The sequence below is a fragment of the Natator depressus genome, chromosome 3 (genome assembly GCF_965152275.1).
Source record: "Natator depressus isolate rNatDep1 chromosome 3, rNatDep2.hap1, whole genome shotgun sequence".
NCBI lineage: Eukaryota > Metazoa > Chordata > Testudines > Cheloniidae > Natator > Natator depressus.
Window position 1 is genome coordinate 70,176,074 of NC_134236.1, and position 219,527 is coordinate 70,395,600.

Here is a 219,527-nt window from a genome sequence, read left to right on the forward strand (position 1 = left end):
CTAATTATTTTTACGACCTTCTTTTACCTGCTGATTGGGGTGTTACTAGCCACAAACCATAAAGCAAATATATTATTTTCTTAAACTTAATCTAACTTTAATTTCATAACTATTCCTACAGACCCTGATAACATGTGGCTGACTCCATATCCCCTGAGGCATTTAGTGATACAATTTCATAAAATCAACCAGAATTTTCTAAGTTATAGTCAGATTCCCCAAATCATCACACCCTCCCAGCTATACCTGGTTGTGAAGAAGAGCCAGCACTTCAATATTCAGAGTTTCCACTTATGCATGGAGAATCCTGATGGGGTCAGTTAATATAGCTTGCCAGCAGATTTGCATTGGCCAAGTAGAACAAATCTGCCAGAATGTTTAGGAAGATGAGACCACCAATAAAAACTCACATATCTGGCAACCCCTCGCAGTCCAGAACAAGTGAAACCTGTGAAGTTACGCAAGCTTGGAACCTATCTGATTTGAGGACTGTTTGTATGATGTTCTGAAAATGTAAAGCATTATATGTGCGCCAAGTACTATTCCTGTGGCATAGCTATTTTTGCTTCATCAAATGACAAAGAATGGACACCATAATTACAAACAGTGGTACATCTTTTTATTAGTACAGACAGTAAGATGCATAGCTTTTGCAATGAAAAAATCATGTACAATCTTTAAGACACTTGACTAAATGCGTCTTTAATGTCTGCCTTGGACAGAGGGGCAAACTTCACAGTGTAAAGTGATAATGCAAGGAAGATCATATCATGGCATGTTTCATAAATACCCTGAAGGCATTATCCAACAACCAGCGACAATTGTTAAATAGGATGTGTTTAACCACAAAACACAGTTTTAAGTATTCAAGTACTTATATTTTGGTTGTATAAACCCATCCTTCCCCACCCACATATACCACCATGTGTTTAGCTAAAACAGTTCCAAGGCTGTTCAAGTTCTTCCAATACAAGAAGTTACTTCCTAGAAAAAAGACTACTTCCCCCTTCAATTATATGAACATTCCAAATAAAATTTAAAAATAATAAATTACAACAGTGGTGGTGGAAGGTTTGCATTGTTATAGGGATAGGCAAATAAGTGAGTACAGAGTCTTTCACCATTGCATAGTCTCCTGCACTAGCAAATGGGGGAGAGCACACCTAAAGCATTTCTTTTCTAGGCTGTCTGAATATCAGAAGGCAGTTCCTGCATGTAAATCCTGGATAGAGAGATCTCATCAAATCACTGATGAAATGCGGTCATACTTAAGTAATTTAGCAGCAATCAGATGTTTACTTGCTTTGTAAATTCTACAGACTCTCCGAGGCAGTCACCAGTTCAAACCACTGTCGCAGTGCATCACTGAGAGTCTCTGGGAGAGCATTCACATCTCTGAGGATTATGTAGAATGGGAATGGGAACTCTTCCATGTAGGATCTGATTTCAGGCATTTCTCCAGGCTCTTTGAATATAGGTACTTTAATGTCCAAGATGGAATCCTGTAAAAGAGTTGAAGGGATGACTGGACTGTAGGTACCATTCATCCAATTTTTCAAACACATTTCCCCAACATTGGAAAATTAAAGGCAAAAATATTTTAAAATGAAACCCTAAATGCAACCCCCTCAGGGAAGTCAAATAGGGACAGGCATGACAAGCTGAAAATGAAAAAAAAAAAGTGCCTTTTTTCCTCATATGCTTAGTCCTAAAACTGTACTGAACAGAGAGTTACAGAATGAAGTAGACTAAACTCCAAGCTTTTGTAATATTAAACAAACATATACATAAATGCTAAGGAAAGACAAGAGACTAACATGACATGAACCTGCTACCACCTGGATCAATTTGCTTTTATGTTGTGTCATTCATTCCCTGAGTATGCCCTTCCCTTGACTTTTAAGACTGTAAAGTTCTTTGGGTAGAAATTGTTTCTATTCACATTTGTACAATGGATAGCACAATGGGGCCCTGTTCCTGAATTGCTGCTTTCGTAACAAATGTTAAATTACAAACCCAGATTAATCCTACCCCTCCTTCTTGTAAAGGAAAATAGAGCCTAGATTGCTCTTGTAGCAGATCTAAAAGTTCCCATAGTGAGAAGCAAATTTTACCACCTCAAATTTAAGTTTCACATTAAAATCATGTTTAATCAGAACTTTGACAAACTGCTATTAATCAGGAAAAGGTTTTAATAACGAATCAAGAAGGGTTTATTTAACTATCTTAGAGTTATCCTGTTGGCAACCTTTTCTTCCTACTTTCATCCTTAGAGCATTGCACTTGAGTTGATTCTTCCTCAATAAAGATGCACTGCAGTAATGCTAAACATACTGAAATTCCGCTTTCTACTCCACTATGGAACCCTCCTGAAACCCCCCCACATCTCAGCTTCCAAACCCAGCACATGTCACACACCCAGCTACCAAACACTCTTTGCAAGTTGCCCAATCCAAACACTAAAAAGCTGCCAAACTCTCCTAGTTAGCAGCTCACTCTCTCAGCTGTTTTACTTTGTCTGATATTGGATCCCTGTCACCTTCATGTCAAATAGAGGTAGCTGCCAGAAACGATCATTTTACATCACAATTGAGAGGGAATAAATCAGCTCTTTCAAATTCCTTTTGCTTTCAACTTTTTAAATTTAGAAATCTAGTAGCTATTTCTGTTCTAGCCAAAATTTATGGTGACAGTCCCTAAATAATTATAAATCACTCAAAGTTTTTAGTGTATCCATCACTGTGGATGCAAGAAGTGCAGATGAAGGAAGTAATTCCTTGTAAAGTACCCGCAAAAAGAAAAGGAGTACTTGTGGCACCTTAGAGACTAACAAATTTATGTGAGCATAAGCTTTCGTGAACTACAGCTCACTTCATCGGATGCATCCGATGAAGCTTACGCTCAAATATATTTCAGAGTAGCAGCCCTGAAAGCACGAAAGCTTATGCTCAAATAAATTTGTTAGTCTCTAAGGTGCCACAAGTACTCCTTTTCTTTTTGCGGATACAGACTAACACAGCTGCCACTCTGAAACTTGTAAAGTACGTGAGTACCAACTGTATTGGAAAGTCCCAGTTCGCATCTCTCCTGCCCACATCTTGAGGCACAATCATGCTCACAATTTTATCAATGGAGTTCGAAACACCCTGGAATTACTTTTAGGGTCCCAACACCTTGTCTGCCAAGGAAGTGACAAACTAGCCCAGGACAAGGAAGAGTCCTTGCGTAGGCTTTTGTGGGATGAAAACTGGGTGCTTTTCTGTCAGACAGAACCTTTCTGAATAGTTGGGGGCACACTGTTCATAACTAGGAGATGGTTACACATAATGCAATGGTATGGTACTATATTTGTGTACAGCACCCAGAACAATGGGACCTGATTCTGATCAGGGCCCTTGCATACGATCAGAATACAAATAAATTTTCACTAAGTATCTACCAGGAAACTACAGCAAATATTTTTCTATAAACCAATTTATGGTAGATTTAGGCAATTCAACAGCACAGCCAACAGAAAATACTTTACAGCACACAGTATTGTGCTGGTTGCCTCCCAGTACAAATAAAATGACAACGTTCCAGACCCAAAGAGTTTAAAATCTAATTTCAGATATGACATAAGGAGTCACAGTAGAGAGAGGTTGAGGGAGCACTGACAGATGTTGCACATGAATTAAATTTTAATGACTTCACTAAAGGATAGTGAACAGCAAAGTGAACCAAAGAATTATTTTATATTAAACAAAATATCTTTGTTGACTCCTACAAAAGGCATAACCCCAACTGTAGTTGCAAATGTACGACAGCTAGAAAAAATGATCTTGGTATAAATTCCCAGCTAATTTTATAAGGCAACCATTAAGAATACTGTGTGTAGCTTTCCTTTCACTGCCTAGAATGCTGTTTGATTGTTCACTCACTCACCCGGGAATTAGGATTATCTAATACGACAAAAATGACAAAGATATTGGCATTTTGAGCAGCCTGAACTGCTGCTGTGACTCGTTCCTTGCCTTCTAGGAAAAGGCCTCTTCCATCAGATACTATCAAGAGCAGCTGAGCGGTTTCTAAGCACAGGGAAAACAATATTTTCAGTTCCAATAAATAAGAACTTCTAACTCATTTACATTGAAAACAAAAACATTGCATTTTATCACAATTTATTTTTGTTGTATGCACAATGGAAAACCCCAATAACCTCCATAAGAAAACAAAGTTCTGGTCAATTATTATTCTGTGACTTTTAAAAATTAAATTACAGCCCCAAGCAGATCAGGAAAGAGAATTTCTCTCCTAGAGATATGAGTTAGGCTTTGTCTACACGAGCACTTTTGTCGATCGGGGTGTGAAAAAAATACCACCCTTACCATCATAAGTTTCACCGACAAAAGTGTCAGTGTGGACAGTGATATGTCAGCAGGAAACGCTCTCCCACCAGCATAGAGCGGCTACATAGGAGACCTCACAGCAGCGCAGCTGCAGGGGTACGGCTGTGCTGCTGTAGTGTAGACATAGCCTTAGGCAATTTTTAAATGGCCATTACCTCCACAAGGAAAGATAACAGGCAGGAAAACTAAACTAGTGAATAAAGGTCTGGTATTGCATTCCTTGCTCACCACACTTGTCAGTTAGATAGGAATTTTGGGTGCACAAGGAATTCAAAGATTAGGCACCAGCTCTACAGACTTGACTACTGCACATATCTGCTAAGGGGTTTATCCAACTTTCACTAAAATCAGTGGGAGCCTTTCTGAAGGTCAATGATTTCAAAGGTGTTAGAATAAAATATGTTACAACTTTAGTGCAATAAACTGTTTCTAAACACAACTTAGTTGCTTTTTTTTTTTTTGGCTAAATACCCAAAAAGCCTATACAGAATGTCTATTAAAATATTTTTTGAGATAATGAAGCACAAAACATGGTCTTGAACACATCTTTTTTTTTTGCTTTATTTGAAAGATCATCAAATGGATCTTTTTTGTTTTGCTTAATTTGCTACTTAGTCCTGCAAATGGTATTCAAAGTTTCAGCTTTTAAAATGGAAGTGCCAAAAGAGCCTCTTAACCAAACATTCCGTTTGAACATTGAAGACCATGGTGCTGAAAAGAAGTGTCATCTCAATGCTGCAAGTCTTCACAGTTTTTCTCTATGACAGCATAGGAAAGATATTGCATTAAGACTGTAGTGAGCTATGTTGCCATGGTAACAAGCATAATTAGCATTTAAAAAGTGCTTACCTGGATTGATATTTTGAGACAACTGCTGTGCTGCAGCAAACATATTTGCTGATGATTCTAGAAACTGCAGCGAAGACAAACAAGAGAAAAGCAAGCTAATTATAAGCAGATGCATTAATGATGGAAAGATTTTTAAAACAAATAAACTGGTTAAGAGAGTTCATCAGACTTTTCCACATCTCCTACAAGTCGCTACTGAATGTGGAAGATTGCTGGAGTTGTCTGGGTGCCTATCAATGGCTGCTGTTCTTGATGGCAGTATGGGCATATTAGGGATGCCAGAACCACAAGACAGTCCAACAAAGGAGAAAACTCAGGCAAGGTCCAAAAGGTACTGCTACAAGATTTTTTTCAAGAACCAGCCAAAAGCAAAAGAATGACTTTGGTAAACTGATCCTCTTCAGACAAGTCCTGGTGCTTGGTCAATTAAAAGATACCAGTAATCACGTCCGGAGTTCTCTTTCTCCCTCTGGCCGTAATCCTGAATTAGGATTAAGGCTATGAGTCAGTCAGAGAGGTCACGGATTCCATGATTTCACATGACCTCCACAATTTCAGCCTGAGCAGCAGGACTCCAGCTGTCAGCCCCGAATGATGGCATAGGCACCAACTTCTACTCGCAGCGGGGGGTGCTTGACCCCCCCCCGCCCCTGACCCCGCCCCGACTCCACCCTGCCCCACCCCTCCTTCCCCCATTCCAACCCCTTCCCCAAAATCTCCGCCTCAACTCCGCCCCTATTCCAACTCCTTCCCCAAATCGCCGACCCAGCCCCACCTCTTCCCCTGAGTGCGCCATGTTCCCACTCCTCCCCTGTCCCTCCTGGAGCTTGCTATGCTGCCAAACAGCTGTTTGGCGGCAGCAAGTGCTAGGAGGTAGGCGGAGGACCGGGGACGCAGCGCGCTCAGGGGAGGAGGCAGAGGTGAGGTGAGGTGGGGTGGGGAGGGCAACTTGGCTGCCGGGGGGTGCAGAGCACCCATTAATTTTTCCCCGTGGGTGCTCCAGCCCCGGAACACCCACGGAGTTGGCGCCTATGGGTGGTGGTGCTCTGGCTCCAGACTACTCGGGCTTCTGTGATTTATTCTTTATTGCCACGTCCTGTCTGTGACTTCTACTAAAAATACCCATGACAAAATCTTAGCTTTAATTGGGATCCACTAAAATAAATTCCTGCTGGACTTAAAATGGGACTCTTCCCCTACGCACTTAAATGGGATTCTGCATTAGTGCAGAACTTATACTAGTAAATCCAAATGTAGGATTAGCACCTGTACCAAAAATACAATACAGTCTGAGCTGGGGGACTATCAGGGGAGAAGAGCACAAACAAAAGTGACACTGCTGAGCATTAACTATTGCAACAAGATGCTAAGCTCTCCTATCCCTTATCTACTGAAGGTTAAATTGATGTACAGTGGAACAGCCATGCCATTCATGTATTTTGTTTTTATGTAAACACGAACAGTGCCTAAAGCCATGATAGTGAATGTCTTGTCTGGAACAAAAATTCTGCAACCCTGCAGTCCAAGAGGTACTTTTGCATACCTGAGCTATCTTAGTTTTCTTTTGTTGAAATTTGCAGAGGCGTAATATCCGTGTTCCTGACTGGTCACTGAATGGTTCATGGAACGGGTGCAGAAGTTGAACTGTCTCTCCAAAGCTGAAATTAAGTGTCATATGTGTGTGTTAAAAATATGTTTAACAAGAATTCTAGATTGCTAATTTGCTCTAAAAATCTTAAAATAAATCCATGCTTAAAATATTCTCACCTACACACAGCAATCTGCCCCACTTCTAGAAGAGTCAATGCATTTCCAATCACTGCCAGGGATTCATATGCAAGCTAGGAAAAATGAAGTTAATCAAGATGAAGCAAAATGTTCAAAAGTAATTCTGTATGCAGGGTTGTTGTAGCCATGTCAGTCTCAGGACGTGAGAGATATAAGGTCGGTAAGGTCATATCTTTTATTGGAACAACTTCTGTTGGTGACAGATACAAGCTATGGAGCTACACAGAGCTCTTCCACAGGGCTGGGAAAGGTACTCAGTATCACAGCTAAATACAAGGTGGAACAGATAGTTTAGGATAGGCAGTTGGCACATATTCTAATGGACCATTTGAGATGAAGTGGCCAGTTAACATCCCTGTAGTCATAGGATGAAAAGGAGGGTTAGTGGGTTACAGATTGCTGAAATAAGCCAGAAGTCCAGTGTCTTTATTAAGACCACAATTTTTAGTGTCTACCTAAGTTATGAATTTAAGCTCCCAGACTCATCTTTTGAAAGTGTTTTGCAGTTTCCCTTTGAGGATAAGGACCGATAGGTCAGATATAGAGTGATCGCTTTGTGAAAAGTGTTCGCCCACAAGTGATATGGTGGTTTTGTCATTTATCATTTTCCTGTGTGAGTTCATTCGCGAGCATAGTGATTGTCTGGTTTCACTTACATAGTTGTTATTGGGGCATTTAGTACACTGGATGAGGTACACCACATTTTGTGGTGAAGTGTTGCCAGTTCAATCTTTCAATCTTTTGGTGCTGAATTAAAAGCATATCAAAGTTCATTTTCATAATCCAGGAAAATCAAATTTAAATACTGCCCGTTAAGTATTTGTTTCCTTATATAATTGTGTATCTGTGTATATCAAATACAAACCTAGAGATATTACAAGCAAAACATTCGAAAAAATCTGATTTGAGGTATTAATGAATTACAGAAAGATTATGTTGCTGCTATTTGCAGTCAACTGAAATCCTGAGATAGGATATACACACTAACAGTTTAGGCTGATGAATGTAAATTAAAATGCTGCAATAATCAGACTGAGGGGAGTAAACATTTTTACTCAATACAAATTCTGTACTTTATAGATATATAAATGTGTCACTCATTTACCAGTGAAGCACAAAATATGCATTCTATACTGCAATTTAAAATATTTTAATAGTAGAGTTTGACTAAGGATTAGAAACTGCTTAAAGTATCTTCATATTTTATGTGAGACATATTCAATTAATAGTAGACTCTCCTGTAAATTCAATCCTCTATCAGAGTCACCAATCCCTGTCTACTCAATAACAGCACCTTCCATGCAGAACAATTCTTGATATAAATCAGCTCCTCTTCTGATATACAATTATAAAAAAAGACCTTGTTTACTGTACTGCGTCATCATTATTTTGTGGAATAGGTTCCTTCCAAGGTTTTATTTGCCCTACCTGTTTGGAGTGGTTGTCTATCATACTAGACGAGTCATCAATGGCCAAGCAAATCTGGTACTGACGTTTGCTGGGCTTGGTTCTTCGCAACCAGATTTTATCCTTTCGGAACTGACTGGCAATATATGGAATCACTTTGCGCATATTCAGTCTTTTTCCTGTTCTGTAATCACCTCTGAGAGTTAAGGAGCCAACAAAAATATTAGTGGGGAGAGTCATTTTATTGATAATAGTTTATACAATTTGGTAATTATGCACAGCAACACAGGCCGAGATTTTCAGAACTGGATGTCTAAAATTAGGCTCTTATGTCAATATTTAGGCCCCTACAAATTGGTCTGATTTTCAGCTCTATTGGGAGTTGGATGCTCAGAACTTTTGAAAACAGATTTTTAATGTAGGTGCCTAAATATGGAATTAGGAGCCTGACTTTAGGTACCCAGTATTGAAAATTTTGGTAAAAAATTATTTGACTTAAATCTTGTTCACAATCACTTGGAGCTAAACGGTGAATAATGCGGAGAAGATTTTGACTTCTAACATCATTTTGACTCACTAGAGCTTCCACTGAAATCAGTTCGAGCACTGTATAAAAAAACCACCAAAAAAACTACAGACTCAAGACAGCGAAGTCTTACATTTCTTCACTACCAAATCACATTTGCAAGTCATCAGATCACCTAAGAGTTCTAATTAAAAAATAAAAATGAATGTGCATGCATATAGGAAACAGTTACTACAAATATTAGAGGATACTGCTGAGGCCCAAAAGAAACAAGCTGTGGCTGTAAAGACGCTTGGCCCACAAAATGAGAGGTTAAGAGGCTAGAAGCCTTACACAGAAAAGACTTACTTCAACTTGGCTGCCTGAGTGGGTTCAAGTATGAGTCGTAGCTGCTCACAAAGCTGTTGTGAAAGAGGAGCGGTCAGAGCTAAATACCTCTGCCACATCTCAGCTGCCGTCTTTTCCTGTAACAGTACCAGACGAGACAAAACTCACTACATTCATTATGGACAAATGAAAAGCTGCGAAAAGCTGGAAGGAGAGAGCACAAGTCTGAGGACAACATTAATAGGACAAAGTAAGTCCTTCTGGTGAAGTTAGTGGGAAATGCTTGACGAAGGACTTATTTCTGGGCTCCAGTGGAATGTTCAAAAGAAAGCCTTCTAAAGGCAGAACAGTGTACTTATGTGTAGCGGAAATTTTAAAGGCTAAAAAAAATAATCAAATCAATTCAGCAGGCTGAGCAGCTGATAATACTGTTATTGGAGGTATAACTGGTGCTGTGTAGTATACTGGCACTATTGGAGGAATCCATCCTGGAGTTGGAAAAGTCCTTGGCAGAGGTAATGAGAAGTACTGGTGGGTGGATAAATAACCAATATATCGCTCTCCATAAAGAAAGAATTTATATGGAATGGAGCTAAGTGGCTTTTCCATGCAGCTGACTTGCTAGTGACCTGAAAGAAGGAAAAGAAATTTTGAATAGATCTCCTGGTAAGAGGCCCATACCATCAGGCCTTATTGCTATCTAGAAAGGGGCAGTCGATGTATTTATTTTTTTCAATGACTCCTACCATGCCAAGGAAAGTGTTACTGAAACATGTTACTCTGAACTGGTTTGAGCTAGAGAACCAAGCAGTATCTTATCTCTCACTATGAATTTGCAAAATACATTGTTTTAAAGAGCAATTTTTACAATCTTAACAAACAGAAAAGCGTCTTCTCCTTTAAAATTAATCTTACTAAACTTGTAACGTGTACGGAAAAATGTCGACTAAGGGCTCAAATACTAGCTTCTCTTTGATTAGTAAGGATGAGATTTGTGTACCTCTCCTGCAAATGGACTTGCCCAGGCATGAGAGTCTGCCTGTGCAGTTTCATTTGCTGGACAGGGTTCTTACATCATAAGACAGCAGAAAATAGTGCACAGATACCTCTTATTTTAGTCAACTCAGCTGTAAAGAGAAGACTTTATTAGCATTAGATTTTAAAAACCTCCCTTTAAACGTCACAGTATTCTAATGTCCAATGGCCATTCTTGCCTCCAAGCCTACACCAAATGGTTTTAACATTTCCACTACAATTGCCACTTTAGAAACAGTAATGTTTTGATAGTTAAACTAGCACCACAACAAGATGGCTGCTGGCCCATGGTCTCTGAGACTGGCTGTTAAAAATGACATCACTTTTTAGCAGGGTGACTGCCAATAAGAGGAGTCTCCATAATGACAATTTTAATCAAGAGTAATTTTCAATACAATTTAGTTTATAGCTGTGGTAATCGCAGCCAAGTTGAAGGAAGTTCTGGCATTAGACAATCTAAAAACAGATATTGTAACACTGCAGACAAAGGGGGCAGCTTCCAGTAGTAATGTCTACAGACTGGTACAGGTACAGTGGCATGTAACCCTGGTAAATTGCAGGTGTCACCTATTCAATGTGTAAGGACTTGACAGGTTTGAGAGAGAAGTGTCTCACTAACTTGACAGGTTAGAGGTCATTACCAGAGCAAGTTCAGAGCAGCTCTCTCTAAACTGCAGATAATGCTTTGGAAACATGATTTGAATCATTGCTCAGGTGTAAGGTTTGTGTTAAGAAGTTTAAAGGACAAGCTAAACACCACAAGACAGAGGGAGATTCAAATGGCTTAGTCTGAAAATTAGATTCCGGACTGTAAGTCTTCATCCATAACTTCAATACAATACAATATGGAAGAGCGCACATTAAGGATTCCTATGGCAGGTTAAGATCACTAACCTCATCTGGGTTTCCAGATTGTTGACTTTGCCAAGCTTCCAATTGCTTTTCCAGTTCCTGTCTCAACTCTTCAGGATCTTTAATTATATGCTAAAGGTGGATTTATGAGAAACGGAGATAGTCCATATATCAGTAACCTCCAATCTTTACAGCATCATAAAAAAATTAGTAAGAGCCATTGAGAATTATAATAATGGCTAAGATACCTAGAAAACCAAGTTTAGCTTTCATTTTAAATTTCCATGATTGCTATTATCTCTTCTTCTTCTTCTGTACGGACACATAATTTTGGTTGTTACATGTATTTTGAATATGTATTAGAAGTACTGAATTTCAAGATGATTGATTTAAGTTGCCTTGCATCAAACTGTTGATTTTAATAATGACAGTAAAAAGAAAAATCAGTCTATTTCAATTTATTTAAATTTCCCAAAAGAAAAAGTTCACTCAGCAGCTAGTGGTAGACTCAAATAATTTTTTCTATTTGATGTATTAACATAGTATGGCAACTCACCTATCAGGTTAATATATTACTGTTTGATAGCTTGTGCATGCTTTGTTAAAATAACAACTTAAATTATATTTCTTCAGTCTTCACTGATAGTAACAGGACCTCAGACATCTAACCTTAGAGAGTAACTTAACAGGACTACAGTAAATGGGCCACATAATTGGTATTAAATAATCTCTAAAACCTGCATATTAGAAAGTTTAAAAATATTTTTCTTTATTGGGTTTTGTTTTAAACAAAATATTCAGCACATCACTGGAGAATCAGAAAAAGTGCTGATAATTTCTGATCCCACAAGGAACTGTAAATCTCTCTTGTAATCTACTGCAGGTTAAGCGTAGGGGGGAATGGGAGTGTATATGTATAGGACCCAGCTCCCTCTCCCTCGCTAAAAGCAAAGGGAGACCTCAACCCTTTTCCCCATGGCTTAGGTAAGTGATGCCTCCCCTCCTCACCTGGTGCAACAAGAGCTCCCCATCCTGTTTTAGTCTATTTTAATCACTTGATCTACCTGTATGTTTCCTCTTGTTTCACCTGTACATGGAAGAGCTAGACTATTCGGACCACAATTATATGGCATCTTTGCAGTCAGTAGCACTTCTCATAATGTTGTTTCATTCTTACTGGCAGGTCATTTGACACTACCAATATGTACAGGAACTTCAAAATACACTCCCTCTATCCCCAAAATATCTGAAATTGTGATACAGTAAGACAACAAATTAAGATGAAAGGGTTTTGGTAATATCACACTGAAAAGGTTCCTCTTTCATAACTGGCCCTCCACATAGCACATGTCTATACCAGAATTGCTAACTATAGACTGCACGACCACAACCGATACCACAATTCTCCCCCAAATCTTCCCTGCCACTAAGGCTATTCCAATGCCACTGATGCACAGCTCCCACAACCCATCAGTGCAGGCCACACACTCCTGCCCACCTTTCCTCCTCTGCATGGGTGTTTAACCAACAGGGGACACCCCAGGTGGAACCAAGTAGCGGGGGAAATAAGAGTTTACATTCTAAATGAGCACTTCTCAGCTGTAAATTACATTAGATAGCTTCTCTCGCTCTCTCTCTCACTATTTCATATCCTTATGTAAAACAGCAGTGGGATGCTTTTGGTACAGTACCAGGACTGTGGTGTCCATCAAAAATTGATGGGCCGTATGTATAGTAGAGTCTTGGTTTCTTTCTGGTTCCTCCTCTGGCACCTTTGGTGGTTTGTCTGCGGTAGCATCTTTGACCTCCTCGGAGTTGAAAGCCTGGATTTCCAACTCCGCTTCATCAGACCCTATAGTTACATAATGCACAGTTACTAAACGTCGTGTCCACTAAATTAAATTATGGCTACTATATCTTGGCTCCCATGGGCAGAGAATTCCCAAGTCTATAATGTGCTTTGGAGCTTTTCCTGTTTTGGGCAGTTATGGTTGACAACAATCAGGCCCATCTTCCTGCCAGCTGAGCAGCAGCTCAGTTCTATTGTCCTTCTTCCCTTTTCCTTTGAGACAGTTCACTTCTCTTTATTCCATTCCCACTCAGCCCATCTAACCATTTTCTTCTCCAATTGGCACTTCTATGCTGCTGGGCCTGAGGAGACCACTCAGCCCACCCCTCAGATCCCTATTGTCTTGTTAAAATTGGGTTTTCTTGCATGCACCTGTGTGCTCCTGTCACTCAGATTGGAATGCATCTATAAGCCAGTTAAGAATGAAAAGAATTGACATCTGCCCACCTAAACGGAAACCATTTGCCTTCTTTATGGAAGTGAAAAAAGATTAAGGAGACCATTGTCTTGAAAGGGAGTAGCAAGGTACTCTGCCTCTCAACCAATTTAATAGTTAATGCTGGTTGCTGACTGGGATTTACAGTCGCAGCTTCAGACAAGCCCATTAAAAGCAGGCGTTTCAGAAATATCTACATAGAACTTCTTTAAAGGAAGTGAGGGGGCTATTTAAGGAGAGTTTACCAAGGGTTTTAGTGGCACTAGACTTCTTTACTTCTGGCTTCAGCTCCTCTGTGTCTACAGCATTGAGATCTTCATTGTTCTGCATTTCTGTCTCCATGGCTGCTTCTTCAGAAGCCACCTCTTCCTTCTCTTCACCAGGAGGCATAGTAGGTTTCTGCTGCTCCTTGCTAGCTACATCTGTACAAAGGGAACAGGACACACATTAAAGGAAAAAAACCAACTACTTTGCATTTTGAGGTTCTTCCATATCAGCACTCTAACAGAAAAACACATATCATATTTCAGATACCTGAAACCTCTATTTTGTTTTCTCTCAAGGTTTTACTTAAGTAAAACTTAAATCTGTGAAGCCGTTGAATGGGTGGAAAAATCAGTCTGAGCTATTGTCTCAATCACTGCACAATATGAGCTGTGCTATGCTAGGGAACTAATGGTGTTAATCTACTTAAATTAATAATGGTTTTAAGTTATTGCTTTTTCAAACCCCGCATCCTCTCTGCCCCAAAAAACTAAAAAATAAAAATAATAATAAAAAAAAATATTCCAATGCGTTAAAAAAGCCAGCAACTTACTTCATATGGAGTAAACACAAAAAATGTACTTGGTTAACCTGAATATTTCACAGGGGTGTTAACAATGAAGACCGCAAGGCAAACAAAGTGAGATTTAAGGTAAAGTTTTTAAAAGTTTCAAACTTATGTAGGTGCCTAAGTCCCATTTTTAAAAGTGACTGGCACTTAGAACCCTAAGTTTCACTCAAAATCAATGGCAATTCGGTTCCTAAGTACCTAAGTCACTTTTGAAAATGGGATTTCGGTACTTCTAAAAACTTTAAGCTTGATCTATTGTGTCCAACTTTACCAGTACCAATGAAACAGTGATTTTATTATGAAAGAAGAGCAAAAAGCAATTACTTAAAAATCTGAAAAATTAAAAAAAAAATCAAGAAATTTATTAAAACTAAAAGTTTGCTAAAAATCTTTAAACTACTTTGTTCCTATACACTGAGCCAAAATGGTGTAATTAGTAAGAAACTCTTCAGATAATAGGAGCCTTGCCCTCAATTCTGCAATGTTCATTCTTTAAATCTGAAGTTAATCTCTGAAGCCTCGTAAACACTGCCATACCATAAGTTTGTGCATCGTAGGATTCAGTGCCTTGTTTAATGTGTTCAAACGCATCAGCTTCTTCCACATTTTGTTCAGGCTGAGTTGTATTCTGTTTGGCTTCACTGCTGGATTCTATGGTTCTCAGTCGCTTGTGGACATGTTCACTGTGGTCCCCCATTGAGCGCTCATTGTCAGCCTGACCAGGTTTCCTCTTAAAACTCTGAAAATGGCAAATAAACACCAGGCATTTCTGATAAGGAAGTTGGAATCTGACCAAAAGGTTATGAACCAGAGTAAACAACAAGTAATTTAGCCTAAACTATTTGGTATTGCAGGTTAGAAATTAATTTTTACTACTATAATGTACAAGAAAAAGAAAACGCAACCTGTGTATTTTTTCTGCTTTGTTTCTGAGAAGCCAGTCGTGCCATTAAGTTGGATTCATGGCCTTCTGTTTGATTTGCATCTGCAGCTCCACTCCCATGTTCCTAAAAGACAAAAGGCCAAGCGGAAAAAATATTCACCTGCTGTTCTGCTGGCTTGTAAGAAAACTGTCGTCGCAAGACTAGGCATAAATGCTTTAGCACTTACTATACAAAAATTCTAGAAACTAAATGGGACTATGGCTTTTCATCTTACACAACTGAGCTATGGCTGAGCTGAACTGAGTTCTGGGGAATAAAAGTAAGAGCTTGAGTGTATGTGCTATTTTTGTAGTGTGCAGATAATACACAATTCCATGGCTGAAGAATTAGCAAAAACAAACACCTCTGAGTGCCTGGGAGTTATCTGAAGAAACTGTAGATAAATTCATATAGATACACTCAGACTCAAATTTTAGAAAACTAATATTGTTTCTTGCTTGTAATTTGTCCCTAACTGTATTTAAACTTAGTATATACACAAGCGCTTTCCACATTCAGATAACCCTTTAAAGAGTATTCGTTCTGTTCTAGACGTACGAAAGGAAGCACACAGATAAATTTGAAGTTAGATTCCCTAAGTATTAATAAGGACAAAACACTTCAAAGATATAATGCCCAAACTGCTTATTTAAAAAGCATTTAACAAGACAAAACAAAAAATCCATAGAAGTTCAACTAAGATATTTCCATTTATTTCACCTCTTTAGCCTGGTCCTTTTCTGAAGCTGCTCCAGCCAGCTCAACAGCACTGTCACTCTGCAGATTTTCTTCTCCTGTTGACCCATGAGCTTCATGTTCCATTCTCTCTACAGATTCAGGTAACTGCTCATCCTTCTCCAGACTATCTTCATCCTCTTCTTCCTGAAGTGATATCAAATACAGGTCTACTAGCATTCTAAAAATGTAGGGGCATGGTCATCGTGGTGACATAAGCTAGTTTAGAAATAAGCAGTGTCTATTTTATCTAAGTGGGGAATCCGTATTTCTCCCACAGTATCACTAGAATTTTCTTCAGGTGTTTCTGCCACTACTGCCACAGGAAAAAAAATATCATAAGCCTCTTAATGGAGAAGTAAAAGTTGTTATTATTCAAATAAGGGAGAATTCCTCTGCTAAATTTTATTAAAAGAAACCCCGATTATCCATATAGAGTAAAAACATGTTTTTTAACCTGAGGTTGAAGGCCTTGTTCAGCAGCTGGGATCCCTTTCTCTCTCTCCTCTTCAGCAGATTCTTTATCTTCTGTCAGTGGTTGTGTTTTCTCCTCTTCATTTTCCTCAGAGTTTTCTGTATTTCCTTCTTCTTGGTCATCAGCTTCTTCCCCCACTTCACATTCACCCTCTGCTTTATCTTCAGAGGTGCTTCCTTCAGCTGGCTCTGGATCTCTGCCTGTATCTTGAGTATCTTCTCCATCCTTATCTTCTCCATTTTCAGCCTCATCTAAATCCACTGGCTTCTCTTCTATCTCAAAAGGATTTTCTTCTTCTAAGTTAAAGGATAAAGAAGTGATATAAAACTTTCAGCAAACAGAGAAAGCCTAACTGGAAGAAAAAAGCCTAGTGTTTCAAAATCATAACAGAAAAAAAATACAGCAGTCCCTTGTGTGCAGAATCTATGATTTCTCATAATAGCCATTTGCCTCCTCTCAGGTATGTATGTAAGGGCCCATCAGGGTCTATTCCTATTAACTAGCCCTGATCTAAATTTTCTCAGCTTTAAGTAGACTTCAAGTGCAAATACTTAAAGGTACTATAGAAAGTACAGAGAATGCAGCAACTGGGCAATAAAACATTCTGCCTGGGGAGGCTGTTGAATCATCACTACTAGATAACCCCTCGGAATATGTTAGATGAAACACTTGAATTATGAGATAAAATGTATTCCATACAGGTGACTGTAACAAATAGACTCTCATCCAGCCCTACTGTCCAATTCCTGATGCCAAAACATACTGTGAACTAACCAGTATGTAAAACTAGCAATTTTTATCTTCTGGTCTTAATGGTACATTTGGGTTGTTGTGCAACAGATTTTCTTACAAGGGATCTTATCTGACTCTTCCCTCAAGCTCCTCACTATTTGAGGTTCTCAAATAGTTCTCCACTGGGTAGTTGTAGAGACAATTTCTTAGTTGGTACCTTCTCCTTCCTTGTCCTCATCACTCCTCTCTTCATTCTCTAAGTTCAGGTCATCAGGAAGGTCCAAAGCTTCAGCTTCAAGCTGCTTCTCTTGCTTACCGTGATAGGGATCTGCCTCATTCTCATCATATTCACGCTGATAAGCAGGAGAAGGAAGCAACATATTGTAAGTAGAGAGGAAGGGGAAACGGGTTAAGAAGCAATTTCTCTGGGAAACGGAGATACATATATGGCACATTAAATTTTGCATTCAAAAATGGTAAATAGTAATTTCTACTAATTAGTTTCTCCAAGTCCCTAGGCCAGCCTGAACAGTGGGTTTGAAATTCCATTAAAGCAGCATATTCTTTTTGGTGAAGACACCCTGCTCTCTATCAAGATTAATTCCAGCAGTCATCTTTACCTTTTGTGCTGAACAAGGTGATGCTTCTCCTCAAGAACTGTATAAAGCTGCCCCCGGGAAGCCTTTCATACCTTTCCAAAGACTCAGTGGGGTTAGGCTGTATAGCTGCCATCCTCAATTAACAGGTGCTGCCTGCAACATCTTTTCTAAAGTACGCACCCTGCTGTCTGTTCTAGAGCTGCCTGAATAGCAGAGAGGGATGCTAAAGAAAAGTATTTCTTACCCACTACTCTGGCTTTTTCTTTAAGCCCTGCTGTGCCAATCAATCCTTTCTGTCCCCAAACATCATGCTGCTGTGTTTAGAATATAATTTTTATTGTCCAAAGTCTTAGAGCAGCCAGCTCTATTTCACATCCCTAGGTTGCATAGCCATTGTTTGGGCTGGCATAGATGGGTTTCTGAGGACTAACAATTTACAGATATAGAAAGTCACAAAAACTAAAGACTACTCAGTTTAGGATGCAATTAAGTATGTGTACTTAATTCTTTATTTTTAAAACCTTATGACAAATGCACCAAGGACAAAATAGGCAGCAGTTTGAATAAATATCACTGAATTGTGAGAGCAAAACTTCAGAATAGCACAGAATGGAGAGGCACTCTGCCGATCAATTAGTATTTTTAGGTAAAGTAAATGTAAGGAATCTCTGACTTTTGGAGCAATAGAATATATATAGTATATTGAATGTGTTATTTTTGTCACTAAGATATAGTATAGTTTTTGGCAAGGTTCTTCAGTTACTAGATAAAAACAATTCAAGTTCTCAGCAATGCATAATGGACTAGAAGTATTTTAACAGCAGATCAGTATTCCCACTGAAATAATAAATGGCTTGTAACAATCTTGATTTTTCTTTTAAACTAGGCTAGCCATTTTTAATTTATAAAAGAAAAAATATATATATTTTAATCAGCCAGTAACATGCCATTACAACCCTTAGCATAAGTAGTACAACATTACAGGCTTCTGAAGACCCTTTAAAGTACAGTATTCTTAGTTCTGTTTTAAAACCTTTTTACCTCATCTATTTGTTCATGAATTTTCTCTTTGTTTTCACCATCCTCTGCTTGCTCCTCTTTTTCTTCATCCTTGGATGGCTTCTTTTTATCATTTTTATTGCCTGCATCCAAGTTGTCATCTTTTGCAACAAGCTCAGAATCACCCTGAGTATGGACAAAAAAAATCCAGAAAGTGATTATGCAAAATGTTAAAAAGTCTGTGTAACTACAGGGCCGCAGTTCCCACAGGAAACAAACCAAACACATTTAGGATATATTCAAATTGCCCCCTTCTGAGGCCACTACAGAAGTGGTTACCTTCTTCAATTAATGTGCAATTACTACAGTCATGACTGACTTACCCATACTCAGCAAGCATGGACAACCTTACATCGGGGCGAGGCAAAAGGTTCACAGGGGACATATTTGGTTCAGGTTGATTTAATTCAGTTGGACATGTGATTGCATTGCGAGTTTGAAACTCTCCATATCATGCTATAACTATGAGGATCAGATGCTTTCCTAAGGCTGGTCAGGAAAGTCCAAACTCTTGAAGATCAACTCTGGAGAAATCTGGGTTTGCTGAATTAGGGCCAAGAGCCAAACCCTTACTGCTTCCATTTTACATACCCCCTCTTTTGAAGGGAGAATTTAACTACTCTCCCCCTTTATGTCAGGTCTCATACTCTAGGTCACACTGAGTTAGTGAGGTTGTTACTCCTGAGGGCATTCTGTGCCAAAAAATTAAAAATTCTGTGCACAGTATTTTACAATTGTGCAAATTTTATTTGTCAAATATGTGGAGGCTCCAGCATGGCACTGGGGAGTACAGGCCACTGGCTGCACAGAGGTAGGAGATCACTCTGCAGCTCCCACACCGGGACATGGCTCAACAGTGGGGCTGCACCCAATCCTGACACACCACAAAGACTGAGCCTGCCTCAGAAACACACCAGGGCCCTGCCCCTCTGTGCCAGGTTCACCAAGTGCAGGCAGGCTCAGTCCGGCAGGATCCAAGTGTGGAGGGGCTTAGTGTGGGGAGATCCAGGTGTGGGTTGAGAGGGTTCTTTGTGGGGCAATCTGGGTGCGGGAGGCAATCTGGATGCACAGGGGCTTGTTGGGGGGTTCTGGGTTCAATGGTAATGGGACTCTGCAGGGGGTGGTTCAGGTGAAGATGGTTGGAGCTCAGCGAGGCAGAGTCTGGGTGTAGGGGGGGACAGAGTTCGGCAGGGGAGTCTGGAAGGGGGGGTTCAGTGGGAGGGTGAGGCTCAGTGGGGCGGGGATCCAGGTGCAGCTGGTTGGGGCTTGGTGGAGTGGGGATCTGGGTGCAGGTGGCTCGTCAGGGTGGTCCAGGTGCAGTGGGGCTTGGCGTGGAGGGGTGAGGCTCAGTGAGAGAGGCTGGGTATGAGGAGGTCTGGATGAATGGGGGTTGGGTGGATGGGGGAGCAGCTCTCCTCCCCCTGCAGCTGAGGAGCGATGGGTTGGGAGTTTTCAGAGCTTCCTGTAGCCTGTGGAGAAATCTGGGGCGTGGGTCTGACCGGCCCCAGATGCCATGCAGGGGAAGAGGAAGCCCAGTCCTCCCCAGCCCAGCCAGGACTAGGAGCTGAGCCCAGCACAGGGTAGGAGCCACCAGCTGGGTCTTCCCCAGTCCCGCCCTCTGTCCCAGAGTGATTTACCTCTCTACTGGCTGTCCTGGACACCCAAAACATACTGCTGGGGAGGGTCATATGACTTGTCTTGTGGCTTCCCTGTCAGAAAGTCATTTTTCTGCGGGGAAGCAATGAAATCTGCGGGGGACATGAATTCTGCACATGTGAAGTGGCGCAGAATTCACCCAGGAGGAAACAGTTGTACACATGGTAATAGCATTGTACTATTTTTTATTTCTTTTGATCTCCTTTTGTTTTTTTACCTCATCCATTCCTGGTCCGGATTCTTCTGTTTTACTGTCATCATTGTCATTGTCCTCTTCATCATCATCGTCATTGTCATCACCCCAGAGCCTCTCATCCAGTTTATCAGCTTCAGCGTCACCAAGATTTCCCATCTGTTTATCCAGCTCTTCATCTTCATCTGATTTCTCACTGTCTTCTGTGTACAATACCACAACTCAATGGAACATGTCGCAACACTGATTCTGTCAAAGTGCTATATATACATATATATTTTTTTATTTAAAGTACACTGATGAGAAAATGCATTGACTCTGGACTTTTCCAAAATGTCACTTTACTCTGAAAAGCATTAAAAGATAGCCTCTTGCAATTCAAACATGAAGCCTGTTTAGAAGCAGCTGGTGATTCTATTCACACACAATCTACTAAGGCAAGAAATAATTTTGCCGAGTCTATCCTGTACAAGTTCTATTACAATATGCTGCTGCACAGCAAGCATGTGTGTTTTGCTGCAGGATTTTTAGTTAAGTGAAATTTGTTATGAATTATTATAAAGCACTGTAAAATCAAAATTTTCCCCCTAAAAAGTTTGCTCTATTTTCCTAAGTGACAGTCAAAAGTCAGTAACAGCCTATTTCTTTTGTACAAATATATTATAGCTTTGCTGAATATTGGCATTTACTGAAACACTCATTACTTTGAAAGACATCTGAAGTCATTAACCCATCTGTAGCACTGTGATAGGTCATTTGACAATAGGAAGGACAACCCATTCATTTGTTCCAGGTCCATGCATCTGTTACAACTGAGGATTGTGAAGTTGGCTGTAGTTTGTGTTTTGTAACTCTGACTTGTTACTATTTATACTTTATTTTTTCTATTCTATTCTTAGAGTTGGTTTAAGAGTGTCTGTATGCTTTGCTATGTGAAAGCAGGAACTGTTACTGAATTAGTCAATTGCATTTCTAGAAACTACAAGAGTGATATCTTACCAGATTGCCTTAATGAAAGAAACAAACCTTTTTTGTCCTGTTCGCCATCATGCATTTTCCCTTCAAAGTCCTCTGACATTTCAATTGCATTGTCCTCTCCTTCAATGTCTGGTTTGGAGTCTGGATCCTCTTTCTCCTTTTCTTGACCTTTTTGATAAGTGTCTTCCACCTGGATTATTAAATCAACAGTTACAATGGGTTTGTTTTCAAGATTAATGCTTGGTTTAACATTACCTTGATAACTAACTCATTGTAACTATTTTTATCTTGATATGAAACCTAACTTCTTCGTTGGACAGTAAAGCAGTCAGTAACATCTCCATTTGTTTCTTTCACCTAAACACAATCTGTGTATTTTATTTTTTAGAACTTGAAATTAAAAAAAAACACAGATTTTCTCTTTCCATGGTTGTATTAAAAAAGAATAACCAACATATTCCTATCCTTTGAGTTTAGGAAGCTTCATATAAATCAAAATTGCTTACTGAATCCCTCAAAACATACCAGTACCAGAACTATAACCTAATCAATGGTTATATTAGTATTGCTGCCTTTTGTCATTTTTAAAAAGTATAACATTTACAGGATTGAAGGTCTGAACATTTCTACTTTCTACCGTCCTTTTCATTGGTAAAAATGTCCCAAAAAAGAACTTGAACCTAACAGAAACTATTTTGCAGTGTTCAGCAATTTACAGGAGCCAAGAATGCTGCTTAAACATCGAATCTTACCCCGCTGGAATTTAGAAGGAAAAGGCAATTTACTCTGAAAGACCAAATTTACAACAAATTCCACTCACAGTAACCAATGTTAGGGATACGACAAATTTGGTTTGCTGTGGCTCATGCTAATCCTCAAAATAAATCTTGATTTCAGATAACTGACCAGCGATTCATTCCTAGTTATCCTTGAACCAAACCACACACACATACCTGGTCTTCGTTTTCTATTTTGTCACTCACATCCTTCTTGCCTTCTCCATCTCCAATACCACCTCCCTCATAATCGTGGAACTCTGTTGCTCCCTCTCCAGCTGCATCCTCCATTAATTCTTTTGGCAGACAAAATCCCTACGAAAGGGAAACATATTTACTGATAAATACTCAAAAATTAGTACTGACAAGTAAAGACAGTATAAGTGACAGTATTTTAAACAATAAGAACAAGAAGCGTTATACTTTGAGATCCATTTCCTTATATTGGCCCTACTTCTACAGTATTTCTTCCTAGAAAGATATATTTGTGCAAATTTGAATAAACCTGAGTAGAAATCAATTGTTTCATTAGCAATGAAAAGCGTAAAAAAAAGACTCAAAATCTCGAAGCAGTCTCACATTTTTTGTTTGCATCCCATCTGGCACACTGTAACTCTACCATGCTGCTGCTACATGCAACCAAGAAATGAACCAGAAAATCCCTGAAATCTCTTGAAAAATCAATGGAGAAAGCAAATTTTAGACATTTGTAAGTAAATTCAAACTGTATTTACACAATGTATATATTTACATTTAAACCATTGTAGACTTTTGTTTACATTATGTACAATTAATATCAATCTAATAATTTCTCTAAAGGTTCTTACCTTTTGGGTAAGCTCTGTAAATATACTAGTTAGAACAGAAAGCAATTTCCCAGTACTTCTGTGAGATGCCAAGGAAACAATGAGATAGAACAGGATAAGATCTGAATACTTGGAAAGCATGGGCATTAGGCGCACAAGTAAGTAGCAGGATTGATTGAAGAACTGCAAATTAAAGACAAGGGAAAAAGAGATTCCAGTCATATAACTTCATCTACATTAAAATGAGTCCTCAGTCAGGGTAACAATACTGAAAACATAAATCCTTAAATCATGTTCTGCCTTGACTAACTAATGTGTCTGCACCATAAATCCAGTTCAGTTTAACAGGTGCCTTTTAGAAACTCTCCATCCTGAAAAATGTATTGTAACTATCTGTTCTCACGAAATAATTGTGTGGAGTGAAGTGACTTCTTTTGTATTAAAGAACTCAATTTTAAGCCTAGAAAAATACATGAAAATAATTTTTCAGATACACAGCCACTGGACATATTTTACTTAAATTCCTTCAGTTTCTGGTGCTTTTTCTATCTTTCGCATTTCACAAAAGCCAAACCTTTCTTTCCCTATAAAAAGCAAAGGCTTGTCTATAAGAACAGTTAGTCGGTGGCAAGCTGGGATGTAAATCTACCTCGCACTAGTCTGCCAGGCATTAACTGTCCATGTGGACCCTGTTTCCATGCAATGGAAGTTCTACAGTGCACTTTGATCCACCCTGTTTTCACACATCTTTCCAATTCTAAGGATAAATGCAGATGGGGTAGGTGGCGAGGCAGAGACAGTGAATATGTATGAACCCATGTTTAAATCTTCCTCCCTTTGGGACCACAATACAAAGAGAAAGGGAAGAATGAATTTACCTTGTGTTTGTCTGCTGTGCAATCCTCTCCATAAGATTTCAGTCTTTCCAGGAGTTCTGAAATGGCTGAAATTATTTTCTGCACATGCAGAGAACTCACATCAGCATAGAGGTCTTCATCCAAGAGCTGAGTTAAAAGCCCTGACTTGAGTCTGTCGGCTGAGGCCTCCTCCTCTTTGACAGAAATACAGAAACACAAAGTTACCAAAAACAGTCTCTACACTCTCAAAGTAAGAAATCCACCAATTCCTATCCTTATCAAGTTTTCATAGGTAGTTCCAATTAACATGAAATCTGTGATATTCAGTAACAGATGCTACTTAAATACAGGTGTAATCTAGGTGTGCATAATTTACACTCTCAGACTTACCATCTTCCTCCGAGCATTTTTCTTCCTCCTTTCCTTCTTCCTGTTTTCTCTCCGTTAAACACTGGACAGCATACAGGACAACATGGATGGCAGTTTCTACTTGCACTGAGAAATCTTCTACAAACCCATCATCTGATTCTTGGTTCCCTTTTGAAACATAAAATTGCCATCTTAACATGGGAATGCATTAAATTTAAATGCATTAGTAGTCGTCATATTTTCCTCATATACAGCACACATTGCTCTACATGATACACTGACTGGCACCTATTTAAACTGGGAGAGTTACACTTTTTCCAGGGATAGGCAATGGATGTTATTAGGGATGTGCTGAAAGCTTAATTAAACAAAGAGAGGCAGAACACTCAGACTTAAAAGTTTGGGCAAGGAGGCATTTAATCAACCCTCCAGTGGTCCAGCAGTTCCAGTCCCAGCATCTGGGTTAAGACTTTGGTGTCCACTGCACATTGACCGGGAGAATCCAAAAGCATGGGAAGTTTAAAAGGACTGGTGCATCTGGGACCAACCAGAGATCTCTAAAAAGGTGGTGGGGGATTGTGTAGCAGGGAACCTCAAAATTTTTAGCAAAGCATTCCAACCTTTCAGGGGTTAGCCAAAATGAAATGTGGAAGGTTTGCCCATCATTAAAAGAGATACTCTTAAAGATCACACAAGACATTGACAATTCTTTAGCTTAAAATATACTTGCTCAAAGCAAGCTCATGGAAGACAACAGCCAACAAAATAGTCTTGTTAATTTTCTCCCACACAGTGTGGGTGAATATTTACACTCATGGAATTATGGTGCACATAGTGCAGACAGGCACTATGCAAGTTTCCTCATACATCCCTCCCAAAGTTTTTTTTCTTAATCCTGAACTACAGCTACAAAATTAAGCAGACACTATAGACTACACAAATTGTGTGATGACTTTGCAACGGACAAAAAGTTCAGACGAGACCAAACTAGTTTTACTGTGCCCTAGGCACATTTAAACTCAGATGTCCTGAATTCTCATTTAAATTTCAAGATTTAGAGGAGCAGTCCTTACCATCACAGTCTGATGTCAAACTGAGAAGCTGGGTTCTCCAGGTAGTGAAGTCTGCGGCAGTTTTATTAACTTCCCCTTGGATGTATTCTAGGCTCTTGATTAATGCCATCTGCTTTGTGGACTGCCTACCTTCCATCCCTTGAAGAACATATAAGGACTCTATGCTCTGCAACTGAGCTGAAACTTTCAACAAACAGCTCAGCCCTGAACTGCAAACTTCAAAATCTTTCCTGGAAGAAGAAAGAAATGGCATAATACTGAAAGAAACATACATTTAAAATTATGCCTTTACTCTTTAAGATGGAGATTACTTTATTTCCTAATGGAATAAAAGTCATGGAAACAAGCACTGATGCCACCCATACGAAGTATAATATTGCTTAAAGGGTACCTGAAAAGGACAGATGGAGTATGTACTGCTTTGCTTCTTTGTGATGTATAAAAAAAGCTCGAGATGGTGGTGGTTTGGGGTGTTGTTTTTTTTAACTAAAAAAAAATTCTACTTTTATTTTTACATTAGAAATTCATGCCTTGTCTAAACTGGAACTATAGGAATAACAGGAGAACCAGTGGGATGATATCACTGGAAACCAGAGACAAACGCTGAGCAACAGAGGGCAAGGAATTTTTGGTTGGATTATTAAAAAGCATTTGTTTGTTTTTGTTAATAACTATTTAACTCAAACAACAGAGAAACACTTAGCGGGAGAGGAAATCTTCGTTAAAGATTCAACAAGCCTGCCTCTTTCAGTTAAGGATGTGGGACATCCCAATTTCTATCTGAGATTACCAACAAGTACTCCAGCAAAATCAGAAAAGGCCAGACTTGACATCCCAAATATTTCTGAGGTTAAAAATAAGCAGGAAAAAAGTATACCTTTGAGATTCTTAAAAAAAATATTTCAAAATGCAGCAATATTGGCAAGCTTTTTAATTTACTTCCCAGGTGTATTGTTAAATCTTACGAATTCCAAAATGCACAGAAAGTATTTTGATTCTATGCATGCACACAACTCACCAGGAATAAAATAAGGTCTCACAAGACTGTTGTCTTATTCTGTCTATATCTGCTTTCACGGTCTTAATCTCTGTGAGCATCTCAGTCACTCTTGCAGACAATTGCTGCCACAGCTGATCCTGTTTTCGCATCCTGCATCCGGAGGGCAGTTGTTCTGCAGTCACTGGAGATAGGTATTTTAGCTCTGATTGGATTAGATCAGGTATTCCCATCTGGGCATTTTCCAGATTCTGTTCAGTTCCTTTACACTGAGGAATGTTTGTTTTCATATCCGTCCTTACATCATGACTACAGATTAAAGACTGTTCTCTTGGGCAGCACTGTACAAACCAAGATAGCTGCTCAAGGATCATCATACATTGCATGGCAAGATGTTGCAGTCTCTCAGTCCACTGCTGAATACTATCTTGAGGAGGAAAGGCTACATTATATTCTCTAGTAACATTCATCCTTGAATCAATTTCCTGTATACAACTCAGGAGATTCCTGTTTAGAAGAGCCATACAAGAAGAAAGGTTAAAAAGACTGTTTGTGTTCAAATATTGAATCACATTTCCTTAAAGTAGAATCTTAGAAACAAGACACTATAAAATTAGAAGTAGTAAAATATTGCTATAATACCACTTTTCCCATCCAGATACAAATAACTTTTATTAAAGGACATTTAGGATATTTTTAATTATTTCAATATATTTTCTGATTGATTTGCAATAATCTCTTGAAAGCTAGAAAATGAAGCTTTGTTTAATGACTCCCCCCCACACTTTGTACACAAGAGTTCATTGAGATCCTCCCCCATCAAAATACTGCAGGTTTATTAAAAACAAGGAAGATTAACAAACTCCCTAGCCTACATTCAATTATTCTTCACTTTCTTCCACTATTTAGAGTGGATAAATCCTACCAAGACAGCATTTTCCAAATGCTGTATGTTAGAGAACTCATGAAAAATGACCACATGAACCTGCCCTAAATTTCAAGTGACAGCAATGCAGCTAAATATCTCTGCATACTTTATGCAGTCAGACTATTGCAAGGAATTATGTGAAGTACAGAAAAATATCAATAAATATTTACATTACAGTAGTACCAAAAGGCTCTAATTCAGATTGGGAGTCATACAAAAACCTAAGAGAACAGTCCCTAACTTAACATCATAGATAGTTCTATAGTGGTACAGAAAGAATTTGTGGGCGCATGAGCAAGAGAGTGGAATTGGCAGGGATATCAATAACTCATCCAGAAGTGATTGAGAGTGGAATAAAATGCCTAAAGTCAAGGTATTTATTTTGCACTGGTGATAATTTTTTTCAGCCCAAGAGCTGCAAACCCCTACAAAATAATATCCAACTATGCACGATTTTTCTTTTAAACTCTGCTGAGATTTCTGTATTTTCACTTGGAGAGTCATGTGTTACTCCTGGGGGAATCCTGCACATCTGCAGATGCACAGAATTCATCTGTCCCACATAATATTCCTCCCCGCGCATAAAATGCGTTCTGCCCAAGAAGTGCTGCAGTTCCACCTTTTGCTCACCAGAGGCCGCTGTTGCCCCAGAACAGCCTGCCGTACAGCACTTCTGGGGCAGCATGTATTTTCTGTGGGGAAAAGAAAATTCTATGCATGCCCAGTCCTGCAGAATTCCCCCAGAGTGCTCTCCCATCGATTTAGCGTGTCTTCAGAGGACCCAGTAAATCGACACTCGCTGCTTGCAGCCGTGCCAATCTACCGGTAAGTATAGACACCCTGAGACTTCCCCAGCAGCCAGCTCACACAACTTCTCTCTTTGTCACACTCACCACCCCCACATATTCTGTCTCTCCCCCTCCCCCCTGCCCATGTACCCCATCTCTGCAGAGTGGGGGAGGGGAGACAGGGCTCAAGACAGAGCAGGAGAGCTTTCAGTGAGCGCCTTAAAAAGACAGCGCACAGCGTCTCTCAGAAACTTCCCCAGCAAACAGCGCGCGCGCACACACACACACACACACACACACACACACAGTGTGTCACACACATACACAGAGTCTCTGTGTCTCACTCACACACACAGTCTTTCACACTCACCTCCCAACACATACTTGTATTATTATTGTTGTTACTTCTTGGTACTTCATAAGAACGGCCATACTGGGTCAGACCAAAGGTACATCTAGCCCAGTATCCTGTCTTCCAACAGTGGACAATGCCAGGGGCCCCAGAGGAAATGAACAGAACAGGTAATCATCAAGTGATCCGTCTCCTGTCACTCATTCCCAGCCTCTGGCAAACAGAGGCTAGGGACACCATTCCTGCCCATCCTGGCTAATAGCCATGGATGGACCTATCCTCCATGAATTTATTTAGTTCTTTTTTGAACCCTGTTATAGTCTTGGCCTTCACAACATTCTCTGGCAAGAAGTTCCACAGGTTGACTGTGCGTTGTGTGAAAAAATACTTCCTTTTGTTTGTTTTAAACCTGCTGCCTCTTAATTTCATTTGGTGACCCCTAGTTCTTGTGTTCTGAGAAGGAGTACTTCCTGCAATGCACATATATTCTCTGTAATTTTATTCTAAGTGCGTTATTTTAGTTTTTTGACTGGTCCATGCATTTCATAATTTTTTATTTCTCTCTTACATTTAAATTTAATTCTTTGAGTAGTGAGTTCTAAAATGCCTAACCTGTCCTGGCTGGAGTAATTATCCCTACTGGTAACTTTTAAAAAATATATAATATATCTAGGCTTTTTGTTTCTACTCGTGGCGCACATCCACACATTACCTCGGTGCACATAACAAAATTTATCCCGCACATGGATGGAAAAAAATAGAGAGAACATTGCTCAGGAGCTAGTGGTGTGACAGCGTTGAGCCTGGGGGAAGGGGACTGCAGGGAAACATGGGGATGGGGAATGTGGGGCAGATGTGCCTGACTGAATGGGAGAGGCTTGGGGTCAGCCAGGGTCTGCATGAGGAATGCTTCCCAACTCCCTAACAATCCTCTCCCACCCCCCCAAAACCTCTTCCAGGTTCACTCCCAGGCTCTTTGCCTCTCACTCAGCTCCTCCATTACCCCTCACTCCCCCAAGCATTCACACTACTTCTGACAAGTGCAGGAAATATAGTTTTTTATTGTAATTTAAATGAATTACTCAAAGTTTCATATTAATATGCCTAGTAAGGAATCTATTTGTCAAAAAATATGATTAGAATTTTTTTTTTTGGTCTGTATTGTTACAGACATACTTGCTGACAGATATTTTGAAATAAATTACCACAATAATTGAAACTGGCATGATTGTATTGTTATTTTGACAAATAAAATATGCAGAATTTTAAATTTTTTGGCGCAGAATTTCCCCAGGAGTAAACGTGTGTCAGCCACTTGCTAGCCAACTAATTTTCCCAAAAACTTGACAAGCTAAGATATAAGTTAAACCAACTTAAGTCAGATCACAAGGCACTATCACTATCAAATGGCTTATGTTTGACAATCGAAGGATGTTGATATAATTTTGTATTGTGATTCTTTTCTGGTCTTCAGTTGTGTAGCTCTCTCATTTCTCTTAAATGTTTATGGTAGGCTATTTGTTTACTAAATTTTCAATCTGCTTGCCCAGATTCGAGCTCAGTTGTGACTCTTGCTCCACATTTTAATTCCAGAAGGTGGAGCTGTTAGTCTACTGAATTAAACACATTAGTATTAGAGTCCAGAATGTTGGTCTGAAATTGATGTTTGCACCAAGAGTGGAGACAAATGTGATCTAATCACAATTCTTTTCCTTTTATTTGAGACATCAGATGTATAGGCAAAAAATACAAAACACAGAAGAGAAATCTGTTCCTTTTATCATGCAATTTTCCATCCTTTTATAAATATTTATAGTCAACCTCCTCTTCACCATTTTAAAATAAGGCTATACTAATAAAATGTGAGATACCTCAGTATAATCCACTGTTCTGTCAAGGCAGTGAGTGAGCTCCTCTGCTTAACAAGTGTCTTCATAAGGTGTGCAGTGAATCCTTTACATCTATCAATGCTACCTAGTCCAATTTCCTGAAGAGAGTTGGAGAGCAAGCAAAAGTGACTAAAACTGCGTTCAATTACATCACACTGCCTTGGACTGTGAGATCTAACAAGATCACGTGCAAAACAGCATCAGGCTTAGTCAGTGGTTGGATGAGGGAATACCTGGAAAGCCTCAGGTACGGCAGAAAGTGCAGAATAACCATTCTTTCCCCTTTCAATACTAAACTAAAGCCCAGACAAGGTATAGGCACTTTGCTGTTGAAGGTGTTATCTTTTGCATGAGACACATAATGGAGGCTCTGACCAAGTCTGATCATTATAAATCCCAGAACATGTTTCATGAAAGCAGAGATATCAATGCTATTGTACTGACCAAATTCCACACTGGATAATTTGAATTTTGTCTACCTAAATATTTTCCACAGTGCAAGAGAGGCTAATGGGATTCCTGTATATGTACAACGCAATAAGCAATTCGGGATGAAAGATGCTGTACATACAATATAGATTATTAAATAACATCTTTGGTTATTTTTTAAGTTATATATTCACAAAACCAGAGACTCTCAATAGTTTTAAATCACTAAGTTGGAATGCGTCCCCAAACCAGATTTTAAAGAAACACAGATCTTCTATGACTGTGACTCAAGTCATGCCACCCTTCAGAATCAGAAAATCCCAACTCCCAAGTTCAAAGTTGTAAAATAAAATTCAGATAAAAAGCATTCTCCATTTTTGCTTGCTATTACTCCTTTACCTTGGCAGGTGCTAATAATGCTGTCTGAAGCCTAGAGTGGCGTGCAAGAGATCGATAGAAGTACTTCTGGCATCCATCCCAGACAGAAGAGATCTCTGTCAGCAACCTGAAAGAATATGGATAAGTCTGACTTTAAAGATATACAACGTTAGGATCCTGGAAAGCGTAACAAGAGGCCTGGTATCACCAAGCTTAGAGAAGCTGGATTTATCCGTGCATTTAGCCAATAATTTTTTTGCAAGTTTATTAAATAACTGAACGATCACATAAGTAAACAATGTTTTTTGGTTCCTCTATGCCTGTTTTAGGGGAAAAAAATACTAAAAATTTGAAGCTACTGAAGAATCTGAGTAGCAATTATAACTGAGACTTGGGTGACCCAACTCATCCCTATGTGACATTCCAAAATCACTCTACAATTTAAAGGGACACTAAGTTGGAATTTTTTTAAATGACTAAGGTTATGGCTACACTACACATGGCTGTGCAGTTACAGCCGTGCTGCTAAAAGCCGCACAGTGTAGCTGCTGTTTGTTGGCAGAAGAGGGCTCTCCTGCCGACAAAAAACTTCCATCCCCCACCAGTGGCAGTGGCTTTATAAGCAAGAGAGCGCTCCTGCTGACAAAGCGCTGTTCACACCGGTGCTTTTTGTCAGTAAAACTTTTGTTGTTCGGCGGGGCGGGAGAGAGGTTTTAAACACCCCTGAACGACAAAAGTTTTGCCCATGAAGTGTCAGCGTAGACATATACTTAGTCTAGATTCCAGTACAGAATTCTTTGTCCTTATTTTGTTGTTGAGAAAGTAATATTATAAACAAACCCCTACATTTGGAAGGGATATAAACCCTCATGCTTCAGGGCATAAGACCAAATCTGACTGAGGGGTTTACAAAAAATGCTTCCCTGGGGTAGGTTAATCTGTAACTCCCTGCTTTGGAGACCTTGCATCTTCCTCTCAAACATTTGTTGGAGACAGGAAACTAGACAAGATGGACCACTGGTTTGATCTTGAAAAGGAATTCCTATGGTTCTAGATTTCTAAACATTCGTTTAAAAAAGTAAAGTGTTTTTCTGCTTCCATTTTGATTGAAAAATATTTCCCCCTTAAGCGTTTTTAGTTATAGTAAAATCGTAAGTGCTACAACAATAGGAGTAACATTTTCAGTGTTTACTGACCATATATTTAAAGTAAAAGTAATTCATAGATGTAAAAAAACCCAAAACCCTAAAAATAATCCGAAGAGACTAGGCAGAACAAGTCATTTCAGATGCACTTCATTTTGTAACTTATGTTGACGGTTAATATTACAATCCAAAAGTATAAAATGCTAAGTACATACTTGGCATCCAATTCATGTGTGCAGTTGACTAGGGCTAGTGCACTGTGTAAATCCAAGGGGTGTAGGCAAAGCATATCCTGAGGGTCTTTTGAACGAGACCAAGCAAGGCCCTTTCGATATGACAAACCTAGAAAGACATTAAAAAAAACAAACCACTTATACCATGTCTTCATGCTCTGGTACTTTGATATACAGTATGAGATCTAGTCAGTACCAATTACGCTAACACACACAAAAGGTTTCAGATATTTCTGAGGCCAATTGCCCTTTAGGCAACCATATGTTAGTAGCTAATTCAGGATTATGATGGAGAAACACACAGGAAAGCACTGAATGAAGACAAGTAGACATTTAGCTTAGGGGTGATTTAAAAATGGAGAGTAGTAAGACGTGGCAGAAGCAAACCAAAAAACCTGCATCTGAAAGGCAAAAACTGAAGTGTCAAATAAAACCAGGGACAAAGACAATCAGTCTTCACCCTGTTATTCTTGCAGTTGTTTTGAACTGGATTAAGTGTAATGTTGCTTTCACACAAGCCAACTTAAATAGTACTTTCAAAGCACTTGTGAATATAATTTTTATAGTCAAATAAGTATTATATAATAGCATCAAATTATTTCAAGTCACATCATCATATACCAAGTTCTCAAACAAAATGGAGAATAACCACGGTAGCAAGCACACAGCACTTTCCCCATCTTACACAAGGAAACTGAAGCACAGAAAGGTTAAATTCCCACGGTGTTGCAGTGGTAGGGGTAGAAATAGAACCCACGTGTGATATCCAGTCCGGTGCCCTAGCTATCAGAAACCACCACCTGCCTACAACATTACATCCATTGACCAGCAACCTTCGCGCAAAGTATTTATTTCACTAGCGTTATCACAGACCACTATCAAAGGCAGGAAGTCCATCTATGGGGACAGATTCCACTTAGAGCCATTCATGTATATGGCCATCTAAATAAAATAGATCTTGGTATTCTGGGAACTACTTATACAGCATGCCCTGAGAAATGCTCTCTTTCAAGTATTGCCAGCACACAAAAATCATGAGCCAAGCCCCTCAGAAGTAATGAAATTGGCTTAAAAATCATGAGATTTTAAAAATAATACATTTAATGCTTTTCACTTGCCTTCTGGTCTGAGCCTTTAGGGCGCACTTTAGTGACTCGCTTGGGTCACACTTCAAGGTTTTCTCTGCAACTATAAGACCTAGGAACTTAACTTATTTTTAATGAAAGTTGAGAATCTCACCTAACCACACGCCTCCAGAAGCTGGGGCTTTAAAAAGAGACACCAAATAATATAAAACTCATGATAAAAATCACAAGAGTTAGCCACACTGTGACTTGCAAACCTATGTTTCTGGCTAGAGATTGGTAGAATAGGGATAAGGGAAAAAGAAAATGTTGACAACAGCCATCCATTGTGGCCTATTACAAAGTATTTAAAGTTTACCACACAAACGTGTAAGACAAAAAAAGCCTGAAGTGTCAGGGCATTAAATTGGGCAATCAGCTTCTACCAGTCAGTCAGTCAGTCTATAAGGTCACTTACTGTAAACACAGTTACTCAGCCAAGAGATAGGCAAGAGAGACTTGGGTAGGATGTAAGGCTGGGGAAAAGCTGAGGTTTAAAAAAAACTTCAGGAAGCTGTTGAGAAGGCTGCTGGGGCCTGAGGGCCAGTAAAACAATTACCAAGCTAAGAGACGCCACAGAGAAATACTGAGAAGTATTTGCTTGTGTGGAGATTCCACATTTTGTTAATTTCAGTGACCCAGGACAGCTTGTGAAAATGAGTCAGTGTGACAAGAATGGAAACGATGCTGGACCAGTAGCTTTGGAGCTCTCCATTTATCTTTAGAACTTCCTGCACTGCCTTTCTAACATGCCTTAGCTTGTTCTTAAGGGCAAACAGTTCAGCCTTAATGTCCATTTGTTCCTTAGCTTCTCTTCCAATATTAGCCACTGAAATGTAGGCCCTTGTTCACTAGGGATGAGACTGGAATCACCAACTCATTTCACATTAGCTTTGAATCAGTGAATGGGTATGAGCTATAGAGTCCCCTCCCACTTCTAAAGTAGGACAGTGGCCACTGACTAAATATTCTGAATAAATTCTTTGAAATAGAAATCATATTGCATACAATGTAATCCAACACAATTGAATGGAAGGACTGTTCTAATAATCCTGACTGACACCAAAATATTGACTTACATGAAGCTTTGATACACAAATCCAAACCAGTTCAATGCAGGTTTACATGCTCATGAAAACATTATGCACAATGATGCCTCAATTTGGAGAAAGAAACTGGTATCACTCAATGTGTGTGTTTATTAGCAAAAGTATTCTATCCTACATCTTCTGAATTTTTAACTCAATCACATTTAAACTAAATCTCACCTGTTGTAGTAAGGCTTTTAAAGAGATCTGATAAGGCCCGTTGTTTCTGCATAAGAATATGTTTGACCTCTGACTTCTGCTTTTCCTTATCTGCAGCCTGATTAATTGTTAAGTTCTGCAGTTCAACCACAGAGACAATGATATCACCTGTATGGGAGACAGTAGGAGAGAGACTTGAAACCTCAACATGCATAAACTGATTATGGAAAGGATCTATATACATAGCTGATTAAGAAAATGCTCTTAGATTTTTTTGGTCAGGTAGTCGTGTATTTCCAATACTCCCCTGTAAACTGCTCAAGACTCTCCACCAGGTCTAGAAATGAGTTCTTCTTCATAAGAGTTGCACATAACATCTTCATTCGCTTTGTAAGCTTGGGCAAACGACACTGAAGAGATTCTGTATCAAACATAACTCCACCATAGCATTCTTCTAAGAGCATGGTCTGTGAAAATGGAAGAAATCAGCATCCATATCAACAGACAGCTCCACGTGGATCATAGCTAAGGCTAAGATTATGTCACGGAATCTATGACTTCCGTAGCATTTTCGGCTTCAGCCCCAGAATGGCAGCGGGGCTGGAGCTGTCAGCCAGCGGGGCCATGGAGCCCTGAGGGTGCTAGGGGCCCCCGCAGCTCCCAGCCACCATGGGGGGGGGGCACAGAGCTCCGAGCCATTGTGGGCAGTGGGGAAACTTGAAGCTTTCAGCCACCGCAGGTGGCCAGAGACCCAGAGCTCCAAGAACTCTCAGCTGTTGCAGGTGGCAGGGGGGACCCCGAGTTCTGAGCCACAGGTCCTGGAGCTCCGAGCCACCAGAGGGGGTGGGGGCCCTTGCTGCTCCCAGCCACCATGGGTGCTGAGGGGGACCCTGAAGCTGTCAGCCACAGTGGCGGTGGGTGCTGGACCCACCCTTCCTTCCCCAGGGTTCCAGGAGCGATGGATTCTTCCTAAAAGTGGGGGGGCCACTAGGCTCCCGCCCTCCATAGCCCCACCTCTTCCCCCCAAAGCCCCACCCAGGCTAGAGCTGGGCCGGGGAGCCTGGGCCCCTTTACCTGCCCTGGGTGGGAGGCCAGAGAGTAGCCCCCGGCCCATGTCCCCATCACCCGTGTACCCCGCCCAGGGCAGGTACAGGGTCCGCGGCTCCTCACAGCTGCCCACGCAGCTCTTAACCTGACCTGGCTCCAGCTTGGTCTGGGGGCAGGACCTCAGGGGCCGAAGTAAGACCCGCCCAGGCAGCTGTGAGGAGCCGCGGGCCCTCCACCTGCCCTGGAAGGGGGCCCAGGACACAGGCCACGCCCATCCACTTTCAAAACTGGGAGAGCCATGGCCCCTGGGGCCCCCCTCCCTCAGCTCAGCCCCATTGTGTCAGTTACTTTTAGTAAAAGTCAGGACAGGTCACGGGCTTCCATGAATTTTTGTTTATTGCCCGTGACCTGTCTGTGACTTTTACTAAAAATATTCATGACAAAATCTTAGCCTTAATCATAGCAACTTGCTGTAAGCCAACACTAAGACTCCACATACAGCTGAAACCCAAAACATTTTATATCTAGTCAGCATATAATTCAAAAGTGTTGTGGCTTAATCAAAATACTGAGTTCAATTCCACATTTTGTCCACACCAACAATTGGGGTAAGTTGCAATATAAATACCATATCTCAATGTCTGTACTTTGACCCGTTAAACTTTTTCCCCCAGTTGGGCAGATTGCAGATTATGTATTCCTTACGCCACCCGTTCCTAAACTGAATTTCGCACCCCTTGATAACCTGTACTTTATTCCCTGATAACCAGAAACTTCTATGCTTAAACTCTGTACCGTTTTCCTTTTACTTCAACATCATCTTAATAAAATTATTAAATCTGTTCTTATCAGTTTAATACCTGTTTCCCAATCCACAAGACAGGGATAACCATACTTATTTACCCCCACTCTGAAGGGCTGAGAGATTTAGTTGGTATCTGCAAACAGCTTTAAAGATACTCAGATGGAAGCTAAGAGTTAACTACAAAGTAGCATAATTATAAACCACTGAGAGTATCAGGAGTTATCCCCAGGGCTGGTTAACAGTTATTCCTCAGGGCTTTCTCAACTCGCTTATCACTTGCTGTGGTTGTTTCATTCTCTCCAGGACAGAATTATCTACATCATTAAACTAATAAAAACAAGCTAATAGTTGATAATCAGCAACAGTATATGCTTCTATTGAGAGGAATACAATAACGTAAAAGTGACTACATTAGAATTGTATCAGATCCCCTCTCAGACTGCCATACTGAAGTAACAATGCAACGACAGAGAGGGGAAAAAAAAAAAAAATAAAAAAATAAAAACACTCTCCCAGTGTGAAAAAATTGAACAGAATCCAGGAAACTGCCAGATGGGAATATCCGAGCCAATTTCATCCTCACTAGTATTCTCAGTGAAACTTTATTTATTAACTTTATTTATTATTTAAGTTTATTAACACTGAAAACACTAATACTTCAACAGGAACACGAATCTGTTTCAGAACGTAAACTGGATAACTTCCCCTCTGGGCTGGACTACATGCTAGAGCTGAATCTAGGAAGGCTAAGAGAATTTAGAGCTGAATCCAGGAAGGCTAAGAGTTATCAATTTATTTGAATCAGAAACATCATAGCCCTTTCAGACAAAAAGGCAAAATAAGCAGTCTTCCCTGTCACTGTTATTGTACTGACTAGCTAGGTAAAAGACCACCATAGACAATGCCTAAATACCTGGAGACAATGTCATCCACTAACAGATCCAGTAATCTGGAATACAGATTACTCTGCGTGGCAAAGCTTACTGTGCAGTACTGACACTAAGCATATTCATTGCATTCCCTCCCTCTTGACCGAGCATTTTATCACACAAATCACAACTGAAAGACAAAACACATACTTTAAAAAACTTTGACAACACTCAAAGAAGAGGTTTTTGGCACTGACTTGTGCAGAAAGTCATATAAAAACAAAATCAACATTCAAATCAGAATGCAGAACATATACTGCTTGTAATTAGAAAAGAAGTGCAGATACCTTGGCAGCATCTGTTCTAGCAGACAAAGTTTTTCTTAATATGCTGTTTAACCTCTGAACTTTTGTCTCTTTGTTCTCAGACTCTTCCTGCCTCTCCAAGCAGTCTAGCCCTTCCTCTTTATCACTCTCAACCAGGGCAGGTTGACAGGGCTCCTTCAGAACAGATTCAAACTTCTTCATGAATTTAAAGAGGGTCCTAATCACCACAGAAAAACACAGGATTATCAAATGTTCTATGGTACAAATGAAACCCCAGTGACATAACAAGCTCAGTGCTGCACAAAATCCAACTAGTAGGAAGTTAAAAATACAGTATGTGCATATACAGTCTATCACACTGGATCCCAAAATGGTCCCTTTCTTCCAAAATTTCCATGTTACCTGTGTGTCTTCTCCACAGACTGTTTTATAGCCCAGAAGCTGACATCATTCCACTTAGAAATTTTCACAAATTCCTGTAATAGAAGAGAAACTGTTAATGAAATATTCCTTAAAAATACAATGCAGTATTTGCTTTTAAAAGCGATCACAAAAAAAGGATGCATTAAGATGAGCTGACAGCCCCAAATAGCAAGGCATTCATGTTCACCTTCTGCTAGTGTACACATTTGAGCTGGAAGCGTTCCACAGACAACGTGGTTAGATCCATAGGGGCCTCATCACTCTGCAGTAATCTCTCTGGTTAAGTGGAACTGACTAACTCCAGACAAAAACTGCAACCAACCCTCCCACTCAGCTAATTTTCACACAAGGTAGAGTGTGAGGAAGGCTTCAATAGGAATTTCAGTAACCAGTAGAACTATTCAGTGCAGTTCAAACAAGGATATCTGCTTCACTGCTCCTTTGCAGAATTCAGCACATTGTCTGGGGAAAGCTTCTATTCTTACCTTAAGTTCTTTTTCTATAGGCTGACGAAGTTCAGTAATCCTGGCTTGTACACATTCTGCAAACTGCTTGTAATAATTGTATAGGTTCCACAGAATGCTGCACAGCATGTCTGGAAGAGAACAGAGCTGTAACAACAAGCTTCCTTCAAAGATAACATTTTCTTCAATATTAACATCCATCTCTTTGGGTTCATGAAACCCAGCAATACTGATAGAAACACTATGAAAAGCAGGGCAGCAGCCACTACAGTAAGTGAGCTGTATGTTGCACCTGTGGACTCTTGTAATCAGTTTCCAGTGTCTGGAATCAAAGATAGTTTATTGGTCTAAAGGACAAGTTATGACCCCATTCACAAATGATAAAAAAGTACTTACCCTTTCCTTCTACTTGAGGCATTAGCAAGACATGACAGTGGAAAACCAACAGTGCTTGAAGTCGTGTATGAAATTCCCCCAAGGTAGATCCTTCAATAAAAGCTTGCAGTGTGTGGACCAGCACTGTTAAGCTCAGCTGCTCATTGGTTTCTGTGATTTCATCAGGGTGGGATTTTAAGGAAGAAAAAAGAAAATTCCTAATGAACATTTTCATTTGGCTGCTATAATCTGTATTGTGAGAGTCCAAATCAGGATCTGGCTCCCTCAGGCTAGTTTGTGTTAGGGCTGTTGATTAATCGCAGTTAACTCACACAATTAACTCAAAAAAATGAATCACGATTAAAAAAATCAGTCGTGATTAATTGCAGTTTTAATCCGCACTTTTAAACAATAGTATACCAATTGAAATTTATGAAATATTTTGGTTGTTTTTCTACATTTTCGTATATATTGTATTCTGTGTTGTAATTGAAATCAAAGTGTATATTATTTTTTATTATAAATATTTGCACTGTAAAAATTATAAACAAAAGAAATAGTATTTTTCAATTCACCTCATACAAGTACTGTAGTATGATCTCTCTGTCGTGAAAGAGCAACTCATAAAACGTAGATTTCTTTTTTGTTACATAACCACACTCAAAACCAAAATGTACAACTTCAGAGCCTACAAGTCCACTCAGTCCTACTTCTTGTTCAGCCAATCGCTAAGACAAACAAGTTTGTTTACATTTATGAGAGATAATGCTGCCCTTGTATTTACAATGTCACCAGAAAGCAAGAACAGGCATTTGCATGGCACTTTTGTAGCCGACATTACAAGGTATTCATTACAAAGCCACCATTCCAGAAGACATGCTTCCATGCTGATGACACTCGTTAAAAAAATAAGCGTTACTTAAATTTGTGACTGAACTCCTTGGGGAAGAATTCTATGTCTCTGCTCTGTTTTACCTGCATTCTGCCATATATTTCATGGTATAGCAGTCTCGGATGATGACTCAGCACAAGTTGTTCATTTTAAGAACACTTTCACTGCAGATCTGACAACACACAAATAAAGGTACCAATGTGAGATTTCTAAAGATAGCTACAGCACTCGACCCAAGGTTTAAGAATCTGAAGTGCCTTCCAAAATCTGAGAGGGACGAGGTGTGGAGCATGCTTTCAGAAGTCTTAAAAAAGCAACACTCCGATGCGGAAACTACAGAACCGAAACCACCAAAAAAGAAAATCAATCTTCTGCTGGCGGCATCTGACTCAGATAATGAAAATGAACATGCGTCAGTCCGCACTGCTTTGGATTGTTATCGAGCACAACCCGCCATCAGCATTAACACATGTCCTCTGGAATGGTGGTTGAAGCATGAAGGGACATATGAATCTTTAGCGCATATGGCACGTAAATATCTTGCAACGCCAGCTACAACAGTGCCATGTGAACATGTGTTCTCACTTTCAGGTGACGTTGTAAGTAAGAAGCGGGTAGCATTACCTCCTGCAAATGTAAACAAACTTGTCTGAGTGATTGGCTGAACAAAAAGTAGGGCTGAGTGGACTTGCAGACTCTAAAATTTTACATTGTTTTATTTTTGAATGCAATTTTTTTTTTTTTTTTACATAATTCTACATTTGTAAATTCAACTTTCACTATAAAGAGACTGCATTACAGTACTTATACTGGTGAATTGAAAAATATGATTTCTTTTTTTCTTTACAGTGCAAATATTTGTAATAAAAAATAAATATGATGTGAGCACTGTACACTTTGTATTCTGTGTTGTAATTGAAATTAATATATTTGAAAATGTAGAAAACATCCAAAAATATTTAAATAAATGGTATTTTATTATTGTTTAACAATAGATTAATCGTGATTAATCTTTTAAATCGCTTGACAGCCCTAGTTTCTGTATGAACCCAGGGAGAGATATTCTCTGTCCTGAAAAAACTTGCATTCTAATTTGAAACAAGCCACAATAATAGAAAGGAAACAGGAAGATAAGTGGTAATAAGATCATATGATTGCAGAGGTCAGGTACATGCACAACTTGTACAACTTGATGGTTGTGCATCTGGACAGTATGTGGGGTGGTGGTGTGGAGAAGCAAAACCACTTTTCCAATTGAAAAAAAACCCAAAACAAGGGTTGTTTTGAACAGTCCTAGAATCAATATAGCTGAGCTTGAATGGTAAATTCAGCATGAAAACATCCCTTTTTAAGGAGGGGAGCCCTTCCCTGCTGCAGAGGAAGTTCATTTTGCAGCTTTAGAGAATTGCATGCTGAGCATGTGCAGCTGTTTTACACTAAGCCTGTAAAGTGGACATCAGAGGACAGTTGCTGTGCATGCTATGTGATGAAATAACTGCAAAGTGTGCAGAGCCAGAGGGCACTTTGTATGGTGTGCAGAAGAGAGCTCAGGTTATGAGCTCAACGTGCCTTCTGTGGCTGCAGAGAAAGACTCCCTCTCGCAGACCCCCCAGCTTAAAAATACCACTTAGTGTGATGCATGATTGCTGAAGTTCTACTTCTAACTGGTCATATATCACAGGCATTTTAGGAAAAGCAGAACTAGGAAGGTGCCTGTACTAGAGAGAGGAGTACACATTCCTATTAGATGTGTATTTAAGTGGCAGAAAAAAATCTGCAACACACATTGTATTTGAATAATAGTATGTGAACATGTACATTATTATAGCACATTCACCCAAAGGAGCACGAATTAAGGTTGTGTGGTATTTTCTGCCTAAGTGCTTAACTGTGCACCATTAATTGATGGAGCTGTATTATACATTCGTAGCAGGACAATAGTTACGTTCTGTGCTCCCCTCAGTTTGTTCTTGCATGTACTTCTCGATCATCTGATGGATTGAGAACCAGTGCTTTGTGGATTTTTCTGTGTGCCGCTTCATACTATTGTCCAGACTAACCGACCAGCAGCTGGAAACATAGATGGGGGAGGGAAACCAAGATAATTATTATTTTCAGGCAGAAAACTGAGTGTGTAAGAGATTACGTAACAGGCATAACTAACCACTTAAGTTCACAACTTTGTCACTACCACCTGAAGAAGCACAACCAATGCCACCACTAGCATCAGGGCTTAGGTATTTTGCCAGTCAGAGCTAAAAGTATTTTTTGACCGCCCTGCCCCCCCGAATGGCTAGCTAACAAACACCAAACAACCAACATACAAATGTGGCACTCAGGGCAACAACCCTGACTAGCATGGTGGCAGATAATAGGAAAACATGCTCTACATTCAGGGTGAGAGGTTTCAGAGTGGTAGCCATGTCAGTCTGTATCAGCAAAAACAACGAGGAGTCCTTGTGGCACCTTAGAGACTAACAAATTTATTTGGGTATAAGCTTTCGTGGGCTAGAACCCACTTCATCAGATGTATGGAGTGGAAAATACAGGAGCAGGTATAAATATATGAAAAGATGGGCGTTGCCTTGGCATTTTTTTCTGTATTTATACCTGCGCCTGTATTTTCCAATCGATGCATCTGATGAAGTGGGTTCTAGCCCACGAAAGCTTATGCCCAAATAAATTTGTTAGTCTCTAAGGTGCCACAAGGGTCTCCTCATTGTTTTTATTCAGGGTGAGGTGTAGTTCTGAAGATACTGCATTAAAACTAAGAGCTTAAGATATGGAGACAATGGTGCATGACACTCAAGAAAGAAATGACGAACAGTAGGGAACTGACAATTCTTACTTTAACTCCAGTCTACGCCACTGGATGATCAACTGAGTGACCAAATCAAGATGTTTCCGCAAAGACAAAGTTCGACTTGCATTCTCCTCCCAGTCCTGAAAGAGAGAAATTCCTCTTGGATTGGAGAAAGAGGCATTAAGCACAACAGAACATTCCCCCTCCATAACCACACGGGCTCGTGTCCCATGTATTTGTGACCAGCGCTGGATTTCACAAAAAGCTCTAAGTTGGTTTTATTATAGTACCAACACCTAGGTCACTGTCTCTTGCCACAACCAATGATTTTACCTGCAGGTGAGCTATTAAGTTGAGAAATTAAAATGGTTTCCTTTCCCCTCTTACCTGTGACTTTGCAAGCAGAATCTCTAAGCCATTCAGGAACTTTGAGAGAGGACTGGAGAGTGGGAAGCTACGGATTCTGTCCATCACAACCAACAGCTGCAACAAGAAAGATGTAAGTGACAGATGAAGTTTCCAGCTCAGAATAGTTGGTCAACCCACATGCAACACTTGAGTTTGAGCTAATCTACATTCAAACGACATCAGTGCTCCCCATCTTTGAAAAAGAGAAAAACTTTTTATTTTAAAATGGCCTCTCCATTTTAGGATTTAGACCAGTGAAAGCCAATATTACACAACATATAAAAGCATCACACATGGCCCAACGATAAGAGCTTCAGCCAACATCAGGCTTATGGCACTTTGCACTGCTCTTCAGTGAGCATAATGGACTAGCTCCAGAGGGAGTCACATCAAATCCTACCAAAGTGAAGGGTTAGAGAAAGGAGAAGACCCTCACTGTTGAATAGAAGTTACTCTGGAAAACCTGGAGCCTTAAATGAACTTATACTGAACAAACATTGTCTTACAAGTCATTAGAATGACCTTTCAGGCTTTAGGATCTGTAAAACACAGCATATTACCTTTATACTTGAATTAAAGATAGCACGTGTTTACATGAACAAACTTATCAATGTTACATAACTGGATCATGTTGCTGACAGGTAGCTAACAAGCTACAAAATTATCCTAATTTACAAGGATATAACTATATTTTTACTGTAAAACATTCATTATTTCATAATAGCTAGGTAATTAGATTCTGATGTGTATATACAAACACACACACTGGGGTGCATTACACAGACACCCCTGCCCACATCCCTATTTACCTTGAAAGTTTACTGTAATGCTCTCACCTGCATAAGTGCAGGGTGTTCAGGCCATTCTTGCAGTAACCTGTTTACTTCTTTAGTGAAGTTATCAAGTACAGGCTGGCACTGTCGAACTTGCTGAATATTAGGGTGCTGGTAAAAGTCATACGGGCCATCTTGTTGTATGACGAGATCTGAAGTCACTTCCTCAAAAAGTGTATTTTGGAGAAGTGTGCCAACTAAAAGCTGGCTGCCAAGAAGATAATCATTCATTTCAGCACCTAAGAAGCCAAAAAGGAAGAACTCATACATTCTCTGATCACTTTTTCATTCACCAGAAACCTACATGTTTCTTTGTATGCCTAGAGCATTATCCAAAACCTTAGGACACTGTGTATTTTTCAAGTATGAGAACGTTTAAAGTATGAAGCAACGAAGCGTGAATGCAGAAGGAAAAGGCTTAAAAATTCAGGTCTGTTGTTTTACCAGATCTTTGAACAGCAATAAATTAGCCTGATATACAGCATGCTCCCAAAAATGGTTTGTGGTTGAATGGACAGAGTGGCAGGTAACTAAGCAGTTCTACTCTGAGAAGTGATTAATATCATATCCTGGAGAGTCATGTATTATTGTTATAATTATTTCCATATCAAACATATTCAATTTCCAAGTAAAGACCATGTTATCCTCCCCCTCTTCCCCCCCGCCCTCCCTTTTCTAGCCCCACAAACCCAGTTTAGTAAAGGAAAAATCAAGCTAAGTTTTGTTTCTTCCTCCCTCTGGTAATTAAAGCCTTTCCAATCCAAATTAAACCCACAGGGAAATCGGTGCAACCCCATTGTCTTTAACAGGGCTGCACAGATGCAAGAGATTGGAATGTCATCAGTTCAGTTGATGAATCACAGAAGGAATAAGATCCAGCTCACTCTTTCTAGTTGGCTCCACGTGGCTGAAATGTGGAACGAATAAAGGCTGTAAAAATCTGACACAGAATTCAGAAGATAGGATTCTGAATACGCACAGGGAACAGGTCTGTTAAAAGGTGTCATTTTTGAGAGATCACTTTTCAGGGCAGAGCCATGGTTAGTATCTTATACAATGCCAGAAAAACACTGGTCTAAGACAAAGTATACTTAATCTGAAATAACTGCAGGTAAAGCTTAGGCATTATCAACAACCTTAAGAATTAAAACGGTATGCCTGAAGTACGACTAACAGCCTTACCGATCAAGGGATAGAAGTGTGCCACTAGAGAAGCACCAGTCTGATAGCAGGAAAGAAACGCTCTGAAATAATGTTTAGCTTGATGTGGGGGCAGGCTCTGTTGATACCACAGGGATCGTGCGAAGTTTAGGCACAACTGCTGATGAATCATCATCACTGTTTGCATTGAACTCTGGGATAAGAGAGTTATTTCAGTGGCTACTGAATCCTCGGAGTCATCTTCATTTTCCATTTTTTCTTCTAGACTTGCCTGAGCTGTGATATCTTCAAAGTCCTGTAAGTCACATTAAAATAATAGTTAACTTTACCCTGCCTTTATGCTACATTTACTATTTGTATTGCACTAGTGACCAAAGGCCCCCTGTGCTAGGCACAGGTAGCAATGTTTACTATCCAATCTGAAAAAAAGACAAGTGACCTTAACAATGGGCTTTTCTTCACAGGGGCAGCAGGGGTCGATTTAGCAGGTCTAGTGAAGACCTGCTAAATTGATGGCAGAGCGCTCTCCGGTCAACCCCAGTACTCCTGCTCTCCGAGAAGAGTAAGGAAAGTCAGCTGGAGAGCATCTCCTGTTGACACAGCACAGTGAAGACACTGAGGTAAGCTGACTTATGCTACATCGACTCCAGCATGAAGACAAGCCCAATGAGAGAGAAGGGGAAGAGAGAAACAGTGAGAACATAGTTACACAGGCTAGCTACATGCATAATCTGGTGGCTTCAAGCAATTTAAGGGAAAGGAAATAGGAAGCAGAAGTACTCTCTTTGGCAGACTCTTCAGGATCAGCAAGTCTTGCCAGATCAGCATCAAGTTCTAGCATCTTACTATTGCATAATAAGTGTTCTCACTACATTTAGGAACTGCCTATAGTTCAGGGGTGGGCAAACTATTTGGCCCAAGGGCCACATTGGGGTTGCAAAACTGTATGGAGGGCAGAGTAGGGAAGGCTGTGCCTCCCCAAACAGCCTGGCCCCTGCCCCCTAACCGCCCCCTCCCACTTCCTGCCCCCTGACTGCCCTGCCTCAGAATCCCCTACCCATCCAACCCCCCCCGCTCCTTGTCCCCTGACCGCCCCCCCCAACCGCCCCCTCAGGACCCCATCCCGCATCCAACCCCCCCTGCTCCCTATCCACACTCCCGCCCTCTGACAGGCCCCTCCCCCCCCCCGGGATTCCCACGTCTATCCAACCCCCCCGGTTCCCCATCTCCTGACCGCCCCCCTCAAACCTCCGCCCCATCCAACTGCTCCCTGTCCCCTGACTGCCCCCTATCCAACACCCCCACCCTCCTTACCATGCCGCCTAGAGCAGCAGGAGCTTGCAACCCCGCTGCCCAGCCAGAGCCAGCCACACCACTGCGCTGCGTGGCAGGAGCAGTGGGCTATAGCACTGGCGGTGCGGCAAGCTGAGACTGCGGGGGAGGGGGAGACAGCAGGGCAAGGGCCAGAGGCTAGCCTCCCCGGCCGGGAGCTTAGGAGCCGGGCAGGATGGTCCTGCGGGCCGTAGTTTGCCCACCTCTGCTGTAGTTTATTCATCTGAACAACAGTAGACTTTGGTTTCAGAGTAGCAGCCGTGTTACTCTGTATCCGCAATATGGCTAAGTCTATATTACAGCCTCTGTCGGCATAATTTATGTCGCTTAGGATTATGTGAATAAACCAGTCCCTGAAGCAACATAAGTTACATTGACATAAGCTTCTCCAGCCAACAGAGCTTCTGTCGTTTGTGGAGGTGGTTTTATTATGTTGACAGGAGAGCTCTCTCCTGTGGACATAGAGCGTCTTCACAAGACGCACTGCAGCAGCGCAGCTGAAAGTGTAGACATGGCCTTTAAATCCACAGACGACTGTCCACAAACTCAAAAGAACAAAATATTTTAACAGTACACATAGAGTGCGCCATTATCTCAAAATCCTTCCCGCATTCTTCTCCTGGAGAAGAGAGAAACTGATTCATTTCTCCCTACGTAAGAACAAAGTTAGTTTTTTAAAACTGTACAATGCATCTTTCCATAAAGTGTTATTCTTCTACCTTCTCATAGAGAGGGAATCTCCTCCTAAATTCTCTCTCTTCCTCCTCTTCCTCACTTCGCCCTGTTCCATGGCTCTTACTCCTGTATCTGTACAGACGACTTTCTTGCTCCTCCTGCTCCTGGGTGCAGCGCTCCTGTTCATCCCATTCGTTTATAATTGCCTGAAAAACCAGAACACTGTGAAAATTCTTCAGAAATTATAACACACACAAACCCCACTTGCCTCAGCATTGAGGCAATGTCTTTGTTTTTCACAGTATGCAATATTATTACATGTGTCCAAACCATGCTGAGTGAATGCTGTAGTAACATTTCACTTGTAAATTCCTGGAACACCACACCTATGACTACTGTAGGAAAAAGATCATGCAAATATGGGCCAAATCCTACAGTTAGGGCCCTACCAAATTCATGGCCATGAAAAACATGTCACAGGCCATACAAATCAAACCTCCCCCATGAAATCTAGCTATTGGAGGGGAAGGGGAAGGTTGGGGTGCCCCAGCTGGGGGCTCCTACCCTGCACTGAACTCCAGCTGCTAGTCCCAGCTGGGCTGGGGAGGGATAGAATTTACTCTTCCCCTGCACAGCCACTCTTGGTGGGGAGATCAGACCCACCTCTGGAGGCAGTGCAGAAGTGAGGCTGTACCACCCTCACTCCTGCACTGAAGCAGCCCTGGAGCTTCCTGCAGCCGTACCTGAAGGTGGGTCTGATCTTCCCCGGAGAGCAGCCTTACAGGAGAAACGCAAGTCCTGTTCCTCCCCAGCCCAGCTGGGAGTCGGGCTTGGGGCTTCTGCCCCACGGCTCCTGTTGGGGCTCAGGGCGCCCAGGCTCCGGGCTTAAATGCCAGCAACTCCCGCCAGGGCTCCCACCCTGCAGCTTCTGCTCTCGGGGCTTCCACCCCGTGGCTTCTGCCAGGCCTGGGCTCAGGGCTTCTGCCTCATAGCTTCTGCCAGGGCTTGGGGCACCCATTTTTCCAGGGGTGCCCCAAATTGGCCAGGGTCCGTGGGCCCATGCGTTAATCCCCCACTGGCCGGGACTAGCAACTAGGAGCCTCCAGCCAGAGCGCTCCCAGCAGCATGGGGGAGATCAGACCCACCTCCACAAGCCTCCTCTAGCTGCAGGAAGCTCTGTGGCTCTGAAGGCAGCACAGCAGTGAGGGTAGCAATCCCATGACCCCCCTACAACAGTTTTGCAAGCCCCCCACTCCAACCCCATTTTGGATCAGGACTCCCATGATTACAACACAATGAAATTTCAAATGTAAACATCTGAAAACATGAAATTGACTTATTTTCAAATCCTATGGCTATGAAATTGACCAGAATGGACCTGAATTTGGTAGCCTCCTACCTATAGTCCTTACTGAATCCCTTATCAGAGGAAACCCCCCACTGAAATGAAAGGTAGGTTTTCATGGAGTAAGTACGGTAGGATTTGGTTTTATGTCTGAATATATGAATCATATTATCATAGCGCATTAAATGTAATTACCATTTTTAATTCTATGAAAAAATTGCTACTGTTAGACATGGTATGGAATGTTGTGTTACTTTGGAAGATTACCCAGCTGGTTCAGCAGGTGAGACCCATATCTAGGCATCACTGTTGAAAGCAAAGTTACACTGTACCTCTGGCATTTGGCTTTTAGAAGTATTTATTCCATTTACTCAGAAGACTTTACCTGACACAGATGCCTGAAAAGCTGCAGAGATTTCTGGTCCAGCTCTCCCTTAGACAATACATGGCATCGAAGATACAATAAGGCATTCACTAGCAGCTGTTCCTGAGTTGGGTATGAACTCTGAACCCTTTCATCAGACTCTCCTTCAGAGCGTTTCAGAGATAACTTTTTAAGGCCACAGAGGATGTTCATAGATTGCACTGAGCATAAAGTATCTGCATGTGAAAGGTAAGTGGGGAAGGTGGGGCCAACAGAAGGAAATGCCAACAAAGAGGTAACAAGGGTGTCAAGTTTGGCTGGACAGACAATACTATTGAGTGTTGCATAAACTTCAGAGGACACTAGTCTCATGCCATGCTGCAGCTGTAAAATGGCAGCTTGCAGTGGGGTGACAGCATCAGGGTACAAAGCATATTCTTCTGCCAAGTGTTTTCTAAATTGATGGTGAGATTCCTGCCAGGATGCTTCTTCGTTTAGCAGGTTCTGTACTGCCTGGAGCGACTTAGGTCTATTTCCATGAAGGAACTGTAGAAGACGGGCTAAGAGATCCTGGACTGTGGAAATTTGTGCAATGCTGGTGACATACTGGTGAACCTCCTGGTATAAGCAGTCATATGGCGGGACTTGGGGTCTGAAGGCCTGTTTTCTGGAAAGATTGTCTATTTGTTCCTTCAGCTGTTGCATTCTTTGGGGTAGAAGTCTATTAGGAAATAAAGATATTGACCAATTTTAGAAGCATATTATAAACTTAACTATTCCATTAGGGTGCACAATAAGACTACAGTATATGAATCACCTAGGCTATGTGGTATTTCCTAAGAGACAGTAAAAAGTGCAGCTCTAGTGAAAGTGCCTTATGAAGCTTAGCCATTTAGAACTAGCTCTAATTCTAATTTCTAGTAACGAATTGTCAAAGCAGTTTGCATGTGCTGAAATGAGATCAGGGACTTTCGTTAACTTGGGAAAATTGTGAACAATGATTGCATGCTGGAGTTCGAGCCCATCTCTTGCGTACAGAAGGAGAGTTGCCTCTTGCCCATTAAAATTTCTTCCCCAGTTCCTCTGCTTAAGAAACACAAATTCTAGGAGTATCAGAGTACTTCACACCAGTATAAAGGTTCCTCACACTGGCATAACTTATTCCTCTTCCCATATAGAGGTATACGGCATCTTTATATTGGTATAACTGCAACCCTCAGGGGTTGTACTACTTAAATTATACCAGTGTAGTTAAAACCATACAACTTATGTCTAGACAAGCCCTTAGGGTATGTCTGTACTGCAGCTGGGAAGTGTGATTCCTAGTGTGGGTAGACAAGACTTATGCTAGCTTGCAGTGTGGACATTGCGATATGGGTGGCAGCTTGGGCCAGCCGTCTGAGCTTGGCCCCTGGGGGGTTGGATGGGCTCAGACACTTATTTTTAGCATGCTAGTTTGAACTGAGCTAGTGCAAGCCTGCTGGGAATCATATCTTCCAGACACAGTGACCCACCATGAGTGATCACAGCCTGAGTCAGGCATTTGTGCTCCACTAAATAGTTCCTATACGTGCCTTTACTATCCTGATATGCAAGTCTTTGTTCCAGAATCAACTATATCAGAGATCTCCAAACTGTGGGGCATGCCCCCCTTGGGGGGCACGGAGGAACGTTGGGGGGGGGGGCAAAGGGGGCCTGGGGCAGCCCCCTAGGGGGGCAGGGAGGGAGCGCCACCCAGCTCCCAGCTCTGCTCCAGCCCCACCCCCAGCGCCATGCCTGGCCCCGGCCACAGCCATGGCCCCGGCTCCACACCCGGACAGCTGCCAGCCCCCACCACGGCCCAGCTGTGGCTCTGATCTCGCCGCCAGTCTCACCCCCTGGCCGTGGCTTTGTTCCTAGCCTTGCTCCTGGCCCCAGAACCACCCCCGGGTATGGCCCCAGCCTCAAGCCCCCTACCCCTGTCCACATCCAGTCCCCTGTGAGCAACAGCCCCACTCCTGGCTCCAGCTCAGCGGGCAGCACAGATGGGGTGAGGCAGGACGCCACCCTCGAAAGTTTAGGGACCACTGAACTATATAAACAAAAATTATTTACAAAAAAGCAATACAAACAACATTACAATGCAACGGAAGAAATCCAGACCACGTAAGCAGGTGCGACTTCCAAAGAATATCGCTGGCCTCTCCCAATCATCAACAAACTAGTTAAGTGCTTCTCCCATTACCTGATATGCGGATGAGTGAAACTGCGAATTGCTTCATCTTCAAGATCTTTTCCTGTATGTAACTGTGCTGACAGATTCAGTGTCTTCCATTTACACTGCAGGTGGTGTAACTAGTAAAGAACAAATTAAACAATTTTATGGTTTTCTTTTAGGTAGCACACAAAGCACACCTTCCAGGAGATTTAAGAAAATATGACTGAGTAATCTAATAATGATACTCTAATATGGAGCTCATGCTTTTGCATCATTCACCTGTGCATAATTAAAATTAATTTCATGAACAAATGCGATGTATTCCAAAGTAGGAGTCAGCTTTAAAAAAGGGATAGAAAATCCACACTCACCTCCTCCTTGGCGTACTTGAGTTTGTATTCTCTTTTCACTGCAGGATCAAATCTAGTCTGTGGAAGCCACACCTGGATCTGCACCAAACCCATATTCACCCAGAGGCTACCTCGCCGAGCTGTCTCTGATAAGTCCTCAATTCCTTCTCCTTCCCCAAAGAACTGCTGCAAGCAGGTCAGCAAGAGACAGAGGACTTCTTTTGGCAGTACCTCCTGACCAGTGACATCCTTAAGTACTTTGAGAATGTACTGAAAAGCCACAGGGTCCTTGGAGGAGAGTTTATCACAGTGCTGTGAATATTCCTCTTGCAGGTCTAATGGAACCAGATCCTTCAGAGCCAAGAGCTGCCGACATAACATTACATCCTGGATTCTGGAATCCGTACACCTGAAGGAATAAGAATAAAAAGATATTGGCAGCCTGGTGAGTATAAGATTCTGTAATATTGCTGGTTTAGGTAAAAGATGTGTAAAGGAAGGACCTCAATAGTACCTAAATTCTGCCACGGAAGAAACAGACATGTTGGTCCACAAAACTGTGTTAACTTCTTGAAGCTGTTGTGCTCTCTCCATCCACTCTCCCAGTATCACATGGGATGAGGACAGAACAGGAAGGCCACTCGCATCCCACTGGCTTGTCTTGATGCTGCTAGTTAGAATTTCAAAGAGGCACTTTGAGAAAACTGCTCGGTTCAAAACACCTGGGCCCTAAATTAAAAGATTAAGAGATATGTAGTGTTAATAGCATTTCCTCATTTATTTTAATGTTACACAAAGATAAGCTTTATGAAAGGCTTTTTACCAAAACTACAAGATAATTGCTCACTTCAGCAAAACTATTAGAAAAAAATCAAATGGTGGAGCAACTCCAGATTTTAACACACACACAGAGCACATGCTCACATTCACCTCTACCAACTAACAAATGTCAGCAGTGGAACAGCTTGTCTTGTCTACACTAGAGTTTTAAAACATGTTCATTTCTAAAACTTGTTAGCAAAACTATTTTAAAAATAGACATTTTATTTTAGTTTAGCTATCCAATTATGTCACAAAACACAAACCTTCATAAAACGGTACATAGGGGATTTAGGCATTTTCCTTTCCTCTGCACCAAGTAGCGGCTTCCAGGTTAACCAGTACTCCGGATCTGTGGTTACAGTACTGTGCCAGAAGAATTCTAATACGCTACTGATCAGTTCTGACCACAGAAGAGACATTTCTTTATGGGATACCTAAACGTGAGAGAGAAAAAAAAATTAAGTCTCCTAGGATAATTTACTGGCAGCGAAAGAAAATTATTATGCTAGAAACAAGAAAAAACACTGAATAGAATGTATGTGTGACATTCTTTTCTGATGGAGACAGGGCCGGCTCTACAGTTTTTGCCGCCCCAAGCAGTGAAAACAAACTGCCACCGTGGACGGCAAAAGGAAGAAGCTGCCGCCAATTTGCCGCCGTGGTGGGCGGAACAGAGAAGCTGCCGCCGAATTGCCGCCGCGGCCGGAGGAACTGCCACCCCAAGCACCTGCTTGGAACACTGGTGCCTGGAGCTGGCCCTGGATGGAGATATTATCACCTTTAGTCTTTTATAGCACCATAGAGTGTGGTTTACATCTCTGAAAAAAATTATACTCCTAAACAATAGCTTCCCATCAGGTGTCTGTGCCCAGCAACAGCTTCCATTCTCTCCCTTCCCTGTGAGCACGCACATGCGCGCGCACGCGCACACACACACACACACACACACACACACACACACTGTTGTGAGGGATACACACACACACTGTTGTGAGGGATAACTCCACAGGCCAAGTTTTCCGAACATAACCTCTGTTCTGTGACTGTGCAACTTTGCACAATGGTGCGCAGAGTTCCACAAGCCCAGAGAACAGATAAAGCCCTGTGACAATCTCACCAAAAATACTTGTTGAGAACTTGCTGGTGTATTAAAGCCCAAGGGAGCTACGAACTCGTGCCACTGTTAAATTCTAACTTTTATTTAGCCTACCCTTTCTCCCAAGTAATAAAATGTGTTGGAATTATTACTTTGTAAACCTGTGAACTAGACACAGAAAAAATACTAGTGTTACAGATATTAACACTCATTCATGGAAGTTTGAACACAAACTTCTGCAAGCCTAAATTAAACTAAAACTTGTTCTTACCTTATTAAGATGTAACAAGTGCCACAGTCCATACAGATGTTGAGAGGCAGCTGGCGTCAGTTTAAGGCAAAAAGCTACATACTGACTTAGCTCTGAGCACTTGTGTAGCTGTTGATTGCTGTTCTCCCTGTAGCTGAAGAAAAGACTATCAACAAAAAACTATGCTACACAGTATGCAACTTGAATGCACAACTGAATGAGAAAAAGTAATGTCTTGACTGTAGCAAAGAGGTGTGAAACAGGATATTCCTAGATTCAAAATCAACTATGTGACACTTTTTCAGTGAGATCATAAACAAGTCATTTAGGGGCAATTTCACCCATCTCGCTTTACTGTTCTTTTATAAAAACATGACCTTCACTGAAATCCTAATGCTGTACTGAGTGCACCAGATTTTTTTAGAAGCTCCATGAGGGAAGCTACTCTATAAACCTCATTTTCTCTGCAATGCAATAATACAGAGTTGCTTTCTTCGAAGAACTGGTAATCAGTCATAAAGCACACCTACATTTAGCCACTTGAAACAATGAAAATATTTAATTTAATTCAAATGGCCAACTATGTGTACACATTTTACTTGTTTTTTTCTATATTCTGTTTGCACAAATTGCACTTGTAGATATGTCCATCTACACCATCCAATGAGCATATGGTGATGCTCATTTTGGACTGTAGATCTCTGGTTTCTCAAGCTCTTATTGAACTTTTTGCAGGAGCTCAAGAATATTACCATGAAGGCTTGACAGAGGATTGAGAATTAAAGGACTAATAAGCAGACTTAGAAAAAAAATTACTTCCTAGTAGGACTCTCTATAAAACCGTGGGGTTTCTTCTGGTGCTGTCACAATCCATTCGACTGTCAATAAAGATTTCTTTTCATAGTCTAAATATATTATTCCAGGAGGCTTGAATAGCACAGTTATGCTATGCCTACATTGTAAACTAAGGGGGTGATTCCCCTGCTTGCGTACACATACTTTTGCCAGCTCTCATCAAACTAGTGCAAAAATAAATAGCAGCGTAGCTGTAGTGGAGGCGCCGCTGAACCGTGCCCTAGTACAAACCTGCCTCAAACCAGTGGGTATGTACTTGGCACTGCTCAGCCATGCCTCTGTTGCTGCTACCAGCACTACCACAGCTACGCTGCTATTTATACTCGCGCTAGCTCAATGACAGCCAGCATGAGTATGTGTACCGGAGGAGGGCATCCCCCCCCCCCCCCGCCCCAGCTCATAATGTTGCCATAGCCTTAGTATAATCACGTCAATAAAAATCCCATGTCTGCCCAAGAGATGATGGGAAGAAAGCTAGTAAATATTCAAGTTTAAACAACTCCTTCGACATTTCACTTTGGCTCTAGGTCCCAAGAAATGTGGTTTTGCATAAAGATAAGAATGATATATGTTGATTTGTATGCAGAGGGATGTAGCACACTGATCCTCATAACTTTGCACAACAGATTCTAAATTTCATTCAAAAAACCTGCTCTTCCCTCACCTTCTTAGGCAAGCCTTAGTTACACAATCTGCTGTCAGTTTGTACTGCCAGAGCACTGCCAAATACTCCATTGCGGGCCACAACTGAATCCTACTACAGAGCTGGATTAATGAGGCAGAATCCAACTGACTGGAGACAGTGTCTTCAGTATGAATCTCTTCTGAATGACCAAGCTTAACTCCTTCTGCTTTCAGGTGTGAACACTGTAAATTCACGAACATCCTTAATTCACCTGTAAAATGGGGAATAAAGCACATGAATGCACATAAACATTTATTTATCAATTAACAGCCCAAGCAGCAAATCTGAAAGGAAGTGCTCATTCACACAGATACAAATGAGAAAGAGAAATATTTCTGGATGAAATAAACATACGCTAGATGTTCTGACACTGTGCTTCTGACTGTATTTGATTGTCACATATAAGGCAAATTATTTACCTGGATTAACATCTTCTAAATGATTAGCTCTGAGAACCAGACCCGTGGCCTGCAGCAGTGCTTTCTTTATTTCCCATCCAGTGGCAGCAGTTTTCAGACAACAGATTTCGTCCTGCCATCTGCTTTCTCCAAAGGTAGGTCTCATCTCCAGGATGTTGAGTGCTTTGCTGAGTTCTTTCAACTGAGCAACAGACTCCACCACCAGTTTATCCTGCAAACGTAAAAAAACCCAAGAAAAGATATTTAAACAATCATTAGTTTTTGTTTCAAAGGTTATAATGACATAATGAACATAATCGGTGGCCCACTAACATCGTGCTCATGCTTTCTAAATTAAGAGTACTTGCACATGCAAAAGGTGTGCAACTTTATGCAAAACCTAACACCAATTCTTAATGCTTCATCTCCCTTATGTGTTCAATCCAACATTAAGAAGATGGATATATGTTGAGATAAGTGACCAATCGATTAGTATTTAAGATTCAGTTTGTGTAAACTGGAAAAGGCAAAATAATTTTCACAACATTTTAATACTTTTATTTAACACGTTCATCTCTCACTGATAGTGAGGCATGTACCATGTGTTAACAATTGTATGACAGTGGGTTTACAAAGTCATGCCTGGAACCATCTACACTGCATTGACATTAACTAGTTTACACTGTTAAGTCTCTCTACACCCTGCTTTGAAAATGTACCGTGGTGCTTTTCATATTAGCTCAATGCAATAATGCATTAGCTGCTTATAGAAGTTTGGAAGGATGGACTCTCCTTCCTCAAGCAATTGAATACTAGTCAATGGAATGCAGAATATGCCTCGTAATCTAACAATTGAAGATGTAGCATCACCTGTTGGATGGTTAAGTGCTGCCATATCTCTCTAAAGAAGCGGGGTGGGGAACATTTGAGAAGGCTGTAGGCAATTTTAAATGGCAGTTCTCTGAATCAGGGTTTCTTAAATTGGGTTGCCAGAATGTGTCAAAGGGTCTCGTAGGATGCTCAGTGAGGGGGAAGGAGGGCAGGGGTTGGATCCTGTCCCTGGTGGATGGATTGCAGAGCCCATCCCACGCTCACCCCGCAGGGGCAGTTCCTGCAGCTCCAGTCCCCTGGGGCTGGCTGGACTCAGCTTTCCGCTCCAGGCACTGTAACCTGGTGCATGGGATCCCAGTGCTGCTCAGGATTGGCCCAGTTGCCCCTCCATCATTATGACAAGGGGCTGGCCAGCCCAATTTTGGGCAGTGGTGCTGCAACCCTATGCGCCAAGATGCAATGTCACTTTCACAAATTTGGCCCAGCCACCTGTCACAAGGGCTGGGCCAATCTGAGCAGTACTGTGATCCTGGAAGTCACAACAGAGCCAGGCCTAGCCAGCCCCAGGGACAGGTGCAGCAGGAGCCACCAATCTGGTACACCGAGAGTATTTATTTAATACTTATTTACTTCTTATTACATTACTATGTATATTATATATTGTGATTAAGAAATATTTGGTAATCCACATGTTTTTTGTACTAAAGATATTTATAGGGTTGCAACAGGCCATCAAGGTTTACAAGGCCTGAACCCAAAAACATTGAAAGCCACTGCAAGTATCCTGATCATTGAGTACTATCAGTGTGAATAGTTTGGGTATATGAGCCATTTAGCTTCAAAGGAAGTGAGGGTGAGGCAGAAATTAGATTGGATGAAGGCAGCCAAGTAGGAACCTCGGGTAAATTTTTTAAAAGTACCCGACTTTCAAATCCCGCTTTCAAATATGATGTTGGCCCCAAAGCCCAAATTTTTAGAAGTACTTAGGCATTGCTGTGCACAGCGTTGTAATGTGTAACTTATTTGGGATCCTAAGTCTCATTTTCAAAAGGGATTTAGGTGCCTAAATCAGTAACACATGGCACAGAGGAGCACAGCAGTGCCTAACTACCTCTAAAAATCTGGGCCCAAGGGCCAGATTGTAAACCTAAAGATATAGACAGGTGCCTACCGGGATTGAAATCAATGGGAGTTAGGCACATTAGGTACTTCTGAAAAATCCCACCAAGCACCTATTTGAATCTTTAGGTGCCTTCGTGCCTAAATACCTTCTTGCCTTTAGAAAGCTAAGACCTACTGACTTTCAGTAAAGTTAGGCTCCCAAGTGCCTACGTCACTTCTGAAAAGGGGATTTAAACTTTACTTTTTAAGTTAATTCTTTCAGAAGTTTATCCTTTTATAGAAGACCTGGAGGTAAAATTCTCAACTAGGCTGAACACTAAAATCTACCAACACTGGTTTGGTTTGCAAAGGCATGGTGCAGTTCACACGGGGGGTGTACCTCCCTTGTTCTGCCTAGTCTGAAATTCACAAATATCCAGGACTACTTTACAGCAGAAATATCTCCATACTCATGCAACACCCTAAACTATTCGTTAAAGAACTGCTACTCTGGACAATCCATCAACAATGTTGTTACTAATTTAGACAGCTGATACATTTCAGAAAGAAACTCATATTAAAAAAAATGTTAAAATTAGCATTAGTCATTCTTATGAATCCAGGGAAATAGGAGTGTCCATTTGCTGGCTTGGGAAATGAGTATAATAGAACAAGAACCCTACAGAGATTTGCTGCGAGCCTTAAGGAATGTTTGTAATATACTTCGATATACTTGGAAGCAAGGTGCTATCGTTGTCCAAAACATTCCGTTACAAATGGAATAATGTACCTTGAAAGGAAGAGGTCTCCCAAGAGACTTCTGCAGCTTCTTTACACCAATAGAAATACCAGCAGGACTGGCCAAACAGCTATGAATCTGCTGTGAAACAGACTGAATTTCCTTGGAAACCCTTCAAGTAGAAAGGAAAAAAGTTTTCAAAAAAGTTCAAGCGGGTAAAGGCAAAAGGACATGCAACAAGGAGACACATTTTTTTCTCCTATACTCCACTAAAAAATGGGTGCTGGACAAAATTACATACAGGCACATCTTCACTGAGGATGGGGCCAATGCTAAGAAACATCAAAGTTCCAAAACAAACGCATTCAGCTAATACACTTGTATTTGCAGTGAGAGTGGAACATAAACATCAATACTTGTGCTTACAGAGTAAATGAAGCTCATCAGTTTTAGCTGGTGTATTTTAAAAAGAATGCTAACGTAACTGTTTAATATGGCCACATATGTAGCAAAGGGACCGGGGGCGGGGAGCAACCCTTTCAATTAGCTGCATTATGCGTGAGCTAAACAACCTACTTGTGCTGCTCGTGTCCAGTCAGCATCTGAGGAATTCTGTTAATTAAATGCTTCACAACCCAGTGCCAGTGAAGCGATAGGAGTGCCAAGCCTGGAGAATCCACCGTCAGCGTGTCAGATGCTGCCCAAAACCGGTCACGCCACAGCAAGCAGTAGAAGATCTATAGGCAAATCAGGAAAGTTATAGCCTTCCCATCTCTGAAGCCTGGCATATTACAGTACATCTTGCATTGTAGTTGGGGCACTGATGTTCCTAACTCTGCTACTCTCATAATTAGACAATATTATGTTTTAAATCAAGAGATCTGTCCTCAACTGGTTTACCTATGTGTTCTAAAAATATTAGCAACTGTAGAATCCACTGATTCCCACCAGTGTAGGAAACAGAGCACAAAGCAAGATGGACCTCCTTCAAGGATTTTACAATCTGAATTAGATATGGACAATTCAATTCAGACAACACACCAGATGAAGAAGATATAGCTTTAAAGCAACACAATTAGTGCTGGGGATTGCCTTTAAAAGGCTTTGTTGCAAAAGGCTTTAAAACAGACTCTAGATGGAGGGGGAAACTGTTTGGTACGTCATGGGGGAAGGAATTCCAAGCATACAAAGTGGCACGGAAAAAGGAGAGAGGGCAAGAGAGAATGAAAGACACAAAGGTTATGTTAAAAGGGAGTTTGGGGGTGTCAGGTAGGTAGAAATGAGAGCAGAGATGTAAGAAGAAATAGATTTGTTCAGGTATGAGAGGAGGATGAGAAACCTGAACTTGATGTAGAAAGTGAGAAGAAGCCAGTGAAGGGATTTGAAGAGTGGCATGATCGATGTGGTGGGAGATTTTAACAAAAGCATTTTGAACTGTTTGAGGTGATAGGAAGAGATGATATAAAAGGAAGTAATGAAAGTATGTTGAAAACCTACATATTATCTTAGAACAGTGGTGTTTAACCTGTGGCCTTCAGATCCCTAGGAGTCCACAGACTATGCTTACGAATTCTAAAGGCGTCCGCACCTCCATTTGAAACTTTTTAGGGATCCACAAATGAAAAAAGTTTGAAAACCACTGTCTTAGAATAAAGAGTGGTGGATAATGGACACAACAGTTTACTATAAACCTGCAGATCAGCTTAACCCCTTATACCTGACACTATACAAACAATCACATTCCACATTCTAACCAAAACCCTGCCATTTATTTCAGTGTCCATGGGACTAAAAATAGAGAAGCTCCTCCAGAATTCTGGATCCTAAATAACTGTAGCAAGAGCAATTTAAAAACTCTACTCACCTCGTGCACATTGTCATCTGTTAAGGTAACTTGAGAAGACTTCACCCAGTGCAACATAAAGGCATCCCAAAGTTCAAAGAAAGCAGCAAGATTGGCCACAATAGTATGTGGAAGAGAGTTATAACTCCCTGGATCTTGATTTAAAGAACAGAACAAAAAAAGGGGGTAAAAGTTACAATATTCCAACACCACAAAGTCACATAGAAGAGTTAATCTCTGGCCACCATATCTCACGGTTACAGTGGTCACCACTTAAAAACTTTACGGTTTTTTCCTTGCGTAACTACATATTTCCTTGGTATCTGCAGCATTCCCTATTACTTCTAAGTAGGTAGGATAGGGAATACTGCAAATATGGAGGCAACACTGGTCAGTCAACTAAAGGCAACTGTGACGTGAAAGTCATGTTGTTACCGACTTTCTTCTGAGGTGGAATTCAAACTGTAAATGCATAAAATTGCAGGACTGAAACTAAGTTTTTCCTGATATAAAAAACCACTAGCCACAGACCCCCTCTCTTTCCCTTTATTACATGCAATTTAATTTCTTCTCTGCTTGGGGAGTTAAATACAGCCAGTGAGATCAAGTGCCACCAGCGGTGTAACGGTTTGTGTGTATGTTACACTGGGATAGCATTAGAAAGGGGAATTCTTCATATATAATCAATGATACCATGGCAAGAAATAAATTGTCAATTGGGGAAGTGACAGCCTCACAGATCAAAAAGGTAAGACCTAGCAGATTTGAGCTACATAGACCCTCCTCTCTTTTCATTTGTCATTCTACTTCTCATCTGGCTATCAAGTCAACTTATTGCAGTCTCTCAGTGATCCAGAAGGACAATGGTCTTTAGACCACAGAACAAATGTAAGCTTTGATATTTAGTCAGTTTTTGCCCATGCATTCTCTGGAAAAGGACAAACAAAATTACATTAAACCTGCTCAATGCAGTTGGCTCAGCAAAAATACAGAATACATGATTAAAATATCCAGTAGGCAGAGTAAATGCCAATCTCTACCATTCCGATTTTACAAAATGATGCTGTATTTAATAAAATAATTTTAATATCAACTTAGAACTCTGTTTAAAATAAAATCACAATACTAGTGCCAAAAAGTTGCTATATGAGACACTAATTGGTGTTTGTCATCAAGTCGTTCCACTTAAACTATAAATAAACATTGCTCCAGTTGCACACCAAAAGGAAGTGAAAAGTCTGAAGCTTTACTCCTCTCCAATTTCCACTAAACACCTTTTTTATAGTCGTTACCAGTGAAGGCATGCAATGTCACTCTCTCTCTCTAGGAGAGAGAAATTATCCACACATACTTTACTGGAGGGGCGTACCTACTCTACTAGAGTGATATTTTATATTGCTATAGCTCTGGTCTGCATGTGTTTCATAAACATATAAAACGTTCACACATATGATGGGCAGTATAAAATCATGCTTGGGGTAACTGAGCTTTTATAACAGAATCCTATCCAACATAACTATTCTTTTCTTATTCATTAAACATATTATGCAGTAAAACAAACAATGAGATAATCAGTCCTACCTTTATGGAACTCTAGAGACATTCTTAAGGCACTAGTTCTCAACTTTTTGCTAGTAATCAAGTTCTTCTCAGTATAGCTCCTTTTTTCCCGGTCAAGAAATAATATTGCCCTGAATTAAAAACAACATAAGGGTGTTAGGAGAAGTCAGACATGACCAGCTGAAAAGCCTCTATACCATATCAGGGAGGGTAGAGCATATTAGGTGGTTTGATATCTCAGAACTAACTATTTGAAGCGAGAATCAAAGGTCTGAACAGTGACACGTCAGATAGCTTAAATTTGGCCTGTAAAGGATGTTAAATTAAATCTTCAATTTTTAAAACTTTTCCTGGAACACACAAAATGATTTCTCTATTAACAGCTTAGACTGGACACCTCAAAAGGAAAGGTACTCGGCAATTATGCTGCAGAATCCATGCAATACAGGTGATTATGTGGGAAGTTAGCATTTGCCAGGTGGCAAGAACCACCTTTTTACTCTGAACTCAGAGTTTTACTTTATAACTTGCCCATTCCCCCCTTTTTATTTAAGCGAAGAGCAATAGTGGGAAAGGCAGCCTAGTTCCTTCCCTCCCTACAAAAAGGTGTTTTGAGTCTGAAGTCAGTAGCATCACAGCACCACTCCCATGCTTTCTGCTTCTTCCCCTGGTTCTGTTTTTTTTGGGGACATATTCCAGCACAATATCTGCTAAACTACCATGTGCTCTTTCCCTACGCCATCAGCAGAGTGACAGGCTCCAGCCTGTCTATAACCCAAAAGCAGGGGCTGAAGATTTAGATTTTCATATGTTATAGCCAAAAAAAACCAAGCTTAGAGTTTTAGACCTTATCTGTCAAACTTTAAGCAAAATGTTCAGCAGGAACATTGGCAATAATCACAACAGCATTGGCTAGAATCGCAATGTAAACTTCACAAGCCACCAGGCTTCCACTCTGCATTTGTCTTAACCCACCGGTTTGCTACAGACATCAGAAGGACAAAAAGCTGATCTGTGTGTTCCACTTCTGTATCAAAGTTCATTGAATTTCTAATGATATTCAAAAACTGCATATTCCATCTTGGATCCAGCGGCATCACGTGTTCATCTGGTAAGACAAGCAGTTACAGAGAAAGACAGTGTTTTGCCAAATAAAAATGGTATTGCTTTTCTTTCTCCAGCCCTCCAAGAAATGGTATGGGATTTCCATAAATGTAAGGAGACAGATCACTAGCAGAACTGGGGTATCACTGAGTGCAATGGTCAATTTCAGCATCCAAAGAAGACTCATGAGGTCAGCTATTCTTTCAACTATTTCTTTATTTTGGGGATGGGACAATGCTCCAGTGCAGGCATGTGAAAGGAAGAGAGGTAGAGCAGGAAAGCTCCTCCCCACAGAGCACCCAAGTAGAAGGCAGCAGTAATTTGACTGTAGTGATAGCACAGTGATAAGTGATAAGTGTGAGGTGGTCACTGGTTAAGGCACCAGGCAGGCACTTCAGATACAGGTTCAGGTCCCTACTTCACCACAGACTTCCTGTGTGACCTTGGGCAAGTCACTTAGTGTCTGTGCCCCAGTCCCCATCTACAAACTAGGGATAACAGCCATTTTCAATGCTCCAGAAAGTTTCTGCCATCCCAACAGGCATGCCTTACTAGGGCATAATACTTATAAGGAGGTGCACTTCTCGGCTTCACCCTGCACAACTCTAGATTAAAGCCATTTCCTTATCATTCTTTTGAAATCTATTCATTCCTTTGTCCGTGAATTCCTGTAAATGCCAAATGTTAACCCAAGACGCAAGGTGGGTGAGGGAATATCTTTTATTGGACCAACTTCTGTTGGTGAGAGATAAAAGCTTTCGAACCACACAGAGCTCTTCTTCAGGTCTGGGACAGGTACTCTGAGCGTCACAGCTAAACACAAGGTGGAGCAGACTGTTTAGCATAGGTAGGTAGCACATATTCTAGAGCACCATTCAAGGTGGAGTGGCCTGTTACCCTAACATACTACCCATATTTTTCAACATTACCTACTTCCAACCAAGAAAATAGTACAGGAGTAGCACTCTCCATGGTGCCACACATGTGCTGTATAACCACTTCCAATATATTTCAGAGGGAACCACACTCCAATTTAAGGTTAATTCCAGTGAACTTCACAACATTTTGCATATCACCAATCCACCCAACTTGCAAGTTCCACTTTCAGAGTCATAATGCATAACTGTTTTTGTTAAGCAGATTTTCCCAGAGAAGCTGTGACACATTCAGAACACAATCTGCCTGCAGTCTTCAATCCTTAAAAGAAAAACAGGATGCACAAATGACTAGAAAGGAGGGGGGGAAATGCAAAGGTACCTGTTATGTTTGGCTGTAGCAACTTGATCACACTACTGATTCCAGCAGAGAGGGGACTGGAGTAGAAACTGTTCAGCGATGCAGCGCCAGCTTCTAGTTGAGTGCGCACTGAATCTGTAGGTGAGAATAATAGTTAGGAGTGTTTAGCTTTGAAGGTACAAAGCATATTTAGTCAACAAAAACACTCAAGATGTGCCAGCCAAAATCTCATCTGCCCACTTCATGGTTGCCCTCTTTCTACACTAACTACAGATAGCAGATCAGTCTTTCAGAAGGCCCGTAACAGCATGCACTGCAGCAATCTGATCTCAATATTACATAGGCTTCAAAAGGTATTTTGAGATTGATTGTCAAACAAATAAAGCAGTAAACAGTGTACATGACAGTCACGACACAAGAAATCAACACATGGGAATTTCCATGTACTTCTATGATTTTTAGGGTCTGGTTTTCAAAAGTCAAAGCAAGTTACGTATCTAACTCCCATAGATTTATTTATTATCTATCACTGATTTTTTCTTCAGAATCTAACTTTCAGTCAAATAATTTTCTAGACATTTGCAATATTTTCTGGTTACAATTTCAGATAATTAATACACACATGGCTGTCGGGAGAAAAACAATAGCATCAAGAGCGTGAATCCCATCCACTGCAATGTGATATAACGAATACTGGGATTTTCAAAGGAGTTTAAGGGAGTTAGATACCCAAATCCTATTGGGCATTTAATTCCCTTCCACTGGGATTTTCAAAGGAGCCTAAGTCTTTAATTATGATGATCATTTAAATGCCAGCATTGTGAACTATTACACCGGTGATAGTCTTTGCAAGCACGCACAGTTATGTGGCTTTCCCCTGTGGTTGTATGTTCCATTCCTGTGAAAGGACATCCCAAACAAATAAAGCTGCAAGGTTTAAATATCCAAATACTCTACAATAGTTTGTTTTAATCTAGCAGGGGTTGGCCGCATACTAGCATTTTCAGTCTCGGGTGGCTTCTGCAGGCAAGTGACACAGCTTGTCTGTTGCTAGAAACACTCTTAATTATCTGTTTCAATTAAGGAAATGTAACAAATTAATTTACAAAAAGCATTTCCAATCCTACGGTAATTAAACTGGTCTATCAAATCTTTAATGCTTTTTAGTCTGCAATCTAACACTCACTATTCTGAGTGGTTAGACATCACACAATCTCAGGAAAATCCCAGTTTCGCAGAGTTTCTCTGGCTGTCCAGCTAATTTATTTAAGACTAGGCAATCTGTAAACATAATTGCATAATTTTTACAGTTTTTACTGCTGCTGTGAAGGAAAAACAATGGAGAGAACTAAATCAGTCTGTGGTAAGTATAATAATTAAGAATAATACCTACCAAGCACTTGTGGTAGATTCTTGGTTAAGTGATTAAGCCATCTAACTCTCAACATCCAATCCTGATTGGATGCCTTTTCTATGAACAATTCAACAGAAATAGATAGGACTTCAATTTCATCTGTCCAATAGGCATCCATCTGAACAGCACTGAATCGGAGACTCTCTGCATTAGTGGATTGCATAACTTTCTGCAAATCTTGCAGAGTAAGTGGCAGTGTTCTGAAATGAATGAAAATAATTAGGGTTAAATACGTGAAGACTAGGGAAAAAACACCCTAATTCCAAAATGAGTCAATTCTCAAAGTGAAATTACTGATAATTACTATGTAAAGTATCACCAAATAACCTCCACAATTTATGCGAACACTCTTTTTGCCCCAGGTAGATAACTATTTGAAAATACCCCTATTTTCCACATTCACTTAGCTTTTGTTTTTAGTAGATTTTTAAATCCACTTTACCATTTTTAACTGAGTTTAAGATGTCTGCTACCAGCAACTCAGTATTACGGTTACTTCATACACACAAATAACAAAGCATGGAGCTTTACAGGACAAATTACAACTGAGTTCCTGCACCAAAGAGTCCACAGCATGAGAATACAGGTACGGACGAGGGGAGAGGAGGGAAGGAAGAGAGGGCACAGGAGAAAAACAATGTTCCTTTCAGATAAATATTTAACTTCAGTATGAACTTCTACGCCTTGCTCTGCCACTGACTTGTCACATGACATTGTGCATCAGTGCACTTAAAGATTTGCACAGGAAGACACCGGTCTGCCACCAGGAGTTTACAATATAAGCGAACACTAACTGAGGTTTTGCTTCAACGTTGTGAAAGTTTGAAAAATTGGGCATGAAACTGACAAGAGGAGCTCTTTCGTCTGACCACCACATGCAGGACTCAGATCTGGCAGCTCTATTTGGATAAGGAGCTCAAAGTTTGGCTGTTCATCTGAAGCTACTGGACCAAAATCTCATAAGGAAATGTTCTCAAATATCAAGCAATCCTCTTTCTGCCAGTTCAGAAGGAGCATAAGAACAGGTCCTTTTGTGGTTATTTCTGTTTCTGGATGAAACCACAGAGTACAGAGCAGTGCTAGTATATTCTAAAGTATTAGCCACACAGTTTTGAACGTCAAAGGGTTTGGATCCAAAAAGTTTTGGGCCAGTTCTTGATTGGACTTATTTGTGTATCTCCAACGTTAACATTTACTCTATGCTTTAGACCTGGAATGGCCTCCTCCATTCTGACACAGGAAGTTTCTACTCTTCATTCAAACCTTTTCTTATGGCTCTCTTTTCCAATATGCCCAGCAACTAACACTTCAGAGTAAGAATGTGGGCACCCACCTTCTTCATAGTGTCAGGGTATTCAATATATTTGTTAGACTACTTAAACTGTAAGGTAGATTACTCAGTAAGGGCAGAAAGAACTGTGTACACTATTGGACCTTAATTCAATTAATTTGTAAGAAAACTGGGGCAGGGCTGGGGAAGAGAATAAAAAGATACTTAAAATCTAAGATGCCTTGCCTTGCCCATTTCTATATAATTCTGAATACCTTAATCCAGGTTAACGTAGACTGAGAATGTTTATTCATTTGAAAATCAGAACAAAACAAAACAGATATTGAGGGTTCAGAGTAAACATAAAAAGTTAGCCACACATCCCTGATTGAATAGCATCATGGTGACACCATTTACTGATAGTGGGTAAAGTAACAGAGTGTTAAACCTGTATTATTTGTTGCTCATTCTTTAACCAAAAAAAGTGTCTCTTGCCCACCTGCTGTTTTTCAGGCTCAGTCTGTTCAGACAATATGCTAGGACCTGTCCGTCACTCTGGACTGTAGAAAGAAGTGAGTCTTCAGCTAAAAACAGACCCGTAGGTAGAGAGTCTGGCCACAATCCCATTGCTAGCAGGGAGTCACCCCAAGTTGCATGGGAAGTCAGAGCTGAAACATGCTTCATTACCAACTCCAGCACAAGCTAAAACAGAACAGCATAGAGCAATTCAGCATTATGTATTCAAACATGCATTCAGATGCTACTACTCAGGCAGGGTTTTAATTAAGAATATACATAATCTTACTTTATTACAGATTTCATACCAAAAGATCTTAAAGCACTTCAACCACAACCAAAACATATGACACTCAGCTGCTTGTAACAGCACATAATAGTGAACAGTAAGATAGGAAGCCAATACCACCATATTCAGGTGGAACTTCAGGCTGACAGAACAATTTCTCCAGGCTGTAAATCGGCCAGAGCTACCGCCTCTAACTATTGCTTGAGGAGACATGGAATGTAAATAATAAATTAACAGACCTCATCTTTAAGTCTCATCTTAAGAGACAATGGTTCACACTGCAGAAGTGGAGTAAGGAGGCTAGAACCAGCTGGATTTCCCAGCTGGGGAATTCCCTAGCACACAGGTTCAGATTAAATGCCCTATCCTACTGCATGCTCCCATGACCTCCATGACCAGTTTTAGGGGAATGCCTGGGGGCATGAAGAATGTGTCACGGAAGGCGAAGATGTAGCTGAAGTACACTGTACACTTCAGCCATTCTGTGGCACAGAAAGGCCTCTTGGGAAACCACTGCAGTATGGGTTAAGTCAGAGAATTCCCAGGGGTACTCCAGATTACACTGGGCCAAAGAAGCCCCTAGAACCCGCTGAACCCCGGAAGTGTGAAAGCAGTTTAAAACTACCTTTTCTCTGCTCTCCATCAGGCTGTGACTCTTGACAAGTGCAGCTCAAAATTGGGGCCTGAAACTCCCAAGAGCACAATGCTCTCCAACAGCATGCTAGGGCCCTTCACAGGACGGAGTGCTGCTTTCAGAATCACCAACCCTCCTTCTGGCAGCAGTCCTTTCTAGGAATTTCGATATTATTGTTCATTTGTGAAAAAACACAACACAGTTTTAAGGAGAATGAAACATTTACCTTTTGGTTCATCTGGGACTGCTGTGAGCGGACGTACACTTCCCAGCAAGCTCTGTAAAAACTCTTCACTAAACCAAGGCCTCGATGCAACTGTTGTACAATTAGTGTAGTAGCATGAATCAAAGATGACAATGACAACACAGAACCTGAAAAAGCACTGAATATTAATATCAGCCAACCATTTCTGTAGAACATTCCAGATACTTTAATTTGCCAACACCCTCCCTTCTGACCATGCTCACCTGCTGGGGGCACACACTATCATTCTATAGTGCCTTGAAGCAGAGCACCCAACATTAATGAAATATGCCTTGCATCACCCCCAGGCAAGGTAGCAAATATCCCCATTTTACAAGCAGAGAAAATGAGACCAAGAGAAGTTAAATGGAGCATCACTAACTCAAAAATCACTTTTTGCCTGTAAATGATTATATCTGTTACAAGTAAGACCTAAAATTACATTATCTGAAACAGTAGAGAAATGTCTATTTTTTCCTAGCTATTCAGTGCACAGCCAGTCTCCCTGCCTCGGCTATATGGTCACACTCAAGTTTCCCATGGTTCTATCATGCAGCCACATGGGAAAAGACTTTTAAAAATGTGATTATAAAACTACAAAAGCACACCTCCTTCAAATCCCAGGCCTATCTAAACCTTAACTTTTTTAAAAAATTGTCTAAATTTTAAGATGATTGTGTCATTTTAAGTGACTTGGCCAAGGTCAAACATCAAGTGGCAGATTTGGGAATAGAAACCACATTTCCAGATTCCCAGTTCTTCTCTTTCAGATGATCTCTTTCCACAGAGCCACCCAGTGAGAGGAATTTTTCCATGCTAACTGAATTAATCCCAGCCTAGACAGAATGTAAATATAACTCATTCTTTATTATACTTATAGTTCTTATAAAAGACTGCACTGACAAAGGAGACAGATGTGTTGCAGATGTGTCATACTGATCATGCAGAAGGAAATTTAAAGTAGTACAAAGGACCACCACACCACTTTAGCCTTTACCATGGGGCTTGAGTGATACAAGGGTCTTGTGCAAGTCTTTTCTCCTGTGTTGATTTTCAACCAGAATAAGTTTATTGTCATTCACAACCCACCTTCCCCCCCGGCTGCCCCTCCTCGCATTCTGCAGACTCTTGCACAATTCATACCAATGTAAAGAGAAATCATAAGTGTGTGGTGGGTTCTCTTGAGCTTTATAATTCACACCTAGTCCTTGAAGAGCAGAAATGAAAGAAAAAAACTAATTATACTAAAAGCATCTGCCTCTCTACTTTAACTGGACATAATGCACATTGGAGGGACCAGAATACTCCAGTCTTAACATTCAGTGCCAAGCCTAGGGCCACACAAGATATATAATGCCCAGACAGGGAGTATTTACTGAACTGTTAAGGCGGCTTGTCTCACCTGCTATAGTTTCTTTAGTTTCTGAATGTACAGCCATGAGTGCATTGCATACACTGTCTCCTTGTAAGCCCAGTCCATGCAGCAACACCTTCATGTCCAGATTATCCAATAAATTCCCATCACTTTCCCCAGGAATGTAAATCTCAATCCCACGGTTCCTCATGGCTCTGGATATTTCCCCATGAAAAGGATCCATTGAAAGGAAAAGCCTATTAAATATGCAGAACAGATTAATAAAATAATTAAGATCTCACTTTAGAACCACTAAGTTTGCTCTGCAGAGAATGCCACAGCAAATAAAATAATCAATTAAATAATGCTAATAAAGGGTTAAATACTGAGGAAAGAGAGGTTACCTCTCTTCCATAACCAGAGTTCTCAGAGATGTGTAATCCCTATCTGTATTCCACAGTGGCTATGCATGCACTTCACATGCCTGAAACTGGAAGATTCTTTCTAGTAGCATACCTGTGCACTCTCTCTTTGTACTCTGAAGTTAAAGACTCATAGACTTTAAGGCCAGAAGGGACCATCATGATCATCTAGTCTGACCTCCTGCACATTGCGGGCCACAGAAACTCACCCACCCTCATAGCATGCCTGTAATAGACCCATAACCTTTGGCTGTTTTACTGAAGTCCTCAAATCATGATTTGAAGACTGAGGGTATAAGAGGCAGTGCAGACCACCCACCTCTCAAGTTCCTTCTCTACTACGATCCAAAGAATAGGGGAAGGAGAGCTGGTAATAGAAAACAGACAGGGATGTCTCATCTCGAGAAACTCTGCTTATGGAAGGTAGATAACCTCTCTTTCTTCTTCAAGTGCTGGTCCCTATGGGTATTTCATTTCATATTTCATTTCATTTCATTTCGGACTGTCAAAACAGGACTCATGAAGGAGGAGGGTAAAGGATGCATCAGTTGAGGAGGCACGCACCAGGGAATAGTGTCTTCTGAGGGTATGGAATGGAACTCCATGTGGCTGCTTGGCATGTGTAAACAAGAGGTACTCCCCGAAGTGAAGCTGACAAAGTGGGACCACACATGGTGTAGTGGAGGAATCTCAGACAACAACAGAGAAAGACACAACCCAAAATCCACTTAGTCTTTACGATGAGACAGCTTTCCCTCTCATTCATTCTGCAAAGGCAACCAAGAGTCTGAATGAATTCCTAAAGGGTTTTTTTTTTTGCTTTGTAGATGGAATGGAGTCTCTGTTCCTCCTTGGTAGTGTGAGGCTCAGGAAAATATACATAAAGTTATGAACTGATTTACTTGCAAATTGGAGACTACTTTGGGGACAAATTTAGGGTGGAGTTATGAGGAAATCTTATCTTTATGGAATATGGTGTAAGGTGGGTCAGCCATTAGGGTTCCCATTTCTCCCACCCTTTTGTCCAAAGTGAGGGCCACAAGGAAAGCAACTTTCACAGCTAAATGGGATCGTGAGCATAGTGCTAGCAGTTCAAAAGGTGGCTTACTTAGTTACTGTCAAAAGGACCAAAGTTCAGATCCCAAGTAGGAGCAGGTTTAATTACTGGAGGAAAGGTTCTGAGTAAACCCTTCAGAAACTGCAGTTGCTGGATTCATGAAGATGGAATAGTTGTCAGTCAGAGGGTAGAAGGTGCTGACTGTTGCTAAGTGAAACCAAAGCGAGCTGGGGAAAGAACAATTCAAGAGAGTAGGGATGCCTGTTTCCTGCGGGGACCATAGTGACATCCAGCCCAAATAGAATATCATTTCCACTTAGCTAATTAACATTTCCGGGTAGATTCTTTTCTGCTGTTGCTACGGATGACTAAGAGCTGCCAAACATTGCTGCTCTAGGTTCAATGCCCGTCCAAATATCACACTGCCAGGCTAAGTGTCTTCAGACATCTGATCCTGCCTGCGTTCTGCATCAGGAGGTCTGGGAAGGATAAAGTACTGATCAATGGACAGGATTACAGTCAAAGGAGAACAGGGAACCAAAACAGCAGCAGCCATTTGGGAGCAATGAGGATGATCACCACTTTATCCTGCTGGATCTTTCTGAGAACTCGAATTAGGAGGGATGGGAGGGAAGGTGTACATCAGATTTCCCAACAATGGAATCAGAAGGGCTCTCCTCTGGAGTTCGGACCCTGTGCTCCATTGGAGCAGTTCATCACGCACTTCTTGTTGTCCTGCAACAGGTCCAAATGCAAACAGGTCCAAAGTCGGAGATCCCCACTGATGGAACATCTCTCTCACATATTGTGAGCCTCCCATTCACGACCCATCAAGAAGTGATGGCTGAAGCTGCCTACCGAAGTGTTGTAGATTCCAGGGTGGTGTACTGCTGACAGTGTAATTTGATGATGGATGCACTGATCCCACAGGTGAACTGACTCTATACAAAGAGGTGTAGATCTTGCTCCTCTTCCTCTCCCCCCCACCCTCTTGTTGATACACACCTCTACCCCGATATAAGGCGATCTGATATAACCCGAATTCGGATATAACAACGCGGTAACGCATTTCCCCTCCTCCCCTGTACCTCCCAGGCTTGCGCAAGCCTGGGAGGGAGGGGGGAGAAGCGGAGCGGCGGCACGCTCAGGCGAGGAGGCGGAGTGGAGGTGAGATGGGGCGGGGCGGGGGGTGCGCAGGGAGCGCCGCAGCAAGTAACTGAGGAGGTGGGGCGCAGAGGAACCGCTCCCCGCCCCAGCTCACCTCTGCTCCGCCTCCTTCCCCAAGCGCGCCGCTGCTCCGCTTCCCCCCGCTCCCTCCCTCCCAGGCTTGCCACGCCAAACAGCTGATTCGTGGCAAGCCTCGAAGGGAAAGAAGGAAGGGGGGAGAAGCGGCGCGGCGGCACGCTCCAGGGAAGAGGCAGAGGTGAGCTGGGGTGGAGAGCTGCCAGTGGGTGCTCTGCACCCACCAATTTTTCTCCATGGGTGCTCCAGCCCCGGAGCACCCACGCAGTTGGCACCTATGGCGGCAGCATGTCTGACTCCGACACACTGCTCTGAGCGTCGTGTTAAGGGGGCCGGGCCGGGGGGTTGGATAAGGGGCAGAGGGTCTCGGGGGGCGGTCAGGGAACAGGGAGCAGGGGGGGTTGGATGGGTCGGGGGTTCTGAGGGGTCAGTCAGGGGGCAGGAAGTAGGTGGGAGTCGGAGAGGGGGCGGGGCCAGGCTGTTTGGGGAGGCACAGCCTTCCCTACCCAGCCCTCCATAGCAAGTTCGATATAACGCGGTTTCACATATAACGCAGTAAGATTTTTTGGCTCCCGAGGACTGCGTTATATCGGGGTAGAGGTGTATAATATATTGGTCATATTGTCCAACATCACTGGACATGTTGGGAGTGAATAAGTAGTAAGCATCTTTTGCAGGCCTCCGAGACTAATTTCTGTTCTAGTAGATTTATACACATCCTTGGCTCGCAGGAGGGTCCATGTCCCCTCAGCTCTATGTTCATCTAGACATGCACTACAACTTAACAGAGACATGTCTTGATTAACATCTTCTGGGGAGGCGGTGGAGTGAAAGGAACTCCCACACACACCTGTTCTTTGTCTTGCCACCAAGTTAGAACGTCCCACACACTGTTAGGGATTGTCCAAACTGTGCTTGCTAGCACATAAACCATGCAAAGCCAGGCTTGTAGGCACTGGAGTCAGAGTCTGGAAAACAGGGTAATTTCGGCGTAAGACACCATGTGACCCAGACAGATGAGGTACGTCCAAACCAATGTTTGTGCACTCTTTCTGAGAAGGCGGATCAGAATGCTCATGGATTGGAATCTGTCTCTGGAAAGGCTGGCTCTGAGTGAGTCCAGAGATGCTCCCATGAAATCTATAGCCTGTGATGGTGCTGAAGTGTAGTTGCAGCCATGTCAGTCCCAGATACTAGAGACACAAGAGGGGTCAGGTAGTATCTTTTACTGGACCAGCTGCTGTTGGAGAGAGAGAGAGAGAAGCCTTCAAGCTCTGTGTGGCTTGAAATCTTCTCTCTCTCACCAACGGAAGCTGGTCCAAAAAAAGATATTACCTCATCCACCTTGGTGCCAAAGTGGACTTTTCTACATTTACACAGATTTCTAACGCTGTTAGGAGCGTAAGCAAAGATAAAGTCGATGAGATTACCTCGTGACAAGATTTCCATGCCAGGAAGAAGGGAGAGCAGTGCCGTGGAGAGGGAAAAACAGACTCCCAAGACCCTAACTATACTAAAACTATCTAACAAGATATGTTTTTGAACTATTTACATGTAAAGTTGAAGGAAGAGTTTTGAGGACACTGGAGTGTTCCGTCCCACACCATGCAGCGGTAAGAAGGAATTGGAGAAGTGCCCAGTCTGTACTGTCCCTTATAGCCTTGGTTCAGAACACGAGGAGACACAGTACTTAGGTGTGGACCGAAACGGACATTACTAACAAGAATCTTCCAATCCCACAGTGGACCAGCACGCACGGAACTTACTCAGGCAGATTCCCAGGGAACTCAATGTGAGTTCAGTTTATGTAAGTTCACCTTAGCATTAGGACACAAATTTATGTTAACTTCCCTTTAAAGTTATTTGGATCAATTATATAAAGCACCCTCTGCCTCTATTCTGCCTCTCTATTTGGACAGATAGAGGTGTTAAATCCATTCAGCAAAAACCCAAAAACACAGGCAAATTCTCCTGTGGTCACATGTAATTTATATTTTCACTAAATTAACTCAAGATCTGCCCTTTTTAAACGGTAGCGTATGATTAAAGGTTTCCCACCCCCCACCCCCTAACAAGACATTCTTGCTGCAGAAGGCTATTTAGATGTGAAGAGATTTTGGAGGACAGTAGAAAATCATCCAATTGTAACAATGCTGGAGTTGCTATGTGCCCTCAGAGTATTTAAACTGCCACTACCAGTGTAAGTTGTTTCTCAGTCAAAGCCCAACAAAAATATAAAGTAACTTCACAGAAGTACAGAAATGGAGCACCTGAAATTCGGATGAGGGGCAACACTAGGGGTGGTGCCATCTATCACACCTCTCTCACTCATGGTAAGGACGCCCCCAGGTTCGAGTAGAGCATTCAAGCGGTCCAGCACTGATGGACTACATTCAAAAGAAAGTTTACATGAGTTGCAAATCATCTTTCATCATCAATCCCACAGTTAATCAAAACACTATAATCCAAAAACGAAGAGCTGAAGTGATAATCAAAGCAGTTGGAAAAGAACTTTTACTAACTAGATACTGTGTCATCAGACCAACTTTTTCAGCTTTAGAAAATTTTTATGAACGACTGAAGGGCCAAGTGAACAAGGGAGGTAGAAAGAGGTTTATTGTCTGAAGAAATGAAATTACTGTATGCTCTTACTTGCAGAAGTTTACATTGTCCATTAAAAGCCAGTCCCCAGACTGCAACGCCTGAATCAACATTCCATCAACCCATTCGAAAGTGCCATGACTGTTACCATCCACAGACTGAACAAGCTGCAGCCTGAAATGTCGAAATTCTTCCATCAGTCTCGAAAACTCTGAAACAGAACACATCTTGTAATCACTACTTCTATTACTGGCCAAGACAGCCTTCATTTCCAGTGGAGTGACAAGCTAGTAGTTTACTGAGTAAACTAAATGAGCCACTGCTGGATTTCACATTTCCTCCACATTAGAGAACTATGTAATTTAGGCCCTTATGCAACTGGATCCATGTGCCCAAGATCTACATGGATACAGGGTCTTGGCAGGGTGGATACAGCTGCAAGATTTGGAACTTAGAGTCTACTACATCTTACACAGGGGGCGAGGTTGATAGATACTAATGGTGCATTTTTATTAAATGCTGAAAAGGGCAGTTGACAGGATTTAATTAGAAATGCATCACCCTCCTGAAATTGATGAAAATGTGTCCACTTTATATTCTAGACATTAACTGCAAGAACAAACATCCCCAAGTTCCCCTCTTCAGAGGGGCAAGACAAGGATGCCAACTACCTCCATAACCATTTCCTTTAGCTTTGGAAATCCAGCCATTGGAATAAGAAAGACAGTGGTAAAAATTTGTGGAGAGGAAGACCATAAAATAAATCTTATATGCAACAATATTCTACTATTAAAATCAAGATGCAGATATCAATACAACTGCTATCGAACATCTCTCAATTTGGCCTTGTAATTGGTTATAAAGTTGAATTGGGAGGATTTACTATTGTCAATTTAATCCAACAGTTCCCTTTCCCTCCATTTGTTTGTTACATGCATACATTTTGCATGCCATGAACTCCCCACAGGCACAGGAGTCCACCCACACCAAACTCACTGAAGTTCTGGGGTTCTCGATTATAAGGTCTTTTAGGCATGAGCTGTCCCTCATTACATATTTGTAAAATATCCAGAACAACAAGACCCTGATTTTGGCTGTTGCGCAGTACCATAGTACATTTGTATAATAAAATAACTCTGAAGAAACCACTAATAAAGAACCTTTCTAAAAGATGAACTGTGTGTTGCATATGCAGAGTTCATAGTAGCTTCAGAGATAAGCAATGAAAAACCAGGAATCATTTTCAACATTTCATTAGATCTATAACTTGGCACAGAGACGTCCATACCTGGAATATTTAATTTTCAGTGCTTTGATTTCAAATAAGCTCTGTACATACCTGCTTTTGAATAAGAGTTTATTTTGTTGTTTAGTCGCTGGATAAGTGCAAGTATTCCCTCTAGTTTGTTCACCAGTTCAGTTGTGACATTTCTACTCCCTTCACCCAGAGATTTGGGTTTAAAGTTAAGGATGAAACTGCTCCAAGCACGCAACACAACTTCAGCATCATCGGGACAGATTTCAGTCAGAAGGAGACTGTCCCTTATTAGTGTCCTCACAGCACTCTCCACTTTCTCTAGTAGGCATTGCCATGGCCGAATGACATCAACCTGCAACATTAAGCAGTTACTATATCCAGACAGCCATAGTATATAGATTCTATTCAGTGCTTTAACTCTAATGTCACAACTACTATATATAGTTGGATAAACTACCTCCCACCCCCAAAAATAATATTTACCTGTTCAAATCCACCTAAGAGTTCAGTTGTATCCATAGCACTGTTCATTGCCATAACCTTTAATCGATGACCTGTCAGGTGAGCCAGAAGTTCAACAAGGCTGGTCTTCCCAACAGCTGCAGGACCCACCAATATTACCATCCAGCCCATATGCACACATTTCATTATGGACTCAAGGGACTGCAGGGAATGATGTAAAAGAGACAGACGTCTGCAAGGGGGAGGAATATAGTTGCCACGAGCAAGAACTGAGTAGCCGATCTAAAAAGAATTAATAAAAACACTTAAGTATGTTGATGGGGGGCGATGGAGGCAAGAGAAGGGAAAATGGAAGCTCAAGTTTACGGTGATAAAAAAAATCACCTCTTTTTAATTTATCTTACCTGAACATTATAAGGAGTGATGAGAAACTGTCTGGTTCCCCTATATGGATTAGAATTCTGGCCAAAAACATCCCTGAATATGGAAATGACCTAAAATAGCCAAAAGAAAGGTTAAAAAAAAGATGAATCAGCCTAGATTTCTACAGTGTGGGGATTATGTTTTATTTCCATAGAAATTTTCACTGTGAGCTACCCCAAAGCGCTTTACCAACTTATTCACAGTTTATTCAAAAGGATCATTTCATCCAGCAATGAAATGCTGCACCTGTTTTGCAGCACACATCAGCAATTCCTTCAGACTTAGCAAATCATGGCTTATCATCACAGAACATGGAACACAATTTTATACTACCAGTACCTCTTTTCTTTAACTGAGTAGAGGCAGAGAAGCCAGTCAGTAAAGCTTCTGAAATAGTATATAGAAAGAGACAATGCGGATCAAGGAAAGGGGAAAGAATGAAACATAGGGGAAAAATGACCAAGCAGCTACTTGGCACAAAAGTTTAGTCTTATGGTTTGATAAATTTTCAGTCTAGGTTGTTTGGTTATTTTTGTTTAAACTGTAATGAGGAAAATGAAAGGAGTATTAGAGAGCAGGAGGAGTCTGAGTGGTATAAAGCTAACCCAAATAAATGAATTTTAGGGGGGACGTAAAGTAAGTAAGTGAGTTTGCTTGGCATACTAAACAAGGGAGACTGTTTCAAGCCTGGGGAGTGGCGTGAAAAAAGGCACTGTCAAATGGGAGAAGACATAGGGTTCAATAAAGCCAAAGAAGCTGGCAAAATATAATACAGAAAGGTGGTGGTAAGTGGTGACAAAATGTAAGTAGGGGTGACACTGTACAACACATTCACATTACAGATAATGGGTTTGAAGGATGCAGAAACGAAACAAAGCCAGTGGAGGAAAAAACAACAACCTTGCAACATTAACTAAGTAGATTACACTACTCACCCTCCCTCCCACAGCTGTCGACCAATTGCTACTCAATTCCTAGATCCTTCCACACATCATTACTAATTCTCTTTCCCACTTCACAACCCTCGGTCCCCATCCACTCATGATATTCAGGTCATTCCATAAGAACGTGTAAGGTATTTTTGCATAAATACTGATATTTAATAGATGACCTGAGAAATGTTTTATATTGTTTTGCCCTTGTAAAAGTATTTTGCTGCTGCCAGTAGCAGAGAAGTAAGGGTGGCAATGCCATACTATGCCACTCTTACTTCTGTGCTGTTGCTGGCAGCGGCACTGCTTTCAGAGCTGGGCATCCATATATGTCCTTGTATGGTGGGAGTGAGGGGCATAAACAACTACAGATACAAAGCGGGGGAGGAGGGCGTGATCAACATTTGAGAACCACTGTCTTATACGAATAGCTTTAGAAACAATAGGTATTTCAAAAGGAAATTAGGAAAAGGTACACGAAGCATGTCTGAAAATTTTCCTTTGTGTGCAACAGTAATTTCTACAGGAAAACTGTCAAATATCATTGCATTTACATAGGCATTACTGGAAACATGTAACAATCAATGAACAGGGAGCAAGGATGTACAGCTCACCTTCTCTTTGTCTTCTCTGGTTCTCATTCTTTCACCATAGACCAAAAATACATGTTGGCCTGGATCATAGCATCCTGGTGACTGATCAACAAGTATCAGCTGACACCAGCGGAAAAGATCACGCAGGTTAAATTCCCAGGGTCCTCCTTTCTGTCCCCACTTCTTGAGAGCCATAACCTCTTGATCAATCTGGAGAAAGCAGCAGTTCAAAATCTTTTTATTTCACTCACATATGCAGTCATCTTAGAAATATTTTTAAAAGCCAAGTAGACCTGTGTCATTAGGCTCTGCTCACCTGATGTAGAGAACATTGCCAATAGGAGTTAGGAGCCCTGCTCACTTCACTGTTGCTGTCAGGAGCCATCTGGGGTCTGTTGCCACCAGATTCAGCCCACCCAAAATGAAGGTGGTCTTTTATCTCCTAATGCCCTAACATCTTAGCCATTGCATGAACTCACATTTCTTTTGCAATCTGCCAATATCCTTTCAGTGATATTCCACCACATAATAATTCTACATAAGGCCTATAATTAGGCATGGAAGGATTACATTTTAATCAGTAACGCCAGTAAACACTGATTTAACTGTACACACACAAACTAATGAAAAAATATTTCCATCAATAACCAAAATTTACAGAAAGGCAAAGAAAGAAAAATGCTGCTTGAGATCTTAAGAGTTGGATTTAAGGATATTTACTTTGTATATTTTGATATGTGATGTTGACAATTTGTGTTTTAATGGTTATAAAGGTTTAGCTTTTTGAATCACAACATTTACTGTCATTTACTAATTATTGTGTAACCAATCAACATCCCAATAAATTCCCTCAACTGTGAAAATTTGATAAAAATAAAAATAATGGTTAAAAACCTATAATTTTGTGCAACTGTGAAAATTTAAATTGATAAAAATTGAAAAAGTGCTTAAAATAAACATCAATATTGTCTGTTGAAATGATAAAAAAAATTTAATTCAGCCAAGTGCACATATAATATATATTCTTTTATCTCTTCATACTTTTCTTGGCTTTAAAGGTCAGCTATTTTATCTCTCTCTCTCACACACACGCACGCACACACACACACTTACAAAAGAAAAGCCACCTCAGATAAAATTCTTTCAGTGGACTTTATCACAATGCCAAGTTTAGTAGAATTGACACCTTGGAGAGTAGATGTGCTCCTTCCCCCAGTCTCCTCAGATATGGCCAAACAGGGATAACTATCTGTTTTAGAAGCAACTCGATAAGAATGCCAAAAATCTTATCTTTGTTTGGAAACCAGTCCAACCCCCCAATGACTCACTGGAGAGGATTCTTCTGCAGTAAAAGTCTTTGAAATTAGAGTCATTTGAATTAAACTTTTACAATGTACTGTGGATTTAGAAAAAGTAAGTTTGAAAACGTTTAGGACACTAATGTGCAGAACAACAGGCCTTAAGCCCTAAACAGAGCACTTCTATGTCTTGAGGCACCATAAATTAGAAGCTATTGAATGCCTGTTAAAATAGACTAAATTCTGGATGTTGGCTATCTCTTTATCTATTGCTAGAAAGGATTTATCCATTATGGTCTTCTCTTTTGATTGCAACTGATCATCCCCCAAATATACTAAAAATACCCTGCATACCCACAAAAGCCTCTATTGCTCAAAATACTTCAATTTCTACTTTTCCTAGATTATAGTCCCTTTCACAGCATCCTATGATAAATAACAGCCTTAAATCCAGAAACAGAAATGTAACTCAGTTTTGTAAAAACAAAGCTTTGGTTTTCCCTAATGTTTCTAGAATAGCCCACACTCAGTGAAAACAATTATTTTTCAAATTCACCTGTCAACATTGTCACCCCAAAACTACTCTCTATATTTTTTTAAACGTTTCTCACTCATTCTGCCTACCTCAGACAACTGTTTTCATCAGTACAAATCTGAAAAGTAAACATATTTTACCTTGTTATTGAAAGCAACCATTTTAGCAATAATATTTTTGTCAATGGCAGGAAACAGGGTATTCCCAATGAACTCCATATCTGCAGCTGTAAGTGGATCAACATATACCTGCAGGACCAAGAACAAATGGAGGAATTTATGTAGCGTGCATGTGGGTCACATCACAAGAAGGACACAAAAAAGAATCATAGGCATAACCTGAAATGAATAAATGACTTGCCTGTGTAAATCTATTAAGAAAGGACTTGGGCAGCCCCTTTCTTCCACCTCCTTGTCTGTAGGGATTCTGGCATCCAAAGATCTTCGTCTTCTTATGTTGCACGTGAAAACTCATCCCTAATTCTGGGATGTAAATCTCTGCTCGGTGGTCAAAGCAGGCATTTAGTCCTTCTAATACAGACTGGGAAGCCAGATTCAACTATTTGAAAAAAGAAATAAGATAAAATAATGTTGTTCAAAAGTGGCCTCCACTTTAGCAGGCTATAATTTAAACACAAATGTGATTCAACTTTTCTTGCCTGTCCAAACATGATCATACATGACTATCCACAGCTAACAAATCCCACATTATGGCACTGCACTAGTGGGTAAGGTAAGGTTTTTCTGTTCTATTTACATTCTTTTACAATGCTCTCACTAAGGTATCTGAGCATCGTTGTATTATAAATGTCTATTTTCAAGCATTCATTTTTCCTTTTGAACTATTTTCATGCTACTCCTAAATTCACAAATTAAATGTTTTATCAAGTTAATAAAGTTAGTTGAGATATTTATGTTACACAAATGCTTAAAAATTGTTTCGCACAACAGAGGAAATTAGGGTGGGTTTGTTTTTTAGTATACACAAATAGCTAAAGACACAATTTCTTTTCAAAATGTCATACTTAGTATAACTGTAGTCCAGGTCTTCATGAGGAATGTATACTTTGCTACGCACAAAACATTTTTAAAAAGAAATAACTTGCATTCAGTTTAAGGGTAACATTTGCAAGAGTGCTTTAAGAGACTTAGGAGCCTAAATCCATTTTCAAAAGTGACTGCAGACTTTTAGGAGCTTAACTTTCATTGCAAGTCAGTGGAATTAGGGGCCTACATCTCATTTTCAAAGGTGATTTAGACACTTCGAAGCATGTCATTTAGCTGGTTGTGAAAATTTTACCCGAAACACCAATAAATCACCACTTCTCTTTTCCTAAATATTCCCATTTTATCGGTGTGCCAGACTTGCATTCACCTCATCTAATACAATCCAGTGTCCACCCTTTAATGCTGCAAGCAGGGGTCCATCACGCCAGGCAAATTCTCCTCCCTTTCCACCTTCCACAGGCAAGTCCGTCCCAAACAAATCTGTCACATCCTTGGGGAAATAGAGGAAGAAAGCAAAGATTTACAAACTACATAAAAGGTTACCAGATTTCGAGCTTGCTTTGCATTTTTGCTTATTTTTTAAAAGCTAAGATCTAGCTATGCATTTAAAATTGACGATAGTTAAAAGAAGATATTCTACATTTTCCATACTGGGACTTCAGTGACCAATTACAGTATGCAGAACAATGCAAGAACATGAATGTCAGCCTCCAACAAAGGCTATGACTACCCTAGAGAGCTTACAGCAGCACAGCTGCACTGATGCAGCTGCATTGCTGTAAGATCCCTGTGTAGCCACTCTAAGGCCTGGTCTACACTGGGGGGGGGAGGGAGGGAGGGAGGGGAAGGGAATTGATCTAAGATACGCAACTTCAGCTACGAGAATAGCGTAGCTGAAGTCGACGTATCTTTAGATTGATTTAGAATCACTTATTTCGCGTCCTCGCGGCGCGGGATCCACGTTCACCGCTCCCCCGTCGACTCCGCTTCCCCCTCTCGCCGTGGTGGAGTTCCGGAGTCCACGGCAGAGCAATCGGGGATCGATTTATCGCATCTACACTAGACGCGATAAATCGATCCCCGATAGATTGATCACTACCCGCCGGGTTGGCGGGTAGTGTAGACATGGCCACAGTCAATGGGAGAGAGATCTCCCATCAACTTAATTAATCCACCCCCAACAAGTGGCAGTGGCTATGCCGGCAGAGAAGCTCTCCTGCTGACATAGCACTGTCCACGCCGGCCTTAAAATTGGCATAAATTATGTTGCTCAAGGGGGTGGCGAATTCATACCCCTGAGCAATATAATTTATATTGACTTCGGCTATGGCTAAACTACAGCTTAAGTCTTTCAAACAAGTTTGCAGCAATCAAACTATATGCAGCGTACGTGACGATCTGCACATTGTAATCAGCACAGAGCACAGTTTCTGAAAACAACAGCGGCTCTCTGCTCTGTCATGACACTCCACTCCTCATTAGTTTAATCTCAAGACTGATGAGGGAAGCCGGACACTTACGACTCAACATCTGAGTTTACAAGTGTAACCACTCGTGCTTCATAAAATAAGAAACCAAAATAATATTTTACATATGGATCTACACATTTTTTTTAAAAAAATCAATTACCGGGTAATATTTTACCCTACCGTTTGCTCAGACAGGTTGATTCGAACAAGGCAATTTCCTGAAGCCTTTGCCAATGCTGCTACTAGACTGGTCTTGCCCACGCCTGGAGACCCCTCCAGCAGAATGGGTTTGTTAAGCTGTAAGGCTCTTAACAGCCTTTGTGCATTCATTGCTGTAGTTCCTGCATTTAAAGCATAATCTGAAACACTGTTCCTCTGAAAAACAGGGCCTAAGATGAAGAGAAAGCAAAACAAAAATTAAACCACAGACTAAATATTACAGACATTTAGAATATTTTAGATCACATTTTCTAAAGACCTATTAACTTGCCAACTGCTTTTTCACCCTACTACAGCGCGTGATGGAAGATAGACCAGTAACTAAATTACGTATCAAGCATTTATCCTCACAAATCTGGCAGACATATTTAGTGTTTGATATTTGGTTTGACCTCAGCACAGTCTCCATTTGTTCATGCATAATTTTGTGCATACACACAAACACCTGCACATGCACTTTTTTCAATGCGTTTTGGACATGGAATTTTAAAACCTGTAGGTGTTCATGAACCAAAGTGGAGGGAAAGTTTATGAATCTGTTCACACATTCCAGTTTTGTGAGCCAAAGTTAAGTGCCCTCTCATGCATGCATTTACTTTATTCTGGTTATAGAACACATCCTGGAGAAAACATTGATCTTCTTGCCCACCAGAAACCTTCACCTTTAGAGCTCACTGTAATTTCAATAGTAAAACACCATTTCTCATGTATGCAAAGTGTTAGTCGCTATCCTTCTTTAAAGATTTCGATATTCGTTTCCTAGGAAAGAGGCATTCTCCCCTTTTGGGTGTTAGTTATCCTGTTAGAAAGTAAACCATGTATAACTTTGTATAAGATTCCGTGATTAGATGTATTTATAAGAGCCAGTCACCTAAGTTCCCTCTAGGCTGTGTGGCTTTGCAGCAGCCTATCAAGGGCCACACATGAGCTCAGGGCTTCAGTGGAAAGAGGTGCCTCCCCCGCAGCTCGAGCCCCAGAGCTGCTACGGCCAGGGAGAGAGATTATTCCCCAGCCCCGGAACTGCCATGGCTGGGTAGAGGTAGGGATAGGCGCCCCTTCCCCAGCCCCAGCGTTGCCGCGGCCAGGGAGAGGCGCCTCTCCCCCGGCCCCAGCACAGGTACTGCTGCGGGGAGAGGGCTGGGGGCAGTCCTCTCCCCCACGTGGCCAAGGGGCAGCCTGCACCCCAAGTCCCTCATCCCCGGCCCCACCCCAGAGCCCGCACCCCCAGTTGGAGCCCTCACCTCAACACTCTGCCCAGCCCCGAGCCCACTCCCACACCCTGAACCCCTCTGCCCCAGCCCCACTCCCATCACACATCACCTCCATATTGGTGCACATAACAAAATTCATTCTGCACATGCATGGGAAAAATTAGAGGGAACATTGCCCGTCACCATGTTTTTGGATGTTTCGAGTTAGGCACTGGCTATAGTACAACAGAGACATGCTCTAAACAGGGATGTCCAATCTAAGGCCCACTTCAACACAATATACTAACCGATTCGTTAGTATTTTGTCGTCATGATTACATCATTTTAGTTTGCACAAGTGTGCAAATAGACAATACTGTACAATTGAGAAACAACCTATCTAAATACACATGAAACAAGCTGAACTTAAAATATAAATCAATACAGGTGACTTTAAACTTATTCATATATGTAGAATCTGTTTGGGCCACACACATTTAGGGTTAAGCTTATATGGCCTTCCTCCACAATAAGACTGGGTACCACTGCTCTGAATTGTGCAATGTTATAAAATAAAAGTTAGCCAAATGAATTATGAGTCAGCACTCTTACTCCCACCACTCTTTTCCATCCCAGCACATTTCTCCTTACTTATAAACACCTGAAAACATTCCATCCTTCCAAAAGCGTGTGCGTTATATGACAAACTTATTTAGAACTCTTCCATTTCTTTTTATATTAGACCTCTCCATTTGTCTACACATTTATTTTTGTTTAAATAAAACCGACATGCCTGCTGCCTAAAAAAGAGAGACTTTACATCAGTAAAATCACAATCAAAATATATTATCCTGCCAATAACTGGCTCCACCAAAAGGACTGTCTCCAAATTTACAACTCCCATGATGCCAAACTAAAGAGCACACAGGCTAAGGTAACACCTCCATCCACTTCTCTTCTCAGTCATTAAAAGCATACACAAATTTAACTCAGGCACAGGCTTTCCCCAAAGAGCTGGCAGCAACTTCTCGTTAAGTAGCGCCGAGTGAAACATCCTTCCTTATTCCCCTGGTCTGCAAATCTAGTTACAGAAACACTACTTTTAATCTCATCAGTAATGAAAGTATGAAGGGAGAGTGAGCTCTTACATAGCCAGACCATATACAGAGCTTCAGAAAAGCCAGCAATCTAAAGTTTGTCTGGACATAGATAAGCCCCTGCAGCATAAAGAGCACAGACGCAGCATGCTCAGCATAGCTAAACAGGTCGGCTACTGTGTCCTGCACTACCCTAATATTTCTGGTGGACTTCAGAGGTGCATCAGAGTCACCCAATCTAGAGAGTGACAAGGATTGCATGAGGGAACACAGGTCACAACATCCTGACCAGGCGCAGATAGAAAAAAATTTTGACACTTGGATCAGACATTGTAGCAGATAAGGGTCCAAAATAATCCCTGTGCTGCAGACCTTGGATTAAGGGAAGGCACAACACTTCATAGCACAGAACCCCTCACCACCACAGATCAGTTCTCCCATTCCCCACCAGCATCACCTTTTTTTTTTCTGGGTTGAACTTCAGGCATTTCACCTTGATCCATGCCTCTCAGGCAGACACTGGATAAGCAGAGAGACCGTACTGCCTAGCTTTGATGAAAGACCTAGCTTTTAGCTATCAGCACAATGGGTACTATAGTACCAATCCGTTAATGTGGTTTTATCAGGGGCATCAAAATGCACAGCCCACATGATGCATGTGGCCTGCATGACACATTCAGATTGTGCAGAATCTCATCTTTTATTTTTTTTTATAGGGTTTCTAGTCCTCATGGCAACAGAGATAATCTTCCAAACATGAACTGAGTGTAACTGATGCCATGATATCTGTCAAGTCAGAAAAAAACATCCTGAAACAAAGACTCAGGGGTATGAACTTTATTGTCCACTTTTGACCAGTCTAGAGTTGTCAACTTTAATGCACAATGACCACACTTCAATGTCAACATTAATTATTCCATTGCTGATTATTTTAGCAAATGGAACAGCAAAAGGATGGGTGTAAAGCCCTATGGGGAAAGGGAATTAGGAGTTGCTTCAGAGAAGAAAATGCAGAGAGAAGAACAGAGGAGATACACAGAGGGAAGACGGAGAGTGAAAAAGAGAAAAGAAGATAATGAAAAAGAGAAACAAAGGACAGAAGTAGTTGTGGCCTAAACAGGAGCAGATTTTCCTTTGTAAGCGATACAGAATATGCCAATGATGTGCTGAATAAATAGAAGTTCAGTTACTACATAATAGCTGTGTTTCTCCCTTGATCTCTCTGCAAACATCCCACTGATCTTAATGGCACCCCCAACGCTGTGGAATGCTGGGATCATGAAATCCCAAATTCATATCATGTCCTGCAGAATTAAACATGGAATCCAGCCCTCTTCCCTCAGCAAGTCTGAAGAGACGAGAGAGAGAAGAGAAGACGACAAGATGAAACCCTACAAGATCTCTTATGAAAACTTCACGGAATGACATGCAATTTCCCCAACACTGCTGTTGTTGGACTTCTCAGAAAGGAGGGAAGAGAAATAACCCCATCCACTCATTCCACAGTCCATTGACAGCTCAGTATCACCCGACAGTAAACAGCAGGAAAAGGAACTAGTAGGTCTAATAAAGTCATCGAACAGACAGCAGAACTTAGTCGGTCACAAGAGATCCATCGGCCAAGAAAACCCATGCAGATAGATGCTATCATTCACTGAAATAAAACCCTCCAGGACAAGGAAATCAGAAGTTTCAAAACAACACTAGAGCCGCTTCCTCAAAACCTTCTCAATCAGCTTTACCTACAAAAAAGGCTCAAAACCCAAAGGTAATTTGTAGGACTACCATTGTCAAGAAATGGTTTCTTATATAAGGGGCCAATGACCGCTTGTCTGACAGAAGCTGCCTAGAGAAAACAGTTTCACTCAACAACTGACCCAAACTGCTAGCTTGCAGCGGCAACAAGACACCTGGTGAACTTATGTGGTCTTGGTATCTCATAGGCTGTAGGCCACAACTCACCTAGTTCCTCCATAAGCAGACACTAATGATCCCCAATACAGCACATTTTCCATCTACTTTGTGGATGGAATCTTAAATATCAGCTTCCTGTATCCAAACAAAGTAAAATACAATACACCAGGTTGTCCAATGCTAAAAAACAGTTCTGTTGGTCTAGATTCCGTAGATGTTATGGTGGGAGAAGAAGAGGCAGACAAAAATAAAGCTTTTAGACTTCATTATAGCTGCAGCACAAGATTGCAGAAACTATGCCACAATCAAACTCAGAGGCATGGACGTCACCTGTACTATAGTGTCCCCCCAATTCACCTGTGTACTAATGGGGCACAATGACAACAATGGGAGGGGAGGGGAGGGGAAGTTTGACTGCCTTATATCAGTGTTTAAGAGGAAAAGAGATCTTATTGTCCTAGCCAGTCCACAAGCAGAATGGTCCAAATATTACACAATAAGAATATCTATGTTCGCATATCATACTCAGTCCTGTGGTACCCACATACTCTCCCTTGGAATTCTAAGGCTGCAATGGGTCAGTCAGTAAGTCTCTAACAGTGGAGCAACAAGATAGGTTCCCATTCCTTGAGAGGTGGATGGATGAGCACTGCCCATGGCCCAAAGCTAGCAGCTGATCTGACCATGAAAACTGAGATATCATTACACACCAAAATTGAGGTCAGATGAAGTGTAATATGCCTGAAGCAGCCACTCAAGGTAAAAAAAAAAATGGTTGCTTACAGATGTGGCTTCCTAAAAAGGGTGGAACAATTATATTAGATATGCTTGGAAATACTCTGCAGCGCTTTTATAAAAAGAAAAGAGGTTGTGTCTTTATTTTTAGAACACATGAATTACAGCGTAGTTCCCCACATATCTTGGGGCTAAGGCTAGTACTTGATAAGTCATTAAAAACAAAACATGGGATGAATGTTCCCCACCCCACAAAAAACACTTGCCTCTTGGTATAAAAAATGGATGGATTCCGATGAAGTTTTCCATCCATATAAATTCTCTCTCCTTTGTTCTATAGTAAATCCTCAGTTCATCCTTCTGATATTCTGTAAGCTCAACAATAGTGCAAAGTTTCTCACATAAGAATTTCAGACATTTTTCACGAGCGGATAAAGCGGTATCAGCTGAGCAAGATGTTGTACCTATATTAAAGAAAACAAAAGGAAGTAAAATAAGATTTCCAACTGCAGCCATTGTTTTCATTTCAAAATTCAGAAACACATGGACAGCCAACAGTATAGAAACTGCAGTGCAGTAAACTACAGTGAATGCACAGTGCTGAGCTCAACCAAATACTGTTTGTGAATTCAACAAAGAGACACACATGTATGAAATATAGATCTACAGATACAGTAGCATTGTCTTCCAGAAGGCAGAAGGTGCTTGATGTCACATAACAACTGTATTGCTGCCTTGAATCAAAAATCAAAAAGGTGAAGGTTAATCTCAACCTACTGTACTATAGGTGGGGCAGGGTAACACTGCCTATTATTAAAGTTGCCTCACACTTCCCATTAAAAGATCCTGTTTATAGCTGCTTATAATTATGCAAAACTTCAACAGTTTGGGCTGAAATTTTCCAGGCCAGATGTCTGCTTAAGGCAGATTTTTTGGAGAAATTCACATGCTTATGTTTGACAGTTTTCAAGTCTGAGGGGAGAAGGGAAACACTCTACAACAGACAAGGAGATGGGAGGAGGGGGTACTGACTGGACAAGAAGATTGGGAGTAGGAACCAGAGGTGGGGAAGCAGGGGGAGAAGAAACAGATCTGATAAGGAACTGGGTCCACAGGAAGAACTGGGACTGATTAGGCAAAGTGACCGGAATGGGGAGACAAATTGGTTGAGAAACCTGGGAGCATGGGGGTGGGGGCAGGAGGAGGAAAGAGAGACAGATTGGATAAGGAGCTGGGAGGGTGGGAACTGGGATTGGCTGGGCAAGGAGACTGGAAAGAGAAGCCTGAGAAATGGAAACAGAGTGGGTGGGGCAAGGGGTGAGGAAGAGACAGGACTGGACCAGACACAGGCCAGGCAGGTTGGAGGGAGCAGGGCAAAAAGGGATCAAGCTTGGTGAAGGGTGGAGACAGGCAGAAGAGTCTGTACCCACTAGAGTACACTCCCCTCTAGAGCCTGGAACAGAACCCAAGATTGCTGACTCTTACAACTCTTCTGCTGTCAGCAAATATCTGTGGAAACCCACTGGAAAGTGAGTGTGTCATCCCCTTTAGAGGTGGTCGACAGAGGATGAGCACCTACTAATTGCTATCAGTTCTTCTGTGAGTGCAAATGGCAAAGGTCTCTGCCGCGGATCTAAAGGTCCCAACCCTGCTAATGACCCATGTGTGTGTCAATATGAGGCCACAATATAATTTCTGTTTTTTTCAATTTACTATTTTAAAAGCCTGGGAAGTTACACTCAAAAACACTACAATGAAAGAACATTAAGGTTGCAAACTCAAGCACTCAAAAGTTAGGAAATGCCAGAATTAAGTTTGCCTGTGCAACCTTAATTCAGCCCGCTTATGTGTATACATCATGATACAGTCTTTATTTACATGATCATATAGTTTTTTCCACTGGACCCCTCCCCTAATCAGTGGACAGGACAGACCTGCTCTGGGGATGAATCAGGGTTGTGCAGGGAAGGAGGAAGCTACTGTCTGTAGGACCCTGGCCTCATTTGTTGCAGAAGTTGGAAAGTATGTAGGGAAGGAGGGAGGGGATTGCAAAAAGAGAAGGGACGCTCTCTTGATTAAGGCAGTTGAATTCCATCTCTGCTTCTGCCAAAGGAGCTCCTGTGTGATGCTAGGCAAGTCGCTTAACTAAACTTGTCAGATGTGGTCATTAATTGTTTGTTTCTCATTTTCTGGGCACCTGACTTGAAACCCTGAGGTCTGATTTACAGAAGATCTGAGCATCTACAACTGCAGCTGAGGTTAATGGGAGCTGTGCTTTGAACATATGAAGTGCTATATAATGCTAAGTACGCTGAAAAACCAGGTCCTAAGGGCCTCAAATTGGGTACCCAACATTTTTGGATATTTTTGTCCTTATTCTCTCTGCCTCAGCACCCCATCTGTAAAATGGGGATAATACCCGCTCATCTCACAGGAGTGTTGTGAAGGTAAGTTAATATTTCTGAAACGCTGAGGTACTACAATGAGGTACCTCTTCTGGTACCAAGAGCCCAAGAGGAAATTAAAAACTCTGTCTTCAGAGCAGGGCTTGAATACACTGCAGTAAATAAGGCCTCAGGCCACACATTGAATGAGATGGATAAAATAATATCAAATTAGATACTCATTTATTGAGCACTGTCCATACTGTGCACTGACTGAGGCAGGGGTCCTATGGAAATATAGTATGTGAACATGTAATTAAAAACTGTATCACCAGAAATACACGTAAGGGGATGGTGCTTGACTTTGCAACTTTAATGTAGTTTTGTATATGTGCAGTGTGTAGCTTGCTGAACCATTCAAGAAGTCCTTGCTGTTAAAAATGGCAAGCAAAAACACACTAAGTTAAGGATACTGACAAGTGGAAGCAAATATTTTCATCATGCCCTCATTTTAACCAAACTAAACACTGGGATATCAATCAAATATGAAGAGCAAAATAAGAAAAAAATGTAAAGAGTTAAATATATTCACCTCTTCTCTGATAAGCACTGATGACCTACCTGAACCTATTCCATCAATGTACACCAGGCACGCAGCATGGACAAAAGACGTCACAGGAGAGATGTAAAATAGGCTGTACTCCTCATCTTCTACCATGACATTCATAAAGTTAACCCACGATAAGACATCCCGGACACTGAGAATACACTGACGCCCAAATTCTTGGTTGGTTAGCCATTCAATAAAGTCCATCATCAGCTCAGCTATGTCTGTCCCTAAAACATAAAAAAAAGATGTTGCAATTATAAACTGAATTATATAGGTCATTTCCAGCACAAAGCTGTATAACTAGAACCCTGAAATACAGAAAATCAATCAAGTTCTTCAGATTTGTTTTAAAAAAATATTTGCATTGAAGTGTGGTGCTTTCAATCTTCAAAAAGTGCTCAATGAAAGGGGGAGAGGAGAAGAGCGAAGAACAGATTTATAATCCTCTACAACACACTTTAAAAACTAATACATCCACAAAATTCATCACATGCATTTTCTATATAGCACAGGGCAAAAAAAAAAAAAGTCATACTGATATCAGGAACTAATGAAATTTAGTTCCTGAAATCAAAGTTTTTTCAGTAAAACACAGAAACTCCTTTCTTTGAGAATGGTTCCCAGATACAGAATTGTGAGCAACAGATGAATTCATTATTGGGTATTGCTTTTTTTTTTTTTTAAATAAAGTATTTGCTATAAGCAATTCAGCAGAAGCACCAGTTTATAGTAGCTTAACAGGTTGCCTGAAAATGTCCTCATCCATAGCAAACAAGGTAGACATGGAAGATTCCACTTTGAGTCTGAGATTAGGAAATGGTTCAACGCACTAAAGGACCCAAATAAATCTGATTTCTTCTTTCTTGGGGCTACAAAGAACATGAAGTAACCTTCAAAACTTGTTCCCATCCCCCAGATAATTTTCAGAATAAAAAGGCCTCCCTGATCTTGGAAAAAGCAAAGAAAGAGAAAATACCCTTGGAAGATGAAGGATTATCCACTGGGATGAAAAGAAAAAGACCTTCCCCCACAAGGAAAGCATGGAGGAAAAAGGTTGATAGTACCAAATGTTTGTGCCTCTGCTTAGGGACTGAGGAGGAAGGTTTGGGTTCACTTCCAGGTATTCCTAAAACGAAATTAGTCTAATGCTTCAGAGGGAAATTCCTGACAAATGAGCAACTGCCGAACCCCCAACCCCACCCCAGAAAGATCTGGCAAAAAACCCTGACTGACATCAGGAGCGATGCAGGCTGTCTACATGATCTGCTGGAGAGAGAGATGGGACTGGGAAAGAATTCTGCAAAAAACATGCCACAGCAAGAGTTATCAAGCTACTTGAGCTCCTTATATTGGAGCCTGGGGCTCAGCTCTAAGGGCACCTCTCCCTCTTTTGAACTGTGACCTACTAGAGCAGTCATGAAAACTCAAGGGGAAGGGCAAGCACCAGCAGCTCAGCAGAGAATCTGGAAACATGGAAGAATTCTGAGAGAACCCCCTGGGAGCAGAGGTTAAAGGCTCCTGGAAAGGTTTAGCAGGCAGAAATAACTCATTGAGCCACTCATGTAATCCACAGGCTAGGTAAAGGAGTGGGGTGGTGTTTGCCAATGAAAGCCCTTTAGCTTGTGGAAATCTGAAAAATCTTTTCAGAGTCTGAGGCTATCATGGAAAAAGTTGCCATTCCCTACAAGCGAGCTCCTCACCCTATTTTACAGGCCCTTCAAAGCCCCAGAAAACTGCTTCCATTGATGCCTCTGGGAGAGCCTCGACTCCCAGCATGGGCACTTCTCTCCCCCTTTAGAGAAGCTGAGGGGCTAGTTTCATCTGATTTCCAGAAATGGATCCAGCCTCTGAGCCAATTGCAAAGGTTTCGCTCTCAGAGAGGAGGAGGACTCTTAAGGCTCCCCACAGCACATAAATACTGCAGGAGACACAGATGGTTTGTTCATTGCTCTTCCCCCCAACCCAATCCTTTTCTTTAGCCTTCTCTGGTAGATGCCAGATGCCCACAGAAGTCACTTCCCTGTATGCTGCTTTGAGTAAAGCAGGTATCTAACTGCAGCAGCAGAAGGAGTACTTCGGGGGGAAATTGTGCCAGACCAACAGAGGAGGAGGAACCCAGTGTCTGCACTGTCAAAGACTGAACCACCCAAAAGTTAAAATGTAAGGGAACACAAGAGAGAGCTCAGTAAATTGAACCAACAGCCAAGCTGTCGGTAGCAAAGGAAATGAGAGATATGGTCCTGGTCTTTTGTTCCTCCCCAATACCTGAGAAATAGGATAAGATATTGAAGAGGAGGGAAGAGTTCAGGTGGGGAGGGGACCTTTGCATTGCTTTGCTGAAAGCTACCAACTTTTGGTCAGTCACACGGGATGACCAGTCACGCGGGAAATGGGATGCTATGAAGGGAGGAACAGAGGCCAGTGTATCAGAGTCTGTTTGCAGAGATAGATGTATTTATGGATGGAAGAAGCATTAGTGTGAATCCTTGCCAAAACCATCTCAATCTGCAAATTCAGTTCTCTCTCCAACGCAGAGTTTAAATTTGACACAAAACTAAATTATACTTACCTTGGTGGTTTATCCTGTCCAGAGACAGTCCTGGATGAAGATTGTGCTTTACGATCTGTATTAAATCCTCACGACTGTTACTCTGTGGACACCATATCTCTGTAAATCTGTTGCGCAGTGCAGGAGAAAGCTGTAGGCAATAAAATATAACTATATAGCCACTACCAGCATACATCACAGCTACTACAGACCTACATTACTTAAGCTTGCATTTAAACTTTCATAGGCTAGTAGTTCTAGTGCGTGTAAATTATTAGAACAGTAAATAAACTGACTCCTTTTCGAAATCATGTAGTATTCCTTCTAATAATGACAGGGTGTTTATAGCTATCACTAGTAGGAGAAAATGTGGCTCTTTTAGTGCAAGACCAAGATAACAAACCAACTGTTCATTTGAAATACTGAAAGAGAATAGGGGAGAAAATGAGATAGATTGCAAGAATCAGAGAGAGATGGAACTTCAGAGATATAGTCTATCAAACAAGGGGTGTATAATCTCATCTGCCCTCTCGGCCTTTGAAAGAAAGACCACCATACAGGTTAAGGGTTGAATTGGAATGCCTTTCCTTAATTGCTCCTTTGCACTGAATTATAAAGAGCAATCATCAACCAGTACATATGCAATAAAGAAGCAATTTCCCTTTGATTACTGAACCCGGGGCTTTCTGGTAGATTTGTTAGCACGCTAAAAATGACTGATTTTTTTTTTTTTTTTTTTTAAATGGACACCCCCCTCTCTAGGGGTAAAAAAGCTGAAGCTTTGAGTTCAAATGTCTGTCATTCCTTAGATGGTTATTAAGTTCCTTTTAAAACAACGTAAGGGGTTACTTTAGAACTGTTGTTCTTATTTTGTGGGAAATCTTGCCCTACTGGCATTTGTCCATTTTTTGGAGACCCTAGGTGACAACTTCTAGTTGTCAGTTTTCATCTGTTCCAGGAGCACAATCTGTCATTGCATCCCCATGCCACACCATAAAGACTCCACAGCAAGAACTGGATTTGGATGTAGTTTCCTTTGAGCGTTACACTTCATTTACTTAAAATGTTCTGCATATCAAGTCTACTTATGTGATTCAGTGTCCACATTTTTCTTTGTTGATATTTTGTTGAGTGCTTGTTTACATTGTCAAAATAACAGTACACGGGTGGGAGAAGAAAGACACACCTTAGTCCTCCTTTAGAGCCAGGAGACAGACTCCAATATGCAACACTGCATGCTGGGACCTATACCATGTGCATGCTGCACATTCAAGTCATAATTCCAATGGCCTCTCAGAATATACCTCTTTTTTTCCAAAGTCACCTCCTGGGTTCATGGTTGCTAGGATGCGAAATTTCTTTCCCGCAATCAGAAGTTCTACTTCATTATCCTCATCTTCTTGACTACCTTTTTCAGCAAGCACCAGCGTCTTCTCAACTTCAAGAACACTACAAACCAGGTTTTAAAAACACTGTGTTATAAAAATTGTTTTATTTAAATCCCATAACTTGCACTTTAGAAAGTCACCAGTCTTTTTAAAAATACATAAACGTGAGGTAGCTTTGCTTAGCTTGATTTCTAAGGCTATGTCTACACTACACAGCTTTTAGCAACATGGCTGTGTCACTACAGCCGTGCCGCTAGATGTCAGGCAGTGTAGCTGCTGTTTATCGCCTCTCCTAACAACAAAAAATTTCCACCCGCAACGAGCGGCATCTCCTGCCGACAACGCGCTGTTCACACGGGTGCTTCTCGTGGCAAAATTTTTGTCTTTCCAAGGGGCAGCAGAAGACAAAAGTTTTCTCGTTCAAATGCCAGCGTCAACATAGCTTAAGTCACAAAGCTCAATATAATGGGTTTCAGCAAAAGTAAATGATAAATTCTGCTCATCCTTTCCAACTGACAATATTTCTGAATACACAAATGTGGAAAGCTCATCTACACCTTGATGTGAAAGGCTGTGTAAAGTGGTTGGTCAAAAGATTTACATTGTAGCATGGACCTTTCAAAAGCTCTCTCTTATAAATACAATGCCAAAAGTAACATTCACAGCTGAAGCTTGATGAAGAGCACACTGAATTAGTTTTCAAGTTTATGGAATACAAAACTGACAAGTTACAACAAATTCACTATCAGTGCAACTTAAAATATCTATTTAATATTTTTAGTTGCATACTCCACCCCCTAATATACTCTCACTAGTGAACTGTGTGAAGGAGCTAAAAGCGTGACCCATTACCATGCATGTTAGCAAAAGTGGTCAGGAAGATGTTGCCTGGAAGCATTAACAAAACAATAAAGTTAACTGAAGAAGATTAGTTTGCAAGGTGCACATGAGCTATGAAAAATCTACTTGAAATAAAGAAACTATTGAGACATCAAAGAAAGTAATTGCTGGTCATCTCAATATATTTGGTAAGAGAAAAGACGGATTTTAAAATGAAGGGTGCTGTAATCTAACAGTAGTATATAGTGTCAGTTGTAACATCTTTACATAAAAAAATTTGGGAAGGTATTGAAAGACACCAATTTGCTAGGCACCTTTCCTGTTCTTGGACAAGGCATGTTACTTCCCATGAACGTAATGACAGACTGAGAAATGTTTTTTTACAGGAACTGGCAGAAAATAAGGCTTTCATCTATCTTTCTATATAAGGAAAGGTTGTAGCTCTAGCTACAGGTCTCATTGTAGATTCCATTTTAATCACGTATACTTATTTTGTTTTTGTTCTATTGTGTTGTTAACTGTCCCTACATGCTATCCTTTAAGGAGAACTGTGTTTTAACTATTTTACCTGGGGAAATTAACCAGCTGTTAAAACAAATGGACTCTCTTGTCCTGTCAGTCTATGCACAGAAAGGTGACTATAACATTTTGAGCACAGGTTAAGCACATGAAGGTGGTCTTCAGTCTGGAGCAGTGCCACAGAACAGGGGTTCTCAACCTTTTTCTTTCTGAGTCCGCCCTGCCCCCCCAACGTGCTATGAAAACTCCGGGCCTACATGTGCCACAAAAATGTTTTTTCCTGCATATCCAGTAAATTAAAAGCCAGGGCCAGCATTAGGGGATAGCAAGCAGGGCAACTGTCCAAGGTCCCATGCCACCAGGGCTCCGCAAAGCTAAGTTGGATTCATCCCCATACGGCAGCGTACAGGCTTCAGCTTTGGCCCCAGGCAGCGGGGCTCAGGCTTCGGCTTTCTTCCCTGGGCCCCAGTGACTAACGCCAGCCCTGCTCTCTGGTTTATTTTGGCAGACGTCCTGCAATCTGCTCGCAGCCCCCGGACTCCTGGTTGAAAACCACTGACAAAGAGCAAACCTCATAGTAACACTTAGCACACAGCTACGGATATAAACAACCCAAGGACACAAATCATTGCCACAATAACCTTGAACAAATTTGGACTCCTTTGCTTTTGGATCAGGATACTTCTAAGTTCTTCTAATAAGTTCAGCTAAATCACTATTGAGGTGCAAGAGTACATTTTCATCCTGTCCTTTTCATAGGCCTACCTTACCATCCCTTCTCCTTCTCTGTTGCCAGCAGCCTCTCCAATAGCAAGCAATTGTCTAAAAATACAGGACTAATATGGGTGCAGTCAGCATCTTTCTGCTGGAGACCGATCAGTTCACAAACTAAGTGATCTGGTACAGCAGCTTAACAGTGAATGCGCCACTGAGTTACTTTGGATCTTTTTTATTTAAACAGGAATTGAGCAACTAAGAAAAAGGGACGCTGGCTAAGATTAACAATTAGAAGCTAGATTATCTAACTCATTTGTGTGATAAATGTAGCCTGGTGAAGGGCTGCTTAACATTACACACTTTTAGAATGCATACCTATTAAGTCTTTCCAACACAGAATCATCAGCTAATGAAATCTCATCCAGGAGAAAAAAGCCATCCTCCTTCATTGCTAAAACAAGGGGTCCATCGTGCCATTCAAAGAGTCTAGAACTGTCAAATTCCTCCTAGGTAATGGGGAAGAAAAAGAAGAGTCAGCAGGGATTTGTCATTCTCTGCTCTCTTGACCACACGAAAGCTCAGTGATACCAGTCACCCCTTGTCATGAGACAGACCTTGTCCTTTGATCTCTGTCTGACTGGCCGTAGTCCTCCCAGGAAGTCTGATGTCTCCATATGCAAGTGGCAGTTCACAGAATGTAATTTCTCATTTGCCAAGGCTGCAAATATCTGACAAATAGTAGTTTTGCCACACCTATAACATGAACAAAGAAAACCAATGAAGTCAACTTAGAACAAAAACAGAAGGGGTCCACAACCACTTAATGGCCCACTTCAGCAACAAAGCCGTTCCAGTTGGATTTCCTCAAAGCCCTGCAGGGCAATGGCCCCACCATGCTGTTCCTCTTACTCCCACGTATTCCTTTCTCTGAAAGCTGACCCACCTTACAAAAATTAAATGAATTGCATCCACTTTTGGCACGCAAACCATTGCTGAATTGCCACTATTATTAATTAAAACATGGGTGAGGGACCTGCACCCTCAGATTTGATTTGGACTTTAGAAAGGTAACAAATTTCACATCTCCAAATCGCCTCTGAATGATGCATAATGCATCAGTGATTAAGGCATCATAAAATATCAGAAGGGCCAAGGAGAAAAATGTTAGCCTCTCACTATAAGAAGAAGAAAAAAAAACTTATCAGTAAATTAAATTCTCCAAATGTATTGCTTTTTGAAGATCCATACTATAGGAGTCATGAGACATCATTGATGCTCTTATCTAGGTTTAGAGCAAGCTTATATCAGTGTAGTTTGCACTTATCCACACAGATGTTTCACTGGTTTAACATCACAATTAAACTGGTGCAACTAAGAGCATGTCTACACTTGCCATTTAAAGTGGAAAAAGACCCTTTTTTTGCACAAACTCCATGGGAATGTCTACACTTGCCAATGACTTTTTCCAGTGAAACTCAGAAGTTTCACTGCAAAAAGAAAACCACCTCCATGAGGTTTTACCGGTGATGCTTTTGCGGTGATGTGCAAGTGAAGACATGTTCTTCCAGTTTACAGAGCTTTTAGCCTCCACAGGATATTCCACAGTGCTAGATGACCATTCTGGCCAGCAGCTCTGCTGCTCTGACGCCAGGTAAATAGACATCCACCCCTCCCCCTGTAAAGCCCTGGGAACTTTGAAATTCCCCTTCCTGTTTTCTTGGCAAGTGCTCACTTATCTGGCCAGGTGACAATGCCTGCTCCACGGAGCAACAATCCCCCGCTTGAAGCAATGCTGACCTACTGGAGCTGATCAGTGTTTGGGGAGAGGAGGCTGTGCAGGGACCCAGGATGCCCCACGATCACACTCCCGACTTCCCACAAGACCTATCACCAAATGAAGAGAGCTGCACTGCGGGATTGCTGCCCTCAGTGTGCTGCTCTCACGTTGATGGAAGTGCTGCAAATGTAAACACTCTCTGACGCCTGTGGAAGTAAGTGAATACACAAACCAGCGCTTTTCTTTCACCAGTTCACTATCACCATTTAAACTGACAGCACAAACACTCTACAAGTGTAGACATAGCCTATGTGTTTGAACCAGGCTTAAGGCTACACAAGGCCTTACCCATCCTTCCTTCCTTTCCACCTCCAATTGTCCCAGAAAGGACTCCTAGGAAGGAAGTGGTAATCCAATCTAGATCTGTACTGGCCATACATTCAGAGGCAGTATTCAGTAAGTGGAGACTGACGGATTTTGACCTCTCTTTGTCCTTTCATGAATTGTCTCTACAGAGCTCCACTGCAGGAAACTAAATATAATCCAGGAGGTCGTCTGAGGAGAATGCCGAAATTGAAGCAACACTGCCTACCCACACAGAGGACTACACCTAGCCCCATTAACAGATTAACATTTTGTGAATGAAGTAACTGAACTTCAAGCAGCAGCTTAAATACCAAGAAAATAAACCTTTGACAAGCAGCCAATGTACCCATTCCTAGTGTAGAACAAGTTCTCCTTACAGGCTTGAACACAAACAATCATCCATTTTGAAAGACTAAGAAATGAAAGTCAAGTATCGGGGGTAACAGTGTTAGTCTGTATCCACAAAAAAAAACCAAGGAGTCCAGTGGCTGTTAGTCTTTAAGGTGCCACCGGACTCCTAAGAAATGAAAGGTCTTGACTGTTAAATTGAAAGACTTACATAAGATTTATTCTTTTCCAAGTAGCATCCAAGTTCCCTTTTAGCATCTAATTACTTGTGTCTCTTCTTTCCCAACTTCAGCCTCTTCTTACTCTCTAAGGCTATGACTACACTACGAGGCTTTTAGGGACAAAAAACTTCCACCCCCCATGAGCAGCAGCGGCTTTGTCGGAAAGAGAGCACTCCTGCTGACAAAGCACTGTTCACACCAGCGCTTTTCATCGGTAAAACCTTTGTCATTCAGGGGGGTGTTTAACGCCCCTGAACGACAAAAGATTGGTCGACGACGTGTCAGTGTAGACAAAGACTAACAGAATTACTTAATACTAAATTTATAACCAGCATGAGAGATCTGCTTCCATGACCTCTTTTTTGCAGGCAGGAAAAAAATAAAGAGGATGGGCTGGGCCTTATGCAGTCAGATCCTGGAACATATGTAAATGTATTCACCACTATCCACCAGATTTATTACTAACTTTTCCAGGTTTCAAGAGAAAGGTATGTAATTCTTATACTGAGATTCTAACAGACAGTTCATGAACGAAACTCAACCCCCCTCCTCAATTTCAGTTCAGTTCAATACATCCCTAACAGGTTTATATAACACTGTTGTACAAATTAGATAAAATAAAGCAAAACCACAAGAGATACTTTTAATGTAGTTTGCTAAAACAGGTGCACTCCAACACAGCACTCTAAAAAGTTAACTCTGTATTACAGCAGCTACAAACCTGACTTGACATTTGAGACAGTTTTAGATTCACAAAGGCTGTGAAACAGCAAGGCATTTAAGCAAGGCTCCTCTTTAAGGATAAGTAGTTTTACTAACTTCAGTGAGGTCACTCATGTTTAAATGTCGGTATGCAGTTAAGGACCTTGCTGAACAGGGCTAAACAGAACAATTCATTACTGTAATAGAAAAACAAGTTACCCAGTGTCTCCCACCAGCAGTACTGGTTCGCCAAACTCCAGGGCTCGTCCTACCAGAACTGCAAGCCTCCTCATCCCTTGAGTCCAGACAACATGACTAAACTCGCTGTCCATCACCGACATCTGTGTAGATGATTTAACTGCCCAACAAAGAACAAGTTGATTAGCTTTAATCACACGCATCAGGCTTTTGATTTAGTCCTTTTTGCAAACTCACCCAATAACTTTCTAACACTTTCCTCTGAGAAGAGAGAGTGAGGATACAATTTCTTCTTAAAATGCTTTTCAAGGACTCTTTGAATAACATCAACCTCCTCCTGCTTCCTGACTCTGCCTGCCAGAAGCATGAAACCTGTAAATAAGGCAAGAGAAATCAGAGTGTTTGCTTTGATTCTTAAACAGGAATGTGTGACATACGAGCGGTACAATCCAGACCAATGAATAACTGTGACCCCTGCCCTGTAACCTGGGATGCCCTTTATAATGCCTTGCTGCTGTTGCCAGCCTGGACTGCTCACAAACAGCCTCCAGCATATAAGTCACTCCCAACAAAGATTTTAGGGTCCCACTGAATCTTTCCACCAAACCATTTGTTTCTGGGTGATATGAGGTAGCCTTTAGTTGTGTCACTCCACAACTTCCATAGCTCACTGAATAGCTGAGACATAAAATTTGACCCAAGGTCAGATAAAAATCTCTTTAGGGAAATGCACTCTGCTAAAGATAGTGAAAATGGCTCTTGCCACAGATTCTGCCTCAGTCTTAGTCAGAGCTAATCCACTACCAACAAGATACATTTCTTTCCCCTTTGGGTAGGACCCACGATGTCCATTGTTACCCTCAAAAATGCCTCTTATATTACAAGCAAGGGGCATAGAGGAACTCTCTCAGGTACTTTTGACTTAATTCACAAAACCTGCAATAATTCCTCACATCACTCTGTATTCCTGGCCTGTATTATTTTTTCTTTAACCTGTCATCGGTTCTCTGTGCCCCCAAGTGACCAGCAAAAGGACAATCATGTGCTAGCACATAGCATGGTGCTATGTGGGCACAACCAACTGCTTACAGGGTTGCCCAGGGCTTTGGTTTTTACCCATAGGAGCCTCCCTATACAATCTCCCATCTTCTTCAAAAAAACCTCTCCTCATTTTTCTTTCCTGGGGCACCCTCTGACGCTCTCTAGAGTGGGATCTATCCCTTATTCAACTGCAAAATGCTAGCAGCTGATATCTGGGACCACTTCTTCAGTCACAGGGGTTATCTCCGCCCCAGCTGGCCCTGATGGCATGCTGCTTTTCTCTGCCATGCAGGCGCCAGCCTCAGCCCCTCCCACACCTGGAAACAGTTTCCTTCTGCTGCAGAAGAGTTAGAGCAGGAATTCTCAATCTGGGGGTCATGACCCCTCGGGGATCTCATGGTGGTTACGGGGGGTCAGGAGCTGTAAAATCCCTCCCCCAGTTTTTAATTCATAAGGAGGGTCACACTCAGAGGCTTGCTGAGTGAAAGGGGTCACTAATACAGAAATTTTGAAAACCACTGAGTTAGAGAGCCCTCCCCCCCAGCAATTTCTGGGACGTTACCACTCCCCTCTAGGATCCAACACAATATTCCCTTTGACATCATTCTGTTACCAAATTAATAGCCTTAATCATATGCAAAACAGCATTCCCAACAAGTATTTCAATGGGGATACTACCCAGCACAACTATTGTAAAGACACTTTCTAAACCTTCCCATTCCACCTAGCCCATGCAGCTTGGCTAAAAGTACAGGAATTATATGTCCTCCCACTACTAGAAGCTCCACTTTCTCATCAGGTAACATTTCAGTCTTTTGGACCTTGCGTCCCTTGACCAGAGAGATCTGGGCTCCAGTGTGTCCCCCCCTTCCCACCCCGGGTACTCCTTGCTTTTTACTCTGGCAACCTTAATAACTTCCACATCGACCCCCTCAAGGTCAGTCCTCACAAAACTCATCAGGTGAGTTTAAAATAGATTGGATGGGGCTTAGTTTCTTTTAGCTTGGGTCATTGATTTCTCAGGTGCTCAATAGAGTTACACTAGAAACATCTTCTTGGACTCTCCTCCTTCTCAGGAGGTTTGTGATGCAAATTTCCAGGAGGGGAACAATTTGGGGGCAGAGGGCAGACTGCCTGGGCTCCCAAATACCCTCCTTTTTTCTGAGGCGTAAAACAGGATCACCCTTTACACTGGCTTTGCATCCCTCCTTCTCTGGACTGCTCTCATTGGACATCTGGGTTTGCACAAAGGAATGAGCCACGGTGCTCAATTTGCAAAATTTCTTGCAAATTTTAAAGATTTATCCCATAAACTATTCCAAATCTCATCAGTGCATATACTGAGGAAATGTTCTTGAGCAAAGAGATCAAGCAATTGGCTAAAATCCTTACCCCCCGCCCCCCTTCCCTTTCCCCATTTTCTTATTAGGTCACACATCTTATAGGCATATTCGCTATGACTCGTACCATCACTTTTCTTGAGATTTCTAAATTTCAACCTATACACTCCAGGAATAATTTGAAACATTTGAAAAGCAGCTTTTTAAAATTCAGACTATCTCAAGGCTACCTCAATAAGCATTTCATTAAATACATTCAAAGCTTTGCAATCAGTGTGGGTACTTTTTTGTCCTCAGGAATATTATGAACCTCAGATAGCATTTCAAAAGTGGTAGATATTCTTCAGTGAAGTCTGTTGCCTTGTATGCATGGAGGATAGGTCCATCAATGGCCTAGCCTCTGTTTGCCCAAAGTTGGAATGAGAGACAGGGGATGGATCACTTGATGATTGCCTGTTCTGTTAATTCTCTCTGGGGCACCTGGCATTGGACACTGTTGGAAGACAGGATACTGGGCTAGATGGACCTTTGGTCTGACCTAGTATGGCTGCTCTTACGTTCTTACGCAGGACACAATTTGTTACAGCTGAGGGCTCCTTGAAGGGAGCAAAAGATTGGTGACTCTGGGATCTGTCCATGTTTTGCCATCATGCCAAGATTATATTTCCTCTCCTTCTCTAGGACCTTTTTCTCTTTCAGCTCCCTGGGTCATTTATGGGTAGCTTTTCTCTCTCTTCTTTTTGCTTCTGAGCTTCCAGGGCTTGTTGGAGGGCAGCTGTTTCTTTTTCCTTCAGCTCCATGGCTCACCAGTGGGCAGCTTCCTGCTGCTGCTCTTCCGCTTGCCTGTCTTTGGCTCTTCACTCTCCTTGCCACCTTTGGTGCTCACATTCTTTATCTCTTTCTTCTTTCTCCAACCTGGTCAGTTCTAGCTTTTCAGTTGTTTCGCTGGTGTTCATACTTATGCTTTACTGTTTATATTTCCCTTACCGGAAATAAGCAAACAGAAAACAACAAACTGTAACCTCTCTTTGATTGTTTCCAGCCACCATACTTGAGACTCCCTTAAAATTGCTAGACCGGTGCTTAAAGTGTAAGCCTCATTTAAACTAAAAAAGCTGTGCATAAACCCTAGTTCGCTGCACCACTGTGACATGTCAGGATACAATCCAGACTAATGAGCAGCTGTGTCACCCCTGCCCAGTAACCTGGGCAGCCCTTTACAATGCCTTGCTGCTGTAGTCTCCAGCCTGGACTGCTCACAGCCTCCAGCATATAAATCACTCCCAACTATGTCTGTGTATGTGCTGCAGCCAGCCAGCCAGCAGCACCTTTGCTCTTACCAGCCTGGGTTATGCTACAGGGTGACCCCAACACACTCCCAGATTTCTACCCAGAAATGTATGTCCTCTACATACTGCATGTATGCCTTCTCATGGACAGTACCAATATACTGAGTCCATTATTCCTTTAAGGGAATAATAGGGTCACAACTTGTTACCCCAAACAGTTATCCAGGCACTTAAACTTGAACACACTGGATTAGATAAAACAATAAAATGAGTTTATTAACTACAAAGAGAGAATTTAAGTGAGTACAAGTAATGGGGCATAAAAGTCAGAAATGGTTACAAGAAAAATAAAGATAAAACACTTACCGGTACCTAATTTAACAAACTACATTAGATTCAAAGCAGTTTTCTCACCACATGCTTTCAGCAGTGTTACTGACCCAAACTCTTTCAGTCCAGACCCTTCCCCCAAAGTCCAATGGCTACTTCCTTTGTCTCTTCAGGTGCAGTGGATGCAACAGACAAGGAGAGAGAGAGGGGTGTTTGTCCCTCCTTTTTATATTATTGGTCCCCCTCTTGAAAAACATTTGCAGCTGAGACCCAGGAGACAAAGAATCTATGTAGAAGGCTATTCCCTGCTGGGCTTTTTTCCACCTGTTTGAATTTCCTTTGTTTTGTCTGCCTACGTGAGGATTCTGTTTACTGCTTAAATGCAAATTAAGTCAGGTGCACACTCCTTCCTTTGTTAAGGACAAACCTGATTTCTGCCTGGGCAGGGCTGTGGGGTTTGGAATATGTGTTCATAACATCAAAAAGCAGAATCTTATAATGACACATACAATGTTTCCACACATATTTTGCCAGGACAATACTGACCAGAAAATTCTGAGTTTTCAAATGACATCTTACAAGGCATACTTTGTACAGAGATTATTACAATAGTGTGCAGGGTGTGAATACAGGAGTGTATTCCATCACAGATTATTATTGCTCAGTAACAAGGGACAAAGGTTTGTATTTGAAAAGTGGGGTTGGAAAAATGTTTACATTAGTTCTTTAAAAAAATGAAGTATCATGAAGAACAGGAGCAAAGACCCACCATCGTTTGCTAAATGCTGAAGCCAGTCATAATCCTCCTCTGTCTGTTCTGCCAATCTGTATCTTTCAGCCCAACGAAACAGATCTCGAAGAGTAATGAAACCATGCTTCCCAGCAAACACTGTTGAACCTCTGCGATAAGACTACCAAGTGAGCAAAGAGGACAGATAAAATTTAATATGTATTCCTCATTCAAACGTCAGTGAAATGAAAACGTAATAAATTCATAATCCCAGCCTAAGACTTCCTCTCATTTAATAACTGGAATATAGTTTTCACTTTATTGCAATACAGTAAAAAGGTCTAAGCACATTCAATTCTAGAAGGAAGAAAGGACAGAAGGAAGAAAGAGGTACCTCCAGTTTTTATTATTGCATTTGTTTTTAAAGAAAACACGTATTTTGGTAAGTAGCCAGAGCTAAGTGGTTGTTCACAACAATCTATTTCAGCACCTAGGATCTAGAAAAATGTGGGAGCATAATATTTTTTAAAGTATTTAAACAAAAATCCAAAAATGAGGCACTGGTAGCTACTGGACTTGTTTTTGCTTTTAAACAAAAACTCAAACTGAAAGGGTTCACTTAAGCCAGCAAACTTGGTTATTTTAAATTAGAGATTTCTCCGTTGTTAAGTCATACAATATTTTTTTAAAGGCCTTAGTTTTACTTCTATATTAAAAGGGGGAAGAAAAAAAAAAAGACACCAATACCTGCAGATTCAGCATGATTTTGACGAGTTTACTGCAGTAAGAAGGTGGCAGACTGCATCGCTTGTGAAGGATTGTTTCTAGCTCAGCACTTGGCAGCTCATCAAAATGCAGCTCCACAAAACGATTCCTGAAGGCTCTGGACAACACCTAAAATGTACGTTTGGGAATGGTACTTCTGAACTTTGCTTTTTCCCTTTAATCCTTGTAAACTACATCCTGCACATACAGCCAAAGGAAGCTGAGCTACCCTGAAGGTTTAGTGGTTAAAATCCAATGGGACAAGGAATAGATAGGATCGTGCTTAAACTTACAAAAATGGACATTAAAGATTCAAAAGGTCTATTCTCCAGCAGTCTGGGACAACCAAATAATCAGTCAGGGCAAATTACATTTAATTACTTAGGCTCTGATGCAGCAAAGTGCTTAAAAGTGTGCTTAACATCTCTGCTGAACTGGAGCTTTAGCGTCCACCAGAGAAGCTACTGACCTGCCCTTAAAAATTCTTGGTGTGTTCTCTGACTGGCAAATCTGAATAAAGGCTTAAACTGAATACTGCTCTTCAACTTCACTTCTCTCGTAAAGGCCACCAAATAGCAGAAGAATTAGATTATTTGCCTACCCACTCTGCTTCTTTGCCAAATACTTCTCTGGCACCTCACAGCCAGTTGCGTCCAATACTGAACTTCAAAAAAAGTGCACATGTGTGCTGTTCATGAAATGCAGTAGTTCTTAAGCTTCATTTACAAGGAAGAGAAAGGAAGCCAGTTTTCTCATATTCATCCACAAGTGTGATGTGCTAGTCAGTCAAGACACACAGAATTTTTAAGTGTAGATCATATCAGCATTTGGTCACTGCAACAGACATGCCAGATTAATTTTGAAATTAAAAACTATTGGAACTACTATATATTCTTGTTGAGGAAACTTCAAAACTCAGAAAGGTTCCTTCTACCTAGGCTGGCAACCTAGATCTCTTTCTCGAACAGGGGTTCTCCAACTGGGTGGGAGAGCATTCACCTGGGGGGTGCAGAATATATTTGGGCAGGAGTGCGTGAGAAATGTTAGGGAAAAAAAATACTTTCTGCGCACTTTCAGAGCTGGGTGGCCGGAGAGATGTGGCTGCTGGCTGTGCACCCAGGGGAGGTGGGGAGCTTACTATTACAGACACAAAGAAGGGGCCCGTGATAAAATAGGTTTGAGAACCACTGCTCTAGAATACATATCTGTTTTATTTACACACGGGCTTTTCTATGGCATTCACAGCCCTAGCATTTGAGCACCTTATAAACATTAATGTATCTTCACAACATTTTACAGATGGCAACTTAGGCATTCAGAGACTAAGGGTATGTCTACACTGCAGCTGGAAGGTGAGATTCCCAGTGCAGGTAGACAGGCAGACTCATACCAGCTCAACATGAGCTAGCTGCCCCAGCTTGGACCCAGGGGGTCAGGAGGGCTTGGATTCTGGTGGCTACCTCAACCCACTGCCCATGCTGCAATGTCCACACTATGATTTTTAGCACACTAGTTCAAGCTGAGCTAGTGCGCATCTGTCTATGGGTCCTGGGAATCACCCCTCAAGTTGCAGTGTAGATATAGCCTAAGTGACTTGCCCAAGCTCACATAGGCAGGCAGTCCAGTGCCTTGGCTAGAAGACCATCTTCCCTTCCGCTACTCCTTTACACTTTCATATTGTTATCTGATATGTGTGAGAAAGTTTCTGTGCCACAGGTCTCTGCACCCCTGAAAGAATAATATGGTGAAGCTTTCTTCCTAATGTAAGAATAACCGAACGCAAGAGGAGAGATCAACAAACCTTCCTGCCCCCATACAGTCCTGGTGGATTCTGTGTAGCAAACAGCATAAATCGAGGGTGTGCCCTGACAACTTCTTGTGTCTCTGTTATGAACAGCTCTCTGTTATCATCCAGCAGTCTGTTGAGTGCCTCCAGAACATCTGTAGGAGCCAAATTCAGTTCATCGAGGATAATCCAGTAGCCCTTTCTCATAGCATCAATAAGGACACCTGTGTTGGAATACAAAAGGTTCTGGTTAAAACTTTAAGGTAATCTGCATGAAAATATACAAAAAACCCAGCAAACACAAGTAATCCTTGCAGCCAGTTTTACTTCAGAATAAAATAAGTTAACCCACAGCAAGATGTGCAACAGCACTGAAGCTGTTAAACCCTTTAGCTCTCCCCTCTGTCAGTGCAATGGACCAAAGAACAAGAGATGGAAGAACGCCTAAAGGAACCCCTTTAACATAATAACCAGAGACCTGCAAAACTGAACTAACTGCATGAAAGCTCATATTTGCATTGACACAACCGTGACCAGAGCTTTTTTCATCTCTGCGTAACATGTAAAATGGAAGGGAATTAGAGGTAAATGTGATAAGCGATAACCTTACCTTCCTTAAACATCAGCTTCCCAGAAGTGTCTGATGTATAACAGCCAATGTACTCCTGGATGTCAGTATGTTCGTGATTGTTAATCCGCACACAGTGGTTCCCACTAGCTGCAGCCAACCAGCGAATTAAACTAGTTTTACCAACTGATGTCTCTCCTTGAATCAGCACTGGATGAGTCCTTCACGGATTAGCAAAGACAATATTTTAGAAGCAGTATTTTAGGTTGATAGTAAAATATCCTCTGAGTATATGAAAAGGAAGTAATGCATCTGTACTGTTTGAAATTTTCAGAGCCTTCAGATTATCAAGAGACTACAATTTAGCCTCTCAAGGTCTCATTTATGTTCCTCACCCAAGTCACAGAGCCAGTCAGTGTCAAAGCCAGGACATAATCTCAAATACCTTTATTCCCATATGCTAACTACTATACCATGCTGCCTCCGTCATCACTTGTGAAATCGGAGGCTGGTCGATATCAGCACTGAAACTATTTTTATACCAAGCTTTATAGGGCTTAGGTGGGACTGTACATGACAAAATTTAGGCTGTTTAAGGACAACGAAAGAAAAGCTGGTTTCATATCCTCTCAAGCATGCAGATAACTGGACTACAGTAGAACCTCAGAGTTACGAACACCGTTCGTAAAACTGAACAAAACGTTATGGGGGTTATTTCAAAAGTTTACAGCTGAATATTGACTTAATACAGCTTTGAAACTTTACTATGCAGAAGAAAAATGCCGCTTTCCCTCTATTTTTTAGTAGTTTACATTTAACACAGTACTGTACTGTATTTGCTTTTTCTTTGGTCTCTGCTCCTGCCTGATTGCATACTTCTGGTTCCAAATGAGGTGTGTAGTTGACCGGTCAGTTCATAACTCTGGTGTTTGTAACTTTGAGGTTCTACTGTACTTATGCTCTTGTCTTAGAATACTAAGAACAAGTGACGTGCACACGCCCCCCACAACTGCTAGCTACTGGTCAAAGGTCATTCTTGTAGCTCGGCATGCAATTCCTACAGTAGGCTTTCTGCAGGTCAGTCATGAAGGAGAATTATTCCTCACAGAAGAAGCGTCTCATCATTTTTTTAATGTTAACGCATATTTTAATCTATTAAGATTTAAGGGGCAACGTTAAGTATAGAAATATAATAGAGGTAGAAATATAATAGAGGTAGGTAACCTCAATTACAGAATTGTATATTATCTTTTTAATTTTGTATTCTTACACAAAAATTTAAACAAACATACCCTGCAGACACAACTCTGACAATGTCTTTCAGATTAAGTTTAACAGACGAAGTTAGTACATAAGTCTCATCTATCACAGGTTCCTTATCCCCCACTGAAATCCAGTAACCTTCTATCTGTACAGCTCTCCCTCCTTGGGGCTCTGGTAGTGGCTGAAAAACAGGATAGAAATAACAGATTATACAAATGTGTTTCATATTGTTTTCTAACAGCAGCAGCTATTTTTGCACTACTATAGCATCATCCATAAAAAGCAATTTACAGACATTAGCTTAAACCTCAGCACTCCTGTGAGGTATGTATTATTCCCATTTTACAGATGTTGAATCCAAGGAAGAGAAGGTGGCTCGTCTAAAGTCAAGAATCTGTGCAGAGCTGTGAACAGAACCCCAGGTCCTCTGACTCCCAGTTCTGGACTTTAATGTGACATGCTATTCTGAAAAGTGACTTGTAGGAATTTCTTGAACTGAGGGGGTTACTTATTTTTATTTCATCGTTACTGGAGAGTTGTTAATTTCTAGCATCAAAATGTCTCTCTAAGGAATTTAATCCCTGTATACAAACATTCAAAATAGCCTCTTCATTCACCACTTTCTTCAGAAAGTCTCCATTGAAGTCACCACGCAGTGTTGCAATAGGGCCTACTCTGGCAAGCAATGAAGCCCACAAAGTCAAGAAAGAACTATTAATGTTTTAAATGACAATATTTTGTATTTCAGCCCTGCAAATTCACTCTGTGCTCCAAGAATCAACCTGGATTCTCCCTCTTCAAGATGAAGCTCAGATTTTTGCTTCATTAGAGCACAAGCCTTTTCCATACCAATCTGTATTGCCCCTTATGTTAAAACAAAAGAAAACAAAAAAAACCAGCAAGTTCCTCCCCCAACCTCTACTTCAGAATTAGAGTCACCACTATTAAAGTTGGTCTGGTCATTCTCTGAAATTTGGCAAGATTCAGTCATATGCAAGTTCTCCACATCCTTTCAATGTTTTCAGATGAAAGAATAAGTCAGCTAAGAAAACATCATGCTTAAACCATATAGTTCAAGTTAAATGAAATAACATTTTATCAGAAACGACCAATAGGATAAAGTTTAAATGTTTGAGAACTTTTAAAATTACTAAAGCATGATCAACAAGGGAAAATGTATTTAAAAACAATCTTATAACATTAAACATCCCAAAATATTCAGAAGTTCCTACCTGCTTAAGGAGGCTTTTGATGTTGCCAGAGACAATATGCTGGCAAATTAGCTTCTGAACTATCGGGTGAGAAACTCTGTCAAGCTGTGTCAGGAAGCCCAAGCAAAAGCCCTACAAAAATAAAGTTATTTTCTATTGTGAAGTGAAAATTTCTTTAAGCTTTATTTTTTAAGGCATTTGTTTGATATCTGATGCCCTTAGAAAATATGATTTTCCTTGTATTCCTTTACCCAAGTAGATTGTGTATTGAACACACACTTAGGAACAAAATCACACAGAAAGATCATTACCTCATACAGTGAGCGCTGTATATTTTTACATGGATTAGATGCTGCAAACCTCAAAGCCCTGCAAAGTGTACGAAGGCTGTAGTGAGGTCTATGGCCAGTCCCATCCACCAATTTTGTTTCTGTCTCTTTTCTCACAGATAAATAGAAGCTACAAAATAAAGAGTTAAACCAGTTACTTATTTGTATTCAGGCCAGCGGACAACAATTCCGGGCCCCACGGCAGAACAGTCAATGGCCTGCCGAGAAAGTGATGGCTGAGGTTTACGACACTACTTTTTATCCTATTGATAACACATTAGGACTTACTATGCGTAAATTGTGGCATTGCTTGATCTAGTTAACTTTTTTTTCCCCAGTTACAGCACCAGTATTAAACAAATTGTGAGCCTAAATATAAGCTATAGAATTTGTTATTTTGAATGATACAGTTAAATTAAATAAATACATTATGAAATTAATTTATAAAACATTTAAAGAAGCACAAAGTAAGAAAACACCTGAAGTATCAAGTAGGCTAATTAAACACCTAATCGTGATTCATGTGCAATCTAAAGACCAGGAAAGAAACTGATATACAAGATGTAACTGAATATGACTAACAAAGTTAAAATATACAATACAATACTTGTGCTGCTGATGCTGTGGGACATCAACATCCAGAGCAATGAGGAGACCGCAGACATTGTGCGCCACATCAACCAGGAGATCTCCAAGGAGAGGGAAAACCCGCACCTCGTTCCCTGGCTGAGTGGTGGATGTGGCCCCTCATCCTGTGCTCGTGATGGCGCCTGGCTCGTCAGCCAGTGCTAGCAGCAGCAAAGGGGGGAGGGTGGGCGCTAGTCCCAGCTGCCTCTCGGCAAACTTAGAGAGGCTCCATTGGGTGGCTGAACTTGCTGGCTTGTGTCTGGTGAGGAGCTGCAGCCCCGGGGGAGGAAATCTGGTAGCACAGAGGGAGCTTGTTCCTCTTTAAAGTATCCCTGTCCTCAGCCCCACAGCCGTAGAGACAGCATGGCAGGCACAGCAGCCAGAGGAGGCAGCAAGCTCCGCAGTTCCCAGGCTGCTGTTGCTGAGGCTCTGCCAGACTAGCTGGGTGCGGCAGTGCTCTGGCAAACTGTTACTGTCACAACGAGGGACAGCGCTCTGTACAAAACAGCAGGATTTCTATCTTAATTTTTATTAAAAAGTACGTATCTATCCCATCCGCCCGGGCCCTTTTAAATCACCAGACCCCTGGCGATCCCTTTCCTTGCCCTGACCCAGGCCCCCGTTGGCAGGCCAGTTTGTATTTCATCGTTACTGAAGAGTTGATAATCTCTAGCATCAAAACGTCTCTCTAAGGGATTTAATCCCTATATAGGAACATTCAAAATAGCCTCTTCATTCACCACTTTCCTCGGAAGGTCTAAATTGAAGTCACCACGCAGTGTTGCAATAGGGCCTACTCTGGCAGGCAATGAAGCCCAAAAAGTCAAGAAAGAACTATTAATGTTTTAAATGACAATATTTTGTGTTTCAGGGAGATAACCTGGTTTGCCACGTACAACTAGGTATTCACAAAGTCCTTTGAACAGTTACTTTAGATTGCCCCAAAAAACTGAACTGCAGAAGTTTAGCACATTGGAGGCAACATGCCTGCTCTAAAGGAAAGAGGTTCTGTGGTAGGCAAGCAAACCATCCCCACAACTGACACACAATGATATTCTGAAGTAGCCGCCCCTTCTAACCTCCCAGATGGAGGAAAGGATTAAAGCAATAATTCTCTCTAACTGGTAATGTCAATAAACTACTTTTTGGGATGGGGATGGAAGAAAGGAAGACAACAGCAACAAAAGGTAACATACAAGTAGCCCTAGAATAAGGAGGTTGGGTGTCATTCTTCAAGAACCTAGGGTGGGAGAGACTAATATAAAAAATTGTAGGTTGTAATTATGTATTTTCATTTGCAGCTTATTCCACTGAGGTTTCATAAAAATGTAAATATAACCTACTTCATGATTCCTTGTACTGTGTTTTTGCTCACATTCAAGCCTTTCAGATAGTCCATGATAAGAATTAGCAAGTCTCCTTCATTCTGCAGTTCTTCTACATAAAGTTCAGTAAACCTAGGAGAAAAATTAAGCTATAACACTTAGACATCTGCCTGCTGATGATAAAACAGACACTCTGAAATTTCATTACGGCCCAGTTAATCTCTCACAGAACATATAATGTTCAAAATATAGCATAAGCAGCAAATCAAATATTGATTTGTTTGCCAACATAAAGATTTATTGACTTGATATACAAATACCGACTGAACTGAAGCAGAGAATAATATGTAACTACAGGCTAAGTATTACACTGCCTAAGGACAAAGTATCAATATCTGTATGTTTTATACAGTCTACCAAGTTCAACTCACAATACAAGAAACATGCTTTTAAAAGGAGTTTGTGGTACAGAGCTCCAGACAGCAGTTACTGAATATTAAAGTATTGGCACAGCAAGAGAGATTCTGAAAACTGATTCTCTATATTAATCACTCAACTGCTGTGAAACATACCACACATCCAATTTTTGTGCTGTCAAGCTTACCTCGCATATTCCCTCTTTTCATAATGGAGCAACCATTTAAATAGAGAAAAACAACTCATCAAGATAAAAAGGAAACAAAGCAGCTACATTAGCAGCAAAGTATCTACTTTAAATTTAGCTACTGAAGTGGAGTTCTAAGCCACTCCAAAAATGGCAGTAATGGGATTTCATGTTCATTGTCTCACTGACTGTGCATCAATTGTGCTTACCAAGTATAAAAATAGCATTTCTGATGGTTAGTCCTGGAAACTCATCCTGGGATCTGAGAATCAAGTTGGGTTCTTTGCATCTCATACATCACTGCTAACAATGGTTCTGCAGGCCAAAGTAGGCCTGCTACACTTGTAAAATTCCATTGCCTTTAGTGATTTTGGAAAAATGTAATTTACTGGAACTTAAAATAAGTAATTCTGACTATAAAGCAAAAGGTGAAATTTACTCCATCTCTCTCTCTCTCTCTCTCTCATTGCTATTAGCTCCGCAAAGCTAATAGCAACAAAACCTTATTTTTGTCACTAGTGACAGCAGATGATTAACTACACACAGTGAACAGATCTCCTGAGTAAGCAGTGAAGATTTTCACGTGGTCACTTTTCAGAGTGCTATAAATTTTGTATAAGTTTCCTGACAATCAGCAGGGAAATTGCATGAGAGAGACACAGCAGGTCCAGAACTTAGCACTCACCAGGTGATGTCAGGTGTGTTACACTAGAGAAAGAAATTCTCTCAGACCCACTTTTCCCCAGCCCCAGTGGTCCTCTGAGTCCCAAATATTCCAGGTATCACACATCCACTCCCATGTCCAACTAACCTTCCTCCAACTTTTGAAGACTAAATATATAGCTTTTTGTACAGCCCATCAACACTGCTAAGTTAACAAGAATGATTACTAGAGGACTGTGAAGCACTTGCCTTTATTATTCCCAAGAGGCACAGAGCATGCTGCTACAGCCTCTGACAACTTACATTTAAGGAAGGACTCCTAAAGAGTAACATTCTATACTATTTCGAGACCAGCTCTTTAGGTTCTGCATGAGCAGAACAGTAGTTTCCTCCTGCTATTCAATCAACACTCCTCAACTGTCTGATAACAAACACCTCTCAGAATGACAGGTTTCAGAATGGCAGCCGTGTGTCACAGAGCGTGGGGGAGTCCGGGCCCTGCACCCCTCTTCCTGGGATTCACCATGACTCTCAGCCAGCCAGTAAAACAGAAGGTTTATTGGACAATAGGAACACAGTCTAAAACAGAACTTGTGGGTACAACCAGGACCCCTCAGTCAAGTCCTTCGGGGGGGCAGGGAGCTTAGACCCCAGCCTTGGGGTTCCCTGAGTTCCACCACCCAGCACAAAACTGAAACTAAAACCCCTCCAGCAGGCTCTCTCCTCCAGCTTTTGTCCAGTTTCCCGGGCAGAGGTGTCACCTTCCCCCTCCCCCTCCTGGCTCAGGTTACAGGCTCTCAGGTATCCCATCCCCTATGAAATTCCCCAGCCACATTCCCAGGTCAACACTCCCCCCACCCCACTGCGTCACACCATGTTAGTCTGTATCAGCAAAAATAACGAGGAGTCCTTGTGGCACCTTAGAGACTAACAAATTTATTTGGGCATAAGCTTTCGTGGGGTAAAACCCACTTCAGCAGATGCACGGAGTGAAAAATACAGTAAGAAGAATATATATTATTTCATGTGCTATAATATACATTATTCTTACTGTATTTTTGTTAGACATTCTGAGAGATGCCTTAGAGACTATCTCCTGGGGCTTCAAACACAGGTGTTGTACCATTCATGTTGACTCATGAAACTAGTCAAATTCCAAAACAGACAGCAACTTTAACTATTTTACAATCCATTCATTTTTTTTAACCTGTTTCTTATTCCTGGGGGTAGATTTCTCTTTCCAACATCCGTAGCTGGATTCATACAGGCAAACAAACGAAAACCAGGGTGACGCACCAGAGGTTCTAAAAAAAATAAAATAAAGATGTTTCCCTTCTATTCACAAACCCAAAAATGCAAACCAAAACACTATAATGTAAATCAAAGACATTTCTTGGTTAATCCAAAACAGTTTAAGTCCCCCTCCTCTCTACCACTCATTGCTATCCTGCATCCTCTTAACTACAACGCCACTGTTTAAGACTTTAGTGATTCACCTGATCTGGTGAGTTAGGACATATCTACAACCTTGGGGTAATGACCACTACAGGGGATGTGATTTCTAAAGTGCACTGGCATGTTGTGCATTAATTAGTCCATGTAGACCCTGTAGGTGTACACTAAAAGTTCCCTAGGACTAGCACTTTAATCTAGTACTTTTAGTGCACACCAGTAGGATCCACAGTTAGGGAAGGATCACCTAGCAAGCCAGAGGCAGAGCCGGGAACTGTAGCCAGGTCATCACAGTCTCAGTCCAGTATGCTATACACTATACTGTCTGCCCAATGTACAGAGTTCCTTTTGCATCACCTCTAGAGACATGAAATTCCTATTCAGGGATGCTTCAGACATCTGTTCAAAAAGAGAGGCTAAGAGCAAGAGCAACAGCAATTTCTGAAGACTGAAGACACTGGGGCCTTCATGTAAGTACTACTTCTCCTCTCACATAAAGAGGTGAAGTCATACTGCCAGTGCATTTTCCTTATGGAGGAAAAATTCTGCAGTGATTATTTTAAGCTATATGGGAGGGGGAGTTGGCCAATTCAGATGACTTTGTTGCTACAGAACAGTGAGAAGCACTGTTATGTAAACTGGCAGCTGCATTCTGCATGAGTTGATGTTTGCATGGTCTTCAAGCTAAACCACAAGAACAGCACACAGCTGTAATCTAATCCAGAAGTGAAATAACTTTAACCGGGCACTATACTAGGAAAGATGTGGACAAACTGGAAAGAGTCCAGAAAAGAGCAAAAAAAAAAAAAAACGATAAAATTCATGGAGGATTCTGGCGACCAGATCTGCATGCAGTATTCAAGATATGGGCGTATCATGGATTTATATAAGGGCATTATGATATTTACTGTCTTATTATCTATCCCTTATCTAATGGTTCCTAACATTCTGTTAGCTTTTTTGACTGCCACTGCACATTGAGCAGATGTTTTCAGAGAACTATGCACAGTGACGCCAAGATCTTTCTTGAGTGGTAACAGATAATTAAGACCACATCATGTTGCACATACAGTTGGGATTGTGTTTTCCAAAATGCATTACTTTGCATTTATCAACGCTAAGTTTCATCTGTCATTTTGTTGTCCGGTCACTCAGTTTTGTGAGATCCCTTTGTAACTCTTCACATTCTGCTTTGGCCTTAACTATCTTGAGTAGTTTTGTATCATCTGCAAATTTGCCACCTCACTGTTTACCCCTTTTTTCCAGATCATTCATGAATATGTTGAACAGCACTGGTCCCAGTACAGATCCTTGGGGGACACCACTATTTACCTCTCTCCATTCTGAAAACTGACCTTTTATTCCTATCCTTTATTTCCTGCCTTTTAACCAGTTACTGATCCAAGAGAGGACCTTCCCTCTTACTCCATGACTGCTTACTTTGCTTAAGAGCCTTAGGTGAGGGACCTTGCCAAAGGCTTTCTGAAAGTCTAAATACACTATATCAACTGGATCACCCTTGTCCACATGTTTGTTGAGCCCCTCAAAGAATTCTAATAGATTGGTGAGGCATGTTCCCTTTACAAAAGCCATATTGACTCTTTTCCAACAAATTGTATTCATCTGTGTATCTGATAATTCTATTCTTTAATATAGTTTCAACCAATTTGTGAGGTACTGAAGTTAGGCTTATCAGCCTAAAAAAATGGTGTCACATTAGCTATCCTCCAGCCACCTGGTACAGAAACTGATTTAAGAGATACATACCATAGTAGGACTAGTAATGGGCTTAATCCTCAGAAAGAGAAATTTAGATTAGATATTAGGAAAAGCTTTCCACCTATAAGGGAAGTTAAGCTCTAGAATAGACTTCTAAGGGAGGTAATGGGCTCCCCATCATTGGAGGTTTTTAAGAACAGGTTGGACAAACACATGTCAGAGATGGTCTAGCCTCAGAGCAGGGGCTGGATTTGATGACATCCCTTCCAATCATAAATTTTATGGTTCTATTAATGTATGTAATGGTGACAAGAGGATACATACATGTAGCCAGACAGCGCCCCCCCCCCTCAGACCAGCATTGCTGGAAACACACGGGAGCCAAAAAAAAAAAACCACAGGGCACTTAACATGAATTCCAGCACAGCCTTTGAAGCTGAGAGAAGCACAGGTGTGCTGCTACAATGTGCCACTGGGAACATATACAATTGGGCTCACAGCAGGCAGAAGCGCTGTGACAGACATGGCTCTTAGCCCCTACTAAAACAGCATGATGCACACACACCAACATCCTAGGTGGGAAAATATTTACCCTAATAAAAGGAATGTCCAGTAGTTGACACTTATTGTTTCTCTCCCTTGCAAGTGTAAACTACTCTTGCGAGAGCTGGCGTCACCCAGATAGACCAGCCCCAATTTGGCATAAGAAAGGAGAAAGAGAATAAAGGAGTACAGAGGTATAAGTAGGGGACCTACAGCACCATGATTTTTGAGTGCTTTTCACTATCTATCTGCTGGTCAGATAAGTGACAGCCTCCCAAGGCTTCTGCAGCTAAGAGGGTCCCTAAGCCTTGTCCCTTATTCGTCTTTCCGCGGAATTGAGTGACCGATCCTGGCTTGGCACCGCTGGAATCGAGAGATGCAAGGAGGGTAAGAAGCACCCACACCTGATCTCCTATCTTTAGTGTACACATATTTTGAAATAGAGCTCTATACTTTGTTTTCTTTCTTTGGGATTGTAGCTTCAGTTTTGTAACTTGTTTGTGTGTGTAGCATCTCTACACTTAAATAAGTAGGCACTAGCAATTTTGTAACCACATGATTAGAATCTAGTTTAATAAATTTTGGTAACCATTTATGCATAAGCCTGACTTGTTTCTCTGGTTTACTGTAAAGCAGCCAACACAATTAAAGAACCTCAGCCGTTTTGGCTATAAAGCCTGGCCATTAGGTGAGAGTACTAAGAGCCTAGCGTTGAGTTGTGCCGCCTCCACGGGGCAAACTCTTGGGGCACCTGTCAGTCAATCCTGACTGCCCGCTGCGAAGGAGCTCTGAGCTCTAGCAGTTAAAGTCACGGGTGGTTAGGACCTTGGGGCATCCGTCAGCCTAGCCCGGGCTGCCCGCCGCGAAGGGACAGTGCGTCCTAGCGGTTAAAGTCACGGATGGTATAAAACGGGCATAGCTGGCACCTCACCAAACATCCCTGGCCATCGGCTAACAATACTTTTCTCTTAAACAGCCAGTCTCAGCCTTCCAGTAAAACAGATGGAAAAAAGCATTTGTGGCCTCAGCTACTAGGTGGATATTCTGAACCAGTCAATAACGGAACAGGATCCCAACGTTGCACATCAAAGTAACAAAATACATGGCCATTACCCTACAGATTTACTTCCACTACTTCAGGATCGCTTCTGCCACATCTTCTTATTCAAGTCCTGATCTTAGCTAGACACTTGCAGTCAAGCTTCACTACCCACCAAGTATGACAGAGCTGAATGTCATCAGCATTCTGGTGCCACTGCAATCCAAACCATCTCATATGTCCCACAATTTGCCTTACATACACACTTATAAAGTACATTGTTGCCAGACACCAAAGTACAGCACAAACAAACATACTAATAGTACCTGTGTCTCCTCTGTCTAGTAACACCAGTGAGCCAGATGATCCTTCTAGTAAGCCACTCAGGCATTCTAAAGTCTCTGCTGAAGCCAAATTAATCTCATCCAGTAAAATCCACTCTCCTTTCTTCACCGCTTGTGCCAGAGTACCCTAAAAAGTGGGACCGATTCAATGTTAGCTATTTAACGTTGAGGATATATGAAACATCTGGTGAAGCTGCAAACACGAATTACACCCTATCTTGTAATCTGTGGATTGTCTAGATGAATGGAAAAATCAAATTCCACTTCAGTGAGAGCTATACCTCCCTCTCTCTTGGCCAGCAGTTCGTATGCAAGCAGGAGGGAGGGGTCGGGGAGGGAAAATCAGAGAACTGTTTTTTCACTCTCCAATATTAGAGATCATGTTATCCTCATGCTTTCGAAAAGTCATCTCATTTGTTCTTGCACACTCATTTCTAGCAGAGTTAAATGTTCTGGTTTGTGCACCGGGATTAATTATTTTTCAGTGTACTCATTACTGTGCTGTCTAAGCACCAGTGTCAGCACTGCTATAGGAATAAACCAATTTGCTGTTTTACTGTGATGCCAACCTTGTGAAAACTACGGTCATTTGCTTCTCAGCCAAAATTATGCACTGTTAATTGAAAACCTACTTAGACCAAGTGGTACGTTTTTCAGTAAGTTTTTTTTTTTTAATTAAATGACTTGTCAAGAATTTAGACAACTCAAATATACTTTGAATGTACACTATTAATAAAGTTAATAAAATTACAAGGAACAATAATTTACAACATCAACAAGAATTTGGGAAATTATAACAACTAAAAATCTAATACAATTCACTTGAACCATTTATAAAAGTCTTTGTAGATACTTGAAGCTAAAAATACAAAATTATGATTATCTAGATATTCTGTTGGAGAATTTAGTGCAGCCATTTATCCCGCTAAACCTGATTTTCAGATCAAGTTTTCCCAAAGTTGCTTTTCTAACACGGTGCACCAGAACTGACGACATGAGCATTATTGATATTCTTGTGTCAAAGTATAGCTTTCATCAGACCATCAATATGTTGCTTTACAACCAAACAAATTCTCTCTAGCCATCCCAGCCTCAAGGAAAAATAGTGCATCCAAGTCCACACCACCACTGTTTGTAAAGTTTTTGCTTCATAAAAAGACTTGTCAGTACACCTAATTATCTTATAATATTGGTTAATTGTAACTGTAAATACTCCCCCCCACTTTCCTAGCCCAATGTCATACTGAAATATCTAAATACCTCTACAAATGCAAACACCAGAAAACTTTCTGTCATTTTCATCTGTTGATGGGCATGGTTAAGTCTAAGACCAAATGCTTCCCACTTTTCTTTCAGTGGTGAGCCTACAAGAAAAACAAATTTGATTTTTGTAACATCAGAATGATGGCATAAAACACATTGCTATAACACTGAATTTTGTGAAGCCACTGCAGCCATGGAATATAATGCAATAAGATGGAGCTTAGCTGAACTCATAAGGAGAAGAAAATACTCAAGTTTTGCAGTTTAGATCCCATGAATTAAAACAAGGAACTGTTATAGTTTTGTTCAAATGCATTTTTAAAATGTTCTAAGAGCTTAAAATTGTATTTCATGAGTATAATCAACCTGCTATTCACGCAAAAGTCTCCCAGCTTAGGAGCAGCCTCTTGCCAGTGATGAGCTGCCAGAAGCTCAAGAACCGGTTCCTTCACTCGCTCCGGGTCTTCAGCAGCACTTCAGCAGCACGTCCTTCAGTCCCTCTGGATCTTCGGCGGCACTGAAGGACCCGCCGCCAAAATGCCGCCAAAGACCCGGAGCGAGTGAAGGACCCGTCGCTGAAGGCTCGGAGTGCTGCCGGGTCAGTAAAAATTCATACGGGAGCCTCCCAAGCCGAGAGCTCAGGCGGGACGGACAGGACGGTCCCGCGGGCCACATCCTGTCCGTCCCACCTGAGCTTCCCCACCCCTTAAACAACCGGTTCTAAACCGGCTTCAAAATTTAACAACTGGTTCACGTGAACCGGTGCAAACCGGCTCCAGCTCACCACTGCCTCTTGCTGACACATTCAATAGTATCAAAAATAATGTACTTTCCAATCCAGTGAGACAGTAAGTGGTGCTGCAGGAAACGATGTAATCTGCAAAACCTATTTGGGGATGGAGGAAATTGAGAATAAACACTCTTGTAACTGAATGGGGTCCACAAACTAGGTTTCTTGATGATATTCCAATACTGTTACTCGTCCGTCATAATGTTTGGTTTTTGATCAAGTCACTGCCTGAGGCAAGAGTGTTCATCACAATGTCTGACGTGGTTAGCTTTGTAAGTTTTATTTTCTATTGTGCATTACTTTTCATTTGCATTGGGACTTCAATCACTTTTTTTTTTTTTTTTTTTTGTCTTTGAGGATTATTAACACTCCCCTGAAAGCCAATCTCTTGTCAATCAATTACTTAAACCTATATCAGAATCTAGTTAGTTTAACCTGTGCTCTGCTGAAGCAGGAAAGGTCTTTAATACTCCCCTGAAGAATGCTCACCCCTGTTTAGGCTAGTGCTTTCTTTAGTACCTGCATAGCTGAGGAGAACCAGCTAAAGGAAGGGCAAGAAAAGGTACATAATTAATTCAGTTTGGCCAGCACCAAATGAAAGTTACAATTATTATTATTAATTATATGTATTACTATAGTGTGCAGCAGCCCCAGTCATGAACCAGGACCCCATAGTGCTAGGCACTGTACAAAAACAGAACAAAAAATGGTTCACATCCCAGACAGCTTACAATTTAAGTGCAAGACAAAAGCCAACAGATGGACAGACAAACTAACAGACGGGGCAGAGCAAGAGAACTACAAGACATTTTTCAGCATGATAGGCAGTGGTCTCAGCACACCAGTGGCCTATCCGTTGTCAAGTTTTCTGTAGGCATGACAGCACAGGGAAGTTTTAAGGAAGGATTTGTTCGAGGACAATGAGGTAGCCTTGCAGATGTTTATGAGAAGCTCCTCCTAAGTATGAGGGCAGCATAGGAAGAAGCATGGAAGAGCTTGTTTGAAAATTGAACAAGTGGGTGATGGAGGCTGGCATCACGGCCTGATAAGTAGTGGATGTCTCGATTTCGATAGCTACTGAGAGATGATAGGTAAGGTGGTGAGAGGCTGTGATGGGCCTTGAAAGTGAAGACAAGCAGTTTATGTTTGATGCGCTAGAGAAGGGGAAGCCAGTGGAGGGATGCAAAGAGAGGAGTGACCTGATCAAAGCGACAGGCTTGGAAAACGATCATTACAGCAGCATTTTGAATAGATAAGAGAGGGCCAAGATTGCATTTGCAAGGCCAGAGAAGATGAAGTTGTGCAAATCAGCAGACAAGGAACTGACCACCACAACTTTTACCTTCTGCAACAGTTAACTGTTGATGATGAGTGCTTGCTTAGGTTGAATTCTTACCTGATGTGTTTTCTTTTGCTTCCTTATTAATGGCCGATTTGTGAACATGCTGCATTAATTTGAGTAGATCATGCCAACGTTTCTGTCTGTAACACGTCTGGATATGACCCAAGAAAGTTTGATTTTGCTTCCTGGAAAACGTCTGAGAGAAGAGCTCCTCAAAAGACTCTCGTAAGGGCAGCCAAATCAATTTGTTATCTACTGGCTTATAGCTGTGCAGGACCAAGAGAGAAATTAGTTACTTGTTTCATGGCCAAATGCCAGCTCCCCTCTGCTCCTGTGAAATTTGACAAAATTTGTGTCCCTGAACTGCAGATGTTATGAGGTCACATAGAAATTCAGAACAAACAATTATAAACTAAGGTTTTATTTGCTTATTAGATTTGAAATGGCAAACGCATATATGCTCCTTAGAAAGCGATTTTATACTAACTGTACGGCTCTAATAGGCAATCCACCCTTGCTACTATCAGCCAAAATACCTAGTAGATATTTCGATAACTATATATACTAGGCAACTTTGGCTTTTTATTTTAGCAGCTGTGGCTTGCACACTTGTCCACAGAACTTAGTTAAGCCATTTAAGAGCACAAGCTCTTGAATGCGAGTGGTGATAGCAGGATTCCTGCTCACTGAAACACCTACTTGGTTACCCATTTTTATAAGTTACATTATAGTTCAGTTGTGTTTATAATCAAATATGCTTGAATGAAAACTTGCTTTAATACATTTTCAGTCCATTCTATATCAACTAATTCAACGACTCACCCCCCAAGCAGATCTGCAGTGTCACTCTGTTGGTTCATATTGATAACCCTCAAATGGTGTCCTTGAAACAAAAGAAAACAAAGTCATCATTCGCGTATTTTCTATTGCCTCTGTACAAAGTGGAATATTTATACTATATTATACCTGTAATATGAGCAAGGTATTGGACAGTTGAGGTTTTGCCAGTTCCTGTTTCACCCACCAACAGCACAGGCTCTCCTTTGTCAACACACATCGCAAGCTGTTCAATCAGTACCGAAGATGGGCGTGTGGCAGCGAAGTTTTGCTTCTCCCTGCCAAGCCAGAGAAAGCAGCTGTTAAGGACAAGGTACCTCAAGAAACTCTCACTTCAATTTTAATTTTTTTCCCCTTAGGGTTGCAACTAAAGTTTTGACTTTTAAATAAGAAAATATGTCTAACAAAAACAGTTCCAAGATGTGCGTTTAAATACCAGATTAGACACACCAGTGCTCGTTTTCTCTATTTACAACTCAGAAATTTAGACTTTTTCGTTAACAACTTTTTATTGATTATAGTAAAGAAATTTGGGCTTCTCACAAGAATCCTTGGTTTTTACACTTCCCTCTTCCCTACCACCTGAGTTACTGCCACCAAAACGGCTTTCATTGCTACATCCTTCAAATGCTCCCTTCACCAAGTCAGATTTGCTTTTGTCACCACCCAACACCTTCCCAGACATTTCCAGCTCTAGCCTGATTTCACGATATTCTAACTTAAAAGATGCAGAGAATCTCCATCCTTGGTTTGTTAGAGATACCATGCTGACATCTCAGTCCTGATATAAGATTCTGATATCAAAACAAACAGCCTTATTCTTTTGCTTAAAATGATGTTGCCAGACTCCCTTAACATGCAACTTTTATACTTTAGCTTTCAATATGTTCGACTTCAACATAAAATGTATAGCTCCCAGGGAAAAAGGTACAGGAAGGGTGAGCTACAGTCATCTTTACCTTTGTATAAGAAGTGCCTGAGTTTGCTTCCGCAAGAGCCGCACTCTTCCCACAGCGACTTCATGTTCCCTTATTAGAATTTCTGGTTTATGAAGCTGACAATAGAACTCTGCCTAAATAGAAAGCACCATTATTTCCACTGTATATCATAATTCTGCCTGATACTTTATGCAAAGAACATAGCCTGTACATTTTCTGTTCATCTAGTATCATTGTGTAACAAGCTCATTTGCTCATGAACACATTTTGAATCCTCATCACTTAGAAGACTTAAGAATCTTCCAAGTTCCACCCCTTCCTCCCAATGGTCCTTTTTCATTGGACAAGTATTGATTTCTCTCTGTACTTCTTATGGAACCTATGTCATTATGGGTCTATTTTGTCAATCTCTTTGCTAATCAATTACTTAAACCTGTATCAGAATCTAATTAGTTTAACATGTGCTCTGCTGAAGCAGGAAAGCAAACAGCTTGTTGGGTGAGGCATAATATTATTTGTGTACAGAGGCACTGAGTGGGATGTCTGTCTCAATAGGATATTCATGACAGTTACAGATTCTTCTGTTTCTATACTTAAACAATGGGGAATGAGGGAAGTGAACAGAAAAATCTGTATGTATATATATTTGACATTTTGAATTCTTCTCAAAGATCTTCTAAAGTTTTCATTCATTAAAGAAGGCTGCAAAGGAGGGATACTGTCAATTTTGGGGTAAAGGATGGAGATAGGAAGAGAGGAAGACCACACTTATCTGAAAATTTTGTAAGTTATCCAAGTAAATTATCAGTGAAAGACTAGAGGAAGCACACTTTCCGTTTGCTTTGTGCATCTGACAGTGCTAATCAACTTCACTGTTTTATAGATGGTCAGTTGGCCTTTGTTTCTCATTCATTAGCATGATGAGAACACCTGCACACTGATCTGGAGGGAGTTCACACTTATACTCTTCCCCAGGCATAGGCATGGGAAGTAGAGGTGCGGGGGTGCTGCAGTACCCCCAGGTTTTATGCAGGGTCCCGGCTGCTGGCTGCGCACTCGGGGTCCCAGGTGCCAGCCCCACTCCTGGCCATGCATGCGGGGTCCCGCATCATGGCTGCTGGCCCCATGCCCAGGGGTCCCGGCTGCCGGCCCCCCTCCCAGCCGCGCATGTGGGGTCCCAGCTGCCAGTGCCACACACGGGACTCTGCTACTGGCCCTGCGCCTGCCCCCAGCCATGGACCCAGCCTCGGCCCCCTCATCCCTGTCCTTGTCCCCCACTCCTGGAGACACAACCCTGCTCCCAGCCTCAGCCTGGGGGAGGCGGGGAGGGAGGGGGGTGTTGGCACGAGGTAAAAAGTTTGGGGATAGTTCTGCTGGCTTTCAACCCCCGCATAAAAAGCATTTAAGCGCCACTGTCCCCAGGCCCTTTAAAAGAGGCTTTAGTGGCAAAGTTGAAACTATAACTGGAGAGTCAAAATGCAGTCATGAGCACAGACAGGAAGGGGAAGCGGGAGCCCAAGTATGTGCTGCTGCTCTTGGGCCCTGTTCAAAGACCATTCTAAACATCAGCTGAACAGCAGGGAAAAAAAGAATTTTTAAAAATTTAGTCTAAGAAGTGTAAGGCCTGGATATTCTTAAATTAGTCATTTCCAAAAAATTCAAATACATATCTGTCCTTTTAAGGAGGGTCTCTAAGACTAATATTACTTTAATACCTAGACTGAGAAGCATTCTTATACATACGCTTTTTCAAACTGTATCTATCCTAAAAAGCTAAAACAGCATCACTGTCAGCATTTTGTTGCACATGAATAACCAGTTTTACTGATGCCTGTAACTGTGAAATCAAATGGTTTCATCCAGGCAAAAAGTCATCTTTTACCATTCGTTTATTGAATAACTTAGAATATTTTAAATAAAGGCCACGCTAACCATTTCTCAATATACCTTTTTCTTGGAAATGTTTAGTTTGCTTCCAATAATTTCTGCCATTTTCTGCCTGCTCCCTTGCTTGGACAGCATTGCTGTGAAACAGTCTAATGCCTGTCAAGGGAAAAAAACACCACCACATTTTCAATTAATATGTTGTAACTTGACATTTTCAATTAATATGTTGTAACTTGACAGTAATCACTACACTTCACGTACCCTGGGCCTTATCAAGAGCTCACTGAAGTCAGTAGGAATCTTTTTATTGATTTCAGTGGACTTTGGATCTGACCCCAGGAGTCCAACTACACAAAGTTCAGAAAGAACCCTAAAAACCCTGTAATTACTTAAAATAACATTTCTATACCTGGGAGTGTCACAGCTTTAGAATCTTCTTGGGTGATAAGCATCTCCTCATGGGTCACAAGATACCACACCTTAAAGCTACCTCTGAGGCATGACTGGACAATACCAGTTCTACATAACAAGCCAGGTTAATACATAGGGAAAATTCCACATTTGGAGAAAGGAAATCATTTTTAATCACTTGCCAAAAAAAACAAATTACATTTGAAATGGCTGAGGAATTTGAAATGTTAGAGTAAGTCTTGTAATGGAAAAGCACAGGTGAGGTTCCAAGGTGTGTTACACATGGCATGACCTCCACATACCTGCTTCTATGGATACACACAGAAGCATGTGATAAATTTAATATTTAAATTTAAATTTTAAATTTAATAGACCTGTGAAATAAAGTTACAACAGGCTACCACTGTATCACTTGCCCACAAATTCATCTCCCAAGGACTTATTCTAACATTGCAAATCTCTTGGCAACTTCAAAGAGCAACCAATCTTTATTTTTTTAAATGAGCCAGGAAATGCATCTTTACTATACCAAAACATGTAACCCATCACCACCCCAGGCCAAGGGTAAAAAACCTGTCCTGAGCTGCCCAGTAAGCAATTCTAAATATAAGTATCACAGCTTTAAAGTCTCAGCAATGCCAAAAACAGAATCTTGTCATCATGGGAGAGGGAAGGTCTGCCTCTTCCTGATGAGCTCAGTGTTTGCATATAGCCCTGGAGGTGCCCCAGGCTATCAGACTTTAAAACAACATTTTTTTGTTTAAAAAACAGGCTGCTTTGAGAGGTGTTTTACATGTATTCGTTTTAATTTCTCCCTTCCTTTGAGTCCTGCATAAGTTGGATTTAGAGTAGCTAAAGGCCTCTGGGTCATAGGTGGGGGATATAATATTACCATTTTTAAAGAAAAGACATTAAAATATTCCTAAAGTTGTGTTTTTGTAGCACATAGGATGCACTAATGGCACGCATTTGGGATGATATGCATAACACATAACTTTGCCACTCACCAGCAATGTGCCATCCCAAACTCACACCACTAAAACTTACGTCACACCACACCATCATATATTTTATATTCCAGTAAGTTGGTCAGAGAGACATTCAGTATGTTACTACACAAAGACCTTTTCTAGGTCCAAGATGTCTAAGACCATAGGGATGCCTATGGGCTCTGTAACTGCATCCATCACTCCAACTAGAATCTGTTCAAGGCAGCACTATTTTTTTAAAATGAGTCTTGCTTTATGCCTTAAGGGCCAACACCAACATCCTTAGTGAACAACTGTAAAATGGATAGAGTATTACTGTACCTCCTGAAAAATATTCACTGCAGTAGTTGAGGAAGAGCTGTCAAAGTTGTAGGCAATCCTGCTGCACCAATTCAATAAATCTCTAAGACAAGAGAGAGAGGAAGCCATATGTTGGGTACAGCTGAACAGTAATACACAGCTCTTCGTTCCTCAATTCAGTCCAATTACTCTCCCTGCTGGTAACTAGATTATATTTTCATTCAGATTTCATTTTACTTTTTAAATGTATACATGAAGGTATCACAGAAGTGGGATGTGTACTCCAAAATGCAAATGACTACAGTAGAACCTCAGAGTTACGAACACCTCAGGAATGGAGGTTGTTCGTAACTCTGGCCATGTCTACATCAACGCTGCTGTGATCGATGCAGCGGGGGTTGATTTAGTGCAGTGGTGGGCAGCCCACCACTGATCTACCGGGTCTAGTGAAGACCCGCTAAATCAACTGCAGAGAGCTCTCTGGTCAACTCACGTACTCCACTGGAATGAGAAGAGTAAGTTAAACTGACGGGAGAGCATCTCCCATTGATGCAGTGTGGTGTAGACACCACAGTAAATCGACCTAATCTATGTAGCTGGAGTAGCATAATTTAGGTCAACTTATCCCCGTAGTGTAGACAAGGCCTCTGAAATGTTCGTAACTCTGAACAAAATGTTACGGTTGTTCTTTCAGAAGTTTACTACTGAACATTGACTTAATACAGCTTTGAAACTTTACTATGCAGAAGAAAAACGATGCTTTCCCTTTTTTTAGCAGTTTACCTTTAACACAGTACTGTACTTGCCTTTTTTTTTTTTTCTTTCTTTCTTTTTTTTGGTCTCTGCTGCTGCCTGATTGCATATTGTCAGTTCCAAATGAGGCCTGTGGTTTACTGGTCAGTTCATAACTTCGGTTTTTGTAGCTGTGCAGTTCTACTGTACTTAAAGAGCCACAATGTCTATTTTGGCAAAGTACTAGCAAACTATCAGAAACAGCCAGACATACATACCACATTAACAATTCTAGATAAACAAAGTTATTACAAAAAGCTTGCTTTTGTAATTGAGTAATTTATAAGGAAAATCTTTTCAAAGCTCAAGTTGCTTGCCAAAACCTCATTCCTTTTGAACTTCAGAATAAAGCAAACATGTTTCTGATGACAAAGTTCATGACTAATATTAAGTGCGCAAATGGCTATGTTTTTAATAAAGGCCATTTCTATCACACTCCAAGGCTACTCTGCACTACCATATATCTAGTATTTGCATATTGTTTCATGAAATAATACTGATTATATAACTCAGTACAACTATCTTTGGTGCTTGATGTGAGAAGAAAGAGGAAAATCCAACAATCCACTCTGCATTTTGTCATCATTAGACAGGCCAGAAAAGAATTTGAAGAACAACTAGCCAAAGACTCAAATACTAACATAAAAAAAAAAGTGTACATCAGAAGCAGGAAGCCTTCTAAACAATCAGTGGGGCAACTGGATGATGGAGTGCTAAAGGAGTGCTCCAGGAAGATAAGGCCATTGGAGAAAAACTGAATTAATTCTTTGCATCAGTCTTCACTACAGAGGATGTGAGGGAGATTCCCAAACCTGAGCCATTCTTTTTAAGATGACAAATCTGATGAACTGTCCCAGATTGAGGTGTCATTAGAGGAGGTTTTGGAGCAAATTGATAAACAGTAATAAGTCACCAGGACCAGATGGTATTCACACGAGAGTTCTGAAGGAACTCATATATGAAACTGCAGAACTACTAACTGTGGTATGTAATCTATCATTTAAATCAGCTTCTGTAGCAGATGACTGGAGGACAGCTAATGTGACGCCAATTTTTTAAGGCGATTCTGGCTATTAAAGGCCAGTAAGCCTAACTCAGTAAGAGGCAAATTAGTTGAAACTATAATAAAGAACAGAATTATCAGAAACACAGATGAATACAATTTGTTGGGGAAGAGTCAACATGGCTTTTGTAAAGGGAAATTATGCCTCAACAATCTATCAGAATTCTTCGAGGGAGTCAACAAACATGCGGACAAAGAGGGTTGAGTGGATTTAATGTATTTAAGACTTTCAGAAAGCCTTTGACAAGGTCCCTCACCAAAGGTTCTTAAGCAAACTAAGCAGTCATGGAATAAGAGGGAAGGCTCGCTCATGGATCAGTAACCGTTTAAAAGAAAAGAAACAAAGGGTAGAAATAAATGGTTAATTTTTGCAATGGAGAGAGGTAAATAGCGGTGTCCCCAGGGGTCTGTACTAGAACCAGTGCTGATCAAAATATTTATAAATGATCTGGAAAAGGGGGTAAACAGTGAGGTGGCAAAATCTGAAGATGATACAAAATTACTCAAGATAGTTAAGTCCAAAGCAGACTGCAAAGATCTCACGAAGGGATCTCACAAAACTGGGTGACTGAACAATAAAATGGCAGATAAAATTCAATGTTGATATATGCAAAGTAATGCATTTTGGAAATTTCAACTATGCATACAAAATCATGGGGTCTAAATTAGCTGTTACCACCCAAGAAAGAGATCTTGGAGTCATTTTGGATAGTTCTCCAAAAACATTTGCTCAACGCACAGTGGCAGTCAAAAAAGTGACCAGAATGTTAGGGACCATTAGGAAAGGGATAGATAATAAGAAAGAAAATATTATAATGTCTCTATATAAATCCATGGTAGGCCACACCTTAAATACTGTGCGCAGATGTGGTTCCTCCATCTTAAAAAAGATATATCAGAAATGGAAAAGGCATAGAAAAGGGCAAAAAAACATAATTAGGGGTATGGAACAGCTTCCATGTCAGGAGAGATTAAAAAGACTGGAATTTTCAAATTTGGAAAAGAAACAACTAAGAGGGGATATGATAGTGGTCTATAAAATCATGACTGGTGTGGAGAAAGTGAATAAGGAAGTGTTATTTACCCCTTCACATAACAGAAGAACGAGGGGGTCACCAAATGAAATTAATAGGGAGCAGGTTTAAAACAAACAAAGGGAAGTACTTCTTCACACAATGCACAGTCAACTCATTGCCAGGGGATGCTGTGAAGGATAAAACTATAACAGGGTTCAAAAAAGAACTAGATAAGTTCATGGATAGGTCCATCAATGGCTATTAGCCAGGATGGTCAGGGATGCAACCCTATGCTCTGAGTGTCCCTACCCTCTGTTTGCCAGAGCTGGAAGTGGACAACAGGGGAGGGATTACTTGATGACTGCCTGTTCTATTCATTCCCTCTGAAGCACCTGGCATTGGCCATTGTCAGAAGACAGGATACTGAGCTAGATGAACCATTGGTCTGACTCACTAAGGCTGTTCTTATGACACAAAAAGCCATAAAATAATTGTATGCTACAGGATTGGCTTCTTTGAGCAAACTATAGATTAGAATGCCATAAACAATTGCTTAACACCAAGATGCACTAATCTCATGTGCAGATAAAGAATACAGCTGAAAAAATATTCATTAGTTACCCCTTAATCTCATTTGTGTCCCCTTTCAACAAGAAGTTTTAGTAGTAATTAGCAAATCTTACCTACTAGACCAGAGGTGGGCAACAACGGCCCGCAGGCCACATCCGGCCCGTGGGCCCATCCTGCCCAGTCCTTGAGCTCCCCACTGGGGAGGCTAGCCCCCAGCCCCTCCCCTGCTGTTCCCCGTAGCTACAGCGCCACGCGGGCAGCACTCTGGCCAGTGGGCTGCACGCTCCTGCAGGGCAGTGCAGCAGCATGTCTGGCTCCGGCTGGGCGGCACGGCTGCCAGATATAATGCTCTGAGCGCCATGGTAAGGGGACCAGAGGTGCCGGGGGCAGTCGGGGATGGGGGGCAGTTGGATAGGTGTGGGAGTCCTGGGGGTACTGTCAGGAGATGGTTGGATGGGGCAGAGGTTCTGGGGCGGGCTGGAAAGGCGTGGAAGTCCTGGGGGGCCTGTCAGGGGGCAGGGGTGTGGATAGGGGTCGGGGCAGTCAGGGGACAGGGAGCAGGGGGGGTTGGATAGGGGGTGGGGTCCCAGGGGGGCGGTTAGGAGCGGGGGGTCCCAGGAGGGGGCAGTCAGGGGACAAGGAGCAGGGGGGTTGAAAGGGTCAGTGGTTCTGAGGGGAGCAGTCAGGGGATGGGAAGTGGGAGAGGGCGGATATGGGTCGGGGCCAGGCTGTTTGGAGAGGCACAGCCTTCTCTACCCCGCCTTCCATAGAGTTTTGTAACCCCAATGTGGCCCTCGGGCCAAAAAGTTTGCCCACCCCTGTACTAGACCTTATACATTTGGCTAAAAAAGGCATTGAGAAATATCCCTATGGCTTTATATTAAATTCTTATTTCTGACCCCTTGATCCCAAGATGTTCAAATCATTCAGGACATTTTACATTTAATCAAAATTATGCAGTCAGTCTTGCATAGTAGTTATATTCCACACTACACAACAAAGTGAAGTTCTACATCCTTCGGATTCAGAGTTCCAGAGGGCTACGAAGCATTAAAAATGACTTTAAAACAAACAAAAGAATGACAGAATTTTCCAAGACTATTAATTTTTTAACTTATGTTTCATAATGTTAATTGTTTTTCCCCAAGGAAAAAACCACAAACCAAGCCAAGGTTTACTGTAAACTTTCACTCGCTGGCTAAATATTCTCTGAATAAATGTGTAAGGGACAAACCTACCTCAGAGATAGTTCTCTTCCCTCCAGATTTGGCCTTTTGTTTTCTTTTCTCAGTTCTGATGTATCTTCCACTCCCTGCTCACAGGCAGGAAAACTGATTTCTGTTGTTTGATGCTTGTCTCCAGTCAGCTGAATATAAATGTCTAGTAGATGATCAGTCACAGCAGCAAGGTTGGGGTATCTGCCCTGAAGAATCTGAGAAACAGAAATTGCAATCTGTATAAACTCAGAAGCCAACTACTGGTCATGCAAGTTTTATTAGGATATACTCAGATAATCACTCCCCAAGAGGCCAAGTTACAAAGACTAGTAAGGGGGGATCCAGTCTTAAAAAGAAGCTAAGTACTTTTGTAGCCTATAAAAATGATGAAGCAAGAGGAAGACCAAAGACAGAGTAGGCCCGTTACTCAACGAGGGGGGAAAGAAAACAACAGAACATGTGGAAATGGCAGAGGTGCTTAATGACTCCTTTGTTTTGGTTTTCACCAAGGTTGGTGGCGATTGGATGTCTAACATAGTGAATGCCAGTGAAAATGAGGTAGGATCAGAGTCTAAAATAGGGAAAGAACAAGTCAAAAATTACTTAGACAAGTTAGATGTCTTCAAATCACATGGGCCTGATGAAATGTATCCTAGAATACTCAAGGAGCTGACTGAGGAGATATCTGAGCCATTAGCAGTTATCTTTGAAAAGTCATGGAAGACAGGAGACATTCCAGAAGACTGGAAAAGGGCAAATACAGTGCCCATCTATAAAATGGGAAATAAGGACAACCTGGGGAATTACAGACCAGTCAGCTTAACTTCTGTAACAGAAAGATAATGGAGCAAATAATTAAGCAATCAATTTGCAAACACCTAGAAGATAATAAGGTGATAAATAACATTCAGCATGGATTTGTCAAGAACACATTGTGTCAAACCAACCTGATAGCTTTCTTTGACAGGGTAACAAGCCTTGTGGATTGGGGGGGAAGGGGTAGATGTGGTATATCTTGACTTTAGTAAGGCTTTTGATGCTGTCTCGAATGACCTTCTCATAAACAAACTAGGGAAATACAACCTAGATGGAGCTACTATAAGATGGGTGCATAACTGGTTGGAAAATTGTTCCCAGAGAGTAATCAATCAGTGGTTCAGTCATGCTGGAAGGGCATAACGAGTGGGGTCCCGCAGGGATCTGTTCTGGTTCCGGTTCTGTTCAATATCTTCATCAATGATTTAGATAATGGCATAGAGAGTATACTTATAAAATCTGCAGATGATACCAAGCTGGGAGGGGTTGCAACTGCTTTGGACGATAGAATTAAAACTCAAAATGATCTGGAAAAACTGGAGAAATGATCTTAAGTAAATAGGATGAAATTCAATAAGGACAAATGCAAAGTACTTCACTTAGGAAGGAACAATCAGTTGCACACATACAAAATGGGAAATGACTACCTAGGAAGGAGTACTGCGGAAAGGGATCTGGGGCTCATAGTGGATCACAAGCTAAATATGAGTCAACAGTGTAACGCTGTTGCAAAAAAAAAGCAAACATACTTCTGGGATGTATTAGCAGGAATATGGTAAGCAAGACACGAGAAATAATTCTTCCGCTCTACTCCATGGTGATTAGGCCTCAACTGGAGCATTGTGTCCAGTTCTGGGCGCCACATTTCAGGAAAGATGTAGACAAATTGGAGAAAGTCCAGAGAAAAGCAACAAAAATTATTAAAAGGTCTAGAAAACATGACCTATGAGGGAAGATTGAAAAAATTGGGTTTGTTCAGTCTGGAGAAGAGAAGATTGAGAGGGGACATAACAGTTTTCAAGTGCATAAAAGATTGTTACAAGGAGGAGGGAGAAAAATTGTTCTTCTTAACCTCTGAGGATAGGACAAGAAGCAATGGGCTAAAATTGCAGCAAGGGAGGTTTAGGTTGGACATTAGGAAAAACTTCTAAACTGTTAAAGTGGTTAAGCACTGAAATAAATTGCCTAAGGAGGCTGTGGAATCTCCATCATTGGGGATTTTTAAGAGCAGGTTGGACAAACATCTGTCAGGGGTGGTCTAGATAATACTTAGTCCTGCCTTGAGTGCAGGGGACTGGACTTGAGTGCAGGGGATGACCTCTCGAGGTCCCTTTCAGTTCTATGATTCTATGGTGCTTGCTTAGGTTATACAGAACTGTGTTGAAATGTAAGTACAGTAGATTCTGCTTAATAGCAACTTGGATATTAACAACTTCCAGTTAATAACAATGTTTTGCCAGGAACCAATCCCGTCCGATTGATTTTAATGTAAATGGGGTTTGAATATTGGCAACAGCACGCTGCTTATTAGCCGTATTTTTGAGAAAAAAGGATCCACCTTCAGGCAAGTTTGTAGGGATGCAGCCCCACAAGGAAGCACTGGGATGGGCCGAGCACACTCTGCATGCAGGTTTGCAGAGCTGCAGGTAGGGAAGCAAGTGCTGAGACCTGCCTTCCCTGGCTGCAGCGGTGCAAATGTGCCTGTGGCTGGTGCTCAGCTGGTCCCAGAGCTTCCTTCTGGGATGGCAGCTTGCAAACCTGCACACAGGGACCACACAGGAGATAACAGGCTGTGGGCTGGGAGAGGAGGCTGTAGGCAGAGTGGGAGGAAGCAGCTGCAGCCCAGATTCCAGAGCTGCATGGTACCTCTCCCAGTACCTGCACTCTCCCGACTGCACCCTGTGAGGGCACTCCATATAGGGAAGAAAGTGCTGGGACATGCTGAGCCAAAGGGTGCAGAGAGAGGTACCGTGCAGCTCCATGGGCTCCCAGTACACCTATCCCCTGGAAAACCCTGGTATTCGGGCTGATGCCCCCTTCCTTGTTGCTGTCTGCCCGCAAGCAGGTTTGTGGGCTGCACCCAGGGAAGGCACATCCCAGCATTTCCTTCCCTGGCTGCTGCCTCAGAAAGCTACTTTCTGCTTATTGGCAATTGTTGGACAATAGCAACTTTTTGCTGGCAACCAAGAGGTTGCTAACAAACGGAATCTACTCTAGGCCCAAAAATCTGTTTCCTAAAACCAGGCTTGACAAAAGTCAAGTGAGGCCTGGTAGAAGATGGGTCAAGTGAAGTGAGACAATTCAGAGGCAAGTTAGAGATAAATTAGGGCATAACCCCAGGTCATGTTGTGAAACGCAATGGGGAGGGTCCCAGAACCTGGGCTCCAGCCCGAATCCAAATGCCTGCACCACAATTTTACAGCCCTGCAAGCCTGAATCAGCTGACATGGGCCAACCATGGATGTTTAACTGCAGCGTAAACGTACCCTAAGAGGCTTGTGGATCCCTTCCACACCTCCATGAGAATTAGAAGGGTTAAAATTCCCCTCAAGTCTTTTGATTGGGGGCCGGGAGGGAGGGGCACAAAAAGAACCAAAAAAGTCTTCCTCCCATTGACAAGCCTTCTTCACACTCAGATTGCACTTTGAGGTCTATACCTGCAAAGAAAAGGGCTAGAGAATTACTTTTTAAATGGAAGCTTTCTTCTCCAGCAGTCATTTGATGTACTATACTAAGCTCAACCAAAATAGACATTCCCTAGAGATGTTAAGAATTGTGCTGAACTGTTCTATTTTGAGGTTGCCCAAAATCTCTCTCTGATTCACTTCCAAGCTTTGTAGAATAAGTATTCCTTTGCCCCAGATCTAACCTATCCATTTTGAAGCCAATATGACTATTTTGTGGATTTTGAACAAAAAAAACAAGAATCAGGCTTATTATGGAATCTCTGTTGTAAACCTTAACTCTGGAACAACGTCCGGTGCTCTATAATGACATTACTCCACCTACCTCTTTGAGTTCTGCTTTATTCATGTTATCCATCCGAATTTTGGTCCAATACTTGTCCAGAAGAGTAGCATGGCTGTTTTGTTGTCGGTACCAACCACCACCACAGCTGAAGACTCTAAATTAAACAAACACACCCAATGGAGTCATATAGCATATTACATATAGTTTAACTGAAGAATTTAAAATTCCATATTCTACCACAGGACTATTCCAATGCCTCAAAGAACTAGTAAGTTTAGCACATTTGTCTTGGTCTAATCTGAATGCACAAAGCTTCTAGGGTCCATAGCAGAAGCTGCATGTCATCCTGTCTCTTTTCCATATTACCCACCCCTTACTGGTGTATATTTCTCCTTTTGGCCCAAACTGCCTATTCCCACAGAGAAACATGCAGAAGGGAGAGAGTCAGAGCAGCAGCAAACTACCCTGGAGATTTCCCTTACCAAGTTTGCTGCCCTATCTAGGGGAGTTACGGAATGAGGAGGGGAGTTATGTCTCCTCACTTCCCAGATCCTCTCCAGTTCTCAACTCCACACACATAGCTGCTGCATCTGTCCTAACTCCGAGTTCTGTGCTGACTCCCATTGCTCCTGCAGGATCCGTGCTTTCACTGACTAGGCTCAAGGCAGCTGCAGAGGTGGACCAGGGGAAATTATAACTGTGAACTGCAAAGTCTGTCAGGTCTGGACAAGACAGTGCCTGGGAGGACATTGCTCTTCCCCATGGCTCCAGACCTCAATATCCATAGATATCCAATATCCATAAGAGCTCCTTCAGACATAGCATCAGTGAGAGTTTCAGCAGAGGAGGATGGGTATTTCCTGTTGCAGAGATCACATTTCACATATACAAGAAAGGGCACTGCCCTTGTCCTCCGATCCCTTCTTGTTTGCCACTGTATTACTGTCACTAGTTGTTTCTTGCCCCATCTTGGTCTCAGTTTTCTTGTCACTCTCTCCGCCCTTGTTACTCCAGTTTTCACTGCTCCCCATCTTTACCGCTTCCTGTTTTGCTCCTTCTTCCTTGCCAGACATCCCTCATTTTTGCCCTGTTTTCCCCCTTTCCTTTGCAGCAGTGTTAGGATGACCAAGGAGCTGCCCATGGATCTTCTCACCTGACTCAATTCCCTGACAGAGTTTTCTCTGAACTCACCATCTGAACTTCCCATAGCAGCAGGAGGTCGCACCAGCAAAACCTACTGCTGCACATTAAGACACCTCCCACACCCTCAAAGCCCAGGCCATGCCTGCCATGGCAGCAGTCCTGTGCATACAACTGATTATCAGCCTTTTACTTACACATCTTGAAATTCTATCCTTGTTTTTTTAAATTCACTCCTTCAATTTAAATAAAACGAAACCCACTCATGACTATTTAGAAACTGTCCCAATAATACTTTGACACAGCTCCGCGAAAGAGGTGTGAAGCACCAGAGTAGCATCAACAGAGCTTACAATTCTACTATATCAAGACATATGCACATTGGGTTAAGCTCGCAAATAACAAACAATGATTAAGGCTCCGTGACTTCTGCAGAGGCCAGCGTGGCTGACCTCAGGGCCACCCAAGCAGCTGACTCAGAGGCTAGCTGCTCTGGTGGCCCCAGGGACAGCCACATCAGCCGCTTCTGGAGTAGCTCCGGGGCCAGCCACATCAGCTGCTGCTGGGGCGGCCCCAGGGACCGCCCGAGCAACAGCCAGTGTGACTGGCCCTGGGGACCACCCAAGCAGCAGTCACAGAGCGGCCAGAGCCCCCAGAATTTAGTCAGGGGTATTTTTAGTAAAAGCCATGGACAGGTCAGGGGCCATGAATTTTTCTTTATTGCTTGTGACCTATGACTTTTAGTAAAAATACCCGTGACTAAATCGTAGCTTGAACAATGATCAACAGGAAGAAAATGTTTTCTCGAAGGAGCAAAAACATAAGCAGTAGGAAAAAGTTGTTTAAGTTTTGAAAAGTGTAGCAAAAATGTTGCTCAACAATATTCTTTTAAATGATGCACTATATATACTTCGGTATTCTTCCAACTTTCATAAGCACTACAAAAATGTGAGAATCAAATATTTTACATATTAGTTTTAACAACATGAAAATCAGAACATATCATTCTGAGCCAAAAACTCTCCAAAAAGGAAAATGAAGGACCATCCAATCTGAATATTTGTTGACTTTCTTATTTTTAACCTACAAAGCCTTCAATCTTGCTGAAGTAATGGTTGCATAAGATGCTACAGTATAAATCCAGTCCTACTGCAAGGCTGTTCGATATTTAATGCATTTCTTTTACATGTTTTATGACTAATAAAGTCTATGTATCGCATTCTAGCCGTCTGAACTTTATGTTGGTCTGAATTCCTTACTCTTGTTGCCTTCAGCTTAAAAGCAGCCAATTAACGTTCATGTTCATTTTACCTTACATGCCTACCTTCTGGTTGCAAAGAATTGGAATCCAGGAGCCACTTTTAAACAGTCTCCACGACCAGGAATCAGTAATTCTTCATTTTCCAGAAGAGGAATCAGCACAGAGATCTGAAAAAGAGAAAGAACTCCTACCTTGGAAACAAAAAGCAATACTCCTACTTCTTTTGGGAGAAGCTCAACCACGCAGACTGCATTTCTTTCATGAGTCACCAGCCCACTTATACTGAGCTACCTTAATATGCCAGTCAGCCAGAAACAGCAGTTCCTCTCATAGGCACGTGTGTCTAAGTGACACTGACAAGGATTGAACAGTCCCAGTTAACATCACTCAGCAGCAAGTTCCATAGTAAGAGTACATTACTACACTCTTTCTGCTGGCATTCACATTTTAATAGAAAAATGACCATCAGCATTTTCCTTTTCATCTTTCTTCACCCTGACCACTGTGGTATCCCAATTTTTACACTGCATTACACAAGTCAGAAATCTTGCCTTTTGATAGCCCAATAGACTAAAAGGTAGTTTCACCCTTGCATGTTTGAAACCTCCTCTTTTCAATTGGCCAACGAAAGTGTCTCTCTAAATCAAAGACCTTGTTTATGGCAGCCATCCGTACCTTCTATCACAAAAATATCCCCCCATCCCAACTCTGCCCATCACCCCAATAGAGTATAAAATGTTGATTCCCCGAATGACTTACATCCCAAACAGAAAGAAAAGAAATAACAGGTTGGAGGAAGGGCTGGGGTTACGAGGAAACTGCCATACAAGAAGCTTGCTGGGGTGGGGTTTGGGGGCGGCAGAGGGGATGGCAGGATGCAAGGAGTCTGGTGCATATAATAAGCTCAGCCTACAAAAGTGAGGAAGCATACAACCCTCTAGTGGTAAAACACTCAAATATAGAGAAGGTGTTTATAGAAAAGCACGGAATTATAAAGTAAAAATACAGAGATCATAAAAAATCCAGTCTACATTAAACTGTAATTTACCTTTTAAAATAAGACACTTCAGAATATTTCAAGTAGCCCCATAAAATTGCTTAAGACCTAAATTCATAAGGAGGCTATATATTGGCTTTGTTATAGGGTCCCTATGGTTTGAAAGTCTGCATCCCAATAAAAGTAAAACTGGCAGCAGAGTTAGTGCCATAAAGGATTCTTTATAAAGCTATGAAAAAATAACTGGATGCAAGAAAGAATTTGAATTTTTGCAGAACGTCCAATATAATATTTATATGAGATACCTCTTTGTAGAAGGCAGTGTAGAATTCCAGTCACTGTATAAGGAAAAGCTCTCTCTAATGAACACTAGTTCTATAACTGACTATTAGGAATCAATTAAGATAAATGTCACAGTACTTGTTCCAGAGCATAATATGGTATAATCTTTCACACTGTCTCAGCTGGGGCAAGGAGAGGTGAGTGAAAAAGAATGAATGTACCAATTGGTCAATTCAGATTACTTACTTAATGATCATTTTTTCCCCCCCTCTCCTCCCCCTTCCACCCTCCGCCCCAACTCAACAGATCCAAGGTGTCAACACACTACCGCTGATTGGGCATTAGCCTTTAAAACCAACTATCAGTATGCCATCACCCATTTATTTTACAATGTTGCCTATAGGAGAAAGTAAATTGCATACCACATCCAGAGGAGCATAGTCAATATCCTCCAGCAGAATCCAGTGCCCTTTGGTGACAGCTTGTGTCAAGGTTCCAGGCTGCCATACAAACTCCCCTGGCACATCTGTACAACGATACATACCCAATAATGTCTGTAAAAAAAAAAAAAAGTTAGAAATAAATAAAAACTGGTTTATTATATGTCTTGATAAACTCAAATAACTTACATAATATATCTAACCCCAGTATGTAAGTCATACACATAGCCTGCCTAGAGCCCTGTGTGGATGCAATGTCTCTAGAGCTCTGTGCGGATACAAAATTTGTATCCGCAGCTGATCCACAAAAATGGCCCGCAGATATCTGCGGATATAAAGCAGGTATCCATAGATTTGCATGGCTCTATAAATATCAACACCATCCTCAGATAGTTTTTTTCAGTATGACACTAATTTTAGTGTTCAAAGAAAAATGTAAGCAAGAGCATTCTTGAAACACTCCTATTATTCTCTTAACAGATATTAGCTACAATCCAAAGTGATCTATAGCTAGACTCAGCCTTCTTAGGAAAAGTAGTTAACACTGGAAATGTCAGGAGTATATACACAATTTTTATTAAATCAATTACTTTCCATGGCTTGATCTGACATCCCGCTAATGTAACACATCCCAACTCTTTGTGCCTTTTACATCAAGATGAAACATGAAGTTACTATTCAAGGTACTTATAAAATAGAAAAAAAAATGAAGTTTTAGAAATAATTTACAACAGCTAAATGCATCCACTCATAGCTAGGGTCTTCCGTATCTTTATTAAACACAAGTTTTATCGTAAAAGGGAGATTACCAACTTGAAATGCAGCCCATTTAAAAAAAATAAAACAGACAGTATTCCACCTGTCCCTGGATACCCCAACAGACTGCAGTTTCACATCCATATTTTCCTACTTCTAAAAATGTTTTCTACCTCCCCATCCCTGTGTGAAAAACCCACAACAAAGAATACCAAACTATATAGGAGAAACAATTAAACTGGAATATAGTCAAATATATAAAGCAAAAATAAGATGCATTTTAAAATAAAAAGCTCTTTCTAGAAACACACTAGAAATTCTTTTCAAAGTAGCAGCCATGTTAGTCTGTATCCACAAAAAGAAAAGGAGTACTTGTGGCACCTTAGAGACTAACAAATTTATCTGAGCATAAGCTTTCGTGAGCTACAGCTCACTTCATCGGTGCCATAAAGATACACTCCTCTTCTAAGCATTTCTTGGATAGTTCAGTTATATATTTAATTTTTTTTTTAACCTTTATACTTTGCTATTTATTTCCAGTCCCATCACACTTTCCTGAAATGGTGATCTTACAACTAAGCTCTGAGAGGCAGTTTTATTTCTACCATTCTAAATATTTCAAAGACTCGATGAAAAGGACTAGCTCTTCCATATAAGCGGTATAGGCTGCTGCATCTGGCAACAAAATCCCCAAAGTCAACATTGTTTGTGAATATTAGCCTGCTCACAAAACTGTAGGTGTTTAACAAAGTTAAATGAAATTCTTAGTGCCCTCCCAGCCACAGTGTAAAGCCAGAAAATGCATCAGCTCAAACTCACTAGAATATGCATGAAATATCTGAAGTGTGAAATTTTCACTAGGGCCTTGTCTACATGACAGAGCTGCACCAGTTTAACTTAAAACAGTTTTAAAATCTATACAGTTACACTAGTGCAAACCCTGTGTACACATTCATCAGTTTAAAAGTAACTTGTTTCAATGTAACTTAAACCTGCTTTCAAGTGTCTTAAGGTAAACAGAAAAAAGCCTGGTATAAAACTGAAATAAGAGTGTCCATGCAGCCTTTTACACCAGTTACTAAATCATTTTAAAATCACCCCTTTAATTAATCAGAGCAGCTCTCTCATATACACAAGTCTTAAAAAATGTAGTAACTTTAAAATAAAAAAAAAAAAAAAAGAATTGATGTGATGCAGTTTTTGTGAAGAATTTAAAGCTTACTAAGCCCATATCTTGAAGTTTCTCATTTTCAAATTCTTCAATTCCCATTAGGAATTTGGACTTGCTGCAGATCAATACTTCACATTTCAAAACTCAAGTAATGTAAATCCATGTATAAGGATGGGGTTTTGAGTGTCAAGCATAAATAAGTTTACCCTTCCCCCAATAGCAGGAATATTTTTCCATTACCTTACTGTCTGTCTGATCTCCAAGTTGAACTTTCAGAATATGAGGGGGCTTCATTCTTCCTGTAATGACTGCTAAATACTCAATTAAAGAAGTTTTGCCACATCCTATTGGTCCCTCTAATAATACAGGATTCTGGAAAGCTACTGCCATTGCAAGGTTTTGAAGATTCATGCAGGTAGATTCAACCAGCACAAAATGCTTAATGGTACTTTCCTGTTAGGGTAGAGAACTTAAGTTACCATACTGAAGTGTTTATTCATAGATGAGTTGTGCACAGTGCAGCATTCATAAAAATGAGTCTGAATACTAGAAAATGCCAGCTATATAGCTCTTACTAGGAGCTTATTCCAAATGATATAATGGGTCATTGAGAATGCAGATTGAACAAACAATACTTAATGGTTAGTATTAAAATACAGATTCAATCCACCAAAAACCTACAATAAAAATATACAATTTATAAAGTGTATGCATGAGATAATTTGCTCTCAGAAAACAGTCAGACTACAGATGCCATAATGGTAGAGTGATTATTTTAATGTTCCACCAATGTTTATCAGATTTACCTATTAAAAAAAAATCATTTGATGTATACAGCAAATTAAGTCATTAGAGCAGCTCCCTATTTCAGAATAAAGCCTTACCATAATCCAACAGCAGTTGTTTACTGATAACATTACTCATGAGATTAAAGTGCTGAATCTATTCATATTTGCATAGACAACAATGTGGAGCCACTAAACTCACTGATGTACGAACATTAACAAAAATATACTAAATATTATACATCATCTCTTACTCAGATTATTTTAGTGCATTTAGACTTTTTAAAGGGAAGTTATATTTTACAATCAGGGTGTAAAATGAATCAACACATTCTTAACATATCTTAACTTTTCTACAGATGTGAAAACTTCAGTTTATTCCACAGAAATTGCCATTTTCCTGACATGCAAGGAGAGAGAAGCTAGAACAGAAAATCAAACTTATCCTTCATTGAAAATATGAAGAGCCTAGTATTTTGAACTCCTATTTTAAACAAGTTTCAATTACTTACAAGAATTGGTAAATGGTCAATACAGTTTTATTTTGCTTGTAATTTTATTACTAGTCAGAGTCCAGGAAATTCAGAAGTTGAAAATCCTGTCTCCTTGATTCCCACACTGTTTGAGAAGTGCTGAAAAACGGATGCTCTCCACACACTTCTCCAGGTCAGTGCTTTTAGATTAAACAACTTGTGCTAAGGCTGAACAGAGTCAGGAGTTGAGGTCAGGTTAGAGTGAAAGCAAGAAAGGTGGTCTGGGGAGTGGTCTAGTCTGAGAGTACTGGCTGAAGCTACAGGAAGTACAGAAGGTGGGAATGGGGAGAACAGGTTAGAGGCAGATCCTTTCTGCAGAACATGGACATGCTTCTCAGTTTGTCAATCTTTACTTCATTTGCCTTAACAGTTTACAAAAAGAAATAAACGTTTTTAAAAAACTGTTTAGGTGAACACGTTTAAAATATGCATATTAAAACCTATCCAAAATGTGCAGAGTCCAGTGCCTTTCCTATCAATGTAAGTGTAGAAATATTTTCCTATTTGTTTTCTTTTCCTGCCTATTAGTAGGAAAGTGGCAGCCTCCACAGAGTAAGTTTTAATTTATTTAAAAAATAAATGTTAAAGAATGTCTTATTTTGGGGAGCAACTGCTGGCAAAGAGAGGGTATAAACTCATATGGCATAAAAAACATTTCCATGAAGGTACAAATGACTGTTTCGGACCCCCTTGCTGGCTAGGCCATGACTCCATGTTCTTGAGAAAGCCTCTGGATTTGGCAAGGAGATACTATACAGAGTTGGAAAAGTAGCTGCTGAACATTCTCTCAGAGCCAGTTTACAAGAGCTGATATGTAGAAACCGAACAAATCGCCGTGTTAACCCTTACACTGCTTCATTCCAACACACAGCTTCTCTGAAGTACCAACATTCCACTTCACAGTGCCTTAGTGAATGGCACAGCGTGAAATAAAATTTGCCACCAGTACTACATACATTCAACCTCACTTAAGAAATTAACCAATGTACGTCAATTCTTAGCATTCACATTTTAATAATTAGGAGACAATTAAGGCTGTACCTACCTGTTCTTTAGGCACAAGTTGTTGCCTTGGTAGCACAACTCCACATACTGCTATTACATTTGCAGAGAGGTCACCTGATATGATGTCTCCTTGTGTGTACTGCAGCCCTTTCTCTCTGTGCCAAAGAGAGGTGTCTGGATTGGCCAAAACAAGGGCTCTCTCCACATTCCACATCTGTGATTCTTCCAGTTGCCTGTCAAATTAGTATCCACATTCATTATTGCAGTTGGATGTAATTTACACCAAATATACTTAATCATGCAATGTATTCAATGTGAAAATGCATCTTACTTTAGTCTGAAACGTATTAATTCATCTGGATTGAAGATCTTCTTAAGGAAAGATAATTTGTGCTCATCATTCATACATGTAACCAAAGCAAGGCAATTTGAAGTGTACCTGCAAAGAACATTTTGAACAAAATAGGTTTCAAAAGATTCTTCAGAAACCTATTTTTCTGATTCATAAACAAAGACACAAAATTTTAGAAGAAGAATCTTGTACATCTTTTTCCCCCAGAGGGGTCGGTAGAGAGAAAGACTTGGCCTCCCCATAGCTACAGCTGGGCTATAGATCAAGAATGTGTCGTCCGACTCTTAATAGAAAAAAGACTCACCTTTTGGCATATAACTGATAGAGGCAATGAATTTTGTATTGTAAGCTATAAAAGTTTGCTACCCAAGGCAAAAGTGTAGTACCATTTTAAAATGATTTGCTGTGTCCTGTTTCATATTTTATTGCCTCATTTCAGTGAATGCTCTTTAAGTGTCTTTATTTACAGTATAATAATCTGAAATATTTCTCTAGAGAAAACTGACTCAAGTCTTGACATATTGAAACAATGTGCCTCGCAATGTAACAAGCCTTTCTATAAGTAGGGTATATTGCGGCAAACACAATAATAGGTGCACTTTTTAAATAGAAGCATCTCTTGGATATCTTCACCTTAAATGGAGAATCTGGCTTCTTAGAAGATCTGGCTTTCCTCTAATTCAGCAGTTAGATTGACCATAGTATCAACAGATCAAGACATTAGCTCAAGGCTCAGTGCCAACAGAATCCTAAAACCACTTCAAATCTTTTGACTTCACTACTCGATACAGCTGCCTCTTCAAATAATGAATATATAACTTAAAAAATGTTTAGTACAAAATCTGACAGGCAAATACATTTTTCATCAGGTTTAGTCAGTTCTCATTTTCTGACCACCATCAATGTGCAGTGAGGCTGAAAGAGGAAAGCCCCCAGAAGAAGAGTGGCTCAGCACAAAATTTAAAGTCAGCTAGTTTCTCCCTTCCAAAATTACTGTAAAAAAGCCATATAAATCTACTCCGGTAAATGAACCAGTAACTCTAAAATGATAACCTTATCTCATGCCTTACTGTCAAGTGAATTTAGAGTACTGGTGTATTTTTAAAAATCGAGACAGTTAACCTTTCTTTACTCCATTGCCCAGGAGTCAGTTTGACCAGAAGTCATGATGAAGAGCTATTGAAACCCATACAGACCCCATCTGTGAACTACCACCATTGTAAGCAAGCTCCCAACCTTTCAGATCATTTTGGATCTTAGCAAAAGGTGCTATAAATGTTTTGTGTATCTTCCTGGACCCAAAGAGAGCTCACGGATCTCCTTGGGCTCTGGTGTGAGGAGCATGTGCAGGCACAGCTCAGAAATTCAAGCCAGAACAAGATGATCTACAAGCACTCGTTGGAAAAAGTGGCAGCTCTGGGTTATTGAACAGCAGTGCCATCAGAAGGAAAAGGAACTGAGGCAGGAGTACAAGCACACAAACGACAGCTCTCTAAGCCTGGTGCATCACCCACTGAGTGTACTTTCTATTCTGGGTGATGCACCAGGCTTAGAGGAGCTGTCTTTTATGTGCTTTATCATAATTTAGAAAGTTAGGTAGGTGGGTGGGGGGTTTTTCCCTCCATTTTGCAGTAAAAACTTTAATGTTTTTAAATGTTTACAGTTTTTATTTTAACTGAAACTTAAGACCTTTTTCTTAGGAGACATTGGTAGACATGTATGAAATCTGAACCCCAATTTAACACATTACTCCTAGGGGAATTCTGGGCCAAAAAAAATAAAAAATTCTGCACACAATATTTTTAAATTCTGCATATTTTAGTTGTCAAAACAACACAATCACTCCAGTTTGAAATATTTTGGTAATTTATTTCAAAATACCTGTCAACAATACAGAAAACACCAAAAAAAAAAGAAGTTCCCCCAGGAGAAGAGAGTGAAAGAAAGTCCTACGACAGGGGTAGTCAATTATTTTTTGTCAAAGTCCAAATTTCTTGGTCAAGGTCTAGTCAAGGTCCAGACACCAGAGTAAATAAGTAAAAAAATAATAACAATAATAAGTAAATAAAAAGATTTTGGGGTCCATTCAAAAGCGTCTGGTGGTCCGGATTTGGCCCATGGTCCACCTATTGACTACCCTGTCCTACGACAACCAGTTCCAGTTGGGGGAGGGGGGGGAGGGGTGTGGTGGGGGCCCCCAGGACCAAGACACCTGCATTCCCTGCAGCCCAGTGCTCAGCTGCTGGGCACCCCCCAGCCCAGACATTCGTATCCCCCTCTCCCCAAAACCCAGCCACTGGGCACCCCCCCACCCCAGCCCACATCCTCTTTCCCCCAGAGCCCAGCCACGGGGCACCCCCGAGCCCCACAAACCTCCACCTCCAGTGCCTTTACTCCCCCTAGATTCTTTACTGTCCCACTGGGGGATGTATTGCGGTGTGGCCCTGCCCTTCCTCACCACTGGCCAGAGCTGGGTCTCCCAGGACCTCTCCCATTCCCAGGAGAATGAGACCAAGCTGGGAAGTCAGAGTGTGCAGAGCCTTCAACCCCGCTGCGAGCTGGGCTCTGCAGAGTCCAGCAGCCCCTAGTGACAGCCAGCAGCCCCAATTCTGTAGGGGAAACATGGATTTCTGGGCAAATTCTGCATTGTGCAGTGGTGCAGAATTCCCCCAGCAGTGGCGCATTCTTTGTCTGGTATTGCTGAAGGTTACTCTCATCTTTCCCCTTAAAAGTGAAGGCTGCTAGGAGAAATTCAGAACATTTGTCCATGAATGGAAAAGATTTTTGCATTTAAACTTACCAGCGGACCAAAGTATCATGACTCCTTAGCAGCGGAACACACACACTCCAGTCCCACAATTCCCGGAATACAGACTGCTCTTGTTGGAGGAATAGGTATGCAGCCTCCATGAGATCCCGTAACTTCATCCGTCTGCGCCCATATCGGACTGTGTTTGCATCAGAACTTTCCAGGAAGAGTCTTTGGAACACTGGTGATGCATCCTTAAAATATCTGAGAGCAAACCTTAGAGAGAGATAGGTGGAGAGATTACAATAGGCAAACGTGTACATCCAGGTAATAGCACAGAAAAAAATCTACAAAAGAATTCTAATCCACAAAAGTCCTGAAACAGTAATTGTTGGTACTATACAATGCAAACCAAATGTAAAGTGAAGCCTTGTTTACAATTGGAAATAGTACCATTTTATCTGAGACAAGGTGGGTGATGTAATATCCTTTACTGAACCAACTTCTGCGTAGCCTGAAAATTTGTTTCACCAACAGAGCTCTTCTTCAAGGCTGGGAAAGGTACTCAGAGCATCACAGCTAAACACAGGGTGGAATAGACTGTTTAGCATAAGTAGTTAACATATTCCACCTTGTATCTGTTCCATCTTATATTTATCTATGACACTCTGAAGCCTATATATACACACACTTAAAACGTTAGAGAGACACATATGCGCTGCTGTAGCGCTTCAGTGTAGACACTTACCACAGAAACAGGAGGGATTCTCCCATCGCTGTAGTTAATCCACCTCCCCAAGAGACGGTAGCTAGGTCAAAGGAAGACTTCTTCCATCCACCTATCACTGTCTGCACAGGGGGTTAGGTCAGCATAGCTACATCTCTCAGGGGGGTAGATTTTTCACACACCTGACAGATGTAGCTATGCTGGTGTAAGTTTCCAGTGTAGACCAGCCTTGACTCCCCTTCCCAGACCCGAAGAAGAGTTCTTGTAGCTCAAAAGTTTGTTTTTTCTCACCAACAGAAGTTGGTTCAATAAAAAAAGATATTATCTCACCCACCTTGTCTCTCTAATACAGTAGAACCTCAGAGTCACAAACACCAGAGTATGAACTGAACGGTCAACCACACACCTCATCTGGAACCTCAAGTACACAATCAGACAGACAGACAGACAGACAATAGAGTACAGTGCTGTGTTAAATGTCAACTACTAAAAAAATAAAGAGAAAGCAGCATTTTTCTTCTGCATAGTTCAAGGCTGTATTAAGTCAATGTTCAGTTGTAAACTTTTGAAAGAAACAACCATAATGTTTTGTTCAGAGTTACCAACATTCCAGAATTATGAACAACCTACATTCCCGAAGTGTTCGTAACTATGGGATTCTACTGTAACCCGAGACCACCACTTACTACTACCACCACACTGCAAACAACCATGTTAGCAGTCATTTGTCAACAGTCAGTTTAACTGACTAGTGCTGATTATACAGATTACAAGGACAAACAGTGGTCAGCACCATTTCCACTAACCAGTGTTAAGATCTTGTCAAGAGAGGGTTAATTCCAATTTGCTGAACCAGTACTGACCACTTTTATTTAGGTCAAATTTGGATTTAGGAGCCTAATTTTAGATGCATAGTTTTGAAAATTTTAGCCAATGAATAATTTTCACATAACTCTCTACCATGCACGCCAGACATTTTTCTATTTTATTTCAATCATTGAAAAAGATGCATATCATGTTAGACATTGCCAGACATTCATTTAAACATGTCCTTTAACTTAAAAGCTTGGGTTTTCTCAGTCAGAGTTTCAATTCAAGAAATGTCCATTAACAAGGCAATAAAAATATATGAAAATACCCGTTCTCCCATAGCCAGAAGAGCCATCTACTGACCAGTCAGCACTACCTAGTATACAGCGAACAAGTTCAAACATCACACAAGCAGACATCACATCACTTACGGAAGCACATCAGGGTGGTCACCAATGAGCTTGCTCATTGCTACACAAAGCCTTTCATGCAGATCGTGGTTGATCTGGCCACCAGCATTAATGGCTTCTGCATTTCTTTCCAGTAAATCCAGCAGGATTGGTCGAAACTGACGACCAATCAGTAGAGTACATTCTTTATCCACTAATAACTGTGCTAAGGCATTGAGAATACACTGGCGATCCTGCCGAGTCCAGATCTGGAGGAGAAGAAAGTGGAAAAGGACAATTAACAGTCACGATCACATCAAAAATGAGTTATCATTCGAAATCACGTTTCAGCTACTTACGTCACCAGTCAGTTTAAGACTCAACCAGAAATTTTAAACAGAAATCAGGCAGCACATCAGATAAGTAGCAATGGCAGAGGTAATAGGAGGTGGGGAAGAATAGGAGGCCAACTTCCCTTATTCCCCACAGCAGCCTTTAGAAATGTGTGTGGTGCCTTTTCAATCAACTGGCAAAAGGAGGTATAACGACACAAATTTTCACACCAGGCTGGAGAGCATCATAATGGAACAGAGAGCCAGGGACAAAACTAAATGGCTCTAAGATCCCATGTGCCAACTTGCAACATTGAGAGTGGGGAGCCAGACCCAACGCTATGGGACAGGAGCTGCCACTGCTGGGTGAGTGCAGGGCTGCCCACCAATAGCCAATCGTATGTCATTTACTCCCCCTGAATCCCATTCCAGAACCTGGGCTCCGCCACTGATAATCTATATATACATAAATACTTGTACTTCAGGGCACCCTCTGCAGTCACACCACTGTCACTGGAAATCAGTAAGGAGTGTAGTCCACTACACAGTCTGAAAAGCATTTATAGCAGTTATAAAGAAACACCATTACAACCTCGGGTTACATGCCTGTTTACTATTTCTTTTTAAGACACCAAACCTTAAATCAGTCATGCTATAAATGACTTTCTTTCCACGTTTCTGATAGTGTTTAAGGTACACAACACTTCTGAGAGAAGGAATTTTTTATTTGCAGTTTTGAAAAATATTTTCATCTGTCATGTCCAAGGGACCATTTATACAAGAAAATGCATCACAAATTCTGCAAAAGAGAACAAATAAGACCCAGATTAACTATCAACACCAGTTCATTCCCATTCTCTTTATGTAAAAAAACAACTAGTCTTTTCTCAAGTCTTTGTTTTGCAGCCTACTGCTATTATCTCCCAGTCATAAAACAGTTCTTGTGGAAACTTATCTCCCTTCTTGTTCAAGGTTCTGTGTAGCAAAACATAAAGCAGTATAAATACATTCATACAACATTCTTACCCCTCGCTCCAAACAACATAAATTGTCTTGACCAGCTCCTCATTTACCATTAGTTTTGTTCTTGTGAAACTGAACACTGAGTTTCCCTCACTTCCTCTCAGCTCTCAGAAGAGAATAAACCCAGAGACAACATACTTTTCTCTGACACCAGCTAAGAGTCTATTATTTTTATTTTATAGGTGGTTTGAACCAATTGTTTTATGTTCATCAGGGACATGGAAGAGTCTGTTCATTACAGAATTTAAAACAGGTGCCCGATTTTGAGTAGCAAAACTATTCTATTATTTTTAACTGCTGTAACAATTGATAAGTTGTACGAAGACAATATAGATCAGTATAGAGATGAGTCTGCATAGTAAAATCAAAAGGTAACAATGAAAATACACAAAGCCAAGCAGGCAAATTGGGTATTAATTTTATCACTTGTGGAAGATGAGAAGCTGAGGCTTTATAAGTCAGGCAATACACAAACAGCACCAGCTTAATTTCCCTATACCACTCACATACCTCAATGCCGGCATGGAGGGGTCACATCTAGGGTGAAAGAGTAATTTAGTCTCCAAGTCTACTCAATCCTTAGCTACTCCAATAAGACAGCTAACAGGGGTGCTTATTTTGTTTCTGAGACAGTCCTTTGGTTCTACAGGCAACGAGGTAAAATTTAGGCTGCCAGCTAAGAGAATAAAGTCCAGGGCCTCCATGGTAGCAGCCAAAGTTCTCAACATTGGGCTTAAGAGAAATGTTGAACATATGCCGAGTACCCTGAAGCCTATTTCTGTAGCCTTGAACAAAATGCAGGGAAACAGCTGTTTTATTGCTGACACTGTTGAAAATTGGAAGGAACTGAGTGAGATCTTAAAAAGAGAAATATGCAATGACAGAGTTAAATTACAAGTATTAAAAAAAAATGAATAGGACAAGCACTGTCTCCAGCTCATTTTCTTGCAAATATTCTCAATACTCGGTACCAGGGTCAAACCTTAACTGCTGAAGAAGAGGAGTTAGCTATGACATGGACATCCAGCAATCATCCCTCAATAATGCCAACTATAATAAACTTCAGAGCTAAGGGTGAACCATTCAGGAAATATGTTTGCTGATGATGTTTTAAAGAAAGTCACACCAGTGAACTGGTGGAAGTCACTTAAGCACTTGGATTCAGAGACTGTTGAAGTGATAATCTAATTTTTAACAGCAGTAGCTTCTTCTGACGGTGTAGAAAGAATATTTTCTTCCTTTGGACGAATTCATTCCAAATTGAGAAATCGTTTGGGACCTGAAAAAGCAGGAAAGCTTGTTTTTCTTTTCCAGATTATGAACAAACAGGAAAACGAAGGTGAGGACAACTGAGTTAGCTGCAGAAGCAAATATTTTAAGTTTCTCATGTTGACCTGGCTGACATAGTCGATTTAATTTCTGTTTTTTTAAAAAAATATTTCATTTAACTATTTTAGTTAAAAACAATGTTAACAAAACCAAACCTGATTTTAAAAAATTTGAATGTTTAACTACATTCAAAAATTCATATGCTTGTTTTGTTAAAATATTATATGTTTGCTGTTGAAGAAAAAAATCCAGAATACATAACATTGTTGTTTTAGTTAAATAAAACAATTTAAATGTCTGTCTGGCGATGTTCTCCTCCTAATACAGCATGGCAAGAAAATCTTCCAAATATTAATGATTAACCTAATGAACTGGAGATAGTTCACCTCCCAATGACTTCATAAATATCTGCTTCAGTTACCTTTGGTAAATGAAATAACCAAACAATCATTCATTTTCTGATATACCTGTAAAACTAACCTGAAAAGTTTTCAAAATAAATAATTTAAAAATGTATAGGGTGTACCTTCTGAAAATGAAACCTACATCTATCTCTGAGTTGTGAAGAATATGTATTAAGGTTATACCAACCAACAAGAATGCACGTTTATGTAGAAATCCATGATTAAATTGAGTCTTCCTGACTAGTGATTTAAATCAATTTGATGTAAATCAAATCCACCCCGGGTCCCTCACCAAAAGCTCTTAAGCAAACTAAGCAGTCACGGAATAAGAGCGAAGGCCCTCTCATGAATCAACAACAGGTCAAAAGACAGGAAACAAAGGATAGGAATAAATAGTCAGTTTTCACAGTGGAGAAAGATCAATAGCAGGGTCCCAGAAGGATCGGTCCTGGGACTGTACTGTTCATCCTATTCATAAATGATCTGGAAAAGGGGGTGAACAGTGAGGTGGCAAAATTTACAGACAACACAAAATTACTCAAGATAGTGAAGTCCAAAGCAGACTGCAAAGTGTTACAAAGGGATCTCACTGAACAGGCTGAGTGGATGACAAAATGATCAATGAAATTCATTGTCGATAAGTGCAAAGCAATTCATATTGGAAAGCATAATCCCAACTATACATACAGAACCACAGGGTCTAAACTAGCGGTTACCACTCAAGAAAGATCTTGGAGTCACTGTGGGTAGGTCTTTGAAAACATCTGCTCAATGTGCAGCTTCAGTCATAAAAGCTAACAGGAAAGAGATTGATAAGAAGACAGAAAATATCATAATCCCTCTACATAAATCGATGGTACACCCACACACTGAATAATACATGCAGTTCTGATGGCCCCCATTTCAAAAAAAGATATAGTAGAATTTGAAAAGATGCTGAAAAGAGCAGCAAAAACTATTAGGGGTATGGAACAAATTCCATTCAAGTAGAAATTAAAAAAATATATATTTTTTTTCTCCACTGAATGCATCCGATGAAGTGAGCTGTAGCTCATGAAAGCTTATGCTCAAATAAATTGGTTAGTCTCTAAGGTGCCACAAGTACTCCTTTTCTTTTTGCGAATACAGACTAACACGGCGGCTACTCTGAAACCCATTAAAAAGATTGGGACTGTTCATCTTAGAAAAGAGACGACTAAGAGAGGATATGTTAGAGATCTACAAAATCATGAATGGTTTGCAGAAAGTGAATAGGGAAGTATTATTTACCCCTTCACATAACAAAAGAAATAGGGGTCACCTGATGACAGAATAGGTAGCAGGTTTAAAAACAAACATAAGCAAGTACTTCTTCACTCAATGTAGTCAACTTGTGGAGCTCATTGCCAAGGGACATACTGAAGGTCAAAAGTACAACTGGGTTCAAAAAAGAATTAGATACATTCATGGAAGATAGGTCCACCATTTGATATTTGCCAAGATGATCGGAGACACTCCACAGATGTGTGTGGTTTGGTTTAAACATTTGTGTTCTGAAACAAACATCTGTGGAGTGTCTAGGTTAGCATTTAAAAATATGCTGTTTTAAATTAACTGATGATCATTTAACTCAAGTTAAAATGGAAGCACAAACTATAGTCTAGACTTACCCTTAGAGTTACAGTAGGAAGACGATGAGTTTAAATTAAGTTAGCCAACCTACGCTAAGCTGGACTGATATTGACCTTTTTCCTCATGTAGATATAGGGTAACATCTTTAGCTCGTCACGTTCTAAGCTCAAGACAGATAAAATAAGCTGAGGTGGTAACCTACATACCTATGGAAGAGGTCAGGCTTAGCTAGCATGTGTCAACTAAGGCTTTGTCTCCACTAGCACTTTTGTCAGTCAGGGGTGTGAAAAAAACACCCTCCAGACCAACATAAGTTTCACCAACAAATGTGTCAGTATGGACAGCGCTATGTCGGTGGTAGATGCTCTTTTGTCAACATACCTACCGCCACTCATTGGGAGTGGTTTAATTATGCTGGCAAGAGAGTTCTCCCCCACCAGCACACAGCGGCTACCCAGGAGACTTTACAGCGGTGTAGCTGCAGCGGTACAGCTGTAAGGTGAGTAGTGTAGACATAGCCTAAGCCTGGCCTTGGCTCAACCACATTTCCTAATCAAGACAAACCTATAGAGCAGTGGTTCTCAAACTAGGGCCGCCGCTTGTTCAGGGAAAAGCCCCTGGCGGGCCAGGAAGGGCGGCCAGCACATCCCTTGGCCAGCATCGCTTCCCGCAGCCCCCATTGGCCTGGAGCGGCGAACCACAGCCAGTGGGAGTTGCGATCGGCCGAACCTGCAGATGCAGCAGGTAAACAAACTGGCCGGACCCGTTAGAGGCTTTCCCTGAACAAGCGGCAGCCCTAGTTTGAGAACCACTGCTATAGAGAACAAAGAGTACATTCTACTGCCTTGGAACAGGAAACTTCCTGATAGGCAATAAACTATTTAATATGAGGACAAAGATTGGGGAGGATAACAGTCCCACCTAAACTAATATCAAGGATAACAGATAACATGGTCACTACTGTGGCCTAGATACAAATGCAACAACTGCCATTTTCTAGCTGTAAAGGCTTGTGCCTAATTTAAACTAATCACAAATGTACTGAAAAGGAGAGGGTCAGGGGATGAAGAAGCATAACTGCACCAAGGGCAGATGAAAATAATCTTCAGTTGCCTTCATGCGAGGAGGGATTGACAGCCAAATGGCGCTCCAATCGGGTTTTATTCAAAACACTATTTCCTTGTTCTAAATGTTTTGTGCAGTGTTAAGTTGTATCATTTAATTTGAATGCTAGACTTTCATTTGACCTGGAGATTCAATTGCAGGTTTGTGTTGTCCCACATGAAAAGAGAACATGTACACACTGCGCACTCTGTCTGTGCACAGATCCCATATCATCCTGAGGTGAAGGGCATTAAGATGAATGGTGCGCAAGTTAAGTATCAAAAGTTTATTTCCAATGTAGATTTTGATTTGGAAAGCATCGGCAGACTAGGTTCATAACACTAGAGAGCAGCAATCACAAGCCAATCTGATGTTATGATAACACATATAATAAATTGTTAGAGATATTTCTCTCCCAATTCTGAACATGTATCTAGCGAGTTATTTTTATTTCTGTACTGAAGGTTAGAACATGCATGTCATGGTAGATCACCATATTTGATCCTTTTTAAAAAAGGATCATTAATTTTTTTGTGACTAAAGTTTTAGTGGCTTTACACGTAGCAGCTAGAGCCATCTACAAAGTCAGACAGAACCACACCTGTCTCACATACACATCCTCCTGCATGGTAAATGGGAAAAAGCTAAATACTACCAAGAAATGGCCAAAAAGAGTGAGATAAAACAATATGTGCAACTACAACCAGGCAATACCCTGAATGGTATGTGTAAATGCAAGGCTTGTTAAAGCCCAGTAAAGACCAAATATCTTCAGATTGCTAGTGTTTGAAGAGACTGTTGTAAACCACCCATCTCAGGGATGGAGGATTTCCACCTCTGCAGGAGAAGCTTCTTTATTAATAGAATCACTCACAGAAACCACAGCTCTTCAGAGCCACAGAGGCAGAAAGAGCTCAGCACTGAGCACAAACCATCCGTTTGCTACATGTTATGTGACTGCATATCTGGTAGCTAAATCTTTTTTTGTTTTAAAGCTTAACATTTTAAGGAGGAGGCAGTTTGCCCCAGTTGTTAGGGTACTAGACTGGGTCTCCAGAAGCATAGAGCCTATTCTTGCTCTGCTTTGGCTTGCTGGGTGACCTTGGGGGAGCGAGTTCACCTCTCTGTTCTTCAGTTTCCCCATCTGTGAAGGGAGTAATGACAATAACTCCTTGGTAAAATGATTGAGAGCTGCAAATTATTATTTTACTAAAAAATCCCTCAGTTCATATACATCTGAGAAGTGAAAGTCATACTGCAAGATAAACTAGCATAATCGTAAAGTAATCCCAAAGAATCAACCAATTTGAGAACCAGAATCTAGTGTCCCAGATGTCCCTTAAGACTCTCTCAAATGCTCTCTCCTACTTGCTGCTTAAACCATAACTACATAGAGAAACTGCCCAAAGACTCAGAACTTTCAATTCAAGTTGCTCAGTTCACAGAGTGATGAAAGACGGAGAAAAAAAGAAGGATGTTGTGTTACCCTCCTGCTTGTAGTTTGACCTTCACGTTTCTGAACTGTGGAAACAAAACCCCACACTGCCACAAGGAGCCAAAATGACTTTCTCTAATAAAACCAGCATATGAGACTGCACCCATGAAAATGCAACATTCTGATTCAGAAGAGTTTGAAGTCCCAATATTTACTGCACATTAAGGACAATAGAAAATGTATGTTAGTTGTGACAGTACCTTCTCCTATATGGTATGAACATTCAGGCTGAGTATTTTATTGTGGCAGATGCCCAAATACTGGTGATAATGTCTATTATGCTAATTCACGTTTACATTGCTACTGGACCAGGGTGTCTGTAAACATTACTAGAACAATTGAGTTTGATTATTTTTAAACACAGAAATTGAAGATACATTCTCACATGGATGCAGCACAACTCTGGGTCTACACTTAAAAGTTATATCGGCTTAGCTATATCGATCACTAGATGTGGAAAAAAACGTAGATGCAGCTATATCGACAGAAGTGTGCTGCTCTCAACCTATCTAATATCATTCGAGGTGGTGTACCTACAGGCAGACAGAAAAATTCTTCTTCTGGTAGTAAGCTGCATCTACACAAGGGGGCTATGCCAGCATGGACTGTGCAGTGCAGACATAGCTTTAATAGGTAAGGCTAGCGCTTGTGAAAGATATCCCCTTGACACCATTGAAAACTGGAAATCCTGTGTTCATAGAGTAAATAAGGCATAACTAGCAGCAGTGAAATCTTCCCCCTACTTTTCCTTACCAGCCTTTCTTGAACCTACTCTAGATAGAAAAATCCCTCTAAATGTGAGAAGGGTCATTCTGTTGCCATGACAATTCAATCCTTAGCTTCTCGCAGAGTTGCCAACAAGGGTGCCAATTGTGTGGGTGCTGCATGATATGGATCCCCTGCAAGTGAAAACTGTACTAAGCCAAACTCATTTCATCTAGTCCAAATAAATACCACGTGCCCGTAATCACACCAATACCTCTCATTTTAGACTCAAATTAATTGCTGCCCCTCACAAAAGTGAGGTTTGCTTGCATTACCCAGAAATGCAGGGTCAGGAAATTAAGAGTGGTTGAAATTTTGGCATGATTATTTTTCTTTAGCTGAGACACTATTTATATGACTCATTTAAGCATGAACAGCAAAATCCCTTACAACCAGAGGGAGAAGCTTTAAATGCTTCTTTAAAATGAATCCCAAAAGCAGGATTCTCTTCCCCAAATTACTCCTGTAGGAATTCTGTTCCAAAATTTAAAAAATTCTGCGCACAATATTTTAAAATTTTGCAAAATTCTGCATATTTTAGTTGTCAAAATAACACAATATAATCATTCCAGTTTCAATTATTTTTGTAATTTATTTCAAAATACCTGTCAACAATATAGTCAGCAGCAAAAAAGATTCCCCCAGGAGTAGAGAGTTAAAGAAACCCCTATGACAACCCAGTTCCAGTTGGGTGGTGCTGGAGGAGGCCATGTGGGGCCCCCAGAGCCTAGACCCCTGCATTCCCATTCCCCCAGAGCCCAGCTGCAGGATACCCCCCAGCCCAGACACCAGCACCCCAAGAGGCTTTACTCCCCCCAGCTTCTTTACTGTCCTGCCAGGGGACGTGGTGCGGTGCAGCCCTGCCATTCCTTGTTGGATCATATTAAAGAAGTTCTGTATTAAAATCACAAATGAGTTTGATTCCCCATAGTTTAAATTCCAGGGTATTACTAATTAAGAGGTCTCTTGGGTTTTGGTACTGTTTCTCTCCCTCTATGTGTGAAACTTGCAAGCTGCTAATTGCGTTAGTACATTCTAAGACAGAGTCTGTTCTCAAAGCAATTCACAGAGACTCAAAGCAATACTCTAACAACAGAAACAGCACCCAGAGACTCCCCGCCCTTTTGTTGTATTAACAATTGTGATTAAAATAGAGATAGAGGATGTATGTGGATGGATGCTTGGTGTGGATAATAACTGAATGATCAGGGAGGTGCCAGCCTAAGAATCCAGTGTCCATCGGCTGAAGAAGGCGTCAAGTGGAAATAACCAGAGGACCCCCGGAGGGCAGACTGGAATCCACCCAACAGCCTCAAGAATGGGAGAACCAAAGAACAAGATAACTTCTTGGATCCGTCAGGAATGTGCTATCTGCTGATTGATTCAGCAACAGCATGATGAAGCAATTCCCATAGACTGGCATAGGAAGAAATTCCTATAAAAATAGACTCTTAAAAAGTGAGAACTTTGGGGTCTGATTCTGCAAACCAACTTCCAGGAGCATCAGATGAGCATCTGACAAGGCCCTGCTCCCTCCTCATGTCCAGGCCACCTGGCCAGTGGCTTGGCATGAGCAACTCTAAGGCTGGTAACTATGATGACAACCTTGCAGAACCTCTGTGTGTGTGTGTGTGTGTTTGTATGAATGAATGAGTGAATAAAGATGAGATTGAATGGAATGTTACAGCTATAACTAACTGCTTACTATAATAACAACCTTGCAGAACCTGTGTGTGTGTGTGTGTGTGTGTGTTTGTATGAATGAATGAGTGAATAAAGATGAGATTGAATGGAATGTTACAGCTATAACTAACTGCTTACTATGATAACAACCTTGCAGAACCTGTGTGTGTGTGTGTGTGTGTTTGTATGAATGAATGAGTGAATAAAGATGAGATTGAATGGAATGTTACAGCTGTAACTAACTGCTTACTATGATTCTTTCTGTATTCACAATAAATGTGGTATTTTGCCTTTTTCCCTTTAATAAGATCCTGCTGGTTTTTAATTTATTGGTATAACATCCTTACCCTTTGCCAGAGCTGGGTCTCCCGGGCCCTCTCCTCTCCCTGGGAGAATGAGGATCAAGCAGATCGTGCAGCCTCCAGCCCAGCCAGGCTGGATGCTCCGCTCACTGACAGCTGGGTACTGCAAAGTCCAGTGGCCCCTGGTGGTGGCCAGCAGCTCTGCAGCCCAATTCTGTCGGGGAAAACGGGGAATTCTGCAAAATTCTGCATTGTGCAGTGGCACAGAATTCCCCCAGGAGTACCAAATAGATTTTGGACAAGTCCCTTTGACAATGATTTATGAAACACTAAAGAGACGAGGAGAAGGGAGCCAAACAAAAGCATTGAAGTTGCAGAACAATACAAGCAGAATGTATCCTGTATATAAAGCCATAAAGATATAATATATTTAGCAAATTAAAATGATGAACAGAAAGGATGGCTGGAGATGATTGCTGTTGAGTGACCCCAGCCTAATATATAAGGTACTACGTTCTCGGAAACTGAAGGTCCAAAGCCTGGCAATACCACAACAGCCTTTCAACTCGCCAAAAGAATTAACTACTATCCACCAGGGTTCTACCACTGGCCCCTATTCTACAATCCATCTTTCTATCAGTTTCCAGCAAGCAAGAGTAATAAAATTGAAGCTCACCTTCTCCTAAAGCTACAGGAAGGGGAAGGACATTCTCTCTCTCATACTATTTCTCATACATTCTCCCTGCTGGCTGCAGTCAGAGAGAGATGGACTGCTCTGCCTCTTCTTGCTACTCTACCCTTCCCCGCTTCCATTTCTCAGGTCTTTCTCCCTCATGAATAACTTCAATACCTGACTCCACTGCTTCTCACCTGTCAGATTCAGCTCCCAAATGTATCATTCTGACAGTCTTGTCAATTTCCTACAACATATAACCTGGCAGCTGAAGTTTCTGACTTTATGAAGAGGAAATATCCGGACTGGTTTGATGAGAATGACTCTCAACTATGTCAGCTCTTGAACTCGCTGCATGCTTTTGCTCCAAGCCTACAAAGCAGATAAAGTTCAGCTGCTAGGAGGGCTGCATATCATTGAGCAAATCAGATGGTTCAGACCAGACTTAAGCAAATGATAAAGCAGTGGCAGAAAACACAGTGGCAAAATTACAACCGATAGCAGACCGCAAACACACCAAAAGCTTTTTTCCTGGTCTCCATGCTGGGTATGTCCCCAGGTGAAACGGGATAACCCTCGTACGCACTCTGGATGGCAATCAACTTTTAATTGACAAAAAAAGAAATGCTTGATGGATGGAACATTTCAGTTCACTTCTCAACTACCCTTCAGACATCCCTGAGGAAGCAATGAATGCTCTTCCACAACTCCCTTTAGAAGAAGGGCTTGCACGAGCCCCTACCTCATACAAGACTACAGTCAAGCAGATGTCACAAGAGAAATCACCTGGACTAGATGCCATTCCAGCAGAACTGTACAAGCAGGCTGGCTACCATATTGCAAGGCACCTTACAAGGCTCTTCCAAATTATATGGGAGCAAGAGTCAGTGTCACAGGATTTCGAGGATGTCAATATTGTTCACCTTTATCAGTTTGCCCTATCACCCTTAAGGTGATCATCATCTCAGCATTTCCCTACCTTCTGCTCCTGGGTTATACTGAATAGACCTAACAACTATTTTTGGAAACCATTTTCCTTGAATCTCAGTGGGGATTTCGGTCTGAATGGAGCACTACACACATGATCTTTGCAGCCCCTCAGCTCCAGGAAAAATTCCAGGAACAAAACTGTGGTTTTCATATGGTGTTACTCAACTTAGCCAAGGCTTTTGATTCTGTAAATCATGAGGGACTCCGGAAACTTCTGTTCATCTTTGGATGCCGTGCAAAGTTTATTTCTGTCATCTGGTCCTTCCATAATGGGATAATGGTCAGAGTGATGGAAAATGGAAAGATAGCAGACCACTGTCACTAATGGCCCCAAACAAGGCTCTGTGCTTGCTCCCATACTCTTTTCCATCCTTTTTTTGGCTATGCTTATGCATGCATTTCATAACACTGACAGAGGAATATTTATTCAGTTCTGCACCGATGGGAAATTGTTTAATCTGCAACACTTCTGTGCTCATACAAAAGTGGCAGCTTTACTTATTATTTACTTTTTACTTTTATTTGCTGATGACTGTGCACTAGTTACAGGTTTCCGAGTAGCAGCCGTGTTAGTCTGTATTCGCAAAAAGAAAAGGAGTACTTGTGGCACCTTAGAGACTCAAATAAATTTGTTAGTCTCTAAGGTGCCAAAGTACTCCTTTTCTTTGTGCACTAGTTGTTCACCAGATTAATGACATTCAATTTATAACTGATCACTTCGTTCATGCAGTTAATTGCTTTGGTTTCACAATTAGTCCAAAAAAAACCCTGAAATACTATATGAACCAGTGCAGGGAGATGTGCATGTCTACCCATTTATTAAGATCAACACCACTCCTCTCAACGCTCCTCTTGATACCTGGAGAGCATGCTGTCTAAAGCGAACTCTGCATTTGGGAAGTTGCCACACCACCTACAGAATGATAAGGGCACCAAAATAAGCGATAATCAAAATATCTAATGACACTTCTGTATGGTTGTGAGACATGAACAACACATTGCCCCATTCCAGGAAACTCGATCAGTCCCATTTGCCTTCAGTCTGTTTGCAGGGTCAAATAGTTGATCAAGATTCCTAATACCAAAATCCTTAATTGCTGACAGATGTCTGGCACTCAAAACATGCTCATAATGGCTCAGCTGCATTGGTCTGGGCACCTTGTTTGTACGGCTGACTCAAGAACACTCAAGGCCATATTTTATGGTCAGTTACAACAAGGCAGTCACTCTCATGGTTGTTGGTACAAATGGTATAAAGATACACTGAAGTCAAATCTGAAAACATGTGATGTCGAGCCCAGTAACTGGGAAGAAACAGCCCATGACAGAGCAAGGTGGTGGCAGGTTTGTCATGTTACCATTAACTATTTTGAAGCAAAGTGCATCAACACCTTATGTGAAAAAAATACACAGCGCAAAGCAAGGAGACAACAGCCTACAATAGTCACAGACAATTACTCAGTTCCATGTGCAATGATGTTTGCAGTCCTCACATCCATCTGATCTCCCACATACATGTTCGCTTATAGAGTTGGCTAAATCCTTGCACATCAGTTTCACTTTGCTCCTACTAGTGCTTGAGAAAACTGTAACCGCCAATGAACAGCCTTGTCTAAAAATAAATAAGACTGCAAATTACTGCTTCACAGTAGGAAGGTTTTTCCTAACTTTAGCAGAGAGAAAATCATTTTGAAATGAAAGTTTACATCTGAAAAAGTTTGATGGTTTAGGCTCCCTCACTCTCGGACATCAGGAACATTTCCTACTAGGCACTCAAATGGGAAAGTGTATTTTGAGCCCTGTGTATACAGATATGCCGTTTAAGTGCTTTGAAACGTCAGTCACGAAAGATGCTATAATATAAAATTTTTGCACTTTTATCTCCTCTTCCAACACCTTCCAACTGAAGACCGCCCAATGCTTCACAGACATAAATGAATCAGACCTCAACATCAACACAACATAGATAAGTAGCCCTACTTTTTAACTAAAGAAACTAAAGCACATAGAAGTCAGAGATCTTCTCCAGATCACATTGCAAGTGGTAAAGCTAAGAATAGAACTTCCTGTCCTTTACTTTACTAGGCCATATTCCCTCTAATATTTACAGAGAAGAGTGAGAGAAAAATACATCCTGAAGTGTAGGGGACTGAAGCAGAGAAACTGAGGCCCAAAGCATGAAAGGTATCTCAATGCCTAGCACCCTCTAGCTCTCACTGTAGGGCAGATTCATCTCCATAGCGCTGGAAGACAGTGGAGGTTAAAACCAAGGAGGAACAGTTTGCTGTCGATGGGGATAGAGTACAGAGATGTCAGAAGCGGAGCTCCCGTGGCTCCAACTACAGAGACCAGAAGAAGAAAAGATCTAACTACGCAGAGCAGTAGAAAAGGTGTTTTGTCCTTTCCCCATTACGGAAACACCTGGGTGAGAAGATAGGGCTGGACAAGCATTGCAGGGTGAGAGCCAGCAGGAAACAAAGATGTAGGGGCGATGGGGGTGCATGGTGTTCCCTACACAGGGTGCAGCTGTCCCTTGCTCTCCGTAGCAGACGCTGCCCGAAGGGAGATGGAGGGCGGGAGGGGTCGTGTCTTTGGGGAGGGCAGCTCTGGCGAAGCAGACGAGGGGTGAGGGTGTTTCAGAAGAAGGGGGTGCCCTTGTTCTCCTCCCCAGCCCCACAGCGATAGCCGGGTGACGCAGCAGGCGGGAGCGGGGGGAGGCGTGGGTTGGGAGGGCTGCCCAGGGAGCTGCCCCGTGCCCCCGGGAGCTGCGCTGGCGCTGCGCGGCCACTTGCTCACCTGCTTGGCCAGGAACCTGCCCAGCTCGCTGCTGCTCTTCTCGTTCCTCTGCGCCACCAGCTGCAGCGCACCGGCTAGGTGGAGCCGCAGGGCCTCCATGTCCCCGCGCCACAGCCCCCGCCGCCACTGCCGCTGCGAGCTCTGGGGTCTCTCGTGGAGGGGGAGGGGCGCGCTTCCCTTCGGAAGCTCCGATACACCGCGACACGTGGGGAACAAGAAGAGACGCGCAGCTCGCGCTGGACGAGCTTCCGTTTCTGGCAAAACGTCACCAAGCAGCGCCGTTGAGGGAAAGGAAGAAGCCTCGCGTCCTCAGCCGCGGGGCCGGTGGAAAACTACGTATCCCAGCATGCATCACTCCCCCGTGAGCCCGAGCGGCCACTGGGAAGATCGAGCGCTGCATACTGGGATCTGTAGTTTTCCAAGGAGTTCCCCGGGAGCAGGTGCAGTTCTACTCACAGCATCGGGAGCTGGGGCGAGTCTTACCCTGTCCCTTCGCTGTGATCTCGGATGCTACTGCTCGTTTCTGCCCTGGTTCCGCGTTCAGAGCTCGGTCCTGCCGGCTGCCAAGGCTCCTCAGTGCCCACTGAACTACTGATATGACACTGCAGCTACCTGGGCAGCGAGGAGACAGCAGGTGTATGAGGCGAACAGGTCGGGCTCCGGGAGAAGGGCGACGAGGTAACTAGAACATGGTCGTGTTTTGATACTGACTAGCGGCGCGGCGCATGCACCGTTGCTATCTCCTCGCGTGTTGGCGGTGGTCTGTAGACACCAGGGCACACTGGAGCCTGGTGAGGGAATCTGGATGAGAAGGTGGTAGCCTGACAATATTTTCAAGGAGTTTTGACGTTGATACAGTGACAGCAGGATCGGGGCCTCCTGTTTTAGACTCTGATCCTACAAGGGAATGCATTTATACCCACACCGAGTCGATTTAATTTCACTGAATAAGGGCCTCAGGCTGCAAATGCTTCATGACGGAGACCTTGTCCAGCTCATTGTACCCAACACGCCGCTGGAGGGGGTGGTGGTGAAAAACGAATAATGTCATGTGAGCGCTGCAAACAGTGCCACTAACACAGGCAAAGGCAATTCGCGGCGCTGTTTCGCTCCCCCTTGGCCGCCCCGAGTATTGCCCACGGGCGGAGCACGAGGAGTGTGCAGCTGTATTTTTAGCTGCGGCGTGAAAATAAAATGAACCTCCTCGTTTGCCCATTGCCCCAGGACGCGAGGCATTACCCCTCCCTCCCGGCAGGTACATCTGCTCCGGGCGGGCGGGGCGCTGGGGCAGGCGCCCCGGAAGCAGAGTAGAGCGCTAGGGTCTGGGAGCGGAGCTTGGGGCGCAGGGGAAAGGGGGCGGAGCTCGAGTGGAGGGGGTGGGGCCAGGCTGTTGGGGGCGGGGCCGCCTCAGACGGTTCACTTTCGCGCCAACTGTTTTTTCCTAGAGGCGGGAACTAGTGACGTCAATAAGGTTACGTGCTGTGCGTCTCTGTTGAGTGGTTGGCAGTTGCCCGAATCCCGCCCCTCCTCCCCTTGGCCCGGCCTGCGGGACCTGCGGCGGCGACAACGGCGGCCCTGGGGGGATCCCGGGTTTCTGGGAAGCTGCCGCGGCGGGGGAGAGACGCCAACCGGTTGGTGAAGGGAGCGGAACAGGGGGCGCCAGGCGGATACTCGCAGCCAGGGGGAGGGGTTGGAAGAGAGAGACCCAGTCTCCACCCCCCACCCGGCATAGCCCCCTCGGGACCGGCACAGCCTCCCCCCCACAGCTACCAGCCTGGCACAGCCCCCCCACAGCTACCAGCCTGGCACAGCCCCCCCACCAGCCACCACCATCCCTAGCCTGGAACAACCCCGCCACCGCTCCCCCCTCGCTGCTGCCACGGCCACTCCCTGCCTGGCACAGCCCCCACCATCACCTTCCCCACCCAGCCTGGCACAGCGACACCTCCCTAGCTGCTGCCACCCCCACCCAGTATGAGCTGCCCCGACTGGCATGGCCCCCTACCCCCTGCCCAGCTGTTGCCCATCCCCAGCCTGACATGCCCTCTCCCAGCTGGCCCCCTTTCCCCCAGCCTGGCATAGCTCCCGTCTGCCCTTGCCCCATTGCCCAGGCATTGTCATCACCACCTTGGCATAGCCCACAGCATCCCTGGCCAGTCATAAACTCAATCCCTGTTCTTCCCTCACCTCCCGGCATGGCATAACCCCTATTTTCCCTATTGCCATCCCTGGCATAACTTACTAAATGGGAAATGACTACCTAGGAAGGATTGCTGCAGAAAAGGATCTGGGGCTTATAGTGGATCACAAACTAACTATGAGCTAACAGTACAATACTGTTGCCAAAAAAAAGCAGACACTATTCTGGGATGTATTAGCAGTAGTGGTGTAAGCAAGAAGAAGTAATTCTGCCACTCTGTTCAACACTGACAAGTCCTTAACTGGAGTATTGTGTCCAGTTCTGAGCACCACACTTCAGGAGAGATGTGGACAAACTGGAGAAAGTCTAGAGGAGAGCAACACCTCCACCCACTGAGACTCTTGATGCTGCCCTTTGTGTATGCCCTGGTAAAGATTTCATAGCATAGTTACTTGTGCTGGTATCCAGATATCTTATTCTCCCTGCCCCCGCCCCCATTGTATTATTCTATGTTCACCAGGCTGCCACCCTCACTTCAGCAGTGGTCGCATGTCAATGGTGGTGGGAAGGATTAAATGATAGTTTCCAGTTGGTGTACAATGTCTTGGGCTAAGTGCTATTGGATCCATTGGCAGGAAAAATGTCATGTAAATGTGCAGTGTCATACAGGTTGCTGCTTTGATTTTTAACTGTAACAGGAATTTACTTTTTAAGTGTAGGCAGGAGTGGAATTGGATTATTTTCATTAATTGGTTTAGGAATACACTTGGTAGACCTATTATCTTTATGCAGTGTAAACTGAACTGGCTGCCTAGGAAAGCTTTTTCCTAAGAAGATTATTTAGCAATACTAAATAAAATAGAGGTTAATATAATTTTGTCTTGCTTAAGAACACTTGTAATTCTGCATGAAGTTGTCCTTCATTTATATGATAAAGGCTTGTTTATTTTGCCAGACTACAGAGCTATATTCTGTAACCTGACATCAAAAATCCACCTAGATCTACTTCGCTTGTTGTTGGATCTCATTAAAGAATGAGTGCCACATTCAAACCTGTTGTGAGTGATACTTAAAGATGCTTTTAGTTCATGATATAGTTTTCAAATTTTGGTTAATCTAACTGTTCTGCTTTTTTATTGTACACGCAGATGGGGAAGCTGTAGGGAGTTAATATAATGGAAACAGATGATGATGGACTGACATTATGTGATATCCCTTATGGTGGTAAGACCTTTATTAAATAGGTTGTTAATTTTTTACTTTGCAAGATGAAGACAAATCCTCCACACCATATGTATAGTAATACTATGATGAGTGAAAATAATAGAATGTGTCTTTAAAAATCATTTATATCTAATCTGGTACTGCAAGTACTAAAATGCTATAATCATGTGGCTAATGCAGGGTGTCAGTACAGGCCAGAGTTAAGGTTGTGTGGGTATCTTAACATGTGTAGATTTTAAGTGTAACCTTAACTCTGCATTTCCTGGGTTTGTAATGCAGGATTTTGAGATAACTACAACATCCCAGTAGTGTCTTACCTTTAAATTGCTTCCCTCAACCTGAACTCCATTTTAAAATAGTTTTTTATGTGGGATTATTATAGGAGGTGTACTAGTTTGTGTCTGCTGTATATTCATGAGTACATTTACCTTCACAAGCAATCAAGATACTGTAAACGTTATTTTCCCAACCAAGAGAAAATCAAAACAAGGCACACAAGACCAGATATCAAATTTCAGGTGCACTATGCATACCAATATCTACAATAGTAATAACTGTTCGTTGCAGAATTGGAGGGGTTCGAAGAACGCCAGTGAGAATGAGTAGAGGCATGAGAAGTCTGATATGAAAAGACATTGAAAAGACTGGGATTGTTAACCTGAAAAATAAGACAAACAAAAGATGTTCAGAATTTCCCAAGTTTGCAAGAAATCTCAGTATTCAAAATTTCTTATGAAATGGGGGATTTGGAAAAAAAATTCTTTTGGAACACTGAAACATGGTGATTCTAAAATAAAATAGACTCCTTGATATCCAGCAGCAGCTGAGTGAAATAGACATGATTATATCAGTTTCATTCCTGCCCATCATTGAATAGCTGCAGTGAAACTGGTGTGAATTGTGTCAACAGCTGCCAGAGATCCAGGGGGCTGCACTTGTGGGGTAGCCCTGCCATGCAGATTGCCCCGCGGCTGCGATTTCAGGGCTTCCAAACTCCCAGGCCAGCTGGCTGACTCCCACAGCCTGTGGAGCTAGCTGCTTCAAGAGTCTGGCTCAGGCCAGGGAGCCAACTGGCCAAGGAGTCTGGTTCAGTGGCAGGGAGCCTGACAGCTCCAGATTCATATGGGGCTTTCAGAATCTCTGCTGCACTGCTAGGAGCTTAAACACTGAGAACCAAGTCTGCCAGGCTCCCAGCTGGATGGCAGGGAACCTGAAAGCCCTGATAGCTATGGCTCCCAGTGATTCCTGGCTCCTAGCTCAAGCCAGAGTTTTCAGGGCTTCTAGGCTCCTTGCTGCAGAATCAGGGCTTCCAGGCTCCCTGCTCTGCTGCAGGAAGCCTGGAAGTCCTGCAGTCCCTGGCCCAAGGCAGCCCACATGGTGGGGCTCCCCCGAAGCCTGCCAAGTGAGTTGGTAGGGACCCCAGGCTTGCTTTCATGGGAAATTTCAGTCTTGATGAACCAGCTTTTTCCAATGAGCTCTAGTTATATTATTAAAGTATCAGTAAACTTTAATCATATGAATAAGCTATTTGAATTGAAACACAGATTACATAAACAGATTGCTATATTAAATTTCTTATCAATGTACTATGAGGAGATTTTAAAAATAGCAGTAGTTTTCCATCATTTGGTGTTATGATGCTTTTATCTAATTTCCAGAGTGGTCCAAGCTTTGGCTGTGAAGTGCCATTGGACTAGGGTTTCAAATTTCAATATGGATGACTTACTGCTTACAGATTTATTTATGTGTAGATCTTCTGTCTAAGACTTTGGGAACCAAGGGTCTGTCTTTTCCTCATTGACACTAAAGACTTTTTTTTTTCATAGGAGTGGAAACTTACCTTAGTGTCATTGGCCAAAATGTCCCTATTTCCCACCAGTGTGTAGCCTTTGCCTATTTTTTGTTATCCCAGAGGTAGCTGTATTCCATTAGCAGTACATATGCTTAGTTATAAAGTAGTTGGTGATGATAGGTGCTATACAAATGTAAAACGTTGTTCGTTAATACATTAGTGTTAATTGTAGTTCTGTGAAATGCACACTCGCATAGAAAGAGTAAAGCTTAAAACTTACTAAAAGTTTAAAAATTTTGCTTTTGATCTTGCTTTATTTGCAGCTTCCTCTTTTAGGGATGATGATGAGAGCTCAGTGGATATTTATGATGGTTTGGACAGCACTTCAGTTGTTTCAGGTGTGTTGACAGTAAACTGCTGCATTGTCTTATTCAGTTTGATCTACTGTGTGAGGATTCTTGATGCTACACACAAATAAAGTGTCACCTGCCTGACTGGGTGCATTATGTTAATAATATCTATTTGTATTATGGTAGCATTGTTACACCAAAATGTTGTACCAATAAAAAATAAAAACCAGCAGGATCTTATTAGAGGGGAAAGGCAAAATGCCACATTTATTGTGAATACAGAAAGAATCATAGTGAGCAGTTAGTTACAGCTATAACATTCCATTCAATCTCATATTTAATCACACACACACACACACACAGAGGTTCTGCAAGGTTGTTATCATAGTTACCAGCCTTAGAGTTGCTCATGCCAAGCCACTGGCCAGGTGGCCTGGACATGAGGAGGGAGCAGGGCCTTGTCAGATGCTCATCTGATGCTCCTGGAAGTTGGTTTGCAGAATCAGACCCCAAAGTTCTCACTTTTTAGAGTCTCTTTTTATAGGAATTTCTTCCTAGGCCAGTCTGTGGGAATTGCTTCATCATGCTGTTACTGAATCAATCAGCAGATGGCACATTCCTGACGGCTCCGTGCTGCCAGATGTTATCTTGTTCTTTGGTTCTCCCATTCTTGAGGCTGTTGAGTGGATTCCAGTCTGCCCTCCGGGGGTCCTCTGGTTATTTCCACTTGACGCCTTCTTCAGCCGATGGACACTGGATTCTTAGGCTGGCACCTCCCTGATCATTCGTTATTATCCACACCGAGCATCCATCCACATACATCCTCTATCTCTATTTTAATCACAATTGTTAATACAACAAAAGGGCAGGGAGTCTCTGGGTGCTGTTTCTGTTGTTAGAGTATTGCTTTGAGTCTCTGTGAATTGCTTTGAGAACAGACTCTGTCTTAGAATGTACTAACGCAATTAGCAGCTTGCAAGTTTCACACATAGAGGGAGAGAAACAGTACCAAAACCCAAGAGACCTCTTAATTAGTAATACCCTGGAATTTAAACTATGGGGAATCAAACTCATTTGTGATTTTAATACAGAACTTCTTTAATATGATCCAACATAATCCCCCTTTTGACACTAAGATTTATAATCGTCAGTGTCACTTTCTATGTAGCCTATTCAAGAGAAGGTACTGTGAGGCAATTTGAGTTTGTGATTCCAATTCATGCCACATACACGATCCTAGTGATGTATCTTTACTACAAGGTTCTGGGGCAACAGGCAAGGTGAGGCACACCCACTTTTGAGGAGTCCATTCGGTACAACCTCTAGTGTCCAATAGCTTCCCTCCCTCCCCAGCCCACTGGCTCAAGGTCCAGGGTAGCCAGAAGGATCCCATGTGTAATATGGGGAGTGGGTTAACCTTCAATACCTTTGCCTCCAGGGACTGTTGGTGTGCAATTTTGACAACAATTTCTCCCATTAACAAGTCTGGTTTCACAATACTGGAAACATATTGCATCCATTCATGTTGATAAGTGTCAAACAATGATCTCTTTCTTTGTTTTAACAAATGCATCAAACCCTTAATATTTCCCAATATGACGCAGAACATTTTGTGTTCCAAAGTAGCTCGTGCAAGTATCTGCATTTCAGTGCATCCCATAGCTATGGCTGTGTAGTTTCCTATTTCTAATTTTTTTTTTTTCTTATGCATAAGCCATGTGGTAGTATTAAGCCATTGCCAAAGATTCCATCGGGCTTTTAGGTTACCCAGACCAATTTGGACCAAGTCTACGTTGGCATGTACTTGTTTTTGTATCAGGCTGTCCTGTAGCTGGGACAGAAAGCTTAATTTATTTTTAAGTTCCTGCAGGTCTTCAGTATTTTTTTTTTTTTAAACACACAACAGTGCTAGCAACAAGACAAAACACAAGACAAAACATAGAACACAAAACACAATTTCTATTGTGACAGTAGATTCATGGTTTTGGGTTGCTTTTCAGCTGGCATTAGCTTTTCCTGATTTTCTGAAAGACAAAAAGAACATGTTTCTACCCCTTTTGGGGTGGCAGATTATTGCTTAAAATATTTCTTTTACAAATACCCTTGCTGATTGCAGGCAAAACAGAGGAATTGCCCCCACATTTTCCTGTTTTTGTTCTATAGGCAGGCCAGGTTTCAATGGCTTTTATCTTTTAAGGGTTATGGGGAAATTATCCCACTGTTTAGTCATTAAATCCCTGAGTTTTCCTTCTTATACAGCAGACCAAGTTTATAATGTTTTTCCTGCTGTGTTAAGCTTTAAGTTTTATTTACAGGTAATAACTGAGAAGCATCATTACCATACGACCTTAAAGGGTTTTTCCAAAAATCATACACACTATACGTTGTTACAGGGATACTTATTATCATTAAATTTATTAAAATTATCTTGTTATCCCATGCCTTTTATTTAGGCAATTTGTTTGCTGACCAGGTGTGTCCTTTATCTGCAGCTCCTTTGTGCTGCTAGTTCTTTCCTTCCTTTATCATTTAGGTAATTTGCATTTTCACAGAAGCTTCCTGCTTTTGGATTTAAAGCCATCAGCAGCTCAGAGACTCTATCTTAAAAGGGACACAATCAGCTTTCACCAGAGTTTTGATTACTTTTAACTTCTGCTTCCAAAACACACAGCAATCTGAAAAAGAAAACCCAACCTATTGTGGCTCCCTTTGGAGCCCTAATAGCATTTTAATTAAGTAGCATGGTACGTTTGCATTTCTTTTGCCCCTTCTACAATATACCCTGCGCATGTTCTGGGGCAAATGCACATTCCTTCCATAGTTTAACTTCTATAACATTATCCATATCAATTTTTACATAAGGTGTAACTATTTCTTTTTTTTTTTTACAGAGTTTTCATGTACCTTTATCAAAGTGACAGTCTGATTACTCAGAGCCATTTTAAGACTCAGTGTTTCTAACATTGCTTCTTTTTGTTTTGTGCACCTCACCCCTGCTGTTGCTTCAGAGAGGAACTGTCTTTTTTAAATTTTTTTTTCTACAACTCTCATCTGCTATTTTGTTACAAAAACAAACAAACAAAAAACAAACAAACAAAAAGAATCCAGAATTTTTTTTTTTATATTCTCCTGATTTTGACTGCCCTGCTGCAGCCACGACTTAAAAACATTTTAAATTTTGTAAAGCATTGAGTTACCTTTTAAGGGTTAAATGCCAAATCCCAAAGCCAAACAACACTAATTACCTGTGTCTAGCAAAAAGGTCTGTCAGTTTTGCAACTTTGAATTAAAGAGTCAAATGGATTTTTAGTGGCATTATTTAAAACAAAAACAAAACCAACTGGTCCTTAGAACTTTACATATTTACACACACACAGACAGATACATACACATTTTCTTTTCTTTAACATCCCTTCCACGTTGCTCTGTTTTTTTACATCTTACATTCCCTTTATACATTTGAGGCAGTTAAGTTCCAATAGAACCCCCTTATGTTCTTTTAGCAAATTTGACTAAATTGTCCAGTCAAATGATTTTAATCAGTGTCTTTTGCCTGGCTAATTTACAGACATTCCTTTGGAAAAGGGCCCATTTTTCCCTCAGAATGGCTGCAAAGAAACCAAGAATGCTCTTTCTCTAACACTTTTTTTTTTCCTTTTTAACATTTTCACAAAGTTTAGCTGCTTAATTCCCTCCAGCCTCTGCAGAGTTAACTTTTTTTTTTTACTCTTTCTCTTTGTAATTATGCCTGGGGGTGCCATACATAGGACCTTCTCCCCCTTTACCTGCCTCCCTCCAGCCTCTGCAGAGTTAACTTTTTCACTCTTTTTGTATTCCTGGAGTGCCTCTTTCACTATTTTCAGCTGGCTTTGGGTATTTGTAGCCAGCACCTTCCAATTGTCTGCTCCCTTTTCCGTTTGTGCCTTTTCCTCTTTACATGAAGACAAGCGGAGGGAAGAATCCTTACATGCCTCCCACAACAACCAAATTGCTGCTGCATCTCTTTTGGCAGCACTAGAAGGTTTGTATATGAGGATATACTGAGCCAATCTATCCTCTAGGTCCGAAATAGTGCAGAGATCAGCTAGGGCTTGTTTAGTCCAAGGACTGTGCCCAAATTTTTGAAGGTTTTGTTTAAAAGGTGTAATTTCTTTAACAAAAGGTGAGGTTGGAGTTCCTTCTGACTCCATTCCTCCCTCTGGTACTGGCTTACCCTGTTTTCTTTTAAACATCTTAACATGGATATTTCAATCTCTTTGTCACTGCTGGTATTACTTAGCAAGTGACACAGCCTAGATTCTGAAATCATAGCTTAATCTATGCGTTTTTCCCCTGCTACCTTCCCGGAGGCCAGCAGGTCCCCTGCTACCTTCCCGGAGGCCAGCAGGTCTGGTTAACCTATTTCTCCCTGCTACCTTCTCGGAGGCCAGCCGGTCCGGTTAACCTGTTCTTCCCTGCTACCTTCTCGGAGGCCAGCAGGTCCCCTGCTACCTTCTCGGAGGCCAGCAGGTCTGGTTTAATCTGTTTTCCCTGCTACCTTCTCGGAGGCCAGCAGGTCTAGTTTAATCTGTTCTTCCCTGCTACCTTCTCGGAGGCCAGCAGGTCCCCTGCTACCTTCTCGGAGGCCAGCAGGTCTGGTTTAATCTGTTTTTCCTGCTACCTTCTCGGAGGCCAGCAGGTCCCCTGCTACCTTCTCGGAGGCCAGCAGGTCTGGTTTAATCTGTTTTTCCTGCTACCTTCTCGGAGGCCAGCAGGTCCCCTGCTACCTTCTCGGAGGCCAGCAGGTCTGGTTAACCTAATAGAAATGCCTAGCTCACTAGAGCTGGCGGTGTGCACACCAATATTTACAATAACTGAGGTTTTTTACCAATATTCCCCCTTTCGCAATTCTCCACCAAAATGTTATACCAATAAATTAAAAACCAGCAGGATCTTATTAAAGGGAAAAAGGCAAAATACCACATTTATTGTGAATACAGAAAGAATCATAGTGAGCAGTTAGTTACAGCTATAACATTCCATTCAATCTCATATTTAATCACACACACACACACACACAGAGGTTCTGCAAGGTTGTTATCATAGTTACCAGCCTTAGAGTTGCTCATGCCAAGCCACTGGCCAGGTGGCCTGGACATGAGGAGGGAGCAGGGCCTTGTCAGATGCTCATCTGATGCTCCTGGAAGTTGGTTTGCAGAATCAGACCCCAAAGTTCTCACTTTTTAGAGTCTCTTTTTATAGGAATTTCTTCCTAGGCCAGTCTGTGGGAATTGCTTCATCATGCTGTTACTGAATCAATCAGCAGATGGCACATTCCTGACGGCTCCGTGCTGCCAGATGTTATCTTGTTCTTTGGTTCTCCCATTCTTGAGGCTGTTGAGTGGATTCCAGTCTGCCCTCCGGGGGTCCTCTGGTTATTTCCACTTGACGCCTTCTTCAGCCGATGGACACTGGATTCTTAGGCTGGCACCTCCCTGATCATTCGTTATTATCCACACCGAGCATCCATCCACATACATCCTCTATCTCTATTTTAATCACAATTGTTAATACAACAAAAGGGCAGGGAGTCTCTGGGTGCTGTTTCTGTTGTTAGAGTATTGCTTTGAGTCTCTGTGAATTGCTTTGAGAACAGACTCTGTCTTAGAATGTACTAACGCAATTAGCAGCTTGCAAGTTTCACACATAGAGGGAGAGAAACAGTACCAAAACCCAAGAGACCTCTTAATTAGTAATACCCTGGAATTTAAACTATGGGGAATCAAACTCATTTGTGATTTTAATACAGAACTTCTTTAATATGATCCAACATAATCCCCCTTTTGCTTTTTCTTCCCTCCCTGTTTTTTCTTTAACATTCTAACAAATTTTTAATTTTTCTATCACTCCTGATTTTATTCAGTGCTAAATGTGGTATTTTGCCTTTTTCCCTTTAATAAGATCCTGCTGGTTTTTAATTTATTGGTATAACAGCATCTAAGAATTTCAGTCAAGGATTGGGGCCCCATTGTGGTAGGCACTGTGTAGCCAAATAACATCCCTGTCACAGAGATTTTGAAGTCTAGGTGCCTGAATAGGAGGTGACTGATGAACAAAACATACAGATAGGATGAGGGAGAGTGTTTGACGTCTGTGGTCTATGCTTTAGCATTACAGTGGAGCTAAAGCATGTGAGTCAAGACTTGAAAGGGGACATAAAACAACAAAGAGGAAAGTTTGCCAGTTATATTCTAAGTGCCCTTCATTTTGGAACATTCTTGGTAACTGGGTTGAGTGTGAGACTGCCCCTTCTCTTTCTGACTGACCTGCCTGCTACCTGTAACTCTCAGGAGTCAGAGGCTGGGCTTTCTTGGTAGCTGGTCTCTGCCCCAGGAATCTTCTCCCACTCAAATGTTTCTGAGACTGAACCCAGCCAGATGCAGAATGCATTGCAAGACACACTTTGTTCTGGCTATCCATTAATTACTGACTTTTAAAATACTGGAAACTTGGCCTACCATCTAGTTTTACCCCTTCTCAGCACTTTTAAATTAAAGGGCTTGCTATGCATTTGCTCTCTGTTTTAATTGGAAACAGTATTAACCAATCATGTAAAATGCACCTCAGTGAGGGTAGCTGTCCTATGAATCAGTAACAACAATAAAAAAATGTAAACAAAATATTTGCAAGTAGACTTTAAAAGTAAATTTCATTTACGTTTACATTAGAATGCAAATTAGGCCCTTACGTTTTCAAATAAAATAAAAGTAGCACAAATATTAAAGTGGGGCAGGGAGAATCTTTTTACTGTTGTGACTTTCTCACTGAAGAATGTGAGCTGTCTTGTTTAAAAGGCCTCTCCTCTATGACAGAAGTCTGCTCACTGCATAACACAAACTACTTTGATCATATTTTTTTCCTTTACCTAATGAGTATTTCTTATTTCAGACAATCCTGCTCAAAACTCTACACCCACAAGAAACTGTTTAAACTTATTTGATGAGATCCTGATTGAAGAAGGAACTGCAAAGGAAGCAACTTACAATGATGTGTGTATTAATATGATTACAGCTATGTCACATGCTAGCAGACTGCAAAAATTGTTTTTAAAACAACACTAGTGGTCAAATCATAGAAGAAAAAAAAATTTAATATAACAAAACTATGTACTAAACAATTTTATCTTAATTTCAAAGGTTATGTAAGAGAATTGGGCTTGTGTTCTAATTATGGCATTGTCTATTCTCATGTTAATGTATGAAGTGTCATGATGAGATTATACCCTTTGACATTTCAGTCCTCCTCCCAGTTATATTATGAAAACTCTTGCACTGATTATGGAGAAATGATCTGTATACTTAAGGGTGTGATTGGGCTTCTCAGAAAACTAATCTTGAAACTGCAAAACTTGAACTACTTTACCTTAAACCTCTGAATTGTAGTTCCTGAATAAAAAGAAAAAAATGTTTTGAAAATTTGGAGGCAGTTGGCTAAACTGTGATATAAGTATGACTGTTTGGAAAATTGCATGTTCATTTTTATAAAAGTTTCCTAACTTCTGTATGATTCAAAAAATATCTTAAATTAGAAACTCTAAAACTTTCTTCATTTTTTTTTACCTCAACAAGAACTTGTTCCTTGACTGTTTTTGGAAAGGTTGGGATCTGGCATTTTTCATTATATTTAGTTTAAAATATGAGTCCTCTGCATTACATAAAGTTCACAGGGTCCCTGATGGGGACTGGTACTTTACAAAACCAGAGAGAGCTATACTTGCTCTGCCCATACAGCTCTTAAAGGTTGTAAGAAAAGGAATGCATGCAGAGTTGCTGCTTAGCACAGTTTTTGAACTCATCAGAAGTTCCACTTCTGCAGAAGCTTGTTTTGTGACTCCAGATAAGCTCATCTTCATCTCCTAGTGGCTTGGCTCCCTGTACCTCCCTAGCTTACTACTGTTGTACATATATGCACATGTAAGTTTACTCTGCTCATGTGAAAGTCAGTGAGCTTTTTCATATCTTTTTTTTAACACCCAAACTGGGGAAGTTATTTTATACACTCACATAAATAAGCTAACATGATTTTTTTTTTTTTTTTTTTAAATCTGACAGCTTTTTAGACCAGTTAATATTTTAAAATGAGAATGGTATTGGGAAGAAATGTCATTTTATAAGCTATGTCCTTAACTAAAGAACAGTTTCCAGATACAAATCTTAGAACCGTTAACCAACTTTTGCAAAATAGTCATCCTCTATAAAGTGAAAACTCCTTTATTTTACAGTTGAAGGCAGAGTATGGAAAATGTCAGCAGCAGATTAAAGAGTTGATGAAGAATTTTAAGGAAATACAGGCACAGGTACTGTGTGCTAAAGGGTATCTTTAAAACTTTTATCAATGAGAATTCAGTTTGCTTTAAATACGCTAATAAGGCATCCGAAGTATATTGCTTTAAGAGATAATAACGCAACTAATTAAATATCATATCTTTCTGGTAGGTATCTACTGCAAGAACTTTCCCAGGAATCTTTAAAGCAAAAGACAGTCACTTGTTGCGCCTCTGTAGGATATATTCAAAATGTGACAGTGCCTTTAGTAGATTACTAGATAGATAAACTTGTGTTTCTAAAATTACATACAATAATGTAAGCTAGCCTGTTAGGAACCCTAACTCTATACTTCTAAAAAATGAAAAAATTAAAAAGAGAGCGAGCTGGATGGCTGCTTCTGGAAAGATGTTCAGTTCTTTTGTTGATATTGTCTGTTTAATGTATAATGTGTCAGGGTCTCCACAGCCCTTCAGAGTAGTTAATCCTGAAGATTAGGGAGTTGAAAGCAAAAAATAAAGACCTGATGCTGAACCACCTTCAACTCCCACTGATGGCAGTGAGAGCTGAAAATGCTCAATGCCTCAGAATTTGTTCCTACATAATTGTATTTTGTCATGCTTTACTGAGAATAATCTGATGCCCACTATCAACCCCAGTAGGCCCTGCTGTAGACTAATGTTGCCAGGAGAGAATTGTACAGCTTCCAAGCTAAATTGTACACTTGACACAATGACAGTGAGCAACAAATAGTAGAGGGCCTGGAGCAAGGAAGGATGTGGATTACATCAGTACAATTCTATGGGCACTCAGTATAAAACATGGTTACATCTTGGTGATTATATATATTTTTTTAATATATCAAAAACACAAAGAACATAAGTAAGAATGAAGACTTTTGACTCGTGTAGAGACCATTCATTCACTGCCTTTTACATAACTATTGCCATACATTTTGTAGTCTGCTTTAATAGGAATGTCTGTTTTTCTAATTGCTATCCTGTGTGTCTAATGATGTTTTAATGCATGTGTGAGGGTAAATATTTGAAGCTAATTCTCCATGCATTTTTTTAAATAGAACTCCATTCTACAAAATGAAAATCAGGCACTTAAAAAGAATATTTCAGCACTTATCAAAACTGCTAGAGTGGAAATTAATCGCAAAGATGAGGAAATTAGTAACCTCCACCAAAGGTACAAGTAGACAAGTCTAATTTATTATTTACTTTTTGTTTGAACATAGGTTTATAGCCTTCGATTAAAAACTTTTTATGCATTTTAAGTGGAAATGAACACATGAAAAATCGCTGTTTAGTAAATGGTTGTCTATAGCTAATCTTAGTCCTTTTTTTTTTCTTTTCTTTTCTTTTTTTTGTCAGAAGTGCTGATCTGAACTCTCTGGGTTCAACCCAGAAATCACTGAGAATTTCTTATGGCCTGACCATATGCTTAACCTTATCTTTGGGTCAGGTTTGAACTGGGGACTTTAATCATTCCATTGTATGTGTTTCAATGTAGGCCAGTGGTCTCCAACCTTTTTACACGCAAGATCACTTTTTGAATTCAAGGTCAACCCAGGATTTACCCTGCCCCTTCCCTGAGGCCCCGCCCCAGTCACTCCATTTCCCCCCTCCCTTGTCGCTCACTCTCTCCCACCCTCACTCATTTTCACCGGGCTGAGGGGTTTGGTGTGTGGAGGGGGCTCAAGGGCTGAGCTTGGGGTAGGGGATTGTGGTGCAAGCTCTGGGAGGGAGTTTGGGTGCAGGGGTCATATGGTCACACTGCATCTGATCTTATAGAATCCACTGGATGTTTTATAATTTTACTTTTTATTAGTGTCATTTGTGGTTTATAGATTCAAAATCTTTTAGGGATTGTCACAAATCAGTACAACATTCTCAACTGTGGGGGTGTGCATTGGCTGAGTCTGGGGCAGGGGGTTGGAGTGAGGGGTGCAAGCTCTGGGAGGGAGTTTGGTGCAGGAGGGTGCTCCTGGCTGCGGCAGAGTGTTGGGGTGCAGGAAAGGGTGAGGGGTGCAGTCTCTGAGAGGGCACCGAGCTGGGGCAGGGGGAGTGCGGTGCAGGAGGGGGTGCGAGGTGCAGGCTCTGGCCGGGAAGTGCTTACCACAGGCAGCTCCCGGCCCGCAGTGCAGCGCGGCTCAGGCAGGCTGCCTGCCTGCCTGCTGCGGCCCCCATGCCACTCCCGGAAGTGGCTTCCTGATGGCATGTGACCCCTGGCGGGAGGGGGGCAGCAGGTCTCCACGCACTGTCCATGCCCACAAGCGCCATCCCCGCAGCTCCCATTGGCTGATTCCCAGTTGGGGAGCCCCGCTGCGCTGCCAGACTTTTAGTGGCCCGGAGATGGCAATCAACTGGCAGAGGCTCCAGGATCGACTGGTCGATCATGATTGACAGGTTGGTGACCACTGATGTAGACTATCTCATCCATATTTTTGTTCCAGAGCTAGTCTACTCTAAAAGTCTCAGATTGATAAACCCAATAGATTTTTTTTTTGGATACTTCTTGCTGGCCTTTCTAGCCAGATGTTGAAGAGCTCTACCTCCACTGTTAGTTATGAGGGGGCTGTCTATATTAGCAACTTGTCATGCTCTGGCTGTCCTAGGCCAGGGAGTTCAAAGCACAAGTGTGTAGATTAGAAAAGAGTTGACTGTCTGGGTCCTGGACTCTGAGGCTAAGCGTAAGACTGGGACTCCAGAGAGCTAGGTTACATTCCCAGTCTGTCACTTACTACCTCTATGACCTCAGGCAAGTCCCTTAGTTTATTTGTGCCTCAGTTTATCCATCAGTAAAATGGAAATAAAAATTTCCCTACCTTATTAAAGGGTATTGTGAGGATAAAGCCATTGTTTGTGAGATAATCAGATGTTGCAGTGCTGGAGGTCATTAGCACCTAAACTGTATGAAGTTCTTTTAGAGATGGTTATCAGAAGTGCTGTGACTGAGATCAAAAAATGTTTGTTTGTCTTTATTCGTAGTTGTCATGAGGTATTGTCCACATGACTGTATTTGAATAGTATACAGTCTGATAAACACACATTGCCTTGTTCTATTAGTTCTTTCAATTGATGGCTGTGACAAGCTAGCTGTTTTCTTCACAACCTTGAGTTCAGCATTCTAGATCTCAAAACTATTGTTTTCTTTCAAAATCTTTATTTTGAAAAACATTTTCAAACTATACTTCTGTAAGTCCCCAAAAGATAATGAAGCAATTATTAGCTACTTCAGAGGTGTCCATCATGCACTCTAGGCTACTAGTCAGGTCATAACACACTGTCATCCCCATTTATCTGTCATCCCATTAGGATATGTTGTAGGAAATGACTGGTCAAGGGCTGATTTAGTCAGTGTTATGGGCATTCTTATGGCAATCCCGACAGATAAATTTTGGGCACATATTTCATGACAGACTTCATCACCATTGTGACTGAAATCTCTCTTTATAAGGAAAAGATGCCTTGTTTGAGGCTTTGAAAAAGCTACAAAGTGTTATATTCTTAGATGCCGTGGTGATGGTACAGTACAAGAACCTGAATAGAATACAATATACTGGAACTCAAACAATGAAACCAAGTCTTGGCCCTTATGTCCAAAAACTTATCTATAGCAATGGCAAATTTGTGAAAAAGTAAACATCTCTGGGTCTTAAGAGACAAATCTGTAGAAAAATCAGACCCATATATTTCAGTTTTGATGTTTTAAGTCCACACAGTGCCCTAGTGATAAAGAAGAATTGGCACATTAACAATCTGTATATTGTCACAATCTGTTTAAGCCACTTTACATAGATGTTGTTGAGTGAGAGGGAAATAAAAGGGTTATTAAAAAAAATACTTCGATACCATCAAGTTCAAAACAAATGTCAGTACCCATATGCTTTTAACTGTCAGGATACATGCCTTTCAGGGTCTGTTGCTCTTGATGGAAATACTGTTCTCCTTGTATTGTTGCACTATGATGCCAGAACATAGGTTTTCCAAAATTAGAATAATCAAAACAGGCTCATACACGTATTCAGCAAAGCCCACAGGATTTGATGCAAATACTGGTGAATGGCCCCAGTGTAGATGCTTTCTAGCCAGATCAGGCTATTCCCTATTAGTGTGAAAGAGGACCAGGATTAAAACATCTTGGTGGACGCAGTCACAGTGAACACTTAACAACAGTAGCAAGCTGAACTGGTAAAGGTGAGCTGTTCTGTCTGATCAGATCTAGATTTCAAACCTAATTAACATAATACCTAAATAATACTAAGGATTAGAATTTTTACTTATTTTAAAATGAGTTATTACATAATCTCCAATGTGACTTAGTCTCAGCCTAATAAGGACCAGTAGGTTTTTTAGTGTGTCTTAAATTAAGGGCAAAATTAAACATTAGCACTAAATGAAAATCAGGCATACAAAAAAAGGCTTGTTTTGAATACTCTCTCATTTTTATTCCAAGTACAGGGAAATGGCTTTAGGCAATCACAGCAGCAACAAAATTTTATTGACTGGAAAGCATAAGACCAAAAATAGGGACAACCACGTTTTTTCATCCATAGGCAAATTCCATTTTTTGGCTGCTAAGTGGTCAGCAAATAATGTTTCTCTACTTGGGACTGACATGAGTGTCTTTTTTTTTTTTGCCCTGTAGTTCCTTACATGTTTGTTCTTAGTTTTGAAGGTATACTTGGATTCAGTTTAGAAGTTGTAGGTATCAGAGCTATCTCATCCGTGACTCTGAAAACACCTACAAGTATGATTTCTATATGTTATCACTATGCTCTTACTTCGTTTCCTGGATTATGGACTGGCATTCATTTAGAATTAGTCATGAGAGTGTAAGAAACATGGCGTTGTTTTTAACCAGGCCCTTTATGTGGAGTGCCATATGCTGGACCTGGCACAAAAGTGAGTCTTTTCTGTTCTAGCTATGTAGTTTTTGCATGCCCCTCACTATTTGCATAGGCTGTGCTTCTTCCCCCTCCCCCCGCCCCCCCGTGATGACCTTGCAGCAGTTGCACATGGCCTTGATGAGGCTTGATTATCATAATTTACTTGTTTTCTTTTGCGTGCAGCAAGTTCAACACAATAGTTTATTTGCTTATTGGTTTGATCATATTACACCTATTCTTACTGCCTGTCTACATACTGGCAGGTTTGCTGTCTGAGTTAGCGTGGTTGCTTTTTATGATTCTGAAGGGCATAAGCCCTGATTATATCTGAGACCACCTCTGAGTCTTGTGCTGATGGTTATAGCTTTTTCACCGCTTGGCAATGAAACAGTAATTTCAAATAATAAAACTAATATGTAGAATATGCAATTCTATCTTTCTTGCCTTGTGGTTCCTTGTGCATTTGTTTTTGGGATATTTCACCACAAATCTTTTTTTCAAATGAGTTGCTTTTTGAGGCCAAGTGAATTGATTGTCAGCTTTTAAAATTCTAGGTGTACTTTAAAAATAAAGGTTTTTTTAATGTCGTAGTTTTACCCAATTCTTCCTTCAAACTGAGAATTTAGAAAAATAAATACGAAAAACATTCACTGTAAATTGTGAAAGATCAAGCTACATAGACCCTTAAGCTGCAATTCTTACTCTATAGAATTTCACCTATAAAAGCTGCAAACTTAGAAATTTTAAGATAAATGCCTTGTATTGTGAGCTTTGCTGTCCTTTAATCAGTACCACTGAATAACAGTTTAAGAAAGAACCAAGGTGTTCATAGGATTTTGGCTTTAGTTAAATTTATAAAAAAAACACCAAGACTTAATATGATTCTTCTCTCTGTTTACAAATAGGCTATCAGAATTTCCCAGTCATCGAAATAACTACACTAAAACGTATCTTCCAGGATTAACTAACACAAGGTGCTCCAAGATACCTAAAACAAAAGATCCTAAATTCAGAGCTGCTTCTTTAGTAGACAATACAAAGACAGATCATAGATTGAAAACTGACTGTTCCAAAGATATACATCACAGTTATTCATCTCACAATATGGAGGATGGAAAATCACACACAGAAAGAAGAAACTCTCCATATTTACTCAGATATCCTCCTGAAGAGCTTTGTAATGACAGTTCTCGTATCTGTTTCCAAAACTTTGACTACTACTCCAATAAGGGTAACAGGAAGGAAAGAGAAATGAAAAATGGTGAGCAGTATAGCAGGGCTAATGACAACAGGTACAAAAGAGATACATACCAGAGCACTGGCAATAGTACAGATAGTGAACAGGGAAACACAGACTCTCATCAAAAGTTGCAAATATATTCAGAAAAATCTGGTAAAAGTGAGCTGCAGCAAGAAAGTAAGAGCAAAATGCTGAAATGTAGCCCACCTGTGGAAAATAGAACTGATAGGTACATTTCTACCTGGGAGAAACAAACAGCTATTAAGGAGAGATCACAAACAGTCGAATCTCAAGGTGATAAGTTTGAAAGGTCACAATACATAAACAAACAGGACCTTGAAACACGTGATAAAGATGAGAGGAATTTTGAACAGAAAAACAAATCAACTGAAAAGCAACAAGAACAACCAAGAAGGTCTTGCCGAGTGAATAGTCCACATTCAAAGAATGAAACTGCAAGGAGCCCACACAAATCACATAAGTTCCCCATGGAAGACTGTAGAAGAGGAACAGATGGAGATTGCAAGAGGGATGGGGGAGCAAATAATCATAGTTCCCGAGAGGCAAGATCTTCACCTTCCACTTCCAGCAACAGAGAGCACAAACATACACGCTCCAAGGAAAGTAGCAGCAGATATGAATGGGAAACTACATATTCAAAATCAGAGAGACACAGAACTGAAGAAAAAAGGAAAAGAGAGAGAGAAAACCAGGAAGAAAGTAGGCATCCTAGAAATGAAAGAAAAGTAACAAAAGAAATTACACACCAGACTACAAAAGAATCCAAGAATACAGATGCTACAAAAAATGAGAGAAACAAATCATCTAAACCAGAAGAAACACCCAGAGTAGCAGATGGTTTAAAAGAGCACAAAGCTGGAAAGGCTAAAGATGATAAAAATGGAACAAAAAAGAAAGATCTAAAACTAAGCTTTATGGAAAAGCTAAATTTAACTCTTTCTCCTGCTAAAATACAGCCTCTCTGTCAAAATAATGGAATTGAAACAGATTCCAAAAAAGCTAGTAGTAAAGGTAGTACAGAGACCCCAGGGCATACAGAAATGTTAACACCTGCCCAACCTATTAGTATTGGTTCAGTAGAGCAAACCAAGGTTCCAGTTCAAACAGACTTGGAACCAAAGACACCTGTTTCTGAGATCAAAAGGAAAACTGAAAATGAAGCTTTGGCAGAAACTCTAGACCTACTGCAGCCTGCAGCTTTGACAGAAACAGTGGATGCACTGCAACCTGAACTGACTAATGATAACACTGTGTCCCTTCCTGAGGCTGGACAAGAGATGGAAGAGGCAGACACAACATGCAGAGTTTCTGAGTTAGCAAGCCCTATGAATCATGAAGCTCGGAACATTGATTATGATGACTTGGAGACCATTAGTTCTGATGATTTTGAGTCCCATAATGTCACAGATGATATTAGACAAATGAAGTCAGACTCATTAATGCAAGTGGTAGATACCAATGATGGTGCATCTGGAGAAAGTTTTCAGTATCCTGCCAAGGAAAACAGTGTTTCGAAAACTGTACCTTACAAGGAGGGCGTGACTACATCTGAGCCAACTGACAGGGATATACCAGCTGATGGAGGCATACCAGTAGTTGATGAAAACACTTGTAATTTGGAGCAAAACTTGCCAGAACCAGAAATCAGTATAGTAACATCTTCTCATAGTGATAAAATAGATCCTAGAACTAAAGCAAGAGAAACTAACCCAGTTCCTGCTGATGATGACAATTCAATATTAAGCATTGATCTCAATCACTTGAGGTACATTCCAAAGGTTATCAGCCCACTGAATAGTCCAATGCGACCCTTGGTTAAAGTACTTAGGATGGAGAGCCCTTGCAAAGGACTTGTGAAGAGTTATAACAAAGGTATTCATCTGTATTTTATCCTAGTTTTGTTTTCAATTTTAGATATCTCTCCAAAATATGCATTAGTGCAGGGGTGGTCAGCCTGTGGCTCTTCAGAAGTTAATATGCGGCTTCTTGTATAGGCAGTGACTCCTGGGCTGGAGCTATAGGCACCAACTTTCCAATGTGTCGGGGGGTGCTCACTGCTCGACCCCTGGCTCTGCCACAGGCCCTGCCCCCACTCCATCCTCTCCTGAGCCTGCCATGCCCTTGCTCCTCTCCCCTTTTCCCCAGAGCCTCCTGAACGCCAGGAAACAGCTGATTGGGGGGGAGGGGGAGGTCCTGATCCGTCGGGCTGCCAGTGGGTGGGAGGCCCTGTGAGTGGTGGGGGAGCTTATGGGGGGCTGCTGATGTATTACTGTGGCTCTCTGAGAATTTACCAATGTACATTGCCAGGCTCAGGTTAGCCACCCCTGCATTAGTGGGAAGTGAAGATGACTGTCTTTTTGAGATTTTTAAACCCAGAGAATGGCTTTGTCTATGCCATTACTTTCTCTTTCATATTCCCCTTTGTATGCACACTTTATAGTGGGGAATCTATGATTGCCTGATTGCAGTGGGCAATTGGACTTCAGTGTTTATGATTCACACACAATACATTGGAGTTAAGGAGTGAAGGAATTTGTATTAACCTTATGCAAAATAAACACACAACATTGCGATTTCAAAAACATAGTCATTAAAGGGATGAACAGACCAATGAAGGGATCTCATGTAAGCATCTGTTATGTTAGTTTATACATTCAATTAGGATTGATTCATGAAAATTCATTTTCTACAATCCATTGACAATCATAACTTTGATCCATAATGAATGCATAAACTCTTCCAACATATACAGCAATAATTTTATTTGTTGGCTTCTATATACCTGTTTTTCAAAAGGATTTAAACCCTATCTTACACAGAAAAATTGATAGTAACCCAAACTATTGAGACCTCCAAAATATTTTGCACTTCTGTGGCAAACGATCTCACTGCTCTACAAACATTAGTGAATTAAGCTTTCCAACATCCAAGTAGAGTAGAAAGTAGAAGTGGTTAGGTCTGATTGTTTTTCAACAGAAGATTGGGGTTTTGTTTAAATGAATTGTTTTGCAAAAAGTGTTTGGTTTTCTGTGGAAAATTTAGATTTTTGTTGAAATACACAATGCTCACAAACCAAAATATTTAATAAATTATCATGAAATGCTGCTGCAGTGTCTCATGGGAGTTGCAGTTCTGGTGCCTCATGCTCCCGTTCTCTTTTATGAGCTAGGATCTGCAGCTGGACTTTATCTCCCATGATGCACCTTGGCTTCTCTCCAAGAAAGGAGACTGGTGCATTATGGGAGATGTACTCCCATTCTCCTCTACAGACTGACCTTTCTGGTAGGACAAGGCACCACAGCGGCATTTCAGAATTGCAGTATTTCAGCAGAAAACCAAAATATTAAAATTCTTGCCTAAAATTTAAAATTTTCCATTGGTGTGGGGGAATATGCACACGCTTTCTGATCACCTCTAGTGATATCCCTAGTTACAGATGGGAGACTGGGATCAAAGGGGGCAAATTTTTAAAGGTACTGAGGGGCTTAAAGAGGCAGGTCAATGCCTAACTCCAGTGATTGCAATGGAAGTCAGGTGCCTAGATGCTTTTTGAAAACCCCACTAGATGTTTATCTCCTCTTTAGGTGCCTATATACCTTAAAAAATTTGGCCCTAAATGACTTGTCTGTGGGAAAGATGGGAATTGGAGCTGAATCTCCGAAATTCCAGGGGTGTGCGTTAGCCACCAAACTATTCTTCCCCTCAGTTAAATGAATTTGAATGTCTAAATGTTTTACAAATATGAGACAGTCAGGATGAAAGTAACAGAAAATTTCACATACAAATAATCATTAGAGTGTACCATAAATTGACAGAAGAGCTGTCCTATCAAGTACACGTGAGATACAATAACATGAGAAGTAAGGGAAAAGTCAGTAACCCTGTTTCTGAATTTCCTGACTCCTGTGTAGTTAAATCTCAACTTTCACTTTCCATTACTATAATGGGGGATTTAATGGAGCTTTTAGTGTATTCACTGAGGAGAAATGGGAGAGGGTGAAGAGTTTAAATCCCTTTTCACATACTTTACTACACTTGTATAATCATTACTTTCTGCAAAACTCAGTGTACTGGTGGAACTCTGCCTATCACACTTGACCAGCAATTCTTAAATCTTTTCATCTGAACAGCCATTCATAAATTTGCAAATGTGATATTTAACATAACAGCAAATATAGCTGATACTAGTTGATAAGAAAATAGAAATAGGGGACCTGAGGAGATTAGACCCCAAGTAAATAAATGCCAAATGAAGGATTATCATTCTATAGCACATCCCTAGAGTCGTTTATAAAAAAAAAAAAAAAGTATCCATCTGGTCCAGGACTTGAGCTGCCATATTTCAAACTATATATATTAGTACAGGGGTGGGCAAACTTTTTGGCCCGACGGCCACATTGGGGTTGCAAAACTGTATGGAGCGCCAGGTAGGGAAGGCTGTGCCTCCCCCAAACAGCCTGGCCCCCACCCCCTGACTGCCCCCCTCAGAACCCCCAACCCATCCAACCCCCCCCCCCCCCCGCTCCTTGTCCCCTAACCGCCTCTGGGACCCCACCCCCTATCCAACCCCCCCTGCTCCCTGACTGCCCCCCACCCCTATCCACACCCCCCACCCCCTGACAGGCCCTCCGGGACTCCCACTCCCAACCCTCCCTGTTCCCTGACTGCCCTCCCTTCCAGAACCTCCACCCCATCCAACCACCCTCTGCTCCCTGACTGCCCCCCGGGACCTCCCACCCCCATACCATGCTGCTCAGAGCAGCAGGAGCACACCGCCAGGCCAGAGCCAGCTGCACTCCCCAGAAGGAGCGGCGGGCCACTAAGAGGGAGGGGCTGGGAGCAAGCCTCCCCGGCTGGGAGCTCAGGGGCTGGGCAGGACAGTCCCATGGGCCGTAGTTTGCTCACCTCTGTACTAGTACCTTTCCCAGACCTGAAGAAGAGCTCTGTGTAAACTCGTCTCTTTCACCAACAGAAGTTGGTCCAATAAAAGATGTTACAGTACCCCACCAACCATGTTTCTCTAATATCACAGGACCAGCACGTTTATAGCAACACTGCACATACCTCAAAGTAGTAATTTTTATCTTTAAGTTAGACTCTCTAATAGTAATAGCCATTTCATCTGTTTTTGACAGGCAAGAAGTTATAGTCTCTCTTAGTCCTGAAATTCAGTACTCCTCTCTATTATAACTCCTGCTTAGCTGTCCCAGGATACGCTTTATGCATATGCTGCTGCTTTAGTTTGTTAAAAGTTTGGTTAGGTAGAAGGTTTAGGAGTTTTTGCATAAAGAAAGCTGAAAAACATTGTTTAATAACAGTAAAAGTTGCAAAACTTGTAGAAGGTAATTAATTGTTATGTAACTGTCAAATATCTTTGTCTCCATTCCTTTCCAAAAATCATTAATGGAATAACAGTTTTACTGCTCTGGAAGCTATAGAAAATCAATGTCCAAGAACACTGACTTCAAAGAGGTGGCCACAGGAGAATGTTTGTTTGTGGAAAGCAATTATTTTGAATTCATATTTTCTCTTGTTTTTGACACGAAATGTTGAGATGTCAGTGAGAAAAAGGATATTTAATACCTATGTAATTAAAAATATAAAAGAAATTAATAAATATGGGTGCCCAACAAACAAACCCAAACAGCTACTAATCTTAATCGAATAGTATTTACCACTTAATTACACATATGTAGATGATTTTTTTGATTTTTTTTTTATAATGGGGAGCCAAAATTTGTGTCTAATAGCTTGATATTGCACTAACTCTAACCAGATGCCTTTTAAAAAAAACTCCCAATGGATTGGTTTTACAATAAGGTATTAAAAATTGAAAGATCAAACAATTGGTAAACTTGATTGTGAGGGGGAAAAATAAGTAATTTTTGAGAAAGCAGTATTAAAAAAAAAATCCTGACCTTTCCCCTTGTCTCCCACATTTCTGTAATTCAAACAGCTAAAGTAAATGCTTGTTTATCAAAAATTAATAGGAGGAACAGTCTCTTATGCTGTAGCGTTTGGTTTAACCTCTGGACTAATCTTTATCTTAAAGTTATCCGCAACTGAAATTAACTTATTGTGTCTATAGTGCCTAGTGTGATGGGACCCAACCCTTACTTAGTAGATTCATAGATTTTTAAATACTGAAAGGACAGTTACATCCCTTTTGGTGGCCCTGATTCAGAGAAATGAATGCCAAAGTAAATAAGTGATTTATGTTACATATTTTGACCTTATTATGAAACCAGTAAAGGAAAACCAGAATTCAGGTGTAAATCTTGTTACGCTTTGTGGTTTCATAGTTGGACTCTAAAGACACAGCTTTGCACAATATTAGCATAACAAATAACTATTTGTGTAAAGAGTAAAATAGTGAAAATTTTCAAGTATTTTATTTTTCTTCAACCAAAAAATTTTCAGTGCTGATCATATTTTCACCAAACAAAACTTGCATAATCCATATTTGTTTATAAAGACTGAAAAAATCCCACTGACATCAATGGGAGCAGAATGAGGTACTTATTTTTTATCTTTAATCTGCTTTCTCAGTGTTTGTTCATAGCTACCAGAGTTTAAGATCAAATATACTGAGTAGAAGCTGACAATTCTAAGCTGACAATTCTAAACAGTTAAGCACCCAGTTCTAATAAAAGGTAAACCACTGAGTCTTCTGGGTTTTTCCTAAAATGTTTGCTCTGTGTGGAATTTGTGTTATAGATGCTTAACAAACTATTCTCTCTTTATAGATTTAACTCCTGAAAGCACAGTTGCCTGTCCCTCAAAGACTCTGTCAAATGAAGTAAATAAAGAAAATCAAAAGCCTGACAAACACTTAGAGATGGAGTCCCAGCTGAGCATATCCTCTGATGAATTAGAAGAAGGAGAAATTGTAAGTGATGATGAAAAATCCAAATCAGAAAGAAACTCTGAGAATAGTAAAATATCAAGGGGAAGAGCTTCTCCTGAAACACACAATTTGAGCAGCAGTCCACATAACCAAATGAATAAAACTGCATCTTGCAATGAAGATAGTGGAAAATTAGTTTACATAAAAGTAAATGCAAACAAAAGTAGAGAAAAACATAAAACTGGAGCTACCCGATCATCAAAGGAAAGAAAGAAAAATAAAACTGTGAGCATTGCTTGCCTTGAAAAAATAGTTCAAATTATTCTTGAACCTTCTACAGTACAAGAAATTATGCAGATGTTAAAAGCTATACGAAAACAGATAAGGAAAAATTATATGAAGTTCAAGATGCATTTCCCAGTTCAGCATTTTCACAGAATTATAGAATCAGCCATTTTGAATTTTACATCATTGATAAAGTACCTAAACTTTTCCAAGATGTCTAAATTAGGCGAGACTTTAAAACTGACTCTCTGTGAAACTATAGAGTCTAAACTTAGGCACGTTAAAAAGAATGCAACAGTGGAACAACTTTTTGAACAACAGCTGTCAGATATGAAAAAACAGTTATGGAAATTTGTGGATGAACGGCTTGATTACTTATTTGAAAAAATAAAGAGAATTTTAGTAAAACTGTGTGATTTAGTAAGCATCAGAAATGAGAGTGATGAAGGAAAGCTTGAAATTGTAACTACACAAAAACAGAAATGCACAACAGGTCATAAAAACGACGTACAGAAATCCAGGAAAAAGTCCCTAAAAGTAAAATCTCAAAAGTCTGAAGAATATGTCCTTCCTAAACCAGTGGTAAGTTATCAACCATTTAACAAGTGTCACCATGACAAAAATAAAACAGCTGCACCAAAAAATGTGATTACAAAATGTCTAAATTCCATTGATAATACAAGGAACTCCCAAACCCAAGTGCTGCCCTCTAAGGAAAATAATTTACAAGGCACCCTAACTCCACTGAAAAGTGCAAGATATGAAAAGGAAGGGTTTCACATGGTCAGAGATGCTCACAAGTCTGATTTTAATTATGAACTTCTCACAGAACAGCAAACTTCTAGCCTCACATTTAACCTGGTGAGTGATGCACAAATGGGTGAAATATTCAAAAGTTTGTTACAAGGCTCTGATCTTTTAGAAAAAAGCATCAGCAGCATTGATACAGATCAGTGGGAGTTCAGGACACCAGAAAAACAGATCCTGGAAAGTCAGAAATGCAGAAATAATCCTGCTTCTGTTATAGAAGAGGCAGTTCCAATAGCGTCCTGTGTGAAATCTAGACCAGTAGAGGGTATTAATTGGCCTGCAGTTTCACCTGAAAGAGCCTCATCTTTATCATCTAGACTTCAGATGCCAGTTGATCCAGATGTTTTGGATGAAAGCTGTATGTTTGAAGTTCCCCCAAGTGCAGCTTCCAGCAAAGATGATGAATGCAGTCTACAAAGGAATAAGTCATTTGTTTCTTCTATACTCCTTGAAGATCTAGCAGTTTCTTTAACTATTCCATCACCTTTGAAATCGGATGCTCATCTTAGCTTTCTGAAACCTGAAAACACATCCGGTTCAACTCCTGAGGGAGTTCTTAGTGCACATTACAGTGAAGATGCTCTTCTTGAAGAAGAGGATGCCACCGAACAAGACATTCATTTGGCTTTAGAATCTGATAACTCAAGCAGCAGATCAAGTTGTTCTTCATGGACAAGTCGGCCTATTGTTCCTGGTTTCCCTTGTGACCCCAGCCTACCAATGCAAGCAGTAATAATGGAGAAATCCAATGATCACTTCATTGTTAAGATAAGGCGTGCAGTGCCATCTACATCACCGACCCTTGATCAGACTACCCTGGTAGAGGAGTCACTGGTATCCTTAACCAAGAAAGAAAAGGAAGAAATAATATCTGCCAAAATAAGAAAAGATAATCAGGCTGCTACAGGCACGACTGTTGAAGAAAATGATTCTAAGAGCAATATGAATGCCATTGATTCCACTGATGAGCTGTGTAATGTCAGTGCTAGACAAGAACAAGCTCATGATTTGCTTGAGCCTCTTAAGGAGCCCCATAGTGCCACTGGAAAAGACGAAGCTCCTAACTTGTATAAGCCCTTTTCAGAAACATCAAACAAAAATAGCCATGGTAGTGAAAACACAAGTGAAGACTTTAAGCTGTCTCAGATGGATGAATTGAAAGTGCCTGAAAACAAGAAAGAAATATCTAACACTTCAGTAGAAAGTCCTGTTAAAGCTGAAGTTGCTTTTCCTTCTGAATGCAGTGTTGATGCATATATAGATTTGACAGAAGATATTGTCAATGAAAGTGAAGTAGATTTATGTAATCTTGCAATGGAATCTACTTTAAAAGTTACAGAACAGGAAATTCATACAGGAAACTTAGATAAAGGTGATACAAAGGAAGAACCATTAGAGTGCAGTGTCAATGCATATATCGATTTAACAGAAGAGCTTTCCAGTGAGATTAAAGCAGATGAGTGCAACTCTAAAACAAAATCCACTTTAAATGTTGATTTGGGATGCCAGACAAGTCTTGATAAAACTAGCAAAAAGCGAAAAAAGGAGTCTGTAACAGACAATTCCAAGTCAAAAAAACCAAAAAAGGAAACTGAATCAGCTAGTGAAAGAAATAATAAAAGTAGTAAGAAGTCTGAGGAGAAAGGTTTAGCTCTCAAAAGATCATCTTCCGGTAAGAGGACTGAATTGCCTGAGAATAAAGATCCTTCAGCTTCCTCCACATTGCCACGTAGTCTATATGCCAAAAACATCATTAAAAAGAAAGGAGAAGTAGTTGTTTCTTGGACAAGGTAAGAGTATTGACAGTATACTATTTTAGTGGGGGATGGGGTCAGGGGACATGTTTGAAGTATGGGGTTAAAAATTAATTTAGTTGGTGACTGAAGTTCCATATTTCTACAGAATAAACACAGTAATGGCCACAGCAGTGCAAGCCTCCCCATTTGCTGCTATAAGTTGAGCCTCCCTCAGTCTTGTTCAGAAAAGACCTCCTAGATTGTGAGAGTGATCTAGTCTCCATATCCATTTAGTTCTTGATCTCTTTTCTGGGGGTGCCACGTAATGGCGCTAGTGGTTGTGTGGGTTGGTTTTTTTTTTTAACCATATTGACATCTGTTCACTGGAAACAGGTCTGAGACACTAACTCATTTCACAATCCACTGAACAGCTATTGGAAGATAGTGTTTTTCAGTCACTTTATGTGGGTTGGAGTCAGACAGGTGTGCTAACGGAGAAAGGTTTCAGATCTCATAATTTCTGATTTATCTAGCCTCCCAGCAGTGATTTTTCTTTTTTTTAAATGTCTGGAATTAGATGAAATTCAGTGTTGAGCAAATGAAATTCACTGTTGATAAATGCAAAGTAGGGCATATTAGAAACCACAATCCCAACTATACATAAAAATGATGGGGTCTAAATTAGCTGTTACCACTCAAGAAAGAGATCTTGGAGCCATTATGGATAGTTCTCTGAAAATATCCTATCAATGTGTAGCAGCAGTCAAAAAAGCTAACAATGTTAAGAACCATTAGGATAGATAATGCCTTTATATAAATCCATGGTATGCACACACCTTGAATATTGCGTGCAGTTCTGGTCACCACATCTCAAAAAAGATATAGTAGAAATGAAAAAGGTACAGTGAAATGCAACAAAAATGATTAAGGGTGTGGAACAGCTTCCATATGAGGAGAGATTAAAAACACCAGGATTGTTCACCTTGGAAAGGAGACAACGATATGATGGTCTATAAAATCAGGAATGGTGTGGAGAAAGTGAATAAGAAAGTGTTATTTACTCCTCATAACAAGAGGTCAGCCCATGAAATTAATAGGCAGCAAGCTTAAAACAAACAAAAGGAAATACTATCTCACACACACACAATCTATGGAACTCATTGCCAGGGGATATTATTAAGGCCAAAGGTATAACTTGGTTCAAAATAGAATTAGATATGTTCATGGAGGATAGGTCCATTGATGGCTATTAACCAGGATGGTCAGGGATGCAACCTGGTGCTCTGAGTGTCCCTAAACATCTGACTGCCAGATGCTGGAACTGGACAGCAGGAGATGGCTCACTTGATAATTGTCCTTTTCTGTTTGTTCCCTTCGAAGCATCTCAGAGAGACAAGTTAGGTCAGGTAATATCTTTTATTATTGGACCAACTTCTGTTGGTGAGACTGACAAGCTTTTGAGCCACACAGAGCTCTTCTTCAGGTCTGGGTTTGTGTGGCTTGAAATTTTCTCTCACCAACAGAAGTTGGTCCAAAAAAGAGATTACCCACCTTGCATCTCTAATATCTGGGTATTGACACAGATGCAGCTGCACTGCATACAACTTTGAAGCATCTGACAGTGGCCACTGTCAAAAGACAGTATACTGGGATAGATGGACCATTAGTCTGACCAAATATTGCCCTTTTTATGTTCTTACATAACACTCCTAAATTTTTAACATGAAACCTTTTGACCTAACCATATGTTGTTTTATTTTGAAGTTTTCATTGATTTCTTCAGAAAGTTAATTGTTCCTACAAGAGTGTGATTTTTAAATCTAATACATCATAACTGTTGCTAGAAACAAGCAAATCAGTTAAGATATTGAGAGTGCACTACAATTTCTGACTTATGAAATCTGTTCTAATTCAAATGCCTGAAGTTTTCTCCCCCTGCTGAACTACCTCCTAAAGGATAATGAAGAGTTCATTTTAAATAGCTAGTCATCACATAAGTTTAATTTTATATACTTTGAGCTCTTGTGGAATTTCTAAATAACTAAATTTCTTATTGGTGTATATAGCACATTTCATCCAAAGATTTCACAAACAAATGACTCCTCTTAGCCACTTTGTGACGGTGGTATATATGCCCATTTTACAGATGGCTACACTGAGGCACAAAGAGGTTATGAGCTATCCAAAGGTCACATAGGGAATCAATGGCAAATTTGGGAATAGAATCCTAACTCTTTTCTGCTTTGATCACTAAACTTCTATGTAGATAATAGGAGTGTGGAGAAATGCAATAACTGATGCTCTTAAGAGTAGCGTGTTTGTTTGACGTTTTGAGTCTGGAACATTCAAAACTTCAAAATGTGGGATCTCTGAGTTTTGCACAAATGGTAGAACACTAGAAGTTAACATGATAGTACAGTGCCCTATGAAATGAGAAGACCATGGTTTTGAATGCTGTCGACCTAAGTTCTAGGTCTCTAGGCTGAGTAAACTTGATTGCCCTTTTTTATTGTACAAATATAGGGGGAGAGTGAGAATCTTTTATTCCAAAAATTTAGTCTGCCTGTATATCTACATTAACATGTGCTTGTATGCAACAACACTGCTGATAGCTTTACATCAGTAAAAGGAAATGCCTGCCATCAGTTTCATATCACTGTTTTAATGTTTCATAGTTTGGGAATAGTGGGGTTTTGTGTGTCAAAGTAATGTTTAAAAATTAAATTAATCTTGGAATTTTTTCTTAGAAATGATGACCGAGAAATTCTATTGGCGTGTCAAAAAAACGGACCATCAGGAAAAACATTTGTTTCCATAGCTGCCAGGCTAAACAAAAGCCCAGATCAGGTATGTATATTTATTCTAGTTGGGCAAGCTACTGTATTGTTACATTTGATTCCATAGTCCTGGAACAATATTTTTCTTCAAAGCACTTAAGGACAGAGATGTTAGGCTTCACAAATTAGGAATTATTATTGTTCTTGCACATGTGGCTGGGGATTGGAAGAAGGGGAAATCTCTCAGACTCTCTTGGGTTTTATTATTTTGAATTATAAGCATTCGTCTTTTGTATGTCTCAAGTCCTTAGGCAGGAATACTATGTTGGAAAATAAAGTAGTACTGGACTCCAGCTGTTTTGAATCTCAGTAATTATGATGGAGAATGAAGATTTCAATCACTGAAAGTGTACAGTGGAGCAGAAGACCCATTTGCTGTCACATTCCTAAATCCTTTGGGTACTTTTGAAAAATCTCCCCCTAAAATTCACAGAACTAACGAGGAGTTGAGAGAGACAGTCAGATTTACATCTAGAAATTCTAATATTGGTGGATTAATCTGAACTGGTAGATGTTGAAATCCAGAGTGCTAATAATGTGTGGTGTTTTGTTTTTTTCTCCCCTTAGGTTTCAGAAAGATTCAAGCAGTTAATGAAGTTGTTCAAAAAGTCAAAGTGCAAGTAGCTATTAAGCAAGTTGCTGTTGTGGTACAGGGTTTTGCTGTTGTCAGCAATGACTGACTACTCCAAGTACACACTTATGGATACTATGGGAAGTACCCAAGTCAGAACACCTAGTTCAGTAAACTGGTGTACTTTCATTATTAGCCCACTCTTCTCCATATAGTTGACATATACTTTATCTTGGCTCAAAGAGCAACAAGCATTCATTCTTATAGCCTCTCAATAGTATGTCAGCCATATGTGGGGAAAACAAAAGCCAAACAAAACCAGCAGGCTGAATGAAGGAAGAAAATTCCTGTACAATAGAACAGTGTGAATTCAAAACTGCGGAGACTCAGTTGTTAGTTAAACTTGTTACATAACTGAGGAAACCTGCTCAGTCAAATGAAACTAGTGAAGCCTGTTAAAGGTGCTGTAAACAGACTTTGTGTGACAATGTGAAACATGGGTTTTATAAACCTAAATAATTGCCTGGAGTCCAACTGCTAGGAAATCTTGGGTGTGTAAAACATCAAAATACTATTTTAGTTGGTTTTGGGGTTTTTTTCCAATGTGACTTTAAAATACAGTTCTTAATAGGAATAATCCTGAAGTCAGTTGTTCTACTAGCTGGATTATCACATAATGACATAGTTGATCCTTTCCTACTGCATGAATTGCTAACAGTGGAATTCATGTTGGGGGAAAATCGGACATTGTGTCAAGGAGTTAAACTAGTCATTAATTCAATGGCCAGTTTTTCAGATGACTGCTTACCTTCTGAGATTGACTGCTGTGGAGTATTCCTTTATTAAGGGGTATTTTGAAGGTGAAAAAGTGGCTGTTCGGATTCTGTTTCAAAAAGCCTTGTCTGTTAAAAGTTGAACGGCTGAATTTTTCCTTCAGAAGAAATGTTTAAGTAATACAAATTTACAAAAAGTTCATGTCATTTTGCCAAAAGTTTATCCTCTCTAACGTGCATCTTAGAAATAGCCATTTATTTAAATAGCATCCTTCAATATGTGTAGGGTTTTGGCACTAAAATTTAATATGCATTAATCACATTAATTTAAATGGTTTAGAAACATGGACGTCTTTGTAATTGCCTTGTAAAAGGCAATATCATATTTATTGCCAGAGGGAAAATCCTTTCCTAAACAGCCACTGAAAGCCTACGTCCATTTAATATACTTGGGCAGCATCATGTCAATGTTCAAAAGTTTCCTTGCATAAGATGTCTAAGTGCATGTGTTTAACTCTTTAAAATCTTAGAAATTGTTATCTTTAAATATTAGTATACTCTCTTTAAAATACACATTACCATTTTATCATAGATTTCTAATAAGTTTACAGATGCCTATTTGGTCACAGTCTGCTAATTATGCACTGGACAAATTTGTAATTTGAATAAATAGATGTCAGGGTTCAGGACCAGATTCTGTGGTCTTTACTGCATCAAAACATAAATTGAAATTACCTGGACTTTTGCCTGAATAAGAACCTCACCCTGGTTTACTAACTTCAGTTTAGTGCTACAGTTTAGGTTGGCTTACATTTTTCCAAGAGCCAATGAATCCTTATTAGACCATCAGCATGTCATATGTTGTTCCTCTTAGGATGTATGTGGCAGGGGAATAGGAACAAACATATTAGAACTAGAAGCCCAATAGACTGTTGGATTGATTATTCCTTGACAATTGTGCTGTTATGTTTTCTGTTTTGCAAATATTACCTATGGAGTCATGACTGTTACATTGCCGGAAAGTATGTAACCTATGTGTTAGATAGCAGCACCCTATATAATGTTAGAAGTAGTGAATTATTTAAACATAGGTTGTGGCTTGCAATTGGCAGTTTTCCATCTTATACATCAGGGATTGGCAACCTTTGGCACACGGCCCGTCAGGGAAATCTGCTGGCGGGCCGGGATGGTTTGTTTACCTGCAGTGTCCGTACGTTAGGCTGATCGCAGCTCCCACTGGCTGCGGTCCCCCGTTCCAGGCCAATGGGGGCTGCAGGAAGCCAAGGGATGTGCTGGCTGCCGCTTCTGCAAGCCCCCAATGGCCTGGAACGGCAAACCGCGGCCAGTGGGAGCTGCGATCAGCCGAACTTGTGGACGCTGCAGGTAAACAAACCGTCCCAGCCCCACCAGTGGATTTCCCTGACTGGCCGGGTGCCCTCTTAGAGATACTTGCTGCTAAAACTTGATTGCTTTTAATGATCAAAGTCTGTCCTAAGGCACACAAGGCTGCTCCCAGTGATTTCAGTGAGAGTTTTTGTATGCGTATCCATATTTGGCCCTAAAAATTATTTGTGCCAATTGTTAAAACTATAAGTAAACTGATTAACAAGCCTATTCTCTGTATATTCAGTTTGCAGAGTTGCATTTGCTTGCTCTTCTGGAATAATTAGAAATTACTGCTGGGGCATGGTTTAAAAAAAATTCTCTTTATAGAACAAAATGTGTACAGTATCAAAGGCACTAAAGAAAAGCTAATGGCTTTCAGTGCTTGACCTTCCTCTTCCCCCTCACAAAGGCAAGCAATAAATATTATAAAGCACACTTGGCCCCTCTTTCTGTTGCTCTACATTCATAACTAAAAAATGATTGGTTTAGTTCTGACTTGAATTCCTTTTTTTGTAAATTGTTAAACTATTTTTTTAAATGTTGCCTATTGTAAGTATGTGTACAGGTTCCCATATGGCTATGTAAAATATCTTATGTATATATGTGTATATATAGCTTTGTTTAGCCAAAGATTTTTAACTATGTAAAACTCCAAGTTTATTTTGTATAAACTATTAGTTTGCTTACTATAAGAGCAATGCAAAAAATAATAAAACTGTAAAGTTCACACTTATGTTCTTGTTGATCAAATGTTGGCTTGAAGTATTTTGTACCATTGTTTGTAATTTATTTCTTCATTAAGAATTTTGATACCATATATGCAAAATGTACTGTATATAAACCTACAGTCTAACTTGTAAAACCTCATGTAAATGAAAACAACTTCTCTGAATAACTATTGGTTAATGGTGTGGCAACTGCTATGCAGCAGCATTAAAGCTGCTTCTATAAATAATGAGCATGTTGGGAAAGTTATTCTCTTTCCTCCACATGAACAATAAACATGAAAGTGCTTAGCCAGCACTCTGGTTACTTGAATTATGTATTGGCTTATTTTGAAGTGAACTATTAATGTATTAAACATTTGTGTCTACAAAATGAATAGATGGGAAACTGGACCCTCCTTAAAAACAAACTCAAGTGTTTCTTAAAATATTTGAGAATTATATAGTTTCCCCTCCCTCTTTCCAAAGTGTGTGTGTTGCTGCTGTGAGATTAACATCTAGACTTAGTACCACATGAGGAAGATGGTTTTCCATGGAAAGCAGATAATCTAGTAACTTCCCTCCCTCCTCTCCAAAAAAAAAAAAAAAAAAACTTAACCTGACTTGCTATTTAGGAATAAATCCTTCCATCAGGTAGGAGCATGGAGACACAAGCCACCTCATATAGACAGAGCTGAACTATTCTGTTGGGTAGAAACGAATACATTTAGTTGGCAATAGCATTAAGGAGTTTTCCAAATCAGAAATTCCACTTGTAGTCATGGTCTCTGGGTAGGTTGCCCATACTGAAGCCCTTGTCCTCTAAGGGAGGTCTACATTGCAATTAAATGCCTGTCAGCCTACTCAGCTCAGTCACATGGGTCTTGGGCTAAGGAGCTATTTAACTGTGGTGTAGATGCTCAGGCTGAAGGGACCTTCTCCCCTTGGGTCCTAGTCAGTGAACACAGGCCAGCTGCGGGTGTTGAATTGCAGTGTAGACACACCCTAAGTGTACTCCTTTCATGTGGCAGGTCTGTGCCTCCACTTTTCTTTGGGGTGAGATTGCACAATCCAACCACACTCTGATTAGGTCTCTGGGTTGCAACCTCCTGTGTACCAATCGGGACTAAGAGCCGGTCCAATTGGGGTCGGCGTCCGCAAGGAGTTCCCTTTGGAAGTCAGAGGCAACATATTTGTAGTGTTATAGAAACAGCTTCTTTAAAACAAAGTATGATTTATTTTTCCCAAGAGGTGTACACAGCTCAGAGAAGTGTTTTTTCAAATAAACAAAAAAATCCCACCTACATCCATATTCACTTAAGTAAGCTTAACCTCTTCAGCAATAGGTTAGGTGGAGTTGGCTTATTCCCCAGTCTACATGGTTTATAGAGTAGCTCAATCAGTCTTCTGCTTTTTCACTGATACAGCCTGGCTCACCATTCTGACCACTTACCCCTCTCCCTTTCTGCCAGGGGCTTTTTTCAAAAAATAGTGAGGGTCTTCTGATCTCAGGCTTAGCCTTGGGTAGAGTAAAACATCCTAACCTACCAGCTGCTGGCCAAGACATTGTTGTCTTAGTGCCCTTGAAGCTGGGTTACTGATTGGCTGATTACCTATGTCATTATTCAACACTTCCTGCTTGGCTCCTTACCCACTGCTTTACTGCCTCTTTTGATTTAACACTCTGCATTTAGGTAGGCAGTAATACACACTTGAACAGTGAAAATAAAAAATTCAGGCATTTCCCCAATATGTCTCATGGGCTCTGTAGCAAAGTTAGTTGTATATCATTGTGATGCTCCAATGTGTAGTAATGATCTCATTAAGAAACCTTCCCTATTACTATAAGTGGAGATAGCCTCAGCAGTGGATGTGGAATGTAATAGTTTGTCATTTGGAAGTTATGACTGGACGTAGAAGGCACTTCTTCAGCTACTAGTTAGTTACCAAACCAACAACCCATGATCATTTGTATCAAAAACTTCTAGACAGCTGACAACCTAAAGCCAGCTTGAGATGGGTCATGATTAAAATGCAGTCTTCCTTATAAAGGAAACTTGGAACCTACTGTAGGGTCCAAGGCAGCTGGAATTAAATGTAGGGAATTCTCAGCTTCCCTATATAGATAGGAAATTGAGCAGCAAGGAACATGCAGTTCAGCAGCAGAAGTGGGTTTCTTGAGATTAGACCTCCACCTGTTTAAGAATGGTTGGTAGTCTTCCCTCTCTAAATGTAGCATTGACCATTCCTGTCCATAAAGTCACTACTGTAAGCAACCACAGTCTACTGCAGGCTAGAGCCATAAGTGATGGGATTCAAGGAACTCAAGATTGTATCAACATCTCAGCAGAAAACAAATCAAATGTGGCCAATGGATAGCAGTCTGCAGGAGAAGGCAGTGCTCGTAATCATAAAGGACTGGTACTGATCTATTTATTTGCAAAGGCTATTGCAAAACTATCACAGCATGCAAATGAAGGGACTAGTAGCAGATGAAGGCTGTCCACAGTAATTTGTTGTCCTTATTTAAAAAGGCTCAGGTGGAGAGGTTGTCAGCCTCAGTCACAGCCCTTGAGAAACCTTCATATATTTTTTGTTGTAAGAGTATAGTCGTGGTGCCTCTCCTTCCCAATCCAGCTCTCTGTTCCTTTCTCAGTGGCCACCAGAGTCAAGATGGGGGAATTTAGGAGGAGAATTGCAATGCCTAAATTTAAGAGGCCCTGCCACCAAGTGGTAGGTGCCATACATTGCATGGAAAGAGTTAGGCACCTACAAAGGGGATTCACAGAAGACCTCATGCTGAGGCAGGGAGTTGGCTGGGTTAGCCAGGAGGAAATGCCAGGAAAGGGGTATGGCCTAAGCCTCATCCCTCAGAGAGAAGTAGGCACCTAATCCAGGTCATTCCTGGCTCCAAAAAAACAAACAGGTTTTAGTACTGTTTGCCCTTGTCGGCATTAGCTGGCCAATCTGTTACAACAGCTTAAAGTCAGAATTTTAGTACACATTACCTCAAGTTAAATTTAAAGCTTATAGTGGCTGTAAGACTAAACTATAGAACACCCATTGTGATATTAAAATATTATATATATATATTCCTACCTGGTGGTTTAAAGCATAGCTCTTGTTTTGCAACCTTACCTTATATCTTGATTGGCGGTGGCTATGGCGCTGATGATGTGTTGAGGCAGCACTCAATAGAGAAGCATCAGGATGGTGGTTTAAATAGGGGTTTGGAAGAGTGGGTGAGATAACGCCACAATGACACATTCCCCAAAACATCTCCCAAGCCTCCACCCTAGATAAAAATCAAGCCCCCTAACTCATATCTTGCAACCTTGGTTCTCTATTTCCCCATCTCTCAGTTGCCAAGACACTATCAGGGCCCCACAACAAAGCCCCATACTTTACCCCCCCTCCACTGGCACCCTTGTGTGGACATGAATTTTACACAGGCCACCTATCAGGCAGTCTTGGTAGAGGGGTGTTTATCTTTGACAGAGTGAGCTAGCATCTACAGACAACAGCCGCAAATGGATGTAAGTAGTCTAACATTCATTTATCCACTAGCAGTTGGACCTTCTGGCTGTTGCTGAAGAAGACTATAGTAGATGTTTGTGCCAGTCTGCTATTTAATGTACACCCACTGCCTTGGTTTTACAGTTTGCTACAACAGCACCAGGTAAAGATGCTTCAGGTGAAAGCTGGGAAAGAGAAAGACAAGGGAAACTCTGGACCCTATCCCTACCTTCCAGCGTATCTACCTCTCCTCCCAGATTAGTGCCATCTGCAAACTTATTGAGGGTGCAATCCAGCCCATCCTCCAGATCATTAATGAAGATGTTGAACAAAACTGGTCCCAGGACCGACCCCTGAGGCACTCCACTTGGTACCGGCTGCCAACTAGACGTTGAGCCATTCAGCACTACCCGCTGAGCCCGATGATCTAGCCAGCTTTCTATCCACCTTATAGTCCATTCATCCAGCCCATACTTCTTTAACTTGCTGGCAAGAATACTGTGGGAGACCGTATGAAAAACTTTGCTAAAGTCAAGGTATATCATAGCCACCGCTTTCCCCACATCCAGTTATCTCATCATAGAAGGCAATCAGGTTAGTCCAGCATAACTTGCCCTTGGTGAATCCAGCTGACTGCTCTGATCACCGTCTTCTCTTCCAAGTGCTGGGTTTCGTATAGTTTTATCAGTCCATCACGCTTTTTTTTTTTTTTTTGGTGATCAAATGGCCCCAAAGTACTCTAAGGGAGGTGGGTAGAGCATGGACATATTATATAAAAGAAAGAGTGATTAGCAACTTCCTTATCACTTGCTGCCGGGTATTGTATAAAATGCAGCAGCTTCTACCGTAGAACGGGGAAGAAGAGATTGAGTGCTTGCCTACAGTAAAAGTGCTGCAGCTGTGCCGCTGTAGTTCTTCAGTGCAGTTGCTACCTATGTGAACAGGAGGGCTTCTCCCACCAGCACACTCCAATCCTCTCAGAGGCCGTAGTTAGGATGATGGGAGAATTCTCCCATCAACCTAGTGCTGTCTACACCAGGGGTTAAGTCGGTTTAACTGGTCACTCAGGGATGTGGATTTTTCACATCCCTGAGCAACATAGTTTTACCACCCTAATTTCCTAGTGTAGACCAGGCCTGACTAACTAGTACATAATTTCCCCACATCAACAAATTCTTCACTTTTTACAGTTGTGAAGGGCATATAACCTTTATTTTGCTCTCTCAGTACAAGCTCTAAAGACAATGAGACTCCTATTTCCTTGAACAGATTCCCCCAGACAGACTCATTCAGTGAGATGGTGAAGAAGCTGTAGATGTGCCCAACTCTGCCACCTCCTGCTTATCACCCATTCCTCACCTTGAATAGTCATCTAAGTGGTTATGATTTTCTATCATAATGTAAGTGGAGGTGATTTTCTATCATTTTGCCACACACATGCTACAAATCCCAAGATGAAACTTTATCCCTTATAACCCAGGAAACCTTTCACAAAAAATAAACCCAGAAAAGCCTAATGACAGAGAGAGAGAAAAATGCTAACATCTCTGTCTGTCCTACAGTCAAACCCGGCTTCCTTCTACCCCCAAACAAAAATACTCTATAGCAGTGATTCTCAACCAGGAGCATGCAGAGGTCTTCCAGGGGTTACAGTAACTCAGATATTTGCCTAGTTTTACAACAGGCTACATAAAAAACAATAGTGAAGTCAGTACAAACTAAAATTTCATACAATGACCTGTTCATACTGCTCTATATACTGTACACTGAAATGTAAGTACAGTTTATATTCCAATTGATTTATTTTATAATTATATGGTAAAAGTGAGAAAGTGAGCAATTTTTCAGTAACAGTGTGCTATGACACTTCTGTATTTTTATGTCTGATTTTGTAAGCAAGTAGTTTTTAAGTGAGGTGAAACTTGCGGGTACACAAGACAAATCAGACTCCCGAAAGGGGTACAGTAGTCTGGAACTGTGGAGAGCCACGTCCCTATATCATCATCTTCCTTAAGTCCTGAACCAAACAATGATACATTTTCTGGGAGCACTATTTTTAAAGGCACATCACAGTGCTGTCACAGAAGAGCTGGGTCTGGGGACTTTGATGAAGTTATTTTTGCCAAGTGAAACTCACCTTCTAGACACCACCAACCTCAGTCACAAAATTACTTCCTAAATAGGATATCAGCCATGAGTAGCGACTCTCACCCTCCTTGACGCGGTCAGAGTTACAGGTGGAGGAGGTGCCAAGGTGGGGCACAGCGAAACTACAGGTTCCTTTGTTTCTGGATATTAGCAGGCTATAGATGGAAGAGATCCCACAAGGTTGCCAGTGGGGCTACAGATGGGGCAGGAAGAAAAAGATCAGTGTAAATAAGTTGCCCCTTTACAGATGTTTACATTTCCACAGCTCTATGGAAAGGGAAGTTGTCTTCACCCAGGAAGATGAGCATCAGAGTCAGAACACTGTTTCATAGTGTATTGTGGCTTAGTTACAGGATTCTGCTTTGGGTAGTACGATCAGCAGTAGAGTTGTTCAGGATGCGTTTGTCTCATTTAAACTATTCTCTTGCAACTCCTGCACCTTCTTTGTAAATGTTTTGTTTCATAGGGGACAGTTTCACAATCCATAAAGTAGTGGGCCAACCAGGGAAGAAACTATCCAGGATCCACTTCTTTCTGATTGATAACAATCAAAGATCTGGTCAAGCTCCCCTGCTTGACACTCACCAGAGTGCTCTAAGGGGATCCTAATGCTGAATCACATGTGCCCTGAGCCTGCTGAAGCTGAGAAGAATTTAGGCATTGTCCCTGGCTTTGGCCCTCTAGGCAGGCATGCTAGGTACAGACCTCATGCCCGATTCCTCCTCTTGGCAATGAGGACTCCCAATGGTCCAATTGCCTAGGTCTTGAAGCTCATGCCATCTCCCCCAAGCCTCCCCAGCAGCTATTACACATTCCCCAGAATCCCACCGTAGGCATGAGCCTTCTGGTTTACAGTTCACCTGTTATTGGGTATATGATAAAGTCCAGCAAAACATACACATGGCTGTACTTTGCACAGGAGTCTAAAAACCTCATTGCTCTTTGCTAAGCCTGAAAGAAAGAGATTTAGTCAAAATAAACATACCTACATGCATTTTCCCTGCCTTGGTTTCCTCACTACTCTGGAAAGTTCAGGTATTGGATTTTCAGGACAGAGTCAGGCTTCTCCTCCAAAACAGAGAGTGTGTGGCTTCTCAGAGACCCTCTCTTTTATACTCTCCATCCCCTTTTGTCAGGTGACGCCATGAGCTGCCTAATCACGTGATCACAGAACCTACCAGGTGACTTTGTTGCCAGGTGAACTCTCCTCTGATGAACCAGTTCTCCTGGGTGGGAGCTAGTTTTTTGTCTAGAATGCTTCTTTTTAATAGAGGACCATCCAGATTTAACAACCTTCTATTGTTAGCCCTGTGTATCACTACTCCTTGGAATTCCAGCCTCATGGGGAGGTAAAAGGACAACAGAGGACAAACAAGCTGCACATTCAAAATGTGGTTTGTAGCTTGATAAAGAAACATCCAGAGAATTCATAATCCTACAGAGAATTCATCAGTTGTACATAAACAGATTCCCCAAATCATCACAACAACAAGGAAGTTCAGCACTAGTGACCACCAGCTACTGGAATTCAGTCAGGAAATCGGGGTTCAGTCCCCAGATCAACCACAGATTTCCTTGGGCAAATCACTAAACCTTAAACCTCCTCCCATTCACACACAACCCCCCCCTCACCCAAGTTTGATGGTGCTTTAAACCTGGGCTATCTGGTCAGGCTGGGATTATGGGCTAGACCAGGGGTCAGCAACCTTCGGCACGTGGCCCATTAGGGTAATCCGCTGACAGGCAGTGAGCCATTTTGTTTATGTTGAGCATCCACAGGCATGGCCCCCCGCAGCTCCCAGTGGCCACGGTTCGCAGTTCCCAGCCAATGGGAGCTGCAGGAAGCCATGGGCAGCAGGGATGTAAACGTAAACAAAATGTCTCACAGCCCACCAGAGGATTACCCTGATGGGCTACATGCTGAAGGTTGCTGACCCCTGGGCTAGAGTTTAGGTGCTGCTTTCACTTGCGGGTTGGTAAACTGCTCCCTTTGGAGTGAGGATGCAGGCTAAATCACTTGAATGCTGACAGCCCTCCAGTGGCTTCCCACAATTTCCCCATGTGCCCAGAAGTCCTGCCAAGTTCTCCCACAATTCATTGGGAAAAAATCATACTGCTGCTCAGTTTACCGGAACACAAGGAACCATGGGATACACTCCCAGAAGTCCCCCATGTGGGAGGGCAGCACCAATGAGGATGTAGTAACCCGGGTATGGCCTTACAGTGTGGCTGGTCACACCCAGGCTAGGCTAACCTAGGTGCCAATCACTCGAGTTAACTCTGCCATGAAAACATATGCTCTGGCTCAGTTCTCCATGTGTCTATATCAGACAAAAAAATGATGGAAGAAAGGAAGTGCTATTTAGACTGCAAGCTCTTTGGGATTTATAATGTGTTTGTATAATGTCTAGTGAAATGGAGCCTAGATCTGAGTTGGGGCCTCTAGGTGCTACTGTAGTACAACTAAATAAACCAAGAAAAGCCCAATGTATCTTCATGAGGAATGGCTGGAAAATGCAGCATCTACGTCCAGGGTAATTGTAGGGAAAGTCTGTCATATTACGTCTGCTGGAGAGGGGAGAGGAAATGGAATAAACAAGAGATAATGGAGTTAAAGACAAAAGGTGAGGAATTTAATTAACATTTACAGTCAGTCATTGTGACAGAGTGCACAGTTAGAAAAAAAATACATGGAAAATCTTACTGACATTGTGGAACTGAGATTGTGAAAGTGAAGTGGGAAGTGATCCACATAAGAATCTCTCTCAAGAAATATTCCACTCTATGGGGGGGGGGGGTAAAAAAAAGAGAAGCCCTGTGCTAAAGCAAATATACTATGCTACAGAAAACCATTGTGAACTTTGCACCTTTCACTACATCTTTGAAAATCTGGGTCTCTTTGGATCACAAACACAGCATCAGAATTTGTTAACTTTCAGGGAAAATGTAGTCTTTTACAAGTTTCCACTTTCATATATATCCACGTTCAACCGCCTACAGTTTCAAAGTATCCCCCTACCAGATGCCAATTTAGAATCACAGAATCATAGAATATCAGGGTGGAAGGGACCTCAGGAGGTCATCGAGTCCAACCCCCTGCCCAGAGCAGGACCGATCCCCGACTAAATCATCCCAGCCAGGGCTTTGTCAAGCCTGACCTTAAAAACTTCTAAGGAAGGGGATTCCACCACCTCCCTAGGTAACGCATTCCAGTGTTTCACCACCCTCCTAGTGAAAAAGTTTTTCCTAATATCCAACCTAAATCTCCCCCACTGCAACTTGAGACCATTACTCCTTGTTCTGTCATCTGCTATCACTGAGAATAGTCTAGATCCATCCTCTTTGGATCCACCTTTCAGGGAGTTAAAAGCAGCTATCAAATCCCCCCTCATTCTTCTCTTGTGTAGACTAAACAATCCCAGTTCCCTCAGCCTCTCCTCATAAGTCACGTGTTCCAGACCCCTAATCATTTTTGTTGCCCTTAACTCAGTAGGCAACAGACTGTGAAATCGGACATGACCGATTGATCACTCACCATTGATTCACATGGAAACTAATGGAATGTAAAGAAAACATACAAATCTTTAGCACAGTAAAGGGAGGTTATTTATGCATTTTACAAAATAAACTTTCATTTATGAATCGGATCAGCAAGGAGGCATAGCCTTTGTGGATTTGAAGAAAATAATTAGCAGGGACGTTATAAAGCATTGAAGTACGTGCTGAGCCTTGGGACATGGCTTTGTTAGAAGCCAATGACTAAAATAATTGCATGATAATTCTGGCTAGGGGCACCATTCCATCACCAGCTGATCAAACTCTTCATATATAGTTTGGGCTCAGTGATCCCAGCATTCACATTCACAGAACTATGAATTGTGTTCAGCGTGCCAGCTGTTCCACATCTATGTTTTTGGTCTTCAGAAACAGACAAACAAAAAGAATATCAATTTCAAAGGAAGCTCTCTGGGCTATAACATTCAACAATATTCTAGAATCCATCTGTAATGTTCTAAGCTACTAATAACCAAGAAATTTCTCACAAGGTAAGCAGCAGAAAAACATCTTAACTCATGTATGGGGAAAGTGTGGAGCAGATAGATATGTGTATGTGCTTGAAGTGAAGAGATCTAAATTAAAACATGTAGAAATAATACAGAAAAAGAATTTGTAAATTAATATTTCACTTTTTGCATAGAAATTATCCTTCAGAAAAGCTGGTAACTTAATCAGCAGGGATCTTGTAAATAGTTTAGTGATAGGTTATAACAGTAGTCCATTGTAATACTTATATCTTTAAAAAAATCTGTTAGAATTTAACCGGTTTGTAATTCAGCCATTGCAAATCATAGTGGACAAAACTCTGACACACATTTGACTGAGACTAAAATTTAAATAGAAAATAAATCAATAAAAAATGCCAAACAAACTCACTTTTCCCCACAAGACAAATTGATTTTCCCCAATGTCAGTCATATTTGTGCATGACTTTTAAAAGTTTAATATAAAAACAAAAATCACATTTGGACAGCCTGAATGTCACCTGAGCCTTTTTGGTATTTCAAAAAGTGTAATTAGAAATGTCCAAGATATATAATAGCTATTGTACTTTTCATAATTAAAAAAAAAATCTCACCAGTGTATTGTAAGGGGATATTTTTAAATGTGTGATTTTTCCCTTTGCACCCAGCTACTTTGACTCTGAGACTGATACTGAAGATCAGATTGTTAAAAGGTGCCCAGATAATATCACTGAAAGTGAGTATGTTAGGGACACTGGAAAATTATTATTGCAACAATATTGCTGATCCTTTCATTTTAGGTCTTAACGCAGTTTGAGCTTTTTCTCCAGAAGGATGGCTTTCATAAACAGACTAGATTTTCCATTGCAGGGAGAGCCTTCACCATATAAACTGAATTGTTGTTCTGCCAACCCAGCCATTTAAGTAAATGGTCTTCAAATAATATCAGCAGTAAAAGTGTGAACTATACCAGAGAGTCTAGGATACAGCTATTTAAATATTGGCAAAGGCAAACTAAAAAATAAATACTTTGCCAGAGACAAGGCAGTATGTTCATGCCCCTCTATGTCCTCCCCAGAATGGATGCTTTGGCATTCCATTAGCCAAAGGACACTATTGCCATTCTTCCTCTGCTCGAAAGATACTAGGTTCCCCCTTCTGCTGCTTTCTTGGCATTAAAAGAAGGCCTTGTCTCCCCTTTGCTGTTGCATTTAAAAGCCAGCATCTCACTTAGGGCCTGATCCAAGCCCACTGACTTCAACAAGCATTAGATCAGGCTCTTGCAACCCATGAAATTTACATGAAATTTCTTAGTTTCACTGAGAACCTTCCATAGGGTGAATCAACTTTCCAGGGAAGCTGTGCAGTAACAAAATCCGATGCATCAGCAAACACCACTATGGAATACACAGCCCCTTGAATGCCTTAGGAGTGGAAGCTTGTGATTAGGTGTATCACTGGATCTTCCGCTTTACTGCTGGATATTTTATAATTTGATTGAATTCACTGATGTCTAGGGGGGTTTGCTAACATGGCATTACTGTTCTTGTTGAATTCACAGATTATGCATCTCATTTGCAAGATCTGAAAAATAGGTCACACAGTGCCCATTAAAAAAGCTTGTGATGTAACATTTTCTAGAATTTGGCAAACCTTTTCTCTCCCTAGATTTCTGTGGATTCTGACGTTACATAATATATTTAATTTAATAGAAATATGTTATATAGCATAAGAAATACCCAGACAATATTCCACAAAGAGAGGGAAAATTCATTACTATTTTCTTCTGAAGATTTCCAGTGTCTCTGGTGGAGTGGAGCAGAGAAGGTATCCCAGATACGTCAGGAAAGCTAAGAGAATACCCAGAATAATTAGGTTTTCTGAACAAATTCTCAGTGTCAAAAGGAAAGTTCAAGTGAGGATTCATATGGTCAGGAAAACAGAAACTTTCTCAAGTTCAGGACAGAATTTCTGATCTAAATCAGAGAGCTAGAGGAAAGGACCAGAATAGCCAAGGGTCTGAGGAGGTAAGGTACTCACCTGAAATGTGAGATACCAATGTTGAAGTCCCTGTTCCAATCTTGGAGGGTGAGGGTGGTTAGCCTCTCCCCCTCAACTTTTCATTCAACATTTTTGAAATGTCTGTTTCATTCCACTTTGGAATGAAAACAAATCCCAACATCTCAAACATTTTCCATGAAAATGGAATTCTTGTTTTCCAGTCATCCCTAACCATAAAAGATGTAGAAAGAAAAGAAAAGTCCAGAGCACCTTGAAATGCTGAGAGAGTGGCCCAAAGAGGATCAGAAATGTGAAGATGGCTAGAAAGACCGAAAGAATGTGGCTTATTAGTATAGTGCATGTTATTGAGAGTTTTCAGCCAGTAAGTACTGTAACAATGAGCCATTGTCAGAATTCTCATTTTTTGTCAGCGCAAAACCACTTCTACCATCTACTGGTTGTGTTATCTCTATGGTTAGAGACAGATACCACTCTCAAGACCTCCCCCCTCCCAACTGCCTCTTGCTTTCTTTAAAGACCCAGTTGGAGGGATAATTGGGTGTTATTTTAAATAATTAAAATTTATGATGGTTCAGGAATGATTTGAATAGCTTCACCTTTTATCTCTACATACATTACTTTGTTTGTGTTGAAGTTTTGGGAGATAAACCATTCCAGCAGATCTTTTATCCATTTATTAAAAGATTAAGCAAACAGCAAACAAATGTGAGTTTAAGCAAAATGTCACTAGCTAATTTAACTTATCACCAAGTTTACAATAAAAATGCAATCAAGATTATAATTAAAGTATAAGCAATATATTGATGGTTTAATTTATCTGGCTTGTCAATTACTACAATAAGTAACTAAATCAAATGATAAAATTAATGAAAACAATTATCTTAGTATGTCACAGGAAGGATAAGGGGATAAACTGTTCCCCTTGATTTCAGCAATTTTGCTAGGCATCTGTTAAGAGCAAAGGCTAGTTCTTTTATTGGTTTTAAGGAAGTTCAGCTCTTAGAATGATTTCCTAGTAACTTCCTCCTTTGGCTTTCTCTTGTTGAGTTTTACTGTTCACAGAAACTACATCAAACTGTGGTTTATTTAATCTGTTTCCCCACCCCACTTGAACACAATGTTCATATCTTTCTGGCAGTCTGGCACAAATACAAAATTATTTCTAGAATCCCATACTCTTTAGAACGACACATTTAACCCAGAGATCTCTTGCTGAGTAGGTAACAGACTAAGGGGTTTAGTGTCTACTTTGGGGAACAGTTAGTGACAAAGAGAAAGAAAGACACACACACATGCTTGTACTAATGGAACTTGGAGCTATTCTAGTGTTCTTGAATTGCTCTGCAGAAGGATTTTCACACATTCTTAAAGTCTTCAGTTCATATGATTGGTATTAGTTTGGAACTAAGTTGATATTTACTGGTATCATTAGGATGAAATGAAGATTTTTTGCATGTGGGGGAGGGAGAGTTTGGTCTCTCCTCCCTCTCAGTTGTAGACTTCAAGCTTGGCTTAGCAGATGGTCAGAGTGTTTCACCTCTTGTTCTTTGGATGGCCAGTCCAGGGAAGAAAACAGGATATACAACTCTGGGTGTCCTTGTTGATGCAATAGATCACTTCCCTCCCTTTCTGTCTACAAAGTTTAGTCTTTTGTAGTGATCAATGTCCTTGCTCTGCCTCAGGGGATACGTCAATATCTTCACAGGCCAATTAGATGTTAAAGGCTGGTAGTTGTAATTTGATGTGAGCCAATGACCTGTCATCTTGATCTTGAAGTCACATCAAAGATTCCAGGTTAGAGTGTGCATGTCTAATGCACAAATGAATGTCTCTTGAAAACAGGGTACAAGAAAGTACCATGTGTTGAGGATAGACAGACTTTCACTTAGGCCAAAGACATCACTGTCTTCATTGTTTAAATATAATTAATAACTTGTCAGTGTTTACTTATCCCACACATTCCCACACATCCTCGTGACAGTGAGTTAAGACACTGGGAAAAGAACTCTAAGAGGTGGGGCAAAGTCTATGGCAAGTGGATGACCTTATTCTAATAACCTTTTGCCTACGAACCAGAAAGCTGCTTCAAACATCTCCTAGTAATCGAACTTTCACTAAACATTTGGCCAACTAAAGTTACTCAAGTCTAAATCCAAATATGGCTTAGGTTCCCTACACAGATAAACCCACCTGTTTTTTCCTCCTCCAAAGGTCAAGATGTTCTCTACTCCTAGGATGTTCTACTGGAACTTGTTCTTCAACATTAGCAGTGAAGAACAATTTATAACTTCATTTAAACACTGTTTGTATGAGAGAGAAGAAACACAAAGAAAGAACATTTGAACATACTCTCAAAGTCTCAGGCTAGTAAAAGCCACACTTGTACATCTTCCACTGCCTACACTAAGGAATTTTAGCAAAAAAATTCCCACCAGTGCTAGGACCAGTTCAGCTGAACTGGTATAAGCACAAGTGAGAGCCCTAGTGTAGATGAGGTTCCAGTGGCTTCCAGTATTTTACCATGTTAGTAAAATATAAGGCAAGTGATACTGAATATAACATCCATGTTCACATTACATTTTTTTAAATATCAATTTGGGAACTTATATGAAGCTCCCACAGAATTTCCATAATCAGCTGCACTGAGGTGCCCCAGAAACCAAGGGCTCTTGTTGCAGAATTTAGGTCCCATTTGGTGAAGAGCACAAGGGCCTTTGGACTTCAGCTAATTAAATGGATTTTCCCACACTCACTGATAAAAATCTTTATACCACTCAGTTGTGTTCCCCATTCTATCTGTAAAGATACTCACAAATCCTAAAATTAGTGATCAAGCCAAAGCCCCATTGACTTCAGTAAGACTTTGCCCTAATAAAATCTAAGGCCCCCCATCCTGCATGTGATTATGTGAGTATTCCTGTTGAACTGAATGAGACTACCCAGAGGTGTAAAGTTAGAAATGTGCTCAAATGTTTGCAGGGTTGGAGCCTTCATGAAAACTTCAGGTTTGTGCCCATAGCTGGTAGGAAGCCAATGAATGAAAGGCTCTATTATGGATGTAAGGTATTAGCAATAAAAGTCTCATGTCAGGCCTACTTTTCAAAGTACCGTCAATGGGCTTAGTTTGCCTGCTTGAGTTATCGCCACACTGCTGTAGCTGTCTCACATTCAAAGCCAACGGCAGAGCCATTGCCACAGAAATTGAGTGGGTGAAGCTGCTGCCAGCTATAGCACAATTATATGAACCATGATAATGAAAAAGAAAACCAACTGCTTCAATAATAGTAAGGATGTGATGTAAACCAGTAAGTGAGGAAAGAGCTTCAAAAGTTTATCACTGAAATCAGCCTCTAAGGTCTAAGTATGATCTTGCTTTTGTATCTCTCACCCACATCCTTAATATGATGTTAATTTTGTGTGTGTAGTAATGAGCCATTTATTGGAAAACTCATGAACTTTTAAAATCTCTTCCCTCATGGGTGTGTCATAAGGAAATATTGAACATAGCTGAAAAGCTCCAGTTCCTATAGAAATCCATCTTAATGTGGGATGCTTTAATGACATGGGATTTTCCATTTCAGACATGAGCCTCTGATGATGGGGGATTGGAACTTGCTAGGCAGCATCCTCGAGGAAGTGCACATCCACTCCACCATCGTGGGAAAAATCTGGCTCACTATCCTTTTCATATTCCGGATGCTGGTGCTGGGAGTGGCTGCTGAAGATGTTTGGGATGACGAGCAGTCTGAGTTCATTTGTAACACAGAGCAACCTGGCTGCAGCAACGTTTGTTATGACAAAGCCTTCCCCATCTCTTTGATCAGATACTGGGTGCTACAGATCATCTTTGTCTCTTCCCCATCCCTAGTGTACATGGGACACGCACTTTATAGACTTAGGGCCCTTGAGAAAGAGAGGCAGAAGAAGAAAATCCATCTTAGAGCCCAGCTGGAAGAACTGGAACCTGTCCCGGAGGAGCACAAGAGAATGGAGAGGGAGTTGAGGAAGTTAGAAGAACAGAAGAAAGTGAACAAAGCGCCCTTGAGAGGGTCCCTATTGCGCACTTACATCCTGCATATCTTGACCCGCTCAGCAGTGGAAGTGGGCTTTATGATAGGTCAGTATCTTTTATATGGGCTTCAAATGCATCCCCTTTACAAATGCACTCGTCCTCCCTGCCCTAACACGGTGGATTGTTTTGTGTCCAGACCCACAGAGAAGACCATCTTTATGATTTTCATGCATAGCATCGCAGCTGTCTCCCTGTTCCTGAACATCCTAGAGATTATCCACCTGGGGATAAGGAAGATAAAGAAGACCCTGCATGGGAGGCAGAGAAGAGAGGCAGTGATGGCAGAGGAGACAAGCATTTGCACCTTGAAGAAGAACTCGGTGGTGCAGCAAGTTTGCATCATGAGCAATTCCTCCCCCCAGAGCAGCTATAAACTTTTGCCAAACCAGCAGGGTGGGCTGCCTGTTTATTTGCCCCCAGTGCAAGGATACAAAGTGCTCCAGGCACCTGCTGATCACTGCCAGCAGGCAGTAGGGATGGGTGCTGAGCAGCGCCGGTGCAGCACAGATAGGCCTAGAAGTGAGCAGCACCATGGACAGGTCCCTCGCCTCCACAAGCACCCGGAAAACCCCCGCGAGAGGGAGCAGCACTATAGACAGCTCTCCAACCAGCACCTGGGACAGCCATCCCGTCACCCTTCTTCCAGCAGCGAGGAGGCCCACAAGCAGCCCCAGCAGGACATCGAGAGCTGCCCAGGGAACGAACAGCACATCCCAGAGCCGCCCAGGAACCCCGTGCAGCCAGCCAAGACACCCACTCGTGCCGGTCCACTGGAGATCCCCCAAGCCCCCCGCAATATACTCCGCAAACACAGCCGGGTGGGCAGCTGCAAAGACTATGGGGACGATCGCGGTGACTCTCCGGAGAGCGGGCATTATCAGGGCAATCGCAAGGCCAGCTTCCTGTCCAGGGTGCTGTCCGAGAGCCAGCTGGCCAGTGACTCGGAGAGCTCTGACTCCAGGAATGGCTCCAGCTCTGAAGCCAAATGCAGAGAGGAGAGCAGCCCACCCATCACCCCACCACCCCCTTGTGCAACGGGACGCAGGATGTCCATGGTAAGTAGAGCCAAGTGTCCTGCCCTCTATAGCCGCTAGTGTGACTTACTGCTCTTCGGAGGGCATCTGAGCCTTAGGCCAGGCCTGAGGATGGCCAGGCTGTGGCTGGGAAGTTGTTCGGATACAGTAACAAACAACATACCTGGCCTCATGCCTCACATGACCACATCCCTCACAATCCTTGGAGGTTTCAAATCAACCTCTCTCTATGCTTAAATGGGATTGTCTTTTGCCTCTAAAGTGAATATTACCAATAACAGATCATTCATCACTTTATTGGCTTCGGTCACTGAGGTTTCTTATATATTTAAACAATATAAATATATCCCCCAATTGATCTTTAAAGGATTTTACCATATCCTAGTAGAGGTTCATTCCACTCTGGGTTTCTTTACAATGCAAGAAATTAAAATCCTGGCCCCACTGAAATCAATGAGAAAATTTCCCTCAGCTTCAGGGGGCAGGATTTCTCTTGGACTGTAACTTTGGGTTAAACCATTGCCTAAATTAGATTGTTAAATCTTTATCAAAAATGTAAAATTTCTACTAGATTAGGGTTGGGTTTTTTTGGCCATAAAACACTGAATAATACTGCAAGTGGGTAATTTCATATTTAGCACCTGTTCATATTCCGTAACCACACAATCTGTCTGAAACTAGCTTGTTTACTTTCGATTTTAATAAACAATTGTAGTTTGGATCCGGATGCCAACAAAGTTGAATTTTAAAATAGTTTAAGCCCAGCAGTTGCAAACCCTTAGTCAGGCTCACTGGCTTGGGGGTGGGGGCACAGATTTCAGTGGGAATACTCCAGTAAGTATGGATCTGCAGACCTTCAGATATTATCTTATACCATCTGAGGTAAAAATGATTTTAAAAGAAAACAAGCTTACTCTCAAAATACTGTGGGCCCTCGAATACATGTCATTCCATTTCCCCCATTCTTTAATAACTAACCTTTTTACACATTAAAAATGTATGTCTGAACCTCTGCCTAATTAGCAGAAAGTATATTTGTACATTATTCAGCACATTACCATTTGTATTCGCCAGTTTCAATTGTGCCATAGTCTCTATAACGTATAGACAATCAGCAAATACCATACAGAAGAAAATTCTCATTCTCTTAAATACAGTGTCATCATTTTCCCCTTTGTTGTTTCCAATACTGGAGGGAGAGAGGGATCAGAGTCCATCTTGCTGGTTTTCTGTGCCTGCTTGAGTCTGAGGTCTCTTTTCTCCTCCGCAACACAGGCTATCACAAGCAAATCACACCTGTCCTCTGCTCCCTACAGTGACTTGCCATAGAATTCCGAATCAAGTTCAAGGTCTGGGCCCTTATCTTCAAGGAGCTCTATGGCCTGGGCTCAGAATATCTGAAAAACTGCATAGTGCTCCAGGATGAAGACACTGGATAACAACTATGATCCTCTGGCACAGTGGGACTCTCTATGATAAGGGTAAAGCTCATCTGTGCAGGAGTCAGAGCTTTTTCAGGGGCAATCTGTCTGTGGAATGAACTCCCTCAGGAACTAGACAAACCTCCCATTACACGTACAAAGTGCATTTTCTTTGACCGTGCTATATAAATACATAGCAACAGGCATATTTCTAAAAAACAAACCAAAACCCCTACCAAAACAAGACACTCCACTGCACATGCTTCTCCCATGGAGAGAGAATGAGAG

At 41.2% G+C, this 219,527-nt stretch overlaps 3 protein-coding genes across 5 annotated transcripts; 2 read left to right on the forward strand and 1 right to left on the reverse strand.

The window, feature by feature from the left end:
* Positions 1–611: 611 nt before the first annotated feature.
* Positions 612–165,338, reverse strand: MDN1 (midasin AAA ATPase 1). The gene is made up of 102 exons (XM_074948112.1): positions 165,089–165,338; positions 150,624–150,850; positions 148,707–148,931; positions 145,886–145,993; positions 145,595–145,787; positions 143,472–143,684; positions 141,287–141,418; positions 139,649–139,752; positions 137,224–137,338; positions 133,420–133,613; positions 128,762–128,843; positions 127,101–127,196; positions 125,175–125,287; positions 124,345–124,493; positions 124,201–124,261; positions 123,433–123,644; positions 121,244–121,347; positions 119,966–120,110; positions 116,094–116,190; positions 113,638–113,751; positions 111,650–111,797; positions 111,360–111,470; positions 110,157–110,308; positions 108,907–109,085; positions 108,312–108,520; positions 106,493–106,639; positions 105,785–105,926; positions 101,253–101,387; positions 101,037–101,175; positions 98,018–98,156; positions 97,779–97,909; positions 95,244–95,388; positions 93,961–94,090; positions 91,403–91,618; positions 88,664–88,861; positions 83,423–83,631; positions 82,141–82,263; positions 81,127–81,324; positions 80,907–81,014; positions 78,955–79,143; positions 77,390–77,479; positions 77,007–77,267; positions 76,605–76,875; positions 75,317–75,476; positions 74,935–75,051; positions 69,992–70,200; positions 68,572–68,717; positions 67,406–67,608; positions 65,616–65,836; positions 64,244–64,357; positions 62,858–62,990; positions 61,904–62,013; positions 60,344–60,477; positions 59,056–59,216; positions 58,531–58,651; positions 55,830–56,040; positions 55,390–55,621; positions 53,892–54,024; positions 52,788–52,958; positions 52,217–52,431; positions 51,724–52,111; positions 51,380–51,489; positions 49,177–49,876; positions 47,491–47,652; positions 45,461–45,734; positions 44,282–44,517; positions 43,425–43,520; positions 43,083–43,177; positions 42,180–42,304; positions 39,364–39,513; positions 38,989–39,098; positions 38,483–38,556; positions 38,102–38,297; positions 35,340–35,500; positions 35,055–35,200; positions 32,645–32,771; positions 31,306–31,411; positions 30,460–30,575; positions 26,542–27,027; positions 25,524–25,753; positions 24,472–24,618; positions 24,103–24,275; positions 23,246–23,407; positions 22,596–22,733; positions 21,691–21,832; positions 20,689–20,867; positions 18,798–18,941; positions 17,375–17,510; positions 16,408–16,721; positions 15,936–16,097; positions 15,198–15,299; positions 14,830–15,031; positions 13,703–13,879; positions 12,864–13,024; positions 11,215–11,304; positions 9,307–9,422; positions 8,454–8,628; positions 7,005–7,078; positions 6,781–6,895; positions 5,238–5,301; positions 3,925–4,067; positions 612–1,502 (listed from the first exon to the last, which is right to left on the reverse strand). Exons 1-102 carry the CDS (start codon positions 165,185–165,187, stop codon positions 1,314–1,316), a joined length of 16,737 nt encoding a protein of 5,578 aa, XP_074804213.1. The 5' UTR covers positions 165,188–165,338; the 3' UTR covers positions 612–1,313.
* A 183-nt stretch (positions 165,339–165,521) lies between these two features.
* Positions 165,522–200,207, forward strand: CASP8AP2 (caspase 8 associated protein 2). 3 transcript variants are annotated; one of them, XM_074948117.1, is made up of 10 exons: positions 165,522–165,766; positions 168,377–168,452; positions 170,568–170,642; positions 177,522–177,622; positions 178,855–178,929; positions 179,976–180,091; positions 184,700–186,927; positions 191,802–194,787; positions 197,481–197,580; positions 198,138–200,207. In XM_074948117.1, the coding sequence occupies exons 2-10, from the start codon at positions 168,404–168,406 to the stop codon at positions 198,192–198,194; spliced, it is 5,787 nt and encodes a 1,928-aa protein (XP_074804218.1). In that variant the 5' UTR covers positions 165,522–165,766; positions 168,377–168,403; the 3' UTR covers positions 198,195–200,207. The 3 variants fall into 3 exon arrangements, with proteins under 3 accessions (XP_074804218.1, XP_074804219.1, XP_074804220.1); XM_074948118.1 differs by lacking the exon at positions 165,522–165,766 and adding an exon at positions 166,569–166,719; XM_074948119.1 differs by lacking the exons at positions 165,522–165,766; positions 168,377–168,452; positions 170,568–170,642; positions 178,855–178,929; positions 179,976–180,091 and having other exon boundaries at positions 177,573–177,622.
* A 16,102-nt stretch (positions 200,208–216,309) lies between these two features.
* GJA10 (gap junction protein alpha 10) lies at positions 216,310–217,878 on the forward strand. The gene has a single exon (XM_074947572.1). The coding sequence runs from the start codon at positions 216,310–216,312 to the stop codon at positions 217,876–217,878; it is 1,569 nt and encodes a 522-aa protein (XP_074803673.1).
* The last annotated feature ends 1,649 nt before the right edge of the window (positions 217,879–219,527 follow it).

Bases quoted from the DNA above. Each gene is read 5' to 3' on its own strand.
- MDN1 (XM_074948112.1), bottom strand. From the start codon at position 165,187: ATGGAGGCCCTGCGGCTCCACCTAGCCGGTGCGCTGCAGCTGGTGGCG. The intron at 49,877-51,379 runs GTAATGGGAGAA...ATTTCCTAATAG, and splicing joins TTCACTCATCCGCATATCAG to ACTTCTACCCCAAAGAATGC. The intron at 31,412-32,644 runs GTATGTACTTAG...ATATTCTTTCAG, and splicing joins ACACATGAATTGGATGCCAA to GTTGCTGACAGAGATCTCTT.
- CASP8AP2 (XM_074948117.1), top strand. From the start codon at position 168,404: ATGGAAACAGATGATGATGGACTGACATTATGTGATATCCCTTATGGT. The intron at 170,643-177,521 runs GTGTGTTGACAG...TTCTTATTTCAG, and splicing joins CAGCACTTCAGTTGTTTCAG to ACAATCCTGCTCAAAACTCT. The intron at 186,928-191,801 runs GTATTCATCTGT...CTCTCTTTATAG, and splicing joins TGTGAAGAGTTATAACAAAG to ATTTAACTCCTGAAAGCACA.
- GJA10 (XM_074947572.1), top strand. From the start codon at position 216,310: ATGGGGGATTGGAACTTGCTAGGCAGCATCCTCGAGGAAGTGCACATC.